The 276,784-nt window shown below is 39.6% G+C and overlaps 1 protein-coding gene across 1 annotated transcript; it reads right to left on the minus strand.

Annotated features, from left to right (window-relative positions):
• Positions 1-1,034: 1,034 nt before the first annotated feature.
• GADL1 (glutamate decarboxylase like 1) lies at positions 1,035-220,806 on the minus strand. The gene is made up of 15 exons (XM_037519952.2): positions 220,760-220,806; positions 138,576-138,748; positions 134,292-134,418; positions 131,915-132,005; positions 128,733-128,839; positions 127,878-127,993; positions 119,933-120,012; positions 119,758-119,812; positions 114,942-115,058; positions 109,022-109,086; positions 108,376-108,457; positions 71,719-71,918; positions 64,219-64,270; positions 54,344-54,433; positions 1,035-1,291 (listed from the first exon to the last, which is right to left on the minus strand). The coding sequence occupies exons 2-15, from the start codon at positions 138,726-138,728 to the stop codon at positions 1,118-1,120; spliced, it is 1,509 nt and encodes a 502-aa protein (XP_037375849.1). The 5' UTR covers positions 138,729-138,748; positions 220,760-220,806; the 3' UTR covers positions 1,035-1,117.
• Between the last annotated feature and the right edge of the window lie 55,978 nt (positions 220,807-276,784).

The raw sequence follows: 276,784 nt of genomic DNA on the forward strand, positions 1-276,784 counted from the left end.
GTTTCTTAGTCAAATGATGTTCTAGGACCAAGATCAGTGATAGAACTGCAATCATCCATTCCCAGGGAAACTGAGAAGGTGTTTGCACTGAAAGACCTGTAGTTCCCAGATTCTTCACCCAATGTAACCACTTAATAATCCATACGATGTTTCAAAGTTTGACAATGGGAATGTTTTATAATCTTGTACTTCATTCTGGTTACTTCCTACAAGAACAAGATATGAAATGGGACTCTCAAACTAAAACACGTAATTACAGACATATTTAATGTCCATGCCCAGCTAATGACACAAGTGTTTTGGGGAAGTGAATCAGGACTGTTGCTAACTAATTAGGACTACAAAGTGTTTCTCTTACCCTCATCTCTAATTTAAGAAATTAGAACATGGTTAATTTTAACTTTTTGGAATAAACATTCAGCCTGCATTAAAGATATGTCTATATAAGGTAAACATCTTATATAGTTGCTCTTTTAAAAAATAGCTTTAACAAATGTCTGATGCCCCTAAACATTTGTGCTACAGATGCCAGAGTATTTTCAAAGACTGGCTCGGGGCTCACTGAAAGAGTAGATATCCCTTTGCTAGCAAACCTCAGAGTGATTACTCAGTCATTACAAGGTTTCACTAAATCTCTTGCTCTTAGATTTCCCCTTGCCTCCTTGGAATCACCTGGAGGGATGATAAAAATACACAATACTGAGCCCCACCCATAGATCTTCTGATTCAGTCTGCCTGGGACAGGACTGTGAATCTGCATTTTTAACAAGCTCCCGGTGATACTGCTACTAATCTAGTGGCCACACTCAGAAAGCCTCTGCTTCAAACTAATAAGTTATATGTTCTTTAAAGATCAATGAAAGCTTAGAACTCAGGCCCCACATGGTAGTCACTATACTGAGACCTTGTCCCAGAGACAACGCAAATTCATTTTCTTCTTCCTGCTTCATAGCGACAGTAGTACCTCGGCAGCTAAAGAATCATTAATGCTATTCATTTAGCATTTTGCTTTTGCTGGGCCTGGAAGGGGCATGTTTCCTATTTCCCACCAGAACTGCAATCTCTATGTGTCCCCAGATGCCCGGGCTGCCGGCCTCTGGGGGACCAAAAGCCATGGCTACATGTCTCTACCCAGTAGGTCTATCTCATCCAGGAGGAAGTCCATGTCCTCCCGGCTCACTTGAGGGCTGATGACCACCTGGCGGAAGAAGTTGACCTTCCCCCGGTGGGGCTGGTAGCCCAGCATCAGGCTGCCTTTCTTCATCATCCTCTCCTTGATGGCTGGAGCCACCTGCATGGGTGAGAGGAGGGGAGGAGGTGAAAGACCCGCACATCTAGGAATTAAACTTGCATTTTAACCAGTCACCTGATGTTGGCATCCACTGCTGTGGATCCCGTTCTCACATACACAACAAAGATGAATAATGATAATCTACTGAGAATTTACAGCATACGAGGACCCACTCAAGTGCTCAAGCTATATCAATTTAATCTTCACAACTCCTTGAGGAAGAAGAAAATTGACATGCATGGAGACTGAATAAATAGCCAGGGGTTTCGTGTTTAGTTAGGAGATCCCTGATTTCAAACCAGGGAGTTTCACTCCAAGCCCACCTTCTGAAACTAAGCTATGTAATCCTAACACCTTTGCAACTGACTGGGTGACCTTAGGCATTGCAGTCTCAAAAGTGTCCAGTGTTACATTTCTAAATTGGTCTAAACTAAATAGTTCCATTCAGGCACGCTGGATAAAGAAAATTGGTCATAGATGGGTAAATAAAACCCAAACAACAGTTTTAAATGGATAGTGTACCAAGGAAAACACAAATACAGATGTTAGGTGCAGTTCCATTGTGAAGACTAACAAGTATGAGTGTATTCATAGGACATATATGAAATATAAAGACTGTCTTTTACTAAGATTTGTAAAGTTAGTCATAAAATCAAGAAGTCCATTGTTTAGGCCAACATAAGAACGAACCCTGACACTCCAAATGCATGTTTCTGAAAGTTTAACATTTGCAGAAACTAGTGCAATTCAAGAACCACATGGCTAAATCAGTCTGTCTTCTAAGCAATGTGGCCACCCAAGAACTAGGTTACAGACTTTTAGCATAGTGCAGTGAATTTTGAAACACTGAATTAAAAAATTAAAAGCACACTTCTATTGGTTGGAAATGCAAGCAGAGACTTTCCATTTTCTATTTTGTTTTAACTCTAAAAATTGCCGAGTCCTATGTGAATACATGGAAAGGGAATGTAATGACCATTTGTCCTCATCTTTTCGGGAAGATGAGACTGTTAATCCAGAAGGGAAGAAGGTGTGCACCAATAAGAGCAGGCAAGATGTGCTTTAAAAGCCTCAGGTGAGGGGGCATCCATCTCAGTTCCCATGAGTCCCTCATGTCCTGACCATCCCATCACTTAAAGTATATCTCTTGTCAGTTACTCCCCTGAAGACAAGCCGAATGACTTCATCTGACACTCGACATTATCTGTTCCAAAGCTTGTGAAAAAATTGGGTGTTTTAAATCTCTGAAGACATGTCTTGGATTTGACCACAGTATCTTCAAGGGATATTCAAGGACAATTTTAACAAAATACCTTTTTCCTCATGTGTTAATTTTAGAACCTAATTCCTTACAGAACATGGTTTCCACTGTGCCTATAGTAGCAGAAAAACACACACCTTTTACCACCATCACACTGTCATCCAAGTAAAGGGCAGGAGTTCTCCAACCAGAGGAGGGCAAAGAAAAGATGATGTAATAAGCTTTAAAGAAAAATAGATGTTAAAAAAAGATGAAGTCAGAGGTCAAGTTAGTGAAAAAATGTGGACCATCAGGTTCTATAAAGTTCTGGAAACATGTCACAGATTTTATTGTGAGCCCTTTAGAGATTAGAAAAACAGGGTTAAACAACCATCACCTCCAGTCTGTTTGCAAAATAGACTGGAAATTAGTAGGGAGCTCTGTATTATGCCTCTGCATGTCTGCTTGAAACACTTGAATTTGAAACCCTTGAATTTGTATGCTCTGAGCATCAGTTGAGTTTTCTCCCCAAAATATTTGTGTAAATACCATTTTGTTATAAGAATTGCAAAATCTGGTGAAACAACAAGCAAATAAAAGGTGAGTTCCAAAAAAGTACCTTCTGAAAAGTCAGGCTTTGGAAAGACAAGATAGAAGGGTCTGCTAAACACTGCTGTCAAGTTAAGCGAGGTAAGAAAACTGGATAAGCTTTAACAAATCTTGAGAGTCCAGCCCAATTCTGCACGCAAATGGCTACCAGGGTGCCCAAGAACTCATTCCACTTAAGAAACCTGTGTGGATGTGCCAGATGATTCCCAAAGAGAACCATTTATGCAAGAGCGCAGGAGTTTCCTCAAATCATCGCACTGCTACTCAAGAAAAGCCCCATTTGCTTTTGGAAAGCATTCAGAAATCCTCACTTGATGGGAAAAGAAATCCTTTTCATCAAAAGATGGCAAAAGAAATGCACATAGATGTGTTTTAGGTGAAAATGCTTAAGTTCTATTATACATCACATTTTTCTCCACGATGATTTGCTTTCCCCGACCCGTCCTCATCACTTCAGGGGCAGGGTTTCTGGTATGCATGTGGATGTGCATGGGGGTTAAGTGCACTGTAAGTAGGCGTGTCTGCGTGTGCATGTAAGTGTGCATGTGCATGCACAAGCACCTGTATTTAAACTTAAAATCCCCCTATTTGGTTACAGGACAAAGTAGAAATATGGTCTGACTTAGGTTCATGACAAAGGCACATTTATTTTTAATTCAAAGAACATGTCACCTCTTGAATGTAAGCTGAAGGAATGAGAAAAAACAGTAGTGTGAGAGCTGATCAGATCTAGAAGATCTGGTTCTCAAGGGACAATGTCTGGCCCGGAGAGTCACAGGCTATCAATTTTACAGCTTACAACTTGTGGTTCTGTAATTTTTTTTTTTTAAATAAAAAGTCCCTTCATATTCATCTCCATCCTCCTCTAGGTACCCAGAGTATAACTGGCTCTGACTTACAGCCAATTTTAAATTTAAGATAGGCATGTTCTTGGCTCAAGCCTAATTTGCATTGTCTATTCCTGTTTACTTTTCAATACTTCTACTCCCCACCCCCATTATATGCTGTGCCTTATATTTGGAGAGTATAAGAATTTTGATTCCAGCTCATAAGGGGTCAGAGGCTCACACAAGACAATTATCAAAGTGAGCATCAGGTTTGCATTCCCTGTAAACAAGCCAGAAGCTTTCTAACTAGAGCAAGAAAGATAAAGTAACAGGGTTCCTTGAATATTTTCATATAAAGATTTTTTATCTTTAACTTCTTTGCTCTGTATAGCCTAGTGTAGGGTAAGGTAAAAAGTATCAGGCTTTTCTGCCCTCCCGCCATTAGGCTAGATGACGGATCTGCGGTCCTGAATGCATGCCTGATGGTGGGCACCTGGAGTAGGGTGTGGACATAGGTAGATGGGATTCACCTGGGCTGAGACTGGGCTTTTAAGGACAGCGTCACGGGGACACCAGTAGAAGCCAAGAACAACCGGAAGCTGAGAGAAGAAGAGAAGTAGAGAGAAGGCCAGAGAGCCCAGATAGAGTGAGGATTTGCTGGGGGCTGGGAGGACTGCCAGCCTCCCAGCTCCCCAGCACCCCTGCCTGCTGTATGCCTGGTGAACCCCAATAAAAGACCTGCAAAAAGCCACCGAGGACTCTGACTCCTCCTTCACCCAGTCTGCTGGATCATAGAAAACCTGCTCAGTGGCCATTCCTGCCGTTACACCTAGAAAAGAGCTTCTATGGGCAAAGCACATGGCACAGGAACTGAACTTCTAGGCCAAATTTTGTCACTGACTTTTTCAAAAATTAAATAAATGACTGTATGTGACTTACATGTAAGTAAGTAGTTGACAGTATGACATGCATTTTACTTATGCATACATGAATATAAGCTTAATTTCTAGAAGTAACTACTCTTAGGCAAGAGGAAGATCTCCTAGCCTATGAATGCTTTTCGGGGTAAGCAAGCCATAAATCAACCAAGCCCCATAGTCATTAAATCTCTATCACTAATTACTCAAGCAGCAAGTAGCAGCTGTAGCTGCCATAGCAGTGTTAGTAGTAGTAGTTAAATATTTTGCCAAAACACTTTAATTTTCAAACTGTTTTCTCCTGCCTGATTCCCTTGGATTCAAATTAAAGCTTATTTGAAAGGAACCCAGGATTTTGCAATTTAGGGACCAGGAATGTTCCCATTACAGTCAGCTTATCACCTTTGCACTTAAAAAAGATCAAGCATTTCCTTTTTATAAAGCTCCAGGCATAATCCAGTGCCGGGTAGCTTGGATATTTTCCCTTGTTGGTCACAGCAGAGAAACAGTCCTAATCCGACAGGATGGAATATTCACAGGGGGAAGAAAATATGCACAAAATAAATGTAAGTATCTGACTCTCACCCTAATGGAGTACGCATGGAGAAAAGCTGTTTGGCAGCAGTGAGATTGCTTTCCAGCTCTCAATTATTTTACTGCTGGTTTTCCTTCAAATTGTAAATCAAATTCTTTTCTTATGCTTCAGTGCACTGGTCCCTGCATCTTAAGTGAAGGAAGATCCTGACATTTCTATTTGGTTGCACAGGACTTAATGGACACGTTCCTGTAGGACTGCTGTTTCTCCCCCTTTAAATTATGTTCCAGCAATGATTATGTCATTTAAACAAATTGTTGTCACTCCCCTACAGCATCAAATGGTATTTGATATTTAAAGTTGTTTAAATCCAAGAAAAAAAATAAAGCAACTCTCATTCTGGCCAAAGAAAGTAATTTGATAGCAAGTAACTGACCAGACACCATGATAGCCTATTACCGTAAAGCTGTAATGTCTATAAACTAACACTTAAAAAAATGTGTTAACATACTTGATGTTAACACTTTTTTTTTTTATATATAAAGTGTTAAGCTATCTGTGAGGAAGTTTATTTTTTTCAGTTCTTTACAGATATAACTGAAATACTATGAAAGTGAACTGTTAATTATTAAGTGAAAATGAATACTAAAATGAAACAATTTAAATCCAGTTTTGTCATGTATTTTAAACTCAAAAGTAGATTGATTCTGTAGAGTTGCTATAAGTTTCTAAACAGTAAATCTTGAATTCAATATTTGCAGTCTGAAAACTTCCAATTCCTCCATCTTCGTGAGACTGGAGACTGCTTTGGGGACTGATGCTGCTTTAACTCCCTAAGCTCCACGGGGGTGTGTATTATTTTAATCATGGATCCTGATGTTATTTTTGCATACTGATTTTTGCTTGTTGGGCATGGTACCCATAAAATTTGTGTAGTCTTTTATATTTCCTCATACCAGTATGTCATAGTTCACCTAAACATTTCCCAGTTGACAAATTTTGCAACTGCTATAGTTAAAATGGTATTTCGGTGAAAGTATAGATCTGACTGATTCCTCTAAGTCAGTTGTTCAAAGTGACGTCCAGAGATTTACAATAGCAAATGTTCAAAATGTCCTATATTTTAGGATCATTATGAGGCAGCACAACACAAAACCATGAGTGGCTAAGAAGACAAAACCAGCAACATGAGAACTGAAGTTTCTACCATGAATCATGAAAGTAATGCCAGTTAGAGTTTCTGTTATAACCAGAGAAATTTTGATAGGTTAAATGCTCCCCCAAACCACAAACAAATTGATGTTCCTCCAACTCTAGATTTTAGAGCTGTCATCCCAATTTCAGTTCAATTAATCTACATTTTATTTTCTCCAAGGTAGCAAAGATTCTTTGGGCTTAATTCATAATTTGCAAATCTTATGGATAGAGTATTGCTGGGCAGATAGACTAACAAACCGAGTAATTAAGTTTAAAATAAGATTATCTTGCCTAACAGAGGGTTATAGCAAATGCAGATGATTGTAATACTTTTTCTCCATACAAAGTCACTCAAGTTTTTAATTTTCCTATATCCACACGAAGCTTCATACATCTTGGGCTCTTCTATAATCCCCAGAACAGACCTACCAGTCATATCATTGCAATGCCTTGTAAAGGAAATAAGCACTGAGAAAGCAATATAGTAGCAGTTAATTTAGCTGCTACACTTGAAATGTTAGTTGTTTTAGATATGGGGGGAAGCAAACTATCAGCTAGTAAATATATTAGTCTCGTAAGTCATACAATCTAGTGCAGACATTCAGTTCTACCACTGTAGCATGAAAGCAGCCCTAGACAATATATAAACAAATAAGCCTGACTGTGCTATAATAAAACTTTAAGGGCAGTGAAATGTAATATCACATGATTTTCAAATGTCAGGAAATCTTATACTGCGTTAGATTATTTCCTAACAACTTAAAAATGTTAAGTCCATTCATCACTCCTAGGCTGTAAATAAATAGGTGATAAGCTGAACTTGGCTTTGAATATCATTCACCAATCCCCTGGTCAAAATGGAAAACTACATTTTCATATGTAAAAAATCTACACTTCAAAGAGAAATGCATAGAAAATTATGTTCATTAGGACTCTTTCAGATCAGGCCAATAAACATCCTGCTCCAGTTTTCTTATCGCAAGTCAGGAGATAAAAATATCACTTCATAAGACTGATAAATATGGAACATGATATTATAGGTGAAGCATGTAGTGCTATGAACATATAGCACATTCACAGTAGGATGGACTTTATGTAGTATGATGGAGATTAATGCTTATTCGAGAAGAGTATAGCACAAACTAGAAAGAAATGAAGCTCTGAATTAGGATATTTCCTTCCACTTCTACCATTAATTGTAAGTCCTTAAGCAAATCACTTAATCTGTAAGTCTAAAAAAAGAGAAGGGCCATTTGACTACTTAGGTGCAAAGAACAAAGACAGTTTAGACACAGCAACTCTTGAAGTCTTTATGTGGAATGTATGGGTTAAGAGAGTCCAGTATGATCAGGCGCTACACAGCACATGAGATCAAACATTTCAACCTATCTACCACAGTAAGTATTGTTATATCAATAGAAGACTTCACAAACCTGAGATTTCAACTGAGTTGTAGTGACTAAATTAAAATACTTTAGTATGTTTGATTTTGTGCAGTTTGTTTTGGAGCAGATTTTAAGCCATCAAATATTTTTGTGTCCCTACTTAATTCCTGTTCTCTCCACACTTACTTTGCCTGGTGGTTAAATAACTTCGCTCTATTCACATGAGAGACCAACTACCCAGTTTTCCTCAGGATAAGCTTAATGATCAAGAGCACCCCCTTTTCACTGATAAGTGACTCAGTTTAGATGCTAGTTACATGATTTAGACTACATGACCAACAGATCACTGTAGACTGGCTTAGGATAGAATTCTTGGAATTCTATGTGACTTGGCAAATAACTCTTATGGAATTCTTTCTAATTAAGAACTTACTGTAATATGGAGTAAATGAAACAATACATATGAATGCAACAAGCATAGAGATATGCATTTGCTAGGCACTCAATATCAACTAGTATTATTAATTTCCTAAATGAGTTTGTTTTTAATCAGTTTACATTCATACCTGGTCTTTTATTACACTATTTCATTATTATCTCTTGAGACATAAGCATTTGAAAGAGCTGTGAAAACATGACTTGTAATTTATTCTTTCTCCCCAAGCATCCAAACTGTATTTAAATAATTTTGATGTTGTGAGTTAGCGTTAGAAATTAAATCTTGCACCACAAATATGCCAGTTCTATATTATTAAAGTTCCAAGTTTCTTTCCCCCAACATTGACAAAGCAAACACTTTCTTTAAAAAGAAAGATTATTATTTTGATAATTTGGTGTGGGGGGGTGCTGGTGAAAAGAGCAGCAGCTTTTCACTGAAATGCATTGTGGGGTGGGACAAGTTTCTATTGTATTCTAGAAGTTTCTATGTGCTGTATTTTTTCAGGATACAGAAATTTCATAAGTCAAGCTTACTTCTTGGGGATGTTAAAAGGTCATACTGAAAAGGCCATTTGTCCTTATATTCATGAGCTTGTGTTGTACCATATCCAAAGTTGTACCATATCCTGGTGATGTTTTGCTTATATTTTTAATCAAAGGAAAGTCAAAGGGAAGTATTAGATACTTCCTAAATGTGCCTATGGATATAAGTCACTGGGATCGAGGCCTACAATCCAAAGAAACAATTTGAATATTGATGGGATTGGCCTGGCGTTGATAGGTTTTTCAAGCTCTTTACCTCAAGGGCTTATCCTGGGATGATGAGAACATGGAGAATGAGAGTCTTTAGCTAGAACATTGGGAGAGGCAACAGTGGGTAACAATGGAGGTGGAAGACAGGTGTTCTGGACAAGGAAAACAATTTTGAAAGGAGGAGACATGAAATTGGAAATTCATAAAATTGACATAGCAATTCAAAACAAAATGAGCCAGTGACCCGCAAGGAAGCTGCTAGCCAACATTTGTTCATCATAAAATCTGATAAGGTATTCAAAATACTTATCCATGGTCCAGGAAACAAAATTTTTCATTTTGATTGCTTGAAGAATCAATTAGCCTCTTTCAATACATTTTTTGCCACTTCTTACCTATCCAGTTCTTCTTAGTCTTTTGCACAAACCTCACTCATTCCCCCTGACAACTCTGTGCAGTTCCCTGAATCCCCAGCCATGTTTTACATGTACACTGCCTGGGTATAAATCCCCCAAGCTTTAATTATGTAAAATTGATGGTCCATTGCCCATGAAATCATATGCATCTAAGAGATCATTTCAGCTTGGCAGAACACGGAGAAATAGACCACATTTTTGACTGGACATGCCTCTTTTCAAACATGGATTTTTATCTTTCTTTTCTTCTAATGTATATCTCAAAATCAGACATACACAAAATAAAAGAGTGCTTCTACTTTAAAAGAACTACCCAGTTTATGCCCTTTCCAATACAGGTAAGCAAAGATATAGAAAAGAATTTAGAATCCTATGAAGACTGAAGGGCACAGCATTACACTTGGTGTTTACGGGGAGAAATGAAGATGACAGCAATTCCAATCACCCTCATGTCAGTCATCCATTCAAGACAGTTGAAATGAACAGTCAGAAAAGTAAACCAAACTGAACCAAAAGCTTCAGTTGAAGAATGGGCCCAATAAACATTTTATATATTCTATTAAAAAAACCAAAACTCTTTATAAGAGTCAGTTGTGTGTCACAGCAGCCAGTTGAGCTAATATTCCTCAGTAGCAGTTGTGGGGCCAAGCCCCCAATTTTAACCCATATTGGGGGAATTTCTATCTTGTTCCTTAAGAGGACAAGTTATTTGGTAATTCTCAGACTGGAGTGGCACCACCTCTTAGGCACCTTTGAAAATGTGGCTCAGCATATTTATAGTTGCATTGACTGCAGGGAGCTACCTGAATTGAACACCTGAAGGTCAAGACTGCCAAACCCTTCACAAACCTTCGCAAAGTGAACCTGCTCCAGGGAGAACTATGGGGCCCAGAATGCCACTGATGCTCCATGGAGCAGAGAAACAACAGCCAGGAGCCTCACCTGCTGCAAGGTCACCTTCCATGCTTGTCTCAATACCCCTGGATCCTTTCCGTTCCCCTCCCATCACTTTGCTTTGGTCAAGAGCAGATAAAATTGATGCATCAGCAAAATAAATAGGATTCTCAGAGGCACGAAGTATTTTGTTGTTTCCCTTAGGTCCTTTTTTAAAAGGTTTAATTATTTTTCCGGCTTTACTGAGGTGTAACTAACAAAAATCGCACACATTGCAGACAATGAGATGTTTTGATATATACATATATATTGTGAAATGATTATTCACAGACTGGTACCATATTCACAGAGCATCATTCCGAGAGGAGATGAACACAGTCTCATGATTCTCTCTCGGTCTTCCGGGCAGTGGTACGATATATCTAAATGCTGAATCTTGCCACTTGAGCCAGAACGCTGTTTGGAGGCCCTCAAACTGGTCCCAGCACTACTGCTCTAAGTGGCTCAGCTTCACTGATTTTTCACTACAGAGATGTAGCCACATCTTGCCCACATTTTCAATGAGTTAAGGAGTGTCTGGAAAGTACTCTGAAGACAATGAAAATACCAGGGAGTTTCTCAGGGTAACTTTCCCTATCCCCCTTTTGACATTTGGCAATGGGCAACAAGCAGCAGAGTCTATTTTCATTTATCCCAGGCCAAGAAACTTCCAACAGCCAATGTGTCTGGAGCACAATGCAGAGCCCTCTAAGCATGCAAGCACTGATGTGGAAGGTGGTCCCAGTGCTGGCAGAGCAATGAGGTCAAAGTGCCAAACCTATGTATCAGGCTTGGGAGGCTTAGCTTCCTGAATGGCAAAATTATTGGTTTTTCTACAAGATTCTGTGGTCTGACAAGGCAAACAGTAAAAGGGATCCCGTGGCAGTACGCTGCTCTCCTGAGAGACCTCTTGTTCTGCACTGGCTCCTGAGCATTCGGATTTGGCCTCCTAGATGCCAACCAGTCTGATTCCACCCTGCTGCAAAATCCTGCCGGCACCTACCTACCTAACACCTCCCACTTGCATCCTTATTTTGTTTATAGTTCTTTTGCACTGATGTTAGCTTCCAGACTAAACTGAAATTCAAATTTCCTCTTTTGACATTTTTGATCTGGTTGAATACAGATCACTGTCCATCCAAGTTAGTTGCACACACAGGGTTAGTTACACCTCTATGGGGCTTTTTTCTGCAGCCCTCTAAGTAGAGTTGCATATCATTTCTTTGCTGTCGTTATTCATTCTAGTGCATCCATCCTAATATGCCTGGTGTTTCAAGCTCAGAGGTGAAACAAACTTAAAAGTACTTTCCTTTTCCCTTTAAAAAAAAAAAACAAAAAAACCCTGAATACCATGATGGTATTTCAAAATTATTGTTCCTGTATTACTCATAAAAATATTGAGAAAATGTTAAGCAGTTTATGCAATTTTCATTGAAATCTATATAAATACTCAAAAGGGTTTTTACAGTTGATGCTGTAAATATTAAGCAATAGCTTTTAACAGTAATTCAGACAATTTATGTAACAATGATTTAGGTTTGCACATTTTGAACAAATTCACAAAAATGAGTTATCCTTTCTTCCTCATGGAATTTCCTCACTCTTCAGCCCAGGGCTTCAAATGATAATTTGCTTTTTCCCTTGAGGCCATCAAGTTGCAATTTTGTGCCAGGGGCTATGAGCTACAGAGAGCTGAGAGGGGTACAGGGGTTGATGGGGGGGGGGGGCAAAGCAGACAGTGCCCTTCTCAGCCTAAACCAAGCCCACTTTACCTGTCTGATATGTCAGAGGGCCATCCAAGTGTGTGCTTGGCTAAAAATCGGTCATTTCAAAAAGACCAAGTTTAATTTAGAGTGGCAACATTCTTATCAAAATCTATCATTTCTGGAATATCTGAATAACCGTGGAGATGCTGGCTAAAGGAATGTTTCCTACGCTCCACGTGGAAGGGAAGATCAGGGTTCTCAGAGTTGATGCTGCTGTCCAAGTCAGCAAAAATGAGAAAAGTCAGAGAAACAGGTTGCTTTGCTAAATTCAAGCTTCTTTTGCTTAAGAGTTAAGGGTGACTCATATTGTCAAGTTATGCTCCTGCAGAGTAGTAAATGATCATTTCATGTAATTGCATCTCAATTATATCCCAAGGACAACTACACAGTGAAGTCTTATCACTGTCCCACCAAATGGTTCTATTCCTGCTGCATTTTGTCTGAATTCCTAACAGAATGCAAGAGCCTAATAAAGTGCTATTTAAAGCTACGACATTTTGGAATAATTTGCAAAACAGAAATAGTGGCTGAAACATGAGTGGGTCTTTTTATGCTATAAATTTTTATAGTTTTCTTCTATAAGAGACCATCTATAAAAGATCCTTTCCTTTATGTTAACTCAATTATTTAATGACTTTTTACTATTGTGATGATGCAATTATTTTGAGTAAAACAATGCCTACTGACAGAAATTAATTTTCTAGCTCCAATATTACTTTTCGTGTAAATAGAAACTCATTCAACTTTGGTGCATCTGCTACAGCATGTATCTAAAAGCTTACTGGATGCCCTTGGGCTTTCGAGATACATAATCACAATGTCAAATAAATGCATTTAGGTCTTTTAAATATTTTAAAGTTCATGCCTTTTGTCATTGCATTGGCTACCACTCCCCAGAACATTAATGCGGTACTGAGTTTGACAGTCAGGCTTTGTGTTTAATATGTTAACCTAAGCCATCCTGTAAACAAGAGACTATTCCCATGAGCTAACCTACAAAACTTGCATTCATTTTGAAGGTCATTCACCATGTGTAGTTTAGCACATTTAAGATTTTTTTTTCTGGCTTGCTTCATTTTTTTAAGTGGGAGGAGTCATTATGGACTACTTTCTTGATTTACTTGTTCAGAGGTAAAAATGATGAAACTGCTTTTTATAATCTGCTTTAGCTTCACTTTTTAAAATAATGGAGTTTTGCTGAATGGGGCACTAAAAATGGTATGGGCAGTGAGACTGTGCGCTCCACCACTGACTAATCCATCTCCTCAGTTTTTTGGAGTCCAAAAATGCTAAATAAATTAAGTTTTTCAACCTGTGTGAGTGGATTATTGTGTGGCTTCCTGAAATAATCCTCTCATCTTTTAACACAGTTCTGACCCAGTTTGGGGAAGTATCTTTTATATCTTGTTCTGCTTCACTGGCCCTCCAGGCAGAAGAGCCAGAAATATCTGCATGTAACAGGCAACTTTCATCTTCAGGCTCACAAAAGGGTCAGCTTGCTTTAAAAAGGAAACGGAAACATATCACAAGGCAGTTTTTTCCAGTGATTTTACTTTCTATTTTATAACCTCAACAAATAGAAGGCAGAGAGGTGAATAACTGATGTTCCTCAGAATAGTGTCTGGCTGCTGATGGAAATAAATCAAAGGCTGTTGACTGGACCTGCTTTTACCTCACTATTGATTCTTGGTCAAGTCACAGGAACACATAAGGAAAACAGAAACGTGTGTGGAAGATGAGGTAAGACAGTTTCTAGAACAAAACAGAATAACTCACCCAGAAGAGTAGGACAATGGGCTGCTTACAGAAAACAAACTCAGATTTCACAACACACTGGTTCCCTAAGAGGATGGTTAGGAGGATGGCTGTTTTCTGGTGGGCAGATGGGGGATTGAGTATCACTGTTCGATTATTCAGATGTCATCCTTGCTGTAAAGTATGCTTCCTTGCCTTTCTGGCATCCTTGGTTTTGTGCCAACAGTCCCTCCCTAGAGCAAGAGAATATACGTCCATTCCATCATTATGGGAGCAATTCTGAAACACTTTAGAGCTGTGTGTCTCTGATAACTTCTTTGTATTGTCTCTTTGCTATGAGACTGGAAGGTCTCAGGTGGCAGGGGGTGGGAACTTCAGCCTGGATGTTGGGATGAAGGTCAAAGAGCAAAGTTGCCAATGACCCTCAATAGACATGAAATGTGATCACACTTGAAACCAGTTAGATGGGGGGGGGGGGAGGTCTCACTTGTTGCCACAGTATAACTAAATGAAACCTAATTAACACAATTCAAACCAAGGTGTATTATGTTAAATCCAGGTGTATCATTTAGAGGCACCTAGGCAACTCCTGTTTGGCTTGAATTGTTTTTCTTTGCATTAGACACTGGAGGTTAAAACCCAAATCCAGAGGATTCCACACATTTAGACTTGCATTGGCAAAAATAAGACAATGACTTGGTGATTCTAAACGTTTACTCAATGGGTATCTGCCCTAAAAAAAAAAAAAAGTAATCAGAGAGATAAGTATCAATCTAGCACATAGGATAGCAAATGTTTTCTGTGAAGGGCTAAAGATTTTAGACTCTGAAGGCCAGAGTTTGAGAGTTTGTTGCCATGACAGGTTATAAGTGAAAACACACAACGATAAGAGAGCCTGGCTGTATTTTAATAAAATTTTATTTACAAAAACATCAATAGGGCCCCCCTGGTGGCGCAGGGGTTAAAGACAGTGCTATCAAGCCATAAGCAGCCACTGCAGCATGAGTTCAATCCCCAGCCAGGGAGCAACCCACTTGGTGCAGCAGACCTCTGTCTCACCCGTTGCTCCCCTCAGTAGTGTATTTCAGTCGAACTGCCTGTTCTGTTCTCCACTCTCTGGTGAATCCTCCCCCCACCACCTCATACCTCTGCCCTGTACCCCAATTCTTGTATGATTAAACCTTAAAAAAAATATCAATACTGGATTTGACCTGCGGGCTGACCCCTGCCATTGCCTAAAAATTATTTACAATTTTTAAAATGAGTCTAATGTCTCACAATCAGGTTTATATTGTTTTGACATTAAAAGTTACCAAGTAGCCACTGAATGACACAAAGTTCCTCAGTTTTTCTAGATGTAAAAGCATTAATAAAAACTAATCCATGGATTTCTTATAGGAATGAACTGAGATGAAATACACAGTACCGGCAGAGTAAGCTCGCAATGAATTTCAGTCCTTTCATCTTTCTTGCCTTGATACACAAGACTCAGTGTGGATTCTCAATGAAGGCCTATTTAATGCATGCCAAATTAATGAATGAGGTCAGACAGTAATGAGGCAGAGCAGAGAATCTTTTAAGTCAACATTTGCTGAGCAATTCGTTTGATAAGACAAACTTATGATAACTATGGATAAATATTAATATATGTCGTGATTTACATGTTCATTAATTAGATTCCTAATTATATTGACCTGATGTGGAAATTTATTTTCAATTCAGGAGTACATTTTGAATGAGAAAATAACTGTTCTGCACCAAAGTCATGAAATTCTCAAAGTTTTTCATTTAAGTTCTATCCTGTATGGACAAAAGGTAGAAAAGGAAAGCTTAACATTCTCTGCTCAAACAGAAGTCAGTTTGTGATTTATTCAAGACTGGTAAGCCAACTTCTTTCAAAAAGCAATGAATCTCAGTATGTTATTTATGACAGAATACAATCAACAAAACACAATAGTGAAATGTGCTCAAAAGCCCTAGTCAATAGCTACCATATTAGGTATATGGGCCATAGTGACAATTGAGAGAATGGAAGAGCCTTTCTCTTCCTGCAAATTTAAATGTGAAATAGATACCCAGAAAATATAGTGAGATAAAATGTTAGAAAGTTCTAAAACACAACCAGAAATCAACTAAGTATCTCATGCAATTTATATCAGCTAGCACTGTAGGACACTTGACAAACCCACAAACTGCTTTTTTGAAAGGGGGTGGCCAGAATTCATGGTGTTGGCAGAACTGGAAGAGGGAGGATGAAGCTGCAGCCACATCCATGGCAGGGTGGATGGCCATGGTAGCATGATTTGCAGATTAAACAGGGGGAGGGCCAGGACTTTGGGACACACAAGTTTTCAGGACCCTAGTGAGTGCCTCCATAGGAGGGAAGAGTCACACTGGTCATTGAGACTGTGCTGGGACCACACACTGAATCTCAGCAATTTTATCAGACACTAGAGTGGCAGAATGACCTTCCCCTCGGTTCTTTTGGAGACTTGTACCTCATAACGAAGTACGAAGCTGTGCTCTTGAAATTTCTATAGTATTGTTAGCCAAAGGCCAATCAACAAAGTTTTATACATTTAAATGCCACTAGACAAAAGTTCATTTATTTTTCTGATACTTTTTGGCCTGATTTAACATTTCAAATTTATCTTCTAGTCCTCCTTTTGGAGCTCATCCTGTGCCAAAATACTAGAATTTTCTCTTCCCTCTTCTTTCCATTTCCTATAGTGCCAAAATAATAATCAATATCATTAACAGCCACAGAATGCCTTTTCTGTACACAAGATGGATAGTCTGACATGTGTCAAGTCTATCACAGTCCCCTCGCAAGATATCAAGATGAATGTGAACACCTTTCCCCCAAACTGGTCTAAAGAATGGGAGAAATATTCTGCAAGGTTTGGTAAATGCTTAAGGAAACTACTGCCTCATGCACGGAGTAGGGGAGACTTTAAAACTAAGTGAAATTGCTCTGAGGTGACTGCAGTTGTGGACTTGAATAAATATGTGAGGAACGAGTAGAGAATAGGAAAATTACTTGATATTTTTCATTCTGATGTTAACAGTTCAGAGTGGTGGGTGGAGGCAGCAGCATGTGCACCAGGCCTTGGATCACTCGGTCTCAAGTTTCTAGAATGTGGACAAAATTTCCTTGGCATTTTGAGATGACTGTTTAAAGTAGATCTTAGGGGCAACTCACTGCACACTTGTAGAACTTCTACTCTAAGAACTTGGGCCCAGAAATAGTTTTATCAGAGTTTCCCTATGATTATGATATGAGTCCCTGTATGAAAACCTTATGAGAGGAAGATGTGAAATATGTGAGATGCAAATATACTAATCAGTATTTTTTCCACAGAGACAAGAAAAGAGTACCAGGGCATACTATCCTTGGGCAATAAGGACACAGGTAGGCTAACTTTTCTCGTAAGAAGCTCCTTCCTCTCTAGTTTCCCCTCACTAAATAATCCTGAGTGGTCAGACTTCTCACACTCAAGAACACCAGCAAATAAGAATTTGGAAGATGAAAGAAAAAATTGTCATTAAAATAATTGCCATTAAGTCATTGGAAAAAAATGAATGGGCTCTATCACATGTAGAAAATCATTTTCTATAAATCCAGAGCTGTGCTTTGGTGTTCCTGCAGGTTAGCATGAAAGGGAGTAAAAATTAAATAGCATGAGTTTGAGCATTAAAGAGCAGAAGAATAATGAAAAATCCCTCAATGAGAGAATATAATTTAGGCCAGAAATTTTCCACTCTTTATCCTCATTCTTTATGTAGAGCAGCTATATAGGGATGTCTCTAAAACTTCCAGGCTCTGGCATTTTTCTTCTTGTCTCTTTGCATATCAGACTAACCAATTAGAAATGGACTCTGCCGCTTCTGTGGATGCTCCAGTGACCACAAGAGGAATCAGGCATTACTCCCTCCCAGGGATTTTTATACCCAACACACTGGGTTATCTAAAAGTTCCCCCCTCTACCATGGAACTTCCTCCAGACCTCAAACAGTCACGGAAAAAAAAATAAAATCAGTCTTCTTGGTACTGACGCTAATGAATCAACCGCATAGAGAGCTGTCAGGATTATGGTGTGTTTAGTTATCTGAATAATTGAGCAGGGAGAAGAGAGTAAGAGAATCCTCGAATTAAGTAGTTCTGGAAAGGATAAATGTGTATATTCACATACTTGGACAGTTTTCACAAAATCCTCAACTGCCACTTCTTAGGAAAGTTTCCAGTATATGTTCTGAACAAAATACATTTTTCAGGATTTTTTCAAAAGCATTCTCATTTCCTTTGAAAGTAAGATTCTGCACATGGTCAAGTCTAAGGTAGCATGGGTCAAAAAATTGATATATGTGGTCACAGGGTTTTATGTCTTCATTGGTTTATCATATTCTATAAATATGGTCTATTATTTCCCATGTGTCCAACTCACTCACCAAACCTGGATTCCAATGCTGGTCAGGACTGTGGCCTGAGGTTTGAATAGATTGTTTTCACCAGGGAGTTAAGATGAAGTTTTCCTGATTCACAAACAGCACCAGCTAGATCACTGGCGCCACTAATGATGGGTCCAGCAAAACTTATCAGTAGCGTGGAAAATAACTCCTGTCAGGACCACCCCACAAATATGTACCTGCATGACTGCAAAACTGTTCACAATATGCAGACCTAATCACTCAGAGGCAAAAGGCCTGGTCACATTTGAAGACAAAAGAAAGGAATTGGGTCAGTCACGGAGGGTCGACTTCGTGTTTTCCCACCTTCCTCCTGGGCAAAGCGATGGTGAGGAGACCATGGATTGATTTGGATCACCATCTAGTGAGGAATGTGAGGAAGTGCACAAAAAACTCCTAGCCAAATTGATTCAATTGAAATGAATGATGGGGTGATTTTTTTTCCAGTGAAGGCAAAAAAAATCAAAACAGAATGACCAGTGTCTACTCCAGCCTAGTTCACACTCAATGAATTGTACCACCTGCCTCTTGGGCTAGAATAGCTAAGTCCCTCCCTTAGCACTTTCCCTTGGATGCAGTAAGAATGATAGAAGTGTCCCATGGAGTCAGCCCCATCCAGTCTGCTTTTGCCAAAGACAGCATCTGGAAAAGGCACCAAAGGGAGTGAGAAGGACCCCACGGCAGCACATTCTCAAACATGCACCTATGGGTCACAGGTACTATCTAACTGGAACACACTATGTCAGAGGCCCTAGTCAAGAAATTTAAGATTTCCTTTTATTGCCAGAAAACCAACACACCTATTTCACAGTGGGCCACACACAAAAGGCCCTTAATATAAAATTGCTCAATAACCAGAGGTGGCAGCAGGAATTTAACTGGGGAAGAAAGTTGAATTCACCATTACATTCAAAAATATTTTTTTTCTTTTATCATTACATTTTGAATTCTTGAGTGCTCAAAAAAATTTTGACCCCCTATTTATGTAACTCAACTCCACATTTCAATGTCACAGTCTTCAGGACACTGATTGATGTGCTCTTGGCATTAAGTGAATGTCCTCTTGGCATTAAGTGAATGTCATCTGATTTTCTCTCAACATTCCACTGGGGGAAAAAAAAGCAGACCCCCCTCTGCCACCAGCTCCACATGATGGTACTTTTACTGGAATTAGCTATCAATTGTCTCTAAAGAATTGCCCTTCATCTTATGTTGACTTTTAGGAATCCACCAATCTTGGTTGGAAGCTTGCCTGGCCCATTTCTGGCGGAGACTCTGAAGTTACATGGTCAGTTTGCCATTTTGGGCATCACATTATTAGTAATGATTTGAGCCAGCCAGAAAGACGGCAAATGCTCATGTTGCTGGGTACTGTGCGACCATCCCAGGCAGGGCAGCTCATTGTCAATTCTCACAAGTGAAAAAAGAATTTTGGAGCCTTCAGTAGATTTTACAGGCCCTTCTGCTGAATCTGGGGACAAGTCTGGAGGTGAGGAAACCAGCTGAGCCCTAGCCTCAGAGAGGCGGAGGAGCCTTTTTATCACTTGCTTCAGGGCACAGGTGCCCTCATTTACATATGCACGTGCTCTCTGGGTCTTACTCATAGGAGTGCCTACCCTGCACCCACACCCCTCCACCTGGGCAACCTCTAGGCAACCTAGAAGTGCAAGACTGCAGGTGGTAGAAGTAGAGACTAGTGGGCAGGAAGGTGGAAAAAAGACTGCTTAACTCCATTTTCCCTATACTGAGTTTTCCTTTTTAAGTGAAAAAAGATTCCATCAGGTCTCAAGACCTCCATTAGAGGCCAGTGGCAAGATAGTGACTTTCCATCACGCTGGTGGTCTCGCTCTGCTCAGAAGAAAGGAAAACTGCCCAGAATGCAAGATGTTCGATTTCTCCTTCCGATTCTCTGAGTATCAGCCAAGGGCTTACTAGCTATTGGCACCTTAATCTGGACACGCACTGATGCGCCTAGGCTTATTTTTAACGACAGGTGTACCTTGGGACATTTCTTCAAGAAGTTAATATTTTAAGCTGATTGGACTTTGAACTTAAAGAATGGAGGCGTTTACAGGTATTTCAACTATGCTTTCTATTTGTTTGTGGTCCCTTAGCTACTAGGGACAGGGCTTTTTAACCTGTCATTAAGTTCTCATATGCTCAGAATTACCTAAAAAGCAAGCACCTGAAGGCAGGCAGAATGAGGAGATGCTTGCACTTAGCTAGTGCCTTAGAAGCCACCATCCTTAGCTTCTTTCTGTAGCCCAGCACCCAGCACGAACACAGCACTGAGGCACCGTACTGAGGAATGACCAGGAAGGACAGTCACCTCTCAGGAAGGGGACCAACATGGCTATCCTACGAAACGGGGGGCTAAGTATGATCAGAGGACACAGTGGTGGAGACTTGAGATGATTGTCTCTAGAGACAATCATCAGGGCTGATGGAAAATGCTTTGGGCAGGAGATTTTTACTTTAGACAAGAGTCAGAAGATACTATTGGTAATCAGTTGTGGTATGTAGGCAAGTTGGCACGAATCTGAATCAGGCTAAAGTACACAAAGCTCTTCCTCCTTTTCTTTCCTTAAAGTTAGAGAACACTTTGAATTATCCCATATAGCATCCCTCCTGCTCCTCATCTGCCATGTTTTTATGAAAGGGAGAGTGTTAGGGGGAAAAGGATGTCCCAAAGCTAATTCCATATAGGCTTTGTGGACTCCATCCCCACCCTAGGTCAAAGTCAAAGACACTGGGAACTCCAAATCCCATCACCACCAAAGGGAAGGTGGCTGGGACCTGAGGGTGGGGTTAAGCAGTCAGGTGGATATAAAAGGCAGACACGTGGGCTTTGGAGGTTCCCCCATTTTTGGCTCTCCGCCAGCTCGCAGCGTCTGGCCAGCTCTGAGAGTGACTTTGGGTTTCCAGGTCGGCGGATCGGGTAGGACGCATTAAAGACTTTATTTCCCTATTTTCTCCCTGAGTTGTACATTTTCCTTATTTCCTTTTCTCTTGTAAATAAACCTTTTATTAACCTTTTGTGTGTGTCTATAGTAGAGTATTCATAAGTCCCTTTAAAGCGCGTGGGTGAGGACCCATAGCCAGGAACCCGTTTAATATCGGGGCTGCTCTATAACAAGAGGAGCTAAAATTACAATCAAAAAAGCATAAAACCGGGGCGGGGCGGGGGGCTGATTTGCTCAGGAGTCCTGATGTGCATACGTTTTTCTGGTGTAATTATTAATAGGATTCATTTCCCTTTCAAAAAATTTCCCAAGTTGGGAAATACATTCTCCCGCCACCAGACACATCAGTCTAATGAACGCTGCATATACGAACAGCACAAGGGATGTGAAGCAGTCTCAGCACCACTGGCCCCATCAGCTTAAGTTTCTACAATGCCAGGTCTACCAAGATACCCAAGCACCATGCCAAAGGTGAAGTTTGCCTGAAAGAATCACAGCGGACATTGAGAATGTACCAGGATATAGTCTCAAGTAAGAACATTACTGGGTGAAATTTCCCACCCCTCCCCTTCCTTTGCCTCCGACACCAATCTTTTGCCACAATTGCTACAATGAATATTAGCAACACACAAAAGAATTATGCCTGAAGTACAATAAATTTTTTTTTTTGCAACGAATCTTGGGTCCTTGTAGAGCCAATCAATAGTTACAGGTTTTACATAATTTGGGAAGATAAAGGATATCATCTGTACCACCAGGTCAACTTTTGCAGCAAATATAAAAGAAGATGTGCTTTGGTAGAGAAATCAAGAGCTCTATTAGGTGAACTAAATACACCAAAGAAAGAGCTCTAGATATTGAATGGAGCTCTCTGAAAATAGACTAACATGAAAATTTAAAGACATGATTTGAGGTCTTATTGACTTCCCTTCCCAATTTTTTTTACTCCAGGTATGTCCCGCAGACATTAACCTACATGCAGTGAAAAACTTTGATTTCTGCTGCACTGGCGCCCCCAAATGGTCTTACCATTCACGGCTCATAGTTTTTAAGAAGCGAGCCCCTTGGAAACCTTCACAAGTTTTTGTCATAGGATAGAGCAGGATTAAGTGGCAAGGCTAAATCCAGCTTCCCCCACCCATCATTTTGCTCCCCTCTTTCCATAGAGTAAGTGGAAAAGGGTAATGAGGCCAACGATGAAAAGAACATCCAAAAAAAAAAAAAATACAAAGAAAAAGCCTTGCTGATGGCTGGCTGATTAAGAGAGAGGCAAGATTCTGAAGCTACACCCAGCAGGCAGAATGCTTCCAAAAGCCACCGGGCCAGTTTGCTGAAACCTGTTTCACCAAAGTGCTTTTGTGGTGGCACACAGTGAGGGACTGACTGAGAACGTCATGGGGAAATCTGAGGGAAAGCTACAGTGTTGGTTCGGTTATCTCAGATAATTTCAGGGTTGTTTACAGTAGCTTTTTCCTCTTCAGGTTAAGGGAGGCTCGAGTCAAAGTGAATGCTAGCCCAGGCCGGCCTGAGACAAAGCTTCACCTCCACGTCAGGCAGTGTTGTGGAACAAGGCAGGTTCATAGCTGATTCCAGCAAAGGGAAAGAAATCTTAGAGCCCTCGCTAAGTCTGACAGGCCTTTAATGCTGAATCAGGGAACCTGGTCCAGGCAGACCCGCAGTCAGAGAGGCTCCGAGCAGGCAGCAATGGAGCCCGGGGCTCCCCACCCTCTTGCTCTGACTTCCTCTAGCTTCTCCCCTTTATCCCACTTTTTGGCCTCTGTGTCCCTATTTATATATATGCAGGCCCCTGGTCGCAGGCTTTTCGCCTGGTGTCCATAATCATAGGCTTGGGTGCCCCAGTTTGCGCCCCCAAGCGCTTTTTGCGTTAACACAATATCATGCACAGGTGATACAAGCAGGGAGCAAAACAAGGCCACAGGTGGCAGCCTGGAGGCAGAAAAAGCCTGAATAACTCCATTTTCCTTACAGGCAGCAAAGGGCCCACCTCTACCTGTCTGACAGTCTCAAAGAGCCCGTTAAGTCACAAAACCATTTAAGTGGTGTGCTTTGTATGGAAATGTGGAAATTTATGGGAAAAGAACATGGGAATAAAGTGGAGTCATTGCCGTAGCTCATCTCAGCTTTCAGCTAATGACCTGCAGCCATAGTTACGATAGTTGCCCTAAATTTACTAGTACCCTGAGAATGACGACATGGCAAACTATTCCCTTCTTTAAAATCACCAAAGCGACTCAGAAAACCAGTTTCAAGGAGTTACAAGTGACTATTTCCATATCCTTTCTCTTAACCTTGCCCTCGCTTAAACAACTGAGAGAAAATGATCCTTGGGGCACACTCCATAGCAGGATGACAATAGAAAAGAGGAGCTGGAATTGTTCTAGAAGCAGCTTCCCCCAACTCTAGTTCACCTATGGATGACAGAGAAACCACCCCAGGCCACCAGGCAGGTTTACTGTTGATTGGGACAGATGGAAGGAGAATTTTGGAGCCCTCCATAGATTTAACAGGCTTTTAATGGTGAAGCCCAGTACACCAGCAGACTAGCGTGCAAGCCAAGGATAAAAGATCAAAAAAAAGGAAAAGTCTTGCTGATGGCTGGCTGATTAAGATAGGTGAGATTCTGAAACTACACCCAGCAGACAACACTTCCAAAAGCCGCCCGGCAGACTGGCCTGGCAGAGGCACCAGCAGCAACCAAGCTCCTAACCCCAGAGATTCCCACCCCACACTCTCCCTCCCTGTGACTTCCCCCCTGCCCCACCCCATCCCTTTTTTTTTTTGATAGAACATTTGTACAGGCAGCTGAGAGGATTCACCAGAGACAGAGTGGAGAGCAGAGCAGAAAGATTTGCAGAAATACACTGCTAAAGAGAGCAGCGGATGAGACAAGAGAGGTCTTCTGAGCCATGTGGGTTAGCTCCCTAGCTGGCTTCAGAACTCAGGCCGCAGTGGTGACAGCGCTGAGAACTAACCCATCCACCAGCAAGGAGGCTTTATGGCTTGCTTTCCCCGCCCAGTTGCCTACGTTTATAAAGGCATGCGCCCTGTGCATGCCGGCTTCTCTGCCCAGGTGTCTGTAATCATAATTGAGGGGCCCTGAGTTCATGCTCCCAAGCGCTTTTTTTTTATTACTTGTAGGCAACTAAACCTGGGAGGAAAGCAGAGCCTCAAGTGGCAGCCCGAGAGGTTCACGGTGGGAGGCGAAAAGGGCTTCAGTCACTCCATTTTCCTTACAATGGATTTCTAGAAAGTGCTGGAATCCCAAGATGTGTTTGTTAACGTTCAGGAGACATGTCAATAACACATGAAAACAACCCAGCTGTTGGGAGATTAGTATTTGTTCTATTTAAGTGACTGGGATTATTATTAAAGTTTCACAAAATAATTGCTAGAAATGGTAGGTGGAAGACACTAGATTGAGTGGATGGTGACAAACCAGTAGGACCCTGATTTTTAGCTGAGAAATGAAGACGTTTCATTCTTGCCAGCTTTTAGAACACTTCATCAGCCGTACATGCTTAAGTATTAAATTTGAAGTCTATTCAGATTCCTGTTGGAGAGTCACAATAGACATCTCCTTAAACCAACTTTCCTTTAGAAACAACTGTCACTACCAATAGACAAATGCAATGTTTTCTCTTATTGGCAAGACAGTGATTTACTGCCTCTGTGATATCAATCTACTAAGTAACCTTGTGAAACATTAGCTGTACTCCAAAGACCTCACCCGTGATTGCAAGCAAACAGAAGGAAACCGCCTTCAGATTGTGAGTGGAGACAGTTCCAATTTACATTACATGCTCAATACACAGGGCATTTGTTTCTCTGACATTTATTCCTTCAACTCAGAAGTCTTTCCTCAAAAGCGGTTTTCCTATTTCCAAAAACGTCTTTAAGAACACCAGTGACAGGTTAGGTTAGCCTACAACAGGGATTTTGATTATTTATCTTGGTTAGTTGAGGGGTTTGCTTATTGTTGACTTTTAAATTTTCTTAATTTTTAGGGAACACAGAATATAATACTCACAGAGGCCTTTTTTCCCTATCTAAAAAGAAATTAAACTACTTCTGTGAAAGTGAGTTTTTGGGTTTTTTTGGCAGGGAATGATTCATGGGAAACCTGTTTTCTCACCTATCAACTTTGAGTTCATCCAACAAATCCACCAAAGACCAACAAACCTTAAAGGGTAACTTGTTAGTCCCTCTCCTGAGCAATGCTTGAATGCAACATTTTAACCCCAAGTTTACTTGTGGAAAGAGGCTTATAGGAGGTCTCAGCTGACATTTGGGTAATAATATGAGGAAACAAATGTGAATCTAGCAGCCCAGTTATAAGCAGCTGTTCATTTGTTTCTTAACTATTAAATCTATAAGGACACATGTCCTTCTATAAGTATTAGCCAATTCATAAGGTGCCCAAAAAAAAAAAAAAAAAAAAAAAAAAAGCTAGTTTCCTTGTACATTTTAATCCACTTAGGAGATTTTCTCACTTAGCACCTTAGATTTAGCGGGCCCTTTGAAAAAGGTAACTAGAAACTTTAGTAATTCTGAGAGAAGGAAATAATTGTTTAAAATGGCATCTCTCTTGTATTAAGAGCACACTAAAAGTCCACACAGCCACCCAAGAATTTTTTCAATGGGACCAGGAAACATTTGCATCATCAATTATTTTACATATACCACCTTCAAGTGATGAGCTCAATTAGGATCCGTTGTCTACACGCATCTGCTTGACAAGGGGCCTCCAGATGAGAAACAGCCCTTTTAACAAAAAGTAAAGAAGGTATATGGGCTGCCTTTCAGGGATGACTCATTCATTTTTTGCTTACTCCTTGGCTTACAAGTTCAGAGTAAACAATAATTTTGTCTAGCTGATAAAATCAAATTTATCAAGTAATATCACCTTACAGATTCCAGGAAAGAAAAATGGAGTATGTAGTGGTTATTTTGAAAATATATTCAGTCAAAATGATATGCGTTATAAAGCCTAAATCCTACAGGGATACAGAGAGGGATAGCTTCATAAAGATGCTGTTGACAAACTTTTGAATCTATAGGAGCCTGGGAGCAACAAGATTATGGGGTCCAGATTCTATAGCTAAGTTGACAGATGATAAAGAGTGCATTACCTTGGTGGCTAAATATTTAAGTTTCATGGAGTGGAAGATATTTGACTGTAAATGAGCCAAGAATGCAAAATTAGAAGGAAAAAAAAAGCTGCCTGTGAAATTATACTGCAGACATAAAATCTCAACTGCCTGAGAGCTTCAGTTTTTTAAAAGCTGTGGTTGACAGAGCAAATTAAGCAGTGAGATGTTTACTATGTTTAACAGAGATTGACTGGCAAATGTAGAAGATGTAATTACCCAGCAGGTTTTTCTAAAAATGAATCTTAACTCTGTGCTACGAGGGGCAACAACTGCAGGATGCTGCTTGATTTTTTTTCCCTCCCCACCCCCCCCTCTTTTTTCATATGCTAGGGGAGAATTATTTTTCCAAGTAACTAATGAGATAGTCAAATATTGAGAAATCTGGAGGTTTTTTACTCGAGAAAACAGGCAAAGGAGAACCCACTTCCACATGATAGCAAGTCTACAAAGGATTTTCAGAATACTGTTTGAGCTAGCAAGATATCTTGATTCTCATTGCTACTGAGACTAGCCTCAACCTTAGTATAAATTATATTTCAACTAGTTCTGGTTTGTTTATAATAGGAGACCATGACGATATATTGACTGAATGCATATAGAGATTACATGAAGGCAGATTTGTTTCCATGATAAAATGCCAGCCTGATTTATTCAATCACCTGACTGCTTTTTCTTGTTATTAGATAGTAATAATAAAAGAGACAAAGTTCAACTAACTCTTGGAAGGAGATCCCATTATAAGTGTTTTAATATTCCTGTCTAGTCAAATTTGTATCAAATCAAAAATTTCTCGAGTCAAACACTGGAATAAATGCATGAATATTCACGCATTAGAAAACATATTAAAGTAAAGAACTGGTGAAGATTCTTTTTCTTCTTAGGGTATTTTTGGGCCTGCCCCAAGTGGTCTATATCCTCTGAAATACTCTTAAGACGGGCAATTGTTTGTGGTGGGGGAAGTCTTGTTAATTACAGAGCACACACACCTGCTGAGTGGTGTTTCTGTTCCATTTATTTATATGTTTCTGTGTTTGTTTATCCCCCATCAGGCTAGATATTCATTAATGACATATTGCCTTCTTAGGACATTGCTGACATATTGGAAAAGCTCAATACATATTTGTTAAATTAATGAAGGAAGGAAATACAGGCTAAATTCCAAACACATATCTTGTGGTAGAAAATGATTAAAATATGTGTCAATGTCCTCTCTCTTTCTACTGAGACAAAGTGAGTGGTCATCATCTGTATACCAAACATGTATAAATTCAGTCCCAAATCAGCCTTCAGGGTTTGACCCCTTAATGTGAGCCACAGCTCCTTCATGTAGACTTTGATAGTCCTCCTCTATGTACATGAAGACCTCAGCTTCTTCCTTTGTTCTAAGTCATCTAGAGTCACCTTGCGTATCCCTGGTGGCAGAGACATAGCACTGTACAAAGGACACTTGCCCCTCCACTCACTGAGCAGGAGGGAGCTTTATAAAATTCCTAGGAGCATGGAACCAGCCGCAGCAGCGGAGATGAAATGACTCACCAGTCTATGGATACCTATGATCTAGCAACATCAGGAAGCATTTCTTTACACTTCATCCTTTGATATAATTATCTTGTCATGAGCCAAGAAAGCAACATAGAGCTTGGGGACAATAAGAACTAAATTTAAATCCTGGCTCCACTATAACTCGGAGCTACTAATTATCTGATCTGAGCCACAGGCTCCTGTACATAAGACGAATGATAATGAGAATGAACATGGCATGATCAGGTTCTTAGACAAGTCAGATAAGATTTTGGATGTGGAAACACTTGTCAAGCCACAAAATAATGTAAGGTTATAAAGGTGTCTTAGTGGTAGAACGATCGCAAATATAGTATGAATTACCCATTGTTCTACCATCTTTTGCAATGTCTTTGAAGTTCCTTCATCAAGAGGTGGAGCCCATTTCTCCACCATACCTCCTCTCCAACCTGGCTGCTTTTTTCAATTTGCTGTACTCTATTAAAAAAAAAAAAAAAAAACAGCAGAAGTGATGGTGTGTTAGTTCTGAGCCATGACTTAAAGAAGTCAGTTCTTTTGCAGCCCTGTGATTGCCAGGAGAATGAGCCCAGAATAGCCTGGTGGCAGATCACATATCACGTGGAGGCGAGCCCAGTTGTCCCTGCGGAGGCCATCCTAGTCCAGCGTACAGCAGCAATTGGCAGCAAAAAGCACAATCGGCAGCACTCCTCACCTGACACACAGCTGAGTGAAGGTGTTAAGAGTGAACCCAGATAAGGTCACCAGGGCCACTAGATGATCTGTAGATTCATCAGGAGTGATAAAAGCTTATTGTTGTTTTTTATTAAAGTAACATTGCATTAAACATTACGTTTCAGGTGTGCATCATTAAAAATCGATCAACATGTGTCTGTTAAGCTATATTAAGTTCACCACTAAAAGTCCATCTATCCATCACCATACAGTTGACCCCTTTTGCCTGAACCCCCTCCCTTTTTCCTTCTGGTATCCACTAATTGACCTTATAGTCTAAAAGTTAATTTTTGTTGTATTTAATTCTTTTTGCTTGGTTTCTCTATAAGCTGCATATGAATGGAATCATAGTGTTTGCTTTATCTTCATCAGATTATTTTACTAAAAGGGTTGTTGTGTTAAACCACTGGGTTTGTGGATGGTTTGTTATGTAGCATTAGCTAACTGATACAGCATTATAGCCACCTACCAGAGTCCTCGGGAACATGCCAGAAAGGAGGGTTAGCGTGGCTAGACAGTGTGTGGGTCTGGTAGTTACATGGCATTGTATATTTCAGGTTTCCCCTTCAGCATCCTGAAGCATTTCCAGGATGGTTTTAGCCACAATTCCTGGCTGGCCTCAGAACCAAAGCTGAGTGTTTCTGATCTCAGCAGGAAGGCTGCCCTTAATTCACAGAGCACCATGTGAACAACTATGCTTCTATTTCCAAGACGCAATCTAAAAAGAAACAAGAAATGTCCCCCTGGATCCCATCAACAACCCTCGTTAAGGATGCTGCTCCAACAAAGAGTCAAATACATAATCCATTTCCTTTTTAAATGTAGCATCTGAAATCAACCTACCCTCTCTGACATTTTAAGAATCAGCTGATACAGGAAAGCAGGAGGGGTTAGTTAGCAAAGTAAAAAAAGGAATAGATCAGAGGCTAGTCATAAGAAGCCTATAAAAAAACATAAATGTCAGGAAAATTGCATGGAAAGTGGAAAGGTAATTAAAAAAGAAGTGAAAGGGTAAGCCATCAAAGTCTTCTTTATGATCAAGTATATCCTTGCTCACAGAGCTCTGGCCATGTACAACCAAGGCTATTGGTATGCCATTAGTGGATATTCTGAGGATAATCACAGACCCATGGATTAATGTCTCCCTATGTTTCTGCCTTGTTGCTTGCATTTTCTTTATTTCCCGAGACTTAACCTGTCCCACAGAGCATTCATAAGTATGCACAAACATCCAAATATTTCTCATGATTATATCTGATTCACAAAATTATAAGTACTTGAATGAATTCAACAATTGGTACAAATATATTCCAATTCTTCCTTAAAGGGTTCTTTTTATGTTATACCTTCTGGGTACCCAATCTTCATTATTTCTACTCTGAACAGAATATACCAGCAGCAAAGCTCAAACTACTAGCAAATCTGCAAAAGCTGAGAAAAAGCATATGAACTCAAAATGGAAAGACCAGGTAGCCATGAACAATAACTGCAGACAATGTTTCTGAGCACTTTGCTATACCCTGAACATCAGGTATTCATTCATCATCTCAAATTTGTTTTCATAATTTCATGAGCTAGGTAGTAACCCATTTTACAGATGCAGCTTTGCAACATGCAATGACTTATCCCCAAAGTATCATTGCTACTTACTGACAGAGCCAAGAACAAAATGAAGTCTGAATGATACCAAAGAATATTTCTTTCCACAACCATTTGAACTCCAAGCTTCAGCGCAACCAACATTTTTTTTTTTTTTTTTTTTTTTGCTTTTAAAAGTGGTGCTTGTACAACATCTAACAATCTGCTAAGTGGTTTTGACTACAAGAACCAACTATTTCATCTTCTGAGTGTGTCCCTTTCCTTGGCAGAGCCTGGACCAGCTCCCTGCTGTAGCCACTCCTAGGGTGATGATTTTTCTCTGAGCCACTCTTTGCTCCAAGTTCTACCTGCCATCAGACCCCAATACCTGCATTTTGTTTTTCATTCTTTTTCCTCCCCTCCTTTCACCAAGAACCATAGTTACTGGGCTTAAGAATTTTAGGGTCAGATTAGCTCTAACTAACATGAAAAGGTAACTTATCTTCTCTGAGGTAATAATAGAGTCTACTTCATAGGAAGTGGTTGAGAGGGCTCAATGAGATTAGGTATAAAAATGTTCTTAATGGAACATAAGATAATATATAGAAAAGTATTATGGAAAAGTAAATGGGGGCCTTTTATAAAGACTACAGATTCGGTAGAAGAAGGAAGTTGAAACTATTCCTAGATTCTCATTTCTGAGAAAAAGATCTCCATGGTGATTCCATTCAAGGAGACTATTATACTTCTATAAAGCAGGTTTTCTTTCTATTTATTTGCTGCTTTATATTTATAAAGTGCTTTCATAAACAGAATCCTATACCATCCTTGCCATAAGGTAGCAATATCTAAGGCCTGATAGAAATGTCACCCATTTTCTTTAGTTGGGGGTGGGGTGGTGATGAAAAGAGGTAGAACCTCACCCATAGCAAAAAAAAAAAAATTTAGTATAAAAAAGGATTTCAGGAATCACTGATGGTTTTGGAAAGGGAGCAAGGACACAGGGAAACTGTAGCCATTCCCACAATGATTATAAAAAGGAACTTCCTGGGGCATTAGGGATTGTTTCCCACTAATCCAAAGACCTTTATAATTGCTGAGACCTTCATATTTCCAAGACTTCCTTTCAACTAAGGCACCTCAAGTGTTCAAGAGTTACCACTCAGGTATACTGATAGAAACCATAATCTCAATATGGAGAAGAGGCATAATGATAGAAATGTATTTTTGCCAGGCAGATCAGGTAAAAATTGCTTCTTGTGCTAGCATCTCTTGTGACAGATTGACAAGTCAACAGGCCACTTCATTCTGGGGCAGGAGCAGCAGCTCTCTGGACAGCCCAACTCTGGGACAGGGCATTGAAATATGTGTCATTGTAGCCCTTCCAAGGATTATATATGTCTTTAATTTTCTATAAGTTCCCTTCTTCCTACATTAGCCAGAAGATATTCTATTCACTGAACTTGATTTCTAAGCAATCACTTAGAACACAGACTCTTTTTTCCCTCCTTTCTGTATCTATAATACTTCATTCCTGCCCATAATTCTTATTATACTTGACTTCTCATTATGGTAATTATTAGACATGTCTGTCTCTTCTTCAGTGATGGAAGACATCAAGCTGTTCTTGCCTTTGATTTTTCCCCATGGTGTTTGGCACAGTACTTGTCACAAAGCATTTGCTAAATCCAACTAAGAGTTTCCTACAGTGACTTTGTGACAAACAAAAGATGTATTTTGAAATATCACTAGGTTTTGTTATGCCATATTTTATCTCTTGTCAAATTACCCCTAAATTACTAGCTTTAAAAGTGATCATCTTTGCTTGTAGTAGATCAGGTTACTCTTCAGAAATATGCATCCCCAACACTTACTTGGATTTAAGTTATTTATTTCCTTGCTCCACTGATACTGATTTTGACCAAATGGTTTGATTTGGCCTCGAACTTGGGTGTGGTATAATCTCCATGATTTTTAAATGTTGGATTCAATTATGTGATTTGTTATGTATTATGGTAGACATGACAGAGACTCTTGAAATGTTCATATGCAATTGGGCTTGCGCTCTTGGGTCTCTGTCATTTGCCATAAAATCTTCTCCCAGAGAATCTACTGGTTCAAGGAAGAGGAATAAGAGACCCATGGGGCAGAGTCAACTCTGGCTGAGTCCAGATGAAAATAGCCACCCAATATCTCTCCATCCCCTGGCTCATCTGCAGATACATGGCAACAAATGCTTACTTCTATATAGCACTAAAGTCTTATGATAGTTGTGCCATATTATTTTGGCAGTAAAACATGTTTCTGAAAAGACAAAAAAGGAAGTTCTCCCTGCAGGGTAAATGAGTTTAAAAGCAGACATTTTTTTAAAAGCAGCATCCTGCTGCTAGCGTGGATGCCCAGCACTGAGAGGCATGGACGCGGGGCTCGTGCACCTTTGGTTATGGACTACAGGGCCCAAGGAGCATGGGTGCATGCATGTGTAGGTGCTCAAACCTGTGCATAGAGGATAGGGCACCAGGATAGTCAGTGGCACCAGCACGGCAGGGAGGATCATTCTGAAGCAAGACCATGAGACAACATAAGACTGAGAACACCAGAGAGGCGAGAGAGAGACAGTGCAGAGATTCATGGGGGCTGGGGGCCTCTGTTGCCTCCCAAACCTCCCAGCCCCCCACCTGGCCTGCCTGGTCGGCTTTCCTGCCTGGTTGGCCTGTGTGCCTAGTTCCCTGAGAAAGCATTAAACGGCCTGTAAAAATCTACTGAAGGCTCCAAAATTCTCTCCGTCTGCAAGAACCAAAGATGAACCTACCCAGCTTGGGATGGTTGCAAAACACTCCCCTTCAAAGATCTGAAGTGTTATGCTTGCTCAAATTCTCTCCCCAATCCCAAGTTTTCCTTAAGTCATAGCCGCTGAGTTTTGACTGACCATGGCTTCTCTCCAGTTGCCTTTTCTTTGTGATATCTCTCAGCCACTACTCCCCAACCACACTCAGCAATGTCTCCAAACTTATTCTGTTGCTTCTTCTTTCTTATATTCATCATTTCCTAGGTCACCCAAAGGCAAAATCTCAAAAGTTAATAGTTATCTTCCTCTCACCAAACCACATTCCAAATTTAATGACTGTAGAGTACCTTGTAGGTGAAACAGGTGTAGCCTTCATAAGCACTTAAAGGCAATTATTATAGTAGAATTTCCAAGTTAAAGGAATACTATTGGGGACAATTTTATAAAGCAAAGGATGATTTTAGTAAGGTGTTCTTTACCTCAGGATTTTTATTATATACTTTCTTCTTGAGTTGGGGGCAGGGTGGTGATGAAAAGAGGTAGAACCTCACTTAGTATTATAAAGGATTTCATGTATTGGAAAGGGGGCAAAGACATAGGGAAATTGCAGCCATTTCCATTTGAACTATCAAAATTAAAGGCCAGTATTCTGTGTTGTGCTATTGAAAAATCAATTAGTAAAAAAAATGCAAGCAATATTAACTCAGACTAGCAAAACAGGGATTAAATTTATCATGCAGAACATAGCCATAAAATGTTTGTGACCAGACTCTTCCCATTCAAAAGGCTATCACACTATAAGTTCTTATACAGGCCCTCTGAAGAGATCCTGGGTATAAATCTTATTTTATAAAATTCCAGCTTTCCTTCAAATGTGACTGAATTTCTATCACATTTTACATTATTGAGAGATGTTCTATCATAGATAGCAAAGAGAATTCTGAGCAAAGCCTCCAGGGAGAAAGCAGCTAGAACCTTCCACAGCCTCTTACCAAGTGGCTGAGTTAAAAATGGACTCAGAGAATATTACTTGAATTGTAGGAATGAATGACGACTACATTTTCTGAGTGTATGTGGTGTTTATTGACAAAACAAGTGGCTAAGTCTTCTTCCAGGCACCTACTGTCAGTAGTACACACACATTTTCACATTCCATTAACTGCAGAACCTGGGGTTTTAGTTGTTTATTTTTACTGCATGGTCTGTTTTAGTTTCTGCACTAGCCAAGACTTTTCTGCAAAAGAAATAGGGTAAGCCTCCTTCTGGACTGTAGCTTTTTCCTACCTCAAAAAAGTCTGAGCTGACACCAAACCTCAACCCTTTGAAAATATCAACACTTAGCAGACTTTAGAGTCATTAAATAAGGGACCAGGAAAAAGACTAATTATAATAAAGTAAAAATCAAAATCAACAAGCAACTATAAGCCAGAGACACACGTTGGGGGGGTAGGGGGAAGAGGGATTAGGGTCAAAATAAGGGGGTTGGGAATTGTACGGGGACTATAACCAAGATGAAAATGCATACATGGTGCAAAAATAAAAAATGCTGTAAAATTTATATAAAATAAAATAAAAATAAATAAATAAAAAGAAATAGCTTGGGGGTATCTTATTAGCACATTTAAAATAAAATCTGTATCCTCAGTTTATACAATAAATCAAGATAAATTTTAGATAACCTAAAAAATGAAGGGAAAGAAAATGATATTTTCAGAGATATTTATGAGGGGGAGTGGGAAATAGAAAGAGGGAATGTGACTTTACTGGAGTAGCGTTAAGGAGAAAAATCATATTGGAATGCTGTTTTGCCACCACTGCAGGCCGGGTAGGTTCAGCACCAGTTGTAACAGTTTACAAGAGCACTTTGGAGCCCGTGGCGTCTTCACAGGTTTTGATAATAAGCAGGAGAAACAGGCGAGCAGGGAGACAGCCACTTGGGCCTCCCTCCCCGAGGCTGACACTGCCTTTTTACCCCTCCCTTCTAGGTGCTGGTGTGCCCACCTGCCCATGCGCACACACCCACGCTCCAGGTGGCCACAACCAGGCACGCGTGCCCACACCCAAGGTTTTTTTTCTGTACTAAAACGATCAAGGCCACAGGTGATAGCCACAGAGGCTAGTGGTGTAAAAAGCCTGATTTAATTACTCTACAAACACTTGTTCTACACTATACCCACATTAGAGCAGCTCCCATACACACTAGTGAGGGGTCAAACATAAGTCAACAAATTTTTAAGTAGTGTTGAAATGGCACAACGTATTAATATGTTGCATTTTGCATTATATAGAATAAGAAATTTATACATTTATGTATACACGCACATATGTATGTTCATGCAATGGGTGTGCACATATAGCATTGTGTTCACATATATATATGTATATACATATAAAATCTTTTAAAAAACTGTTTGTTTGTTTTTTTTTGTGTGTGTGTAGGAACCTCGCCGTCGGCCGGGGAACAAACCAGCACTGCAGAGGCTGCGAGCAGCCTCTCAGCCCAGCGCTCAACCGCTGCACCACCAGGGGAGGCCCTAAAAAAACTCTTTAACAAATTTAATGTAACTATGAAATGTAAAGGTATTAGAAGTGTAAAGGAATTAGAAATGTAAAGGTATTAGAAAACACCTTATTTTGAAGTAATGTAGAAAGTGGGTATCTATATTTGGAAAATATGGATTTATAAATAATATAAAAGAAACTACCTTTCAATTAATTGTAGTATAAAGAACCAAAATTTTCTAGAGCATACTTGTTAAATTACCTTTAAATCCCTGGATGAGGACATCACACAGTAAAGTATTTTATCCAATATTAATTTTATGATAATAGCATAAAAATTGTAATATAACAAGTATTTTACACAGCTACAAATTTATATATGGCATATCAATTTAAATAGCATATTAGATTTAATACATTCATATTTATCTTTAATAAAGTAATTCAGACTATCTTATGTTTAAATTTATATCAAAAAATAAATGAAAAGTAAATTGCTTTAAGGAATTTTCAAAACTTAGCCTTCTAAAATAATAACTGAGGGCATAAAGGGAAAAATTCTCATAACAGAGTTACAATAATAAGATTTAGATCCAAGGCATGTTGTCTGCCCACACTGTAAGAAGATACATGGTAGAAACTAGTTTTCAAGACATGGTCTGATAGATTCTGCTGTTTAGAGTATAACAGAAACCATAACTCAGTTCTGCAGTATTTCTGTTAACCTACACTTAGAATGTATGAATATAAAAATATAAAGCTGCAGGAATACTATATCATATGCTAAAACCATGCTGAACTTTTTTTTTTTAAGATTTATTTTATTTATTTATACATGCACTGGGTACAGTCAGAAGCGCGGGAGGGTGAGAGAATTCACCAGAGCCAGAGCGGGGAGCAGAGCAGGCAGAAGGACCGAAGTACACTGCTGAGGGGAGCAGCGGGCGGCAGGAGAGGTCTGCACACCATGCGGGACCCTCCTCCGGTGGCCGGGGAGCAGCCGGGGATCGAACCAGCTCAGCAGAGGCCACGGGCAGCCTCGCAACCCAGCGCTCAACTGCCGCGCCACCAGGGAGGCCCTCCACGCTGAACTTTCTTTTGCAAAAAACCAAGAGACAATTCAGTTTTAATTCTATTTTCTTTAACTTCTATCTTCCTTGTTATTTTTCATAAGACCCCAGTACCTAATAATTTTTTAAGTTCCTTGAACAACACTTTATCAACAAAATGACTCAACAGAAGGGATGCACCCCAAGCACTTTTTAGAAGAGTTTTGGCAAGTAGTAAATGCCTGATATATAATTTTTTAATGAATGAGCAGATTCAAATGAGAATTCTAACTATACTCAAGCATTCCTGACTCATATGCCAGATATGACTAGGGCTCACTTTACTAGCCACAGTATCTTGGTCCATTTGGACTATCAGGTCCCCCCAGGTTGAAAGATGGTTTCCATTCTGAGTTAGGCAGGTAACCCTAGAATCAACTAAAGCAAGCTCAGCTGCTGGACCTCTAGTATTTGAATGATCCCTATCCTCAAAAACAAGGGTGCCACCATTTGTAGGATATCCTAGGTTGAGTACACTCCTGTAAAAAGAAGAGTATGTTTCAAACATGCTCTGGGTTTAGACTTGGTTTAATGTAATGCAAGAAAGGCTTAGCTATCTGCCTTGAGACCTGCAAATTTTGATTTTCTAATTTTTTTCTTACATTCTGAACTTACGATTTGACCAACAGAACTAGATAACTAGACAGCAGTTTACAGCCTCAGCTTTGCTAGACATATGCAGAAACAGAGGAGATGGCCTCTCCAGGGAATATCAGAACAGTCATGAAAATGTCCATCTCCCCCAAAATGTCTTCCATATCAAGCTGCCTGGGTCCTGAGAAACCCACACAGATCACAAAGTGTAATGCTCTCCGCCCTTCCTGATGTGAGAAGCCAGTTAAAAAGATGACCCCAAGGATTCACAGCGGACTGACTCAATCACATGCTCAGGATGAGCAGGCATGGTTTTTTAAAACTTTTCTAAGTGATTTATGAGCATAAAAGGTAAAGACCACCTTGTCTCAAGGAATCCGTTATAAACATGGAAGTCAGTCACCCCAAGGGTAACATTAGTTCATGCCTTTATTCACTGACTCACTTGTTAGGCAAACATACGTTTACCCTCTACTATATGACAGCAGCAACTTGAGCAAATGCAAAGAAGAAAGAATATGTGCTAATGATCTGCCTGGTATTAAACACTCAGTCTGTGACATGAGTTGATGTGCGACCTGAGCAACAGCATGGGGCCCTGGCCTAGAATGACCCCATATTTGCTTTAATATTCCCCTGTCACCATCTTGAAATTCTTGATAATATTGGAACAAGGGGCTCTGCGTTTTTATTTTGCAGGCTTGAGATATCAAAGCTCAAATATGGCTGACCCCAAGGGGACATAGCACCCCACTTTTTTGTCTCCCTTTTCATCAACAGTATCATTAACAAAAACGATTAAATCTTTGTTGCTAGCAGGAGGATTTCAACATGTCATCCCTGTGCTGTTCACCAACTAGTTCTGTGGGTAACTGCTCACTACCTGCTCCTCTTCTCCCTAGCTTGCCTTCACCATTTCCATCCCCCCAAATAACACCATACTAAGGTAACTACCACGACAGGGTAGTAAAGTCCTAGGAGTATATGGAAAAGGTATACTCAAGTGTCAGGAAATGCTTCCTGGGCAAACAGAGGACTGACTTTCTAATTTTAAAGTGGAACAAGACATGAAGGATTCCTATCTATTAGGCTGAAGGCTATGAGTGATGGAGAAGACTCGATAATAGCCATATTCTTTCAGAAGGGCAAGCCAGTACCTATCTCTGTGGTCTCTAGGGGAAAGATTGCATAGGAGGTGAAATACAAAGAACACAGAGGTGGCGGAACATAGGAGCAAGACACAAGGGACAAAGAGACCCTGACAAAATGCATGGAGGTAAGAACACTAACATTGATCTCCACTATGAAATACTGAGCACCGAGGCTGGCTTCAAGGAGCATAACCTGGAAGGTCATGCACATAGCACCTGCTCTTAGCAGGGCCTCGAGCTTGGTTTAACATCTGCTGTCACTGTCTTGAAATCTTGATGATTTCTGAAAAAGGTACTCCACATTTTTATTTGAACAGTGCTTTGCTGTCATCAGTCCTACTGAGCACTGTGCACAGTTATTTTTGTATACTATCTCATTTCTTCTATGCCAATCCTTAGGATAGCTTAATTTCTGTGATTTTATGGGTGGGAAAATGGAGGCCTGCCTGGTAATGCATTTTGCCAGAAGGCACATCACAAAGAAGTGATGAATCAGCATTTGATTTCCAGTTTCTCTGACTGTCAAACCAGTAACTAAAGATGGGAGCCAGTAACTCCAGTTGGCTTCCTGTCCAGGGGACAGGAAGGCCAACAGCAGGAGACATGGTACCTTGGATCACAACTGCCCCTGAACGGTATGGACTCTTTCCTTTGGGACAAAGGGAACCATAAAGAAGTGATATGATCAGCGCTATATCTGAGCAACTTTACTTTGTATAGTGAATAAGGTAAATTGGAGGGGGACAGATGAAAGTCTCAAAGAAGTCATTTGAGGCTTACTTAGCCCTGGAGATACTTAATAATGAAAGTTAATAAGTTCATGTTTAATGAGCATTTACCCTGCGCCAGATGCTGCATATGGATTGTGCTATTCAATCCCTATCAAAATGCTGTAGATACTTTTTATTATCCCTACGTTATTGATGAAAAAGAGGAGGCAAGGGGAGTGTAAGTAACTTTTCCATGGCCACATAACCAATGAGCACCAGAGGTGCTAACCATTTAACGCCAGAACCAGTGATTTAAACTCCAATAAAACTCTAATAAGATGTCTCTATAATTAAAAAAAAGTTCAGAAACACCTATGAAAAACTTTAAAACACAATATTAAAGAATGCTGATTTAAAAGAGAACCAGAAGGGTAGAGATTTAGCAGATTTGAGAACCCATTATAAAGCAACACCATTTAAAACCTTTTGTTCCTGGCACCAACACAGAACACATATCAATAGAACAGATTGGAAACCTGGAAATAGAATAAAATGCTTTTAAAAATGTAATACATGATAACACCAGCTCCGCACAATGAAAAATAGTAGGAAGAATTACTTAATCAAATTGAAATAACCAGTTAATAACTTGGGGGGACCACAGGGTAGATCCATATTTTCTACTGTATACAAAAATAATCTCCATGTGGATTAAGGAGTTAAAAACAAAAATTGAATGACAAGAGACCAGCAGGAAATGGAATAGAATATTTATCAGATTTGTGAAAGAACAGTAACTTCAGCTTTGAAGCAGTGGAATAAATCATGAAGGGAAAGACTGACAGATTTGAATACATAAAATATTTAAAACTTCTGTACAATAAAAAAACAGCAAGACTAAAATAAAAAGGATGTTATAGTGAGGGCAACATTTGCATTCCATGTGACAAAGAGAGGTATAAATCTCCAACTATATATAACCTCATTTAAATTTATAAGAAAAACATTATGCCTCAAAATATAAATATATAAAAGATGAAAAACAATGCATGCACAGAGAAACACAATCAGTAAAGAAAATTATTCAGCCCACCAACACTTACTAATATACAAGGAGAGCAAACTAAGATAGGATTTTTCACCTCCCTAAATAATGCTGCCCCCTTAATTGGCAACACCCAGTGTTGGCACAGCTAGTTTAAAACCTATATTATATGCCCATTCCTGCCTGGTGCCACTACAGATGGAAACAACCTTCTCCCAAACCACACAATACGCAGGCAGAGTTATGCTCAACGACGTGGATTTTCACAGTCAGCAATTCCATCCTGAGCACTGCATCTTCTGGAAACGAAAGCCAGGTGAGTGGCTGTGACTCTGAAGATGCTCATCCTCATTGTTTACAGCGTCGAGATGCTGAGCACCCAAAATGACAGGCATGGTTTTGTTAACTGTGACATGGACTATTATATAAGTTGAGACATTTTAAGATTTTCTTTTCATCATTTTAGTCCAAAAGGTTGGAGAGAGAGAGAGAGAGACTGGGAAGTAGCTTGAGGAGAAGCAAAGTCAAGAGAAAATCATGAAATCACTTCCTCTAAGGCTATCAGGGCGTGGGCAAATTTATCAATCAAAGGGAATGATACATTATAGAGATAAAAGATTGAAAATGTGAGAAGGAAACAGAGGGGGAAAAAAAGGAGAGACAGGGTGGGGGGAGGTGTGAATGGAAGGAGACGGGAAGGCGCAGCGGGTTGCAGGCAGGATAAAGTCCCGCAGGAGACATCCAGAGCTGAGCAGGGAAGGGATTGCCCAAGGACTGAGAAACACGCCTCTCTGGAGTGAAGACCAAGAAAGAGAAAGAGAAACGTGTCTGAAATGAAGAAAGGACAATTTTGAAAATTTCTCAGGTGAGCCTTTCTTGGTCTGGCAGAATCCTGAAGCTGCTCACCAGCAGCACAGCTGTTCTGGGGCATTATATATCAGCATGATTAAGTGAGCATTCGGCGTGTCACTTCCCAGCGAGAACAGAGAACAGGAAAAATGAGCAAAAGTGCCACCAGGGGGCAGGTTTGGTACTGGCAAAGGGACTTCAAAGCTATCATTAGAAAAGCAAAGCAAAGCAAAGTCCTTTCTGTACAGGGTCTAGTCTTTGTTTTGCAACAAACAAAGTACAATTGCCCTAACGTTTGTGTGGTGGGTAGAAACCACTTGGCTACATCAACCCAGGTGTGCAAGAAAAGTCATGGCACTTTATATTCTTTAAAAAAAGTTAAATGCCACCTCAAGCCACTGCACTTCCAAGTCAGGTTAATAGGCAATTTTGGTCAAAATGAAGCCACCAGAGCCTCAGAGGGTCCTACAGAGGTTCTGGGGGTCGCAGTTACTGGTCCAATGAGTGAAATGCTCATGATCGGAAACAACCTGATGCCTTGATTCGCTATCACGGTGCTGGGTCCTTAACTGTTAGGAATGGGCAGATGCTCCAAGACCTGAAATAAGTATGCCTGTGCGCACACACACAACCCCCTCCATCAGGGACTCAGAGGCAGGAAGATGTGAGTCAGCCCCATCTGGGGAACGCTGGTGTCCAGCAATGCCCCTTCAGCTCCTCTCTCCCCTGTGCTTGCCTCTCTGCCTCCAAACCCCTGCACCTCTGGCCTATACTCCAGTTCTATGCATAAATAAAATAAATCTTTTTTTTTTTTTTTAAGAAAAAGGAATGGACAGATTTAAGTGATCCATTCAGTTCATATGTGGATGTTATAGATGACACCAGTTGTGCTCCCAGCATAGAGCAGAGTGTACCCACACTTCATGCTGAGCAGGAAACCCAACATACAAAATGAGTCTGTGAAATGCAGCTCTTGTTCCACTTTAGCACTTTGGCCTCATTTCACATCACAGCTCTCCAGGCTCCCAGCAGATCAGCCAGGACAAGTGGACAGTGTTACTGGTGTGAGTGAGCTTCCACACACATGGAAATTTCTCCTCAAGAACCTCTCTTGCTCTAACCTTGAGCCCATGAGCTCTGCCTCAGCCTGCAGAGACACTGGTTTCATTTTGCTCACTTTTAATTTCCAACAGATAGGTCAAGCTCAGAACTTCTTGCACAGTAACTTGGGAAAGCCCACCAAAAATGAGAGAGAGGAGACTGTTAAATTCAAGAGACAAAAATAAAGGAAAGCAAAATAATTTTTAAATGAGGGTACCCATACTTGTCTGACTTTCCTGGAGTTCAAGTCACTCTCCATGACAAATCATCTCTGTGGATACGCGAATAACATTTAAAGACCAAAAGCAATATAGGCAAATCAGAAAATAAAGACACCATATATTGAAAGGTGCTATTGAACACCCAGGAAAGTGCACGATGAATATCCCGTTGTACATGCACATCTAAGAATGTCATCAGAACCTTTTGCTGGTTGAACTTTTATAAATCCAAGGAAGATAGTAATTTAGAAAGACTGTGACTAAACAAGAGGGGAAGAGAGAGGAACATAAAAATCTCAACACATTCAGAGGCTCCGTGTCCTTTAATAGAAGGGACATTTCAGCCTCCCCGCTGATTTCTCAAGAGTGTCCTTACAGGGACGTGCCCAAGTGGTTCCTTGACCCTCAATCACAGGACATAAGAACGACACTGATTACAACTAGTAGGATACCTGACAAATTGCAGATGACAACACCTCTCTCTGAGAGAATGCTTAAAAGAACAGCATTTTATTTTAAGAGGTAATAATTTGAGGAACAATGCAGTATCTTTAGGAAATTCAGGAGTTACACATTTTCAGTCTATCCCCCAGCCACTCAGAACAAAGGGGGGCTTTCAAGTCACATTCACAGATACTTTCTTTAAAAGGCATTTGTACATTAGAGTCTCCCTAAATAGAAGTTTTAAAAGAAAGTGCAGCTTTAAAAGGAGTCATAGCCATGAGCAAATGGGATTTTTGAAGATTAAAAATTTTCTATCACAAGGCAATAAAAACCTCATCTTTGAAAACATTTTTAAGAAAAATATTTTTGCACCTTTAAATGAGTGTTTTTAAGTTCACAATCCAAGATTGAGCGATTGGTTATACCAATGTCGCAGAGGTGGTTGAAAGAAAATTAGGATCTAGAAACCGAAAAAACACACAGAAATTCTTGAAATGTGTATGAACTTTTACAAACATGTATGCACACACACACACACACACACACACACACTAAATGACAGTGAAGCCCTGCCTGCAATCCTGAAAATTTGCATTTCTTTGCTTTGGGGTTTCCACTCAAGTACATTTCCCTCCCTGGCTTAAGTAATCTCATTCTCAAGGGCTGTTCATCAGAAACCTGCCAAGGAGAATACTAAATTCTCTCTAAAGCTATCTGGAATATCATATCAAGTCATATCTCCAAATAAGCAATAAAACAATACACCCATCAAGTGGGTACTAAAAGATTTATTCCTAACCGACTGTTGAGGAGAAAGGAGCCGGTTATAAATGACGAACATTAGTCACAAATCTGCCGGTCGGTCAGCAAATAAGACGAGGTGGAAATGCCCACGCCCGAGTACAGAAAGACAACTAGTTAATTACTTTGAGGAATGTAAATTTTGTTGGCGTAATGTAGAATTATTTATGAAATGTCGACGAAGGAGGAAATCACTGGCACCAGAACACTGAGTGATGATGAGGCAAAGCCAACTAATGGAATTTTCAATTACACGCTTGCTGGTTTATCTTTGCAGGCCACCCCCAAGCCCCACTTCCTCGCCCTCTGTGTCTGAGCTCTGGGGTGAGGCTTCTGAACAAACAGGTGCACTCACACTCATTTTAAGCAGTCCCTTTAGAGAGCGAAGTATAACCCCATATGCAGTGCTGGAAGCCTGCAGAAGACCTCACTATGAATTCAGCACCAGCGGCGATGCCTCTGAACTTAAAATCAGTGTAGAGAGGATGGGTAATTTAGTAAGGAGAGAGGAAGAGAGATGGGAAGAGAAGACAAATTATACACTGTCTGGGAACAAGTCATGAGAGAAAAAAAGTTTGCAAACGAATTGATTGAATGTGGTATAATCATAGTCTCCAAGCGAGACAATTCCCTGCAGTAGAAGAAGAAAAGATTAGAACATCTCTTAATAATTAAAAATTTAAAAGTGATCCTTAAAAAATTCACTTTGTGTCATTTTAAATGTACCATACTATAGCTGGAAAGTAGTACATGAAGATAATTTAATAGCAATAAATACATATTGGGGTGAATGCTCAATGATGTTTTTCAATGTTCTTTCTTAACTGTTAGATTGTGGTCAATACCTAGATAGCCTCTGGATAAATACTCAAGGAAAGCTATAGTTTCAGTGGGTCAATGACACTGTACTTTGGCTGATTATTATGATTTGTGTTATTATTTTCACAAAAGCAGTATATATTAATTGTAAAAATTAAGAAATTACAGAGATATACCAAAGAAAGGAAAAATCATCTATAACTCTATCTCTACAATGTTTTGGTGTCCATGGCCTGCTTCTTTTCTCACCATATAGATAATATTTTATATGTATATAAATATCTCTATATAAACATAATTTTTCAAAATCTGTGTCATCCTGTAGTGGCAGTTTTATAGCTCTTTTATTTAATTAATAGTAAAGTACAAATGTTAAGTGTCTACATGCTAGAAATTGCATATAAATTAGGTGCCAAAATTTAACAGGTTCCTTAGTTGAATACCTGCGTTCTTTTACATTTTCTGCTGCTTTAAATAATACTGTGATTTTTCTGAATAGCTTTTCTTCCTCCACAGTTCTATACCTATTTCAAAAGGATACGTTTCTGTAAGTAGAATTCCTGGCAAAAAAAAAAAAAATCTGCCAAATATTTGGCATGTTTTATAAAGCTGCTCTCCAGAAAATTTATACAAACTTATATGCCCATTAGCAGCTTCAGTCCCCTGATATCATCACTGGCAGTAGTCATTAACATTAAAACCAACGTAATTTGCCAATTTAATTACTGAAAAGTATCCGTTACCTAGGTTCTAGCCTGTTTCCTAACTAGAAAGAAAACTGGTGAAACTTCTTTGGCTCAGTAAACTCTGCATAGGTGTCAGTCCTGGAAGCCATAAAAGATTGAGTTAGAAAATACCGGAGAATTCAACCTGAAGGCCTTTGGATAACATCAGTTACTAAATTTTATCCCATGAACCAGTCTTTCTCAAGATGTTGCCACACTCTTAAGAAATATTTTGGAAATTTGGGCAGATGTGTTTGGTTTTCACCAAATCCGGAGGTTGTTACTGGTATTTAGGGGGTGGGAACCAGCTGCCTGAGCAAAGAAGAATTGTCCTGTGTCATGCACAACTTTCCAATACTTTCCTTGAAATGCAGATGACAAACTTGATCACAATTACCCAAGTCTAGAACCTAGCTCTGTTTTATATACACATGCAAAATATTCTATGTCCATTTTAAATAAACACTAAATTTTTCACTACCATGTAAATCAAGGGACAAATGCCCCCTCAATACTTTCCCAAGAGTTGTGCACATTTTTTGAAAATCATTTTATGAATACCACACTGTCCCTGTGGCTTACATCATAATGTCACTCATAAAAGTCTGCATTTGTATGTCATCCACATTCCCTGTGGTTCTAAGACTATGCGTGAGAATCTTACCACTTCCTCATGGCTTCTAATAACAGTCATGCCCAAGCATTCATGTAATGAATGTATCTTTATTACAAACTTATTTCTCCTTCACATTACATGCATGATTTTATATTGCCCTTTACAAAATTAAGTGCAGGTGAGTTATGTTCTTTATTGGTCTCCTTTTAGGAGACTAAGGGGAACTTAATAATATATATTCTAAGCAATGGTCACAGGAACTCTAGGGTTGAAAACTGCTGCTGGAGAGACTATGAAGCCATTCAGAGGCTTCCAGCAGGAGAGTGAAATGATTAAGCAGGGACAGAGGGATGAAGGCACAACATGAAGAAATAAAGAGGAAAAGGAGTTGGTAAGATGGTAGGAGGCGAAGACCCCCCCCCAAAAAAAAGGCAAATACAATCTGGACAGTGAGCTAATGAAGACCTACAGACTTAGGGTCCCATAAGCTTGAAAGTATCAGAGAGAAGAGCATTTTATTGAGGACATCTTAAAAAGAGAAGTTGCTGGGACTAGGTGATTAAATAGTGTCACAGAATAATGGTCATAGTGTCACATATGCACGTGTACACCCAAGCACACATATCCTCACAGGCACATCTGCACACTCTGAAACTCCGGATTCATTACAAAATAATCCCTCCCCCCACGTGCTGCCAAAGGAAGGACTCATCATACCACTGATTCAGAAATCTGACAGCCCAACCTGACACTCCTCTGAATTGAAGGGGCAAAGCCTTATTCAGTATATTTATTTGTTTGTGATTCTCCATCCAAGATAAACCCCCAAATAAATTTCAAGTGTGTGGGAAGTACACTCTAGGTTATAAATCATGTACATGTATTCTCTTACAACAGGAAGCATAAAACCACATAGATCAACAATAGATATATATGCCTCACTTCCTCGACAAATTCATGCACACACACCCACACACAGAGAGAATAAAAGGAAACTGGGAATCTGTCTGCAGCATTTATGTTTACTAATCAGATGCAACCATAACAATTAAAATAGTATCTGAGATGGAGCAAGGAGGAGGAACCAGAAAAATTAAGGGAGAAGCACAGGGTAACAGGATAATGTTGTTAAATACTGGGGTAGACCAGAATATCCTGATCCCATTCAATTTCCAATTAAGATGAAAAGTGAATTCTGCAGTATTTAATTCCTGAGAATAACGTAAACAGTTTTTTCAATAAAGGAAGAGTAAAAAATATCCCTAAATGTAATGGGGCTATTTAGTTATCCCAACCTGTGTCTGTGCAGCAGTCTGAGTCAGTAAAACATAAATATCACATTCTTCGTTGGGTTTCTTAACAATTGAAAAGTGAGGGGGAAAAAAAAGCAAATGTATCTTTCTCAACTCTAAGCAATTACTTTCCACTCCACCAAAAAATGTCAGTTGCATTCCATTAGAATGGAAAATGTCCCCAGAAACCTCACCATTAAATTCTCACATTGTCCAGTGCTTATTTCTTTTTATGGGTTACTTACCATCTGAAATGTATTCTTAAGCACTTTCTTATTTGCATTGTGTGACAAAAATGCAAGACCAATCCCGAGGGCTGTGCTAACTGCCTGAAATGGGTAATGAAAGGCTGGTCTAGCAAAGGCGCAGATACCATCATCCATCTCTCCCTGGCTTTGCTGCCTGATCCCAGATTTGACAAGAGGTAGAATATTTATATAGTGGGTAGCTATTATGCGACCTTGCACAGGCTTAATAAACTATGAATAAATAGAAAATGACCTGAGGCTAAAAGGAGATGCTGCAGGTGATGTTTTGCGGGGCTATGGCTTAAAGACCCTGTCTTTCCTCTTTTCTTAATTAGGTTGTGGCACAATTTCATGGGCGACCCTATAACCTGCCCTGTGCCTGCTGCTCTGTCTCCCCTCCCATCACTGCCCCTTTGTTTCCCTGTGGTCTCCCAATCATTGCCTTCTTTCTTCACCTCTCTGTCATCACGCTGTAATTCTTCCTGGAATCCACTGCTTTATAGTTGTCCCCTGACTGGCATCCACTTATTGTTCAAGGCTCAGAGTAGTGTCACACACACTGGGATAGATTTCCTTTCTTTCTGCTTTCACTGCAAACAGAGTTCATGTCCATCCAAGCACCTCCTAGTTACACTGTGATTATCTCTGTGCTCATTTGTCTCCCTACAAGCGAGCTTCTCAAGGGCAGGGACCAAGTCTTTTTGATGTATCTCCAGTGCACAGCACAGTGAGCACTCAGTAAATGTTGGTTGCTTGCCTGACAGGGGAGTTTGCCTTTTCTTCTACAGGGCAAATAGAAGGGCTATCACCTTGAAAAAGTGTTGAAACTCTCATTGATTTCCCCCTGGAGGGAGGGAGGGAGTGTCAGGTGGAAGCTTTTACTAACCAGGGCCATGGCGGTAACTGTGCTTTGAGGGAGAAGATACCAAGGTGGAGGGTCACCTGGCTTTGATGGCACCGACCCATTGTGAACTCTCAGTCTACATGTCATGGCCACAGAATCCCCAGGGGAGCTTCCACTGGTTCACTTCAATATACTCTTTATGTTCCTTCGGGGGAGGTGGGATCAAAGCATGTTGACTCATGAGACTGATATCTGGGTCCAAGGCAGGACTTTAACTGGCAGGACCATGCTAAGAGAGGTGCAGGTGAGACACAAGCAGTCCCTGCACCCTGAGGCTTCTCACTCTGGATGATTAGCCCTCACCAGATGTGTGCAAAAGACACTTTCAAGAACATTTTGTCCAATGATCAGATGAAACCCACTGCTGACCTCTCTTTTCTTTTTTATCACGTAAGTCCCTTGGGCTTAAGATGCAGGGTCTTTGTTGGTGAGAAAACAGAAAGTCTCCACTCATAAAGGATACCAGATTTAGACTTTAAACATTATATCCAAGTGAGGTGATACAGTCACAGATATGCCCTGGCAGAGTTAAAAGGAGAAGCTATTCATCACACAACTCTAATCTTGAGTCCCATTACCAGGTTATATTTTCTGAAGTGAACTGTGAATGAGAACTTCTAATAAATTCCATAATTATCTCACAATAGCACAATTATTTTAAATTTGTGTGTATCCCAAGAATGTTAATATGTTGACTGCTAGCAATGCTTACAACTCTTTGGCATGTCATTATTTTTTGATATACTAGGATTGACCCCTCTGGATCTTTAAGAGACTCCTGCAAGTACAGACTTATTTATAGTATTGAGAGATAAAGGACAGTGAATCTATTTCATCAAAAGGGTAAATGCAACAGACAGTAGGGAGGAGAAGAACCACACGCAACCTAGCAACTCTCCAGAGAAAAAGCACACCACAAAAAGAAAACCAGCCCCCAGATGGCAACGACAGTAACTTGGAAGAACTTCTGAGCCTTCCAGAAAGAGAATTTAAAATTGCCGTGATTAAAAAACTGACAGAAGTCATAAAGGAAAACAATGATAAGGGAAAAATAATCAACGATCAGAAGAATGAAATTGAGTCCCTAAAGAGGGAAGTAAAAGAAATGCAGGAGATCAAAGAATTAGTGGAAGAACTAAAGAATTCTGGGAAAAGCAATGAAAGCAGAATTGATGAAATGGAAGAACGAATAAGTGCTCTTGAAGACACAGAAATAAAAAGAACCAAAACAGAAAAGGAAAGAGAAGTACGAAGGAAAAAGAATGAAGAAAGACTTCGGGAACTATCTGACTCCATGAGGAAAGGAAATATAAGAGTTATAGGAATACCAGAAGGAGAGGAGAGAGAAGTAGGAACAGAGAAAATATTCAAAGAGATAATTGAAGAGAACTTCCCAAATGTGAAGAAGGAGCTGAAAATTGATATACAAGAAGCAAGAAGAACACCAAACTTCCACGACGAAAGAAAAAATACAGCAAGACACATAATAGTAAAGCTCCCAAGAATCCAGGACAAGGAAAAAATAATGAAGCTGGCAAGAGGGAAGAAACAGATAACATTCAAAGGAAAGCCAATCAGGCTGACATCAGACTTCTCCGAAGAAACACTACGGGCAAGGAGAGAGTGGAGGGACATAGTCAACAGACTCCAAGAAAACAGATGCCAACCAAGAATACTCTATCCCGCAAAGCTCTCCTTCCTCTTTGAAGAAAGAATATGGACCTTCCCAGACAAACAGAAACTCCGGAATTTCATTGCAACTAAACCCCCACTCCAAAAAATACTACAAGGAGTCCTAAATCCAGAACCTCAGAGGGACGAATAACAATGAAAGAAGGCCAAAAAAAAAAAGTTATTAAAAGAATAAATAAATAAAATCAAAGGAAAGACAAACACAATGGCAAATACAGATGTTAACATATCAATATTAACTCTAAATGTAAATGGACTAAACTCTTCAATAAAAAGACACAGAGTTGCAGCCTGGATTAAGAAACAAAACCCAACCTTTTGCTGTCTCCAGGAAACACATTTAGCTACAAAAGATAAAAATAGGCTCAAAGTCAAAGGATGGAAAACAATCCTACAAGCAAATGGGCCAAAAAAGAAAGCAGGAACAGCTATACTTATATCAGATAAAACAGATTTCAAACTCAAAAAGATAAAAAGAGACCCCAATGGTCACTACATTATGATCAAGGGGACAATACTTCAAGAAGAAATAACACTCATTAACATATACTCACCAAACGAAGGAGCACCAAAATATATCAGACAACTGTTGTCTTCTCTGAAAACAGACATCAGAGAAAACACATACGTAGTGGGAGACTTCAACACACCACTATCAACAATGGATAGATCAACAAGACAAAAATAAGTAAAGAAACCAAAGCTCTAAATAAGGACCTAGAGCAATTGGGCTTAACAGACATCTATAGAACACTAAACCCCAAAAAAACGGAGTACACATTTTTCTCAAGCGCACACGGATCATTCTCCAGGATCGATCACATACTGGGGCACAAGACAAACATCAACAGATACACCAAGATTGAAATCATACCAACCATCTTTTCTGACCATGAAGGCATCAAACTAGAACTAAACCATAAAAAGAAGGCAAGGAACTTTCCTACCTCATGGAGATTAAAAACCACACTACTGGAAGACCACTGGACTAATGAGGAGATCAAAGAAGAAATTAAAAAATTTTTGAATTGAACGACAAGGAGGACACCAATATCCTAAATGTATGGGATGCAGCAAAAGCAGTAATAAGAGGAAAATATATAGCAATAGAAGCTCACATCAAGAAACAAGAAAGAACTCAAAGAAACAACCTAATCTCGAAGCTCAAAGATCTAGAAAAAGAACAACAAAAAAACCCCAAAACCAGTAGAAGAAAAGAAATAATAAAACCAAAGCAGAAATAAATGAATTGAAACTAAAAAACAATCCAAAGATCAATGAAACCAAGAGCTGGTTCTTTGAAAAAATCAATAAAATAGACAAACCCCTAGCCAGGCTCACAAAGGAAAAAGGGAGAAAGCACAAATAAACAGGATCATCAATGAAAGAGAGAAATCACAACGGACACAGCAGAAATCAAAAGAATAATCAGTAACTACTATGAACAGTTATATGGAAATAAGTTTAATAATCTAGAGGAGATGGACAAATTCCTACAACTCTACAATCACCCAAAGCTAGATAAAGAAGAAATAGAACACCTAAACAGACCAATTACAATTAGCGAAATTGAAATGGTAATCAAAAACCTCCCCAAAAACAAAAGCCCAGGACCTGATGGATTTACAAATGAATTCTACCAAACATTCAGAGACGAATTAGTGCCTATCCTTCACAAACTCTTCCAAAAAATTGAGAAGGAAGGGACAATACCAAACACATTCTATGAAGCCAACATTACACTAATACCAAAACCGAACAAGGACAACACTAAAAAGGAAAACTACAGGCCAATCTCCCTAATGAACACTGATGCAAAAATCCTCAATAAAATTTTAGCCATCAGAATCCAACAATGTATCCATAAGATAATTCACCACGACCAAGTAGGATTCATTCCAGGGGCACAAGGATGGTTTAACATCCGAAAATCAATCAACGTTATCCAACACATCAACAAAAAGAAATATAAAAACCATATGATAATATCAATAGATGCTGAGAAAGCTTTCGACAAAGTGCAACACCCATTCATGATAAAATCCCTTGAAATTCTTGGGATACAAGGAACATACCTCAACATCATAAAGGCCATCTATGACAAGCCAACAGCCAGCATCATTCTCAATGGTGAAAAGCTGAAAGCAATTCCATTAAGATCTGGAACAAGACAAGGATGTCCACTCTCACCACTGCTTTTCAATATAATACTGGAAGTCCTAGCCAGGGCAATAAGACAAGAGAAAGACATCCAAGGAATCCAAATAGGAAAAGAAGAAGTCAAACTATCACTATTTGCAGACGATATGATATTATACATAGAGAACCCCAAAAACTCCACAGAAAAGCTAATTCAACTCATCAATCAGTTCAGTAAAGTGGCAGGATACAAAATCAACACGCAAAAGTCAGTAGCCTTCCTATACACAAACAATAAATCTGAAGAAGAAGAAATAAAAAAAACATCCCTTTTGTTATTGAAACAAAAAAAATCAAATATTTGGGAATAAATCTAACAAAAGAGATAAAGGACCTATACAAAGAAAACTATAAAACACTGTTAAAAGAAATAGAAGAAGACACAAAGAAATGGAGAGACATCCCCTGCTCGTGGATTGGAAGAATAAACATTATTAAAATGGCCATCCTTCCAAAAGCAATATACAGATTCAATGCTATTCCAATCAAAATTTCAATGTCATTCTTCAAAGAAATAGAACAATTATTGATGAAATTCATATGGAATCACAAAAAACCCCGAATAGCCAAAGCTCTCCTGAAAAAAAAAGAAGGGAATGGAGGCATTACACTCCCAGACTTCAAACTATACTACAAAGCCATAATCATCAAAACTGCATGGTATTGGAACAAGAACAGACATACAGACCAATGGAATCGAATAGAAAATCCAGAAATAAATCCACAGATTTATGGTCAACTAATCTTTGACAAAGGAGCAAAGACTATGCATTGGAGCAAAGAAAGTTTGTTCAATAAATGGTGCTGGGAAAACTGGGTCGCTACATGCAAAAGAATGAAGCTTGACCACTACCTCACACCATACACAAAAATCAACTCAAAATGGATTAAAGAACTAGACATAAGACCTGAAACCATAAAATATATAGAAGGAAATATAGGCGAAACACTACGTGATCTGCACATCAAAGACATCTTTACATACACATCACCCAAAGCAGTGATAGTGAAGGCAAAGATAAACAGCTGGGACTACATCAAATTAAAGAGCTTCTGCACAGCAAAAGAGACAATAACAAAAACAAAGAGAAACCCCACCAACTGGGAGAACATTTTTGCACCCAACACTAATGATAAAGGACTGATCACAAAAATCTGCAAAGAGCTGATGAGACTCAGCAACAACAAAGAAAATAATCCAGTCAAAAAATGGGCAGAAGAGCTAAAAAGAAACTTCTCTGAAGAGGAAATGCAAATGGCCAACAGGCATATGAAAAAATGTTCAACATCACTTGCCATCAGGGAAATGCAAATCAAAACTACCATGAGATACCATCTTACACCAGTGAGAATGGCACATATTAAAAAAACTAGCAACAACAAATGCTGGCGAGGGTGTGGAGAAAAAGGAACTCTTCTGCACTGTTGGTGGGAGTGCAAACTGGTCCAACCACTGTGGAGAGCTGTGTGGAGATTTCTGGACCTACTAAACATAGAGCTTCCATATGATCCAGCAATTCCACTCCTAGGTATTTACCCAAAGGACACAGAAACATCCATTCCAAAGAACACCTGCACCCCTATGTTTATAGCAGCACTGTTTACAATAGCTAAGCTTTGGAAACAACCCAAATGCCCAAAAATAGATGACTGGATCAAGAAGATGTGGTACATATATACCATGGAATATTACTCAGCATTCAAAAAAGATAAACACATGCAATTTGCAGCAACATGGATGGCGCTGGAAGGGATCATGCTCAGCGAAATAAGCCAAAAAGAAAAAGAAAAATACCGGATGGTCTCACTCATAGCAGGAATCTAGAAAACTTAAATAAGGGACCAGGAAAATGAATAACTATAAGAAAGTGAAAATCAAAATCAACAAAAAACTATGAACCAGAGACACTTTTAGGGGGCGGGGGCGGGAGGGGAGGATTGGGGTCAGAATGGGGGGCTGCAATTGTATGGGGAATATAACAATAAAATTATAAAAAAAAAAAAAAAAAAAGGGTAAATGCAATTTCTTTGTTACTTACCAAATTAAGTTTTGCCCAGAACTCAGGTCCTTCTTCCATCTTTCTGAGGCTTGGTGGAATGTACCAAAAGCAAATATTGGCATATTCAGGCTGGGGATTAAGAAAATTTAAAAATTGTTTTATTAACCTGATATTAGAATGCAATTAAACTCTTAGGTATAGTCTTTAAGATCCATCCTATTTGTATTACTTTGATAAGAAATCAGAATCTGACAAAGTAGACATCCATTCAGCTTTATTTTTGGTAAGTCTATTGGGAAATATTGTTCTCAATTGGGTATATCTAGAGGGCACTCTTCCCTCTGGGTAAGGGATGAGTACAAAATCAGGAAAATAATAATAATAATAATAATAATAATAATAATAATAATGATGATGCCTGGGCTGATTCAACTCCGCACCTATCATCATTCAGTGCCTGACACACATATGTCCAGAGATGCCCTACTTCTTCTCTCTTCAACTCTGATCCTTAAGTTATTTCGTATACCACTATATCCTTACAGCTTTCCTTTACTGCTTAGAGGAGCCAAAATTAGCTTCTATTACCTGCGATACTCGACAAATGCAAAATCCCAGATTATCTTTTAACTGATAGCACATGATATTCTTGAGATTTACTAGCCCTGCCATGATCCACACCAATACTTGGGGAAAAAAAAAAAAAAGATCCCCTGGACTCCCAGCTCTCAAATATCAGTAAGACGTGACTCAGCAATAGGACTTGTTCAAAACATAGATTCTCAGTTCCTATTCTTGGAATTCATAGAGTCTGATAAAGTTCATCATAAAAAATGTTAATGAAGTTACATTTTAAGAGGCAGCAGGGGTGATTCTGAAAGGGAAAGTGTGTGGTGCTTGTTTGAGAAACTCTGATCTAACACAGCCATAACTTAGTCATATGTTCTTCCATCAGACATGATTTGATTAATCATGGGATAATATTCTAGAACAGGCTTTAGCCTAGCCATCGCCACACAGACAAGGGGATCTTTTCTACCACACCTTCCATCTTCACTGGACAAAAATGTGCAATGAAGGGAGGGAGTGTGTATGGAGTCCCATGTCAAAGAAAATCACAAGACTTACATTCACTGTCTAGGTGATTTGAAACATTATATTAGGAGTTGACAAATCAGACACAGAATTGTAGGAAAGATTATGGGCCATGCCATTCTACTCAGCACCTCCCTCACCTGACTCTTCACACTGATGTATTTTTTTTAAAGATGTCTTCTTTTTATTTATTTTTTTTAATTTTTGTGTAGAAGAAATGGGGTATGGGCTAGAGGTACAGGGGGTGAGAGGACTCACCAGAGACAGAGTGGGAAGCATATCATGTGGATCTACTGAAATACACTGCTGAGGGGAGTAGCGGGTGAGATAGGAGAGGTCTGCTGTGCCATGTGGGTTAGCTCTTTGGCCAGGGATTAACTCAGGCTGTAGCCGTGATGGCACTAAGACTTAACCCCTAGGCCACCAGGGAGTCCCGCACTGATGGCATTTGAAATGACTTCAATTTTATTACCAAAATCCAGTTTGTTGGTGTTTACCAATGTCATAACAGTTCTGCATAACTGTTCAAGTTATGTTCTAGCATAGGGATAAAGTTTCAAAGTATTTCAGAAGGAAAAAATAGCTAGCTTCTCATGTCTTATAATCAAAACTGGTATGATACGGAGTTCTAACTTTAATGGATTTTAAATCATACAGGAATACCCAGAAACATTCCCAGCTCAACAAGATATGTTTTTGTTCTGCTCATCCTTTCACCCATTAAATTTCTAACATGCTTATTTATAGGTTTGACAAAAAATAAAAAGAGTTACAAATCTTCAAAACTGAGTCATTCAAAATGGTGTTCCATGTCATGCAGCTTTATTCCCACGAACATTAATCATGATACTATAATAGACATTACAAACCTATACAATTTATGCTTGGATTTCCGATTAATAATTGATTTTGTTTCTCTACTATAAAAGGTACTGGCAGGCCTCCCTGGGGGCGCAAGGGGTTAAGCGCCGCACTATGAAGCAATCTGCAGCCTCTGCAGCACGGGTTCGATCCCCAGCCAGCCAGAGGGAAACCCACATGGCACAGCAGACCTCTCCTGTCTCATCCGCTGCTCCCCTCAGCAGTGTATTTCAGTCAATCTGCCTGTTCTGTTCCCTACTGTCTCTGGTGAAACCTCTCACCACCACCCGCACCCCCCACCAGCATCTCTGGCCTATACCCAGCTCTTGTATGCATAAATAAATAAATCTTAAAAAAATAAGAAAATAAAAGGTACTGGCTTTTTCATATTATTTGATTATTTAATGGGAATAAAGCTTCTCAAATAAAAGAACTATGATTAGAACATAGAAGAAAAATAGTTATGATCTGTCACAAGATTCTGGGAATTCATGTCTTTATATCAAAAATTATTTTTCTAGGTATCATTTATGCCACTTGATTTATTGCCTCTCAGCTCCAAATCCACACTTTCTTGGTGTTCTGCAATAATAGAGGTGAACTCTGAATAGTTCTCCTTGGCATCTGGTCCAATCTCAGACTTTGTCAGCAGAGGGCGCTGGAGGGACATTGAGAAGGAAGAGCATCTCTTGGTTCCTGTGTGCTCAACTCCTGGGTCATGAAGTTCATGTGCCTCTTTTCTGGAGCATTAGTGACAGCAGGAAGTGGCCCCCAAAATGCCCCCCAAGAGCACCCCTTTGGGTGACTTCAAAGCTGACTGGGACCAGGTAGGCAGTCATAGTGGCTTTTTCTAGCACTCTTTTCAGGCAGTTTTATGGGGGAGTGTTGCCTCTGGCTTCTCTGGCACCCTTGTGGGTGTTCCAAAGCTTCGTCCTGCCCCCAGCACTCCAGTGGTGGATTTCCAGAGAATTCCTCACACCAGTGAGATTTCTGAGTGCACCTCTCCTACCCAGTAAGTTACATTGTTCCCTCTGCAGCCAAGCCTGGTGCTCAGCCCTGGGAGACATGGACTCTTGCTTTTGTGCTCTGAATTCTAGCTGTGGTGGTTTGTCTCTATAGCTGCTATTCCTCAGTTTTTTCTACAGTTCTCTTTTTCGCCCAGGAGGTAATCCCCATGTCTCCAATGCTCTGCTAATAATTTTTTATACTGTGCGTTTCCACTTTAAATTACTGTGCAGTTTTTATCTACTTATTGGACCCTGACTAAATACACCATTAAGTCAGTTATTCCTTTTCACTTGCATGGCAACATTATAAATCATTTTGCATTAGTTTTTATTTGCTGCCCGATCTCCTCTATATTTTATGAGAGTACTTAGACCTTTAGAGTCACCTTTTAAATTTACTTCCTTTAGTAAATTTCTATCAGAATATTTTAGAAGTAACATATCTGTGATTCCTTTTGTCCAGACTCTTCTAGAATGGGTGGGGTCAGTACCCCTGAAAATTTGGGATATCCACTTGACACTTCATTAGAGGAAATTTTATGCTCCATTTGGGAAAATACTTTTGTTACAGTCATTTCCAAAATTAATATAAATTATTAAAGGATGGGAAAACATCTCTTTGAATATTCACAAAGACTATATTTGAATTTTTCTTCTCTCTTTATCTCTGTAGTTTGTATTTAATATGATGACTTTCTTTAAGAGGTTACAAAGCAGTAATGCATAATTTCAGAGCAGAAACATTCATGTGCCACTCAATTCCCTACTTAAATGAAAGCCCGACCACTTGAAGATCTTAGGAACACATTCAGTGTATGTTCTCTAACATCATAACATAACTGGGAGGCATAAAAAGATTTCCAAGTATCTACAGCAGACAAATAATAGTGAAGAGCATAAAAAAAAAAACATAGCAGTAATGTCATTGTCATAATCCTTAGAAACTCAAGAGAGAAGCACAGAAGCAAAAAAGATGCATGTACACTATCCTGATGTCCAAATATGAAAAAATAGATATATCCCAAGAAAGAAAATTAGTGTTTTGATGTCAATTCCACGAAGGAATACTAAACAAATGGGAAAAAAGATCTCCTGGGAAAAAAGTCAGTTGTTACCAAGATGGAATCATTTTCATTATCTAAAACTGAGTCTTGTCACAAAAAAAAATTCATCTCTTTCACTTACAGTGTCATTAGATCACAATGATAGTAGTAAACAAAGCTAGCACTCTATATTTTAATAAGTATAAATGTAGAATCTAGCACATAGATTGAAACAATCAATCATGCAAATATAAAATGGAGAAAGGGGACAATAGTGGATTTTAATTGACTTTATGCTCATAAGTTTTAAATATCTAATTAAAGTATGGAAAAATCTCGACAGTAGCACTGAGTAGCAAAAACAGCCTGAGTTTGGAGTCACATGAATGTGATTTGAATGCCAACTTCACCAGGTTTTTGCTTGGATAAGTGTCAAATTCTCTAAACTTCAGCTTCCTAATCTATAAAATCAAGATGCTATTGTGTGTCCCACAGGAGTTGATTTGACAAGTGAAGATTATTTTCAATATTTAGGGCCATATCTAGCAGGTACTCCATTAGCATAATGGCTATTATTTGGGGTTATATTGGTAGAAAGAGATGTCCTTTTCAAGTTGATGAATAGCCCCATTAAAATTTGTACTAGGAGAGATACATGACTATGTTAATATTTGCATACACAGTTGAAGGGGGACATTAAAAACTACAGCATGTCTAAAGAATGGCAATCAAAATGATCCATTTAATAGGAAGAATTTTGTATGTTCTAGATATTGAACCAGGCATTAGGATGAGAAAAATGACTCGCACTATCTGCATATCTTCAGTACCTCAGAGACTAGTAATGGAGTTAGGTACAGGCACTTAAGCAGCAATGGAATGAGCATTACAAAAGAAATTTCTCATAATCCGAGAAACATTCCTGGCAAAAAATAGCGCAAATGTAAAATTTAATGTATTGAGGGGCGTGGCAAATACTTGGACTGAATAGAAGACAGGCTGTACTGAAGGGAGGTGAAGCTGGGATTGGAGTTTGGGAGTCATTTCATGACGAGCTTCCTCAGATGTCATGCTTGGGAGTTTGGACTTGATCCCAGAGGCAATGTGGAGTCACTGGAAAGTTCCAATCTAGAGACAGGTTTCATTTTATAAATGTCAGTGTAGCTGTAGTTTGGAGAGTGAGCTGGTAAAGTCCAAGATAAAATAGGGGATGGGTAAGAAGACAGTGCCAACCTCAGGAGTGACAGTAGCCTGAACTAGGAGCAGCTGCGGCAGTGGAACAGAGTAAGTACCCAACACACATTTGAAGGACAGAAAGGGAGATGACTATAAAGACAACATCAAGCCATTTGTTTGGATAGATCCTCGGTCTAAATAGCAAAAAATGAATGTAGAATTTTGATTAGGAAAATGACTACACTTCAGCTTTGGAAATGTTGAATTGGAGGTGCCTTTGGCAGTCTAATTGAAAATTTTAAGATAAAGCTATATACAAAGGACAACTCAGGGATGGAAAAGTATATTGAGAACTATAATGATAACAAAGGTCTAGATAAGGATAAAACATTTTTGGAAGAGTATATGGACACAGTCAAGGGCCAAAGACACTTAAGGGGATATCCAGATGACAAGAACTTCCTATATAGACTGAGAATGACTTGGGAGAGCAAGTCAAACAAACCAAGGCAGGGGAGACCGTCAAGCGGGATAGAGGCGATACAGCCTAAAATGTCGCACACATCCACAGAAATTAAAGAATGTGCATTGGATTCAGTAACTAGAAGGTTGCTGTGATCTAATAAAACTATATAAGAAGATAACTATACATTGCAAGATGCTTGATACTAATAGCAGGCATTATTAGTTTTAGAATAAAAATTATTAGAGTTCCCTGGAAGAAGAAGAAACCGTGACTTCTCCGGCAAAGGATGTGTGCAGGCACATGCAGGCACCGATTCTTTCAAGAGAGGTTTCCAGCACGGAGCAGGAAGCTAACTAGGTGTCCTTGAAGATTCTTTATAACTCAGAAAGTCTATGAATCCTAAATAATTCTTCCTAATGTGGAACTCAGAAGGAGAAAAACAAAAAGTGAATAATTAGGACTCTCCCAAGAGATCAAAATAAAATATGTGAATGATAGTAAAAGAATGAATGCACCTCTAGGAAAGCATCTATTAGATCTTAGATCTAACACCAAAAAATAAAGATATGATTTTCAGGGGCCTATGAATAATGCAGAATTCATTTGAAATGATAACTTTCAATCATCTTCAAGAAGATATACATTATTTTTGTTTTTTCCAGGATAAGATATTCCAGTCCTGGGTACTCCATCTTGTGTTCATTTACTGTTTTTAGGGTTCCACTTAACACTCTCGTTGCTATCTCAAAACAGCGAGAAAAAGTTAAATACATATTATGACTTTGGTTTTTCCTCAACTGAAAAACTTTGTAACCTCCCAGACCTAGACTCCAAGTGAACTTTTCTTGGCGATCCTCTTAAGTATGCATTAGGGTTATATTTAATTAATCCAAAGAAAGTACTTGGTACCAAATTGGCACTTACAATGTAAAATTCAAGGTCTGAATGGACCTTGTTTCTCCAAATGGAATAGGAAAAAAAAGAGGCAAAAGCAGAATACATGTAATACTCCTTGTAAGTAGGAAATCTGGAATAGAATTTAGGAAGAAGCCACTTTCAGGGGCCTCCTTGGTGGTGCAGGCGGTTGAGCTCAGCTCTATGAAGCTGTCTGCAGCCTCTGCAGCATGGGTTCCACCCCGGCTGGCTGGTGAGAATCCCACATGGTGAGCAGACCTCTCCTGCCGTGCCCGCTGCTCCCCTCAGCAGTGTACTTCGTCAGTCTGCCTGTTCTGTTCCCTGCTCTGTCTCTGGTGAATCCTTTCACCCTCCTACACATCTGGCCTGTACCCAAGTTCTTGTATAAATAAAATAAATCTTAAAAAAAAAAAAAGAAGAAGCCTTCACTGATCTTGCACCAGCTGTCTCCTGCAAATGTAATACCCAGGGCAGAAGGCCTAACGATCAAAACCTATCTTAACTTTCATTACGAGTATGTGAGTATTTGCAATTCCCTAAAAATGATGGTAAACCTTTCTCCCTGACTCATTTTTTAAGACTTTAGGAAGAATGCATAAATAATTTTTAATTGGTTCATATTTTTTCTCATCACTTTTCCTCTCAGCTCTATCAGAAGAAAGTACAATTCTGGGGTATATAGCACATCGCTAAACACTATAATTCTCATAATCAGAGAAATGAGGGTGGTAATTCTAATTTAAGAATAAAAAGATGTAACTCATCCTCAATAAAATAAAGATGATGACTCAAACTCAAGTCAATCACATAGCTGTTTTTCCCCCTCTACCTGCTTAAGTATGCATCTCTAAAAAATAGACATTTTTAACATAATCATTATGCCATTAGCATGCCTAACAAAATTATCAATAATTCCCTAGTATCATCCAATTACCAGGTCATATTAGAAATTTCCCAGTTGTTTCAAAATTCACGTTTTACCATTGGTTATTCAAACTAGGATTCCAACAGTTCTATATGTTACATTTGGTTGTGATGCCTCTTAAGTCTCTTGCAACCTAAAACGATTGTTAGCATTTCCTCCTTTATTTTTTCTTCATGCCACCAATTTGTTGGAGAAACCAGGTCAGCTATCCAGTAGAATATTCCACATTCTAAATTTGTCTTCTTGTTTCCCTGTAGTGTTACCAAAAAAGCACTTAAATATGAATTCTTCTGCTACCTTTGCAAGGTCTTAAAATCCTTAGTTTTCAGGAACTTTGGATTCTTAGGCCCTGTAAACCAGATGCCTCTTTTGTGGTGGAGACTGGCCGGGACTGCCTGGAGCGGTCTCCTGATGTCATCTGAGGACCACCAGCATGTCTCACTGGGACCATTGCAGCAGCCTCCCAATTGGCCCCGTTTACTCTTTTCCTTTTTTTTTTAAGATTTATTTATTTATTTATTTATACAAGCACTGGGTACAGTCAGAAGCACGGGAGGGTGAGATAATTTACCAGAGCCTGAGTGGGGAGCAGAACAGGCAGACTGACGAAATACACTGCTGAGGGGAGCAGTGGGCAGCAGGAGAGGTCTGCGCGCCATGTGGGACCCTCACCCAGTGGCCGGGGATCGAACCAGCGCTGCAGAAGCTGCGGGCAGCTTCGCAATCCAGCGCTCAACTGCTGCACCACCGGGGAGGCCCACCATTTACTCTTTTCTTGTCATCCCTTCCATCCTGCCCCCCATTCCTCTGTTCTCCTAGCATCCAAAATGGTATATTAAAATGGAAGTCAGACAAAGGAATAATAAACCCTTAGACATCTGATAGCAAAACTGAAGCAACCTGAAGGGGAGGGTGGAGGTGGGGAGTGGGAAAAGCAGGGGTTCAGTGGAATGTGGTGGAGGATTATTGGGGTGCTGGTGCAGTCATGGTGTGCAAACATATATTTGTAGAGGTTTGAACATTACATCCCCTAAGTGGATGCAATGATGTAAACCAACTTTACCTCAATAGACATAAATAGAAAAAAAGCTTTTGAACAATGGAAGTCAGATTCCTTTGTGCTTAAAACTTTTCCAGTAACCACACTTGGGATAAAAGCCAAAGGTCTTACCATAACCTACCTAACTCCACCTGATCTGTTCTCTGCCACTTCTCTGACCATCGCCTACTACACCCTCCCTTGTTTAATACACCTTAGTACACCTTTTGGCTCCTTAAACACATAGAACTCATTTCCACTTTAAGACTTTGCAGATGTTTATTGCTGCTACTTAGAGTGTCTTCACCTGAGACACCTGCATGGCATGATGTTTACTGTCATTCTGGTCTCAGCTCAGAGATAGCCTCGGCGGGCGTTGCCCTGACCATTCAAACCAAATAAGCCCTCCTCTATCCACACGTCCATTTAAGCATTTCATTCACTTTATTACCATTATAGTTCTTGCCACATCTGCAACTGCAATTGTTTGTCTACTAGATTATCCCTATGGGTTTCATAAGACTTATCACTATCTTATGTTTCCTGTATATTAATTTCCTTGTTTATTATATATCATTTTCCATTTAAATGTAAGCACCAGGAGAGTAGATAATTTCACCATCTTGTATCTCCAGTGCCTAGAACTGTGTCTGGTATATAGCAATTGCTCAGTAAATTTTCTGAATTAAAGCAATGCCACAAATTAGCCAGATTGCTTCTGTACAGTATAGATTACTAGACTGCAATCTCTAAGTCATTTTTACATGATGTTAGAAATTGGTATAAAGTATATACTATAAGATTTAAGAAAACCTCACACTTTATACTTCTTAAAAACCAGAATTATAAAATATTCCTCATATTTTTAGTAATAGATTTTAGGGGGAAAAATTCTATCTTTGCAATTTTATTTCTTATATATGCACATAGTCCAACAACAAAATGACTTATTTTCCCATTGCTCCAAAGCTAATATGCTCTGATTATTTTATAAAAAGAGAAAACTGTATGCATTATTGTTCATTCACTTAATTGATTTTTCACATGCAGGCACCACTATAACACAGTTGAATATTTGCAGTACAATCATCATGCAATTTATATATCAAGATAGAGGTCATAATTTATTCAGTATTATCCTTGGTAATTATTATTGAGCACTTTAATTTTCAATACTTAAAGGCAAGTGTGTTCTCTGTGAACCCAACAAAGGAAAAATACTCACTAATAGAGTAAATTAACATAATGGACTCTATGAATTAAGCTAATGACTTGTTTCTAAGTCTGTAACACAAAAAAACCAATGAAATATAACAGATTAAAAAAAACACCATTTTCATCACTGTTGACTGAAAAAAATCAGTAGCGCAATTTCACAATCACTTACTTCCATCAGCAACTTGAATCCTTCTCTTTTCTTGATTTCTTCTACTAGGTACCTAAAAATGAGAGTCACAATAGTTTTTAAAATCTTCAATCTAAAAAATTCCATAAGCATGACTGATGTATGATAACATTGTTATTTCTGATGCAGAGATAAAGCTAAAGTACAAGGCTTAGAAATAAGTAAGGATACAGGTATGGAATTAAACAGATACTCCTGAACTTACTTGCAATCTTCTGGAATAAACAAAGATACACTGTTCTCATGATATGATGCTTATCTCACATATTAGCATCAGACTTTAACCTAAAGTGAAAAGCCACATAGAGTATTTTGGATATACACTTCTGACCATGTAAGTATTACATTCATATTCTAGATAGGTAGTTAGCACAGATGCTTCCCTTAGCTAGCTGGCTTGGAAGAAAAAAGTTTTCAGTGTATATTCCTACTTTGTAAGTTCATTTAAGATCAACATTTTCCCCAAGGCCTGAACAAAGGGAAAGAAGACTAGGTAGTGGTATTTTGTTAAAAAATAAGTGGATTGCAGCCATTGAAATAATGTCTATGAAGTCATCTCAAATGCCAGGGAAAAGAGAATTAGAACACCATAAGCAAAGGGCACAGATCCCGTGAGATATGGAATATGAATGAAAAAAGACTAAAATGACACTGAGAACATGAAATAAATTAACACTGACACCTCTCCCCTGGGCTTTTTCCCCCGTATATAAAAAAGAAGCCTTTTGAAATGGTTAGCCTTGAAAGCTATGATTTGACTATGAACCTGCAAAGTTCATAATACTTGTGCCTGTATTTCAATTTAGGGGTTAAATGTAAGGAAATGATCAGAGGCACTGACAAAATTGTACCTGTCAGGGTGTTTATTGTGAATTTATATTATAGAAGAAAGAATGAAAGGAAGGAAGGAGAGAGGTCACATCCAACAATGAGGACTGGCTCTGAAATCTATGGTTCAGTTATTATGGTATCACCATATGCAATATGATCACATTACTAAATATATTCCATTAATACTTAAGGACAACAAAAAGCTATTTTTCTTGGGCCTCTATTCCTTTTTACATAAGGCTGCAGTGAAACAACCTGTTTTTCTAATCCTGGAAGGTTGTTACAATAAATTATATAAAATCATAACAAAAATTATAAAATATAGAAACTGTGGTAGTGGCAAGTTATTATTACAACGTTCATTTGCTAAAGGTCATGCTAGAATATAGACCAGTTTATGAGATGCAGTTAAAGGTCATGCTAGAATATAGACCAGTTTATGAGATGCAGTTACTTTTTCCCCAAGTTTATTTCTTTAACTTTTCATTTATGATTAAATATTGGTGTTAGCAAATTATGATTAAATATTGGTGTTAGCAAAGTACTCCCCAAAAGTGGATGGATCAGGAAGATATTTTATATATATATATATATATATATATATATACACATACACATACATATATATACACACACACCCCCAATGGAATAGTACTCAGCTAAAAAAAACGATTCTCTTTTATTTTGTTTATCTTGGAATTAGAAGAGATGAGATTATACTAAACAAAGTAAGTCAGAAGAAGAAAGACAAATGCCAAATGGTGTCAGTTACATGTGGAATATAGAGAAACCAAACAAAGGGTCAAGCAAAGCCAAATCAATAACAAACCCCAGAAATATGATTGCAGAACTGCGGCTACCTGGCCGGCCTTCAGACTTATTCCTCCTACTATTACATACTATTCTGGCAAAAAAGAACCCTTTGGACATACAGCAAGATGGGGAGGGGAGAGGACATGTTAGGAAGGGAGCACAACAGACTATAGTGGAGGACTGTGGATTCTTTGGTGGTGAGTGTGGAGCAATAAAACACCTGAAAGGGGAAATCCTGTATCGCTAACTCATGAACAACATCGTAAGCCGACATCAACTCAATTTAAAAAAAATTGTAAAAAAGAAAGCAAAAGTAACCCCTATTTACATGAATATATGTGCATGGATTAGCACATAGAAGATTAATAAATAGATACTATGTAACAAGGGAGGGAGAATTAGGATGCAGTGGGGGAGGGATTATTAACTCTATATCTCTGCAAAGTTTTATATAGTTCCTTTTGAAAAGGAACTTAATTAAAAAATGTAAACTCCAAACAAAATACATATTATAATCTATACTTATGCAATGAAAACTTTGTGAATGATACTTTTTCTCCCCTTTGCAAGCACAGATATATAGGTAATCCGCTAACTCGAAAGCCTTGCCATGATGCCATCATGAAGAGGCCTATGCTAATCCTGACACCCCAGGCTATGAAACAGCTTCCCATATCCAGGAATCCCAGGAATTACTCTAGAATATTCTCGTTATAAACTAATCAACTTTGTGACTCTAGGCAAAGTCCTTGGCCTCCCCTACCCTGCCTCACACATGTAACGAAGGAGCTGAACTAGAATAGTAAAATCCTTCCCTAACAGGTTATGACTGTACAAAATTAAGATGCACTCTAAATTGTATCAATTTAAAATATCTAATAAACTAGCTAAAGCTGCTCCTGAGAGAAAAACTAAAAGAGAACTGAATCATTTCAGTGAAAACTCTTTTTGCCAACTATGTGGACCTGGGCTTTGCATCAGGATCAATGTCTTTGCTAGAGCTAATTCCAGGGCCCATGAAGTCCAGCTGAGTTGAGGGTAGAGGTGAGTTGAGTGAGGAATTGCTATGACAAAAGTAATAAAAAGTCAACACTAGAGTTCCCAAACTATGCCCTGTGATATACCCGATTGATAGTTGTCCCACGTAAAAGGCTCCACTGTCAAATAAATTTGAGCAATGCTGGGCATATCAAATAGATGGCTTTTGTCTACAATTGGAAGTGTACCTGATTTAATTCATAAGGACATTTATTGACTGGTCGGATGTTTCTAGTGTCACCAAGAACCAGATATTTTCTAGCAGTCTGACAAGCTTTCACAGGTGGCTGCTACAGCTCCATACATCACATCTTTGTACGGCAACAGTGTCCCCAGAAAGAAAAGGGGAACTGTAGCAGAAGTATGTTCTCTTCATTTATATGTATTCAGGTAACTATATATTTTCCCAGATGCCTTCAGGGTATTCTCCCTGTATCTTTATGATTGAAACTGAGGCATATATTTACCTCTAAACGAATTGTTGGCAAAAGAGATTGATTTAGATCAATGTTTCCAGCTGGAATATTGTTACCAAAAGAAAATTAAGGTTCTGTTGGCAAGAAAAAAAGAGCAAAGAATTATTGGGTGAACAGTCTGCACAATGGTAAAGTCACATTAAAATGTTTCTATATTGCAGACTTCCTGATTTTTTAATGTGCTGGTGAACACCGAACTTCCAAGAGAGGAATAATATAGTAGTTAGAATTTCTCAAATGTATTTGACCACATAGACATTTTTTGGAAGAACATCCTATTAAGATCTTCTGGAAGTCTGTTATCCCCCAGAGTGTAGTTTTAGAAACGCTAGTAGAAGTGCCTCTTTTGTAGGGTATCTCATCTTCTTAAATAAATGCTTGAATGGAATGAGTTTGGGACAGATAATTCAAATAAGGTTTGAGTCACTTCTGCCTACATTCATAGGAATGATTTATTCCTCACAACTTTTCTTTAAATATGTGGAAGCAGCCTAAAGATAAAATACATTTAACAAAACTATTCATATCTGATTCAAGTCAGGAAAAAAAAAGATGTACATTGAGTTTTTAAACACCATACAGGAACGACAGGCAACCAAAAGGTAATTGGGTTCAAAAAGCAACACTGACTTCCTAAAACTAATCACCATCCTTTTCCCACTAAGTTTAGCAAAAAGAGAGAAGAGGGAAAAAAAATACGCATTAGCAAGCATTTTGACAAACCCTACTGGGTAAAAAGTACTCATTAAGATTCTTACTTGATTTTGCAACATTCATTGATAATCTTGCTCTAAAACACTTCCCCTTTCTTTGCTTATAAATGTGCATACAACATTAGAGAGCCTCAATTGTTATGTGAATTCACTGAATATTTTTTTGCATTTCACTTATCCTTTTGCAGAACATGCTTTCCTTTCTGGAAGTAGCCTTTCCCTCCCTTTCTCAATTCACCAGCCACTTAAAGTTCCCCTGGAGCAGACCACATATCTCTTCCAGTCTCATCTCCTCATTTGAAATTTCTTCTCATGCACAGAGCCTCCCAGATCACCCGAGACAGATCACCTGAGATTTTTTTTCCATCCGCTTTCTGTATGCTCTGCATATATTAGGACATATTGCATGGCTCGTGTGATTCATCACAGACACCTACATGCTACATTCCACTGCCACTGAAACTTTAAAAAAGATTATTATTATCAGAAGAAATGAAATGTTGGCCCTTCCATAGTATCCTAGAGTGTCTCCCTCTCTTCATCTAGAGACATACACTGGCACAAACGTGCCATTGTGTAACTGCTCACCTTTTCCATATTGATAACAATAAATCCCTCAGTATCCAAGCAAGTCGATGAAATGAATTCCACTGGAGAGATTACAGAGATTGTGTGTCAAGGGAATAAATAAATGATGCACAGGAGACTTAACAAAGTAGCAGAATGGGAGTTCCTGAGCTGTTTGTTGTTGTAGAAAAGACTTATGCACATGAATCTTCTAGACTGGCTTTAAAAATTACCCCTTAGTGAATATCCACTTAAGCTGTCTTAACAAAGTCCTAGAGGGTGCCCTAGGCAGCAGGCAACACTGGGTTTTTGTCAAAAGTTTCCACTTTGCTAGGCAGATCCTGGAGATGCACAATCAGCTTCCTTGTGCTGGAGGTGGTGGTGGCAAATCTCAGCCCTTTGGGTTTCAATTATACTTAATAATCACATGTTGCTTTAGATTCCTGATATCACTCGTTTTCAAACAACTACCGGAGAAAGCCAATTTTTAATCATTAATATTTCTTCAGAGAAATGTTCTCTCATCAATTGGAATGACAAGGGTCAAATGAAAATTAGGAAAAGCCTGAGTGATCTTCTAGGCACTAATTTTTTCTTTCTTGTTGAATTTTTGACAACTCATAAAATAGGAATAATTGTCCTCTTTAAAATGTCTGCACTTGCTTTCCCAGAGGAAGAGGGAGCGAGCTGTCTCCTCAGGAGAACGGCAAATCATTGGTTCTTCAATCTGGACCTTAAGTCTTAAGGTCAATGTACACATTTTAAAACTAAGCTTCATTTGGATTCAGGAACATAGGAATATTGTTTCTAGGCAAATGGCACAAGCCTTACCACAATATGTTAGGGGAAATAAATTGCACAGATTTTCCAGTACTTACCAGACCTGAGCTGACCTAGGGTCTAGGAAAATGGCAATCTCAGCTATATCAGGCTGCTGATAATAGACATACCCCCAAACAGTAACAATTCTCTTGGGCACCTTTACTTTGCTTAAGTTGTTATCTGCAGAAGGGAATACTATATTTCTTGGAAACAAAACAGTGCTACTCTGACTTAGAAATTATGCCAGATTGAGCCTTCTGTCCATGGATGAGAATCATTTTGATTAGGTAAATTCTAAAGCAAGTGGATCAGTAGGCTTGATGGGAAATGGTATTTTAACCCTCACTACTCTGTTTACAACTGATTATGCTAATTCCATAATCAGTGGTGTTCTCCAGCTAGACTCTACTGATTAGTGAGAGCCAATCGTTAAATATTCGGGAATTTTACAAAATGCAAGTCTTGGTAGCTTGCAATTCCCCACAGTGGGAGTATTTGCACCATGGAGATCAGCAGACATTACAACTTGGGGCATTTTTTCCCCTCCTGAGATCCAGTTTACCAGTATGCCACAGCCCATGAACTTGGGTAAATAGAATAGACCTCCAAATTAAGGAAATAATATCTTAAAGAGCAAAACCAGAAAACGATAAGCCAACTGAAAGAAAAAAAAAAATCATGAATAGTAAAACCATTATTTTTCTAACTTAATATAATTCTTAATCCTAGAGAAACTTTCCCCAAATTTATAATTTCACATTCTTCTCAAGTGATATGGCAGAAAGGACTTTGCCCTTCTGTTTGACATTGAGAGTGGGAGAAGAGGGTGACTTTTGCTCACCCCAGGAATACAGAGCTGGATATCAAGAATGTGAAAAGTTAAGGCAAGGAAGCTATTATGAGTAACAGCATGAAAGAGGAAAGATTGTTTTTCAAATATTTAAATATAGGTCACAGACTCTGCAGTGATGCTCACTGAAATGTTAATTCAATTCAATTCAACTTGACAAACATTTACAAACAATAAGTGTTTGTTGAATTGAATTGAAATGTTAACATTTATCCTCCTGTGATATTTCTCTGCAAAAATTAGAAAGTATCCTTAGACTATAAATTAAATTCCATCTTGAGATGAATGTTAACTTTACAATGAACACAATCATCAAATATTTATATCTAGTCTTATTTCTAGACACCTGTCATTGAATTACTTAGCAGCTTAGATAAAATATTGCAGAGGTTCTACTACACTTAAATAGCATGAGAAAATACAAAAAGGGAACTGAGCTTTCTAAACTTAATTTGATGATCACCCATGAATATTTATGGTGTGGACCACTAGGTAGTTATCCCTTTATTTCTTCTGATGGAGGCACTTAAATCCTATTTCCAATGAAGGCATATTCCTTACCTAGTTTCACTATATACACCATAGGATGAATTGTCCATCTTCCCAGTGCCCAAGAGAGGCACGTGACTCAGTATGGCCAATGAGGGTATCACATTTTCTTGGCAACAGTGACTGACCAGAGATGGGCATTTGCCTCACTCAGAAAACCTTCCTTGGAATTGTTGAGTGAGGAGCACACTGTCTTTTTGACCTTGACCTTGAATCTGAGATGATACAGATCTGACACTTTTGGAAGCAACCTTCTTGTATAAGAATAATCCCAACAAGAAGGAGAGCAGACCTGAAAGATGGAGGAACATTAAAGCCTGGTGATGCTGTTGAAGACCCTAGATTAAGTCATTCTAGAAGTCATCACCACACAAGTTTATATGTAACATGGGGCTTTAAATTACCTTTCTTTAATTAAAATAACGAGTTAAGGTTTCTGCTATTTCTGTTTCCACTCAAAGAAGCCTAACAGATAATAGTGTTTGCCTATTGTTCAAACTACTTCTTAAAATATAATAATCACAATTTCTGACTTATAACTGTTCTCTGAAGGTGCCAAAGCCATCTCTTTACATGCCCTTATATTCAAATCCTTTGCCATGTAATTTTTCAGTACTCCCTACAAAAATAGTATTCATTTCCTCGCTCTTGACATTGAGCTCAGCCATGTGATTTGCTTTGACCATTGGAGTGCTAGTAGATAAGAGATAATCAGAACTTTAAAGTGGGTTTGCCATCACAAGAACATGCTCAAGTTAGCCTACAGGTCTAAGGAGTAAACAAGACATGTGGGGAGTAGACATACATGGACACATGCACATACCTAGATAAAGCAAGAGCACGATTAACTCTTTCTTCGAGGCCTAATGTTCCCAGGGCCTTCCAAGTCATCCAGAACTTGAATGCATCTGGTCTTCTACTACATTGAATAGACTTGTCTCCTGTGTCATAGCTGACATCGTAGAATTTATCCTGCTGAAATAGGTAAGAAGCCTTGGCAGAATAGCATTTCTTAAGAAGGTCCTTTGGGGGGAAAAAAAAAAAAGAAAGAAAGAAGGAAGAATGTAAGACTCCATTTTTAGAACATACTTGATTTCAAAATAATATTGATATTGATAAGATATTGATATTCTACTTTTTTTTTTGTCAAAGGCATTTGGTCTCCCTCTTTGACTGCCCTTTGTTGGAAGCAATGGGTATGCATGAACCTTGGGATACCAATGAGCTATTCTCTTCCCTTAAAAAAACAAACAAACAAACAAACAAACAACAACCCACAGAATTGAGAGTGCTAATTCCATCTTCACAACTTCATTGACGAGCATTGAGAAGATTGGGATGGCCATGACATCCTTGTATGACATCCAGGGGGGCCAATTTCTATCCATAACTCTATTACAGCAGAGGGAAGGGGTGCACGAGGGTGGGATGAGGGCAGAAGCCCTAAGAAGTAACATATTCTTAACAAAGAAACATATTTGAAATTTCATGGACCAAAAAAAAAAAAAGGTTTTCAATCCTTTTATATTTCAACTCATTTGTATATTGAAAAGGCCAGGAGTGACAGTAACCCAGGGGTCAGAACTGAGGAATACACGTGAAAGAGTAAAACAGGAACCAACAAGTTTTAACCACACAAAACCTCAGCTACAGTCCCAAAGAGGGTTGTTGGTCTCACATTGGTTTTATTTACAACCAAGGTGACTGGTTACCTCTAAGAAGTGGCTGACAATATATCCCGTTTATTCCCATTCTAGAATCTTTACTTTGCCCTTAAATTATTTGTCATGTCACTGGGAGTGCCATGAACATGCAAAACTACAAAATCCCATCTACCCTAAGCTGTCCTTCATAGCTCCCTCAACTCCCTGAGCATGTTCGTTCCCCGAGAATGCCTCTTAGAGCACTCTGCTCCCCAGCACTCCTGTCCCTTGACAACTAGAATCACGCCCCCTTTGTATTTTTGCTCACATCAAATTGTGTGTCTCTATTTTGACATCATATATGACATCTTCAAAAGGATGAAGGCAGCTTATTTGTAAATTCTGAAGTGCACCTACAGTGACATAGTCTTCCTCTTTACCTACGTCTGTCCTTTCTTTCAGACTCATCTCAAACTTTGCTTCCACTCAGCTTCTTTATCTGCCCATCGCGTTGAACTCACTTCTTTTATATTTTGCTGCATTTGTTGACTTTGCTCCTATGTTACTTCGATCCAGTGAGCAGTCTGCACTTGTTTTGTCTTTGGGTAGCCCAACAGGTTTCTGAGGGCAGGAATCATTTCCAAGCTATGACCATATCCACAAAGCTTCACACCACACAGGGAGGGCACAGAGCACCCTCACTCAGCAATCAGTGATGCCACTCCCCATACTCTATACTTGTCTCATGGTCCCCTGGCACACACCGTGGGCAGAATAAACACATACATTGTTAGGCAGTTAGAGCAGGGTGGAATGCCTGAAACAAAAAATTAATGGCCAACATACCCAGGACTTGCTAGAGCACATAAAGCCTTGGGAGAGCTGAGACATGCCCAGAGGGGTGAAGACAGTCCCCCACCCTACCCTAGAGGCAAGCCAAAAAGCAGAGCGAGAAGTGTCAACATGGGAAAGTAGACACTTTGCCCCCGCAACCTGCTGCCGGGGCTGATAAATATACATCCCATGACACAGTAGAAAGGAAAATGACTTAGAAACTCCTGCCTGGACTGATAAACCAAACCCCCCCAGAAGAACTTGCACAGTAAATCCCAGAAAGGGATGGAGTGAGCTGTCTCCTGTACCCCATTCAAGTCAGGAGCCCCTGCTTTTCCTTGTAGTTGTTCTTCCATAGACGCTGCCTGCCTGGATTTCCTCTTGGGTGTACTTTCATTCTGCCTCTAATAAACTTTGCTTTGCTTTGTCTAAACATGGCTTTAAATTATTTCCTGGCCATAGCCAAGAACCGAGGAACCCCCAAATGCAGAAACAACGTGAACTTCTTGCTTGGCACACCTTCCAAGCCTTAACAATGCAAAACTATCAGTGCTGTGCAGGAAGCTACAGAGAAGTGCCACAGTAGGATCCAGGGAAATTATTCCTTCCAGAGAATGCAGTAAATTTATTCACAACTGATCAACTTGTACTTAAAGGATCAACAGAAAATCTCAGGTGTCACATTCCAAATGAAAGCATGAATTTGCAATCTTAAAAACAATAATGTTTTATGTGGACACTAATCTGGATGCATACTGCTGCCAGAAAGCATGACTTTATACTATGCAGAAAATTATAAGTCACCAATAATCAGGAACTCTAAATTCCTACTTGTCTGTTACTCACATATATTGAGTATAAAATAACAACTAAAAGAATACTATTATGCCTTCAGCCTAGCTCTGATGGATATTATTAGTAAACACAGAGGAAGAGTAGATTGTTCTGCACTGAAACATTAAGGACAAAAATGTCCCTTATACCTTTTAATCTTTATTTTAATTCTATGAGCAATCTCAACTCTGAGCACAGTTGCTACCACTGCAACACCCTACCCTCAAATGTCAGGAATTTAGTTATTGTTTCCATAGCAACCACAGCCAGGACATATATTATAACATTAAAAGGTCACTGCACATATTTTAAGGACAAAGCATGCACACACACACACACATATACACACACACTTGTACTTGTATCATGATTATAAATTTACTTTCATCAACCATGAAAGATTTAAAAAATCCCCAAAGCAGATGAATTTTGGTCATGTCTTGGGCAAGTTTTAGTGCCTTATGCTAGTGATTGAAAGAGAGAAGCAGCTCATCCACCAGAAAACAAATTGCATCATTTTAGGCAAATGGAGAAGAGAGACAAGAAATCATGTAGCAGAATGAGTGATTGTCCTGCAGTCGCGACACTGTTAATTTCATTGCACTGAAAAATCCTCCTGCCTTGGGAAAGTTTCATAAAGAACAACTGGAGGACTGGGATTTGCTTTATCAAAAATAAATGAAAAGTTTCCTCCCTAAGCTCCTGGTTTGCATTTTAGTTGATATCCTTGCATTAAAATGGATGAAGTGTCCTTAGTTTTAAGAGACACATCAACTAAAAGAAAATGTCCAGATTCAGAGAAAACATTTTGGAATTAGTATAGTAAAAGTCACCATTTTTGAAAAAAACCTTAGTCGGTATTGTGCCCTTGAAGAGAACAATTGTGATTATCTTGCTCATCTTCATTCCCTTAATCCTATCAGAACAATAAAAACTAGTTATAAGGTCCAGAGATACGTATGCAATGAGAATACCAGTTGTCTTCTACTATGATTTCACCCTAATCAGGTCTTGGGATTTAGTAAACATTGCATTAGGACCCTCGCCATGGCAAATGAAAGAAATGTAATCAAAGTGGCTCAAGAAAAAAAGACATTTTTATAGGCTCATATACTTAAAAATACAGTCATATAAACTATCTTCAGGCATAGTTGGATCCAGGGGTTAAATTTGGAGTCTTTTTCCTCTCAATCTATTTTCTTCTGTATTGACCTCATTCCCCAAGCAAAATGCTGGGAGGAAGCTGGGCATGGACCTCCTGTGGGACCATGAGCACAGAGGGAGGCTCTGGAGGAAGATGGCGAACCAGGAAGAGACACCCAGATACTAGCCAAGCAGAGAGACTTCTGGCCTCTCATTCTCAATTATTTATCTGAACCTTCTGCTGTTCAAACCTCGCAGGAAGTCAATTGGCAAGGGAGCTAATGTTCACAGGACTGAGGGCCCTCTCAGAGCAAAGCAGAGGGAGGCTGAAGAATGAATTCTACAGTAAAAAGAAGCAGGCGAATGACAAACATACCACACAAGTACAGAAACCACAACTTTGCTGTTCACGACTGTGTCCACAATAACTAATCTAGTACAGAGTATTAATGACCTGAGCCAAAATGTATGGACTTCTTACCATGTTCCAGGCTCTGCATAGTATGAACTTAAAAAAAAAAAAAAAAAAGCAATACGAAGAGGTAAGACTGCAATTTTTGTCGACTCCTCTGCATAGGTGAGGAAACTAACACAGCAAGGTTCAGTTAATTCCCCAAGATCATGTGAGTAATAAGTCATAGGCCTGGGTTTCAAGTCAAGGCTGCTTGGACTCAGGGCCTGAGCTCTTCACCCACTGCACTCTCTGTGCTCTGTCTACACCAAGTGGGTGCTTGCTACATGTGGAAGAGAGTGCACCACAAACACACATTAAGAGTTCTTGGAGAGCGCCACCGAATCCAACAAGCAACTATAAACCAGAGACACACTATGGGGGGGAGGGGAGGAGGGATTAGGATCAAAACATGGGGGGGGGGAATTGTATGGGAACTATAACCAAGAAGAAAATGCATACATTGTGCAAAAATGAAAAATGATGTAAACAATGTATAAAATGAAAAAAAAAAAAAGGGTTCCTGGAGAGGGACTCCCTGGTGGTGCAAGAGGTTAAACATAGCACTGTGAAGCTGTCTGCAGCCTCTGCAGCATGGCCTGCCAGGGACCTGCCCACATGGCATAGCAGACCTCTCCTGTCTCACCCACTGCTCCCCTCAGCAGTGTATTTCAGAGGGTCTGCCTGTTCTGCTCCCCACTCTGTCTCTGGTGAATCCTCTCACCCCTCTGCACCTCTGGCCTGTAGTCGTTCTTGCACACATAAATAAATAATTTTTTTTTTTTAAAAGAAGTTCTTGGACAGGTTGGTGAAAATGGCGGTAGAAGGCACACTGAATTTGTCAAAATCACTAGCACCCTGTCTCAGATGCTTGCTCTGTTCCTGTAAATGTGATTTCTGGTCTTAACAGTAATCATACCTTGTCAGTAAAGCATTTAGAGATTTTTTTTTTTTTAATTCTTGTCACTCTGCTGATTTTTAAGGATATAGCTAAAAACACATTATGAATCAGTAACTAACATATTTTCCTGGTCAAGATTATTTAAGCCAGCTTTGATTTCTACATGGTCCCTCTCCTAGGAGTTAGTAAACATATGGGTCTAATTTAAGTCCTAGCTCATTACAATAATGTTTGTCAGCTTACCAAACCAAGCTACCAAATATTCTTCCCACATGACACTTCCCATATTCTGTCCATATCACCATTATTTACTTGCAAGAAAGTGCTTAAACAAAATAGCTTAGGAAATGGGTATATTACTCATCTGTGTACTGATTAATTCAATGCAAATGTATGTATTGAGGGCATAATGTAAGAAGCACTGTGAGTCTAGGAACCTGGGCATACAAAATCATGGCGGTACTAAGCATCTAGGCTAACATTTGTTGATTGAATATGCAAAATTTTATGTAGATAAATGAATGGATTAGGAAGCTGAAATGCATATATACAATGGAATACTACTCAGCCATAACAAAGATAATCTCTTGCCTTTTGGAATAAGGATGGAACTGGAGGGGATTATGCTACACAAATTAAGTTAGAAAGAGAAAGATAACTTACATGTGGAATATAGAGAAACAAAATAAAGGGTCAGATAAAACCAAACTAACAAACCCTAGAAATCTGACTACGGAATTGAAGCCACCAGAGGGAGAGGAAATGGAGTTTGGTGAAGGTGGGAGTGGAGGTGAGGGGGGAGAGCAAAGTGAGGCATGGATTATGGTGGAGGAATATGGGTGTTTTGATGGTGGGTATAGTGTGGTAACAGGCACCTGAATGGTGAGATCCTACACCTTTAAATCATATATAATGTTGCAAACCAACTTACCTCAATAAAAATAAAATGAAGTTAAAAAAAGGTAAATGTTGACTGGGCATAGTAGAAAAGCTTCTACTATTATAGCTAGAATACAAAAGTGAAATTTTAAGATGATTATACCTTCTTATATTGGCTTTCCTTACTTATTGAATGACCATTTTGAGAAATTTAATATATGCCAACATCTTTTCTAGGGGCTGATGATTTAATGGTAAATAAGAAAGTCATTATATGTTAGAAATTACGATAGAGATAAGGATCAGAAAATCAGGCAATTACTGCACAAAGCCAGAATAGGGGAAAGAGCAAGATGTAAGGGGAGTCATCTTTCACTAACTTAGGAGAGTGAGGCAGGGCCCTTCAGGAGAAGAAATATGTCACCTGAGAGCCAAAAGATCAGGGCTAGCTGGTCGGAGAAGAGAAGATGGAATTAATTCAGTAGAACTAGGGTTAAATAATGAGATAGGGGAGAGCTAGAAGGCTGGAAAGGTAAAAAAGAGTAGCCACATCACCACAAATCTTAAATGCCACAGTAAGAATGACTGGTCATGCAATTTTCACAGGTTCATACCGATATAGCAACTTAAACCTTATTATTGATCTGGCAGAATAAAATGAGAATCAGCAGATATGGATTCTACTTTTGATTTAGTCTCTCTGTGTCAGAGTTCAAAGTAAGTCACTTAACATCTAAAGCTTCATTTTTCTCAAGAACTGATGGAGATGATGATACTTATTCTGCTCACCATACAGGAATACGTGGAACCTAATAAATTAATGTTAATTGGGAAATCCTTCTGTCTTTGCCAAAATCCTACTCACATTCCCTTTCTCCTGCCTATTGCTGTACCTTTGACCTCTCCCAACTATCCGCCCCTATTGTTTCTTTCATTTACTCCTCTCCCCAGGCAAGCTGCAGAATAGGATACCAGTGCTAGACTTTCTCACTGTTTATTAGATGAACATGTTGCACCTCTCACCCGACTTCATTTTTTAATGAGATGTATCTGCCAGTGAGTCTATAGAAGTAAACCACATTGACTGAATATATTAAATCTATGCAAGTGTTAGAACAATAGGAAGAACTCTTCATGGCCTTCATGCTCCATGTGGAGCTAAGCCTGATCTTGCTTCAGCTGTAGTGCTGCATTTGGCCTCCTCAGATGTTGTGAGTCTTCTACAAGAAACCTCAGCATAGTCTGAATGAAAGACACAAAGGCAAAGTATGAAGTGACCGGGGACAAAGGTATGCACCGGGTGAACCCAAGGGTGAGAAGCCATCACACTGCCATGTGTGACTTGCTAGTTGTCCTCATTCACCTTGTGTAGAGGGGAAATGAGGATGCTAAATTACTGTTGAGTTGTTGGGGTGGGGTGGAGGGAAAACAGAAACAGATGAGAATAAAAATCACTATTATTTCCTCCCAAAGGAAGCAAATCAGACTGAACCATGGAAAGGTCAGTGAACCAAAAGCAAACAGGGGTGGGCGGTGGGGGGAGCAGAGAAGAATAAGAAGAAGGAGGGAAAAGAGGAGAAGGGGGTGAAGAAGGGGTGAAGGAAGGGGGAGGCAAGAGAACAGCTGGGGATATCATTTCAAGGTGAGATTCAAGTGCTAACGTACAGCCAGTGGAGGAACTTGTTTCTGTGATGTGCTGGAGGCCTGTGGGAACAGCAGACCCTTGGTTTCTGCTCCAGCACACTGAGGTCTTGTACGAGCGCCCCATTAGGAATTTGCCATTTTTGTCTAAAGACACTTTGATGTAGAAAGCAGGAAAGGGGGGTTACAGCCTTCATCTTGGCTTCTACAAATGCATGTCCACCTGTTGGGGGCAAAGGATGTCCTGAACCAACTCCTCAAACACAGATTTTATGGAACCCCCCCCCAAAGTGGTCCAAGAACTACAAATCCCATAATGTCATTGTCTCCGAAGGGAGCATTGCTGGGAGCTCAGGGTAGAGTTTAGCACACAGGTTTGGTATCTAACCAGACATGTGGGCCCCGGGGGTCTCTTGGCTTTTTGCCGGCTCTTTGCTGGGTTTCAGCTCAGTGGAACAGGTAGGACCCGTTCACCAACTTATCTCCCTCTCTTTCTCCCTGAGTTATTCATTTCTTCACTTCCCCTTCTTTTGCAAATAAACCCTTTATTAACCTTTTTGTGTGTGCCTGCAGTTGAGTCTTATTATAAGTCCCTTTTAAGCGCACAGGTGAGGACCCACAGCCGGGCAACCCATTTCATATCGGGGTTGCCCTGTAACACACCCACGATGGTTTTTTTTTTTTCCTTTTTGTTAGTTATTAGGATCCCTCTGACCCAGCAGTTCAACAATCACTTTCTCAAGTCTGATCTATGAAATATTAGACCATCAATTGCTTTTTTTTTTTTTTAAGTTTCTATAGATTCTGAGGGAGACATAAAAGGGACCTGTAAGGAAAAAAAAAACAGCCTGGAACCTGCCATCATCTTGAGGCAGAACAAGAGAGCCCTCAGAGGAAGGAAGAAGGAGCATGTAGTTGCCTCTGCATGTATTTTTGTCTGTGGGAACCATCTTGAATGAGACCAGCTTTCAACCTGAAGTAACTGCATCACCGAAGTTTTCTGGTTATATCTGAACTGGACTGATTCAGTTCTTCACTGTGCATCAGAAGTAGAGGCTCGCCACAATGGAGACTGGGAGAAAGAAGAGGCCAGGGCAGCTGTCACACAGAAAGAAGGGGCCACTGAAAGCAAAGCCTAAATACTTGTAAACATGGCATAACAACTGAATGCAAATGCCACAAGCAGCTTTAGAACCCAAATAATTTTTTACTGGGAATATAAAACTGATCAACCTCTTTTACGTGAAAGTTATCAGAATATACTCTTGTCATTGACTTAGATCAAGAGACATTAAATAGCTTCTAAAAGCAAGCGCTAATTTAAATAAAAATTAAGAGCTGTTGTATCTTGGGCTTCCCCTGGTGGCACAGCAGTTGAGCACCATGCTTCGAAGCTGCCCTCAGCCTATGCAGTGCCAGTACGATCCCCAGCCACGGGCCAGTGTCCCACATGGTGCGCAGACCTCTCCTGCTGCGCCCGCTGCTCCCCTCAGCAGTATATTTCATCAGTCTGCCTGTCCTGTTCCCCGCTCTGGCTCTGGTGAATCACACCCTCCCACACTTCTGACTCTACCCAGTGCTTGTATAAATAAATAAATAAATCTTTAAAAAAAAAAAAAAGAGCTGTTGTATCTAGTCTTCTGTTTGTCACATCTATTGAGATTTTCCTTTTGTTATTCTAGCAATTTTTTTTTCATAAGACATCCAATGAGTCTTTTTCTCCCCTCTGTTTTTTAATTACTTAGTTTCTGTCAACTTTTATACATGCTTGCCTCTTCTTACCTTCTTTGGGCATGTTAAACCAAATTACTTTCATGTCAGGTTTAAATCATGCTATTGTTCTCATTTCTTTTTCATAATCTTCTTAGGTTTGTTTTGCTTATGGGGAATATTCCTCAGAAAAACTCCTGGGTGGTGTCATCAGACTTGGTGACACAATAATCTCACCCTTTTGTTTTTGCAGGTGGAAAAGAGAGTTTTCTTGGCAAACTATAGTCATGCTGAGAATCTAACACTGTTCATGAAAGAGCAAAGACTTCCCTGAAAGGACAAAGAAATAGAAACAGTGTAGAAGGAAACCAGCCAGACTCCCTGAGAAACAGGTCCAATTAGAGAATTTTGCCCCTCTTATTTTTAAGTACTGACTTTACTGATAGGGATTTGAGTAAATTTTCAACAGGAATAGTGGGCAGGACTTTCAGTCCCATCAATTATTTAATCACCCATGTCTATGAAGCCTCAGTAAAAGCCTAAGAAAAAGGGGCGTTGTGCAGCTTCCAACTTGGTGAACATGTGAAGTCTTGTGGACAATAGTACACCTGGAAATGACAGGGAAGCTTCACATTTTTTCTCTGTACCTCTCCTTATGCGTCTCTTCCATCTAGCAATCAATTCATACACTTTAGTATCTTTTGTAATAAGTTGGTGATCTAGTGGGTAAACAGATTTCCTGAGCTTGGTGAGCTGCTTTAGCACACAGAGTGTGTCTCAGGAACCTCTGATTTATAGCCAGTTGGTCAGAAACACAGGTAATAACCTAGGGCTTGTGACAGGTGCCTGAAGTCAGTGGAGGGGGTCATGGGGACCTCTGATCTGTGGCCAGTTGGTCAAATCATGGGCTTGCCTGGGGCTGGTAGCCGGCATCTGAAGTGAAGAGTGGTCTTGGGGGACTGAGACATTAAACTTTGCAATCTGACACAAATTCCAGGTGGAATATGTCAGAATTGAGTTGAATTTGTGAACACCCAGCAGGAGTCTGAGAATTGTGTTTGGTTTGGAAGATCCTCAACATCACATGACTCCTGTTGGAAATCAGTCTGCAGAGGACTCAGTATCTCCGGTAGATCACCCTCTCCCTATGTCTTCAATGAATCCTCCAATTTTTACTTTACTTTCCCCCTACATCTCTTGTATTTTCTGGAAGATGTTAGGTATAGCAGTTTGATGATATTTATAATGCTTTTTCTTGAATTTCTGAGAAACCAGTGGATAGCGTGCTCTGCTCTCCTCCACCATGTGGTGACATATTTGAGCTTTTTGTTCTGTCATTTCAGCATCTCCTTTTGTAAAGTTCATGTCAGCCTCCATTGTCTCAAAATACTGCTGTGCTGTCATCCCTCTTTACAAACTACTCAGTGGTCAATATGATTCAAGCTGTTTCCAGAAAGTTTCTGGGAGTCTGTGCTTATTTTCCAACAAACAAGTGAAAAATGTGATTTCAGCTCTTGTTTCAGGTCATATACAGCATGCTTTTAATTACACAGTAATCTGTGAAGGTATGTTTCTTAAGAAAACATCATCCTTGATGATATTTTGAAAAGGAAATTTTATGTGATATGCACCTGTGTTTGCCTTCCTCCTTTGAACTTATTTTTTTGAAATTCATAATTACTTTACATAATTGAGGTCAATCTCTCCTTTTAAATGTCTTTGTATATATTCTAAGTTACCAAGCAGATTCTACTGCTCTGTGTCCAGCTCATGGGAGAAGCTGCAGAAAGAAACTGCACACATGGTGTGTATAACAACTCAGCTTCCTTTCTTGCCGATCTGATCCCCTAGTTGAGCAAATTTGAGTTTCCATGAGGCTGTTAGCAACTCTAATCAACTCCTTCTCCATGTATTTCTCTGGCTACCCTTTCTCCCAGTCACTCCACAGCCACATCACAGCCAAATACTGGGAGGAAACAGCAACCCTTCAGAGCATGCTCACCTGTACCCAGAACCAAAATTAAAGCGCACCTCAGAGATACTGCAGGTTCAGTTCCAAAACATTACAATAAAATGAATATCACAATGAAGCGAGGCTAAGAACTTTTTGGTTTCCAGTGCATATAAAGGAATGTTTACACTATACTGTAGTCCATTAAGTGTGAAATAGCAATCTGTCCAAAAATGCAATATATATATATATATATATATATATATATATATATATATATACCTTCACTGAAAAATACTTTATTGCTAAAAAATGCTGATCATCACCTGAGCCTTCAGCGAGTTGTAATTTTATTGCTAGTTCATGGTATCTTGTCTTGATGTTGATGGCTGCTGATTATCAGGGTGATGAAGGTTGAGGTGACTGTGACAATTTCTTAAAATAAGACAAAAGTGAAGTTTACCATGTCGATTGACTCTTCTTTTCATTAAAGATTTCCTTATAGTACACAATGCCTTTTGGTAGTTTTTACTCACAGACTTCTTTCAAAATTGAAGTCAGCTCTCTCAAACCCTGCTGCCACTTTTTATACAAGATTATGTAATATTCTAAATCCTTTGTCATCATTTGAACAATGTTCATAGCACCTCCACCAGAAGTGGACTCCATCTCCTGAAACCACTTTCCTTACTCATTCAGAAGAAGCAACTCCTCATGTATTCAAATGTGATCATGAGATTACAGTGATTCAGTTACATCTTCAGACTCCTTCTAATTCTAGTTCTCTAGCTATTTTCACCATGTTACTTCCTCCACTGGCACCTTAAATCCCTCAAGGTCATCCTTGAGGGTTGGAATCAACTTCTTCCAAACACCTGTTAATATTGATAATTTGACTTCCTCCCAACAATCATGAACATTCTTAATAGCATCTAGAATGGTGACTCTTTCCAGAAGGTTTCAATTTAGTTTGCCTAGATTCTTCAGAGGAATCACAATCTATGGCATCTATAGCGTTAAGAAATGTATTTTTAACCAATATGATTTAATATTTGAAATTACAGGTTGATCCATGGGCTGTGGAATGGGTATGATAGCAGGCATGAAAACAACACGAATCTCCTTGTACATTTCCATCAGATCTCTTTGATGACCAGGTGCATTGTCAATATATTTTCAAAGAAATCTTTTTTTTTTTTTTTTCTGAGCAGTAGGTCTCAACAGTGGGTTTAAGATATTCAGTAAACATGGGCCTCCCTGGTGGTGCAAGGGGTTAAGATGCAACCTATGAAGCAATCCACAGCCACTGCAGCATAAGTTCAATCCCTGGCCAGGGAGCTAACCACATGGCGCAGCAGACCTCTCTTGACTCGCCCTGCTGCTCCCCTCAGCAGTGTATTTCAGTCAGTCTGCCTGTTCTGTTCCCCACTCTGTCTCTGGTGAATTCTCTCACCCTCCACACCTATGGCCTGTACCCTGGTTCATGTATGCATAAATAAATAAACCTTTAAAAAAAGATATTCAGTAAACAATGCTATAAATTGATGTGCTATCACCATAGAACACAGGCAAAGTAGTTTTAGCACTATTCTCCAGGGTCCTTGGATCTTCAGATGGTAAATAAGCATTGGTTTTACATCCAAATTATCAACTACATTATCCCCTAACAAGAGTGAAGTCTGTCCTTTGCTGTTCTGAAAGCTAGGCACTAACTTCTCCTCTTTAGTTATGAAAGTCCAAGATAACATCTTCTTCCAAGAGACAGTTGTTTTGTCTACACCTAAAAATCTGTAGTGCAGTGCAGTCATCCTCAATGATTTATCTTGATCTACTAGATAATTTATTGCCGCTTCTACATCAGCACTTGCTGCTTCATCTTGGACTTTTAATGTTACAGAGATATTCTCTTTCCTTAAATCTCATGAACCGGTCTCAGCAAGCTTAAAATGTTCCTTTGGGAGTTTCCTCACTTCACTCAGTCTTCATAGAATTTAACAGAGTTAGGACCTTGCTCTGTATTAGGCTTTGGCTTTAGGGAATGCTGTGGCTGGTTTGATTTTCTATCTAAGCCACCAAAAATTTTTCCATATCAGCAATAAGGCTGTTCCGTGCTCTTATCATTTGTGTGTTCACTGGAGCAGCACATCTAATTTCCTTTAAGAACGTTTCCTTTGCATTCATAACTTGACTTACTGGTGCAAGAGGCCAAAATTTTTGACTCTCTCAGCTTTTGACATTGTCTCCTCACTAAGCTTAATCATTTCTAGTTTTTGATTTAATGTGAGAGATATGTAACTCTTTCTTTAACCCGAACATTTAGAAACACTTAGAGTTATTAACTAGTCTAATTTCACTATTATGTCCTGAGGGTTTGGGGGACAGGGTATAGAGAGGTGTAGCTCATTGGTGGGGCAGTGAGAACACATAACATTTAATTTGCCATCCAATAGGAGTGCCATTCATGGTGACCTCAAGCAATTATAACAGTGACATTGAAGATCATTGATCACAGATCACCATATCATATATAATAATAAAATATTTAAATATTGCTAGAATTACCAAACTGTGACACAGAGACACAAAGTGAGCACAAGTCATTGGAAAAATGGTGCCAAGAAACATGCTAGATTCAGGGTTGTCACAGACCTTCAATTTGTAGAGGACAGTATCTGCAAAGCCCAATAAAGTCAACCATGATACAAGGGAAAGCACCAGGCTCACCGTGGGGTGGGGCCAATGAGACCAGAAACACACTAGCTTTCTTAAAGGTTTCTGCATTACCATTATATGAAATGCTAAAAGATCATAGGGGTCAAATTTGTTTGACATCATCTGTGGAAACAACTGACTGTCCTGGAATACTTGAGCACGTAATTTTAATACAAAGATCCCATTTTAATTTTTAGAAAGGGTCCTGGAAGATTCCAGAAAATCTTGTTGAATTGTAGACATGCAGACCTAATAGGGATTTTCAGAGAACTGATAGAGTATTTTAGTGCTAGACCTGTTTCTCTCTCCACTTCTATTTTCTTCCAGGGTAAATCTCTAAACACCTTCTAACAAAGGGTTAACATAAGCTGATTTGGAAATGAGGAGACTAAGCTAAAAGACATTTTTTAAGAAATGCAACTTAATTTTAAGCAGTGATGGTGTCTGCAGGAGAGGGGGAAGTTGGGCTCACTGTGTCCTAGAGAATGTGTGTTTCCACAAATAGACAAGAAACAGTTGATAGTGCAGAGACCACTTGGCAATAGCTCTGGTTGCCCTACCAGCATCTAAAAACAGTGCAATTTGGCTTCTTTCTGAGGACAGGTGGAGATTTTCCGATTTTCCCTAGGCAACTGTCAACACACCCTCTGTAAAAGATAATGTAAAATGGTGTTTTTCAAATTTTGACCAGAACGCACAATCAAGAAATGATTTTTAAATAGTAACAGTATCCACCCTAATGTACAGGACTAAAACAAAAGTTTAATGCGATGGGATCCATCATTACTGCATGAAATGCATGCTGATATTTTCTATTGCATTTTATTCTGACTCTTCATTAAACAGGAAAAGAAAAAGCTGACATTACTTACAACTGACTGCCAACTTAAAGCCAGTTAGTACTACAGCTCTCAACTCTTGGTGATATCAGAACTTACCTGAAGCATTCTTGTTTTCTTTCTTTTTTTAAAAAAAATACCATAGCAGGACCCTTACTCCACACCAGCAAGTCAGTCTTTAATGTGGGGTAAGGCTGATGTTATTTTTTTAAGCTTTCCAGGTGATTCTAAAATTCATCCAGCATTGACAGCTCTGATGAGTTGAAAAATACAAATCTAGAAGTTTCAGTTGGCATTATATTCCTATTGAGACTAAATCACTCTAAAGTGATAAATGTTTACAAAAGCATAGAAGCCAGGGTATTATCTGACTTCTTTTTGTGTTATTAGCACCCACTAACAATGATGTATTTGTGTGTGAATAAAATTTGTGCTATTCTATGCACCTAAATAAAAAGAATACAGGTTGGACATGGATGATGCCAGAGTCTTAGTCAAAAGCTCCAAGCTATGAAACATATATCCAAGGATTGTGGCACAGATGTGGAGATGCAAAAATTTAAAAAGAAAAAGAAAATAACTTCCACAACCCTCATTGATTCCTTTTTATGATTTTCTATATTTTTGTGATCTGGAACAAACATTTTGCTTTTGAAAACAATCATATCAATTGTGCAATGAATAAACTTTGCTCATTCAATTCTGATGGGAGGAATTGTGAACTTTGCTTTCCCTGCATTGCTTCCTGCTCTGCGTTTCTGAGTCTATCTGATAAATATTTATTTATACCCTACTTTTTAGCAAAAAGGGATTTAGGGCAGCTTACAAAAAATACAACATGGCAAAAGTAAGAGAGAAAAAGAGAGCAAGAAGGAAAAAGGGAAGGGAATGTAGGTGAGATGAGATGGTGGGAAAGTAGGAGAGGGAAAAAGAAGAAGAGGAGGCGAGGAAGAGATGAGGCCCATGAGAACGCAATGAAGGCTGGAGTAATATGTGCACACAAAAATTATGATGGAAGGTGAATGAAAGGAGAAGGATTCTTTGCCAATTTCTTGGCACACCTGGTAATGTTCATAGAGCAAAGCGTCCAGCAGTCACTTGCTGTTTCTGAGCTCAATTTACTGTGTAAATGTCAACTGCGTCACTGTGCCGCCTCACATCACATTTTCATTCATCTGTAAAATAAGGATAATGCTGCTGCCCTATAGTCCACCACCTGGGGATGAGGATTCACAGCATAATGTTTAAGTGAATGTCTAGAAAAAATGTTTGTTAACACAAGACACAGTTCTTCAGTCTAGATGACGTAGATGCATCTCTCCAAAATCAGTAGACAGATATATATGGAAATAGAGTCTTTCAAACTGGACAAAATGGACACAGCAAATGTTTTGGAATAAGGCTAGAAGAGCAATTCTACACCAGGAGCATGATATTTAACAAAATCAATCTATGTCACCAGCTTATTGTGATGCTTTTAATGAAGGTTTGATTCCTTCTCAAATAAAATTTTACACGGTCAGCAGCAAAGCTACTGGTCTACATTTCTTAGAGTTTGAACATCCTCCAGAGGTTTGACCTCTGAGGTCTGAAATACAGATAGAAGATTGATTTTATATGGGGGGGGGAATGCTATGCAGAGCTGTAATTTCAAAAATTCAGGTTTCCTGTTGTTCTTTGTATAAATTCCATTAAAGAGTTGTTGGAAATTGTTGATAATACCATAACCATCTGCAATCCTACTTAAGATTAGCCTTAAATAGTAGTTTAAAATGAGTCAGGAAAGCACTTGGTAAAACTTTTTTTCTATCCAAGAGGTAGAGGACAATAGCATTTTTTTTAAAGACCCATGACAAAATACAGAAATGTGCTAAAATGACAAAGAACTTTTCCATGATACAAACGGGCATTTGTTCAGACAGAATAATCCATGCATTCACATTCCACTCACTCCTCAATTTGAACATAACAAGGGACAAAGAAATCACATTCACAAGTACCCACCACATGGCTGGCAACACACTGCACACTTTTGAACACTATCTTGTTTAATGTCAGTCATTCTCCAAATTAGGACATGCCTCCACCTTGCAGATAAAATAACTGTGGATCAGAAACATTGAACAACTTGTCAAAATCACGCAGGACAGGCCCAAGCAGAGGCTGAAACTCAACACAAGTCTGCGAGGTGCATAGGTGGGTTTACCCACTGAGAAATCATATTTAATCCCCAAATTTCTAGTTCAAACTGTGGTTCTGGAGTCAGGGGGAAGTCAGAATTCTCTCCTTTAGATGTTCTAAAACAGGAGGGACAATTTCTGTAAAGCACAGATAGTAAATCTTTTTGGCTGTTCCAGCTGTATGATCTCTGTCACAATGACTCAACTCTGCAGTTGTAGCTGGACAGCAGCCATGTAGGATATGTGAATGAATGGGTATGGCTGTGTCTCAATAAAACTTTATTTACCAAAACAGGTGTCAAGCTGGACTTTGCCCAAAGGCCATAATTTGCATATCCCTGTTTGAAGACATACCAGTGAGGACGTGCTGAATAAGACAACTATTTTCAAATTTGTAGAAGTAGGAAAAGTTAAATATTTACATAAAGTCTCCAGCCTACTGTCTTTCAATTTCATTAACACAAGTTTTTATTCCCTTTTATAGAGTAAACATGTTACTTCTAAAATAGAATACTCAGTTTGGAAAATAAAACTGCCATAGTTTATTCCTACTTGTTATTGAGAAATGTTTTATATAATTTCTACAAAGAATAGTGTTTAACAGTCAGACTCACACTGGTCTATCATTGCTAATTTCCTTTGTTTCCTCTACCACCTAAAGAAGAAAAAAAATATTCTGTGAAGAAACTGCTTAAACCTGGGTGAGCTTTCTGTTTTATTTTAAGGTTGTGTTTTGTCACTGGTAATGGGTCTTTGCTGGAACGATGTGGCTGGAGAGCTATGAATCGCAAACCAGAAGCTCATTATAAGCAAGTTGAAGTAACTGCTGGCCAAAGAGAAAAAAAAAAAAAAGCAAGGAAGGAAGAAGGAGGGAAATAAGACACTCTGGTGGGTTAAAAGCAGGCGATGAGATGACTTCAGGAGCATTCTGTGACTCAACTGGTCTCTACGTATGAGAATTATATTTTCTATGCCAAATGTTGTTTGATGACCAATGGGTGTATTTAGAACAACTTTGACAGAAAATCTGGGGGGACAGAAACTCTGAATATGTCCTGGGTTGGAGAAGGAAAGGCTAATGAGAAAAACCTCAAGTCCAGGTGTGGGAAACAAACTTGAGTTAAGAGGAGATTTACAGGTCAGCTTAACCAGCCTGACTGGGCATGTGGAAGAGTTAACAAAATCATTGACAATAGTGTCTCACTTTGTAATAGTTTTAAGGGGATAATACACCTCTGTTTTATCTTTTCAAATCAATTTTATTAAGATTAAGTCTGTTTCTATATATCATTGTGGCTTTGAAATTCTTAGTTTTAGTCAGGAAAGGAGGTGGATCCATTGCCTCTCATCTTGAGTTAGGAACGTAGGAACAGTGTGATTAGAAGCATGGATTGTGGAAAGAGTCCCAGGGTTGTGAATGCCAGCTCACTCCTAACTAGTTTTGTGGCCTTAGTGCATTATTTATACTTTCTGTACTCAGCTTCCTCCTCTGCACAGTGGGCAGAGTCATAGTCCCTATCTCATGGGATTGAGATGAGGAATAAATGACTTACTGTGCTTATCCACTCAGTTATCTGTCCGTCTCACTTGCACAGGCCTGTATTGGGCACGAGAACAGAAAGGAGCCTCTAGTTCATTGTAGGTGACAGGCAAATATTAGATCATAGGCCTTTGCAAAATGCATGGATAAAGAAGAGACGTCTAAAAGCAGCTGGGAAAGCAAGAAGACTACCTGGAAAAGATATGCTTGAGCAGAGTTTTATGAGATAAAAAAGTAGGTTTTGGGTGGGCAAAGAGAGTTCCGATTTTTCACACAAGGAAACAGCTGCCTAGAGGAAAGTGACTGTATTATTAACACAATGCCCAAAGCCCTGCAAGTGCCAATGAAGATTGCTCCCAGCCCCATCTCCCACACATCCCTGCGGGGTCCCAGATACTTGGTACATGCATTGTCTTGACGTTACCTTCCTCCAGCTCCAGCTCCAGATTCTTATTCTGCCTGTTTCTCCCTTGTCATAGACCAGGGAATAACTGCACTGCACAGCCTCGTGAGATGAAGACATCCCTATTCCTGCCCCATAGTCCGTCATGCACACTGTCCTCGAGTTTCACGGTGCTCAGTGCCCCTCTATGCTGACAGGTACAGTGCCCCAGACCTATAGTGACCTAACATGAACATTAGGCATCTTCCTTTTCCTCTGCCCCCCAAATTCACAAAATTGGTTCAATGATGAGAGATAATATGTCTTCCCCTATGAGCTCATCTAGCCTGGTGCTAACAGATGACATTTTTGGTTCTTAGTAATTATGACAAATACATTGAATGTAAGTGATGTCCTCTCTCAAAAATGCCAAAGGCAATGTAGTCGTTGGGGTGAAAAAAGTCTCCATATTAAAAAAGCTTACCTCCAGGGGCTCACAATAACCAATTACTGAACTGTGAAGCCCATACCAGACTTTAAGGCACACAAGAGTCCTGACTGTATGAAATCAACCATACCACCAATCATGGATGAGTCATTTCCCCAATCACAATCTTTTTAAATTAAGGAAATATTTAAAGAACTCTACTCTTCTGGAGATTTTTCTGCTGGATCTCAACTGAACCTTTTAACTGAAGGGGGATCTATAATTTTCATAATTGGGAAATAAAACCTATTAGAGTGACTAATCCTCTAATGCTTACTGTTGCTACCTCACAAGCAGAAAACAATGCTTTCTTTAATACATAAATGCCTCATTCTCACTTGCTCTGAAAAAAGCTATGTATTTCATTACATCTCACTACATCTCTGGCAAGTTGGGTACTGACATGGCACAGAGATTGTGACAGTACTTTGAATGAATACATCGGTATTTCTGTAACTGGATGTCAAGGGTTTAATCTGCACTATGATGCTGTCTAAAACCGTTAATAAAACAGAAGAATAATATGTCAAGATAAGATCCAAAGGACATATAATAGTGATGTGCGCTATTTCATGACCAGGACATAATGAAATGTACTGGGAAGAGAGTAGCCATACAAAAAAAGATACCATGAACTTTCTGACAATTGCTATGGAGCTAGAAATGGGTAAGAGACAATCCATCTTGCTAGTTCCTTTACAGTCTCCAGGCCAGGTTTGAAACTCAGCAATTCATTAGTAAGTTGTCCTAGCCAGCGATGGAGGATGTTTTCAGCAGATGCAATTGAGGTTTTTCACCTAGTTAACCACGACCCTTACTTCCCTTCTCCACGGAGTCGGTGACATTTTACAACTTTATCACCCATCCCCTTGGCCTGACTGGACTAGAGGCAAAGACTAGGAATTTGGAATCAACACTGAAAGATCCTTGGTCAGCTTCTGCTTGTTTCTTGGGCCAAGACGTAAACCTCATACAGTGAAGTGTCATCTTTGGCCTGTCCAATGCACTTAAAAACACAAAATAAAATTATTAGGGATTTCAAAATTGTATCACAGTGGATGTGTAAAAATGACACTATTCTTTAACTGAAAACATTTCCGATTAAGAGTTATATTTACTTCAAATGCAAAATATTTTATCTGGTTATGTCTAGAAAAACTCAAATTGAGAGACTGCTTAGATCATTTGGACATAAACATAGTCCATCAAGACCTTTCCTCTGAGTTTTCTTGCTCTTGTTTTTTATTTAACATCATTGGGACAGTTACAAAAGCCATTGAGGGGGGTTGCCAGATAAAATATAAAACATATTATTGAATTTAATTACATACAAATGAAAAACCAAAAATTTTAGGGTAAGTATATTCCATCCAATATTTGGGATACACTTATACTATAGTATTTCATGCTGCTTATCTGAAATTTAAATTTAACTAAGAATCCTGCACTTTCACTTGCTCAATCTGGCATATTGAAATTGGGAATGATCATCGCTTCTCCAGCATGATCACTGCTGTTCCTGTGCAGCAACATGCTCCATCCTTACTGTATCCCAGGTGGTCTTTCCATCTTTCTGCTTATGTTGGAAGTCCTGCCATGGCCCTGGGTTGACAGATCATATGAGATGTGTCTTTTTGCTCATTTTTCAGTCACTTTTGGCTGCACTCCCTGACTATCACTGTGAAATCTGCAGGAAGACTAGGGAATATCGTAGGTACTCTTCTGCCTAGATATAACCAACTCTCTTTCATTTCTGCTTTACCATGTTGACATGAGAGGTAGGGGTGAGGGTGACATTCCCCACTCTCTGAGTGTCACCTAGAACTTGAGCCCAGAAAGGAAAAAGCTTATATGTCCTACTCTTTCAGGGAAGCTCTAATTGATCATGATCCCCCTGGATTTGCACATTTTTATTTAACACTTGATTCTTCTCACACTTTTTCACCTTGCCAGTGTGGATGAATGTTTACCTACTTTGGAAAGATGGCAGACACAAAAAATGAATTTTCAATGACAAGATAACCTTTCAAAAGTATCTTTACAGTTTAAAGGGAAAAAATTTTGTCACTCTTGATCTCTGGTTTCATTCTGATTATTTTCTGACTACAATTAAATAAACCAGAATTTCATACATATATTAAGCACTTGGAAGGTTAAAATCAATTTTATAAATCACTCTTGGCTTAAACAGTAAATCTACACAGTTATGACAAATTAATTAGAAAATAATTTAAATGAGAACACTCCCAAACAAAACTTAAGAAGCAGAGTCAAAACTGTCCTCAAATGCAAAATAACATTCTTACTGCATAAAAACATAAAGCAGGAGAAATGAATAAAAAATTAAAATACTTAAAAAATAAATATTTTTTTAAAATGTGAATTGAAAAACAAATGCAAGTGGTTCCCAAGAAGATAAGAAAACTAAATCAGAAAAAAATAGAATATGTATGTTAAAACTTAAGACTTCAGGCAAAGATATAAAACAAAAGTGAGATTAAAATGATGAAGGGATAGCATACATTCTGCTAAAGTATTTGAAAATCTCAGTAAGATATAATAATATTTAAGAAAACATGTTCTTGAAATTGAATCAAATAGAGCATAATAGTCTAATAAAAATGGAGAGAATGAATACTCAATGAAATAATTACCTTCATCCAAATTTCCAAGTAAGATTTTTATGATTGATTTTTCTGAACAATTTTAAAGCCTAGTGCTCCCTGTGCTATAATAATTATTCTAAGACAAAGAAACAGTTTAAAACTAGCAGTCAAAATCCATTCAAGGTAACACAGAGTAGATCAATCCTGTATATGGAGGCAAAAACTTAAATAAACAAATCTATCACTATTCTGAAGTAATTTACTGCCAAAAAAAAAAATGAGGTTAACCAGTAATACATATAATCCACTAGGACATATTTAACTTTGTTCAAGAAGTAAAATGATAGAATTATCTTATTAGTTAATAAAAAGAAATACAATAAAATTCAATATTTATTCCCAGATAATTTCTCAAGAGGAATTATAAAATATGTATATCTTAATGCAACTTTAATAAAATCACAAAAAAGACAAAAGTTTAGCCTATTTACTATTATTGCTGATGATATTTTTAGAAATTCTATCAGCACAATACAACAGATGTAAAGCTCAGTTGTTAGGAAGAAAGCTCAATTAGTTACATGTTGATGTGATTATATAGTTAGAAAATGCAAGAAAATAACTTTACATCTTTGAGAACTAATACCAAATCTGGTGCAGACACCAGATTTGGAAATAGTAGTAGCATTTTCTTTAGTTTTCTCTCTTTCCAACAAAGTCACTGGTACCTGGAGCAGTTATTATTTTAAGTTGTCTGCATGGGGTAGGAGGTGGGGAGCATTCTCATATGCAAAGGAAGAAAAGCATCTTAAAAACTTATTCCATGGCTAAAATCAACCCCTTTAATTCTGTGTCAAATTTCAAGTTGTATCTTTGTTTTCTACCAGTTTCAAGTGGGTAAGGCTACTGAGCTATATAGAATGTATTCACCCCAAGTGATACTCTATACCCTATACCCTAGTTCAGGTATATATTATAATAGTAAATCTGATTTGAAAATCAGCCACAGTCAAGTACATATTTTTTCATACACTTATCTTTCTTAATATTAAGCAGTTATCTGCCAAACAAGTTGATAAAACTTGGTAGGATTGTTTTATAGGATTCTATTAGCTGTTATGAGGAAAAGAACTGAGCTGCAAAAGTGATTTAAGTGGTATGTTACTACTTTAGGTTAAGGAGGGTATTGAATTTAGTTAAAAATCAGTCAACTCTTTCAGAATACAATGTAGTTTCAGACCGATAGATGCGAAATGCCAGATGGTAGAGTTGAACAGTCTTTAAAAAGTTCACTTTTTAAAGTTGTTAAAAAGTTAAAAAGTTCACTCTGACTTAGTATTCTTGTCCCATTAGATGTTATTTATTGCTATTTTTCTCCCACTTAACTGAATTTTGTTGTCTTATTAAACAAAATTTCATAATGCATTTTAACCCTAATCTTATTTAAAGGGTTATTTTATATAGATCTATTCTAGATCCTCACCATTTCTACAATAACAAGTGTTTTTAATTGACTATTTTGCATGGCACCACTACTTGTAGGACAGAATGAAGATATACAATAGGCCACTTATTTAAATTAATTCCACTTTTTATGTATATAATGTCTTGTATAAGAACCTGATTATACCATACAAAACTTCCTAGCTTATATCTAAAACAATATAGAAAGAGAACTTCATAAAAGCAGGCTTCTGAATGACTCTCAAGGTGCTAAATTAACTGCTTCCATGAAAATGGCCACAACCATTAAAGAAATGAATATTTCCATGAATAGATAAGCCCAACTATCTCTCTTTCTTAGATTATATGAAGGGGGAGGAGTGAGTAAAGATAGATTCTGTTTATAGCAGTAAAATACACTAATCTATGTTTATCACCATAGATTCAGTAATGTATTAACATGCAACCATCAAGAAAATTTTAAATTATTTCACTTTGCCTGGTGGGCTACAAGTAATTTTATGTTTCTCATTATACTTGATTCTGTGCTATCATAATTACATATTGCTTTAAAAATGGAAAGAAAATACCAATAATATATTTAAAAAATAAACTTACTGCAACTAAGTTTTCTAAACCAGTCTCCTCTGTATGGTGTTCTTTTAACTGACCACTATTCCCCAAACATCTGTTTTTTACTGTATTATATAACTAAAGAGTATTACCTTTCATTTTTTTTTTTTTTGATTAAAATATATTTCCCCCATAGCCTTTGAGTTCATGTAGGGAGGGACCCTGTCTTTCCTACTTAATACATAGAAGGCTAGGGCCACCCCTGGTGGTGCAGGCAGTTGAGTGCCATGCTGTGAAGCTATCCACAGCCTCTGCAGCGCCAGTTCGATCCCGGCCAGCCGGGGAGAGTCCCACATGGTTGCGGCAGACCTCTCCTGCCACGCCCGCTGCTCCCCTCAGCAATGTATTTCATCAGTCTGCCTGTTCTGTTCCCTGTTCTGTCTCTGGTGAATTCTCTCACCCTCCCACACATCTGTCCTGTACCCCAGTTCTTGCATAAATAAATAATTAAATCTTTTAAAAAAATACATAGAAGGCTATATGTATTTGCAGGATGAATGAAAGGATGAATAAATTAGTGAATACACTTATTTTCACTGGCAGGACTGAACAGCAGCTGATTATTAAAATGCCAAAACCTAATATGTATCAATTTTAGAAATATAAGACTAGATAATTGATAATTAGAGATGCTCTACTGACGACAACAGCAAATGCTGGAACCAAACATAAAAACTGCATCTAAAGAAAAGCACAGTAACTACACAAGACAGAAACTACTGAGAGGCATAAGGAGAGGATCAGAGCTCAAGGAAGTAAACCAGAAATGTTTCTACCCCAGGGATGTTCAGACTGAGGGAGGACAGTAAGACAAAGCCAGAGTAGGGAGTGTGGCCAATGCTTGTGCAGACCTCCTCACCAGTGGGCATTTCAAGGACTTCAGGAAATAAAGTTCTAGGTGTTCAGTGTAACCAAGGGTGGAAAGTAATCTTTTCTCTTATTTAGGGCCCCAAAATTTCCACCCAGAAATAGAGGTACAGGTGATACTCTGGAGATCCAGAAAAACTCCAAGCCTTGGTTCTAGACCACAAGAATGACATAAAATCCTCTCTGAAGAAAGATGACTTCACCTCAAGTAATGAATCCTAAAGGTAATTTTTCAAATGAAATATTCAGTAAGCATCAAAGATTATGAGGTTTTTCTCTAGACAGTATGAAAGTCAGGAATCACAGACAAAAATAAACTAGGAATATTACCAGAAGGAATCTAGATATTAGAATTAACAGAGGCAGAATGTAAATACGTGTTAACAATTTTCATGGAGATGAAGGATGATCTTAAAATGCCAACAAGAATCTACAGACATTATATATGTGAAAAAGACTCAATTAAAAATTGTAAAACTGGAAAGACAATATAATAAAGTAAATTCAAAGGATGACATCAACAGCACATTCGACACAGCCCAAGGAAGAATGAGTGAACTTCAAGATAGGTCTTAAAAAGTCAACAATTAAGCACAGAAGGACAAAATTATAATACATACAAAATAGAATAAAAGAAGAAACAGATAATATATAACATACATGTAATTGGCCTGCCAGAAAAGAGAAAGACAAAAGGAGGGAAACTAATTAAATGGATAGTTTTAACAATTATGAAACATAAATCCACAGTTTCAAGAAGCCAAATGAAGCCAAAGCAAGATAAACAATGCAAATCCCATATTTAGAACATCATATATAAACAGCAAAAAATCAAGAAAGCATGAAAATTTTAAAAGAAGCCAAAGAAAAAGTAGTTTTATCAGTAAACTTTCTAATACAACAACAACAGAAGGCAAAAAAATAAAAAAACAAATTCTGAAAGAAAACTTCTGACAGCAAAAAGGAAATAGATATTTTCAAAAAAGCAGTCTAACAGATTATGCTACCTTTTTTGCTTTTCTATGAAAATCCTAAATATGGTCTTTAAGAAAAGTTATACCAGTTGGGATCTTAGGAGTATATCAAACAATGAAGATGTGTGCACAAAAATGTTCATAGCAAATTTTTGTAAAAGCCCAAAATTGGAATAACCCAAATATCCATCAATAGTAAAATGGATAAACAAATTGTGATAAACTCATATGGAACAGTGTAAAACAGTTTAAAAAATATCAGATTGTGCCACAGCATGCTAAGTTTGAGCACTAGAACAAAGCTAGACCAAAGAGGTACTATTGTATAATTATACAATTATACTATTGTATAATTCCAATACAAATTTTAAAAAGACTAAACTACATTTTTTTGAGGATACATAGCTATAGAGAAAAGCAAAGAAGTCAGCAGAAAGGAGCACATACATGATTTCTGGGTCTCTGGTTAAGTTCTTTGTTTTAATCTGTGGAAATTGTCTGATCATTCTTTTTATAGTAATAAACTGGGCACTTTTGTACATTTTATGTATATTTTGTATTTTGAATTTTATAATTAATTTTATGCATACTTTATATTTTATGCCTATGATTTTATGTATATTTATGCATACATTTTATGCATATTTTATATTTTGAATTTTATAATTAATATACTCTTCTGAACTCCCAAATAACCCCTCATAATGAGCTACCAGATGATATACTGAATTTCTTTTGCAATTATTAAATCCCTAAATTATGATTTTTCCATCAGCAACAGAAGAACCTAAAGACATGTATGTTTGCTGTGTGAGGGTACACAAAGACAGATAGATGTATTTGCATGTATGGTGACTATTATAAAGATTTTGCTTTTCCACTCATTCTGCAATTAATTTCTTTATTATATGCTCCTAATAATTTCTGTACAAATTAAGATTTAAGTATAATTACTGAAAGTCAATGTAAAATAATCTCTATGTGATTTGTTTACAAAATTAGAAGACTGCTCTTATTCACGTGGAATTATACTGACACTTTGAATTGTTATCGAAGAAAATTTCAGAAGAAAAAACTGACACCTGAAAGTTTATGGCCTTGAAACAGTAAACTAGAAAGCTGAATTAGGTGTGTCACTCATTTTTTTTTTAATATCTTCCTTAGGAAACAACAAATATGACAACTAAAAATGTATAAGGGAAAACAAACTGAACAATTTATTCTAAGAAGTCAAAAAGAGCTCAAGCATCACACAGGAAGGTATAAATGGAAAAGAAAGTCTTGTCACAGTGAGTTAATTCTAAAATAAAAGGCAAAAAATCAAAATAAAATAAAAGGCAGGGGCCTCCCCTGGTGGTGCAGCAGTTGAACGCTGGATTGCAAAGCTGCCTACAGCCTCTGCAGCGCCGGTTCGATCCCTGGCTGCTCCCCAGTCACCGGAGGAGGGGCCCACATGGAGCGCAGACCTCTCCTGCCGCCCGCTGCTCCCCTCAGCAGTGTACTTCGGTCCTTCTGCCTGCTCTGCTCCCCGCTCTGGCTCTGGTGAATTCTCTCACCCTCCCGCCCTTCTGACTGTACCCAGTGCTTGTAAAAATAAATAAATAATTTTAAAAAAAAAATAAATAAAAACTAAAAGGCAGATGTTTGCAATTCATGATGGGTTCTTTGGATGTAAGCCTGGTGCGATAACCCACAGCTTAAGAGGTATGAACTTATACAACCAAATCATATACAGTATTGTAAACTAGTGTTACCTCAATAAAAAAATAATACATTTAATTTTTTTTTAGTGCTAAAACCAAATTTTACTCTACCACCAAGGCTAGAATAGCATAATTATGGCATGAATTGTTCTATTAGCTTCATTCCAGGTTTCCTTTTATGTCCTTACCCTTACCCTTATGTTTTAACTTCTAGAGCCCTCCTATTTTAGGGTGTCCCAATAAGGCTTGTACCAAGGTAGTGTACAAAAAAAGAAAACAGTCTGTAAATAGACTCTTTTTTTTCTGGGATATTTTCAACTGCTAGTTTTTGTTGAATCAGAGATGACAAAAGGACACAAAAGCAGAATTTGATATTTTTTTCATCTTGGCCATTTTTTAGAAAATCTGAAGTCTTCCAAGATGACTGGCAGAGTATCAAGGGCTGGAGTCCCACCTGAAATGGAATGGCTGCCATAGAGAATGCTTTCACCTGGAAGAATATCAGAATGATTCCCACGATCTCAGGAATCTCCAGAAATAGACTGGCAGGAGATGTTAAATCTATTCATGGGCAACACCCCAACTCATCTAAGTCAAACTGACAAAATAAATGTAGCTTAAGCAGTAGGACCAGGTGGCAGTCACCCAAGAGTTTTGAATGAACTCAAGGATGAAATTGGGAAGCTGTTGGCCAAGATGTTGCCTCCAACATTAAAAACAACCACAACCAGCACACTGGCAGATTGTGAATGTCATCCTGTTCATTAGAAGGGGTCAGGAGAGGACCCAGGGAGCTTTAGAAAAGCAAGTATCTCTTCCACTTGTCCAGTCTCCAATAAAGAACAGCATCATTAGACACTAAAACAAAAATAACTTTGTAGGGGAAAGACAATATGGTTTCTGAAAATGGAAATCATGAGTCATTGATTTATTGTTGCTCTCCGAGGCATGTAGATAAAAGGCCAAATGTTGGCATGGTTTAAGGACTTTTTTTTAAGTACCAACATGAAGTGGGCTAGGAAGACGTAATGGATATATCAAACATTATGGAGAAGACAAACATTTTCTACACCCTGTCAAAAACAAAATTCCTATGTGTGACCAATTGGGGACCCTTTTTAAGACTTGATAAGATCAGGTTGCTATGGTAAAGGACATACCACTTTATATGTTAGGCAAAAAAAAATTAAACAAATTACCATTTGATGATATTGGAGAGAAACACAAATTCAGCTCACTTCAGGAAACACACTTATTGAATATTAATGAGTGCCCCATGCTGTTCTAAATAGCAGGGCTATATATATGGCACCTACTCACCTACTGAATAAGAACTCTTTTGCCCTCCAATAGCTCAGAATCTCCTATACAGAGTCCAGAAGCTGTGGAAAGATCCTAATGGTGACCTGCTCAAGTCCTGCATTGGAACCTGTGCCCATTCATGAGTAGATGGCAACTAATAATTGAAACCAGGCAGTACACTAAGCGTTATGCAATAACACATTTCTGGGAGACACAGTGCACAATAAAATTAGTACGTTATGTGATAGGAAACATGGATCTAAAAAAACGCAAATCCTCTTTCACAAGTCAATGACAATCGTAATACCAACAAATAAATGCTAAAACCCAACTCTACTGGTTTGTTTGATGGAGAAATACAATGTATTTTCATCATATGCAACTCTTAACATTAGTTATTATATCCCTTCACCTCATGGAGAAGGAAAGCAGTCATAACAGGGGGTGTTTGCTATGACTGATGGGTTTTTAAATAAATGTGATGTATATTTATATATATACATGCACCTGCACAAATTTCCAGAAGTCTCATGAAAATAGAATGAACTTTTATTGATTCTAATTTTTTTTAAAAAATGGGAATTTCTTAAAAGGGCTATTTACCAACCATGAATTTGATGAGTTCTGCTAGTTTTATACAATTCTTTTGCTAAAAAGCATAAGAAAAATTTTCCCAGCTCAAGAAAAAGCATCCAAGAGATGGAGAATACATTTGGCAGCATCCAACAGAGATTGATGTCTCTCCTTCAAATTGAATGCTTCTTTTCTACTAAGTTTTCAACAACTACCTTCCCTGTTCTTCTGCTACATTAGCTAGGAGGCTTTTATTCCACAGAAATTTACAATGTAAGTATATAGAGGCAGTGTGAATGTTCGCTGGCATGAGAGAAAGAAAATTTCTTTGATGAACAGATTGTCCAGTATTTTCAAACCACCTAATGGCACATCTATAGGGATCCTATGAAGAAAACAAGAGCTAAAAAGGAAATACTCAGAAAAGCAGACACCTCTTTTTGTTTCACTGGTAAATTTGTTTTCTTGCATGAGTTTTTAAAATGGCATATATTATCAATAGTTGTCATTTGCAAGATCAATTATTACTCAAAATAGAGGCAAAGATGGAATAGAAGCACACCTTCAATAAGCAAGTGTTCATTGAATGAATTTCCTATTCCTCTTCCTGCTACTCCTTTGAAAGAAAAATTAGGACTACATTCTTCTCTTCCTCTACAATCAAGATGAAGGGAAAAGAAGGTCAAGCTTATCTCTAAGACCCCACATTTGAAACCTAGGTATTCCAGAATTCCATGTCAATATCCCTATTCAAATAAGATCCCCAAGAAAAAGGTGTCATATGTCGATAGGTAAGTAAGAATAAAAATGTTTATGGTGTGTTTATAAGTGTGGATGTATAAATATCTTGTCAAGCTAAGTAAAAAATCTATACACTCTGATATGGCAGAAGTTCACACACTCACACAGACACACACTCATACTCTGTTAGTGAGAGAGAAGCAATTTGGGAAGGAAAGAAACCTTTTTTAAAAGCATGATGAAAGATGATCATGTTCTTCTAGGAATTTAATCTAAGGCAGGAATAAAAGATGTATGCAGAGATTTAGCCTCCTAAACAATGAAAGATGTAATAGCCAAGAATTAATAAGATCTAATTGGTCAGTAATAAGGGGATGGTTAAGATAATTATAGTATATCAAAAGGATAGATTACTATGTAGCTATTAAAATGTAGAAAACATTGACATGGAACAACGTTAGCAATTTTGTTAAACAGAAAAGGCATGCTAAAATTGAAATGTTACAATATTTTAGATGAAGTATATGCACATATATACACTTGAATGTATATATGCATAAAGAAAAATATAAAAGGATATCTTCAGATATTTGCATCCCATCTCTCTTTTTCTTCATCTTTCTCCACATGTGAATTTTCCTATTTGTCTATGATGAATATGAATTACTTGTGAAACAAACGTATAGAAGTATACGTGACAAAAATATGCATAATCTTTCTAAATAAAGATATCTGTTAAATTTTCTGTGGCTGCTAGGTTAAACAGCAAGTCCCTGTTATATTAGATAATAAAGGAAGGCAGAAATAGTGAAGAATAATCTATACTGAAAAAGACATCTGATTAGCATATTCATGTTCTCATATATCTGTCAGGCTATTTAAAAGCAAAAATTCCTTCAAATAAACATTAAAAAATCAAAAAGGCAATATTGAAATTTTACTTCATTTATGCAGCTGATCCATAGAATATGTTGCCTTTTATTTTAGATCAAAACATCAAAACTGCCTTTGATCCAAGACAGTCGTGTAGATCCAGCATTTACATCTGAAGTCCACTATCTATAATTTCATGTTTTTAAATTACTGATTTTCTTTTTATCTATATGATGCAAAAAGGTTAGAGACTGTACAACTTGGAAAGCAACAGCTCTGCTTCATTTCTGAAACAATCCTCTTCCCTCATACAGGAAATTAAAAATGCAAACACCACCAGTTAGTCAATCAGGAAAACAGCACTGTGAATGTCAGGGCTTTGAGGGTACAAATTAGGGAATTAGTTTTTCCCTTCACAGAAGTATTTTCACTAAGTAATTTGCTTTCTTTTAACTAGAGTTATCCCTTTACATTAATTGCAGAAGTAAGTCCAAATTAAAATCACTATTCATCAATTACCGCTGGAGGCATGCTCAAGCCTTTTGTTAGGATCTAAGCAATAAGACTCATCAGCTATAATTTTAATCATTGTTATCTCAGAGTTCTCAAAAGTAATAATTTGGGCTGCAGGAGAAACTGGAAACTCCTAGTTAATGCCAACAGGAAGGCAGCTATTTCTGAGGATCTTTAAGTTATTTAATCATTAAATTTTTCAGTGAATTTTTTTTTCCTTTTTCAATAAATTGCCAGGCACTGGGTATACAGTGGTGAATATAAAGACATAGACCTATCTTCATGCAGCTTACATTCTAGTGGAAGGGGAAGGTAATACATGAGAAATTATAATTACAAATCATGATGAGCATTTTAGAGGAAGGAAACTCTTATTTTTAATTTATTTTTTTCTAGTTGTAGCCTGACTTTATTTATTTAAATTTTTAATTTTTTTTTATTTTTTACATCATTGTTCATTTTTAAACAATATTTGCTTCCTCCCACCCCCTCAGGTGTAGTCCCCATAGAGTTTCCTTCACCAATGCACCCGTGCACCATCACCTCAGTCTCCTGAGCTACTCCCTCCCTCCCTCTGATCCCTCTCCTCCCCTCCTCCTGCCTCCATCCTTATAAATCAGGATGTCTCTGATTTATAATTGTCCGCTTTTGCTTTGTTGTGTTTTGTACTGCTACTATTTTTTTACACTGATGTTTTATTGGGTTCTCCTATATTCCTACTATAAGTGAAACCATGCGATATTTTTCTTTTTCCTTCTGGCTTATTTCACTGAGGATAATTTGGAAGGAAACTCTTGATAAGTCTGGGAACTCTTCCTAAAGGAGATGACATTGAAGATCCAATAGAAAGGATTAAAGATGTAATCTTTCTATGACTTTCCTGGCCATTCTGACTCAGTGGGCATACTTCCTCTTTCATACAATCTATAGACTCAAGTTCTTCAGGGATAAGTTCTATATCCTTTTCTTACATCACAGTTCCACCCAAGGCAATGCATTCTACTCCTATGATCTCAAATGTCATCTGTGTAGCAATAATTTCTTAATAAACATTTCCAGCCCAGACCACTTTTCCTAGATTTGGGTCCCTCTGTCAACTCCATACATGACATCTTTGCTTGAATTCCTCATAGGAATCTCAGATTCAATACAGTCAAAGCCAAAATCAAGATATTTCACTCTTAAATCTCTTCCAGCAGTCATCTATTTAAATAAGACCATTCACTCAGTGGCTGTATCAGTGTAAAAGTCAATCATGACATCTGCTTCTTCCTCATATCCCATAGGTAACTGATTATTCAAACCTGGCACTTTGACAGTTAAAATATATCTTGATGTGGTATATACACACAATGGAATACTGCTTTGCTTTGATTTATTTTTTTTGGTATGGTTTTATTTATTTTTATTACCATAAAATATTTATTTATTTATTTTTACATCATTGTTCATTTTTAAACAATATCTGCTTCCCGCCACCCCCTCAGGTGTAGTCCCCATAGTTTCCTTCACCAATGCACCCCTGCACCATCACCTCAGTCCACTGTGCTCCTTCCTTCCTCCCTCCCTCTGACCCCTCTCCCTCCTCCTCCCCTGCAGGATGTCTCTGATTTATAATTGTCCATTTTTGCTTTGTTGTGTTTTGTACTGTTATTATTTTTTTACACTGATGTCTTATTGGGTTCCCCTATAGATGACTGGATCAAGAAGATGTAGCACATATATGCAATAGAATATTATTCAGCAATCAAAAAAGATTAAACTCATGCCATTCACAGCAACATGGATGGAACTAGAAGGAATTATGCTCAGTGAAATAAGCCAGAAGGAAAAAGAAAAATATCAGATGGTTTCACTTACAGCAGAAATATAGGGGAACCCAGTACTTTGCTTTTAAAGAAAGATGAAATCCTGCCATTTGCAACAACAGAGGTAGACAGAGAAAGAGCTACACTTAGTCAAATAAATCAGAAGGAGAAAGGCAAACAAGGCATGATTTCACTATATACCATATAACAAAGCCAAAAAGGGAATAACCTAAATAAAACAAAACCAGACTTTTAGAAAATAAGACCAAATTAATGTTACCAGGATGGAAGGGAAAAAGAAGATGTATAAATTACTTTTAAAGGGGAGACAGCCATATAGTGAAGGATAGAACTGGACTTTCAGAATATCTAGAACATATAGATGTTGATGTATAATGATGCACAAATGAAACTTAGATAATGCAATGCTACCTCAATAAAAATTATAAATATAGTTTAAATTTCATCATATTTTTGTATTCTCCCCCCTCCCCATCAAGTCTTGCTGTGATACTATTAGACATTTTTTATCCTTGTATCCATTCTTGCTACCTCCAATTCAGTGTTTCCATTTAATGTCTCTCTGGGTTACCCCAAGGTTTAAAATTCTTCTATTGTTCTGAACTTCATCAAGCTAAAATCACTAAAATAGGTTCTAAGTCCCTGCATAGTCTAGTCATTATCTAATCTTTAGTTCCATCTCATGCCAGTTTTTAGCATTATTCTGTGTACTTCAACAACAATCAATTTCTTTGTTTCTAAAACAAAAAGGACCTTTCTACTTAAAGACTTTGTGCTTGTTTTTCCTTCCACCTGGAATATCTCAGGCCTTCCTGCTATGCATTCTTAGAGCACCATATTGTTTGTTTTATCAGTTAGGATAGGAGTACTTTTGGCTGCATGTAAAAGATTACCCAATGGAAATAATTTTAGCAATTAAGACTTTTTTAACTTCATAGCACAAGCAAATCACAGGCACTTCCAGGATTAGTGCAATATTTCAAAGTCATTACCCAAGAGAATATGACTTTCTCTTCCCGCTCTGCCATGAACAGTGTTCTAATCCAACTGTTTTCAAGGTAGAAAGGGTGGAAGAATGTTCTCCTCTTGGGTATATCACCTCTGGCAGAATGTCAAACCCTTCTCAAGAGCCCCCATTACCTTCCCTCTCCATCATATTGGCCTTATCTGTGTTATATGGTGATTCTCAGCTACAAGGGAGACTGATTAGATGAGTATAAGGGAGGTATGAAAGACTATAGAATACATGTAGTCAACAGTGTCTAACACTTTCTTCAGAGTATTTATAAAAATAGTAATTAAAGAATTAAATATGTACAATTGATCAATTGTCTTCTCTGAGATTACAAGTACTCTTTGATTATGGAGCATGTGACTACTTTATAAGCACAAGAATCAGCATAGTGTCTGGGCTACATAGGAAATCAGTTAGTGTTGGTTGATTGAGTGAATGAGCGAACAAATGAACATGAAAGAGAACAACAGAGGCAGAAAAATAAGTACAAATGAGACAGAAAACAGCTAGCACAAAATTTCTTCAGCTGATTATCAAATCTCAAATCTCATAGTTGAGTTTTCTATTCTGCTCAATTTGTTTAGTCATTCATCCAAAATAAATAGGCCATTTTTGAAAGTGCTCAATTCTTTTGCACAATGAATGCAATTGTCCTAAACTCCTAATTCTTGCCATGTGAGTAGATATGGGTATTATTATTTTTGTTGAGATCCAGGAGTGGATTCCTTTAAAAATATAAAATTTTAACCCCTGTTATATAGTTAGATGATCCAGAAAATTTTAAATTGCCTCAAGCACATAAATGTAAATCAATTCTTCACTAAAACACTCAAATATCATTCAAAAGAAAATGTATAAAAGCTAGGAAGCTATGTAAAAGTGTAGTCATAAAATTTTCAGTTTAAATTTTCCACTCCTAAAAGCATCACACCAATAGTTGAGATGTCATTCAGACTAGCTGATTAGGGAGAAAGAAAATGTAAAATGCCTGGCTGAAAAAAGATGCCTGGCATATTTTTGTTCTTGTGACTAGAGCACAAGACTTACCCCTCACTGACCCCTAACTCTGCTCATCCTAAATATTTAGCTATGGGCAAGTTGAGTATGGTCTTTGGTTCATAAATGCTATAGTCATCTTAAAATACTTTTCAGTTATAACATGAAGTTGTTCTACAATTTAAAAACAAATAAAAAAAAGTTAAAGGGCATTGAATACAGTCAACTGTACTCAACTGTAGACAACCTAACAACACAGTAAGGAGCAGATTCATATTTCTGAAAGTGTTTGTATCTTCAGACGTAGAACCTGTTGTAGTTTCTGCTGGACATTCTAATTTGGTCACACTGAAACACACAAGGCCCCAATATTTGTGATACAAACATCACAATTTTTTAAAAAGAGAGTTGTAACTCTCTGCACATGCAAGACTAGGTTTCAAGTTTTACATGTGGTTTTCATTTGAGATAAAATTCCATAAAAAGAGAAAATGACTTTTGCATTGGCAGAGGGAGTTCCCTAAGGAAAAAAAAAAATGTAAACAGATGGCTGAGAAAGATCACCCACATGCCACATGCAGATCTTGAGAAGGCATTTCTAAGAATGAAGTGGCACTTCCCAGCCTGGGCCACTTCCCACAAGGATCCTTATTTAACCCACAGAAAACACAGGGTCTCTACCATTAGCCAAGAAGAGTCTCCTAATTCTTTTCCCACTTGCCTCGCAGTAATACAGACTAGTCCCCAACTCTCCCCTGCAAATCAAAGGAAGTTAAGTACCAACCACTTGAGACAGGCAATCCCCTAATAAATCAGTGTTCCATGATCAGCCCACAACTAACATCTTCCCATATAAACGGCCTGTTAAGCTCCAGCTAAGCATGTTAAGCATTCAATTTAATGTATGACACACATCTGTTCCACTTTCTCAGCAAGCACAAGTTTCAAGATAACTTAAATCCCAGACTTAATCAAGGAGAAAAAAAAATCTTGGCAATGTTTAAAACTGAGTTTCAAACTATAATCCAAATGAGAATGAGAGCAACCATTTTCTGTAACTAATGAGATTATATAAAACCTAAATCAAATCCACAAAATTACCTGAGCAGAAACACTGGATCTTTTATCTAGACCAATTTATCTTCCCTTCTGATGATACCAACATTAACCAGAAAGCGTCATCCACATCTGCTCCAAGGTACCAAAAAATAAGCAAAAATGGGTCTTCTGAAAACATGGGAATTTAACCCCCTTGTTGCCCAAAGGCTGCAAGAGGAAAACTCACAGATTTGTCTTTTACAAGGAGAGCACAGCACTGAATTCCAGCCATCAGCATCTTGTGTGGGTTCCAGGCCACAGAGTCAGCTCTGTTTTGTTCAACAAAGAAAGGGCAGGGTGGGGGGGGGGTGCAGTTAGTCTCTACTGGCAGAAAGAATTCTATCACTTGCAGCATCTACATTCAATACACAAGTTAGTGTCCTACAGGATTCCTTGTATGCGTGGTTTGGGGACTTTAAATGTTTTTTTTTTTAAAGATTTATTTTATTTATACAAGAGCCGGGCTACAGGCCAGATGCGTAGGAGGGTGAGAGGATTCACTAGAGACAGAGCAGGGAGCAGAACAGGCAGAAGGACCAAAGTACACAGCTGAGGGGTGCAGCAGGCGAGACAGGAGAGGTCTGCTCGCTACGTGGGTTGCTCTGAGGCTGGCAGGGATCTAACCAGCACTGCAGAGGCTGCGGACAGCTTCACAGCGCTGTGCTCAGCTGCCTGCGCCACCAGGGAGGTCCAAAAGTTTGTTTTTTTGTTTTTTGTTTTTTTTAAAAAAGCAAAACAATTACTTTTATTTTTGCCTACTTTCAAAATATTGATATAGGTGGGCAAGACTCCCTTGCTATGTGCCTGGGAAACTACATTATAGCTACTGTTACCTGTGGATGCCACGTAGAAGCTTCCGGTACTTCCTTGACATCAAAGCTGAGCCACCCCAAGAAGCCTGTTGAGACATATATAGATATAGATATAGATATACACAGACATATACCAAAATAATGTTATTTCAGTGTTATCTGTTCATCAGTCCATTGTCATAGAAAATCCCTCGTGGCAACTGTCTTATTTGACACTTTAAGTTGATGCTAATCAGTTTGGACTCTAGGAGATTTTGCTCAGGGGCTCTACTCAGACCCGCAGAATCTCATCACAACAGATGCACCTCCACTGACCTTTAGGTTTTAAAGCCACACGCCATAAAGAAATCGGTATTTTAACCTTTTGATTTGTGAATAGATGAAAAGAATTCCAATAGACACACTCCATACACTCTCCAGTCTTAGAATCTAAAATAGACAATGTCCTTAAATAGCAAACACAATATACAAATGTCAAAAACGACACATGGGCCAAGAGCTGGCATTCTGCATAAAAAAGGTGGCCAGAAGGGACTACAGGAACTCATAACCAACAAGGATGAGCTAGATGGAAATGGTTCCTATCAATGAAAAAATAGATCTCTTCAGCTAAAGAGTTTTCAGAAATGTTTGCAAATCAAAAATGTGAGCATGGGAGAAGAGATGCTTGGGATTTGGGAAGTCATTCATTGGAAAGGTAAAGATGAATGAAGGAGATGGGAGAGCAGACTAAGGAAGTGAAAGGAAGTCCCATAGTCAATAAGTCTGGAGGAAAGGGAGGAAGGATGTCATATTGGTTCTTAATATTGAGAAGACAACATTTTAACTTACAGGGTAGTGAGGACTGACTGCAATGAGAGAACATGTAGGACTAGCTTGGGCTATGTAGAATGCTCTCCAATGTTATTTTTTACAATTATTTATTTATGCATACAAGAAGGGTACAGGCCAGAGGTGTGGGGAGTGAGAGGATTCACCAGAGACAGAGTGGGGGAGCAGAACAGGCAGATTGAACGAAACACACTGCTAAGGGGAGCAGCGGGCGAGTCAGAGAGGTCTGCTGCGCCATGTGGGTGCTCCCTGGCCAGGGAGCGAACTCATGCTGCAGTGGCTGCAGATAGCTTCATGGGTTGTGTCTTAACCCCTTGTGCCACCAGAGAGGCCCTTCAATGTTATTTAAACCACACATAATTATATTAAGAATGGAATTATCACCTTGATTTTTTATAGAAAAACTGAAGTTCAGAGGTGGTACGTAAATTGTCCATAATCTCACATGTAATAAGCCAGCTCTCAGCCAAAGCCCTTTTTTTTTTTTCAAGATAGTATCACAACTTAGGGAAGGTGAGCATTTATTTGGTCAAATGGTAGTGCACAGAATGCAGAGTTGAGGGTTAGGGGAGTACTCTATGCAGGAAGTGAGTTTAGAAGACATCTAGGATATTGGCATAATTTAATCTATTCTTAGTATAGCCGTTAGAAAGATAAGAAAGACTCATATATAGCAAGAAGTGGCAAGATTGAGCACAGCAGGAATATGGAAGATGGAAGGAAATGAGATTCTCAAACTATCACAAAAGCTGTGCCCATTAATGAGCAATGAGGTCACTTCAAATGTTTCTCTCTCAAAACCGGGACCAGGATGTTGTGAGTGGGTCACAGAGGGGGCGCAATTGCAGAGGTGCTCCCTGTCAGAGCTGGGCACCTCCACCACCCCAGGAGTGAATGACTTCTTCACCTGAGCCCTGGGAATTCACTTGCCTCACCTGAGTTCCAGCCCTGCTTCCACAAACTGGAGTTTCCAATAACCCCATGAGGTTCCACAGGTCTGAGCTACTGGTGGTATGCATGCAAATCCCCCAAATTCAAGATAAGGGACTGGTGACTTGGGGTTGTAAGTCAAGTCCCCTTCTTGCTGTACTTTCCGCCAGAGACATTCCCAATGGAGCAAGTGTGACACGGGCTGACCTACAGAGGGAACTGCCTTCCACAGGTAGGAGACCTTTTCCCACTCAACTAATAGAAGATTTCCAGAGAGGGATATTGAAATATTGAACCTCACGAACATTAAGGTGAGTTATATATAAAAATGTCAAATTATTTTACTTCCATTATACATCCTAAACGCTAACTTGCTTATTTTTCTTTGTCTTATCCATCAACTTCATTAAGAATCTGCAGTGAGGGGCTTCCGTGGTGGTGCAGCAGGTTAAGCTTCAGCACTATGAAGCTATCTGCAGCCACTGCAGCATAATTTCGATCCCCAGCCAGAGAGCTACCCACAGGGTGTAGCAGACCTCTCCTGTCTTGCCCGCTGCTCCCCTCAGCAGTGTATTTCAGTCATCCACCTGTTCTGCTCCCCACTGTGTCTCTGGTGAATCCTCTCAGCCCCTACATCTCTGGCCTGCACCCCAGCTCTTGCATGCATAAATAAATAAATCTTTAAAAAAAAAAAAAAGAATGTACAGTGACAACTAGAGGAATTTGTCAGACTCAGCCATGCTCATTGATTCCTTCAGTCCTTGCCTTACACTCTATGCTTCAGATCTTTACCCCTTCAGGTCTCCTGTGCCACCCTCTTCTTCTTCCTCCCCCTCACCACACCAAAGTAAATAATATCCCCCAATCCTAGTGAGCTGGATTGAAATTTTAAAGTCATATGAACTCTTTCAGGGCATTAGCCCAATGGCTTCCAGAGTAACTCAGCACACAGTTAGGAACAGTTCATTCACAAATAGATTATTCAAAAGAGCTAAAAGGAGAAAAACAGCACCTCTGTTGTGGATATTCCGCTTCTACTAGCTTTGCTCTCAAAATTCTTAACTCCAGAACTTGCAAAAATATCAAAGCAATCATTTAAATGGTGGCAAAGGAGCTGTATTTTCCATCTCAGTAAGAACTATTACTTGCTGGGCTAGTGCTAGAGTTTGGAACCATGGTTACCATCTTAATTACCTTTTCCTCCCCTTTATTTAATTAGTTAATAAATTAACAGTAAGACTGATTCTGTAAGGGAGGTGGAAGCAGGGGTGGAATGCAGATGGGCAGCATCTAAAGTCCATGACTTTCAACACACTGATTACTACCTCTGCTGGGACTCGGAATAAGAGCCAATAAGAGTCTCTAGGCAGCCCTGTGGGTAGCTTAAGGTTTTGCAGCCACAGCCTCTGCCTTAGTGGAGAGCTGGCCCAGCCTCACATCTTAGTCTGAGGCAGAGGCTGGAATAACATTTCCTATAGGAAGAAAAGGCCTGGAGACAAACAAACTTTTAACAAAACTAAAGTTTTTATTATTCAGTTGTTTAAAATGCATGTTATTAACCAAATGTAAGACACTATCACATGTAAAAGCCACTATTTTTGTGTCCCACTAACAAATATCAGAAGTGTTAAAAATGTAAAAAGCTAGGGGCCTCCCCGCTGGCGCAGTGGTTGAGCACTGGGTTGCGAAGCTGCCCTGCGGCCTCTGCAGCACTGGTTCAATCCCCAGCTGCTCCCCGGCCACCAGAGGAGGGTCCCACATGGCGCGCAGACCTCTCCTGCCGCCTGCTGCTCCCCTTGGCAGTGCACTTTGGTCCTTCTGCCTGCTCTGCTCCCCGCTCTGGCTCTGGTGAATTCTCTCACCCTCCAGCGCTTCTGACTGTACCCAGTGCTTGTATAAATAAATAAATAAATCTTTAAAAAAAAAAAGTCCTCAACTCTTTAAAAAAAAATGTAAAAAGCTAAGTGTATCTTAAATTTAATAAATTATGGGATGTGTACAGGACAACTTGGTTGTATTTTTTAAAGCCCAGAACAATCAATCATAATTACATTAAAAAAATAAGCAACAGTTGTAATAGTTTAAAGGATGTTTAACAAGGGGTTAAGCGCAGCACTATGAAGCTATCTGCAGCCTCTGCAGCACAAGTTCAATCCCCAGCCTGCAAGGGAGCAACCCACATGGTGTAGCAGAGCTCTCCTGACTTGCCTGCTGCTCCCCTCAGCAGTGTATTTCAGTCAGTCTGCCTGTTCTGTTCCCCATTCTGTCTCTGGTGAATCCTCTCACTACCCCACCCCGCACCTCTGGTCTGTACCCCAGTTCTTGTATGAATAAATAAATAAATAAATCTTAAAAAAAATAAAATACCCTTTAGGAAATGTCCAACAGGTAAAAGTAATTATTGCAAGTTTGTTAAATTTTATCATTAAAATTAATAAACTACAGAAGGCATATAAAGATTCTTCAAGATAGGCTACATGCTCCTGTATAAAATTTTATTAGCAGATTCAATGCCTGTGACATTAAAGATGAGTGAACACTGAATCAATGTTAGAGTTAATTTCTTTCATAGATCAGAGAAACTGTTGCAATTTGAAGCTAGTAATATTGACACTCACAGATGACTACTATACACAAATAAAATAATTTGTGTGGTTTAAATGCTTCTTTATGAAGTATGTCCTTTGAAAATGCAACCTCTAATTTTTAGGCAAATCTAGAGAGGTTTTCATGCATACTTATAAATCACAATTCTCTCTAAGCCCCATAAATCTCTTAATAACATTCCCAATTTAGAAAATGCTGTAGTTACTCTGTTCTACATAAACTCTATAATCCATATTTGATGCTTCTTTTATGAGAGAAGAATTTTTAAGTATAACTGCTGATGTGTTTGATTTTTCCCCCTATTTTCACAGTCACAAAAAATTACTCACTTTATGTTATCTTTTAGAGTATAATGTATTATTACACTTCTAAGTCTATAAAAATCAAGTTTATAAAAAATATAAGTCTATAAGATAGAAGCTGAAATATGAACAGATAAAGTACTACAATCTCACTTAAAGAAGTTACAAATAATCTACCTGAAGTATTGGCATATTAACTCTAGTGAGCTTTATATTACTGCTACTTTTACCAAATATTAACATATACTTAATGAAAGCCTTGAGCATTAAAAAATTCTCTCCATATCATATTATAGACACTTTACTTTAGAAGCATAAAATCATCCAAACTATAAAATTATATGTAATGTGTCCCCCAAATGCTCAGTTACCTTCTGTTGAGAAAGTAAAAAATTTTGACTTTTTTTTCTTATGAGGAGGTTATGAACAGCTCACTTATCAGAAGAAAGTCCCTAAAGCCTCATCAGCATGTTCAAGACCCTACTGTTGGGTTGAATCAAATCCATTAACTCCTGGTTTCACCAAAAAGAAAAGAAAGAAAACAAAAGAGCATTCATAATGGGTTGAATTCAAATTTTTGACCCTGGAAAAGTAAATTTTAAGAGTTACCTTTCATTAAGGAAAACTGTATTATGAACCACCTCAGGACTTATAAAATTAATTAGAAATAAAAGCCAATTTTTTAATTAGAAAAGTATAAAGAATATCAGTTATCCCAACTCCTCTCAATTATCTGTGATAGATCCAGATCAAACCTGCTTTAATTATAGTAAGTAATTTTGTAACGTGGCATTTTGGATTTTCTAGCTGATTGAAATTACCTAATTTTAGAGTTCAAAGATACTTTACAGACCACATCAGCCACGTCCCTCTTTATAAGTGAAGAAACAAGAGTCCAAAGGGCCCACATCACAATGAAGAAAAGGCAGATCAGAACCCCTAGAGCAAAGTCACTTGACTCTGTAGTTAAAAGTGTGCCCTTACCCCAGCTGCCTCAACAGCAGTACACTCAAGGCACCAAAGACAATGGTTTATGGGAGCAGAGGAAATAAAATGGGATCCGAAAAAACGGAAAAAAAAATTATATCAAGTCTCATAATTTTTATCTTTATATTTTACAGCCAGTGATGTATTTATTTCCCTCAGTTAGAAATGCACACTTACAAAAAGTAGCTGGAGATCTCACAACTAGCTTCTGAGAAGATGAAAAACGTCCCACCCAAGCTGCACACAGACTAGAAAACTAAGATGTATGATCCAGATGAACTTACGTCCACATGAAGCCAGAGACCATGCCTCGCACAGATGTCAGCTATTTCATCCAGGGGATCAAAGGCTCCCAGCACGGTCGTACCAGACGTGGCACAGACAAGAAACGGCGCTGCTCCCTGTGAGAAGGACCCACACACAAGGACTGTCACCGTCGCCACTGAATTTGTTCTGAGCAGGCTGGAAACACAAGGGTTACTCTGCCTGGCACTTATTTGGTTTCTTTAGTGATGATCATTCCTTCAAAATTACTGCCCTATATAACCTCTTGTCATGATAAAAAGGTGACAGGAACCGGAAATGATATAACTATAGTAGTCCTTGGTCCCAACTCAATAAGCATCCTCACTATTTTCACTTGTATTTTCTTTTTTTGTCTTTTTCTGTTCTATCAATTATCCATGTAGAGAGTAAATAACCTTAACCTCAATGGCATTTGGTTGATTCCCAACTCCTTCTTGGGGATATTCATTGGGGTCTCCATAGTGCCAATGCTTTGTCCGTCTATAAAGCAAGAAGGGACATGACTGGAAGACAGAATACGTGGGCCTGTCTGTTTGTCTTCTTGCAACTTCAGCTACAGAACAAAGAATGTACTCAGCACAAAGTGGCATGACAGGTGATAAGGTAACCTCACCGGATGTACTCTCCAAAACAGATGCCACAAAAGAGAAATCATTAGAATGTACTAGATAAGACAGACTGCCTCAGTCTTATCATGCCGTTCAAACATCTGGTGGCTGCATCTTACAGCATAAATAAGTACCAGTGGAAAGAGAGGAGAAAAGGAGCACATGGGAGTGCTCATGCAGGCATGAATGGTGATTCCAGCCAAGCCAGCAGTCACCTTGGCCCATAAGGGACTTTATGGCAACCAAGTGCAGGTAGTCCATCCCAGAAAGTCAGCAGAGATATGTTGCTGGAGGGAAAATATGCAGATAAAGGTGGGGCTTGGGGGAAGCAAAGAGAATCCTGATTCTAGAGCACCTGAGGAATCAAAGGAAGAATGTTACTGCCCATATAAGTCATTTTACCTCCATTTAGGATAAAGTCATCTTTTTCCTCAGTTTTATCTTGAAGTGCAGCTCTTCTTGCATTATTATCATCATGTCATATTTAAGCAAGGGTTTGTGCTGTAGAACCAGAATCATTTCAATTTAGCTAAACTTTGAAAGTCAGAAGCTATTTCTCAGGGAAAGTGGGGCAGAAAGATGGGACACTTGGTCCATCGTAAAGACTGAGATGCACAGGAATGAAAGTGGTGCTATGTGAGGAATCCATCTGCCATTTTGGGAAATGATTGTGCTGATACCCCCAAATGTCTTAGGGCAGAGACATGGGATAGTAGAGCCCTTGGGGACCACAGGTTTTGAGAATCTTCTATGTACACAATTACCAACAGATTATGTCTTCATCATGTAAGTGACCTAAATGAATTGAGACCAAATTCACACCAATCATTAAAACCAATAGAGAAAATAAATTTACTAAAACCATTTAAGATATCTTCAATGGTTTGGGTTTTCCTCATAAACTATATGACAACCTGATACTTGTAAGAAAATATCTATGCAAGTGATTATAGACTATTAATGAGTTTTCTGCATCTTTCAAACAATCTAGTTATAAATATCAGACTCAGAAATTAAACTGTTGTGATCTGGATTTGACCTTTCAGATTTTTTTTCCTTCTTTATATCTCTGGCTATTAATGAGAAAATTCAGTGAAAACAGTTTTGATTGTGTGCTGCTGATGAGCTGTTTTCCCTTAAAAATTCTGTCATTTTGAACACTTATATTAAAAAAACACTTCCAAATATGCAGCGGGTATACTCGTTTTATCTTTTCATAAGCACTGTAGAACCTCTGATGTCTCTGTGGTTTTCACCTTCCTTGTAATGACATCAAGCAAAGGTCATTACTCAACAGATTTTTAATGGATTGTGTTTGGCCAGGGAATTGAATTCCAGCAAAAAGAAAAAAAGAAAAGCTGATGTACTATTCCCTACATCTGTAACAATGTGAGTTAAAAGCTTGAAATAACAACTAGATCTGAAGCTACTGAGAGAAATAAACTAGTCATCAGGCATTATTATCTCAGAACAGATGCAAGGTTTGTCCTTGGTGAATCCTGGCTCAAGTTTTAACTCACTTGAAAGAAGACTGAGAAGACATACCAACTCTAACCCCACTGACCTACTTTTAAATGTGCCTAAAGCAATTTTCACTTTTAAAAAACTTATTTTTTCAAGTTCTCAACTTTTAGGATATGTCGGTTTCTTGTACATTCATTGTCAAAACAAACAAAAAATTGAACAATGACTATAATAAAGGCTATAGTGAATAGAAAACATTGAATATGCTGGAAAACAAATTCTTAATGATACTAAAAAGAGAAGACCTGTTTGGCCTCTTTAAGGGATGCTAGGCAGCTAACTCACTACATGAAAATTGGTAAGTCAGGAGGGGGGTTCCAAACAGATAGCCTGTCTTGCCTATGTCCACTGTTTCCTTGGAAAAACCAAATTGTGATGAGGGAGTATGTTTCCGTGTAGTTTGCTGCCAATAAGTGAAGAAGGAATGAGAGAATGAATTAGAGCATCACCAAATGAAATAATGGATCAAGATAATGATCATCAATGGCAGCAAGATCCATGAAGCGTGGGGCCAAAGCGGAGTCTATAGTAGGTGGGCTGTCAATACCTGAAGCCACCAGTCAATGTCCTCACCAAAGACAACGTGAAGTGTCATCAGTGGCAGAACAAATTGCCCCCTGGCCCCCTTGAAGGCTTCTTTGTAAAAATTGCTATCTGAATCTCACTGAGTCTCAAAATCCAGCCATCAATGTACAGGAACTATAGAGAACAGTCGGGTGGGAGAGGAGAGGGGAGCATTTAGATTCTTGAAATAATCTACCAAATCTGTAATGTGGAAAACTATAGCACAAAGGACTTGGTTTGTTCAACAAATCCATCGCGGGGAGAAAGAAAAGAAGGAGGGGAAACTTATAGATTAAACAAGATTTATGTGATGAATTAATTAAATGGAAAATGTGGACTTTTAGAATCCTTGTTCATACAAGTGAATTATTTTTTAAAAGCAAAAGGAAAAATTTATTATGGACTGAATATTTTATGACATTAAGAAATTACTATTATAAGTATATCATGTTCTTTTCTTTTAAGAAAGGGGAGTCCATAACTTTTACAGACATACTGAAGTATTTATAGATGAATGTTATGGTGTGTGGGATTTGCTTCAAACAAATGGAGTGGTGGGGGAGGGGATAGCTGAAAAAGCAGAACATAAGCTAATGATTGTTGAGGCTGCATGGTGGGTATATGGAGACTCATTAGTTTTGCGTGCATTGGAAATGAAAAGTTTAAAATTCAAGAAGGAAGGAGAAAGGTAGGGAAGGATGGAGAGAGAGAGAGAGAGAGAGAGAGAGAGAGAGAGAGAGAAAAGGAAGGGGGAAGAAGAAAGAATCATATGAAACATATAAAAAACACATCCATTATTCCTTACCAACCAGTGTCAATGACAAAGAACATTCCTTTTGGTAGGAAAGTCTGAAGAAAAAGGTAAAACTGATAAACTACATAAAAAAGATAAAGGCAGAAGTCATTATCTGTGGTTCATGGCAGAACAAATGGGTTGTAATGTAGATTTTACCCCAAAGTCAAAGAATTCTGACCATCTGTACCACCAGACAACTATCAATCCACTTCTCAGTGGAATTTAAAAAAAAAAAAAAATGGAGGACACACACCTGAAGCTAATACATCTGCAACAAAGGAAGAATTTTTAACGTATAAAACGTCAAACCAAATACAGTAATCTAACTGACCCTGGGATAAGGAGATTCTTTCAATGAAAAAATGTAAAGAGAAAATAACAGAAAAGTAAGATTAAAACCTAGAAAATGAAAGAGACTTTCATTTCCATCTTCCTTAGAGTGTACAGTCCCTAGGAGGAGCGATAGCCTTCCATCCCAGCTCAGAGGCTGGGCCTTGCACTTTCCAGCAGCCGTGTAACTTCGCTGCTCTCTATTGGAAAGTTATGGGAGAATGGTCTCACGTTCCTTGAGCAGTGGGGGGCTGTGGAGGGTGGGGAGGGAACAGAGGAGAGGTCCACCTCATCCAGAAGGCTTTTCGTCCAAGAAGCAAGAGACTGACACCAAGATAGCACCATGCTTGAAGAGCAGGAGTCAAGTCAGCCTTGGCTGGAGTACAGCAGATGGCCAGAGCCAGGCCTGGCCTTCCTCAGCAACGGACATGTCAGCTTGAACACATTCTGGCAGCTAAGGAAGAGACGGCATCTTGCCAGACCTTACGTGCTAGACCCAGCCCCAAAATGGGGTGACGGTCATGGACAGGTATTGGGTGGAAGCAACCTGGAAAAATGGGTTGATGAAGAAATCAGGAATCATTCTGAATGCAACCCATAACCGGTTTGGCCTGCAGAATTCTCAGTCAGGAGTTATGTAGGAGAGTGGAAGCTGGGGCCCTGCTGGAGAGGCGGGGTTCATCTTTTAAGGTTAATTCTAGGCAAGACTCCTGAATCTGGTGATGTCAGTGTTTTAATAGGTTCCGGCCACCTGGGAATGAGAATATCCACGAAACTCCACAGAACATGGAGAGCCAAGCACCTGGAAATGGAACATCTGTAAATGAGTTTCTCTATTTTAATTTCACCATGCTCTCTCCTCTCTCCCACACATAGGTCTGGCTGCTGGCATTCCCTCCCTGGCATTCTCCCTCTCCTACCCACACACATGCATATGTGTTTTCTCCCTCTTATTTTTCTCTCCCCTCTTACCTCTTTTCTAGCTTGCGAGACTTGCTTGTCTAGTTCCTCAGGTATCATTTTACCCCTAAGAGACATAGATTGGAGACATTCAGTTATGTTTAGTAGTGAACAGACATTAGTACTGCTTTTTAAAGAGTGAATTTCCCCCTCCACCCACCAGGCTTCCGGATCCTGTCCTCATTACCTTCCATCTGTTTCCACAAAGCAAATATTCTCAGTCCCAATACCAAGAAAGGAGGCTGCCTTCTTCATAGAGTAATGACACTATGTGAACAGGGGCGGGAGAAAAGAGACATGAGTGCAGAGCATGGAAAAAGTTTTGCTTCCTGTGTAAGTCATATGGGCTGAGCTCGATCTTTGGAACACTATTGCAAAAGAAAAAAAAAAAGGAAAAGAAAATAGTAATTCAATTGAGTATCTTAGGATTGTGGTTGAGAGAATTGCCTTTGTAGTCACAGAAACCAGAATTTAATTCCCAGTTCTTCTAGCTACTGCTAGGGGATGTTGAACAAATAATATATGTCCTCCAAGCCTCAATTTGCTAATCTATAAAGTGGGCATGCCAGCATCTACTCCATTTGCTTCTCATAGAATTAAATGTGTTAATATATGTAAAGGGCTGAGCAAGAGCCTGGCATATGGAGCAAACTTGGTCACTGGAGGCTATTTTCCATAACACTGAGAAAAGTTTCTCTTGATGCTACTAAGATGACTCAATATTTATGGAAACAGAATCTAGTCCACTGCTGACTCAAACCCCCCTAAGGACTGAGCAGACTCTCAAAGATTGCAATCACAGACCCCAGAAGAATTTAATGATTTTCAAAAGCAAATAATGGGTCATAAATGTTGATCATACACTTGACTGATCTTGATTAATATTGAATGTATGAGTCAAATTAGACACACAGCAAAGTGACTAAAATGAAAATAATGAAAGCAATAATAATGTATAGACACCACTTTTTGCAGCGCTGGCTAATAAGTAACCCTAGTGTATTTCTTGTTGGTAAACAGTAGTATGTGCCTTAGTTCATTGGGCCTTTTCTCCCACACTCCCTAGAGCCTGTGAGACAATTAGCATTCAAACACCAGAGACAGTGCTCTTTATAGATTCGTGTGGACAGGTGGTCAATTAATTCTTTTTCATGCCAGAAAATGAAGGTGCTAAAGGACATTATTGTACCAAAAAACCTTAGTAATTTAATTTGTAGGTATGAATACATTAAAAGAGTAGTCATGCCTTCACACTTAACTTGATACATTCCCTCAAATGTGGTCATTTTTTTCTTCTTTTGTCACAAGAGTTTTATTGGGAGCTCCTTTTTTAACTAAGAAAAAAATAAATGCAAAAGTAACACCATCAGGAAAAATGAAACTGTACTAAATAATTAATTTGCAAATATCAAATAGGACAAGCCCAAAATGCCTGTAGGAGGCATTCATTTCAGGTTGTTACAAGAGCAGATGCATATTGAAGAGGAATCATGTACAGGAAAATGTAATTAATTCTCTACCAGCTACATCAACCCACCACAGCTAAGGTGACGTAGCTAGGGTGAATTATTTCTCACCAGAGATTTCAGTTCTGGCAACTAAAAGGCTATTGATTTCATAGAAATAAATACTAACCCACCTCTCTGACATCTGCCTCGAAGGGAAATCAGACTGCTGTGCCCTGAGAGAGTAAACAGCCACCAACAAATGGATCGAGTGAATATGAAACTGGTCAGAATAAGAACAGTTTCAGCAGCAGCGCTATCTTGGGTACCTCCGGGCAAAGTCTAGCCCAATGTCAACCTTAAATGGGTAGGGACAGAAAAGAACTCTGCAAAACTGAAGTCTAAACATCTGAAAGCATCAGAGCAAGAAAGGAACCCTGCAAGGGGAAAGAAAGAGGGCAACACTTCAGACATGCCAGGCAGTTTCAAGGAATGGAAAAACCTAGAAGGCTGGAGTTCAGAAGTAATAGCTGCATTTAGAAACAAATGGTGCTGCTCCCATCCCTGGCAAAAGAGAAGTCATTCTAAGATCCAACCTCCCCCCGGGCTTCATCTGCCTACAGAATACGCAAAGATCTCAGTGGGGCCATTTCTGTCAAGATAAAACAGCAGTGTCTACATGAAAGTCTGGCTGTGCTGAAGTTTTCTTTTCTGGCTGTTGCAAGGATTATTTTTTTTCTGTGACCTTGAGTTTCTCAACAAACCCCTGCCCTTCCCTCCACGTGGATGTGGTTCTGGACAACTGGACTCCTAGCGTGGGCTATTTTGATGCTCCAGTTAGCTCCGGCGGTGAGAAGAGCAAGGTTTGTGAATGTTATGCATCAGGACAGAGAGAACTGGAATACAGGTTACCTGCCCAATGTTCACTAAAACAGCATTAGAAGTACCTGCTTGGCAACAACAAAGAAAATAATCCAGTCAAAAAATGGGCAGAAGAGCTAAAAAGAAACTTCTCTGAAGAGGAAATGCAAATGGCCAACAGACATATGAAAAAATGTTCAACATCACTTGTAATCAGGGAAATGCAAATCAAAACTACCATGAGATACCATCTCACACCAGTGAGAATGGCACATATTAAAAAAACTAGCAACAACAAAAAAATGTTGGCGAGGGTGTGGAGAAAAAGGAACTCTTCTGCACTGTTGGTGGGAGTGCAAACTGGTCCAACCACTATGGAGAGCTGTGTGGAGATTTCTGGACCTAATAAACATAGAGCTTCCATATGATCCAGCAATTCCACTCCTAGGTATTTACCCAAAGGAAACAGAAACATCAATTCCAAAGAGCAACTGCACCCCTATGTTTATAGCAGCACTGTTTACAATAGCTAAGCTTTGGAAACAACCCAAATGCCCAAAAATAGATGACTGGATCAAGAAGATGTGGTACATATATACCATGGAATATTACTCAGCATTCAAAAAAGATAAACACATGCAGTTTGCAGCAACATGGGTGGCGCTGGAAGGGATCATGCTCAGCGAAATAAGCCAAAAAGAAAAAGAAAAATACCGGATGGTCTCACTCATAACAGGAATCTAGAAAACTTAAATAAGGGACCAGGAAAATGAATATAAGAAAGTGAAAATCAAAATCAACAAAAAACTATGAACCAGAGACACTTTTTGGGGGGTGGGGGGGGGAGGGGAAGGATTGGGGTCAGAATGGGGCGTTTGTCCCCACCAACTGGGAGAACATTTTTGCACCCAACACTAATGATAAAGGACTGATCACAAAAATCTGCAAAGAGCTGATGAGACTCAGCAACAACAAAGAAAATAATCCAGTCAAAAAATGGGCAGAAGAGCTAAAAAGAAACTTCTCTGAAGAGGAAATGCAAATGGCCAACAGGCATATGAAAAAATGTTCAACATCACTTGCCATCAGGGAAATGCAAATCAAAACTACCATGAGATACCATCTTACACCAGTGAGAATGGCACATATTAAAAAAACTAGCAACAACAAATGCTGGCGAGGGTGTGGAGAAAAAGGAACTCTTCTGCACTGTTGGTGGGAGTGCAAACTGGTCCAACCACTGTGGAGAGCTGTGTGAAGATTTCTGGACCTACTAAACATAGAGCTTCCATATGATCCAGCAATTCCACTCCTAGGTATTTACCCAAAGGACACAGAAACATCAATTCCAAAGAACACCTGCACCCCTATGTGTATAGCAGCACTGTTTACAATAGCTAAGCTTTGGAAACAACCCAAATGCCCAAAAATAGATGACTGGATCAAGAAGATGTGGTACATATATACCATGGAATATTACTCAGCATTCAAAAAAGATAAACACATGCAATTTGCAGCAACATGGATGGCGCTGGAAGGGATCATGCTCAGCGAAATAAGCCAAAAAGAAAAAGAAAAATACCGGATGGTCTCACTCATAGCAGGAATCTAGAAAACTTAAATAAGGGACCAGGAAAATGAATAACTATAAGAAAGTGAAAATCAAAATCAACAAAAAACTATGAACCAGAGACACTTTTAGGCGGGCGGGGGCGGGAGGGGAGGGATTGGGGTCAGAATGGGGGCTGCAATTGTATGGGGAATATAACAATAAAATTTATAAAAAAAAAAAAATAAAAATTCAGAGAATGGGAGAGAGGCTTTTAGGTTAAATAGCAATCTCTGCCATATCATTTGTCAGACCAGATTTTATCACATGGCAATGACAACAGTTCAACGGGTTATTACAATCAACATGCTTCCTATCCCAGGACTTGGGCAACTCCCTGGGATCTTGCTCCGCTTCTATACAGAAAAGACAATGACACTTCATTTTGATTTGAGTAAATAAAGTTTCACAGACTGTGTACTGGTTTTCTAGATCATGACTATTGTCTTGGCTTTGTATCATGGGATGTTCCAACTTCCTAAAAATAAAAGAGCATTGAAAAATGAAAAAAAAAAAAAAAAAAAAAGAATGGGGCGTTTGCAATTGTATGGGGGAATATAAAAATAAAATTTATTATTAAAAAAAAAAAAAGTACCTGCTTGGCCATAATAGCGATAATATTGCCACTAATATCTGAACTCAGGTGAGCTTGCGCAAATGGTAGGGTGATAAGTTGGGTGAGGTCAGTGAGGTACTTCAGGTGCACCATTTAAGGAAGCATGAGCCTGAGACACTTACCCAGCACACCTCACACAGCTCCCCCCACCCCAGCCTCCATCTGCTACTAGAAGCAAGGAGAACATCCCATCCTGGTCTTTGAGGTGTGAGTTTCTTTTCTTCTCTTACTTTACAATGGCAGACAATAATCCCTTGCTTCATATTGATTTCCAGCATGGCTTGGATTATTCAGCACTTTACAAACCAAGGATTTCTATAAACCCAAGGAGTTTATATCTAAGCACTAATCAACCGACAGATGTATTACTCTGATTAATTTTCTCCAAAAGCTCCCTTCTCTTTTGTTCTAACTTAGCACTAGAGAGGCTACCTGGATATGTTGACAGTACAAGGGTCTCTGCTACTAACTGCCAGGTCTCCATTAACATCTGATTTACAATCAAAATCTGTAGAGTGTAGAAACATCTTGGGTGGTAGCTATATTTAGTCTGAATTCAATGCTGCAAGGTAGTGGTGGAGTCAAATCACCCTTGCTTATCTAGGGCAGCATCAAAACAGGAAAAGCAAGATCACATAATCAAATAATGTAGGATAATAATGTAGGAGCCCTTCATGGGCCAAAGAAGGAAAATAAAGGAGATTTGGTAAAAAGTTTAACAGAGAATTGCAGACCATTTAGGAAACAGACTTCTCCAATTCTGTTCTTCTTCAACTAAATGATGGATGGATTCATTGTATTAAGCAGTGAAGGTTGTCACCAAAATATTCAAATAATGCAAATGCTATGGCCTGCCTCTTTGGCAGAGCAGGACAAGAGAAGAAACTACGAAGAGAAGCTGGAAGGGTGGGGTGAAAACATATGTTCAAGGCTGTAGCGGGTCTGAATTTGTGGAATATTTTTGTGGACTCCACATTGTTATGGACTGAAACAATGTTTCCTCAAAATTCATACTTAATCTGTTATTCCTAATGTGCGAGTATGAGAATTAGACCATCAGGGCAGAAAACCCTCATGAAATTAGTGCCTTAGAAGGAGAGAAAGACAGATCTTATTGATTCTACAAGCAACAACAGGGGAAAGGCCACGTGAGCACACAGTGATTTCAAAGTAGACTCTCACCAGACACCACATCTGCCAGCACCTTGATCTTGGACTTCTCAGCCTCCAGAATATGACAAATTCATGTCTATTGTCTAAGCCATCCAGCCTCTGGTGTTTGTTACAGCAGCCTGACCAAACTAAGACATACGCCTCATGCATGGTTTTCTGGCTGCATCTTCTGCTGGTATGTTAGGCAACTCATATATTCTGTCTCCTTTTGCAATATATTTCCATGGAGATAAAAAAAAATAGTTATTTCTGTTTTCACAACCACATGAGGTTTTAATTTCTTTTCACTCTCCATTTGCCAATAACACACCTGTGTTTCTGATATTTCCCAGGCATTACCATTATTCTAGGCTTCCATAGTATTTCTTCTCCCCTTCAGGGCAATTATCCAGAAAAAGATTCTAGCCATTCTAGCCATTTTTAAACCAAATGAAGAACAAAAAAAAAAGACAAAAAGTAAAAGCACTGAACTGATAGCAGGGGCCCTATTTAATCAGCTTCCTCTGCATGGAACTAGCAACTCAAATGTGGAAGGGACTTCACATTTCTGATACACTAGTGCTCCTGAAACAGAAATAACCAGGGTTGGGACCCAGACACTAATTCCTTAATAATCCCAAGCAACAAAATATTTTTCCCAGAAGTCAACATTCCCAAACATTCTTTTCTCACTAAGAAAGAATGACTCACAAAGAAGGGCCGGAGCAGCTGAGTTTAAAATCTCAGATTTGATGATTCCTTCTTCCCCCTCCCATCACTGACACCCACTTTGCATTCAGTGCTGAACACAACAGAACAAAGGTCAGGAGGAAAACATGGGAGTGGCCAGGTTTTCCACCATTGTTGATCTCTTAGTACAATCTGTCCTTTCGCAATAATAAAGTAACTTTTCCTCTTGAAAGAAAATAACAAATACAGAAAAACTCAGCTGGAAATAAGGGGCTCCGGTGGTTGATGGGAGATCAAGGATAATGACAGAAGGTACAGAAGCTAAACTCTTCCTGCCAGGGACCTGGGGAAGAAGCAGGGGTTGACTAGAGAGAGGCACCCGCTGGTATCACACAGAAATTGAAGAGAAGAAACAGAGAATCATGTCCAGACCATACTGCACTTAACTTACACCATCCGTCACCTATCTACATTACTATGGTTTGAACATTCTCCTCTGAACAATAGTATCTGACATTTTTATCTATTATATGCCAGATGCCACTTTACCTGGATTAACTCATCCAATTTTTGCAAACTACAAAGCAGAGTTGGATGGGTGGAATAACCACCAAATGGTAACTAGGCTCATGTGCCTGCTGGATTGCTCTAATGGCCTCAGATTCTTCAACATTGGAGAACTGTTGCTGCTCCTTGAATCCACGTCCTTTGCCAGATGACTTCAAAGAGAGTTACCTTAAGAGGTAGAGGCTATTTTTCCATTTCTTGAATCTGGGTTCTTAAAGCCAACTCTTTGCCAAGGAAATGAGATAGAAATGTCAATGCACTATTCTGTGCCTAGCACTCAAGAGGCCTGATGTGCTTTTTGATCTGTATCATTGTCATGAGAACCACCTGGATTGGCCTCCTGGAGGATGAGAGGTGTGTGGAGCAGAGAGCACTTGCTAGATCAACCACTGCCAGCCAACCCCTAGAGACCTGTGGGAGTCCACAGGTGCAGAATTGCTCTGCTAGCCCAAGACTTGCAAGCAATAGTATGTTTATAGTTCCATGCCACTGGGTTCTGGGATAATATAATGGAGTCAAGAGCTAACTGATAGAATTTTACAAATCATTCTTACAAATTACGAAACTGAGGCAAAGCAAAGTTAATCAACTTACTTGAGGTTGCTCAGATAGTAAGTAGTAGAGACAGGAACTGAATCCAGGCAGCCTAACTCAAAACTGACACACATATCCTCAGTAAGACCTCCCACTTTAGTAGTTAGTAGAGATGGGGATTGTGGCAACAAGCAATTGTGTGAGTGTGTGTGTGTGTGTGTGTGTGTGTGTGTGTGTTCACTATGACTAAACATTGTCCTTTCCTCTTGAAAAGTTGTGTCAACCATTCAAAGCAAACCGTTTCACAAGGAAATGTGGACAGAAGACACAGCCGAGGTCCATCCAAGTTCTAATAACAAGGCACTCAAAGAAGAGATTCACAGAAAGATAGCACTTTAAAATAAAATGTTCTCTTTTCTCAAAGAAAATGTTATAGGTTATACCTTTTAAATAAAAGTGCCCTACAAAATTGGGTGCAGAGGGGTGACAGTATCAAACCTGCCAAAATTTCCTTTGGAATGAAATAAAATGTTATACTTAGTCATATTAGTCCCACACAGATAGGACAGAAGCACATCAGGCGTGCCCAAGCAAACAAGGCTTCTTAAAGAATGCAGTCCCAGAAAATCCATAGCAAATATCAAAAATAATATTTTACCTCTGCAGATGTGAAAAGGATTAATCTTGGCAACCCAGACAGGCCCTTTTCCTTGATATCAGGACAATATTTATATCTAGCTAAATTCATGGCATACATGTTGGATACCGAACCACCTGCAAAAAACAAAATTGACACGGCAGGTTTGTAGCATGAAGTCACAGTTCCCTAAGTGCCACCTGCAGCAGAAAGCGGGCATGGCTGGGCTGCTCTGTCTAACCACAAATCCTGAGAAATTTCCCTGAACACCATGCCTCACCCCTGCCCACCAACACTCTGAATGCTTACTTGTATACTTCCTAATCTCCTTTTCTAGCAATTTCCAGTCTCAGCAAAGAGAGACGTTTTGGTCTATTATCTCATTCCATAGTTTTTCCAAACTCAAAATTTCAATTTATGAGCTCGGGACTAGGGTCAGTACCAAGTCTTCAAAGTTATGAACATTCCTTTTTGTCTGTCATCTGATCAATAAAATGACAATACATGCTCATCCCTGGCTGTAAAAAAGGACTGTAGGATAAACAAAACGTGATTTAGTCTTCTCAAGTAAAATTGATTTAAGAACTTGAAAAATTTAGTGTTGCTTTTCCAGATGCCCAACAGCAGATAAATTCCTTTACATTAGATATAAATCTTAAAGTGTAGCTATCTCATTGGTTGAACATTTACTTCGCATTTATGCAAAACATTATCACTCTGGAGGCAGGCACAAGCTAGATTCTCACCAAGTAGCATTTATAATACCCGACATTTTATAATGCGTAAATCTGCAAAGGGTTCTTCCTCACGTAAGACAAGAATAAATTTTTTGGTGCTTGTAATAAAAGGGGGATGGCAATAACTAATTGTACTTACCTGGGTTAAATATTCCATCCCCTTCTTTCCAGCCAATAAATTCAATCATTTTCTTCAGAACCGCTTCTTCCACTAACAGAAACACTGGGGACACCTCATACGTATAACTAGATAGATATAAAAAACACTTCACTTCTATGACTAGAGTCAACCATCCCTTTGGTGACACAAGAAATGCACACAGAGTTTCACTAAACCAAATGGCTACTGGAGTGTAGCTAGAGTCTTTGGAAATGTGTCCATTGGAAATAGAGAAATAGATATTCAGTGATAGTGCAAGTCATGGCTTAAAAATGTCCATAGGTGGTAGCTGTAAGCACATGCAGGCTACTTCTGCAGCATTATTTTGAGGGCACCTTCAATTCCATTGGGAGCGATAAAGGCAGTATATCTGGATTTTTGTATTAGCCATGAGCTGTGGACATTTTACTCTTTGGATCCTTTGCACACTGCTTTGCATGCAGGTTGAAGAAAAGCCATCATCATGATAACCAGAATTTATTAAGTCACTACTGTGAGTTCCTTAACAGTCAGGTCTTGATAGTCTACATGGAGACTATCCCCCCTGAACTAAGGCTTCCCCACCATAGTCCTGTGTTTATACAATCAGGGAGCCCTCTTGGGATAGCTCTTATGTGAAGATATCACTGCACAGCGCCAACCACATCCCAGATCAGTGAAGGAGATGTTGCCCTAGGCTAGAGCACCATGTTAGAGAGCACTGCAAGTGTGCAGGGACTCACTGAGTTGCAGGGACACACAACAGTACGTACATACCACCCACATCACACCCTTCCCTATGGTGGCTTACTGCTGATGACTGGTATAACTCTCTGGACCCAATTCAGAACTACTCTGCCGGACCACTGTAGTTTCAGAGATCTCCATGGGTCAAGCCTGGGTCTTCATGAGATCAACAATGACCTCATGAAGGCTGCATGGTAGCTTGACTTCTAGCTCTGTCACTTCTATTTCCCTACCCTCCCATCACCCGTGTTGATCCCGAGGATATTCTTTCATAAACATCCTGCTCACTAACTCCATCAAGAGCAGCTTCCTGTGAACCAACCCGTGACAGTTACCAAGCCTTGTTTCGTAAAGTTTGAATCTCTTCTCTCTCCAGGTAACTGGAGAGAGACTAAATATCTATATTCGCCTTCTCTAATAATTAGATAATTACATTAAATTAGGTCTGAATAAATATATTCTCTAAATATAAAGCTAAGCACACAAACTCAGATTAAAGTCACTGAATTTAATATAATTATTTTACCTGCAAGGAAATTCTTTGGGAAGGGGTCAAAAAAAAAACAAAACACCTACTATGTGTCCCTTCCCCATGTGCCAAGCATTCTATAAAAGTGTTGTTTTACAAACAAGATAGGCTCTGTCTTCAGCCGTGTTTTGCAACCAGTTTACCCACACCCAAAGTATGAGAAAATTATATGTGCATATATAAATATAATTGAAAAAAAATCACTTTCTTTTAAAAAATTAACTTTAAATCTGTCTTTGGAAACTAGTTCACTTGTAAATCTGTGAACAGGCCTGGGAGGAGGAGGCAATGTAAAATGTTCTTGTGGCTTGGACACATTTTTAATAATTATTCAGTTTTGCAGGAATTTAATGTGTAAAAACTTTAAAATATTTCAGCTAGAAGAATCCAGATGAAAGGTGAGAAAACCCAAGGAAAATTCAAGGAAAGTCTCATAAAAATTGTATAATTTTGCCATCATCTCTAATTCACCTACCACTTAACTCCTCTACCCATTGCAACCTGGCATCACCTCACACTCATGCACCAAAAATTCTCCTTGAAATCTCCAGTGATTCATGTTGTGATTCCAGAGGACACTTGTTAGTCTTTGTCTAAATTAAACATTCAACAACATGTAACAATGGATGGACTCTACTCATTGCTTCTATGACTTCCCACTTGATCATTTCTTTCTTCTGTTTCTCCATTATAGTCAATCTGCTTCCTCTTAGCCATTAAACATACATGTCTTTAAGGTCCACTCATAAGCTCTAGTCTCGCTTCATTTTATAAGCTATTTCCTGTTTTGTTTTTATTCAAAATTCAGGTTTCCTTCACTATCTAAAAGTAGAACATTTCTATGAAACCTTTTTATAGCTTGCAATGGTGTAAAGTTAAGATGAAATTACCATTCATTTATATGAAAAAAAAATGAGCTTTCTAAGATTCCCCAAATAACCTACCCAATCATAACAAATAGCACATAAAACCTAAAATAACACCAACCTATAGTCCAAGAAGGAATAATCTGAAAAATACACAGCTTGTATAAAGTAATTCCTGGGGAGGGAGCTTGGCAAGCCATTCTCTTGTTTGGTAAGTCATTCTTACCTGGAGAATGGCTGCTGCAAAACAAATGCTTCCCACTATTTTTGGGTTTTGCCTTTTGTCATGAAAGTGAAAATTCCCTTGGATTTTTTTTTTTTTTTTTGGTTAGGAAAACAGATAATGGATGTAGGTCTTTTGTAACAGTGAAGTGGCATAACATACACTTTCAAAAAATGAAGGATCCCTGTATCCTGTTCATTAAAATCACTTGTTAAACTTTGAAAATACATCAGTACCTGGGACACACCCCAGAAATTCAGACTGAACTGTTCTGGAGTGAGACCTAGGTCTTGGTATACTTTTTTCAAGGTTCCGAACTTGATTCTAATAAGCAGTCAAGGTTGAGAATCACTAACTTAAGTCATCTCCTCCATGCCCATTATTTTAATTACCACCAATTCATGAATAACTCCTAAATTTATGCTTTCCATATATATATTGGAATTCCAGACCCACATATGTTTCAACTTAGTTTATATATAGTCGTGGATATCTTGAAGACACTACAAATGCAAATGCTTACGCTTGAAAACTTAGCACTACTTCAATATGACTTTTCATGTAGGAATGAATGAAAAGGTGCTTATTAATTTTCTCATTTGTGAAGTGGCAATAACAATGACCACCCGATTCATCTCACAGTACCACTATCAAATCAAACAGTTATTTGAATACGGCTGTTAAATAAGACTATTTCATTATTTATGATGACAGTGTACAAATGAAATCATTAAAAAAATAGTTAATATAATTACATCAACTTAAAAAACAGTTCTAACCCATGTACAGAGAAAAATTCCAGTAGAATGGTACTTACACACTTGGGTTTAATGCCTCTGTCATAAATCGGGCCACCAAGGAATAATAATCAAGTCCAGCATATAACTGGTTGAAAAATCTTGGGTGATCTGTAAGTTTAAACACAGCATTCATCTACACAGCAATAAGCAAGGGGGAAAACAGATTGATAAAGCAATTATACAAATGAGTCTTTCAGACAACAGAAACAGCCAGCCACAAGAGTATATTTCATGATTCTACTTATATGACATTCAATTATTAGGCAGAGCTGAGGTGTGGAGATAGATGTTAAATTCTGGGTACCTGTATTAGGGAGATATTGATTGGGAAAAAACTTAAAGGAGCTTCTGGAGTACTGGGAATGAGGTAAACCTCCATCTAGGTTATGGTTACTTTCATACAGATATGTACAGATTCATCAAACTTAACACTTAAGAGTTGTCCACTCCACTAAATGTGAATTAACCTCAGCATTTTTTTTAAGCATCAAAATCCAGTCATGTACAGCAGAACAAATATTGAAGGCCCATCTCAGAGCTCTTTCCACGAAACAGTATTTCCAAGCAAAACCTGAGCACTCTTTCAAGAACTCTGATTTACCTGCTCCTTTTTCCTATAACCCAGATCCAATGAGAACCTCTGAGACATGGATGATTTGAACATTGTTTGCCCAAGAATCAACGCCAACTACCATCATCTTCTGAAAATTTCCACAGCAACTTCACCAACTGTAAACACATCTCACTCATCAACAGGGTTCACTTCAGGCCACTGGCATTTTTCAGATTGGACCATTTTCCATAAAATGATTGGCATTATGTAGATGGAGTAAGAGGTGACTCATCATGTCACTTGCATAAACTTTCTGATTCAACTTACTTCAAAGGCAGTTGTCATGAAGACTCAAACAACTTTAGTTCCAACTGTCTATTTTTCGCCCTCTTATGAAAGGTCTTATAAAGGTTCTTGTCTTTATACAGTGAGAATATTCACACCATACACCAGGCTAACTGGCTTGACATTCTCAGTCACAGGAAGCCCAGCATGACAAAGAACAAAGTGGCAGAAGGTCTATTTCTAAATTTGAGTGTTAGGGAACCATTCTAGTCGGTGACCTCTCATTACAACTTACATTTCGTTTTAGTTTTTTTTTATTTTTTTCCTTTTTACACTAGGGTTTGAATTAAAAAAAAAGTCTCAAAAGAAAATGTCTTTTCAAATAATACATGGAAAACTTCCTCTAATCTGGCAAAGGAAATCAGACATTGCTACAAGTCATTTTAATAAGATTTTTTTTTAGTTCCATGCTAATTTATGATTGATTTCCATGGTAACATTATGGAAAATATCCAGTAAACTGAAAAATCTACTGCATTAAATGTCATGTTACACTTCTGACATGCACTATAATAATAAGATATGTATCTCTGCTTTTGATATGCTAACGGGGTTTTTGATACATACCCAGACTTTCCCAAGGGGTTATAAACCAATTATTTTTTACCCAGGATTGTATTATGTTCTTTGCACTAAATTTAGTTCAGTGTCAAAACTCACAAAGCACAATGCCTATATAGTCTTAAGCACCAGATTACCTTTACATCACATTGAGAAATACATTTTGAAAAGTTACTCTCCTGCTTTTGAAAGTTGTTCACTGGTTATGAAGGATATTAATAGTTGGAATAGTACTTCAGTACAAGACTGATGTCATGTTACTGTTTACACTAAAGATCATAGTGGTTAACCATTATTCTGAAATTACCACAGCAAAATCTTACTGTGTACCCCTTTTTCTGCTACTTTCTTAAAGGACCTTAATTTATGATCCTATCAAATTTGATGGAATAATTTGGTAGTTTAACAAATGCCAAAAGTTGATCATTCACCTTCAAATAAATTTATTCCTGTTTGTAGTAAAGGCAGGCTCCTGAGCATGTGTGTGTGTGTGTGTGTGTGTGTGTGTGTGTGTGTGTGTGGTCTGAGCCAACAAGACTTAAAGTTCCTTAATTCTATAATAAAAAAACATTTAATTCTATAAAGATATCAAGATATCTATAATCAAATTCTCTCATCAAAATATCATGTGTTTGGATCTACAAGAAATGATAAATTACAGTTACAATAGATGATCTTGATTAGCAGTGAAGGATGGATTGCCCAGGAGAGGCTAGTATTTACACATGACCACCTACAACTGTCTTTCTACCAACTGATCTTTGGACTTGACAACAAATCTGTCATATGGCCAGATATTGTATTGTCCTGTCTGATATTGTAAACCATCAGAACTGCTACGCTTCCCATACACATTCTCATACTCAGCTTCACCATGAAGTCAATATGTGCTTAAGAAAAAGGAAGGACACGTTAGAGGCACAGATCAAGCTCACTTGTTTTGACGCTGTAGCGTATGACATCCTTGCAGAGCTCCAGCAGTCTGTGGTGTGGTTCTCCAGCATCTCTCATCTCCAGATCAAGCAGCTTCTTCAGTTGTTCAGGAGGTTGCCATTCACAAACCTGAAGATTCACCAACAGCACAATTCATCAAGCATCCTCTCCAACAAGGTATTAAGAGGATGTTAGAAATATGGACCCTGCCCTTTTGAAACTTCTAGATAAGCAGAGAGACAGAGCATTAAACTTATATCCACTGTTCAGAGTGAAAAGAACTATGACAGTAATAAAGATGTTCTTGGCACAAAGGAGGGGTTCCATCTTAGATGTGAGATATTTAAAATGTAGAATCAATAGAACTTGAATTTCCTGCTCCTTTAGGTTGTTCCCTAAATGCACCAGGCATGTTCCCACCTTAGGGCCTTTGCACAGGCCATGCCCTCTGCCTAGGATGCGCTCCCCTAAGTATCTTTATAATGAGCTTTCTCACATCTTTCAAAATTCACTTTCTTAATGACATCCTTTCAGTGACATCAATCTTGACTCCCTTATATAAAATCACAAGCTGCACATCTACCATCTCTATCACTTCCCTCTGGCTTTCTTCACTCTACCTTTTTCTAATAGCACTTATCATTCCCCAACCTACTATGAAATTTATGTATTATGATCTCCATGAAATCTGAGACACCATTCTGTTAGCTGATTGGTCCCAAGTAAGGAACATAGAATCTGCTACTAAGAGATGTTCAATGAAGGTGTAATGAACAAATTAAGAGGCACAGGCTCAGCTCATGATAGGCCTTAAGTGACACATTACAGAGTCTGAACTTGGCTCTAAGAAAGCCATTAAAATGTTTTAGACAAGGAAATGATATGATCATATTTGTATTTGGGACAATAGCTTTTGTTGCTATCTGGAGATTCCCATTGAAATTGGAAATAAGAGATTATTGTAAGTCGGGCAAGAGAAGGTGGTAGTCTGGATGAGGGTAGAAGGTTTGGGAGTAAAATGTATCTGGAGATATTTAAAATATAGGATCAACAGAACTTGGAACTCAACAGCACGTTAAGGGTAAGAGGGAGAGATGAATCCAAGAAAATCCTGACGTTGCACACTTGGGTTCATAGTGATGATAGGGAGGAGAATATGGCTGTAGGCAGGGTGGGGATAGTGAGTTTTGAGGACATTTATTCTGTCACAGTAACACAACAGGGATGACATGGCTCAGAGAGAACCTACAACTAAGAGCAGAGAATGCAGCTTCTTACCTGGGCAACACAAGACTTAAGAAATGGGCGAAGGGAAGGAATTTGTTGTGAGATAGAGGACAAGCACCAGGCAGGGAGAATATGAGAAGAGTTCAGTGCTACTAAAACAAAGAAATCATGTTTTAAAAAGAAGAGAGTGGTCATTGCTATCAAATCCTGCTAAAAAGCCAAATTAGATAGAGACTGGGATTCATCAACAAGGAGGTGTTCTTGGCAAGAGCAACTGAACTTACAGAGGTGGGAGTGGAGGCCAGATTGCCATGAAGTGAGGATGTAGGAGGTGAGGAAATGGAGGGAGGCAGCAAGTGTTGCAATCTTTTAGAAGTTTGGCTGTGGAGGGGAGGAGAGAGACAGGGTAGTCATCAGAAGGGGTGAGGAGATTAGGAGGTGGGGGTTTGGGAGAAGCCAGAGGAAATACCAAGTGGTGCAAGAGGCATGAAATAAACTCTGATGTTAAACCATAATAGGCAGAGGTAAATCAAAAGGAGTTGAGGCAATCAAAAAGAATGGCTACTGATACATGGAACAACATGGATGGATTTCAAATGTGTTTGTTGAGGGAAAATAGCATGACTCAAAAGATTACTTGTGAAATGATTCCATCCATCTGACATCCTGAAAAAGTCAAATCTACCAGGACAGAACAGATCAGAGGCTTCTAGATTCTAGAGGCAAGGAGATAAGTTGACTACAGAGAGGTACAGAGAAATTGGGGGCAGGGGTGATAGACTGTTAAATATCTCTGTCCTATATCTTGGTTACGGTGAGGGCTACATGACTTTTCAAAACTCAAAGAACTGCACACCAAAAGAAGTAAATTTTGCTGAATGTAAAATACAACTGAATTTGTTTAAGCATCTGTATGAAGTTGACCCCCTTGATTCCTCATACCCATTACCACTGCAGTACACTTTAGGATAAAGTAAGGATATTTTTTCAATTCCCAAAGTCTTGGGGAGGGGTTGTTATTTTTGTTGTTGTTAATTTTTTCTCAAAATCTGTTTAGCACTCAGCCACAGAATAAAAGGGGCATTTTTAGTAAGAATTGTCTCATACTGTTTTTCTTCCCTCTATACATCCTTGTCACTGTATATTTAAAATGTATAATAAGCAAATAGTTATTTATTTGATAATTTAAAAAATCAATGACTTATAAAAAAATACAACCCAAAAACTTTTAGTGGCTGAGAGTACCTACCAGAGAGAGTACTAGAAGGAATCATTTTACTATGTGTTATTAGGATGGACACACAGGTCAGCTTTTAATGGTGCCCTATTGGTTCTCTGACAAATCTGTCTAAATTAGTGGCATAGCCAACCCAACATAGATTCAAACTTCATATGCCTGCATGTCTATAAATTGTAAAGAATTTGGGATTCCTTAATTGATAACTTAGGTCTCCAAGCACCCTCCTTGTCATTTTATCGCTCGTTGATTTCCTATATGTGCCCTTCTTTCTAGAAAAAGAAAAAGGCCACCCTACTATGTTAAATACATTGAGTCTTTTTGCAACTCTCTTTCCATTATTTACCTTTCTGATTTCTTCAACATACTGGCCAACTTTTCTCTGCCTAGCAAAATGTTACTTTTTCTTTATAATTTCGTATCAAAACTCAGTGTCCCCTCCTCCACGAAGTCTCTGAATTCTGCCCTGATCACACCACACTTATTTATCACATCCTTACTGGAACCCCTGTTCTCTTTTCCAAAAAGAACTCATTCTTCCAATTAAATTATAAATTCTGTTCTAAGCTGAGTCTTATTTTTCTTTATATACCCCAGTGTCAAATACAATGCCTTCCAGTAGCTAAAACTCCCTTAATATTTAATGATGGAATAAAGGACAATTAAAAAATCTTACCAGAGGATCAGTGTGTTCCAAAGTAAAGCAGGTCCAAAATATTTCTCAAGTACAGATAAGATGAGAATATATGCAATTATTAATATATGATCAGGAAATGTCATCAGTGAATTTGCCTTGAACATAACTATTCCAAGTTCACAGGTCATTTTAATCTATTTTTCTACTAGTTTTCCCAAAGGCATGTGATCAAAAATTCACAATAATACCACTTCACATTAAGAATCATTTTAAGTGACATTTATATCTATCAGGATTGGAATAAAAATATCTACTATGCATTCATTTTTTTGATAAACCTATTCCACTATCAAAGGTGATGAATGTAATAAAGGGTGATTGGTCATTTCAAGAGACATTTGGAAGAGTAGTTAAAAACACAGACTCTGAAGCAAAACTACTCGGATTTTAGTGCAGCTCTGATACTTAATTGCACGGGATCTTGGGCAAAGTATCTGTCCAATTTGTGCTTCATTTTCCCCCTGAACTTTAAAAATGAAGTGCCTGCCTTTAAGGTTTTTGTAAGGATTAGATACACAAACATAAGCAAAGGAGTCCTTAGCCCAGAATGGTAAGTATGCTGAACCGTAAATGATCAGTAGTAGTTGCAATATCAATTTGAATCTGAATTTGAGACCTACGACCAGTAACTGGTACTAGTCAAAGTCATATTTAACAACTCTAAATGTTTTCTCTAAGCTTGAACAAGCTCCCATCCTCAGATCAATTTTAACACTTTTCACAAACTCTTCTACCTTCTGCTTAATTTTTTACTAGCAACGTAATGAATGTATACAAGAAAATAGGGAGCCAAGTGTCTTTTAAAGGCTGTCTCTTCAGATCACCAGGTAATGTATAATCAACATTATTATCTAGGGCAGAACACTTCCTTCATATGTTTCACAGCCTTATCTGTGGATATGTGGGGTCTCAGCCAATCTGCCTACCAGTGATGACTGGCAAAGTAAGGAATCAACTCTTGAAGGAAAACAAATACTGGGCAGGGGTGGGAGGTGGGTGCAGACTTTGGTACTTTGGCCTCAGGTTGAAGTAAAAGTATAGAGGAAAGAAAGCATCGAGCCACCCCAGATTTGGAAAACATCTTTTCTATCCCAGGGATTTCTTACAGGCTTTTTTTTTTTTTACCTTCTCATTAACATCGGTAGCCTTCAAAACCACCTCCTTCATTATTAATCTGCAGGCCTCTTCAACAAATTTTTCTCCTGCTTTTACATCTGTCGTGGGGCCATTCAGCACAATCCCATCCACGAGAACACTGCTCTTCTTAGTTGGAAACATCTCTTCCTGATAGGTATCTCCTGGAAGCATAGAGATTATGTGTGAGAGGTAATCTAAATAGATTGCACACCCCCACACGGTAACGATCATTACCCCAGATTAGATGGCATACTATTTTTTAATACATTTGGGGCATGGAAGATGTCATTCCTGACAAGGACCAATGGCTTTCATTCCTACAGCATCATGATTAGCATCAGGGAGTGTGGAGGAATTCAACCCATTTACTTGCTCTTACCTTCCAAGCACATGTACAAAAAAGATCTTTGTAAACATAAGCCCATATCTGTTTCTTAAACACACACACTGTTGTGTAACTTGTGGAGATTACCATAGTTTCCCTTTTATTACTAAGAAAGAGCAATAGCAATGTGTCACTCGTCTTAATTTTACATTTTAAGCCTATGCTTCAAAGACCTTCTATATTCTAGCTACTGCTTTATCTCTGAGAGACTCTCCTTAACTCTTCTCAGCCATTTCTTATTGATAGGAGAGTGAAAGAAAGTGGGTAGCAAGGTGGCTTGTGAAAAGCCACATTTAATGCCTTTACACATCTCAAATTTGCCATTTAGGCAGAGGCAGAAAGAAGGGACAGGACATTTTCTAGAATGTACAACTGCTGGTCAGTGGCCAGAAGTTAAAAGTCAATATGAAAATCTGTCTCTGGGAACAAAGGTTACTGCCTATCCAAAATAGCCCTCCACAAAAATAATCCTGGCAACTTAATCCAGATATTCAACCAATATCTGCCACAAGGTTTGATTCAACTGTACTCTCATTTTCGAATCAGTATCTTTCTTGTTTTTATATCAAAGATACTCATATAGCAGTGGAAATTTACAGTAAATGAGGCACTGTGCCTCATTTGTAAAATCTGCTTTAAGTAGGTTGATGGTCAAGATGTATTTCAGGGCCTCCCCGGTGGCACAGCGGTTGAGCGCTGGGTTGCAAAGCTGCCCGCAGCCTCTGCAGCACCGGTTCGATCCCTGGCCACTGGGCGAGGGTCCCACATGCAGCACAGACCTCTCCTGCCGCCTGCCGCTCCCCTCAGCAGTATACTTGGTCAGTCTGCCTGCTCCCTGCTCTGGCTCTGGTGAATTCTCTCACCCTCCCATGCTTCTGAATGTACCCAGTGCTTGTATAAATAAATAAATAATCTTTAAAAAAATGTATTTCAAATATTTTTAGACTTACTGAGGGTGTTAACTGTATTAACCTTTATCATGCCCTAGAGTCTGCCTTCTCAAAGTTCAATGTTTTGGTAAAAATATGTGGTTTTAGTTCTCTAACTGGCAAACTCAAATAGCTTCTGTCAAGACAGTTTAAAAAGGGGGGGAGGGCCTCGCCAGTGGCGCAGTGGGTTGAGCGCTGCTCTATGAAGCTGACCGCAGCCTCTGCAGCACAGGTTCGATTCCTGGCCAGGGAGATACTCACGTGGCATGGCAGACCTCTCCTGTCTCGGCCACTGCTCCCCTCAGCAGTATGTTTCAGTCAATCTGCCTGTTCTGTTCCCCACTCTGTCTCTGGTGAATCCTCTCACCCTCTGATGCCTCTTGCCTGTACCCCAGCTCTTGTATAGATAAAATAAATCTAAAAAGGGGAGGGAGACATCCCCTAACTTTGGAAAGGTGGAATCTATAGCAAAGGAGCAATCTTTTTTCCTCATACTGAAAAGTAAACCAACCAGTATTCCAACAATGAATTTTAGTACTATCTTTCACGTTCACTTGGAAGGATGTATTTAATAAGGTTTAGGGACAAATGTTGAAGGCTTGGAATTGAGCTTTTAGATGGAAATGCTCCATACCTAAAGGCACTTTCCTCCCCCCAATTTTTTTGGTCCTAAAAATAAATTGAAAAAGAGGACAATTATTCAGGGAACCCTGGTTATGTCAGTAGGAAGTGCTATTATTAAGCACTCAGAAAAAGTTAAATTTTTTTAAACTCATTAGTAGGATTTTAGGTTTTTATTGCCCAGTGAATACTAATAGCAACTCTGTAGTCCTCTCAGAGTCTCTCTCTCTCTCTCCACACACACACACACACACACACACACACACACACTCACACCCATCACATGCACACTAAAAAATGTCAAACACCCACTTGCACCCAGAATAGCAGTGAAAGTGAATTAGAATCTTTCTCTTTCTTCACAGCAATCAATTAAAGAAATCCCCCACAATTCACACAATTATCTAGGAAGAAGAAATACTATTAAAAACTATAAAGATTTGGGTATAAATTATTACTTTTATTGATAGATGCCTTTCATTTCTATTGCCAGATGTAATAATGTGCTTTTTCCTCCTCTTGTATTTGCCCAGTTGGCAAAAATCCTGGAGACTGTACAGTAGGTCAAGCTGTGATCTTCTAGTCATGACACCTAGGACTTCCCATCTAACTGCTAGAATTTATAGAGGTTAATAATGAAGTCTCAACTGGAAGAATCTTCGTGAAGAATAAATCCAGAATCTAGCTGCTTTTCATCACTTTCCCCTTCAAATACTTGAATTTCTACCATCTACTACTTAGATTACTACAATAATTTCCCTACTAACCCCATCCTCCAACCTTTCCGTGAATGCTTCTATGTTTCTTTGAAAAGATAAATCAAGTGACACCATGACTCCTCTATTCAAACCATTGAGTGAATCCACATCTCATCAATCTAAAAGCCAAGTCCTTATAAAGACTTTTAAGTTTACAAAATAGCTGCTTTCCCCATTACCTCTTGGACCTCTAACCTTATCTCTTGTTATTTCCTCCAAGCTCATCAAGTTGCCTGCACTTTGACCTCTTCACTGTTCTTCAACTCTTTCCTTAATCATCAATTCCTCAGCAATGCCTTCCTTGGCTACCTACTTAAAAATTCAACCACTTCTATCCCCCACTCTCTTTCTCTGTTTTATTTGACTCAAGAGTGGTGATCGCTGAGATACACAATCTATACATATTCATTTATTTGTGTAAATATCTGTCTCTCCAATATCTCTGAGAGCATGAGCTTATGTCTGTTGATTTCACTCAGACTTCTGTCACATGCAGAAAGTACCTGGAAGTTTGTAGGAGTTTCATAAACATTTCCTGACTATTAAAGAAGTCATCCCTGGTTCCTTCCATACTATTCCCCTTCTGAGAAGTCAATGCAGGTTACTGGACCTAATCAAACAGAAGACAACATTGGCTAGGGGTGGAGTAGACACAGAACACAATTCAAGGTCTAAAGAAGAAACAGTGGGAACTGAAAGAAATCTACAGCAGGATCAAGCAGGCAAAGCTGACTTAATAGTCTCTGGATTATTAAAGGATGAGAGGACCCTAAATTCTTCTCTTCTCTATTCTTTTTAATGCTGTCATTCTCTTTCTATGCAATTTCTCTCTCTCTCTCTCTCTCTCTCTCTCTCTCTCTCTCTCTCTCTCTCTCTCTCTCTCTGTCATTTAACGTCAGAAATTCAGTCCATCAAGTCTCATTCCAGGAACCACACTTTCAAATGTGAAAGTCAGTCAATCCCTAAACCATCTGAATTTCTACCAAGTCTTCAATGCCATACCTTTCAGAACTCTACATAAGCTCAACTGTTGTTCAAAGACATACAGAAATCAGTTCTCCCTTTCTTTACAAACAATGAAGGTGAGGACCTGGAGAGCCCAGTTCACCAGTATAAGATAGTCTTGATAAGCAAGACCTGGGAAAAGAGGACATTGTCTACATCCCCTGTGAATTTTACACCTGTTTTAATACATTTCTGGTGTCTTAGAAGCAAAATGCTGATGAGAGGGGAGCTCTAGACAACCTACACAAAATAAGAATATGGGAAATAAACACGTACTAAGAAATAACAAAAATGCAAGGCAGTGACCACGTTCTAGGTAATAGCAGCAAACACAGGGGTTTGGGTTCTGAAGCTAGCTGTGTGATTTGGTGGAATTATAGAGCCTGTTTAGAGACTGAATAATTTTCACAGCAAAGCCCACAAATATGAAGTCAAAAGAGTAAATGGCAAACTAACCTGTAATTTTAATCAGTGAAAGATAGACACCCAAGACAAAGAAAGAACAGGAAAGGGGAAGGGAAGAGAAACAAAAGGAAGGGGGAGAGAGGGAATGGAGACTTATTTAGTCTCACTTGGGGGTTAAACTCTCCTCAGCTGAAATCCACAGTGAGCTGATAAGTTTTTGTTTATGCCATCATGAAATATTATTGAATATTTACTATGTGCAAGACATTGGGGTAGTCACTTTGGGAGACTCGAAGATGAATTAGGCACACAGATGATGTTCTCAAAATCCAATAATGAAAATTAAATATGTTCATGAATATCTGGCATCTCACCCAGACGATGTAAGTTATGATACTTGAGAACCAACACACACTGAAATTCCAGAGAAGGACAGCAGCCTGTGAGAAGCAAAAAAAATTAGCCATTAAGCAAACATTTATTTAATATCTGTCATGCTCAGAACATTGTCTGAGGCATTGGAGGCTGAATAATGAAGAAAAAGGACAAATTTACATTTATTTAGGGTAAATAGGAGATTGTGGTTCATAAAAAAGACAGAAAAATAATGAAAGTAATTGCAGGTTTTAATAAAGGCTCTAAAGGAAATTACCTAAATGACTTGAGAGAAGAAGGACAAATTGCTATTTTAGAGCTGGATCTGGCCAGGGGAGATTATTTCCAAAGAAGAGACATTTGAATTGAGACATGAAATATGAAAAGGAATCACATGCTCAAAGATGTGGAAAGAGAAGAGTCTAGGAAGAAGGAACAGGATAACCTTCTCTTAAAGGAGGAGAAAGAAATCAGTGATCCAATTTTGAGGACAAGAGGGAGCAAAAGATAAAGTGAGTTTTGTAAAAACAAACAGGGGATAAGTCAGGTCAGGTATTTTATTCTGAAAACAGCAGGCAGTCACTTAAGGGTTTTAAACAGAGGAGTCCCATGACCTGGTCTACATTTATAACTCGGGTACCATACAGAGGATGACCTGTCGGGGGGGAGACATGGAAATCAGATTACTTAAGAGGCTACTGTAGAAGTCTGGGCAGTAGATAATTTGATCAAGAAGATAGGAGAGAGACACAATAAAGAGCTGCACTATGGGAGACAATATGATCATAAAGTCAAGAGGACCTGCTGCTGAATTGGAACAAAAGAATCTAGGTTGACTCTTGAGTATGAGATCAGATTCTCTGCAGAAATGATGAAACACTATCATGATATGGAGAACACTGGACAAGGGCTAAAGTTAGGTAAATGTGTGCTGGAGTGGTGTTGGAGAAGCAAGAGTTTTTACTGGTTAATAGGAATTAGTAATGATAGGGTAGAAACAAAGGTCATGTCAAGGACATTCATGTCCAAAAGGCAACATGAACTAAGCAGAAATATATATGTGTGTGTGTGTGTCCAGGAGGTTTCTAGCATGTTCTTTTGTTCAAGGAACAGGATCTATAAAATGGCAGAAGTGATGGTTGAGAAGGTGGCATGGGGACAGATCTCACAGAGACCTGAAGAGAGACTGAGAAATTCAGGTATTACTTGGTAGGCAATACGAAGCCACTGATAACTGCTGAGGGGATAAGAAGAGTATTATAAAAACATGAAGTAGGTTCTGGTATAGACTTCAGATCAGAAATCGAGATTTGAAGATAGGAAGATAGGATAGCAATAATCCAGGTTCGGGAAAGGGAAGACATCAGGGAGCTAATAGATAAGATGGCAGATTTGTACTTATTTTGATCTTTTCTTTACCATGGTGTATCTGCAATCTTGAAGCAAGGAATCCTTTGTTTTTGTAATGAACTCTACAAATGGCTAAGGATAGGATCTTAGGGTTTTGTTTTTTTTTTTTTAACCTCTAATAAGTCTATGCTCTAAAATGATCTTTGGATGAAAGTTGACAGAATAAAATAGGAAAAAAATCATTTTGTATATCCATGTACAAATTCTTCTCTTGCAAAGCAAGAGAGAACCTAAAATACGTCTGGGAATGACATGTTCCTATCACAGGGGTTTATTTTATGAAATTCCATTGTGTTAGCATCTAGGATACCAATCAAATGATTCAGATTCTACTGAAACACAAAGGCACGCCCTTCAGTAAGTGAGACAGATCCATAAACACCATTCAATCTCTGAAGGGAGACTCTGAAACACACACACACACACACACACACACACACGCACACACACACCCCTGACAGGGCCCTGCCAATGGCCAATATATGCATGGTACATCATTAAACTCTACTTATTTAGTTCCCGTTTCAAAATGTTTTGCATTCTTCCATTGGGCACCAGATCAAAGAATTGGGTAACTTTCTGTCACTTTCAAGAGAGTAGTTTTCCAGAGACATCTAATGTTGCTTGAGCAAACATTACTTGATAAACTATATACCTTGCTATTTTGTCTTAGGTTGGCATATTGATAGGCAGTTCTTGAAATTATCACCAGTCATCTTTCTACTTCTAAAAGTTATGAACTTCCCCGATGGATTGAAAGGATTTGATGCAGTCAGACGCCATAAAAAAAAACTGGCTTTGGCATTTTCATAGTAAATTTCAGCCTGGAGCATGAGAACTTGGTTTCGGATAACGCACTTATATTTGGCTCAGCAGGAGCCACTGTACCGAGCGGTGCATTACGCTCCCCACTCACTGCGTCTTCCCTCCCCTTCATTAGCCACTGTCACCTTAGCAGCCACAGCTCCTGCTGGCATTTCCTCCCTTTGCCATCCTGGCTCTTTATTTTCTTAGTCCTCGTCTTGTTTCTTGTTTACAAATATTTGTGAAATACAAGATTTGATTCCTTGCTTTACCATTGACATCTGTTTTTGTTTTTTTTTTATTTCTGAGATTAAGGCTGAATATGTGATTTGTTGGAATCACACCAATGGGAGAATATTCATTTTTAGTTTGATTGCCTGGGGGATTTTTTTCACCCAACCAACATTCCAAATGAAACCATCCTTCCCCCCTAGAACAGTCTTGGCAGATCTGCCAGTTAAGGGCCCCCCACTTTTGTTGATAATTCCAAGTCCTAAGCATTTCAGTTCTCCAGGGTTGTCTTGGTTCCCTTCTTTCCCAAGACCAAATCATTTAGCTCCCCCTCTTATTTTGTGAGTTATCTAACATCTTCCCAGTAATCATCACCCCCTCTGCCCCACTGCCCTTTTAGTGAGCAAGAGTCACTCTGTGTTCTGTGAAACTATAAAACCGTAACTAATACTGTAAATAACTCAGCTTCTGTAGTCATTTCCAGCTAAGAAAAGTTAAAAACAATGAAACACATCTTATTAAGAGATCATCTGGATCCTCAGAGTTTCCCATCTATCTATTATTTTCCCAAATTTGGAGGTCACCCAGTTACCGTCAGAAAATAAATATGGTATTTTTTTCTCTCTTTTTTAAATATTCCACTTAAGTGCAGAGCTGGATGCTACAGTACTGTTTAAGCAAAAAGAATCTAATACAGGGATTCCCTGGTGGCGCAAGGGGTTAAGACGCAACCTATGAAGCTTCCGTAGCCTCTGCAGCATGAGTTCGATCCCCTGGCCGGCCAAGGAACCTCATGGCGCAGCAGACCTCTCCTGACTCGCCCGCTGCTCCCCTCAGCAGTGTATTTCAGTCAATCTGCCTGTTCTGTTCCCCACTCTGTCTCTGGTGAATCCTCTCACCCTCCACCCCCGCACCCCTGGCCTGTACTCCAGCTCTTGTATACATAAATAAATACAGCTTTAAAAAAAAAAGAATCTAATACAATACTGCCAAAAAGATATATAACACAAGCAACAGTGCAAGTCACCTAGATTTTGTCATTTCCAGTAGCTTTTCTAGTAATAGTATTGCATATAGGGCACAAAAATATAATTGCACTTACAAAATAACAAGTTAACATTTATTGGATTTTTACAACAGATAATGTACTGAGCGAGGCATATCATATAAATTACTCCACTGAATCCTCATAATAATCCTATGATGAAGTCTCTTTATTAATTCCATTTTACATATAGGGAAATTGAAGCCAGAGGGAGGAGGAGACTTGTCCAAATCACACAGGTAAGGAGTAGAAGAGGCACAATTCAAAGCCAGACAGCCTGAGTTAAAATATCATGTTGAAAATTACCACATTCTACCTTCCCCCCCAAAAAAGTCAAATAAGATACTGATTCTTGTGTCTCATCAACTACACTAAACTATGTGGGCACATATTTTGTACTCCTAAAGCAATAAGCAATTATCTTGGAAACATGTATAAAATTGCAATGTGCTGCAATTTAATATATAGTTTTAAAACCAATTTGCTCAAGTGTTGACTTCAGGATTGTAAATGGAATACATTTAACCAGCAATTTAAATGAAAATTTAAATAAATGCTATAAATGGGTGCTTCATTTGCATGATCTGTTGATTAACTCTGATCTGAGGCTCATCTGTACCCAGGGTTGAGCCTCCTGGCCTAGGCCTTTGGCAGATCATCTTCCAGGAGAGCAGAGGGCAATTATTCTCAGTTCCTCAGCACCTTGACATACATGCTATGACATTCACATGTGGCAATCCTCACATGCTAAAAATTGACCTTTATCACTTTATTAAAGATGGTTGCAAAGACTATACAATGAAGTTGCTTGGAATGGCAGTAAGACCTCTCCAAGAAATATCTTTAAAATATATGGTCTAAACCACCTCCCTTCTCAGGAGGGAGGACTTTGTGACTTGCGAGGCAAATGCGTTGCTGAGTGTGTTATGCAAGTTTAGAGACAGAGATGAATTGTTTGGTGAAATAGACAAGAGGGTGAGGTTGACACCAGCATTTTCTTCTCATTTTATGCTAAACAGAATCAGCTTCACCTTCAGATAATATCAGAGCAAATATTCTAAAAAATGGTAACCTATCTGGAAGCCAACACGGTCATATAAGCTCTATTACAGATGATAGATTCTGGAAATCTATCAGAAATCGAGATTTGAAGATAGGAAGATAGGAATGCAGGATCTCTGGAGAATGCCCATCCTCACCACAGCCATACAATTTATATTCATCCCCATTTTACAGATAAGGACATTGAGGCTCAGAGAAGTTATGTGACCTTCCCCATAACTACTTAGTTAAAAGGCATCACAGTTCAGAACTATTGCATTCCTGAAGCAATTCATGTAACTCCCATTCTCCACCTATTGGGGGAAAAAAAGAGATGGGAACAGTATGTGCAAGTAAACTGGTTTCTAAAAGAAAAAATATGCTGATAGATAGCAATCACCTATTTCTGCAGTATAAGGACTCCCTTCATAGTGAATCCCAAGGTACTAACAGTTTAAAAATTGCTTTACTATATCTATGGATATTTAACACTCTCATGAACTGGTATGGGGTGATTTGAGCAATCCACAGGATACAGGGGTAGGAAAATAAAAGTTCTGCATTAATGAAATATAGTAATAGTGGACAAAAGGGGGCTCCCTCATGGTGCAAGGGGTTAAGTGTCAGCACTATGAAGCAATCAGCAGCTGCTGCAGCATGAGTTTGATCCCCGGCCAGGAAGGTGACCCACATGGTGCAGCAGACTTCTCCTGTCTCGCCCCTGCTCCACTCAGCAGTGTATTTCAATCTTCCTGTTCTGCTCCCTACTCTGTCTCTGGTGAATCCTCTCAACCCTTGCACCTCTGGCCTACAACCCAGCTCTTGTATGCATAAATAAATCTTAAAAAATAATAATAATGGACAAAAATAGAGTAGCATGGTTCTTGGGGTTTCCATTCACATGCAAATCAAGGGATCTGTTTATTTGCAGCGCACCTGTTCTGCCCACTTTCATGGCAAGCATGACATTCTGAAATAGTAATGTTCATCCCTCAACTAATCACTGATAGAAATTAATGTGTAAGTATTTGTGCCTCTTGTTCTTCATATGGTATAACTGTGAGGTGTGTATTCTTCACTAACATTTTGAGTTACCCAACAAATTTATGCTTTAATTCCCTAGAGTTATACCTTGCTTTATAATTTATTAACTCTCTACCTGGGACAACTTTCTAGAATAATGATAAATGCTGTCATTCTTGACTTAGGATCTGCTTCTGGAAACCCCAAATAAAAACAAATGGCTACAATTTTTTGAACACTTGTGGACCAGACAGACACTGTATAGGCACTCACATTGCATGTCTTTGTACAAATCTTCATAATATCCTATGAAGCAAGTGTCGAGCCCAATTGCACAAATGTGGAAATGAGGATCAGAGAGGTTAATTAACTTTGTGCAGGTCACATAGCTGCTATAGTAAACAATACAGCTGATATTCAAACGATGATTGATTGCAACATCTCTTCTCTTTCCACTAAACCATGCGGCCTCTCTCACTGGGGAGGCTGGACTAACACACAGGAAACAATAAAAGAACAATTAACGGCTAAGCTGACATACTGTATTGAACACTTCTGGGCAAAACTGTCATCACACTTATGTTCCACAATTACTTTCTAAAATGCTCTTTTGTTGCACCATCAACTTGAAAAATAAGGCCCCCAACAAATATCTGGAAATTCAATTTTTCATAGATTTTCTTTCCCCTCTATCACTGCTTCATACAAATTAGGTACTGAAATAAAACTGAGCTGATGGCAAAATAGAATATACCATGACAAAAATGTATATGAAGGAAATACGTTCCTTTGGTGTATTTTCTGCCATAGATAGCATCTGAAAGAACAGATATGTCATAAAATACCAACTAAGTCTCTATTGATTCTATAAGTCGATACAAAGTTTTAGGAGATCAAACGACATAGCATCTAGACTACTGAATTGGGAATAGTCTTATCAGCTAAAAAACTCAAACAAAAGGAAGACTTAGCAATATATTTAATAGGCAAAAATTGGAGTGTGGAAGTTTAAGATTTGTCAATGCTGCAACTAAATCACAAAAAACAGATTTTAATATTTAACCATGGCTTGCTGACATCAAGTAATTTAGATAGCTGTTTTGCAATATTTCCCACTAAAGCTCTTGAATGCTGAAATGCGTAGCACTGCACCAAGAAATCTCAGATGCTGGTGCAAAAACAAATCCAAAGCCTAACTCCAATTTAATCAGTATTTTACAGAGTTGATTTCTTACTTTTAATTATCTTCTCTGTTAATATGCACAGAAAGAATATTCTGGAATTTGGGATCAGGTTTGGGGGTTGCGTTGACTCCGGCCCTGTATAGCTCTGTGACTGCAAGTAGTAATTTACCCTCTCTGGTTAAAAGATGCTCTACAACAGATTTGCCACTGTCTCAATAATTTCATGGCTAACACCCATTTTTCAATTAAATGCTTAGTCATGTAATTAGCATAAATAACATTCCAGCATTTCTAGAAGTGGTCTTCACCAATACTCTGCAGAACTGTAAATTCCTATAATGTTTCAGGACCTTCATGGTGGTGACTCATGAGGAATGATGGAGATGAGCAGGTGGTCTGTAATTCCATGGAACCTACTTCAGCCTGAGCAAAGCTGCTTTCTAAGAAGCTTCTCTATATTATTACATTTCTTTAAACAGTTTATAAGTACGGGGCCTCCCTGGTGGCTCAAGGTGTTGAGCACAGTACTGTGAAGCCATCCACAGTCTCTGCAGCACAAGTTCGATCCCCGGCCGGCCAGGAAGCTGACCCACATGGTGCAGCAGACCTCTCCTGTCTCACCCACTGCTCCCCTCAGAGTGTATTTTGGTGGATCTGCCTTTTCTGCTCCTCACGCTGTCTCTGGTGAATCCTCTCACCCCCCACATCTCTGGCCTGTACCCCAGTTTTTGTTTGCATAAATAAATTAATGTTAAAAAAAATAAAATAAAGTTTATAAGTACAAACGAAAAAGGGAACATTTGATGTGGGGAGCTAGTAACAAGGGTCAACTGGACTGTGGTGGAGGGTTATTAGGACTTTGGTAATGGGTATAGTGTGATATTAAAAACTTGAAAAAGTATGAAGCCATACTCCTGAATCTTATACAGTATTGTAAACCAATGATATCCCTATTTAAAAAAATTAAAATACTTAAAAGATATAACTTTGAAAAGAAAAAAAATCAGAATATGACTGATTGACATTTGATACCCGTTGCTTTTCCCCTTAAACAAATAAAGATTTTACCTACTAAGTCTCAGCCTGGGACACTTCAGCAGACCTGAGACCCAGCTTTGCCCATATGTATTTATCTTTGGCAACTGCACCCCCCAAAGACAGTGCCAATGTCAGATATAGTGGCAGAAACAGTCGATTTTTCTTGTTTCAGGTGATGTGTGGTGCCATTACTTTAATGAAACTCAGGTATGTGGAGAAAATACAGTATCTTTATTTGAAGCTCTAATCTTGTTTATCCCAAGTTCCCAATGCTGCAAAGAGGTGAATATAATTTACTTTATTTAGTCCAACCTGGTTGAAATGTTAGCAGATATAATAAATATGCTAGGTTTTACTGTGTAAAAGGCTTACTTTCTCAGATCTCCATTCCTCCTGCTCCTAATATTTTTCTTAATGGCTCCTAGGTACATGGAGAGAAAAGCAGATGCTACCCAACTTTAGGAGGGAAGGAGAGTGGTTGATCTTGGCACCAGTATAGAGTCTTCCGGTACCTTTGTCTCTGGGCAATTTCTCTTGTCTTGTCAGAAAAGGCAGAGTTGTGGTCTCTTCTCTCTCATCTTAGACAGATACTGGGGGTGCTCCTGGCTGAGAGACCTCATCTTGCCTCTTAGTGATGGTGTAACAGGGTGGTCCCCAGGAAAGGGGGAGGTTCCTTGCCCCACCCAAGGGAGGGTGGAGCTGAGCAGGAAGAGAAGAAGCTGCAGAGGAGACTGAGGAAGGAAGGAAGCAGGATGAAGCCAGAAGGAGATCTGGAGGAGGCGCATGGAGCCTAGAGACATGTGAAGAAACTGTGCTTGTCTTTTGGTCGTGGACTGGGTGACACAGATGTGGGTGAGACCCATGGGGAGGTGACAATGGCAGCTTTTATCTTGATTTTGATTTTGCTCTTTTCCTTCCAGGCTTGTCTGGTTGTTTCTGACCCTTTTCTGTGGGTCCCCACTGGAAGATGCTTTAGACTTGTGGCAGGCTTTGGGGCCTTGCTCTGGGCCAATCCCATTTGGATGGACTTTTAACCACGAGGGGATGGGTAACTTTGGGTGCTTGATTTAGAAAATATATTCTTTGCCTTTTCTGTATTGTTTCCTATTGTATTAAATTTCCTTCCCATTAAAGTCTCATGTGTTTTGTATTGATGCGGCAGATGGCAGAACCCATTTAGAATAGGCAGGTTTGTGGGGTCTGGGCAGCCCCTCTCCCTGCCCTGTAACAATGGGAAAGACACCTCTGGGCTTATGCCACACCCATCAGCAGCTCCCTATTTGAGCAGGTCCATCTTGTAGTTTCTGCTTCATCCCCATCAGAAAGGGATCCTCCCTGCGGGGAACAAGTGTACCTGAACTAGCTACCCCCATCTGAGGTCAAGAGCACAAGAGCATCTTTCTGAATCTTTCTGCATCCTCCAGTCCCTTAAAGAGCCAATCTAGACTCTGCCTTTCTTTCCACCTGTAGTGAGCCAGCACTTTTGCCTTGGCGAGGACACAGGGTGGTTTCCCCTTAGAGAAGTTGGTAAAGATCTCTGTTGTGCCTTCAGTGTTTCCATAAGACCACCAGCAAGCTTCCGTCGCCTCACCAACCACCCCTCAGCATGGATCCCAAGTGATGAAGAACTTCAGGCCCATCTCTCAGCACTTGTCTCTCTTCCTTCAGCCTTTTTCTCCCTCCACGATCACTTTATGCTGTAAGTAGAGATTCTTTTATTGACATTTCCTACATTGAATATTCCCATTTATTTGGCCCTAGCTCCCAGAAATCCATTAGAGGTACACAGAAGAATCTTCTCTTCATATGGACAAAATTCCATGATTTCTAGGCCTTCTGGGTCATATTAAAGGGGAAATAAAAGAATTTAGAAAGACCTATGTCTAGGCAAGAGCCTGGCTTGTAAAACTGTTGACACTCACAGAGGTTAAGTATGTATCCAGAGAGGCGCAGCGCGCGAGCGTCTGTAGGCAGGAGTATTGGTTCTCCTTGCTCTGTGCCACCTGCTGCTCACAGAACCCAGCTATGGTCCCCAAAGGGTCTGCTCACCCCCTGAGCACTGCCTTCTAACACGGGCCCATCTGAACTGGAAGGGATCATGCTAAGTGAAGTGTCCCTGGCAAAGAAAGAGAAACAACTGACAATTTCACTTATTTGTGGAATCTAAAGAAACCAAACAAAGGATCAAAGACCCAACTGTAAGATTGACCACTGAGAGCAGACAATAGATCTGAGGCTTTCAGGAGGGGAGGGGAAGTGGGAGGGAAGAGTAGAAAACAGGGGTGTGGAAAGCACAATGGACTAGTGGGGAGGAATATGGGTGCTTTGGTGGTGGGGAAACGATGGTGACCACACCTGAGAGGAGAAATCCTCTGCTGGGAAAGAAAAAAAGGATGTTTAAAAAAAATTTTTTTTAAGAGGAAGGAAATTTGGACAAGCACTGCAAATTTTTTTTTTATTTAAAAAATATAAGAGCACCTGCACCCCTGTGTTTATAGCAGCACTGTTTACAATAGCTAAGCTTTGGAAACAGCCCAAATGCCCAAAAATAGATGACTGGATCAAGAAGATGTGGTGCATATACACCATGGAATATTACTCAGCATTCAAATAAGATAAACACATGCAATTTGCAGCAACATGGATGGCGCTGGAAGGGATCATGCTCAGCGAAATAAGCCAGAAAGAAAAAGAAAAATACCGGATGGTCTCACTCATAGCAGGAATCTAGAAAATTTAAATAAGGGACCAGGAAAATGAATAACTATAAGAAAGTGAAAATCAAAATCAATAAAAAACTATGAACCAGTGACACTATATGGGGAGTAGGGGGCGGTAAGGGGAGGGATTGGGGTCAAAATAAGGGGGTTGCAATTGTATGGGGAATATAAAAATAAAATTTCTTAAAACAAACAAATAAATAAATAAATAAATGAATGAATGAATAAATAAATAAATAAAAATAAATAAAAAATATAATAGGCCTGGGCCTCCCCTGGTGGCGCAGCGGTTGAGCGCGGGGGCTGCGAAGCTGCCCGCAGCCTCTGCAGTGCCGGTTTGATGCCCGGCCACCGGCGAGGGTCCCACATGGCGCGCAGACCTCTCCTGCTGCGCCCACTGCTCCCCTCAGCAGTGTACTTCGTCAGTCTGCCTGCTCTGCTCCCCGCTCTCGCTCTGGTGAATTCTCTCACCCTCCTGTGCTTCTGACTGTACCCAGTGCTTGTATAAATAAATAAATAAATAAATAAATAAATAAATAAATAAATAAATAAATAAATAATAAAAAAGGACAGAAGAGCTAAAAAGACAAAAGAAAAAAAAAAATAGAATAGGCCCATCTGCTTTAGCCAAAGAGGAATGTAGCAGATAAAGTTACTCCAAAAGAAGGACTGTTAGAGAGTGTGTCCCAGTAGATACTGCTTTTTTTTCCCCTAGAAATCCAAACTGCCTTTTGTTGCTAACACCTAAGTGTTCCTGCTTGAGAGGGAGCACGGATCTGGACCCTGGCTGGCCGCTCCCTCCAGCCCTGTCCATAGGGCACAGCTCTTTCGTGCCATCTTTCCTACCCAAAAGTTAGAGGAAAGAATGTCACTGTCACTTCAGTGAGCTTAGAGCCACATGCCAGCGTCCTCCCCAGGGTTGGTTTTGATTCCTGCAGAGGCCAGCAAAAAGGCTGCTCAGGTCACTCAGGGACAATTCAATATCCTGTCCCAGCAGGGGGCAGCATGGAGCAGGATTAAGCATTCAGTGTGGGTTATGGAAAGAGCACTTGGGGATGGACAGGCACCTCCCCAGAGTTTCAGTGTTCTAAAATCAGGGTGCGGGGGTGAGGGGGAGACACAATAACTGTACCCCTCCCACTGAGTCATTAGTGAGAGTTAGATGAGATACAAGTTCAACATAACAAATAATGTTAAATGTTAGCACTTCTTATGCTAAATGAGGGATCTTCTACTGGGTGATGAGTTTTGCCAGCAGTGGGTTCCATTTAAAGAAGTAAATAAAAGGTTAAAGGGTTTAAAAAAAAAGACAAAGTAAAATAATAATAATAATAATGGACAGAAATTTTGTTCCCAAATGGCATGGTTTCAATTTTATTGACATATACCAGATATATATAGACGTCAGCTTTTGAAAAATTTCTGCCTCCTCCCATTAAGACTTGACATTTTCTTCCATTTGAAAGTATTTCTACAAGAATGAAAGTTTAATAGTATAAAAATAACGGCATTGCAAGCCTAATTGTGTGGAAGGTTTTGTTATTATTATCAAACCATAGGGGAAAATATTACCTGAGTCCACAGAATTATTATTCTTAATGGAATTAAAATTTGAATGTGATGTAATTAACTGCCTAAATCGCTCTTGGATGTCCTATGACAAGATCATAAACTGTATCAAAGCATGAAGAGTAGAATTACAATTCTTTATCTGCAACAGGAGTCCCTATGACATTCCTTCATAATGTATAGGTCTGTAACTGATACTCAACAGGTTCAACACAGGCATATCATTTAACACACTCATCAGATGTCACCTTGCACCATCTTGTCACACAAACTTGGAAATTTCCTAAGTCTGACAGCTATATGTATGTCCTGTACTCTTTCGAGATTTCACAGCAAACATTCAGCATAATTAGTTGTTATTAGACACATTATCACCTTAATACCCGCTCAAGGATAACCAGATAAAAGTATCCTATGCAGCCTCATGCCCTCTGGAATTCACTTAGGGTTAAACTTCACATTTGATATATTCATATCTGGCAGCAACTGAAGTCATCAAAAGCTTCAGACATGCCAGGTTGCAGGGACACATGTTTTATTTAGGAAGAATGGATAATTTTTGAGTTTCTAGTGGGGTTCTAAGGGGTATGCAACTTTAATTAAGGTTAAAAACAAAACAGTGCAGGATGAAGGTAGCCCATGACAATTACCCTGCTCATACTTGCCTCTCATCTAGAAGTCTGCCACATGAGTGGGGTTTTTTTAAATCAACAATAATTAATTGTTGCTTCTCAAATAGCCAAATGTTTTAAATAATGGCCTGTGCTGACCCTAGAAACACACAAGTAATAGTTTTGCAAAAAAACTTCAGCAGTTTAAAGTGCCAATTTTTCATGCCATAGAATGAAAACTATAACTATGCAACTTTTAAAAATAGGTATTTTTAAGAGCATCCAGTGCAAATAAACTGGGAACTCTCCTTGGAACTAGGAGATGTTCTTGCCTAGCCAAAGGCTGTGCAAAATCCCCCACTCTGAAAAGGAGGGACCCACAGGGAGCAAGAGCCAGTGTACCTGCAGCACCTGTGGAGCCCAAATCCCAGGGGAGTTCCAACTTAACGAACCTTCATTAAGCCGGGTTCAGCACAATCCGGAAGGGTTATTGCTACAAAGAGTTATTCCTGGAGGAGCGCTCCTTCTAAAGATCAACAACTAACTAGTTAGTGAAAATGCTTGAATAGCAATAACAAAGATCTTCCAGGGCAGGGGTTCTTAACCAGGAATACAGAGGGGGAGTTAAGCTTGTCTGATGTTGGTGAATTTTGATGGGAAAAGGGCTCAGACTATTTCATTACAAGTTCAAAGCAATGTGACAGTTCCCTCGCAAAAGCTGGGAACCATTATCATACAACAGAACTTGTGGGCACCCGAATCACCAGGTCTGCTGGGGGGAATTTTGCATAATGCCTTCTCCAAAAAGCTGGAGTCGAGGGTCCTCCACTCCCAAGCTCTGCTAGGGCATCACTCGTTCTGTAAGATCAAGGTACCCTCTTTACAGCCTGGTTGTAGAGTGACAAGAAGGTGGGAGGGCGTAGGTGATGTCGTCCTGGCTCAAAAGTAGAAGCAAAATCGTCTTTCATTCAGGGAAGGTCCTTGCACTCTGCCTAAGGATGCCCGTCGCGGCGCGCCCCGATGCACCCAACGATGCATTTTATTTATCAAACCCGCACAAGTGCCAAGGATGTTCCAGGCGCGGTTTGCTAAGCTTTATAAAAGTGAACTTGCTCGATTGTATAAATAAAAAAATAAATAAGTAACTAAAAGGTGCAGGAAAGGACACAGAAATCCATGGAGGTGGGGACTCCTACCCACCCCAGTGGCCTTACGAGGAAAGAACCTTCCCTCTCGCCTCCAAGGCAACCAGCACCATCGGGGAGATTAAGGGCTAAAAAGGCAGGCGCCCGGGGGCGAGTCGTTACCGTCCACCGGACACTCGCGGTCCGGGTCGCTGCTCATCGCTGCTCCCCCACTCCGGGCTGCCCCCCGCGCGGCTCCCGCAGTCCAGGCGGCGTCTGCGGTTACTGAGGCGGCGCGCCCCTGGGGAGCCCGCAGGTGCGCCCGGCAGCCGCTGGGCGCACGGCGCTGCAAGGGAGGGACCAGGGCGCGCGCGCCGGCCGCTCCGCTCACTCTGGCGCCCCGGGCTCCCAGTGCCAAGCTCAGGCAGCCCGCGGAGGCTCTCTATTAATACTTGACTGGCTGCTGGATGCATGCCTCGCACTTGACCCAAGGCCAGGGTTCATTCGCCTTCGTCAAGAAGGGGTGTAGAATTCGCATGGGTAGCCATAGGAAGAGTATATATACCCCGCAACTATCCTAGAGACTGGGCAAGGAGTTGAAGCTTGGCATTTAACCTTTCCAGCGTCCAGCTCTTTGGAGTAGCCACCTGGTAAATTTGATCTGGCAAAGGAGTCCTAAGCTAAACATGATGTCTGCTCCAGGCCACCAGCTCGAGGCAGCTGATGCCGTGAACAGGATCCACTATCCCCTTCATTCAGTACTGCCTTGACATTTAAGAGTTCTACAGAGGTCTCCCCTTTCCAAGCTATTTCAGCTTCTACGATAAAGAGAAGAAAAAAAGCTCCTGCAAAATTTCAAATTTGGAAAGGAAAAAGAAGTAGCAATGAGCAAAGGAGGTGATGAATCAGAAGCCCCAATATTTGCCTGGTCTTTAAACTAACATTTTCTTAAGGCTGTATTTCTCCCAAGCCCATGGAAGTGGAGTTTCAGTCATATTCCTGTTGTAAATTTAAATTTAATCAGCGACTGCTGCTTTTTTGTCATTCCTCCAACAAGCTTTATATTTAAAGTTAAATTCCCTGAGGAGCTTTTAACTTGGGCTGTTGATATGATAGGAGCAATCAGTTAATGCCATTTCAAAGCACATTTATGACAACTACATTACCGAACTGCATTTGTAATCCAGATCTTTCAACAGGCTAAAAAATAAAATCCTGGTTTACTTTTGCAGAGAACCTAGTATCATTTCTTAGCAGGTGAATTATTTCCTCCGGCTAGCATAATTAACTAGTGAAGACACTGTATACCTCTCCCCACAAAAAAAGAATTGACTATTTTTAATATACCTGTGACTAGAGTTATTAAGAATATTAGTGTCAAGGCCCTGCAGATAATTTTTATGAAGTTTCTGAGATTCCCTTCCCTTTTGTGTCCAGTGTCACCAGATAAAGAACTGAGATCCTGTGATGAAAACACAAATAAGAACTTCAGGAGTTAACCTTTGGTGACTCTATTACAAATATTGAATGAAGTATATATACAATTTTTTTAGTATTATAATAAGCAAACCCTCTTGACTCCATCTCTGAACACTGACCTGTGTTAAATGCTGTTGAGACAGGGCAAGCACAATTCCGGTATCACTGTGAAATTACATATCTCTCTGGGTGAGACAAACCAGGGGCAGCGAGGGTCAACGGCGATTGCAAACATGTCAATTTACAGACCCGGGAGTGCTCTGGCTTACTGTCCTCTCCTGCACTAGCTAGGGAATATGTCACTCAAAATTTCTTAGATTACAAACCAGAAACTTCTCTATGGCTTATCTTACTGGCTTATCTTACTGGCTTATCTTCTTACTGGCTTATCTCAACTATCATATTTATTCCTACAGCAAAGGCATTGCATTATATTCTTTCTTACTTTTATTCTTGATATGTATTTTATTATTTTTTTAGAGAACTTGGGAATCAGTGACCCAGGTAGATCTGCTGTGAGAATGGGATTTATCAATTCCTAAATTCATTCAATATTTATTGAGCATCTACTATATTATGTATGCTTCTCACTTCATCTCAACAACAGATTGTTAGGAATGCTCCAAAGATTTGGTTTACACCTGCAAAGAAATAAAAAGGACATGTGCGCCATGCAGTTGGCCATTGGGCCAGTTTATTCAAAGTGGAAAGATATCATTTGCTGGACAAGAAGTGAAAAAGAGGAAAGATGGTCCTGAGCATCTATTTCAGTGAGAAGATCTCCACCAGTCACAACGACCAAGGAGACCCATAAACTATATTAGTCAATTAGCCTATGAGAATTCCAGTGGTATGCTCAACTCAAGCAGCAAGATGTAATGAAGAGGAATTGTCTTTGTGATCAGACAAACACTACAACTAAATGCGCATCCATCTGATACTGGGCCAATCCAACATTGTCCCATGACTGGGCAAATGAACAAGTCATACAACTAACCTCAGACTCCAGATCTGTAAAATGGGCTCAATAATACAAAGCATATAGGGTGTTTACATTATATCTACAGACTGGTGAAAAAGTCTTTTCAGTTACTAGTAGCAGATACCCAAATAAGCAGCGGTTGAAACAAATTAGGGTTCTTTTCCCCTCCCTTAACATAAAGTTTGAAGGTAGATGGTCTACAACAGTTGGTAATTGCAGCTCCATGATTTCATCAGTGACCTACAGAGCCTTCTAATGTCCTGTTTCAGCCTTCTGAGTCAAATATAAGGGAGAGTTTCTATATAATTGAAGTGGGGGGAGAGGCTATAGAGAAGAAGAGAATGCACTGGCCAGTGAATGGGGGGAAAAAAAAAGAAATGTGTATTTCCCACACATGAACTGAATATGAACTTTCTCAATCAAGAAAAAACTGGCAACTATTTAGAAATTTTGAAAACATCATGCAAACCAAAGAAAGTCCCTCTGGACTAGCTAGGATTTTTGCTAGCCTGTTTATATTCTAGAACTCTCTTTTGCAGCAAGCTTAAATGTTTTTAATAAAAAATACAGGGTACCTTGATAAATTAATATGAACCTGGTCTGAGTTGGAGAACAGAGGTCACCCTCTAGGTCACTGCTTTTCCTGAGGCTCCAGGACATCCCCATGCCCCCAGGCTCCACTTCTCATAGTATGTTAACTAAAAGTTGCTCAGAAAAAAACTCAAGTAAGTGAGCTTCATTGGCATTGCACCCTGGAGGCCTGACACCTGGCTTCTCCTTTTCAATTACCCTCCTTTGCATAGAATTGCCAGGAGGAATCTAATTTCACCTCCAATCATTTTTTCCACTACTTTTATTTAGGAAAATAGCCATCCTTTGTGCTGAGTAGTGAGTACCTGAGGAGTTGAAACTGTAGAATCCAACTGGAAGAAAATGTTTGGTTTGCTGTCTATTTATATCTCTTACAATTCTTGTATTTTTTTTTTTTTTGGTGTTTTTTTTTTTTTTTTTTTTTTTGTAATGTCAAGTCTAAAACCATCATATACAGTAAAGGGTATACTATAAATACATCCTCCAAATGGCTTCATGTCTCTGAAAGTTACTTCCTTCATAAACTCACATATCTCTTGCCAAAGTGCTTTCCCTCCAAATAAACACCGGTAGCAATTAAGGGCAGAATGGTGTTTAATTTGGGTGAAAATTTGAGAATTAAGGGTTCTTCAAAATAAACATCTTTTTAAAAAAATCTGAACAATTAGCTGGAAATATTGACCTTTCTCTTCTAATTCCACACTCTCGCAAAGGCCTCAAGAGGCCCCAGTGGGCAGAGCTGGGAACAAAGGACAGCCAACCCTGGGGTTTCATCTTACAAAATAATGATTCTGGAAGTGTGGTCCTGGCACCCACTTGCACCAGAATTACCTGGGATAAGGAGGTGCTTTTCAAAAATGCAGATTTTCAGGCCTCAACTTGGACCAATTCCAGCAGCAGTGGAATCTGGAATTTTAACAAGGTACCCCAGCTGATTCCTGGGAAAACTACAGACTGAGAACTAATATAATAGAAGGTGTGAGATAAAAACAGTAAGTGTTCACATTTTTTTTTGCCTTTCCTGTGTGCCGGGTGCTATTGCAAAGTGCTTCCCATATGCCAACTCATCTACCCATATCCCTTTAAAATCAGTGCTACCATTTCCATTCCCTAGAGAAGGAAGCTGAGGCACAGAGATTTTATACATTTCCCAAGATTGTATACTTGGTTAGTGGCAGAGTTGAAAGTTAGTACTAAAATACAATTACAACAAATTTGTGTATTATTAGAGGCAAGAAATATAAAATTAGTCTGTCAAATTCTGTAAAGTAGTGGTTCTCAACATTGTCTACTTACAATAGCCACTGACCGCATGTGGCTGTTGAGAAGTGTCAAATACATGCTAAATGTCAAAGATGAGTAATGAAAAAAGATCCCATTGATGGGCCTCCCTGGTGGCGCAAGGGATTAAGACGCAACCTGTGAAGCTGTCCGCAGCCTCTGCAGCATGAGTTTGATCCCCGGCCAGCCAGGGAGCTACCCACATGGTACAGCAGACCTTTCCTGTCTTGCCTGCTGCTCCTCTCAGCACTGTATTTCAGTCAGTCTGCCTGTTCTGCTCCCCACTCTGTCTCTGGTGAATCCTCTCACCCCCCCCCACGTCTCTGGCCTGTGCCCCAATTCTTGTATGCATAAATAAATAAATCTTTTTTAAAAAATCCATTGATAATGTTTTCAATATTGACTGCATGTTGACATTACCATCTTTTAAATATGTTCAGTTAAATAAAATATGTCACTAGTGCTTTTGAAGAGTAATAATATAGTAGGATCTTCCTGTGATCTTCTCACCTACCTGCAACCCACGAGCTTTGTTGAATAAAAGAGAAAATTCAGGGTTAGATCTTCTGTGAGGCATATGAAGTGCAGCCAGGCTTTTCTGGAACACACCCCGTGATATGTTCCACGTACAAATGTCTCCTGTAATGTACCCCCTAGAGGAAATGGGATGGCAGGTAGACCAGATGTCAATCTGGTCACCTGTCCTTTGAGATTTCTATACATTTCTGTTGGGAGCCTGTTGCCCTAAAGGGAGCTAGAGTTTTTGGAGAACACCTGTTTACTCTACATATGAAGTTCCAGGACTAATATTAGTATCGGAGTTGCTCTATAACAGTTCTGCAAACAGAAGTTCTTCCCAGAATTGACTCCTGTTCTCTGAGGATGAGCTGGCTTCTGTGCATGTTTCCTACTAACCAGGAAAACTTGTTTTCAGCAGTAACTTAATAATCTGTATAAGCAAAAACACAATTGCATGCTATGTTTCTGTTCCTTTTTTCATCTCTTTAATAAAAGCTTGGGCTGGGAGAGTGAAAGGCAGAGCTGCTCGCGATGGCTCTCCTCAGCCTCCCCACACTGCAAATTCATTTAGACTCCGAGTCTTCTTCGTTAATGGCAGAGAAGTTTATCGACTGTTCATTGGCTGTCCTGTCCGCAGCTCCCAACACATTTCTTCCAATAGTAAATTCCTACTGGGAAGGGCCTCATATATCTCTCCCTAGAGCACTTCTAATTCTCTGTCTTCTCACCTAGCACTCTTGTGCACCTTGTGTTTCAGTTGGGATGACAAGTGGTCAATATCTCCTTTCTCTCGATTTGTTCTCTAGTCTATCATGCAATGTACATAATGTAGCCCAGCTTACTGAACATTCAGGAAAAGGAACAGGTTTCTCTGCTCTGGATATCCTCCAGGCCAGATCCTTATACTCTCGCCTCGACACCTCAAGAGTCTATGAAATATCTTTTCTAAGCTAAGACATTTCATCCAAAAGCACTTCATTACAATTTACAACTAGCTTTATGACCTCTCCGGATCTCACTCAATGTCCTCATCTCTAATGTTTTTTTAAACCCTCTGCAGGCATAGTGAATATTAAGTGAGAGGGTACATATGAGAACAGACAGCAGTAGGCCTTCATTAAGGACTAACTAGCATTTTTCTTAAAGGAAACATTGATGTTTGCTGTTAAAATACCATTGACCTTCAGCCCATGACACTAACAAGGTACAATTTATGGCATATTTTCTTCAGGAAGTTCTGGGGAAAGTGGGTAGTTGCCCAAAGATGCCGCTCTTTACCTGAACACACCCTTTTTTATGATAACAGCCTCCACTAAAGAAACCCATCTCAACCCACCAGAGGTTTTGAGAGGTTTTTAGTGACCATGTGCTCACAAAAATGTTTGTAGTAGGACCTCCCTGGTGGCACAAGGGGTTAAGTCTCAGCACCATCAAGCTATTGGCAGCCACTGCAGCACAAATTTGATCCCCTGCCAAAGAGCTGACCCACATGTCTCAGCAGACCCCTCCCGTCTTGCCCGCTGCTCCCCTCAGCAGTGTATTTCAGTAGATCTGCCCTTTCTGTGCCCCACTCTGTCTTTGTTGAATCCTCTCATCTCCCACTGCATGCCAGACCCCCCTGGTAGCTGTATCTAAAACACATTACTTCTCTGATTTGCTTGCCTCTGGCCAAATGCTGAGTGAAGAGCAAAACTAGTAGCAAGAGATCGCAATGCAGGGGCATGTGTGCTAGACCGAGAGCCGAACACTTCTGCCTAAAGAAGAGTGAATGAGAATCATGGTTTTCTGGTTGTGAATTCCAACTCTCTTTCCTTCTCACATGGCAGTTTCCTCTGTTGTATCTGTTCCAGGTTTTCTTGGCTTCTCAGGCAGTTTAGACAACGGCACTAGAAATGATTAGAATTTCACATGCTTATTGAGATGCTACATGTGGCAGCAGCTGGAGAATGAACGGCTGTGCCGCAGACTGACTGCCCACATGGCCGCAGGCAAGCCACTGTCTTGGCTGTTTCATCCTGTGCAAAGTGAAGATAAACGTGTAGGAAGTCGCAGGGTACTTAAACAGATAAAACCCTTAGGTTAGTGCCTGGCACCTTGTAAGTCCTCAGGAAACAGTCACTATCATTATCACCTGAACTTGCTGGAGAATTATTGAAAACAAAAAACACATTTATCCAGAAGAACAGAGGTCCTCAAACTTATCAGCTAGTGTGGCTGCCAGTCTCCACAGGCCTCTCAATGAACCAGACCTTGTACATACGTCCGAGTGTTGTCTGTCCCGCCATTTAACCTGGGCAGGCAGGTTTCACAATTAATGGCGTCTCAGAATTGAGGAACTACGGCAGTGAGAAAGCCCTGGTGTGGCACCTGCCGTATACTCTCTTTCTCCTTTGCTGCGTGTCACTGAGGATCACTAACAGAATTAACTCATGCCCCTGATGTGAGGATCACATCAGTGGGGTTAATAATTCACTCATTCTCCTTCAGCTGGAGAAGCGGGTGAGGCTCACTGACTCAGCAGCCACATTGTCTACCCAGTGTGTCTTGAGTGCTCACCTCACAGTCTCCACTGCATATAGAACCCAATTTTGTCTTCAGCAGCATGCTGGGTTTCTTGTGCATTTTTCCTGCAGGTCCACTTCCCTCCATCTCCTCTCCACCCTGCTTTCTGCCCCCAGAGGCTGGCCTGTTTGGATTACATCAACAGTTCCCATTGGTCCCTTTTGGTATTCAGCTGTGTTTTACTGGGAGTCCAGCTGGGAATGAAGGGGAGGAGGAGGGTGCAGTTATGGTGTTTATTCTCCAGGCTCCCATCCTGAGGTCAGCTTAAGAAGCTCTGATCCGTGAAAGAATGTCACTGCTTCTCACAGGGTGGTTGACTCAAAGGGGTAGCTTTTGGACTTGTTAAGCAATCCTTCAGCTCTTTATGTTAGCTTAAGCATTGTGACAGTCTGTGTTTTTATGTCATCCCTTGTGGTTCCTCTAAACCCTGGCCACATCATGATAATTAGTCCCTTTGTAAATTGACTTCTTTATCCTCATTTGGATGTGTCATCTGTTTCCTACTGGGGTCTTAACAGACAGAGGTAGCAAATGGAGAATACCTTCATTTCAGGGACAGTAGGCTTCAGTCACAGGGGATGAGTCATAATTGGACCATTCTTTTGATCTCAAACTTCGTTAGTAATAAGTGGTTTAGATCCTGAATTCTAGGGTCTCTAATAAATTTAAGGAGTTGGTTGAAAGATTTCTATTAGTAAACATAAAAACAGGGCTTTGTGATATAAAAAAAATAAGAAGAATTGTTCCAGCTGATTTCCAATTCTTGTAGATACTGGTGTGAGTACTTGATGACTGGAGCTTCAATAACCACTTTGTGACCATGAGGTCACAAAAAACCATTAGCAAGCCAAAGAAAAGAAAGCAAAAGCCTAGCATGTTGCCCAGTGTCCTGGACATATAGACAGACAGACAGAGAGATGATGGGTGGAAGAGGGAGGGAGAAAGGAAGGTAAGTAAGGAGGGAGGAAGGGAAAGAGAGACAGGAGTCAGGGCACAAAGGAAACAGTGATTGATTTTTTAAAAAAATCCCCTACTGTCACCACTTCCTCTTCCATCTCCTGTGCTGTCCATCAGCTCTGACAATGAACAGTATTCTTCCTTGGACACTCTTTTGTTCTTTCAGACCCCATCCTATAAGTTTGAGTCTGTCCACATCCACAGGGATGATCTCATATTTCCTTACAAAACAGATTTCACACACACAAAGTGAGCCTGACATTTTCTTTGGATAAAAAGCAATGCCTCATTTACATCTTTGGTATTCTGAGTTTATTTCAAAATTTAGTTTGTGTCTTAATCGACAGAAAAATCAATTTCTCTCCTGGAAAGAAATTAAATAATTCATGTTTACTCCCATTGGGAGTAAGGACAGTGTCAAACAAAGGGATTTGAGACAAATGACATTCAGAGCTTTCACTGGACTCATTAGATACACCTGCCAAGATTCTCAGAGGAATGACTTTCTTGAGTAGAGTTCCAGCAGAGAGAAGCCATGTGAAACAAATCAGAGAATTCAATGTTATCTAAGAGACTTCTTTATGATGTCCAAGGATCTAGTAGCTTTATTTGTTTTCATGAAGAACTAGGTCATCTAACTTCCTTGAGACACAGGTTAAAAAATTTTGCTGCCTTGATGACAATATCTGATTCGCTCACAATAATATTTTCAATAATATGATTCTACTCTATTTTCAAAATATTACTCATAAATTTTGTTAAAAGTGGTGAGCATATATACGGACAAATGCCTTAATAACTTCACAGCACTGGCACACAGCAGAGTGTATTAAGAATGATAGGTAACTAACATCCAATGAAAATGAATACATTACCAAGTACTGACCATTTCTTAACACTTAGATGTATTAATACATGTAATGCTCAAACAACCCCATAAGGTAGTATTTTTCTTTATCATTTGCTTATGAGGTCACTGAGGCTTGGCAAGGGTAAGAAACTTGTTCAAGGTCACACAGAGAGCTAGAAACAGAGCCAGATTTGCCTGATTCCAGAGCCCACACTCTTAAGCACTTGGACACACTATTTTTCTCTCATTGGCATCAAAATTTCCTTATGACTTTAGATAGTCTATTTTCAAGTGGAGATGTGCCAGATTATCTAGAAAGATGTAATTGCCAGATTTCAGGGTTGGGAATCAAGCCAAAAGAAGATAGTTCAAGACCTTCATGCTTTAGGGACCTGGGGTGGTGGGAGTTCATTTCATAATAAATCTCTTCCTCTATTAAATTATGGGTCATACATGTTTGTGTCAAATTCTTGATGATTCTTGACTTTCAGAATATTAAGTCATAAATATAGCTAATGGTTGGGGGGGGGGTCGTATTTCAAGTCTTCCTTAATTCGCTGTGCTTTCCTAAACTTCATCTGAAAAACACAGAAGTTTTTGTTCCAGAAGTTCTATCCAACAGGAAAAATCTCTGAATATTGGGAAATGATGATGTTACTGCCTTGTGGTTTATAACAGAAAAACTTTGGCAATTCTGGGCAGTTAGATGTACTGAGATTTGTAGACAGAAGCTTTTCAGATTTAGAGAGAAATAGAGACATGTTTCACTTGTCGTTCTGTATGTAATAAACTGTCTCAAATTTTGTGACTTAAATCACAAAGTTGGCCCAAGTTTCTGTGAATTGACAATCTAGGCTGGACATAGCAGAGCAGTTCTTCTGCTTCTGCTGGGCTGGCTTATATACAGTGTTGGCTGGGGCTGACAGGTTTTTGACGGCCTCAGCTTAGATGACTGGAATGATATTGTCTTTCATCCTTCAGCTGGCTAGGTTGGTGGTTGCATAGTCAAAGAAAAGGTAGTTTCCACTGTGCATACACCTTTCAAGTGTTTGCCTAAGTCAGATTGGTTATTTATTGTTCACTGTCCAAAGCAAGTCACAAGTCTCAGCCCATGTGTGGGGAATGACTACTCTGGGGTACAGCTATATGGAGGTTATGAACACATTGCAGGTCAATGCAATCAAAAATCAACCACAAGAAGGGAGATGCTTCCAAGTAGGATGGAGGTAAGCCCAACTGATGCAGAAAGCCACCACGACAGCAGCCATGGGGGCGCACCTGATCAGGTATTACCTGAGCAATGGATGAAGAGATCCTGACCCCATGTAGGTGCCTACCTCCTCACCCTACGATGAGTTCCCCAGCATGAGGAGCTCAAGATGGTGGCCACAATGCAGCAAATGAACAATGTGCGGGTGGTGCTGCAGCAACAAAGTTGTTCTCACTACCTCATCCAGCTGCTTAAGTGCAAACATGATAGCTTCCGCAGATCTGCCTGTTCTGTTCCCCACTCCATCTCTGGTGAATCATCTCACCCTCCCCCCCCCACACCTCTGGCTTGAACCCTGGTTCTTGTATGCATAAATAAATAAATAAATCTTTTTTAAAAAAAAGAAAATTATAGCCTCCAGACCCTCCCTCAAAAAAAAAAATCTACTACAAGGCATAAACCCAAAGACATATTTAAATTTTCAAAGAGATAAAAGATTCTAAAATAAAAAGAAACTTTGATAATATAAAACCCAATCATTTTTAAAAATTATAAAGGATCAAATCATGTAAGAAAACCAATCTTTCCCTACAGAGATCTGATAAGTTCAAATTTTTAAAGACAGGCACAAATTATGAGATATGGTTAACAATGATAAAATAATGAGACACAGCTACAAGAATAGTGTTCAGAAAGTTAAAGAATAAATTGAGATTTGAAAAACGCATCAAGATACGAAATAACATAGGACAGGCTGTTTTGCATTGCTTTGTTATTCTTCACATATATATACATATTCCTTTTTATTTTATTTTATTTTTCTTACCAAATTACTAAAAATGGTTCTACTATATGACCCAGTGATTCCACTCCTAGGAATCTACCCAAAGGACGCAGAAACCTTAATTCACATGTATAGTCTAAGCAAGGAGGGAGAACTGATAATCCAAGTCTCAGTATAACGTTATGTTAATAGATGGTTGTGAAAGGCAAAACCGATCCTTTCCTGATGTTTCTCCATCTTACCCACTAAAAGGAGAGCTCGCCAAGCTGAAAATGTTGAAATAAATTTGGTTAAGAATAACTGAGCCCTGGTTACTAAGGAGTTAAATTGATTCAGTGCTCAGAGAATGAGATAGGGTAGTGATAGCAACTGCAAATGCAATTGCAGAATTTTTATTTACAAATATACATGGGGGAAAATACAAGGACAGGAAGTTTCCAGAAGATCAATGAAGATCATTCATAAATCTGATATTCAAAAGTTTGTGAATATATTTATGGGGGTTGGGGGAGGAGACGTGGTTTCCATTTCAGAAACGTTATGCTATAAAGCTCAATACTAATCCTTCCATGAGTTTGGAGGGATTCTTCCACTCATTGATCCTCATTCATTTATTTTAGTAAACACTTATCTATTGATTGCTCATTTTGTGCTAAGTAGCAGATATGACAATGAATTCCTCTTCAGGGAGATCCCTATTTAGCTGGGAGGCATAACAGTAAACAAGCACCATAACAGATGAATGAAACTTGGCCAGGCGAGAGGAGGTGAGTTGGAAGGTAGAAGAAATAGAACTATACTGTAAACAGAAAAGGCAACATAGAAAGGGTTTGTATTACAGAGAGAAAACTCAGATGTTAAATGTGGCTGGACATTAGGGATGAGTGAGAGAATTAGGAGACAAATCAAGGCATATGTTATTTAAAGGCAGCAGATGTAAAATGAAAAGCAGTATTTACCAACTTCACATTCACCCCAAGGATAGCAGGGATAGATCATATGTTAACTTCTAATATAGACCTATTTCTTATTTTCAATATATCTGTGTGTTCATATCCAAACAGATGATTTAACAATGCCTGAGAAAAGAAAGTAAGATTCTCTGAAACTAATCATGGCATTTCAGATTATTTCAAATTTTTTTTCTGCTAAATTTATAGTTATAGAAATTGGAAACATGGGGCCTCCCTGGTGGCACAGGCGGTTGAGCACCACTCTACGAAACTGTCTGCAGCCTCTACAGCGTATGTTCGATCCCGGCCAGGTGGGGAGAAACCCACATGGCACAACAGACCTCTCCTGTCTCACCTGCTGCTCCCCTCAGCAGTGTACTTCGTCAATCTGCCAGTTCTGTTCCCCACTCTGTCTCTAGTGAATCCTCTCACCCTCTCGCACATCTGGCCTGTACCCTGATTCTTGTATAAATAAATAAATCTTAAAAAAAAGAAAGAAATTGGAAACATGCTTTTGGTAATAAATTCAACAAGTATTCCCATTCTATTCTAGTAGTCAAAATGAAGGATAGGTAATTATATAATTAGGTAGATTCATAGTGATTGGACAATTCTCACTTTATTGAGATCAATTAGCATCAACCTCAGCAAGATCTTAGTAGTATCTATATTTGGTCCTTTTCCTTTCATTGTCTTTTCATTCAATACCTTGGGTGAACATACATGATGACACAATGTTTTGATAAAGTACTACCACATATATTGGAAAACAGAATCTAAGTTCAAATGAACCTTGATGTACATTAAATAAAAAATATGAGATAAAAGTCTTACATTTTAGTTAAAACTTTTGACATGTCAGCCAAATGCAATATAAGGGCCTTGTGTGGATCCTGATCTGAAAAAATTAATTTTGAAAAGAAGTATATAAGACAATTTAAGAAAATTGAAGATGGACTCAGTATTAGCTAATATTAACAAAATATTATTCTGTTTTGGTATGATAATGAATTCATGGTTACTTTTTAAAATACACGAGTAGTTGTAGTTTAAACAAAACATATATAGAAAAAAAATTACCATGTTGAAGTTTAGTGAAGGGTACACAAAAGTTTAGTGATGGGTACATAGATAAGATTATGTCCCTGCTTAGCACTGTTTACAATAGCTAAGCTTTGGAAACAACCCAAATGCCCAAAAGTAGATGACTGGATCAAGAAGATGTGGTACATATATACCATGGAATATTACTCAGCATTCAAAAAAGATAAACACATGCAATTTGCAGCAACATGGATGGCGCTGGAAGGGATCATGCTCAGCAAAATAAGCCAAAAAGAAAAAGAAAAATACCGGATGGTCTCACTCATAGCAGGAATCTAGAAAACTTAAATAAGGGACCAGGAAAATGAATATAAGAAAGTGAAAATCAAAATCAACAAAAAACTATGAACCAGAGACACTTTTTGGGGGGTGGGGGGCGGGAGGGGAAGGATTGGGGTCAGAATGGGGCGTTTGCAATTGTATGGGGGAATATAAAAATAAAATTTAAGATTAAAAAAAAAAAAGATTATGTCCCTGCTTATACTTTAGGCAGGTGGCCTGTTGTCAAGGAGCTTATCCATCTGGAGGCTGATCATTACAAATCTCTTTGATTAAACTTGGTAGATAGATCACAGGTTGTCAAATAAAGTGCTGCTTTCTGCTTAGTCAGCAAGGACACACTGTGTTAGCACTGATCTCTCAGTTGAATAGATTATTCAACTCTCCAAGTTCCGCTACAGTCTTCTATAGCCAACCGTCTGTCTAATCTTCCCAGTGTAAACCAATAGTTCCCAGCCCTATTAGAACTGGATGTGTTTGCATATGTTGAGGAAGGGGTGTGTCAACAGGGATTAGACCAGGGAAAGAGAACAACTCACAAATCTAGAAGTAACTAAGTCAACATCATCTACTGCTCTTCCCTGCAAACTAGTTATCACTTCAGTCTAACCAGGCAGGATACTTCCTTTTATAGCATGGTTTGCTCTCTTATTGAGATAATTGTAAAACAAGCTCCTTCAACTCAGTCCTCTTATGATGTGGGTATTCCCTATAGGAAGTTGCAAGCTCTTCTTAGAAGGGCTTATGCTTAAGGCAGGTGGCCAGTTGTCAAGGAGCTGTCCATTTGGCTGAATGACTCTTCTAGCCCTAATATTTTATGATCTGTGAAGTTAAGTCATTCAAAAGTCTTTAGGTAAAAGATACTACGTGCTCAACACAATGTTATGAAATACTGAGATATCAATTTTCATAAATAGATGATTCTGCTTTATAAAGTCACTTTGTAGCATGTATCCTATAAAATCATTAATCAAAGAAGGACAAGAACAGTAAGTATTAAATGAAGAGGCAGAATTGTGGGGGAGGCAGGTACAAATAATGTACTAGGGTAGAAAAATAAATATGTCAAGGGTAGAGCAACCTGATGGGAGGCTGGTGAATTCTGAAAAGTATGACTGAGAAACAAGCTTAGTAATTAAATCAACACTTAGTCAACCCACTTAATTATTGTGTCATACAGAAGGTTCCTTATACTCAGAATTTAATAAAAAATCAAGTTGCTTATTTTGTAAAGTTCCCTTAAAATCAATAGGTGGGATCAGACAATAAAAATTCATCCAATCCAAGAAGGGGTAAATGGGGATTAAAAAGGTGAATTGACAAAGCCACACAGTTAATTAGAGTCAAGATACAATGAGAACCCTGATCTTTGAACTCTTGATTACTCTCTTTTTTCTCAAGCAGATTAAGACAGACAAAGAGGCAGGAGCAGGCATCTACCTATAGAGCTTCAAAGTTCTAGAAAAAACTTAAGGTTTATCCCTTCGCTACAGAGTTTGGAGTTCCATTTTAATTTACTGTTATATTTAAGTACTTTATGAATACAAAGCAGATGACTAGAATTAGACTCTCTAGCAAGTAAGGATTTGTTCTCAGATTAATTAGCAATTAGAGCCAGTTCCCCATGGAAAAAATAGTGTTGGCAATGAAGGGGTATGGGAAAGATTGCAAGCCATAGGTCTCAAGCCATAGGTCAGGCACATCCTACAATCTATTGTGAGAGCAGTAACTGTCTCAGGCTCAGCTCCAGCTGAGCAAATTAATTTCCTGGAGGAAATCTCTCATGTTCTCTGAGCTAAGAAGTTTGTCCAATCCCAAGTGCCCAAGCTCTTCCTTTTGCATATTTCCTCTGGCTTTTATCTGTGCTTTTCTGCAATTTCTAAGTCTGTAATCACACAAAAAACACAAAACAAGGCAGATCAATGCCATCTCTTGCCAATCACTGTGTCATTGCATTTTTTAGCTTAGATGTGATCATTTGATTAAAAACCCTCACCCTACTAGCCTCTAAGTTCCACACTGGATCAGGAAAGTATTCTAGAAAAAAACATGAAATGCACAGTAGAAATTACGGGAGTTATAAAATATGTGATAGAAGCAAACTCTACTTCATCCACCTCCTCTCCCAAGGATGCCACATATTAATGAATATGGGGTGGGGGGCTTCCTGGTGGCCTAGGGGTTAAGTCTCCTCACTAACCACTACCACCTGAGTTTGATCCCTGGCCAGGGAGCTAATCCACATATGGCTCAGCAGACCTCTCCTGTCTCACACATCGTGCCCCTAAGCAGTTTATTTCAGTAAATCCACCTGTTCTGCTCTCCACTCTGTCTCTGATGAACCTGCTCATCCCTTCCCAACCTCACACCTCTGACCTACACACCAATTCTTCCACACACACACACACATACAAATAAAACATGGGGTGGGGGGTGGCGTGGAGAAAGTCTACTTCAGTGCCCTGACAGAAGGGGGCGCTCTGAAATTGAGAAACCTATTGAGCTATCTAAACCCCTTGTCTGCTACATTTGTTATTGATCATCTGGTTAAATTTAAATCATTTTATTTTTTATTTAAATATTTTATTTTATATAATTCTTACATCTTTTTTCATCTTTGCACAATGTATGCATTTTCATTTTGGTTGTATTCCCCATACAATTGCACCTCCCCCCCGTATTTTGACCCTAATCATTCCTCTCCCCACCACCCCCCGTAGTGTGTCTCTGGTTTATAGTTGCTTGTTGATTTTGATTTTTACTTTGTATTGATTAATCTTTTTCCTGGTCTCTTATTTAAGTTTTCTAAATTCCTGCTATGAGTGAGACCATCCAGTATTTTTCTTTTTCTTTCTGACTTAAATTTAAGTCATTTTAAAAACACAACACAGGCTACATACATATAAATCTATTATGTATGCACACATACTACATATCTCTTATGTAAACACACACATGCATATTTGTAGATATAAGACAAAAACAAAAGTTGTAGTGTGATGGGAGTTACTTTGTAAATGTTCTACCTTTCGATAAAGTTGAAACAGATCAAGTCAAAACGGGAGAAGGGAAAGAGAAAGAGGAATAAGCTTACTGCTTACAACATAGGTAATAGGTGAGATACAAAGATATCACTTAAGGATGACAAGGCAAATACTAGAAGTCCAAGTAAGGAAAGGGAAAACAAGTACATTAAAAAGTATTCGTATATAGGTCAATGCAAGAACAAAAATACAAACCCTTTATAAATACAGAGAGAGATTGTTTAGAGCAAAAACAGTCTACCTAGAGAAAAATCTTTTTGCAAATCTGTATCTCAAAATACTCATAAGGATGAACTTAAACTTTACATCAGTGCAGAGCTTATGGGCAATTATTATACATTACACTTTAATCAATGAACATACCTCCTTAAACATTTCTAAAAAAATTATATGCTAGGGCCTCCCCGGTGGCGGTGGCGCAGTGGTTGAGCGGTGGGTTGCGAAGCTGCCCACAGCCTCTGCAGTGCCGGTTTAGTTCGTTCTCCAGCCACTGGGTGAGGGGCCACATGGCGCGCAGACCTCTCCTGCCACCCACTGCTCCCCTCAGCAGTGTATTTGTCAGTCTGTCTGTTCTGTTCCCTGCTCTGGCTCTGGTGAATTCTCTCACCCTCCCATGCTTCTACTATACCCAGTGCTTGTATAAGTAAATAAATAAATCTTTAAAAAAAATGATATGCTAGTTTTTAAGCAAACCATAATAATTTCTATTAAGTAGAAAAAATATGAACAGCAGTCTCCGAACACATTGCAGCAAAACTAGAAATAATAAATAACAGAACAAGAAAATAAAACAAAGCAGATTCTTCCACTTGAAAATGGAAACTCTATAACAACTTTTGCAACATAATCAAAACTAGCCTTTCTAAATAAAATGACAAGGAAAACACTAGCTGGATAATGCTATGTGACGATGATAATGATAGCAATAATTGCAGCAATCATAATCGTTGGTATTTATTAGGAACTTGAAATTTCGTATGTGAGGCAGAAATTTTTCCCTGTATTTACGTAGCTATATACATACCCATACATAAACATAACTACATATAAATGTACAGGTGTGAACACATATTTGTTGGCTAGGGCGGCCATAACCAAATGCACAGATGAGTGACTTGCACAAAAGGAATTTATTTTCTTGCAGTTCTAGAGACTGGAAGTCCAAGATTAAGGTATAAGCAAGGCTGATTTCTTCTCAGGCCTATCTCTTAGCTTATAATGCCTTGACATGATCTCCCCTCTGTGTATCTATGTCCTAACTTTTCTTATAAGTACACCAGCCATATTGGATTAGGGCCTACCCCTGTTAGCTCATTTAAACTTAATTACCTCTGAATAGGCCCTATCTCCAAATATAGTCACTATATACTATGCTATGCTATATATATATATAAATACACACACACACATATATACAGACACTATGGTATACTGTACATACTATACCATACCATACCATATTATATATCATAGTACATATTCTTAGGTACTAGGCATTAGGGCTTCAATATATGAATTTTTGTGGAGACACAATCCCTTATGGTACACAGGCCCATTACAAATCCTAAGCAACTTTTAGTGTGGTCTTTTCTTTCTTTCTCCTTTTTGTTTCATTCCCTACTACATTTTTCATTGCAAAATCCTCACAGAACTCTCCCCTCCCCCCAAGGTTATCCTACCTGTACAGGTCCATGCTATTTTTCCTCACTCATATCCATTATAAACACACATAAACATGCACATGTGCACATACATGCATTAAGAAGGGCTTTTCAAACTTACAACCATGACACATATTATTCACTCCTTTCTGCATTTTTTCTCCTTCAAGAAAACCTCATGAAAACCTCCATGAAAAGTTCTTAACTCATTCATGCTGAGGCCTTCGTAATATGCCAGGGTTCAGTGTTCTAGTCCACTCATCCATTCTCCTGATACCTTTGTGGGCACTAGAAATAACACCTTGGAAACAACAAGAACACTCAGCCTCCAGCACCTGCACTTTTCTTTCTATAGGGCAGATTCCAGAAGTGGGGTTTCTGATTTGCAGGACTACCATATTTTTAATTTCGATAGAAGCTGCCAGATTGGTTTCCAGCAGGACTGTCACATTCCCCATCCCCTGGAAGGATGACTAGTATCTCCCTTGAAAAAGCTCAAAAAACAGAGCACAGAGGAGGCTGGCCATGTGCTCAAGCTCATCCACAGCAGAGCCCTCTTTCCTGGCTTCAGAGCCTCGTTGGCCACCCAGCTTGTCAGCCTCCCAGACTGAATGGTCCCTCTTCAGCAGCCAGGCGAGGCGTTTTAGGACCAAGAGCTGGTGCCTCCGGGCGCTCCTGTCCATGCCACTGGTTGAGCCCTCACTGTGCCTGCTGGGCCACAGCTGCTGGGTTTGTACTATTTACAGCATATAATACCCCTCTCATAAAAGTATAATGATGTACAATTTGTGAGAATAATGATACTCCAGGAGCAGAAGTGGGCACTAGAGCTTGCTGCCACTAAATTTTATCTGTGAGGTCACCAGAGCTTGGAGTGCAATGAGAAGCCGAGGGCTCGCTGCCCCATTAAACACATTACCCAAGTCAATGCACTGGGGAAGTGCAAGGGGGCAGGGGGCAGGTCCGCGCTCAGCTCTGTTCACATGTCTCTACTCTTTCATTCCTATTTTTTTTTGTAAGAAACTAACAAATGTGGCATTCACTCAGTCCTGCTTACTTAGTAGATCTTCAAGAGCGAGAGAAAACGAAAGCAGCATTAATTTTAAGAATAAACAAGCAGAAGCATCTTTCTGTAGCTGTTGTCAATGGAGTTGATTTTGGGAATCCAATTATGCCCCTGGACATGGACCCTGGAAAAGGTGAGCTATAATAATTCAAACAGCATCGCTGTAACAACATCCTTTCCAAATAAATTTGAGAGAAAACAAACAAGTTTCTGTTTTGACCACAGGGGTAAAAAAATCAGCATGGCACTTGAATCCTTTCACAGCGCCTAGGAAAGAAGTTCTGCCTATTTGTGAGTTCCGCAGGAGAGACAGGAATAATAATATTGCACTTTCTCCTTGGAAAAATACAATAGAGACTGGTCAAGTTGCCACAGGAATGGTCTAAGAGGGGCAGGTCATAAAACGCAACAGGTCTAATTTACACCTGACTATGAATACACCAGCGTGGAGATGGGAGTTTCTGGGTCTCGGTAGCAGTCAGGAAACTTGTAGGAGAAATAAAAAGCAGGAAATATCAGTGACCCAGTTCTGTATGGTGTGTGATTTCTCTAACCTTCAACTTTCTTTTTAACAGTTCTTTAAATAACTGAGCTTTGGGGTGTTTTTTTTTTCCCCTTTAGTAACTGTTAGAATCACTTGGAATGAAGTCTTTAGTTTGCATTTAAAAAGACCCAGGAAGTTGGAATTAGGGGGTGGGGGAAAACAAACCCACCGGATCTATCCTTGTGTTTATACAAGTGGTCTTTTTTGGTTACTTCTCTATTTGCTCCATTTTAAGTGACCATTTGTCTCTTTTTTACATGGCTGATGGCAAATATTTGTGTAACGTGGTGGATTTTTTTCTAACAGCAGTATTTTTACAATTTCCCAGTGGGGGTAGACAAAGTAGGTGTAATTACCCCCAATTTGCAAGTATAAAGGTCAATTAACTCACCTACACAGGGTCACTAAGTCCAGAATAGGTTCAGGAAGGATCCAAGCCTCCAGACACCTGATGTGGGCACACTTTGTGCAAACAGTAATAGAGCATCTAAAAATGTTCTTACCACCTTTGGTATGAAATACCCAAGTGCTAAGATGTCTACAGTCCAATAGTAGCCCTTGTTGAGAAGCATTATGGACACATCAGTGCCAAGATGGGTTGGCAATATCTGCCATGTGTGTTAATATACAGGCTGTGCATTTCCCAACAGGGTAAACCCCAGGATCTTTAGTCTCCGTTTTGACGATCATCTTCACTTGCTGCCAATTCCATCAACCCAGCCTGATGTCAAGTCCTAGATCATATTTGTCAAAATCGCCTTGTTTTCTTGTCTGTCTAAAACCTCCTTTCTTCCATGTTCCTTAGTTTTTGTTTCCTACTTTTGTTCCTTCACTTCAGCAACACCAGTCCTTGACCACTTTCTTACCAGTCTACCTGATCTGTGACCATTAATTCGATTAGTCTTCTAAGATGCTAAATTCTTTCACTCTTTTTGTCTTTTTGTTACAGGGCAAGGAGAGGAGCAGCCCAAACCCCGCAAACCTGCCTGCTCTAAATGGGTTCTGCCATCCACCGCATCAACACAAAACATATGAGAATTTAATGGGAAGGAACTTTAATAAAACTAGGAAACAATACAGGAAAGGCAAAGAGTCTAGTTTCTAAATCAAGCACCCAAAGTTACCCGTCCCCTTGTGGGTAAAAGTCCATCCAAATGGGATTGGCCCAGAACAAGGCCCCAAAGCCTGCCACAAGTCTAAAGCATCTTCCAGTGGCAACCCACAGAAAAGGGTCAGAAACAACCAGACAAGCCTGGAAGGAAAAGAGCAAAATCAACATCAAGATAAAGGCTGCCATTGTCACCTCCCCACGGGTCTCACCCACATCTGTGTCACCCAGTCCACGACCAAAAGACAAGCGCAGTTTCTTCACGTGTCTCTAGGCTCCATGCGCCTCCTCCAGGTCTCCTGGCTCCATCCTGCTTCCTTCCTCAGTCTCTTCTCCTGCTTCTCCTCTTCCTGCTCAGCTCCACCCTCCCTTGGGTGGGGCAGGGAACCTGGAACCTCCCTCTTTCCTGGGGACCACCCTGTTACATTTTTACTAAACTTAGGAAATGTTCTACTGAGAATCAGTCCATATCAGGCCACATTTAGCTTGAGCCCTATTGAAGTAAATGTCTCCACATGTAAATACTAGTGTCACTAAAAACTTTTGAAGTTCAGATACAACTGGGCCATCTATATAGCTCTTCAAACCATTCCCTCCTTATTGCCCAGCACGCCATCACACCGTGCATCATGTGAATGGCAGGAACGGCAGTGCTGTGGGTCAGTATCCCTCCCCGGCCCCCTCAGGCTAATTCAGATCTTCAGAACCAGCCTCAAATTACCCAACAGACACCCAGGTCTCTCCTTCATTAAAAAAGATGACATCAAGGTGCATTAAAAATTTGAGATCACGATGTATGGTCTATCTCATCCCCTCCATCCTCAACCTGAAGAATTGTCTACATCTGTCTCCAACCTTCTGTCCTTCCTTCCCACCTCTAACCATCTATTCAATAGCTGTTTCATTCTCCCATCGAACCTCACCCTGCCATATAAACCATTTGCACCCTTTCCAAAATCTCTAGCCTCTCCTTCTCTATGGTACCCTTCCCCTTAACTCACAAATTTGTTCAAGTTCCTCATGCTCAAAGCCAAAATAGAACACGCCCTGTGCAGCAGATACTGTGAACATGCCACGTAGACCCTTAACTCTTTCCATTTCAGAGCACACCAGCAGACTTCAAACTGCTGAGACCTGTACCTTCCTGTCAGAGGACTTCCTTGGCCACCAGAGATCATTCTCCTTTCATTCAGCAAGTTCCATAGAATTAATGAACTGCCAACCCCCACTTCCGAGCAGCCTCCACCAGTGACAAACAATGATTGGTATATAAATACCCCAGCTCCCTCATCAACTTGGATAAACACTTGTGGAAATGCTCAATGACCACTCACCTCCTAGATACAATACGACAGGCAAATTTTAGTCTCTCTTGCTGACTTTTCTGATTTCTCATTAATGTTTCCACCCTATTTACCACATTTGCATCCCATTCTCTGTCTTGAGTTGAATTTAAAAGTTCTATCAAAACCCTCAACTTCCTGAAGTTGATAGTTTTATGCTAAAGCTGGTAAGGAGGGAAAGGAAAATAAAGAAAAAAATAATGGGTAAGAAGATAATGTCAGACTGCCCAGATACCCTCAAATCCCTCCTTAGCAATTATTGCTTTGTCACACAGGCCCTCCAGCACACTGGGCCACTGATATGTTTTCATCTCCAATAGTTTTGTTACTGAGGACTTCTCTCAACCTGCTGGAACCCAATTTGCCTACATGAACAAAAAGCCAGAAGTGAGAGGACCTGCCTCACCCTCTGGGTGCTGGCATCTAAAATCCCAGTCCCTTGCCTCAGAAAGTGTCAACACCAAGGTATGACTGACTTACAACCCAGAGCTCCCTAGAGGGTTGTTGGAGCTGCTTGGAGTGGCAGAGCTTTGCACCCTGGGCCCTTGAGATGCCAGCAGGATGAACTCCACCCCCGATGTATGGCACCGTCCAAACTGGAAAAGACACCTGAGTGATGCCATGGTCTGAACTCAGCCCTGATGTCCTGGACAAGGAGGCTGTTGGGAAGGGGATGGAGCCTGCTGCCATTTTTGTGATCTTTAAAAAGGAGTGAGGGACATGGGCTCTGTCTCTTTTTCATGGGAGCTACTGTGGAAGGCAGACACCCGGCTAGGGGGTGGGTGGGCATTCATGGCCCTTCCCCACCCACCTCCACAGTGTCAACTTACTCCATTAATTGAAAACTAGACTTTCTCTCTCTCCATGTCCCCTGATGGTTAGAATAGATTGTTATTTTTCATTTTTCTCTTGCTGCACCAAAGGCTATTTTGCTTTCATTTGTGGCAGCCAATAGCTAGACTCAGAACTGGTAAGGATAGTTTTTAGGTCCTCTGCCCAGTAACAGGTTCAGACCAGAGCTACCCTCTACAGAACTTTGTCTGAAATCCCTCTTCTGCTTGGCTTTTCTCCTTTCCTGTCCTGCTCCTCCGCTCCCTACTGGTCTGCACAGAGAGCACATTCTTGCTAAAGCACGTGTCCACACACTCCTGGGGGATCAACAGTAACACAACTGGATAATAAATAATTGTTGGGAAGCAGGAACTGCACAAAATCAAAAAACTCTTTCAAGATGTGTTGTTGGGGACTCCCTGGTGGCTCAAGGGGTTAAGTCTCGGCACTATGAAACTATCTGCAGCCACTGTAGCATGAGTTCAATCCCAGGCCAGGGAGCTGGCCCACATGCAAAGCAGACCTCTCCTGCCTTGCCCGCTGCTCCCCTCAGCAGAGTATTTTGGTCAAATCGCCTATTCTGCTCCCTACTGTCTCTGATGAATTCTCTCACCCCTCACACCTCTGGCCTGTACCCCAGTTCTTGTATGCATAAATAAATAAATCTTTTTTTAAAAAAAGATATGTTGCTGCATTAAGATAGCTTTTGAGGTTTTTATATTACCTTTCTAAAATTAGAATATTGTTTCTGGAAGGCATTATTTTGTTACAGTTCATAAAGCCCAAAAAATCCAATTGCAATAGTTTGCGCAAATGCATAGTTTATCCATAAACCATAGATAAAATCATGTAAATAATTTTAGTACAAAAAATTTGGTCTACACCAGTGTGCTCTTAATTTTATCATTTCACAAGAATTATTCATTAAAGTTATAAAAATGTATAAGTGGTTTCTGAGAAATACCTTTGGAGAGACAGGAAGATATAGACATATTACCTTTATATAAATCCAGCCTTTATAGTCTGCAGAAGAAAAAACAAATGATGCTGAATTCTTCAATATCTCTTCTCCCTCCATGTGACTGTGCCTGCAATCAATATATAGCCTCTGAGGTCCAAAGTCACCCTTTTTGCCTGTTCTAAGATAAGAAGGTGGACATAATGAATAGTTTTTCCTTTGATGATGTTAAGCCTGTAAGTCAAGGTCACTGAAAGAACACTACAGAAGGGGGTTTTCTCTACCTGGTTCTAGTATATCCTTCCTGTCATCCTAGTTATGCTTGGGAAAAATGGATGGCTTTTGGTGGCAGTGTTCCCATAACCAGCTGCTAGAGTCACATGTTCATGCTGGAGTTTAGCAGTACTCCTGTGAGCAACTAATGACTCCCCAGGCACCCAGCTTTTCTGATGGCAGCTTCTCCCTAATGAGTAAACAGCATCCCACCACTAGGTTAAGGAACTTTCTAGAACATTCTAGCAAATCCATCAGGTGTCCCAGCTGACACTTCAGAGTCAATGGCACTACCCCTCCTCACTTTGGAAGGTTGCTGGTTGAAGTTTTCTTAGCCTCCCAGCAGGTGATTCTCTGCCTTCCAGCTTCCGTCTCACCTACTGACTCTGCATACCACAACACAGCAAACTTCTCCTCTACTCAACAGGCTTCAACTACACCTTGCCAACAAAGTCTGAATCTCATCTTTGGAAAGAATACATACCCCAAAGTCTGTTCCTTCCTTGAGCACTCTCCCTCAACCCTACCCTTACCCTAGGGAGGGTACTCAATGTAGATTCCTTTTTTCCTTCCTCTTAATCATTTCCCTTTTACTCCATTCCTTGTTAATGATTTTTTATGTTAGATTTTCCTTATCCTGTCTTCTGATGGGATCCAGAGTAACAGAGTGACTAAGCAATGCAAAATACCTAGGTCTTAAAAATGGAAAGTTTGCTAAACCTTTTTTAATGTAGGTTGTTTTTTAAATATATATATTTTAAATACATATATAAATTTATATATACATTTAAAAAGGCTGTGCCCTTTGAATGTCCTTTTTTAAACTTGTTCTTTTACTCTTTAAATGGTTTTCAATTTGAGGGAAAAAAAAAAAAACACCAGCCCCAAGAGTGGCAGCTTAAATTCTCTATATTAATCATATGGCTCTATGACAACATAGGGTTAATATTAAAAAATCTAGTTGCCACATTTGGAGTATCTACCTAGTACTCAGCACTTTACAAATAAACATCCCATTTATTCTTCAGAGGGGCTCTGCAAGGTCCACATCTTGATTCCTCTTAGAGATCGGATACTGCAGCTCAGAGATGTGAAATATTGTGCCTAGTATCACTTGGGTGATATGTGTTCCAGTTGAGATTTAAACCCACATGTGTGGACCCAAAGCCTCTTTCCTGACTTCCACAGCATTCTCATTGAGTTACAAAATAAAACTTTTCAGCTCTTACGTAATTCTTTCATTTTCCCTAACGTCGGGTGGCTGCCTGATATGTTTCAGGTCGTATATAGCACATGCAAAGAATAGGAGGCAAAAAAAGACCCAGAAAAAAAAAAAAAAAAAAAAAGACCCAGAAGTCCAGTGCTCAAGGAATTTTCATTTTAAATGAACTTTTCTCAACTGCCTGGCCTTGACTGCTCACTGCACATTGACCCTTTTAAAGAGGCTTACATTCCCAACAAGCCAACTTTCCAAAGTTGCCATGCACCACATCCTCCTTGTATGCTTTGCAAAACCCTACGTTTGTTTCACTGGCCTTTCTGGTTTTTGTGCCTCATAAATCAGTCTCAGCCCATTTCCATTTAGGGGACACTTTCCCCTCCAATCTTCAGCTCTTCTGCTTCCCCAATTTAACTTCTAAGACCAATCTTTAGATCCAGGTTCCACGGCCCATTACCACTACACCCCAGTCTGCCTCTGCAGTCAAGCAGGAGACTGTGCTTTCCCTGAGTTGGTAATGTCTGTTTCAGAAGGACTCAGATTTGGGAACAGCTCTGATCTACCTGAAGGCCCAAGCAGGCTGACACCTTCAAAAAGCCAGCTCTTCTGGCCTCCTCCTGTTCCTTCAAACAGGCATGCTGGATGTTGTCTTTTCTGAAAGCCTTTTCCCTTTCTTTGGTCTTTTGTCTCCCTCATAAGACCACCCTTCATGCAAACTAAAGGGTAGGTATATTCTATTCACCTTCCATCTCCAACTTTAGCATTAGCTCTTCTTGACACCCACTGCCTGTTTAAGGTGCAGAAGATGGGCCTTCATGTGCTCCCCTGTAGCAACTTCCCACAGGAATGGGGAGCATCTGGAGTGCAGGGACTGTGTTATATGTATGTCCTTAGGGACCAGCACTGTAGAGCAAGAGAAGTGCTTGCTATATTTTGGGGGAGAGAGAATGAAAGGGAAGAAAGACAACACAAGTCAGGCAAGAAGGAAGGGAGGGAGGAGGAAGAAAGGGGATTTATTTTGACTGTCTCTTGACCGTTTATATAGTTTTATCATCTGACATTTAGGATATCACCAAAAACCCTGTTTTGGGTAGTTCCGGCCAGTGATCTCACTAAAAGACAGCAGTAACAGCATCATGTCGCCACTGCCACAATAGGCATGACATCAAGGAATAGCTAATATTTGTGAACTACCATTATGTGCCAGACACCGTGCTTCTATGCATTGTCTCATTAATTGCCACCAGCACTTAATGGGTAGAATCTATCCCTATTTCCACATAAGGAAACCAAAACTCAGAGATGTGAAGGGACTTGCCATGGTCGCAATGTCAGTAAACATCGGGGCTGAGCTACAAAAATCAGGCCTTTAGATGCTCAAGTCAAACTTGTAAACATACTGTTGTGGTTCTCTAAGGAAGTTTTGTACCTTTTCACCCCCTAGAAGGAACACAGATAGCAGCATAAATCCTAAAAGAGATGCCTATCAACTTTGATCAATAAAAGGTATTGAAAAAAGCCACAAAAACCAAAATGAGTCAACTCATGATGATGACTTTTCCCTATGGAAGGACAATAGAAGTCACCCCCAGGATGAAATCTGCTTGTTGACATGGGCGGCAGTGGAACAAGGAAGGAGGGGGTGAATGGCTTGATGTGTGCAATTTCCCACTAAATTGAAAAAAAAAAATAATAAAGTGGCTGCTGCACTCAAATGGGAGGCATCAAGCAGACTACCACAAAGAAAATATTGCAATAGTGAGGCTGAATCAATTCCCCAACAAACTGGAGAGTTTTGTCTCAGGTCATAATGCATGTCCTCCACGACATAAGCCCCCCAAACACTGAGTGGGGGGAAAACATGACATGGAGGAGTCCCTTTCAGAAGGAAGGCAGCTGAATTTTGAGCAGCAATGAAACAAGCTTCACAAAAGTTGGTTTCAAAATTAAATGGCTTGTATGATGTTCCCTTGGACTCTGGGTGCATCAAAATATAAAATGCTATTTCCCATGCACATCCACAGCCTGTTACTCTGTCACACCGAGCTGCCTAGACAAGCATATTATGTGAGAAGGAAATAACACACAAAGGGAGGTGGGCTCCCTGGGAACTTATCGTATGGGAATCCCTGTGATTTGTTTAATATTATTCAAAGATCAGTGCAAAGAGACGTGTCTTGCATCTTGGCCCTTAGTCTTGTGTGGGATTTCTTGGCGAGGTAAGATTGAGAATTTTCGGCTTTAGTCCTTAACTTCAGAAACCCTCTGCCTTGGTCCTGCACATATTAAATTGCAGAATGGTCCACTTTCAAGGGATTCATTCTCAGAGTGACTGGTTACTTGTTGACTGACAGATCATTTGCTGAGATGAAGGCAGTAGGACCCCAAGAGACGTCCTGATGTCCAGCCCTGGGTCCTCATATAGGACTACACATAAAGCCTTGGAAGGTACACAGAATAGATCTCCACATGACTCTCAGAATTGGCATCTCAGGATGTGTCTTTTTTTTTTTTTTAATGAGGAAATTTTTTTTTTTAAATTTATTTATTTATTTATACAAGCACTGAGTACAGTCAGAAGCACGGGAGGGTGAGAGAATTCACCAGAGCCAGAGCGGGGAGCAGAGCAGGCAGAAGGACTGAAGTACACTGCTGAGGGGAGCAGCGGGTGGCAGGAGAGGTCTGCGCGCCATGCGGGACCCTCCTCCGGTGGCCGGGGAGCAGCCAGGGCTCAAACCGGCGCTGCAGAGGCTATGGGAAGCTTTGCAACCCAGCGCTCAACCACTGAGCCACCTGGGAGGCCTCTCAGGATGTGTCTTGGGCAGATTCTTTGAGCTGAAGTCAATTGAGACCCTGGAGGCTATGGAGAAGCCCTTGCCCTACCTCTTGTGGAAGGCTCACTCTCTTAGTTACCTAAAAGAATGAAGACTGAGGGGAATTATCCAAACTAGGATTATCTGCTCAAATGACCCCTCTACCTGGGGAATTTATCTATATTCACAGAGTAAATATGAGTCACTCCCTCTTCATCTTGTCAAGTCCCCCCTTTTCTCCTTGAAGCCCTGTCCCCTACCCTGTACCTTAGTTCAGGATGTAAGTCCTTTACTCCCAACTGAAAATGGAATCTTCATGATCTATGTAGATTCCCTGTTTGCATCAATTATTAAATTGATCCTTTTCATCTGCCAACCCACCTGATGCTGTTTTGAGGAAGAAATAGAGAAAAAGAGACAGAAGGAAAGAGGGAAGGAGAGATTTCAAGAAGGCAGTGTCTCATCCCACATTATTTTGTAAAAAGTAGATTCCTTGAACTGATGATTGCTATTTCAATAGCAGATAAGTTTCTGAGACATAGTACTGAAATGTGAAAGCTAAATTTAAAAAAAAGTGGAAAGAACACTGAGCAGGCTCTGCCACAGGGAGTTGCTCAAGACGCCTCTTTTTATTACGGCTCCTTGACAGGCCTGTCAGAGAGATCCTGTGGATATAAGACCTCTGGACTCAGCAGAGCATTTGTCAAAGTCTTTCATGATCTTTATAAAGAAGGTAGAAATTGTGGCTTAGACGATAGCCTGGCAAGGTGGATTTATGACTGGTTGAGCATCCATTCCCAAGAAGGATGGGTCAGGAGCCTGTGTCAGGCTGGAGGCGGCCCTTTAGTGGGAGGCTGAAGGACATCTTTTCAACATGGCGGTGTTGTTTTTTCGATGACAGATGAAGATCTACAAGATGTGTTGGTCAACTTGACAGGGGACATAAAGTACAAAAGACGATCTTTGAATACTGTTGATGACAGAATTATTATCTAAAGCTATCTCAACAGACTACAACAAAAGTTAGTGTTAGCAGGCAGAAATTTAATTAATGGTGTTTATGAGCAGTCAACCAGGATAGTCAAGATCAGGAAAAGGCAAAATCATGTGGGAAGCACAAAAGTATGTGTGGGAAAGACTTGCCTGTGGACTAGGTTCATATAAGCGTGCTTGTCAGATACAGATGAGGGGGACCCTTCCCCCTGAATTTTGTCACCATCCTCTTCTTGTTTGAGAAGCACTGACCTAAAGATTTTCTTAGTGTAAATTCTGTACAAGTCAATAATGCAAGTGGCTGCCAAAGCTAATTTGATCTGCTAGCTTGATTTTAGGGTACATTAAAACAATTACTTTTCCAGAAGAGAGGATGAAAACAATAATTGCATCTACCATTCACATTCAATAAGTATTTACTATGGTGAGGCATCAAGTCAGGTATTTTACATACATTATCACATTTAATAGCCACATTATCCTTTCTTTGTAAATGTTAATAACCTCATTTCCTGGATGGGGAAACCGAGGTCCACTTCAGGGACTTGGCTGAGGTAGCACAGCTGGTGAGCTCAGAGCTGGGAGGCAGAGGGACACTCAACTGTGTGGGTGTAGCTTGGGAACACAAATGCTTGCTCTCAAACTGTTTGGGCTGGTCACCAAAATATTCGGTCAGGTTGAGGTCTGGTTACCATGCTTTAGAAGAGCATCAGCAAAAATTTAGCCAGTTATGTTGACCGGGCCAGTGAGAAAACAAGCACATCCAATGAGTCCATCGAAGAGGAAGAGTTCGGTCTGTTGCATAGGTGCTTAGGAAATGTTTGCTGGAAGATTGATGTTAGCTTGAAAAGGGTTTCACCATGTCTGTGGTTTGGGTGCTATATGAGTCTTGACAGAGAATTTTCTGCTCTCTGATAACATCTAATGAACAACAGTTCCTACATGATATAGTTCTTCAGGCTGTAATGAAGTCCATGCAGGGAATCACAGTTCCAGAGACTTATACATCAGCTCACTACACAGTTCTGTGAAAGTTTATTTCATAGTCTAAATCCTTGACTAACGAGCAACCCAGCATCATAGAGCCATAGCAGTCCTTGTAAAGGATTCTCTCTCTCTCTCTCTCTCTCTCTCTCTCTCTCTCTAGGCTTCTGGGAAATTTAGATACCTTTACATAAAGTAACACAAAGACAAAAAAAAAATCAAGGCAGAATTAGTAATGGGGAAATGCAGATATGACTCAACAAAGGAAACTTTACCTTGGGCCACCAAAAGGACAAGGTCCTGACTACTTTGCTGGTAAGACCAATGCATCAAGTGAACAACTGGCCTCATGTGAAAGTGAAAAAATGGGTAGAACAGATGAGACTGTGGTGATTCAAGCAATCTTGTGTTCCACACTTTGGCTAGTAAGCCAGCAGTCCCACATGGTACTCAAGGAAACGTGTCACACTAAATCCTAAGGCCTGGGACATCCACTGTGGCCATTGTGCCAGACCTCTCAGTTACAGGGGACATCAATCTAGGAGCAGATGCATGAATTTCAATCCACATTTAGAAACAGTTCAGTGGGTGGGGAGTATGATTCATGACTTTAGCTTAAAACTTCTCAGGAGCAACACAGCAGCTGCGCTGTGAAATCTGTTACCCATTTCTAATCGATGTACATTTTCCTGGAGAAAGGATGGTGCTGTTACATGGATAGGTGGGGAGAACTCAATAAAGTCCTCAGTTGAAACAATAGACAAAAGGTTCAAAGAAAAGATGTGGATGGAGATCAATTCCCAGCCCCACTTTGAGTTATAGAATTTTATAGTTGGAAGTGGCCTTAGAAATCATCTAAATCAACCTCTCTTTTTTCAGTAGAAGAAAATGGCCTTTACTTTCTAAGAATATTTCTTTAATGTACACGGTCAAAAATAATGGTTAAAAAAAAAAAAGACATGGTAGAATTTTGTTTTCCAAACCATACCATCTGGAATGGCTGCTGTATCACTTTGTCACCCTTACAGCAGGCTCTGGGAGGAAGGAAGAAACTCTGTGGGTCAGATATCCCACAGTCTGTTCCCAGCTCCATATTGACTACTCTGGAAACTTTTCTCAGGTCTTTTCTGCTTTTCTCTTTTTATCTCAGAACCCAGCAGAGTTAGCACTTACTGTCGATACTAAAGAAATATTTGATGAATGAATAAACGCATTTAAGCTCTAAAATTCCATGCCTGTCTGCATAATAATAAGACAAAAAAAGCCTCGTGAATAGGGAAGTTGTTTCATCTATCAAAATATAGATATATTCAAATTCCTGGATTTGTGTTAAGATAAATTCACAGCAATTTTGCTTAAAATACTTTCAAAAGAGCAATTAACTTAAGGGCATTGTGATGCCCCAGAGATATTCATTCATGTCATTCATTTTAGAAAGATGAGCACTTCATTTTTATTCACTGGAGAGTCAAGACCCCTGGGGACAGCTGTAAAAAATGATCTCCCTTCAAGCTTCCCAGATCCTTGCTTCTCAAAGTGGTGCAGTGGACCAGTAAATTAGCACCAGTGTGACCAGGAAGCTTGTTAGAGTTGCACAAAATCAGGCCCAACCCCAGAGTTTGAATTTTCATTTTAACAGGGTCCCAGGTGATGCATGGGCAAGCTCAAGTTCAAGAAATGCTGCCATAGGTTGCTCAGCAGGCTGAGCTCTTTAACAAGAAGCATCCATCCACTTTAAACTCCCAGGTCCCTTTACCTCTATCGAAGAACCTGCCATCTGCATGATGTACTCAAATACCCAATGATAAATAGCCCCACAAAACAAACTTCAAGAACCCTTCAGAATACTTCCTTAATTATCAGGATGACCCATATGAAATTGCTGGTACTCGATGTCTTTGAACTACAAAATGTCCATTCTCCTACATTTCATGTAATATATCTACCATTTAATGAGTTTTTATAGGCAGCAGACTTTGTGTTTAGTACTTTGGCAATGCTTATTCTAATCCACAAAATGCTTTAAGAGGTGGATATGAAGTTCCTTTTGTAGGTGAGGAAGTTAAGGACTAGATGGTTATATCCCCAAGGTTACATAGCCAATAATGAAAAAATTCAGAGCAACACTCATTCCTGTCCCTGAGATCTGGTGTTATTCAAGATGTGAACCTCAGAACACCAGATGAGAAAGTGGTAAAATACGTATTTCTAGATCCCATCGCAGACACATTGAATCTGAATTTCTGATCCTAGAACCTGAGAATCTGTGTTTCAGCAGCCTTCCTGGAAATTTGGGCATGCTTTATTTAGGAACAAATTAAATCCTACTGCTTTCACACATGATGAAAGACCACTGGCATAAAAATCTACCTCACTCTAGGGCGGGTGACCCCTGGCAGTTTGAGCTGAGACATCAATCTTCTCCTGCCCTCAGAAGGAACTTAATACCATCTCTGCTTCGTAAGCCTTCCTGCTCAGAATGTAACTTATACCATCAGTGCTCCTGGTTCTCAGGCCTTCACACTCAGAACTGTAACTACACCTCTGGCTCTCCAACTTGCTGACTGCACATTGTGTACTTGCCAGTCTCCAAAAATCACAAGTCTATTCCTTGTAATAAAGTTATCTTATTTGCTATATCCTGTACACATCTCCCTACACTTGGGTCCAGGGCAGAATTCAGAGTTAGCCTATGGTCAATTTATCCTTTGGTCAATCAATGTACTACCTACCCACCCCCAGAAGGTTTTGATTCAGAACATTTAAGTTGAATACAAGCATTATGTGCCTCAAAGGGGGCAATAGAAAATGCTACTTTTCTCTAAAGCTTTGATTCATTTCCTCTACCACCTCCATATATTCTTGTAAGACTGATATTCCAAGAAACACACTGGGTGAAAGCTGTGCCCAATCCTTCCAGGGTGGTCAGTTTTGATCATAAAGAATGATCAGGCTGAGCTTCTGAAGTGTTTTCTATGGATGGTGCCCAAAGATCTTGTGCACATCTGTGGACTTCACTTTTGTCATCATCAAACAAGATTTTGTCTCTTTGTATAGAATCCACTTTATTTGGGACTAAAGCCACTGTGTGGCTTGAATGATTCCTGCTCTGATGCTTACCAGCTGTGTGACCTCGGGCAACATGCTCACTTCTCTGGGCCTCACTTCCCCATCCGCAAAATGGCAATGACAATAGTTAAGGTGGGAATTAAAGGACTTAATATGCATGGAGTCTTAATAGAGTTATGTTTTATAGGGAAGCAACTAACCATATGTGGCTATTTCCACTAAAATTAATACAAATAAAATTAAACTTCATTTCCGTGGTTGTATTAGCCACATTTCCAGTGTCTGATAGCTGTGTATGATTGGTGGCTACCATATTGAACAATACAGAAGAGACATTTCCATCGCTGCAGAAAGCGGTAGAGTCTGAACACTTAGTAAGTGCTGAATCAGGGTTGACTTTTATTTTCTAAGGCCCAAACAAGTTGAAATGCATAGACCAGCCACTCTCTTACCCTCTCTTCTTTTGATTCACCCCTCTCTCCCTCCTGCCTTCCTTCTCTTTCCTTCCTTTTCTCCTAGCCTCCTTTCTTTCTTCTTTTTCCTTCCCCTCTTCCCCTTCTTTAGGATTCTGTCTTTTTTTCAAATAGAAGAGGTGGAGATTAAGACGAGAGATTTTCCTGGTCTTTTGTCATTTGATATCTGAACCTTTGCTATTTTATTTCCCTTGTAAAATGTCTGCCTCTCCGCGTTTACTATTCCAGAGCCATGGCTACACTTGAGCCTGAGGGCTCATATTTCTCTCCTACCACCCTCTGGAGGGCCCCCAATTTTGTGAGTCAGAGAACTGAGCCTGTCTTTCCACTGACTTCATCCTTTCTCTCTGTCAAAGTAAAAGATTTTGACATAGATAAATGTGCACCCACTAAATTATTTGTAGTAGCAAATGTCACTGTAATGCGATCACCCAAGCACTATTGCCATGGGCTGCTGCCTAGGTCTTAGGGAAACAGGCTAGAGAACTTTCTGTTGACAATACTGTTGTAACAAGATGTGACCACTATTGCTTTCTAAAAGAACCATAATGGATATTGATTCTTAGTTTTGGAGTTTGGCTCATTAAAATACCAAACAGAATTCTATGGGGAATGAGCGATATTGATTGGTTCATTTTGTTTTATGGGTTTGTTTCCTATGTAACATGTAATTGTATTTTATAGTTGCTATAATATGCAAGGATTAAAGACCTAATTTGGCTAAATAAGAATTGGCTTATAAATTATGAAACATTCTCTCCCATCAAACTCCTGGATAATTAAACAAAATTTTAGCAAATGCTATCTTTGTAGATTGTTTTACATTGGGTTGGAAGATGGAACAGTAGGAAAGAAATTTTTTTTCTCCTGTCACATTTTAAGTTTCTTAGCATTTAAGTCACTAGTGATGAGTTTAGCGATTACAGACAAGGCTGTTAAATTTTTGCCGAGGTCTATTAACTTGTCTTTTCTTTTACATTATTTTCTTCTAAAATCTCGAAATGAGTTGCCATCAGTGGTATGGTAGAAAGAGCATAGACTTTTTATTGCACATATGTGACTCATATACTCTTAAAGTATGATGGATTTCCCAATTTTAACAATTCTGTGAGGTATACACTTGCAATATTTCTGAAATATAATACATCTACCTAAAAAATACTCATATCTATAAATTTCATTAACATTTGTTGAAAACCTACTATGTTGTGGCTGTATATACGTATGTATGTATGTATATGTACATACAAGCATAACATTACCATCTTCTTAATACTATGGGTAACACTGAATTAGTTATCATTCTTCTAAATTAAAGATTAGAAATTTGAGGCTCATAAAGATTGAAATAACCTTGTCTGAGACCTAGACATGCATGTGAATCTATTTGACTACAAAATCCTTGATCTTTTGACACCATCAAGTTGTGGGTGATTCTATCCATTTATTTTAAATAGGCACATCAAAGAGGAAATGAAGGATTATTTGTAGATGTGTATGGAACATCTTCAGGAAGGGTAGCTAAAGCTCTTATCTCTTGGAAGTTCAGGGGAGGTGACAGTGGGGTCTTTTTTCTACCAAACTGTGAGAGCCTCCCCTGAGCACTTCCCCCGAATCTATGTTAGTGCTGTTCTTTCTTCTGTCATCTTTCACTCTTCTGGATAATTATGTGCCCTGATGTTTTGAGAAATTCCATCCCAGAAATTAACTTCATCAGTGATACAGAGACATTTCTCTCTCCTGGTGGGAAACTAAATGAGAAAACAACCGATCAATGACAAAAAGAAGCCAAAAATTAACAAAACTTGAAAAGCGATGATTCAAACTGCTGGATGCATTAGATGAATTATGCAGGACACTCCTAATGAGTTGCACTAAGATTTGATTCTTGCCAAGAAAAGTAAGTAGAACATTGGTGATTTATTTACGAGATTGTTTAGATTCACTTGATCAATGGCCGAGACTCCAGAGGTAACGTGACCTCGTCGGAATTGCTCCTCTTTCTGGAGTAAAGTGAAATGAACAAAAGGAGAGCGAGGTAACTAAAGTTCCATCCTGATCACCAAAGAATGCCTCACTCTGATTCTTTTAGAAATCTCTTTGGGTTGGATAAATGGAAGACCACCCTTTACCCAGCCAGTTTCATTTTTAAAAGCATCAAAACAAGGCCTCCAGAGTGGAGATAAGGGCTGCAGCAGACAGCTACAAACAATTACTTCTTAAAAACAAAACTAAAAAATAGACTAATTAATCTACAAAATGCAGGGTGTGCCAAGAGTGCAATAAAAATCCATCCCACTTCACGTCCGCTTGTGTTTCAGGAAACAGAGCACTTGTAAAGTGCTGTAAATTAAATTATACAGCAGAACTATGGTGCCTAATTTTCATATACATGAATATATTTCTCTAAGAGGGACAATTGGTCTAAAACTATTCTTTCATTTTTTTTATTGATGTAACATTGATTTATCACATTATGTAAGTTTCAGGTACACAGTTTCATAAATCAACATCTATAAATATGTATGTGCGTATATGTACTGTGTATATGCATGCACCTCTACATAATGTTCACCCTCAGAAGTCTAGTTTCCATTGCCATCACCTAACTGACCCCTTTTACCATTTTTAATGTAACATTAATTAACATTAAAATTTACCATTTTAATCTAACATTAACATTAAAATTACATTTTAATGTAACATTTTTAATGTAATATCCATTGCATAACCTACATAACCCATGTCACTAGGACTGCATCTTGAAATTCTTATTAGTTGGGCTATGTAGGTGGCTCAGACCAGGGTGGCAGGAACAGATGTTATCAGGTTAGATTCCAGATCTATTTTGGAGGTAGAGACGAAAGGGCTTTTCTCTTTCTCTACAAATTAATGTAGATTATGAGAAAAAGAGAGAAAGAGAAGATGGCTAATGGATTTTTGCCTTTGAGCATGTGAAGAATGGTCATCTCCTAAAATGGGATGAAGAAACCTATGGATACAGCAAATCTGTAGGTAGAGAGAAGCTCAGTTTGTATATCATCATTAGAATGTTTCAAACTCTGCTTTGAAACATTCACTAGCCTTCTAAGTAGAGGAGTAGAGCTGGCAGCTGAATATGTGAAGAAGGAAATAGGAGGAAGACAATGTTTATTGTGGGCCTACTTCATTGCAGGGACTATGTATTCATTACTTCATTCAATTCCACAGAAACTTAGGTGTCAGATATTTTACTTTTGTCTTATATTGGTTGAAAGGTGTTTTGCTTGATGGTACACTATGTTTGTAACACACAAAGGAGGAACATTCTACTCCCACAATACAAACAATTATATAAACTAATATTACCTCAATTTTAAAAAATGAAAATGAATATTGACTATCAAAGAATTTGAATACCTTTCTCAAGGTCATACTGCTGGTTCATTGAAAGGCTGGAATTCAAATCCAGGTTGCTTTTGACAAAATAATGCCCATCCTATTTATTTATTTTGCTAAGCCACACCACCCCCATGTCACACTTTGGAGGCAGGCACTGCAGGGCTGTTGAGGCAGCTTTGCTGTAAGCATTGTGCAAGGCCCCCACTTTCTCTATCTTATTGTTCCACCATACCTTTATTTCCCCACCTGATTAGATTGAAATAGCTGACAGTCATGGCCATGATTCAAACAGCAGGATAGAAGGGAGAAAGATGGGCCTATTTGAAAGTTGCAAATGTCATTTCTATTCCCATTCCATTGGCCAAAATTTAATCATATGGCCACCTCTAGCAGCAAGGCACAAGGAGAAATATCTTTTTGGGGAACAGTAAATGTTAAGTCAAAAAATCAGGACTTCTAATACTTTGAGAGAAAAAGGGAGAATAACAAGCATGATAGAAAGTCATTTTTTGCTCTACCAATGGGGCTAAATGTCTCCTCAATGTCATTAAGTGAATGCTGATGAAGCAAATTCATTTTATATAGATTTGAATTGAAAGTATTATTTAAATCTCAGTTTAGGTGTGAATTTTTTTAAATGCTAATTCCTTTATATAAAATGCAAAGAAACAAGATATTCCAATGGATGGTGTGAAATTAATAGAAAATATATCATGGTCTCTGATCCTGGGTTTCTGGCATAGAGATCCTAAAACCCTTGTAATTGCCTAAGTGATAAGAGCATAAGGAGCATACTTTATTCTAATAGTTGGTCTTTGACCCCAGTTTCTGACTCAGAGCTCCTAAATAAATCCCTTGGAATTTCCTAGGTGATGGGAGAATCTTTTATTCTAATGAAATGACTCTTGATGGACTCCTGGATAGGTTCAGAATAGGGACCACATCATGATTAGAAATTTGGCTCTTTCAGGCACACCCTCACCTTCCAGAATAGGGAAAGGGACTAGACTGAGTTAGTGAGTGATCGTGCCTGTGATGAAGCCTCTGTTCCAAACATATAAGATCTGCAGAGCTTCTGGGCTGGTGGGCACCTCCATATGCTGAGAGGCTAGACTGCTGTGCTGGGGGTCCCTCCAGACCTTGGCTTCTCTTTATATAACTGATCATCTCTATTCTTTATCATATCCTTTATTATATGGTAAACTAGGTAACATGTGTGTTTCCCTGAATTCTATGGTTTGTTCTAGTAGATGTTCAAACCTGAGGGGGGAGTTGTGGGACTCTCCAATTTATTATAAACAGTTGGCCAAAGCAAAGGAGACAGCCCAGGACATGCAAAGGGCAGTCTTGTGGGACTGAGCCCTTTGTCTGGGGGTCTGCACTAATGTCAGAGTGAAAGTAACATCAGAAGTGAATTAAATACCCAGCTGGTGTTGCAGAGAGCCACTGGTTTGTAGAGGAAAGTCCACACACCTGGTGAAGGATGTATTATGAGTGTGGGAGCAGTGTGTGAATAAAGGAAAACCACAGGAGAGCTTCTCTACAGATGGGAACAAAGCGAGTTGTAAACCGTGTCTACACTCTTGTCAGGCAGAGCCACCATCTTAGCTGTAAACCCAGGTTCTTGACATTCTTAGCGAGGTTGAGTATTGAATGACATGAGTTTTGAATTATCAGATGCTTTCAGTAATGCACCTGTCACATAAACTGTGGTCGCCTGATGGTTCTAATTTCCCTTTCCATGATTCAGTATCAAGACAATTCTCTTATAGCAAAGCAACTCTTGTCAAAATAGCTGTTACTTCTCAAATCAACCAGTCAGTTTTAAGAAGATGGGGTCAAGACAAACCAAGATTCTTCCTCTATTTCTCTCTACTTGCATTATTAAATAGAATAACAATGAAAGCAAGGATCAGAAGAATGAAAGGAAAAATCTTTAATGTAAATCTCAAATTTACATTTCCAGCTCAGATTCTGAGCCCAAACTGAATCCCAAATTAATAATTACCTCCACTCTGAAGTCTAACAGGTACTATAATCTCAAAATGTCCAAAACTGAATCCTTAAAATATTTATATTATGACCAGCCTACCCATTTCCATTAACAGTAACTCCCTCCTGATTATTCAATCCTTCCATCGAAAAACAATTTGGGGCTCTTCTCATTTACTCACACCCATATCCATATCCAACCCGTCAGAAAATCTTCTTGGTTCTATCTTTAAAATACATCCATAATCTGATGATTTCTCACCACATCCACCAGGATTATCATGGTGTCAGCTGCCACATTTTTTCTGGGTTCTTCTAATATCTGCCCATTCTATCTATAGCCCTTATATTTTCAACAAAGCAGCTAAGGCGAAGTTTTCAAACCATGGCATGTTCTTCCTTGTTGAAAAGCTTCTAGAGGTTTTCCATCTTTCACAGCAACAACCAGAATCCAAGGCTCATGGAACCTCACCTCCTACCACTCTCTCCATTGTCACTGAGCTGAAGCCTGCCCGTCCTGGAACAGGATGGCTTTTCCACTCAAAGTCCATGTTCAGTTGGCCCCAGCTTTGATAACTTTCTCCAGTTATCCCCTTGGCTTGCTGCCTTGTCTCCTTTAAGTCTTTGTTCAAATCTCCCCTTCTCAATGTGAAGACCTTCCTCCCATATTTAATAAACCAACTTCTCCCCCACCTCAACACTCTAGATTCTCTGAAGTTATTTGAGTGTTCGTCACTTTTACTTATTTGACATGATTATTCTTTCCCCAATTACACTGCCAGCTCCTTGTGGGCAGGGATCCTGTCTGTCTTGTACATCAGGATGCCCATGCCTAGGTAGTGACTGATACACAGTAGGCTCTCAACCATATTTGTTGGCTAAAGATTTTTTTTCAAAGATTTATTTATTTATTTATACAAGTACTGGGTACAGTCAGAAGCACGGGAGGGTGAGAGAATTCACCAGAGCCAGAGCGGGGAGCAGAACAGGCAGACTGGTGAAATACACTGCTGAGGGGAGCAGTGGGCGAGACAGGAGAGGTCTGTGCACCATGTGGCACCCTCACCAGCAGCCAGGGATCAAACTGGTGCTGCAGAGGCTGCGGGCAGCTTCACAGCCCAGCGCTCAACCACTGTGCCACCAGGGGAGGCCCTGTTGGCTAAAGATTTTTAAGTGAAAGTAGCTTATCAAGACAACCAGAAGCATATCACCCAATATGCCCTCTTGGTATCGAAACAACACATAATAGTGTCAAGTATTTCTGCTTAGTCTAAACACTTAACTTGACCTTGTATCTCTAGTTCTAGTCACTTTCCCACCATTGAAGTGCTGAAATAAGACATCCCCTTCAGCCCAAACCTCATCTTTGTGGATTATAGAAGAAAAGGTACATTTTCTTCAATTTTCTTAGATTACTGTAATAAGATACAACCAGTTTAAACGGGGACATTGAATGTGGTGAACTTAGTTTAAAATTGCTGAAATATCCCAAACCAAACCACTGTTTTTTGCTGTAGCTTCTATTTTAGAGTCATAGGAACAGGATTTGTACAAATTACCCAGCTTATCTGGTAATTTAATAAATCAGGGAGACATGATAAAGTAAAATCTGTGATGCCAGCAAACTTGTTGGGGAAGAGAAGTTATTAAATGACTTTATTTTAAAAATTACTTAGCATAATGAAAAACATACAGCAAATGCTCAATTAATGGTAATTATTACTAGCTTGGATTTTATACCTGGATCACTAAGCTAGCCTTTAAATAGGCATCAAAGACTGAGTATCTAGCCTAAGAAAAAAGCCAGATGATGATAATGAGGACATGAAAATCAAATGGATCCAAATGAGCAAAGGCAATCTTTAATGTTCAACTTATGAAATATTTCAAATATAGGGAAGCAGAAGAAGTAATTTCTTTTTTAAATAATAAATTTTATTTTTATATTCCCCCATACAATTGCAAACCCCCCATTCTGACCCCAATCCCTCTCCTCCCAGCTCCCACCACCCAAAAAGTGTCTCTGGTTCATAGTTTTTTGTTGATTTTGATTTTCACTTTCTTATAGTTATTCATTTTCCTGGTCCCTTATTTAAGTTTTCTAGATTCCTGCTATGAGTGAGACCATCCGGTATTTTTCTTTTTCTTTCTGGCTTATTTCACTGAGCATGATCCCTTCCAGCGCCATCCATGTTGCTGCAAATTGCATGTGTTTATCTTTTTTGAGTGCTGAGTAATATTCCATGGTATATATGTACCACATCTTCTTGATCCAGTCATCTATTTTTGGGCATTTGGGCTGTTTCCAAAGCTTAGCTATTATAAATAGTGCTGCTATAAACATAGGGGTGCAGGTGTTCTTTGGAATTGATGTTTCTGTGTCCTTTGGGTAAATACCTAGGAGTGGAATTGCTGGATCATATGGAAGCTCTATGATTAGTAGGTCCAGAAATCTCCACACAGCTCTCCATAGTGGTTGGACCAGTTTGCACTCCCACCAACAGTGTAGAAGAGTTCCTTTTTTCTCCACAACCTCGCCAACATTTGCCATTGCTAGTTTTTTTAATATGTACCATTCTCACTGGTGTAAGATGGTATCTCATGGTAGTTTTGATTTGCATTTCCCTGATGACAAGTGATGTTGAACATTTTTTCATATGTCTGTTGGCCATTTGCATTTCCTCTTCAGAGAAGTTTCTTTTTACCTCTTCTGCCCATTTTTTGACTGGATTATTTTCTTTGTTGTTGCTGAGTCTCATCAGCTCTTTGCAGATTTTTGTGATCAGTCCTTTATCATTAGTGTTGTGTGCAAAAATGTTCTCCCAGTCGGTGGGGTTTCTCTTTGTTTTTGTTATTGTCTCTTTTGCTGTGCAGAAACTCTTTAATTTGATGTAGTCCCAGCTGTTTATCTTTGCCTTCACTATCACTGCTTTGGGTGATGTGTCTGTAAAGATGTCTTTGATATGCAAATCACGTAGTGTTTCGCCTATATTTCCTTCTATGTATTTTATGGTTTCAGGTCTTATGTCTAGTTCTTTAATCCATTTTGAGTTGATTTTTGTGTATGGTGTGAGGTAGTGGTCAAGCTTCATTCTTTTGCATGTAGCGACCCAGTTTTCCCAGCACCATTTATTGAACAAACTTTCTTTGCTCCATTGCATAGTCTTTGCTCCTTTGTCAAAGATTAGTTGACCATAAATCTGTGGGTTTATTTCTGGATTTTCTATTCGATTCCATTGGTCTGTATGTCTGTTCTTGTTCCAATACCATGCAGTTTTGATGATTATGGCTTTGTAGTATAGTTTGAAGTCTGGGAGTGTGATGCCTCCATTTCCTTCTTTTTTTTTCAGTAGAGCTTTGGCTATTTGGGGTTTTTTGTGATTCCATATGAATTTCATCAATAATTGTTCTATTTCTTTGAAGAATGACATTGAAATTTTGATTGGAATAGCACTGAATCAGTATATTGCTTTTGGTAGGATGGCCATTTTAATAATGTTTATTCTTCCAATCCATGAGCAGGGGATCTCTTTCCATTTCTTTGTGTCTTCTTCTATTTCTTTTAACAGTGTTTTATAATTTTCTTTGTATAGGTCCTTTACCTCTTTTGTTAGATTTATTCCCAAATATTTGATTTTTTTTTGTTTCGATAATAAAAGGGATTTTTTTTTTGATTTCTTCTTCTTCAGATTTATTGTTTGTGTATAGGAAGGCTACTGACTTCTGCGTGTTGATTTTGTATCCTGCCACTTTACTGAATTGATTGATGAGTTGAATTAGTTTTTCTGTGGAGTTTTTGGGGTTCTCTATGCATATTATCATATCATCTGCAAATAGTGATAGTTTGACTTTAGAAGAAGTAATTTCTAAGTAAGCTCTGTGGCTCTATAGAAAGGTTTTAATAAATACTTAATGGTTTATCAACAAAGCATTTTATATTAAGAAAAAAAGCAGAAATCCCTTTAATTGTCCTCCTCATTTTCCTTGTCCTTTCTCATTAATTTAGTGTGCAACCTTCTCATGCATGTTTTTATAGTTTTACTGTATGTATGCACACAAACACGCACTTAGTATACAAACACACATTTATAAATAATACTGTGCTGTTTTGTTTTTAGAATTGTATGTTTTTGTAACATGCTCTCAAATGCCAAAAGTAAATATATGTATATATAATATATACTAGAATATATATTATATGTGCTATATATTAATATAAATATATTACTATGTAGTATATATTACTATATAATATATATTACTTTTTTCTCACAAGATTAAGTTTTTACAATATAGGCACCCTTATAGCTTCAGTTCTATATAAAGCAGGGGTCAGCACTTCTGAAAAGGATGACATTATAAAGGACCAAATATTCTAGACTTTACCGACGACATACTCTCTGTCACCACCATTTAACTCTGCTGTTGTAGTATAGAGACTGTCAGAGATAATACATAAATGGACATGACTATGTTCCAATAAAACTTTATTTGCAAAAATAGATGGTGGGCACTGCTATCTTGTATTTCATTGAAGGAATATGCCATAACATTTTTTACCATTTTCATGATAATGGACTTATAGGTTGCTCATCCATTTTTCTATAAATTGGTCAATTGTTTTCAGTGGAGAATTTTACATGTTTCCAGTATCCTAGTGTGAGAAATCCTCTCGAATTGTGTTTTTTAACCTTAATGTATTTTTGACTCACTTTGGGAACTTGTTAAAATGCAGAATCACTTGGGCTTGGGGAAGACCTGATTTTCTGCTGGTCTGACAAGCTCACAGATGTAGATTCTCTGGCCCATGGACCACATTTTGAGAAGAATGACTGGACTATGGAAGTGAAATTGCTCACAATTACGTGATGGCAAATTGTACTTCAAGGTGGCTCACCTTGTTTATACTCCTAGCAACAGCAACTGCCACTTTTTATTTCTATGAGTTCTCCCCAACAGTTCGAATTTTCAGACTTTTTATGTCAGCTATTTGAAGGTTATAAAATCATACCTTTCTTCAGTGTGCTTCTCTCCAATAACTACTGGTTGAGCATCTTTTATTATTTCTTGCGTGTTTTGTTTACTTATCTATTATATAGATCTTGTCCAATTATTTGTGGTTTTTCTTACTGATTTGTATGAATACTTTTCAAATTTACACATTAATCTTCTGCCTGCTATATCCTTTGCAAATATTTTCTCCCAGTGCTTGTTCCTTCTTCACTGTTGCATTTAGTGTACAGAGTATCTTTAATTAGCATATTATAATTGGGCCTCCCTGGCGGCTGTCCAACGCCTCTGTAGCACCAGTTTGATCCCCAGCCACCAGCCAGGGTGCTGCCCATATGGTGCAGCAGACCTCTCCTGTCTCACCCGCTGCTTCTCTCAGCAGTGTATTTCAGTCATCTCCCTGTTCTGCTCCCCATTCTGTCTCTGGTGAATTCTCTCATGCCCCGCACCTCTGGCCTATACCCCAGTTCTTATATACATAAATAAATAAATCTTTAAAAAATATATTATAATTAAGCCACTTTTTTGGTTTGAATTTTAGAAATTTGTTTAAGAATTTCTCCCTAAGCTCCAAACCCATAGAAATATAACCATCTTCTTCTAAACATTTTTTTCTATTTACAATGTTTAATTTAACTCTCATTGACTTTTGTGAGTGATATGAAATATAAGGAACTAACTTTACTTTTTTGTGAAGTGGAAAACCATTTCTACCACCATTTAGTTACCAAATATCTACATATATATTAGTGTATTTTGGAGAGTCTATTCTGATTTTTCGTTCCTCTTCATATCACTATCACACTGTCTTATTTATTATAGTTTTATAAGTCTTGATATCTGATAGGTACTTTGTTCTTCAAAATTGTTTCAGTTATTTTAGATGTTTACTTTGTAAGTTCTTTTATAAACTATAAATAATACAATATGTGCACATAAGTATAGTTACATAAACAGTTACAAATGAATAGACCTGTAAAATAAGTATGCAGGTGAAGAAAAAGAGCTTTCTAATCTCTTACAAGTCTCTATCATGCCTACTTCCTGTCACTAACACCTTTCTCCAAGGGTAACAAACATAACTTTTAATAACATATTAGTTTTGATTTTCTTAGTGCTTTATCTCTCTCTACAAGCGATACTTATGACCCATATCACCTCCATGTATCACAGAACTATTATATTTAATATCAACCATATTAAATTTTTTATGATTAAAAAAATTCTGTTTTAGCAAATCCTGGTTTCCAATTATTGATATTTTCTATCACATGTATCCTTTTTTAGAAAATATTGAATTCATATCTCAGAAATCTTAACCAAATCACAATTGAGTGGTTGAAAGAACTTAAAAAGAGTGGTTAAAAAGAAAACCAGCCATTCGCTTTCAACAAAGTCTTGAAAATTGGCAAGAACTCAGATTGCAAAGGGATACAATTCTCAGGGGTTTCATTTCAGTAACTGTACCTGGTATTAATGATCCGCCAAGGTGTTGTTTAAACATGCACAGTTAATACATTATGCAAACAACACCCTGGCCAACAGCATTCAGAGGGCTTTCACATACACTGCACTTAAGAAACAAAGTCATGGTTAATTCATGGCCAAGGACACAACTAATGTAAGCTGTAAATAAGTCCTGTCCTGAGGGCCAGCACATCAAGAAAGATGTTGCAATACTGGAAGTGCTCAAGGACAGAAGCTAACTCCTCTTAATTTTCTGTTTCTGCAAGCAGGCCAAGACCTAGCACAGTATGGGCCAGCTACTGTTTGTAGAATGAACAAATGAATGAGTTAAAGAATGAATGAATGAATTACAAGACTCCTGAAGAAGATGAATCCTCTATAGGGACCTCTTTCTGCTCTCATTGCTTTTTCATTTCTTCTCGCTGTTTCATTAAGATGATTGAAGATGAGGGTAAGAAAGAATCTCATGAGAAGAACTTTTGAAATAGAAAACTTTTTAAATAGAAACTTTTTAAATAGAAAATGAATTAAAGGCCAGAGATGGAAAATTATCAGACCAAGACTGTACATCTTGGGCCTCCCCATTGGCACAGCGGTTGAGCGCTGGGTTGCAAAGCTACCCATAGCCTCTGCAGCACCGGTTTGATCCCTGGCAACTAGTGAGGGTCCCACATGGCACGCAGACCTCTCCTGCCACCCACTACTCCCCTCAGCAGTGTACTTCGTCAGTCTGCCTGTTCTGCTCTCTGTTCTGGCTCTGGTGAATTCTCTCACCCTCCCACGCTTCTGACTATACCCAGTGCTTGTATAAATAAATAAATAAATCTAAAAAAAAAGCGTAAAGAGTGGGAAAAAAAGATTGTACATCTTCTGGTAAGCTCTTTACAAATAAATAAAATTTATTTTCTCCTATTTGGATATGAGCTTTTCAATAAACCAAGCTCATTATTCTAAAAATGTGAATCAACTACAGAAGATTTCCAAATTTATTCCATCTTTAAAATCAAAACTATGAGCCTTTGCTTTGTAATGCTATATAGCAAATTCCCACAGGTGGAAGAATAAAATTCATGGGTGACACATCCCCAAACAGATCATGGACATTCCTGCTAAGGAGCCCCATGCTTATTTGTGTGGTCCCAACATTCTCCCCAACGTGAACTGATTTTGAGTGAATGTAAAGAGGAAAGACTCTCTCTTCCCTATCCCCAATCCCTCCATTTACTGATAGTTTGTTTTTTTGTTTTTTGGGTTTTTTTGAAATTTCTTTCAACAAAAGGACCACAACTTTTATTCCATAAAAATACCTAAAATGTAAATATCTCTGGAAAAGAAAAAAACAACTGTTGACTCAGATTCACACTAAGGGGTAAATAGCTTATCAAATCTTTTCCAGGGAGTAGGATCTGATAGCTACAGACTCCATGGAGAGGAACAGTCACCAGGGAAATGTAAAACAAATGTTACATTTTTGCTGGAGGCTTCCTTACCTCCATATCTAGCTGAGTCTTTACAACATCACTTCTCAGGGATTGGTTCTAAGGACTACGTCTCCAGTACCAGTCATACTCCTCCACTACCTGGGCCTTACCTCCTCTACTCACCTGTTATTTTTGCTGCCAGGAGTCACCTTGCCACAAATTTATTTTCATTTTCACCTCATCTAACTCAATGCAGGTACTCCCTAAGTAGGTAAGATATAAAAAGAACCGTTGTAGATAACTGTAACCCAGCTGGCTACTAAAGGTTTCAAGTCTGCACTAAAGACTGGTGCTGATGGTCAGTTCCCCTGGAAGTAGCTCTGAGATGGATATCTTCAGGTTTACTGGAGGGTGTTCCCAGAATCAACACCACCTAGGGACTAAGGGGAGCAGGGCTGGGCAAAGAGAGAGATGGAGTTGCAATGCAGTTGCAGCAGAGGTCCTAGCCAGTCCAACTTCAGAGCTGTCCTGAATCTTAATTCAATGGCAGGAGAACTGCCTCATGTATGACCCAGCATTGACCCACCATTGAATGTAGCCTGGAAAGGTAACATGATCTTGGAGAGATCTTGGGTAAGTCCTGAAGAGGCCTCTCAGCTGAGGGCCATTAGCCATCTGCTCTCCCAGAAGTAAATGCTTCCATCCTGGAAGGGGGTGTTACTAGGGTACAATGGCATCCACCACAGTAAGTCACTGCTCCGTGTAAGTACTACATGCTTTGAGCGAAGGCTCAGGGTAAAGAAAAAACATTCATTGTTTTACTAGAAACTTTACTAAGATCTGTTCTTCTTTTTAGAAAACCATGTCATCTGCAGTAACATTACCCATGGTTTTTCAGTTGCTCACTTCAACACAGCTGGATCCATCTGCCTTTGCAACTGTCACCTTGATCATAGCACAGTGCGAACCTCTGCCTGCTTCACTGTGAATGTGGCCAGACCCACATATTTAAATATTTGAGATGCTTATTATAATAAATCACTTTTCTGTAATTTCTCCTTTATATTTCTGTTAAAAATATGTGCATAAGTAATAATATTCATATACATTTCATTTCAGGATTGTAAAGGACATGGTATAAAAATTTGAAACGAAAAAGAAAGAACTAGATCTCAAAAAGTAATTTAGGATGAGAGCCTGCCCTAGAGTAATTCTCAGCTTTGACTGCCTATTAAAAACATCTAGGAAGCTGTAAATCATCTTGATGTCCAGTCCGTACCTCAGACCAATTAAATCAGAACCTCTGGGGGTAAAACGTAGGCATGGTTATTTTGGAAACTACAAGCAATTGCCATGTACAGATAAGACTTAAAAACTCTAGTTGAGTGGGTCTCAAACTTGAGTGTGTAGCACAGTTACATGGAGGGTTCCTCAAACCACAGATTGCTGGGCTTCCCCCCCCCCCAGAGTTCCTGATTCCACAGCATTGGGTTGGGGATGAGAATTTAAATTTTTAATCCAGTTCCTCAGTATCCCTAGCCCAGCAGGCACTAGTTTGTGAACAAGGTTCTGGAAGCTTTGCCTCTCAAATACAGCAACTCCCCTTTCTCCTTGGCCCTCCCCTTCTCCACCCACATCAAACAGGGTAGAAAATTGTTCCCTTTACCAACCTTTGGAAAGACACTTTCCCCTCAATACAACTATTTCAAAATGCTACATTTCCCCAGCCCCTTGAGCAGCAAACAGCCATCACGTAAGTGACCTCAAACTTCTTTTGTGATTTTTTTCATCTCCTTTGTCTTGAATTTCCCTTTGTCATTATAGGCATGATTCTAAATCGTAAGACTAAAACACTTGTCTGAAACAGCAAATGAATTGCTTCTATTGAACACTTCAACCCCAACATTTATGCTGTTGGAAAGCAGATGTGTTCACTTATGGCCTTTCACACTAGCTGTTTTTTACCCTGAGATGAGCCATGTACAGCATTTTATTTTTTTTAAATAATAAATTTTATTTTTATATTCCCCCATACAATTGCAAACCCCCCATTCTGACCCCAATCCCTCCCTTCCCAGCTTCCACCCCCGAAAAAGTGTCTCTGGTTCATAGTTTTTTGTTGATTTTGATTTTCACTTTCTTATAGTTATTCATTTTCCTGGTCCCTTATTTAAGTTTTCTAGATTCCTGCTATGAGTGAGACCATCCGGTATTTTTCTTTTTCTTTCTGGCTTATTTCTCTGAGCATGATCCCTTCCAGCGCCATCCATGTTGCTGCAAATTGCATGTGTTTATCTTTTTTGAATGCTGAGTAATATTCCATGGTATATATGTACCACATCTTCTTGATCCAGTCATCTATTTTTGGGCATTTGGGTTGTTTCCAAAGCTTAGCTATTGTAAACAGTGCTGCCATAAACATAGGGGTGCAGGTGTTCTTTGGAATTGATGTTTCTGTGTCCTTTGGGTAAATACCTAGGAGTGGAATTGCTGGATCATATGGAAGCTCTATGATTAGTAGGTCCAGAAATCTCCACACAGCTCTCCATAGTGGTTGGACCAGTTTGCACTCCCACCAACAGTGTAGAAGAGTTCCTTTTTCTCCACAACCTCGCCAACATTTGCTGTTGCTAGTTTTTTTAATATGTGCCATTCTCACTGGTGTAAGATGGTATCTCATGGTAGTTTTGATTTGCATTTCCCTGATTTCAAGTGATGTTGAACATTTTTTCATATGTCTGTTGGCCATTTGCATTTCCTCTTCAGAGAAGTTTCTTTTTACCTCTTCTGCCCATTTTTTGACTGGATTATTTTCTTTGTTGTTGCTGAGTCTCATCAGCTCTTTGCAGATTTTTGTGATCAGTCCTTTATCATTAGTGTTGTGTGCAAAAATGTTCTCCCAGTCGGTGGGGTTTCTCTTTGTTTTTGTTATTGTCTCTTTTGCTGTGCAGAAACTCTTTAATTTGATGTAGTCCCAGCTGTTTATCTTTGCCTTCACTATCACTGCTTTGGGTGATGTGTCTGTAAAGATGTCTTTGATATGCAAATCACGTAGTGTTTCGCCTATATTTCCTTCTATGTATTTTATGGTTTCAGGTCTTATGTCTAGTTCTTTAATCCATTTTGAGTTGATTTTTGTGTATGGTGTGAGGTAGTGGTCAAGCTTCATTCTTTTGCATGTAGCAACCCAGTTTTCCCAGCACCATTTATTGAACAAACTTTCTTTGCTCCAATGCATAGTCTTTGCTCCTACAGCATTTTAGTTCCAGGTTCTAGAAATGCATTACATTTGTTTTGACTCAAATCAAGCAATGCCAGAAACACATAGTTAGGCGACAGTAATTTGGCTATGGCCCTCTTTCATTTCCCCCTAAAATGAGGGTATTTCACAAGAGGAATTAAAACCCCTGACTCTCTGCAGTCCAGTCAATGGGACATAGGAATTTTCAAATCTAGTATTAACCTCAACTCCAAGCATTAAATCTGGAATGGCAGTTTGAAGATTCAGATAAAAATCAACGTTCCTTTTTAAGAGAGCCTCAAGAAAAGAGAGACCAAAAAAGTTCTCATTTTCTGTAGTAAAAGGAAAATATTCACACAATTTTTCAGTTTGGCCAAGATTAATAACTCATAATGTGAAGATATAGGCTTCTGTTGAAGTGAATATCAAGATTTATTGACCTGCGGAGTAAATATTAACGGAGGTGAAACTGAGGTTAATAACAAACCTCAAGGGATAATACATCTTTATATTTGCTGTAATAAAAAGTCAGCCCATATATTGCTCATACATACATTCAAAAACCTTTTTAACCAAAAAGCTGTGGAAATCTCCTTGCTGTGACAGATTACTTAAATATATGACTAAATTTCCATTTGTATTAATATTCTTTGGGTACCAAGGCAGCCAGAAAAGCAAAACATTTATCAATCCGCTGAGTATCATCTGTAACCAATCAAAAGACAGCCACTTTCTTACATATAAAATCTGACTGGAAGAGAATGATATAAACCAGCATCTCATTCTCTTCAATTTCACTCCTGTTAGCAGTGTATCAATTTGACCCACACTAATATTTGGTCACCTAATAGAGCCATCATGTCCTCATACTCTAAACTACTAACTTCACATAAATCCAAACAAATATGCTCATTGTCGACAACAAATTTCACAAACTAATGTTTTTTAAGGAGCCTTCTCTTAAGTAGGAATTATAAGTTTTACATGAACAAAGGAATAAATTTCTGGGTTATGGTGCCAGGGGGCCAGAGAGAGAATTCTGGTTTTAATTCCTCTTGTGACATTATACAAATCACTCAACTGCTCTGTGCCTCCATGCCACACCTGTAAAATAAAGATAACAATACTCCATAGGATGTTGTAAAGATTAAATTAGTTAGAACATGTGAAGTGTTTTAAAATGTGCCCAGAGCATAGTACAGGGTATATATGTACTTGTTTAAAACAAGTTATAGGAAAAAGGGAACTTTAAGATTTTGCCCAAAAGTTGCAAATCTTTGTGGACATCTGATTCATAGTTTTTCATCCTGCTTGGCCCGAACTGTTTACTCTGTGTTTCTATTACTGTCATTCACTTATATTTAAATTTAGCTGCCAATGTCTGAAATTTTAAATCTTATATAAAATAATCGGTATTTACAGTTTTTCTTTAAAAAACCACATTTGTACTGGACTCGTTTTCAGAGGCCAATAGAAAGGGGCATTAAGGAGCAACTGCCTGCAGAATAAAGGGCAGGGGATTCTACACCTATCACAAAGTATATGTTCTCCATTTGCCACAGTCTCCACCACTCTCTATTACTCTGCATCCTGAGGCCTAATATCTATTGAGATGTATCATTCCATTGACACTCTTGTTTTTCTTCAAAAATGGAAAAACTAAATGAGTTACATGTTTCAAGAAAAATATGAGCCAGTCATACTCTTCTAGAACATTAAGATTTCTGGGCTTAATATGTCAACAAAGTATGTACATAGCAAAAGAATAAAACTTAGTCCACCATTAGGAAAACAATCCATGAGAAGAACCATGTCTCGTATGTGGGAAAAATACTGATGAAATGCTTAATGGTCTATAAAAGAAACTGAAATTCAAACACAGTTGTTTGTGTCTGAAGAAAATAAGAGATGATCCTATGAAATATTAATATATATTTTATTACATGTATGTCACCTATCTTGTCCACATAGTTATTTGTATTCCTGTCTCCTGATGTAAGTCAACTTTGTCATTGTATAAAACGAATGAATTGAAGTCAGAAAAGATAAAGGATTTGACTAAGTATAGCAAGGTATTGGAGGTAGAGATATATTGCAACCTGAGTCTCTGCATGTACTAATCTTACTGAAGTTTGTTAAAATATGAATCAATAATGTTTGGATAGAAAATAAATTATTTTTTCCTAGTAGATTTCCTCATAGCAAGCACAGGCATATGTCACTGCTCTAGGCATCTTAGATTTGAATTCAAAATTAGAGTGATTTGTCTCAAAATTTTTTATTCTAATTTAGTGTAAATTCATTGAAATTTTTTTGCATAGTGAAAGCTGGAAGACAGTGTTCAAGATGTCCTTTTTTTCAATGATCTCCAATTTTTTTCAATGCTCTTCTATTTTAGTAAGCCTATTGGAAATGACCTCTGTATGATCTATCATTATTGCTAATCACAGCAGTCATTATTGACTCCCCTCTTAGTTTTGGTCTTTTGGTTTTCTGATATATGCTACTAAAAAATTCAGGCATTTTTATTGATGTAACACCATTGTTTTAGAATTTAAATAAATCTAAAATTATTTGCATATTGATTGCATACTTAAAAAGTTCTCTGCTGCATTTAAATTTTGTATTGAACAAAGCTTTCTTGTTTAGAGAACATTTTTCTAAAGTTCCAGAATCCTCAAGAAGAGGAAGAAAATGACAATTGATAAAGTAAAGCTTCATTCACAAGAATAATTCTTATCTAGTTCAAAGGATTTCTGAACAAGCGGTATATAAATCTGACAGTTTCAAAATTGAAACAGGTAACTCTGTTTGAAGTATCAGCAGTACAAGATAAAACCAAAGAAGACAGATAAACCTAGAATGCTTTCTTTAAGACAAAAAAATGCTATAACCTAATACCCTTTTTCCCTGTCTTCTTCCTTTCTTTCTCTGATACACACACATCCCATACATATATGAGTTCCTGAAAATTCAAGAAATAATTATAATTATAAAATATATAAATTATAAAAATATAAAATAATAAATTATAAATTATAAAATAATTATAATTATATAATTAAAAACATAATTATAAAACACTTTGAAGATGAAGAGTCTTCTTTCTCATACTCCCAGATGAGACTACATAAGTCATGTCAATAGTTAGAAAAAACTATGTAAAATATGCTCACAACTCCCCAATTGTGGTACTAACACATATTGCCTTATTTTGTCTTATTTTCAGAATTGAGTGTTACATGTTTTTAATAAATAGATTTTTTTTCTTTTTTGTGATTATCATTTTTCTTATGTAATATGCTTTTGAATACTATTTAGTTATTAGAGACTTCTCGGTTTATTATCTGTTTATTTAGCATTTATATTTTCAATACATTTGTAATTTTCTAAACATTTTAAATGTGTTTGTATTTTTTTTGTTAGAATGTATTTCTATTCAATTTCTGGTTTTGAAATTATTTCATAAATTCTGAGCTTGCTTTAAAAAAGGTAGCAATAATGCCAGTATTTTACAAATTATTAAAACTCTCTAATTGTCAATCAGCAACAATCAAAAAACTTTATATACACAAGTTTTTCTTATTTTTAAGAAACGTAATCAAAATGATGTTATCCTTACAAATGGTACCATTGACCACCTATGTGTCATTTAGAATTAAACTCTATTTAAACTATACCTTTAAAATAATTTCTCAAATTTTATATGCATAAGAATCACCTGTGGACCTGGTTGAACTTCAAGTTCTGGTTCAGTAGTCCTGGGTTGGACCCTAGGATTCTGCTGTATTTAACAAATGCCATGTGGTGTTGATGCTACTGGTAAGGACCACACTTTGAGTAGCAAGCTCAGGAGTGGCCACCTCCCATAGTGTGGACTCATTGCAAATGAATGTGAAAGGTCATTACCAGGTAGGGACAGTTTAACCCTTACGATTGTATTGAAAGGATGGGACATGCTGGGAGCAAACAAATAGGAGTGGTGGGGTGAGCTTGGCTTTAAAATTCAGGTGAGGATTGGATTTATATGGAAGAAAGCTGAGAGTTCTAGATTCTTGTGAAGGAGACCCAGAAAACATACAATATTATACCCAATGAATGAAAGCAGAAGAAAATGGCTGAGACTGGTTCAGTGTCTTCCTTCTTTCAATTAATGGCACTGAAAGAAATAGAGGTGGAGCTAGAGCTTTCTTGTTGGGATCTCCTGCATTTCACCCCTCCTGAGAGGCAGGGCATAATGGCGGTCTAGTCGTGACCACTCTCAGGGTCTCAGTTTCTCCATGCTGATGCCAGGCAGGGTGTGCCTGACAGGAGGGATTTAGCTCAGTGATATCTCAATGGCATACTTTTCTGTGGGGTCCATGACCATCTCTGGGTGAGTCCCTGTCCTGGTCATTATGGAAGCCTTCTTCAGGGTTACTTTTCCTGATCCACCCAGAGGCACTCCTGGACCCAGCTAGGGCCCTGCTGCCAGTCCCAGACTGGGCCTCCACTCCCTCCTGCTGCTGCAGTGCTTGTTGTGTGATCCTTTGGGTTAGCTGGGGTCCCAGATACTCTTCTTCCATTATTCTGGTTCCATGAGCCCCCACCCCCACCCTACCCTGTGAGCACCATATCCCCAGCAGGACTGGAGGCCAGGGGTACGTATTATTCCTGACCCTTGCTTCAAGGGCAGCCTGGACTTTGGTAATTTCTCTCCAAATGTTCCCAGGAAGGCTAACCAAGGAAGACAGAGAAAAAACCCTGAATGCTTTCCTTAAGTGAATTTTTAAATATGTTTTCATGTTGATAAAACCCCGTGTATGTCATGGGTAATTTATTTCCTGAGGCTACCTCCCCCTCCCTCCACTCATCTATGTGTTTGCATTTTAGGTTGCGCTCACAGTGGTCACAGTGGTGCCAGGATTAGGATCACAACATAGCCTTTAATTATTGTGGGCTAATGACTGGAGTAGAGATAACTGTATGCAAATGCTAAATAATCCCTTCCAAGCAGGAAGAAGGAGGCAGGGACAATCGTTTTCTCATCTAGTGTTGGAAGGCAAGTATTCTTCAGGAATTTCTGCCTCTGCCTCCTCCACCAGAAATGCGAAGCCTAACCTAGATGATCTGAGACTGGGAGTTTGAGTATCTCATTTTTTAAAGATTTATTTATTTATTCATACAAGCACTGGGTACAGTCAGAAGCGCGGGAGGGTGAGAGAATTCACCAGAGCCAGAGTGGGGAGCAGAACAGGCAGACTGACAAAATACACTGCTGAGGGGAGCAGCGGGCGGCAAGAGAGGTCTTTGTGCCATGTGGGACCCTCACCGGGTGGCCAGGGATTGAACCTGCGCTGCAGAGGCTGCGGGCAGCTTCGCAACCCAGCGCTCAACCACTGCGCCACTGGGGAGGCCCTATAGCAACATTTCTAACTCAAATTTTATATGAAATATTGAGGTGTATCATGTCTTAGTTCACCAGGGATCGTCCCAGCCTACACTGGCAGTACCGGCATATGCATGAAGAGGGTCTCCATTAAGTCTCAAGTGTCCCTGTTTGGATGATAAAGTATATGGCTAACCTTTCTGTCACAGAGAATGGCCAAAGAAGTGTTGAGCAACCAACATTTAGTATCTGTCATACTCCAGCAACCAAAAACATTGAAAATCAATGTAAATCTTAATTTACAGTCTTCCATGAAAACAACAAAGGACTATGTATTTATAACATGAAGCTAAACTTCTTTATGATTTTCCTTCCCATCCCTCATGCTGTCTATAACTTGCACACGCATCACTGATAGCCTAAAGTGTGTCCCTTCTACTAATTTAGTCCAGATAATTCTCTAACTCATTCTGTCAGCCTCCCCTCTCTCCCTCCCAACCCCTTCTGGCCCAGCTTTTACTGTGTCAACCCACTCAGTCTCTCCACTACTTGTTTTACTTCTCTTCTGCCCTCACTTTCCTTTACCTCCAATGATAAAGGCACCATTGCCACTGTTGCTATTGTCAAACACCTTGTAACAGGAGGGTCAGCCTGAAACAGAGACAGAGGGACAGTGCTGGAGTCCTATCCCACCCATGGCATTCCAGAAATGTTGATAACAAATCTTGTTCAAGCCCATTTGAATCATCTTTCTATTAATTATAAGTAAAGACATCCTAACAAAGACCTGGGGTTCTGTACAACTGAGGAAATCTGAGGATAGAATCTTCCATCCTTTGATGATAGTGGAAAAAAGAAGGATTCACAAATTTGTAAGTTACTTATTTTTATTCCCATTGCCTATAACTTAATATGTCCTTCTTTCGTTCTTTTTAAAAACATATAACAGGGAATCAAAATTCAACTTTTTTTTTGACAAAGTGTTATTTTCTAAAATGGATAGACCTTAGTAATTCCATGCTAAACCATAAGAAAATCAAAGCCAGTGACCCATTAAGTCGGTGCTAATAATGGAGAATAGTTGGTCTCCTCCATGGGAATAAACCAAAGTTGTGGTATGATTGATGGGAAGGTGTCACGGTCAAAACATGTTTGACCATGAGCAAGGTCAAAGCAGAGAGAATAGCAGAAGCACTAACACCCTTGTAGACACTGAATTGTAACTGTAACTCATGGAGATACTGAAAACCACCCCTATGATAACGAAAAAATAATGCAGGAAAGGGAACTTAGTGCCAGAAACATGAAGGCTAGGGCCCAAATGGCAAATATACATGACAAACGGGACTTTCCACTGAGGACAATCTTTAAGAAGCTATGAGATACCATCTCACACCAGTGAGAATGGCACATATTAAAAAAACTAGCAACAACAAATGTTGGCGAGGATGTGGAGAAAAAGGAACTCTTGTGCACTGTTGGTGGGAGTGCAAACTGGTCCAACCACTATGGAGAGCTGTGTGGAGATTTCTGGACCTACTAAACATAGGGCTTCCATATGATCCAGCAATTCCACTCCTAGGTATTTACCCAAAGGACACAGAAACATCAATTCCAAAGAGCACCTGCACTCCTATGTTTATAGCAGCACTGTTTACAATAGCTAAGCTTTGGAAACAACCCAAATGCCCAAAAATAGATGACTGGATCAAGAAGATGTGGTACATATATACCATGGAATATTACTCAGCATTCAAAAAAGATAAACACATGCAATTTGCAGCAACATGGATGGCACTGGAAGGGATCATGCTCAGCGAAATAAGCCAAAAAGAAAAAGAAAAATACCGAATGGTCTCACTCATAGCAGGAATCTAGAAAACTTAAATAAGGGACCAGGAAAATGAATATAAGAAAGTGAAAATCAAAATCAACAAAAAACTATGAACCAGAGACACTTTTTGGGGGGTGGGGGGCGGGAGGGGAAGGATTGGGGTCAGAATGGGGCGTTTGCAATTGTATGGGGGAATATAAAAATAAAATTTAATATTTAAAAAAAAAAAAAAAAGCACAAATTTGAAAAAAAAAAAAAAAAAAAAAGAAGCTATGATGGCACAAAGACAGAGTCAACCTTGCAGAAAGCATTAGAAAAAGATTATTTCAAACTTAGAAATACAATCGGCTTGGGAAGGAATAAATCATAGTGAGTTTTTGAAAAGACCATGTCAGTCTATCTTGGGAACTATTCATTTAAATTTTGCCTGCTGTTGTATTTAAAATATTTGATTTTAAAAACAAATGTCATAACGTGTATGTAGATTTTTACATTAAACCTTTGTGTGTGTGTGTGTGTGTGTGTGTGTGTGTAACAAGCAACACTGATGGAAACATCTATCCCAGTATGTCATTTATACATTCCAGTGACTAGCTTAGCTAATAAAGCTGTACACCATAAACCAAGGTCTGACTATTTCCCTGGAGTCCACAACTGGCATGCTGGTCAGGACCTATTCAGTAAATCAAACCCTATTAAAGGAGGCAGTCATTCTAAAAGAAAAAGGAGAAAAGAAGGAAAGAGAAAGGTGAATAAAAGAAAACTATGAAAGTTGGTTGTAGGAAGAGGGGGCTGGAGGAGCGTCAAGAATGAGAAGAAAAAGGGCAATGGAGACAAGAAAAGAAAGCTACCCCCACAGGATGGTGGATTTATTATATTACCTGAGGATGCTGAATGAGATAAATGAAATACACATAACCTGCTTTGAGCTCCCTGCTCAGGTAAACAAGCACCATATAAACGTCCTATTTAATGTGTTTCTCACAGAGCATACAAAAAGGGTACTTAGTCATTTCATAGTTGAATAATGCTGTATTATCAAAACGAAGCTAGATTTAAACTAGTAAATAACTGCATTCACCCAAAGCATGTGTATATATAGCAAAGCTATTTAAACCAAGGGATATAATTTTGAATGGGGTTATTATATTATTTCACATTTGTTATGACTAACAGTGGATGGTGAATGCAGAAAAGACAGTCACTGCTTGGATTCTAGGGCACAGTCCAATGATCCAGAATGAAATATTATTTTTCATTTATTAAACATCAGCAATGTGATTCCACATTGTACAAAGATTTAGATACTATTCATTACTAGCTGTTTTGTCATTTAAATAGGCAGAAGCAACCCTTCCTAGGAGAGAAGGGCAGGAGTCAACCAGCAACAGAAAGGAAGGTATTATTTTCTTCCCATGGTTTTTACATAAAGCTCCCCTTGGTGAATATCTGGTAAGAGGATTTATGAAGTCAGCCTGTCTACAGCCATCCAATCCTCATCTATCAGTATGGATTATGCATCCCAACTAAACTGGAAAAAGAATAAAACTTTGATCCTAATAACTAAAAAGGGCCCTTGATAAGCAATCAACAGAATAATGTCCCAATGATGTGCAAATATCAACTGGAGATTATCAAGATTCCAATTTGATGTCAAGGTGACAGATATAACATTTGTTTCCTGCTTTGCTGCTTCCAGAAGGAAAGCTTCTAATACTGAGACATTCATGGCAAGGTCAGACCCACTTCCATTTGGATAGTGTTTTCATTTAGTGCTATCTCTGTGTGATAGTACCAGTTGGTCTCTGTATAATTTGTCCATCAAAGGAAAGTTGCAATTCCCAATTGGGCAGGTGCAAGATTCTTAAATCAACAAAAGAGTCAAAAGGCCAAGGAAGCAATGGAGATTTGGACTAAGAACTGTAGTTCAATAAATACTGAGGACCTTTGATGTTCTATAGTAGTAAAAGAATCAGATGGGGTGCCCAGAAAAATCTTAGTCTTGAGAGGAGAAAAGCACATCTCCATGTAATAGAGGATAAAAGGTAACTAAAATAAAGTATGCATTTAAAATAAAGTATGCATTTAAGATGTGTCATGTCCTTTTCATTTCAATGAAGGCATTCCTATAATAATATTCAATCCAGACTATGTGGTTGTAATAATGCCTGCATGAGGTACAGATTAATTTCCCCATTATGCAGATGATAAAACTAGATATAGAAGTTGTCACATTATCTATTGCCTCATAAAAAACCATGCCAAACTTGTGACCTAACAAGACAGCAATCCTTTTATGTTTACCACACACATTCCTAAGGGTTGCCTGGGCTCAGCAAGGTGGATTTCATTCAGGTCACTCAGAGAGCTGCAGTAATTAGAGTCATCTAAAGACTGGTTCACCCAAGCATGCGGTGTCTGGGATAGAGGACTCCAACAAATGAGGCCTGAAATAGCTGGGGCCCCGAGGGCATCCCTATCTGCACATGGTCTCTCCAGCATAGAAGCACCATGGTAGCTGGAATGAGAGAACCAGGCAGAAGCTCTTTGGCTTTTAGGACATGGACTTCACAGTCACATACCGCCACTTCTGCCATACCCTAATATAAGTCAGCTAATATTATTAGTCAACCCTAATAGTTGAGGCAGTCACCAAATTCTGCCCTGTGTCACAGGAAAGAGACAGAGACTCAACCTCTTCAGAGAGAAAGAGCAAGTTCCAATATGGAGCCAGAAACTTTGTTATTGCCATTTGTAGCAAATAAAATATGTCTAAAAAATATCATTTAGAGACAGGAGAAACAAATATATTTCTTGCAAAACCAAGACGATTAGCTGAAATTTGTATCTGCCATACCGGTGACCATTTGAGGTTCATTCTCCTTACAAGAGTTGAGAAGTTCAGTGTCTTCATTTTACAGTCAGGGAAACTAAAGCATAAATGAGGTTAATATATTACATAGGCTTTCACAACCAGTCAATTTCATTTGACCGCCTCGCCCTCCTAAATTGAACAACTGACTTTAGAGCAACCCACCATGTTATTGTCCAAACAAGGCAACGTACGAGGTATCTGAATCCTCTCTAATCTCTGGTTGTTGGTCCCTTTCTAATCTTTTCTTCACTATTTTTCTTGTTGACTCACCTTCACATGCTCATTTCCTGAGCAGAGCTGAAGGGGCAAAGACACTTGGAGTCCCTGCCATTACTATGTACCTAGTGGTAGTAGAGGTCAAGGTCAACAAGGGCCACATTGCATCCAGACATGGAATAGGAATAGGAGGAAATAGGAGGAAATTCCACAAGGTTTCCTAATTCTGAAGAGAATAAGGACTTCCTCCAGCAATGGTGTTGAAATCCTGGTGGGGACCCAGCCATCACAACAGACACCAGTCACAAACAACTGCTGCAAAGATACCGTATTTCCCTTGTGTCTATTACTTCTGCCACCCCTGCCCCCACCAAGGCAAGAAGACATTTCCTCCTACTTAAACCCACAACCATAACCCAGGTATTCATAGATTTGGGCTAGAAACTTAAAATAATCCATTCTAGAGGAATGGATTTTTCTAGAGGAAAATAAAATGTGAATTTTTTTCTATTTGTTGGCAGTAAAGAATGTTAAAGTTAATTCTTAAAAACTTTTTGGAAGTCAAATCACTTTCGCTGAAGAAATATGATGAGTCAAAAGAAACTAAATCATGATCAGATGGATTAAATTTTTCTCAAAAAAAAATGACTATTTTTAAGGAAGGGCAAAGTGTTTAGAAGAATGGCTTTTGAGTAGATTTTATATTAACACCCATCACCTTCCTGTACTTGAGGCTTATCCAGCCTGTTGTTATGGAAATAGCTGACTGGATCCAAATGCAACAGTATAATTTCACTGTAAGATTAACCAAGAGAGCAGTAAAACCATAGTTAAAATATTGCACTTTAGTATTCTACTAAGTATAAGAAAGAAAATAATAGACAGGAAAGAATTTACATTGATATTTTAAATTTCTAAAGCTTTGGTTCCAGTGAGGAAATTTCATTTGACCACCTCGGCCTCCTAGATGGGCATTGAATTGAACAACTGATTTTATTTATTTATTTTTTAGATTTATTTATTTATTTAATCATACAAACACTGGGTATAGTCAGAAGCACGGGAGGGTGAGAGAATTCACCAGAGCCAGTGCGGGGAGCAGAGCAGGCAGAAGGACCGAAGTACACTGCTGAGAGGAGCAGCGGGTGGCAGGAGAGGTCTGTGCGCCATGTGGGACCCTCCTCTGGTGGCCGGGGAGCAGCCGGGGATCGAACCTGCGCCGCGGAGGCTGCGGGCAGCTTCGGAACCCAGCGCTCATCCGCTGTGCCACTGGGGAGGCCCAAACAACTGACTTTAGAGCATCCCAGCATGTTAAAATTGGAAAAGGTCTTAAAGAAGATTTTTGTCCATATGCTTCACTTTACAGGTGATCAAGCAGAAGTTCTGAGAGAAGAAATGTGCTCAGTCACATAGTTGGGGTAAGGATTATAACTCGGGACTCCTGATTCCAATGCTAATGCATTGCACACATTACTGTGTATTTAAACCATTTAGAAACATTTCAGCGAAAGCATGGACAACAGAAACCAGAGGCCGAAGGAAGAAGAGATTTTCCAAGACATCTGCCCTTTGCCACTCCAGCATCCATCCCCTCTAGTGATAGTTTGATTTTGTTTGAAGATCTCTGCTTCCCCCAGCTCAGTTCAAGAGTTTACACTACTTGCCTAAGAGGAGCAGCAGCCACCTGGCTAAGCCAGTCATCACAGTGCAACCAGGTCTACTATGATTGGTCATGATGGGCACATTACCAACCAGAACTAGTGGAAAAGAGTTTCTATTTTCTTTTGAATTTTTTATGTTGAAAAATTTTATATTTAGAATTAGCCAGGTGGTCTCAGTTTAAAGGATCCCAATTTTGTTGGCGACATCCAAAGCATCAAAGTGAGGAGTCAGTGGAACATATGCCTTCTTCTCTCCATCGGGTCTGAGCAGGGTATTAACCTTGGCCATGTCAAGGTCACAGAGCCTCTTCACAGCCTGTGTGATCTGGTGCTTGTTGACCTTGACACCGACAATGAAGACAAGTGGGTTATTGGCTTCTCTCTTCTGCGTGGCTGACTCATCCATCAGGGGGAGCTTGATGGCACAGTGGTCAAGTGAGATTCTCTTCTGAGGATATGTGGGTTGGCTTCACAGCCTCAGGGTCTTGAGCCACCAGAAGGTGGGTGATGTGAAGATCTTTCTGTGTGACTGAGGCCACCTATAAGGACTGCTTTCTTGGCCTTCAAAGCTTTGACTTGGGGAAGGGCAGAGGCTTCCTTCTCTACTTTTGGCACCTTTGCCATGAAAAGCTCTCTTTATTTTTAAAGTTGATAGTGTATTTCGTTCTCTTCCTCTTTCAATTTGAAAGGGAGAAAATATGAGGCTTGAGTTCACTGCAGCTATATCTTCATAAAACTTGAATGTTGGGGAGAAAGTCAGCCTCTGCTGTCTATCAGAAGGCAGAGTCAAGAGATGAGAGAAACCACACACAAGAGACACGGTTTGAACACCGAATCCAGTTACATCAGAAACCACCTCCAACCACATACCTTTCAGTTACATGTGTCACTTCAGTCCACTTAATCACTCAAGCAAGTAGTTTATTTGGGTGGTGATCTCAGAAAACACCAGTGGAAGAGTGAACAGAGTCAGGGAAGAAGAAAGACAATAAAGGGTGTGTGATCAAGCAAGTTACCACTGTGGAAAATGACAGCTAATCCGACAGAAACTGTGGTAAAGAGCATGGGGCCCTTCCCTGCCCCCCAACCCCGAGAGTTATCTGAGAATCAGGGGGACTGAAGCATTTATATACTGACCCTCTTAAGTCATTATCTGGGGGATGTGAATGAGTTTCTGGCAGAGCAGTTTCAGGTGAGGGTCCTGGAGTTGGGAGTTGAAGTGTTATGTGCTGGAATGGAAGGGACCAAGGGACACCTATGAGGTCTGATTCCTGCTATGCCACTGGGTGTAATACTCCACTCTCCTTGTCCCGTGGCTGCTAGAAGTCTTTGGGGGATGGCAGAAGCACAGGACAGAAGGAACCTGGATCCTAATATGAATACTTGGAAAGCCATTCACTGTCCAGGAGCTTCTGATTAGACTTTACAATAGCAAGAACCAAATAATTATGGTAAGCCATCAAAATTTTGAGATTGTTTGTTACAGCTCTTAGCCTACCTTGACTGACCCCTGGAGAAAGCAGATGTTTGCCCAGCCAGCGGCGCTCATGCCTTAATTCCTAGATCAGTAGATGATAGATGATGAAACCAGATTACTTCCTTGTTCATGAAAATCAGTGCTAGGCCAGGAGGAATGCACTTGAGGCTCCAGAGTCAGAGAAGGAAACATGATGGGGAGGTGAGTGGCAGCTCAGTCATTCCCTGCCTCCTCACCTGAAAATAAAATCACACATTTACCTTAGCTTTTTTTATCTTGTATAATTTAAATTCTTACTTTTACCTACTCTAAATGAAATGCTCTCAAATTTGTATGCCTGCCAATTTCTTCTTTCATTCAAACAGCTTCTGCTGAGCAAATTATAATACACATGAAATTTCGTTGTTACATTTTCATTGTGAAATTCTCCTTTATTTTTTAAAATCTTGTTTAATTAGGGGACTTTTCCCCCTCAAGTCTATTCATTTTTTACAGTAAGTATGTTCTCTATTTGTTTGTATTGGTTTAGTATTGTGTTGCACAGAATTCTAGACTTACTGCGTCATTTTATTCCCTGTAGATTTCCTTATAAGCAACATATCGATGAATTTTGTTTTCTCCCCATCTATCTCTTTGACTTTATCTCCCTCCCCCAGTCTTAGCTGTCAAATATTTATTTAAATATTTTATCTCTCTAGATGGCTAATCAAATAAATTTAATGTAAACATTTTCAATGTAAACAAAATCTAAATATTTTCTTCCAGGAAATCGCTGGCTATGCAGAGTGGGCATCTATAACATTCTCTTGAAAGAATAAATGAATGTGTTATACAAGCTTTAATGTTCTTTTTGTGTATTGCCAAAGTATTTTCCCATTCTCATTTATAACTGGTAAGATTTTACTTTCTTAAAATCTTTCCATTTTCATCACTTTTTGTATTACTCCACTTCACTGTCCCTTCCTCCACCCCAAGAATAATGACAGTGACAAAACACATCTCAAAAACCATTCCCAGCAGCTGCAATCCTCAGAAACAACTGGCCCTCCCCTACCTCCCACAATCTCCTTCCTCTCCCCAGTGTACCCCTGAAGGAGAGAGACCACCTGCTGATCATCCCCGATAAAAATTACCAAAATTTTATAAAACTTTACAATTCACAACTCAATCTCCCTAAGGTTAAGTTATTTGATTTTCACAGTAATTCAGTGAGGAAGGCAAGACAGGTATCATTAACTCCTGTTTTAGGTGAGAAGACTAAGGCCCTGCGGAGTTCCTTGGCTTGCTCAGGATCCTGCCTAGCAGACCAAGATCAAAGACTGAAGCCATAGTTTTCTTTCCAAGCCCCAAACCCCTAAGCCAAAAAATGTTCAATCTCTCCTCCTTTGACTTCTGACTTGCCAAGCCCATCAGCCCTCCTACCCTCAGCTACCAGCTCTGCCACCTTCTGCTGCCAACAAATGCAGTAGTAACAGCTGACTCCATATTCTAGGCAATGATATTGGCATAGAGACAGGTGACAATGTGTGTGTGGAATGGCCAGTCAGGAGACTAGGGACAGAGGCTGCACAGAGAGTGTCCAGGGCCTTCCACAACTACTTACAACTGCCTGCAGAGTTCAGAGCAAAGCCCAGGGCCCTTAAATACTTTGACATCTGGCACCCTTGGTGTTACTCTACTATTTCTATCAAATTGGGAAAATTGTAACATCTCCCAACCTCCAAAATGGAGAAGAGGTTATTAACTTCTTAGCATAATTTTGAGAATCATCTGATGTGGGTAAATTAGGTGCTTAAGTAGGAACTCAATAGTTATCATCAATATTTATAAATGTATAACTATATGGTTATCACAATAAATATATAATAAAAATAAGACAATTGTGTACAATAAACCAGACAAGGATGGGACAAAGAAACAAAAAAGTGACCGAAGGAAGTTTTGCAAAGTTACCATTTTTGGTGTCACCACACGAGTATCTGTTATTGGTACTGTTTCATCCTGTATAGAATTTTTCATAAATAATGAGACAGGAATGTCACCCAGGAGCACTCTTCATGTATGAGAGGCACTGGATAAAATGTGTGCGTGTGCAACACACTTGTCACTGGCCTTCAGTCTAATTATGGCTGCAGAACTATCTAGGGAAACCTTGGATTTGATCTCTAAGAAGCAGCTCCAGTAAATCCTCAGGTTGGTGCTGGCTCAGCCCCTTGCAGTTTGAGGCTAGAACCTCACTAGTGTGGCTTTCCAGGTTCAAGAGCTGAGTGATCCTGGGGAAAGATAAATCTGGGGTTCCAAAGAAGCAGAGGATCTAGTTCTGCCTGGCTCTGGGAAAGCCTAGATTCTGTTGAAATCTTAACCCTTTAAAGAGTGCTGACAGTTGTCATCTGGCAGCCAAAGTTCTCGAAGCTGGAATATTTCAGCAATAAGAATCAAAATCCTTAGACGGACTATGTGGGAAAAGTAAATTTAGTGTTCACATTGATTTTGCTATACAAACTTGAGAGATCTGACTTTGATAACTAAGAATAAAAGCAAACACTACTGGAAATTAGGGTTCTGCCTCAAGGGTCCCCATTCCAGTTACCCTTGCTGCACAACAAAATTAGAAAATTTGTTACTGTGAAGAACTAAATTATCCTTGCAGAAGTGTTCATTTTCTGAATTAAAATAATAGACATGATTTCTATTTTTAGTAATAAAGGATTCCCTCTAGGATTAGAGGGAATAATGGAAACTCCATGGATTCATTCCATGTATTTTGAGTGCCTTCTCATCCAGATTCTGTGATAATTTTTGAGAACAGGTTAAAAAATAAGATCTAATTCATCCCTTCAACATGCTTTTAGTCTAGTGAGGGAGAAAGACATGTTTTAAAGTATGGCAAACGTTAGATGAAACCATAGCAAATTTTCCAAAGATGTTTGTAACAGCATCTCCCATCATTTCACATGTCCATGGAAGCTTGACACTTTCCCATCAAGAGGTAGAGCCTAGTGCCCCTGCCCTCAAATCTGGGCAGGTTGATGACACTTCTACCTAATAGAATATGCAAAAGTGCCCCTGTATGTTTTCCAAAGCTAAGTTCTAAAAGGCAATGTAACCTCTGCCCTGCCCACTGCAATCCTCAGTGCTGAGGTTTCCAGCTGCTATGTAAGCAGTCCAACACCCCTGCAGACATCATGCTATGGAAGCACAAACTAACCCAAGCAGAGAGACTCACAGAGAGGCTCTCAAAGCATATTAAAAAAGTCAGCTGACAGATACTCCAACACACCCCATTCAAACTGCAGTCACCAGTAAATGTAATTCTGTGAGGACAGTAGGCTAGAGACTCCAGCTGGAAACTTCCTGAATTCCTGACCCACAGAAGTCAAGAGAGGTAACATGGCCACTGCTGCTCCACAGTGGGACATTGCGTGTTGTGCAGCAACAGTTACTGGAATAGGGTCCCTGGGGGCAGAACTCTGTTTTGTTCACCAGTCTTTCCTCTGTGGTGATCACAGTGCCTTGCGCATAGTTAGCATTCCAGAACTATTTTTTGAATTTTATTGAATAGGGGTGAATGTTAGGTACATTGGTAGCATAAATGAAATATCATTAATAACTCTGATGAAATAAAGAACATCTTTCAAAGGAGGTACAAGTCAAGAAAATTTCAATAGTTTTCAATCAAACAAGGAGGAGGAAGGAAATGCCGGGTAGAATGGAGAGCAAAAATGAAGGTGTTACATTACAGAAGAGCTGGGTAGAACCAGGGAAGTGTGGGTAACTTAAATGAGCTAAAATAGGACATGTCATTGTAAATGATGGGGAGTGTGACTGGAGAAGCAGCAGGATCAGAGCAGGAGAGGCCGCATATGCTCAGCAGCCACAGGGAGAGCCCCAGTGTCCTGTGCCATTTCCAAACAAGACTGATTCAAGGCAACCAGGCTTCTACTGTTTCATGGCTGTGGGGGCACAGGGGGCTCTTCTGGTGATGTTTGTTGTTCAGAAGGTGAGACCTCTGAAGTGACTCAGCTCTAGACACATTCTGAAGCCTTCATCTGCTCCCCCTCGAGCTAGGCCCAAAGTATCCTATAGATGGGACACAAATCCCTTCAGCTCTCGAATCTCCAAGTTTCTCTGGGGTTTACAGAAGCTTCCTACCTCTCAGCATTATACAATGGTGAGAGGACTCAGGGATACATCAGTGTCTAAGCTCTTTGTTTTCCCCACAGTTTTCCATGTATTCTCCTAGATAATCCTTACTAAGTCTGGGGAAGAGTGACTTGTATCTCTAGCTTTTTCCTGCAACTGTGTTGTTTGTATAGTTGAGTCTTATGGTTTTGACCTTGAATGTTATGAATTAACTCCTTTGTTATCTGTGCTTTGCAGTGACATCCCTGAAACACTGTCATCATTTAGAACAGGCTATGTAATGCTGTAGTAACAAATACCTCATCCTAGCAAATGTCTACTTCTCTTCCTCTCATGCTACACATCCAACATGGAGGGCACTCTGGTCATCTGGTCACTCCAGACCCCAGGCAGACACAAACTCCATCTCAGCCTGTGTTCTTACAACTAGCCCATCTGGGTGAAGAAAGGGGATGGGACCATACACAAGCTTTAAAGCTTCTGCCCAGAAACAAACAACAAATATCACACCTGGAGCTGACGAGAGAAACCTATTACAGACACTATAAGAAAATGCTGAGGGAAAAGTCTTTTAACTATTCTCTCAGTCTGCTGAGGCTGCCATAACAAAATATCACAGATCAGGAGGCCTAAATAACACAAACTTATTTTCTCACACGCCAAGATCACAGTGCCAGCACATTTGGTCCCTGAGGAAGACAACTCCCAGCTGATAGGGACCCAGCTATGGAGCTGTGCTCAGACCACCTCTTCTGTGTGTGCAGGGTCGGGGAGAGACAGTCTTCTGGCATTTCTTCTTGTAAGGACACTAATCCTACAGGCTTAGAGCCCCATCCTGCTGATGTCATTGAACCTTAATTAGTCCATTACTCCAAATGCAGTTACACTGCAGGTTAAGACTTTGACACAGGAACTTGCATTGGGACACATACATTCAGTCCATGACAGCTATTCCCAGCTACCAGCTTTAGAAGGGTAAATATGAAGCCAATGTTATGCTCTTTTGAAGAAGTGATTCAGTTATAATTGAAAGGGCAATTATAACTGTGTAGTAAATATCTTATCAGTGATGACATTTAAAATAGATTTTTTAATAGAATTCACCACCTAGTAACTTATTTTTTCAAAAAGCTCTCACTTAGCTGATAAATCAGCAAAATCTAAACTATGAGACGACAGCTCTGATTCATCTTTGTCTTCCATATTAATTTGTTTCCTATCCATATAAAGACATAAGGATCACATGTTTTATTACAAGGGTATTTTTCTTTCTGAAATGCAAACCTCTACTTTTGAATAATCATAGCACAGATTATATCATAGGCTGGCATAGAAGATTATGATAGCTTGTAAACTGATAATGGAACTGAAAATGAACTTTCTACATGGTTCTTTATTTTCACTTTTGTATCATTGTTCTTTCTAGTAGTAGTTTTGAGATAGCTGTTACAATTTGTTAGTGCTTTTCTTTTCAGAAGTTTACCAAAAATCTAAGTTAGATAAAAGTACTTCTGGCTATTTCTAAACCCAAATAAACCTAAATGTGATGCAGAGTGTAGTTTGTTCTTCCCACAAAGGCTTATCTGTGTATCCCACTAAGAAAAGAAATGGAGGGTCTCCCCGGGTGGCACAGTGGTTGGGTGCTGGGCTGCGAAGCTGCCCACAGCCTCCGCAGTGCCAGTTCAATCCCTGGCCACTGGTGAGGGTGCCACATGACGCGCAGACCTCTCCTGTCTCGCCCGCTGCTCCCCTCAGCAGTGTACTTCATCAATCTGCCTGTTCTGCTCCCCACTCTGGCTCTGGTGAATTCTCTCACCCTCCCACGCTTCTGACTGTACCCAGTGCATGCATGCATAAATAAATAAATAAATAAATCTTGAAAAAAGAAAAGAAATGGAGAAGTGGGGGTGGCAGACCAGAGGGCAGGGAAGGGGAGGAGGAGGACAGACAGTGGGAGGAGACAGGCCACATCTGTGGCAGTCCGAACTTTGATGCTTTATTTCCTTTGTGGCAAGAGTCTCAATTTGCACCCAGGCCCTGTCACAGCTGGTGTTGAGCAGTGCTCGCTTCGGCAGCACATATACAGCTGGTGTTGAGCAGTAACAGTGTCTACGTGCTTTTGCAAAATAGCAGGTTCTATTCCAGTTGATGACTATTTAAGTGAAATGATTTACATGAAAAATTTCATCTCACCCAAATGGAGTTAAAACAAGTTGGTTCCTGAGGAGCTGGATGAAGAGGGGGAATATGGAGACAGGGGGTTTTCTTCCAGCCTGACTTCATAGGATGCAGGGCAGACCCATGTCTGCAGGAAAGGGTCTGAAGATGTTGAGGGGTTCTGCCTATAACTGGATGTTTAAGTTTAATTCAGAGGAGAAAGAACAACAAAAACAAAGAAAAAAAAAACACGTTAAACCCCTGTCTGAATCTCACACAGTGAAATTTAACCCTTTTATAATAACATTGATATTCTTGACTTTTGTGTAGAAATATTAATAGCTAGTCCTTGTATAATGCTTACATGGTGCTAGGTTCTGCTCCAGATGGCATATATAAAAATTTATGTAATCATCATAAAACCATATGGGGTACATGGTAGGCCTCATAAAGTAGTCCAAATCCTAATTGGTTACGTGACAGAAGGTAACTTGAAGAATTAAGACTGTGAATGAGCTGACCTTAAAATAAGATTATCCCAGATTATCCAGGTGGACCCAGGATATTCACAGATTTCTTAAAAATGGAAAAGGAAGGCAGAGGAATTAGTTAGAGAGTGAAATAACATGAGAAAGACTTGATTCAACCTTCAGGCTTTGAGAATGGAGGAAGAGACTTATGAGCCAGGGAGTAGAGGTAGATGGAAAGATGGAAAAGGCAAGGAAATAGATTGTCCCCCAGAGCCACAAGAAAGGAATTGATGGCTGGAAATACTTTGATGTTAGCTCAAGGAGGTCCTTCCAGACTTGGACCTCCAGAACTAGTAGATCATCAGTCAGTTCCATTTTTCATCACTATGGTTATGGTAATTTGTTACTGTGGCAAGAAGAAACTAACTGAAGGTGGTTACGATGGTTCTCTCCAGTAAACCACTGGCAAAGCTGAGGCAGGGAAATGTTCAGTTGCCTGCCCAAGGTGACACCCAGGCTGACTGCCTCCTTAGCCTGCCTGCTTAATGCTAGCTACCTTTCCAGAGCTTTCTCAATTGGTTTAGAATTGGGTGCAAAGAAGAATGCCATTATTATTATTACCTTTACAGATCTCAACGGGAGTTAGTGGGGAGAGATAGCAGCAAATATTCTGGAAGTATTTACTACGCTAGGCTTTAGTATACATTTTCTCATTTGATACTACAACATCCTACACAGTAGGCATGATTATTCTTCCCATTTAGAAAATGAGGTAGTTGACGTTTGTGGGTTGAAGCAATTGGCTTGATGACACAGGATTATTAAGTGATGATGGTAGAGGATGCCTGCATCTCGCAGGCAAGGATACCTGTACCTATATTGCTCAACACAAAGAATTTACTTTCACAGCCTTCCAAGACACATAGACACATGCGTGCTGCTTTAGCACCCTGAGGACAAAATATGACATGAATATTTGGATGGGGCAGATTTCCATTTTTCTCTGTGGACATTGCCCTGCCCTAAAGCTCACATAATAATGGCAATACCTGTTCCTATGGCCAGGATGCTATGACTATCTGGAAGGCATAGGGCAGCTGCTCTGACCTGGTTTATGATTAGGTACAAATCAGCCCCAGAGGTTTTCAGAAATATCTAGGGCATGGAGCTAAGCCTTTGGGAAAATATATGAGATTTCAAAAAACATGAGAGTGTTTGTACTGTGACTGTCTATATCCACAGCTGTGATTTTTGTAAAAGACAGATCTGCCTTCATCAGTAAGCTGTTGCATGCTACTTACAACCTCAAAATCTCAGCAATACTATAATAAGTACTTGTTTTTCATTCACATGCCTAGAGTTGGGTTGATCGAGGCTGGGCTTGGCCAGAGACCAGAGGTCAGGTCCAAGCCTGCCCCACTTCTCTTTCACTATTCTGGCACCAGCAGGCTACCTAGGATATCCTTTCCATGGTAATAGTAGAAGCGCAACAAGGACATGTGATGCCTCTGCAGGACTAAGTTTGGATCTTGTATATTGCAACTTCTACCTCCTTTGACCATGTCAAGCAAGGTAGTCAAGCCTAATGCCACCGGGACAGAAAGGTGTGTTCTTCCCAAGGAGGGGGCGGGGAGGTACAGAATATTCACTGACAGATAATTGATTTTTTTTTGCCATCATTGCAAATCAAAGTCCTTAAGAAAAAACAGACACCCTTGAAATGAAGTATGCAAACATTCCCTACCTACAAGCTCATAGATTCTTGCTTCTGTTCAAGCCAAATGAGTCATCTGTGTTTTCAAAGAAATGCAATAAGGCATCCCTTCCTCAGCCTTCAACATGTGTGGATGTTTGTAGAGCCTCATGTACATCTGCACCCCAGTGATAAAAATCCCTAAATGGGACCAAAGTTCCCAGCAGACCTGAAGCCCACTCACAGTGATGGAAGCCCCTCAATGGCAACAGTGCCTTTCAAACATGCTTGCTGAGCTCATCCTGCTGCATGTCTTCCAGGGCGCTGGCTGCCACGGGCAGCTTGTTAGAGAGCCCTGCTACATGCAGAAGGACTGGCTCACTGCAAACTCATTATATTGGAAAGAACTCTTGAGGCATGCTCAACTCAAAGGGAAAAAGGGAAATTTATGTGCAATTAGATCCTCTCTCAACCAAAGACACGACAAAACAGCAGCGAAAAGGTGAAGCCCTAAACTGTCGTTTTCATAATAAATTAAGAATGTGCCTTATGTTAACAAAGGTTAACAAATGTTAACAAAGGTAGAGATCATGATTATTCTTTGAGAGAAGGAAAAGAAAACAGATGATAATTTTGCAAAGCATGAATATATTAATTGTCTGGGTTAGAAAACATGTCATCAGAAATAAAATGAAGAATTCTCTAGTTTGTTACATGATATTGAGGGAATCCAGGCTTCACTTTCCTAAATTCCCAGGAAAGTCCTGAAGAAAGGACTGGGGTTCATTAAACAGGTGAGAAACATTCCTCTTGCATTTTAATATTATTCATTTCTTTCTCTTCAAGTACTTTCTTTCACCTTCAAAATTAAAAACAAATAAATAAGAGTACTGTAAAATTTTGCCCTGGGATTTTGTTAGAAGAATGTCTACTTGTCTGTGCTCTATATACCCTGAATTTCTGCTCAGGGGGGTTATAGCTAAAAGATAGAGAGAGAGAACATGTTAAAGAGTAAGGCAAACCCTTGGAGAAGCCATTAACCTCAGTTTCCTGTTCTCTGGAATTGAGATATCCATGCCAGATTCAATTCAAGAGAATATTTTGAATATCAACAGATAATTTTCCAAAAAGATAACATCACATCAAGGAAATTTTAGTCTAAAGCTATCTTGAAATTTTGCTCTCTTTCTTGTGCCTAGTATAAAGGGTGGACCCTGAGTTAAAGAGAGAACATACCTCACCCTTTTCCTCCTCTGTCAACATGATAAATCCTCTGTATTATAATGCATAGTCAATTCCAAATTGCCACTCTCCATATAGCAATTAAATAATGCAATCCACAGTCATAGACAAAGGGGAAGAGTTCTAGGAGTGGGGGTCGGTAGGGAACCCTGTCCTGGCTCTTAAATGTTTCACAGTAGAGATGTCAGACATTACTTATACTCAGCCCAATGGTCAAATCAGCAACATGGCCTGGACTCTTGCAATGGGACATTTCAATGGGAAATATGAAGAAACAGATGGACCTTCGCTTAGTACCAAATTTCTCTGTCACACAGCATTTCAAGAGAACCAAATCAAGTCTCTGATCAGGCCTCTGGGTTAGTTGATCAGAGAGACATTCTAATTCCCTCCCATCTCTCCAGTGTGATCACCATTTTATGAGCTCAACAGTGAGACTGATATTAGAGTACAGGGGAAACTTTTAATTATAAAGAATATACACAAAAAAAAAAGTACAGAGCAATGGGCTGAGATAAAAGTCAGAATCTGGAAATGCATTGCCTTGAAAACCAGTCAATTGGATCCCAAAAAGAAAGGAAATATAGAATAATGTGTAAGTATTTAGAAAAATCTAGAGCACAGCTATGAACTGATGTCTTCCAAGATACATCCAAACTTGAGATGTGTTTTGTTGTAGTTACACAAGGCGCAAAAAAATACTTTAATTGCTTGCCAACATTTTAAATAGGCAACTATATACAAAAATCTAGATTTTCTGTTTCTGTTAGATAATTGGAAGATAGGACAACAGTGAATCAGCAACAGCTTTTCCCCAAAGCCTAGAAACAATCAACTGGGGGTGAGGACCAGCTACTCCCTATAAATATTCTGCCTTCACTGCAAGCTCTCCCAAGCCCTCTCTGCTGGTCCAAGTTCTTCCTAGCTCTGTGGGTAATCACATTGTAAAATATATAAAAGTTGTTTCAAACAAGAATCTCAAGCAGTCATTACCAAACACCATTACAGGCCAGCACAATCCTTTTGGAAAACAAAGTATCAAGGACTATGCACAGGTCCATACTTCTTGATTCTGTAATTTCAACCTTGAAACTCTTTCTTAAAGAAAACATTCCTTAAAATCCTTTGAATAAAAATTCACCATGGCCTATTTATAATGGAAAACAACTAGAAGTAACTAGAAAGCTTATGGTGAAATTTTTACTTAAACTATATTATGAACACCTAGTAGGCTCTAATGCACAAATATAAATATGATCAAGTATCATTTTACTAACCAACAGGCCTGTGCTTTGCAAAAATATTAATTCATACAAATTAGAAGACAACTGAGGAGCCCATTAAGATTAAAGGAGATCGGGCCTCCCCTGGTGGCGCAGGGGTTGAGTGCTGAGCTGCGAAGCTGCCCTCAACCTCTGTAGCGCCAGTTCGATCCCCAGCCACCAGCGAGGGTCCCACATGGCGCGCAGACCTCTGCTGCCACGCCTGCTGCTCCCCTCAGCAGTGTATTTCATCAGTCTGCCTGTTCTGTTCCCTGCTCTGGCTCTGGTGAATCCTCTCACCCTGCTGCGCTTCTGACTGTACCCAGTGCTTGTATAAATAAATAAATCTTTAAAAAAAAAAAAGATTAAAGGAGATCCAAAAGACATGCCTGCCATACTCAATGTGTTATCCTTAATAGAACAGAGTTTGGGGGGGGGGGGGAATTGCTACATAAGACAGAGTTTGAAGCAACTGAACAAGAACTTTTGTTACATAATTCTATTACAGCAACAGTATATATCCTAAATTTGATTCCTGTATTGTGATTATGTAAGAATGACCTTGTTTTGGGGAGATACCTGCTAAATATTTAGGATAAAGAATCAAAGTTTTGCGACTCAATCGCAAATGATTCAGAAAAAATAACAATATTAATAACATAGTACATGTACTAAAGATAGAAATATAATACAAATGTGGCAAAATATTAACAATCTGAGTGAAGGATAAGTGGGTGTTTTATTGTAAATTTTCTCTGGTTTTAAAATTTTCAAATTAGAAGTTTAAAAAAGGTGCTTATCTAGAAATACTCAGAAATAATGGTCAATAAAAAAACCTCAAACTATATAAGCATGTATGCAGTATGATCTTAAGCAGGAAAAATCTCTCTACATAGAAAGCAAGAGTGGAAAAAAAAAAACAAACCAACAAGATTGGAAGGAAACTCCTGAAACTTAACAGCACCTAAATTTGGTACATGGACTAGACTGGGACTGCTTTTATTCTTCCACTTTTTCTATATTCACTTCACATTTTTAATAACCATCTATCACCTTTTTATAATGGGAAAAAATGGTCATTTTTTTTCTCCCCAACTCCCCAACATTGAGCCTGAAGCCAAAATCTGGAGTAGTAACAGAGGAAATGGGTCCAAACTCCCAGCTATTAAGCCTGTGTTTCTGGGGTTGCCAAGTGACCTTTAATAAACACCTGCCTTGAGACAGAAAAAACATAGAATTCCAGGCTATGGACCCAGTGTATAATTTAGCTTTAGTATCACAATGGGGCTGTTAGGTCTACCCCTAGATTTAAGATTTATGATCAAGCAAGGGAATATTTTTGAATTTGGTTGATCCTTCATGGATTTAGGCTTCGGGTTCATATGCTCCCGAGTAGCTAAACTGATCTGGGATCGTAGGCCAGACGCCTGAGGCTTAAGTGTAAATAAACCCATAAGCCTCTTTCAATTCAGGTCAGGTCAGTATCCTCTCAGTTCTCAGGGGGGATATTGGCCCAAAGCAGCCCAGAGACTCTTCCTTACTTCCTTCCAACTTATTCTTCCACCCAAGTTTGCTCTTCTGGCTCTATTCTCTGGTTCCTGTTCTCAAACCCACTCCCTCCTCACAATCTCTCCTAGAGCAGGATGCCTACCTCACTCTGGCTGTCTGAAACAGCACAGCACCCTTCACAGCCTTCTTCCTTCCTGGCTGCCTGCGTGGACTGCATCACTGGGCTCCCTGGCCTCTGGATGGAGCACCCAAGGGACACAAGGGTAAAGGGTCGCTTCACTCAGCTTCAGTTTGAGTCACCTCATAGAGATTTTCCTGATTTCCTAATCTAGATGAATAGCCCTCCCTGTGTTGCTCCAATACATCAACCTATTTTACTTTCTTCAAAGCACTGATCACTATAGAAATTTATCTTGCTCATTTTTATATTTATTGCTATATTATCAGTTTGCCCGTCAGAATGAAAGCCCCAGAAGGGCAGGAGTCTTATCAGTCAAGCCACTGACATTGTCTCAGCCTGGAGCAGAGCTAGGTATGGAGAGGGTCTCAAAGCTTTGATGAGTAAATGAATAACTGAATGTCTAATCACTGTAAACCCAAATTGACAGGGACAAAAAGAGGCTTAAGAGAGGAGATGTCAGATGAAAAATAGGTTTGACAGAGTGTAGTCATTTCCAGTCCTGCTCAGCTTGCAGAACTTGTGCGTTTGGCTTCGGGGTTCAGAGGAGAAAACATTTGACAATAGAAAGGCTTTGTCTTCAAGCAGATTTTGACCAGTATTTGCTCTTTACATAGCTGCTCACTGATCTTTGCTGAGACCAGGGCTGCCTCTTCCTACAGTAGCAATGAGTGCATGGGCATGGGTGCCCGTGGACATGGGCAGAGCTTGGGACATCAGAAGCAGTGCCCAGTCATATCCACACCTGAGAAAATAGTCACTAATGTACCTAATTAACCGGTTTCAGTGGTGCCTCCCAATCGTAAAATTTTTCACTGTCACCAAGTCATATGCAAATTTAACATAAAATCAAAAATAAAAATAAAAAATAAGCATGTATGCTTATTTGTTAAAAATTTAAAAAAAGATGTGGATACATACAGATCTATACAGTTTAAGAGTATAGATCTTGGGCCTCCCCGGTGGCGCAGCGGTTGAGCGCTGGGTTGCGAAGCTGCCCGCGGCCTCTGCGGTGCCGGTTCGATCCCCGGCTGCTCCCCGGCCACCGGAGGAGGGTCCCACATGGCGTGCAGACCTCTCCTGCCGCCCGCTGCTCCCCTCAGCAGTGTGCTTCGGTCCTTCTGCCTGCTCTGCTCCCTGCTCTGGCTCTGGTGAATTCTCTCACCCTCCCGTGCTTCTGACTGTACCCAGTGCATGTATAAACAAAACAAACAAACAAACCAGCAAACAAATAAATAAAGCATGCCTCTATTAAAAAAAATAAATAAAAATAAATAAATAAATAAAAATAAAAAAATAAAAAAAAAAAGAGTATAGATCTTGGTTTGGTTCCATGATGAATAGTTTACATACCATAATGCTTGAATCAAGGGAAAATTTCTGCAGTGGAGGAATGTCAGTACTGGGATCATGGATGGAATAAGAGAGACACTTATAGTCTGGAAGCAGCATGCCTCATAAACCCTTTCAAAAAACACCAGTAAAGGGATGGATGCAAGATAGAGCGGTTCTTAAGACTGTGTTATTACCTATAATAATTTTTTTAAACCATAACCATTGAATGCCACATGCTATGTGACTCAGGCTTCTTGTGACTCAGTTTCTTTGCTTATAAAATGGGACTAGTAATATCACTCAAGGAAAATATTTCTTCCCCAAATTAGAATATGAAAATTCACAGGGGACCATTGTTACCCCTCTAAAAGGGCAAGATTTCCCAGTTTTCCTAATCTAAATAAATAGTCCTATTTCTAGCAAACTAAACCTATCAGACTGAATTACATAGAGAGAAAAAATTTAAAAAGTGGGACATGTCTCTAGGATCTATAAAACAATATGAACGGTCTATATAATGTATCTGGAGTCTCAAAAGGCAAGAAATGAGTGAATGGAGTCAAAGAAATATTTGAAATTATAAAAGCTGAGAATTTCACAAAACTGATGGAAGTCAGCAAACTACATCCAAACGCTCAGAGAACCCTAAGAAGGCAGAGACAAAGGAAACTTCGCCTACGTACTTTATACGCTACTAGAAATTATAATAGAGAAAATCTTGTAAGCAATCAGGAACAAAAGACAAGTGACATAATTTTTTATGAGAAAAAAACAGGCAAATGGGTTGGCAACTTGCAAGTGACAAAAGGTAAAAGAAACAGGTTCATAATAATTTTGTATGCAGTTTGGCTCCCAGACCTTACCTTTAGCCTATAGGCAGTGACACCTGTATTGTGTACTCAAGGTGGCCAAGGGGCCCAGCCAAGTTCTTGCTGTACACATCCCAAGTTCCCCGAGAAGGTCTCCTGGACCCTAGGATCACCCACCCACAGCAGCGCTCAGCTCAGCAGAACTCCCAAGAGGAACAGCTTTCCATCCCAAAGTGTCTCTAAGGTGTGGGGCCTATTACAATCATCCATGGAATTTTAAAAATTATGGTACATCAGACCCTACACTTAGAGATTCTGTCTTAATTGTTCTGGGGGTGGAGCCTGAGCATTTTCTCTTTTAATTCAGCAAGATAATTACAGTGAACAGCCAGGTGGTTTGCAACCATTGTTTAAATAGGATTCTTTATCCTTTTAAGACAGACAGGGTTTCAGAAGCCAACATTATTTCTTACGTTAAGCATTATGTAATGGTCTCCTAATTGTTTTAAAATGTGGTAGCTGGACCCTTCTTTGCAAAGATTGTTATGCAGCTGATTGGCTCTCAAATTTGGATGCACATTGGTATCACCTGCAGAGTTTTAAAATATACTCATGCCTAGATTCCCTGAGGTTCTGATTTGCTTGAATCCAGTGATAGCCTGGGTAGGAGGTTGTTATCTAAAGCACCACTGCTTTTGAGATTTTTAGAAGATCTGTGAGTTCTTAGTAAGAGGTTGTGGAATTCTATTCAACCAGGACTTGTCACAAAGAGCAGACAAGAACAGATGGAATCAGAAGCACTCCGAGGCCTCCGCCCTCCTGATGCTGCCCTCATATTTGCTCACACAACTTTCTTTCCTCCAAAGGGCATCCTCAGGCACCCTCTGGCCCCTGGCATGCCAAGTCCAGCTGGCAGCCTGCTAAAGCCAAGAGCCACTCCTTGCAGACAAGTCACGTGCCTTCCTAGGCTCTTTAAAAGTCCAGGCACAAAATGGAAACCTCATCGCATCAAAGTTGAAGGGGTTGTCAGAAAACAAATGGCTGACGGCTGTCTGGGTGTTTTGGAGGTAGCCGGCACAGGCCCCTGGGGAGTATGGATTCCTGAGAGCTGCCACAGGGCTGTCAGAACTCAGAGCAACTGTCAGGGCGGTAGAAAAAAAAAAAACTGCCACCTGATGGCTAAGCAGCCAGCACCAGAGGGTGCATCTCCAGGCCATTCTTCAGCATTCAGGCGGCCTCCTTTGTTTAAGCAGTGTCATTACCAGGAGAGCACCATTCAGCCACGGGAGGACTGAATTCCATGCACGAGTCAAAAGCCACGTTCCTGGATTCTGTAAACCCTGTTTATCTTCTTTCATATTACTGTTTCCAGAGCTGCTGGTACAGCTACAAATCTCCTCACCTTTGATTTTTCCCGTAGTGCCTTTTTCTCCTCCCTTATAAGGTTCAGAGTTTCTCAAAAATGTTCCCCAAATCATGTTTGTATCTGCTGTGGTATCTGTCAAAATCTAAGCCTGCCAGGCCTACCCGCCACCCTGGACCGTGTGCAAGGAGGGAGCAGTGTCCCGGGACATTGCCAAGGCCAACACCCGCGGCTCGGAGACCTGTCGGGGCGCTGATGCTGCGACCTGGATGGAGCAAGCTCTCTAGAGGGCTTCAGTGCCTCCTCTGGAAAACAGAACTGAAGCATCACCCGCCTTCAGGACTGCTGTGAGGATGAAATGAGCAAACACCGGCAGCCTGCTTCGAGGAGTGCGAGGCACACAGTAGGAAGTCATCATTACCTCTCCATTCAGAGAGAAGATTAATCTCACAAAGCATCAAAGAAGAAAGTAAGACAGAAGGTTTTTTTTTCTTTTTTTTTTTTTAAGCGCTATAACAGACACATGAGCATTAGAGTGCTGCAGAAGATCCTCAGCGCACCAGAGAAACCAGCTCTCCCAGTCGGATTGGGGTGGAGACAGGCTTCATCCTTGACTCGTGGAGAAAAATTCAGTTCGCCCCTCCAGGGATTGAAGTCAGCAGCACTGCTTAGCTGATTTACGAAGATGTTTTTCCTTTGAAAATTAACATTCTTGTGCAATATATAATGTCAGATATACTATAGAACATAATCCCATATATGTGTAAGCATTTCAATTGCATGTGAATGAATTGAATGAAATTGTATACAGGTTCCTTTCCTTTTTAAAAAAGTTAGGTTTACAGAAAAAGTGAGCAGAGAGATAACGCCTCCTCCCCTACAGACAGTTTCCCCACTATTAGCATCTCCACTATTAGCATTAGTGTAGTACATTTGTTAGAATTCATGAACCGATTTTGATATATTATTATTAACTACAGCCCATAGTTTACATTAGGGTTAATGAGCCAATTTCGATACTAATATTGGCCATAGGATTCAATCTTTGTGTTGTCAGTTCCAGGGGTCCTGACAAATAGAAAATGTCCTGTATTCACCATGACAACATCATATAGAATAATTCTGCCCTGCACTTCATTCTTTTCCCTCCCTCAAATCGCTGACAGCCTCTGATCTTTTTAAAAGTCTCTGTAGTTGTCTTTTTCCAGACTATTTTATAGCTGGAATCATGTAATATAACTATTTCATACTGATTTCTTTACTTAGCAATACTTATTTGTTTCTTCATGTCTTTCCATGGCTTAAAAACTCATTTATTTTTAACATTGAATAATATTCCACTATACGCATGTACCAGTTTGCTTATTCATGTACAGAGGGACATTTTAGCTGCTTTCAGTTTTTGGCAATTATTAGTTAAGCTGCTATGAACATTTGTGTGCGGGTTTTTGCATTGATATATTTACCATTCATTGGGTGAATACCAAGGAGTGTGATTGCTGAATTTTAAGATAAAACTGTTTAACATTATGAGAGATTGCCCAACTATCTTCCAAAGATATTAGCACATTCTCACTAGCACCGAATGAGGTTTCTTATTCCTTCACATCCTCACCAGCATTTGGTGCTCAGTGTTGCAAATTTCCTCTGTTCTAAAACATACGTAGTAGCTGCTGTGGGTTGCTTTAATTTGCAATTTCCTAGTGACTTAAGATGTTGAGCATCTTTACACAGGCTTATCTGCCATCTGTAAATCTTTGGTGAGATGTCTGTTCAGACTTTTTTTCTATTTCTTAATTGGCTAGTTTGTTTCTTATTGTTCTAAGGGTCCTTTGGATCTCTTTTATTAGGTATGTATTTGGACACAGTCTTTTATTGGCTATCTATTTTGCACTACTTTCTCCCAGTCTGTAGCCTACCTTTCTGTTCTCTTATTAGTAGTGTCTTTCAGATAGCATATTTTTTTTATTTTAATGGACTCTAACTTATCAATTTTTTCTTTCATGTGTCATGCTTTTGGTGGTGTTACCTAAGAATTCACCACCAAACCCAAGTTTGGTATGATTTGGTGAGATTGCCTCCTATGTTATCTCCTAAAAGTGATATAGTTTTACATTTAGGTTAATAATACACTTTGAGTTCATTTGTGTAAAAGGTATAAGGTCTGCAGTGCCAATATATATTATATTTCCAGGGGTAGATTTCAAAAAAATGAAGTTTCTGGCTTAGGGAGTTATATACCTTAATTTTATTGGTATTGTCAGAATGAATATTCTGAAAATGTGTTGATGCTCCAATTTTGCATCCTAAAACATGAGTGGAAAATTGTATCCATATTCCTACTACAAACTACTGTTATTACTTTTAGTCATTTTCTCAGTCTGATGGATATGAAAGAATATCTGTGACTTCTATTTGAATTTGAGAATATTATTTTATGTTTGTCAGTCACTTGAGTAATATCTTTTCTTAATTACTTACACATATATTTGGGTTTTTATTGGCATTTCTAAATGGTCAATTTGTAAAAACTCTTTGTATGTCATAGATATCACCTTCTGACTACCATCTGCAACACAGTTGTTTTTTATAAATCTATCCTTTTAATTCAATTTTTTTTTGGACCACTGCATTCTTGACTTAGATTTTACCCAAAAGCATCAAACATTGACTAAAATATATACAGAATATTTTAACCAAAAAAATTGGAGCTGAATGACCGGCCAGTCACTCTTAGAAAACTGCATATAAAAGTAAATCACAGAGAAACTAAGCTCATTCTGCCTGGAGAAGAAAATTTGGTGCAGGTAGTTAGCAGGCAGAGGGAAATAAAATGCTATTTTAAAAGTCTAATAACTGTCATGTAAAAGAAGGATCACATTAATTCTAAATGGTCACAAATGATAGAATTACATCAAAGGAGAATTATAAGTAGGCAGAATTGGGCTTTGATACAAGGAAGAAATGTCCTAACAGTCACGGCTGTCACAGAATTAAATGGTTGCTTATGATTTATAACATTCTGTGAGATTTCTGAAGATCGTCAACATAAAGATGGAAAATTTATAAGAGGTGATATCACAGACAAGTTTTTACCATTCAGGAAAACTGAAACAAGCTGAGGTAATTTTACAAAGCGGAGTTTAAAACAGATAATTTGGTGATCACATAACTTTTGGAAGCACTGGAAAAGTTAAAGGTAGAAAGTAAACATTAGCTTTTAGCTTCACCACTACATTCATAATCTCACAAGACAGAGATGCTGCTGTCACCCAGGGGTCAGTGACATGCTGAACCCCATTGCTAACTTTTTAGCTCCTTTGAGCCCCAAATCAGATAAATCTCAGGAAAGCTCAAAAGTCACTGCAAATATAATGCATATATGCAAAACCCACAGAACCATCTGCTGCCACTACTAGAAGGATATGGCTTCCATCTCTGCTCCAACTCTGTAAGTGCCTCTCATTGAAGGATAGAAAAGAAACAAGAGATTCTGGGATCCATAGTCCAGACTTCTAGCCCCAGCACAGAAGAGAAGGACAGGACAGAGAGTAATGTTTGTCAGATAGCATCCAAAGCAAGGTTCAGACATCAGGTTGGGGACAGAGGGAGGGTGATATTTTATACCATATGATCTGATTAAAACTGGTGAAAGAGGGATTTCATAGCACTTTCTACTCCCCTTGCTTCTGACTTATAAAAGACTACTTTTGTAATCACAACCACCACTCCTGAGTCTTCTCCACTCTGGAAAGCAGGAGCAACACTGCCGTTATAAATACAACAGAACCTCACTCTATTGGTCTTATGAGTGCCATGCAAATTGCACTTAAATTGATGCCATTTAGGTGACCAAAGAAGATGACTATCTTTTGATGGCTAAAAAGCACATGTCTTTTATTTAATTCAGCTCAACCTATATCAAGGAGCACCCTGTATGATCATCAAAAGCCCAGGAGGCCCAGCTGACACTGCTCTTGTAAGACAACCAACCACTGCAGTCCTTCTGCCCAGCCACAGAATCAGTGCTGTGGCCTCTAGCTAGAGAGAAAGGATGAACAGTGGCCTTCTTGTTTGGGTTAATTACATCATGACAAGTGAGTGGCTCTCCCACCTCCATCCCATTGATGCTCCAAATTTCAGGACAAATTAACTCCACAAGGTCACATAATGAAGATGAAGGAATAGATTTGAGTGATGAAAGGGAAAACTCACAAGGACAGGATCGGAAATGCAGGAATTCCTCGAAAGGCATGCCAGGGCCATTGAGAAAGCCAAGGAAGGGCACCTGTTACTGTTATAGGACAGGGAGAGGGGCAGCCCAAACCCCGCAAACCTGCCTATTCTAAACGGGTTCTGCCATCCGCCGCATTAACACAAAACATATGAGACTTTAATGGGAAGGATCTTTAATAAAACTAGGAAACAATACAGGTAAGGCAAAGAGTCTAGTTTCTAAATGAAGCACCCAAAGTTACCCGTCCCCTCGTGGGTAAAAGTCCATCCAAATGGGATTGGCCCAGAGCAAGGCCCCAAAGCCTGCCACAAGTCTAAAGCATCTTCCAGTGGGGACCCACAGAAAAGAGTCAGAAACAACCAGACAAGCCCGGAAGGAAAAGAGCAAAATCAACATCAAGATAAAAGCTGCCATGGTCACCTCTCCACGGGTCTCACCCACATCTGTGTCACCCAGTCCACAACCAAAAGACAAGCACAGTTTCTTTCACGTGTCTCTAGGCTCCACGCGCCTCCTCCAGGTCTCCTGGCTCCATCCTGCTTCCTTCCTCAGTCTCTTCTCCTGCTTCTCCTCTTCCTGCTCAGCTCCACCCTCCCTTGGGTGGGGCAGGGAACCTCCCCCTTTCCTGGGGACCACCCTGTTACATTACCTCACCCCAGAGAGATCTGCTATGAGGAGTGTCACAGCCTGACAGCCTCCTCTCGGAGGGCTTCTTGGTCCTTCAGGAAGGCCACACTCTCCTTGAGGTGCCTCCAGCCAATGACTACACACCACCAGGCTCTGGGTCCTGGCTGTGTTTATCTAATGTGGAAGTCCTCTGGGGACAGCAGTCATGTTGGCCTTCCCTACTGGACACACCAAAGTGGATTCAGAGCTGTGCCAGTGTCTAAGGTTCTTCCTTCTATCTTGGGATGGGTGTCAAGATCTCAATGTGGTCTGAAGTCTTCCGCTGCTGATTTCATTCATATATCACAGATATTATGCCCACTAACTTTCTTGCACTTGTAACTGGGGTATATTTTCGAGATGATCTAAATTGATATGGCTGTGACATCTGCTAGACAGGATGTGAGCTTCGATCCAGGGGAAATTGTCCTTCTCACTTTTCAACTCTCCATTTTTACATTGCTAGAGTGCGGGGTGGGGGCACGGTAAAGGATGCTTATTGTCAAGCAGTCCGAGTTTGAGATGCCAGGTGTTTATAGGAGTTGTCTGAGAAAGCAGGCTGCTTTAATTTTGTTGAAAATTTGGCTCTTGAGATGATGGAAAGTTCTGTCCTATAGGAAATTGATCTTAGATTGCAGCCCCTTTCTGTAGGAGAAAGGAAGTCCTGATCCCAGTGTCTGGTTGCCCAGGTAACCCAGGATAACTCTCAGGGTTGTCTGGAGATAGTTCTGCTCATTGTACCATGCACAAATGACATTGCTCATTTTGTTCATACACCACAGTGGTCTTTTAGAACAGGAGTTAATTAGGCAATCCTATATTCTATAGCTCTCAATTCCTAATTTAGAGTAGGGCTATATATGCATTCCCTGCTCTTAAAATCTTTCAATTAAAAAAAAAATAGTCCCAGCTGGAGAGATATATGCTGTCACATGTGCACCATTCTCTGTGCTCCAATTCAGAAAACAAGTTTTGCTTGCAAATCACAGAACTGTTAAGTTTTGCAAGGATTTTATTTTCCTCCATTCTCCTTCCAAATGCCACTTCAACCCCTTCCCACCCCTAACATCATATAACCTTTCTTATTCCCCCCTTCACTCTATTTGCACCTCCTGATGACAGGAAGAAAGAATTAGCAAAATTCCTTGCTTTAAAATGTTGATTTATTCTAAAGAGCAGAGGGACTTTACAAATCCCAAGGTCCTACCTCTTTGCATTAGGTACAAGAGGGTGGAGAAACTGAGACAAAAACAAGTTATACTGTACTAAGTGAAGTTAGCAAGGAAACCCAGGACTTGGATATATAATTTGGGTACCTCTGCCTTCCCCCCAAAGTCTAAGCACACCTCTGCAAACAGGAGACAACAGAAAAGCATATGGGAGCATGTAGAATCATGGAAATCATAGGGATGGAGTCTAAGGTCTTATTTGGCTCATAATATATAGAGGGTGGCCAGAAAAATTACTTGATTCAACAGTTCCTCCTACAGATGAGAAAATGAGGTGTCATAATTTACTTATGCAAAGATGTAGTCTTTCAGAATTAGGACACAAGACTCAACCCATCAAAATCGGTGTTCTTTCCTCAATCTCTTACTATTCTTTGACTATTTAATGTTTTTCTGCTTCTCTTCCTCCAACTGCTTCAGTTTAACTCTCACCAAGGACAAACTAAAACAAAGTGGACCTTATTTCCTCTTATCTCCTCAGCAACATCATATAAATTGTCAATAGCATTATAATCTTCTACCTGTGGGCCTATTCCTTATGTTTTTTACCATCTAACTTGTCCTCTTCTGTCTACCAGCCACACTATAATCCACAGTTATTGCTTTCTCCAGAGAGGGGAAAAGCATGATTTATAAAGTTGACAAGGGATATTGAAATCATCAGTTTCAATAAGCAAGAATTGGTAGCAGCTTACAATTACTTCTCCCATGCACTGAATCAGTCCCTGTGCAGTTATTATGTGTGGCCATTTGCATTATTGGCCCCAATATTTTATCTCCTCTGAACCCATACCCTTTTCCATGTGTGACAGTTCTGTTTTGTCAGTTTAGCTAAACTGGAACTATATTTCCCAAAATGTGCTTCTCTGTATGGTCCCAGATTAAGTCTGCTACAAGAAAAATGTATGTGCATTTTGGAAACTTGAAGACAGTAATGATTTCTTATGTTCTGGAGGTTTGTGAAGGATTTGGCATGGCTACAGCTGCGGGACATCCTCACTGACCTGCTGGTTCCCCTGGTGGGCACGGAGCTCCCATAAGCCCACAGCTTCTCCAGCTCCTGCTGGAAATACTCCCTCACCTTCCGTAGCATATGCGTGTGGGGCCATCCACACCCCAGCAAGGGCACCAGCTTCTCCTGCAAGCCACACGTCTTTGAATCTGAAGACAGTCTGACATGGGGTCCAGTGGTCCTTGCTCTCACATTATGTCAATCTTTCCTTTCCAACTATTGGCCCTGATTCCCTGAGGCCCAACACAGATAGGAAATAACAGCCTTATGTTGACTTCTGTTTTAAAAAAATATTTATTTATTTATGCATACAAGAACTGGGGTGTAGGCCAGAGGTGCAAGGATTCACCAGAGACAGAGTGGGAAACAGAACAGGAGGATCTACTGAAATACACTGCTGAGGGGAGCAGCAGGGGAGACAGGAGAGGTCTGCTGCACCATGTGTGTCAGCTCCCTGGCAGGCCAGGGATCAATCTCTTGCCATGCTGTAGTGGCTGCAGATAGCTTCCTAGGGCTGCAACTTATTCCCTTGCATCACCAAGAGGCCTATGTTGACTTCTTAACCAGCTCCCACCATCAAATTATCCCTATGATATCCCTTATTCTATATCACTCATAGTGGTTCTGCTTCACTAATCAAACTCTAAGTAAGATGCCACTGAATTTGCATAACCCCTACCTCCACTCATAGACTTCTCCACCTCTTAACTGTGTTTGGCCAGTTACTTTGCCTTCTTGTGACACAAGCAGAGACTTGCCCAAGGGGTTTCCCCTCTTGCAGTGCTGCTGTCCCTGTAGGAAGAGCATGCTCTGACTGGCTCCTCGTCCCAGGAGCAAGGTGAGATTCATGTGGAGCGGAGCCACCTACCCACCCTTGTGTTCAGAAACAATGCTCTCCAGACAACTCCAGACCCACAGCACAGAGCAGAACTTTGTCAATCCAAGCTTAGTCTGTATCAACCAAACTGACCCCCAAATGCATAAATAACAGTAAATACTTGCTTTATTAAAATCACTGGGTTTTTAAGGTGCTTTGTTATGCAGCAATAACTAACTGTTATACTATTATAAAACTTTCACTTCAGAAAACGGATTTTATATTTTTCTCATTTTTGCCAGATACACTTTCATGTGTTTTTTTAACTTTAGCAATACTTCATTTGAAAAAAAAATGGCCTTCTTCCATCTCATTTTATAATGTATTTGTAAAGCACGCAAACATTGGAGATGGTTTGGGTTTGAATTGTGTTTCAAATACTAATGTATGAAAATTTATTTTCGCTCTAGAAACCTCAATTTCCTTATCTGCATAATGGGGATGAGATATTTGCTAATTGGTTGTATTAAGGATACAGTGAAGTAAAGTTCTTCACATAGCAACTGCACATAACATATGCTCAATAATCACAACCTATCAGTGTGTGTGTGTGTGTGTGTGTTCCGCCCCCAGGTATTTATGTTCACTTAATATTTTGGTTATCAAAATATTAGGTATTGAATACCCATATAAAAATATTTTAAAGCAAGCACTTATTGTGCTCAGGTAATTCATACATAAACAAGACCCAAACTGTGCCATTAAATATTCCTATCGCCTTTGCTGTATTTCAGATACTCTCCAAATAACTGAATCATTTTTGAAAGGGACTATTTCTATCCAGGGATGGCAACCAAAGCTCCCGTAGCCAACAAGAGACCCATTTTATGATGTTATTGACCATTTCAGGATGTGATCAGAAAGATAAAATGTTCAGTGATTTTGGGGGAGCTATATGTTCTGTTCAGTAAAATCATCACCATCCTTCCTCTCCCCCCCTCCTCTATATTTCATTTAAAGCCTTTCAACAGTTATGTAGAATGATTACATTTTCATCCTCATTTGTGATTTCTATTTTACCCCAAGTATAAATTTTTCTTTTGAACATAGGCTCTAAAACACCATTGAATTTGATTTATTTCCCATAGATTAAAATATTTTTCTGAAAGGAACCTCATTAATCTCATAATTTAAAAAAAAAGATTAACTCTCCCATGCTTCAGTTTATTTTACTGACCTCATTGTAGGCCAATAACACAAAAAGAAAATAGTTATAACATTCTTATTAAATATCAAGCATTCTTTGGAGTATAAGATATAGATACATTCACTTATTATAACAACTACAAGAGCAGGATTTTTATAAATATCCCTTTTAGCGGGGGGGGGGGGGGGGGGGGGCAGGGGATGGGGGAGGGAGAAGGAAGTAGAAACAGAGAGATTAAGTTAACTTCCCAAGGTCACACAGTCAGTCCACAGCACAAACATTATGACTCCAGATTCCAGGTTCTTCACCCCAAACTCTACCATCTATTCCATCTGCTCCATGAAGCACGGAGTCTCCACATATTGAATATATTAATACAAATTCCCCCCAAACTAAACATTCCTAAAGCCATTTCTTTATTCTTCTGAATCTTACAGCCTGGAGTGATGCTCTCTGCCAAATTTAAGTATAATTTCTATTTAATAAATGTTCTCTTTTTATTGACAGGAATTTTATTAATTTGATCATCTCCTGAGCCTGACAGAAATGATTATCACATTCAGGAAATTGGAGAGAAATGGGTTATTACTTTGGAGGCAATACAGCAGGGGAAAAAAGAAAACAAGGAAGACAGAGACATTAGTGCAGAGAGGCAGGAGAGGGAAATGAGGAACTGAAGAGTCTGCTCCAGGCAGATTTCCTGGTTTCAGCTTTCTCTCCCCATGGTCAGACAATTACCAGAAGGATTAGGATGGTTGCTAAGCTGAAAATACGGAGGTCCCACAGGGAACTTCAGATTTTCCCCATGGCAAACCCATAAAGGAGCAATGGTGGGGAGCGGAGAGAGAGGGGGAGCAGGAAGGGGAACCTCTCCACATCGAAGGATAGAGGGGTGCACCGAAGGACAGCGTCCTGAATTTTTTAACTTGAGGCTCCCTTAAACTTCCTCTGCTCTGGTTATTCCAGGGGAGCCACACAGAAAGAGCAAATGAAAAGCATCCTTCAGACAAGCCCAGGAAGGAAGCTCGATGGCAGTTCAAAGGCTCTGAGTCATCATTTTCAGGCCATTGCAGATAGGCGCGTGGCCCTGGAGCAGAGCATTCGTCCTCAATCACTTGGTGAATTTCTGTGAGACTATTTGCTGACACAGCTGTGTCAGCAGGAGAAGACTCTTCCCCTCATTCAGACCACAGGGGTCAGTCTAATTTCTGCCCTGTCATTTGAAACAATTATTAGTTCTGTCCTGGCTTCTGGTGAACTGCTCCTCCCAGGTGCTCGCAATACCTCAATGCTACAAGTAGTTGCAGACATGTGGTTCAGCAGCTCCAACTCTGTATTTAGACATATAATCTTTAATGGCCTGCTCATATTACCTCCCTTACTCCCCATCTAGTACTGGTTGAGCAACCAGAATGTCTTTAAATAAAATAAAATTACATCACCCATTATCCTCGCTGAAAACCCTTTTAAGATACAGGGCAAAATAATTTCCATGGCTTATAGGGGGGACTAAAGAAAAGCCTTTGCCTACTGTTAAAAAAGAGAGGAGGCCAAGAACCTCAGGGGCCTGTTTGTGCTCTTTTCACCTACCTCATTATTATTAGTCTTCCTCTTATTTGCTATTTTCCTGCCACGCCAGCCTCTGTTTCCCCAATGCACCACGCTGCCTCCCAGCCACGGACCTTTGCACAGGCTCTATTGCTAGCTTAGGACTTGTTCCCTGCACAGGTTAATTCTTTTTTATCTTTTTAGCCTCTGAGCTGGTCTCCATTCCCCCTCCAGAGCCAGTCTCCACTTTCCCCTGCCCATTCTCTGTCCAGGCGTCTAATTAAATGGGCTACATTAATGATCCTCTCCCCTAAGGCTTCTGGAAGGATATTGAAAAGAGAGAAGAGAGCCAAGTCAGTGTCTTTATTTTTCTGGACCTTTCTTTGCAAAAGTAAACTCTTGTGAAGGTCAACTCTTTGCAACTCTCAAGGATGCTATAATAGTCAACTATTGCTGGGTAAGAACCAAAAACTCTCAGTGGCACACAACAACAAGCATCCACTTCTGAAGCTGCTTCGGGTATTTGGGGCAGCGTGAGGTGTTGATCTAGGCTCTATACAATACTTGTTGATATCCTGTAGTGAAGGACTTGGTCTCTTGAAAGCATCGGTCAATCCGGTGTGTTCCAGGTTGCACAGACATCACATTACAAACCCTGTAACCACAAACCCCAACATCTGTACCTTGCTTCTTGTGCAACAGGGGACATTCCCACTTAATGACTTCCCCTTTCTAGAGTCATTAAGGCTCTCACCCCTGATCAATCCCTCAGCATCCTGACCGACCCTATGTGGTCCTCGCTGGTGTGACACATCCCTTCCTCTTGGGAACTGTAAGTAATAAACACTTCTTTCAGTGGCACTGACCTCTTCATGCTGTCACTCAGTCACATCTATAAGTTAAATCCCAGGAACAATTTTTAAAAATTGTGCTTTGCTGGGCAGCAGAAGAGTTAGACCAATCGTATATGCTCATCTTTGCATTCTCACTACCTAATAATGTAATCGGTGTGTTATAAAGTATTGCTAAATGTTTCTTGAATGAATGGGAAAAGCAGGTAACCTAGACCCCTACAGAAAACAGGGGCAGTGAGGAATAGAAGAGCTGGTCTAGTCTCAAGAACCACCGTGGAAGGTCACTGATTTCCTCCAAAGGCAGAGGTGACTATGAACTGTCACAATATGAAAGTGATGACTTCTTGCTAAAAGTTAACAGCTGAATGTGCACAGAACAGCCCCTAATACCACAACGGTCTAATGCAGGGAGCAGGGACCAAGGCTTCAAAAGCACCTAGGATGCCTTGGGACAGTCAACAGATTCTCATTAATTGGGAAGTAGAATTTGAATGAAATGAACAGCAGACTTCCTCTGCTTGATCTCTTGGAGTCCTGGAGTTCATCTCTATAAATTGGGAGAGGATTACCTGCCTTGGGTGTTGCTCTGAAAATGAAAAAAGACAATTTATGAATGAGTTTGAAATAATTTTATAGTATGAATATTTTAGTTGATTTGGTAGTGGCCGTAGTATTAACTATTATGTTTATGTTATATGTAGCAGTGTTAGCTGTTATTATTCACAGTTACGACAGAGGACAGATTGAAATAAAAATATCTCATTGTCTACTTGTATGGGGCTCTTTTGATAACACATAAATTGTACATGAAGTAGGAGGAAACAGTGAGATGATCTGAGTGAGCACAAAGTGTGCTCTCTGCTCCTTCCACCTTAGGTGACCTCTAGTGCCACATGGGACCTGGGGAAGAAAGAAAGAACTAAGGAAGAAGAATATATCTGCCATTTCAGTGGCGGGAAAGGCAGTGTGGTATATCAGTTAGAGACGGACTGTGTCTCCTACACCAGTGTTTGTTTGTTTTTTTTTTTTAAGATTAATTTTTATTTACTTATGCATGCAAGAATTGGGGTATAGGCCAGAGGTGCGGGGGGTGAGAGGCTTCACCAGAGACAGAGTGGGGAGCAGAACAGGCAGATCTACTGAAACACACTGCTGAGGGGAGAGTGGGCGAGACAGGTGAGGTCTGCTGCGCCATGTAGTTCAGCTCCCTGGCTGGGGATTGAACTCATGCTGCAATGGTTGGTGGTAGCCTGATAGCGCTGATATGTTAACCTCTGTGCCATCAGGGAAGTTGTCCTACACCAGTTTTGAACAGCACTTTCTAGTTTATGACATAGACATTTTACTTAATCTCTTTGAGCCTCATTTATCCCTAAAACAAAGCTCAGTAATATCCCCCTCATTGACTTGCTATAAGAATTTATTTAGCATTAGAGAAGAACAAAGACCCCGGGAGACGCGCACACAGCCCGGGCTGCCGGTAAGCTTGCGTGGGAAAGAGGCGCGCTTGGCGCGCTTGAAAAGAAAACGCGGACCGGGATCGCAGCTGCCCAGGTCCCCGCGCCTGCGACCTAGGCTTGCGGGGAGACGCGCGGAGGTCCTCACTGAGGTGAAGGTCCCTCCCTGAGTAAGCAGGAACCAGGCGCCCAGGCACAGGAGCGGGGTGCAAAAGGCGCCATTCCCGCGCCACTGAACTGGGCTACAGCCCGCGTCCTGGAACTGAGGGCTTTGAACTGAGACCTGGGGCACGAAATTAGGGGCGTGGGTTCCCCACGACGGTGGGGCACAAGGCAGACACAGCACCCCAAAGCCGTTCCCTACCATCCCCGCTCTGCTCCCTGTCCCACGGGGTGGAAAATCAGCTCCCCAAGGGCTCTAGGAGAGATCTCTGGCGCCACCTAGCGACTTGAAGCCAGCACAGGCTCCTGAAGGAGCTAGTGGCCAGCTGGGGAGTTAGCCCACACCGGGCCCCTTCCGAACAAGTAGTCTGAGCCCACAGGGAGAGCGAGCACCCACAGCCGGGGCAGACCAGGCGCGCAGAAGAGTGTGCCTGAGACTGGACGCGCAGGGAGTGTGTCCCACATCACCATTTTAGAACAGGGACATTTCTTCAGTAAAGACTACCTGCACAAGGCTTCCTCAGGAGCCAGAGGTGAGCAGGGGAAGTTCGCCCACACCAGACCCCCTCTGGCCTGCAGTCCAAGCCCAGAGGGGGAACAGGAACCCACCGCTGGGGCAGACCAGGCGCACAGGGGAGTGTGTCCCCACATCAGCATTTTAGGACAGGGACCTTTCTCCAATAAAGACTGCTTGAAACTAACAGATGACTCCTGGAGGAACCAGAGAGGAGCAGAGAAGCCCACCCAAGATGCCGGCCAGTCCCAACAACACAGTGTCCCAACGCATACGGCAAATTAGAAAACAGACAGTAGGGAGGAGAAGAACCACACGCAACCTAGCAACTCTCCAGAGAAAAAGCACACCACAAAAAGAAAAACAGCCCCCAGATGGCAACGACAGTAACTTGGAAGAACTTCTGAGCCTTCCAGAAAGAGAATTTAAAATTGCCGTGATTAAAAAACTGACAGAAGTCATAAAGGAAAACAATGATAAGGGAAAAATAATCAACGATCAGAAGAATGAAATTGAGTCCCTAAAGAGGGAAGTAAAAGAAATGCAGGAGATCAAAGAATTAGTGGAAGAATTAAAGAATTCTGGGAAAAGCAATGAAAGCAGAATTGATGAAATGGAAGAACGAATAAGTGCTCTTGAAGACACAGAAATAAAAGAACCAAAACAGAAAAGGAAAGAGAAGTACGAAGGAAAAAGAATGAAGAAAGACTTCGGGAACTATCTGACTCCATGAGGAAAGGAAATATAAGAGTTATAGGAATACCACAAGGAGAGGAGAGAGAAGTAGGAACAGAGAAAATATTCAAAGAGATAATTGAAGAGAACTTCCCAAAATTGAAGAAGGAGCTGAAAATTGATATACAAGAAGCAAGAAGAACACCAAACTTCCACAACGAAAGAAAAAATACAGCAAGACACATAATAGTAAAGCGCCCTAGAATCCAGGACAAGGAAAAAATAATGAAGCTGGCAAGAGGGAAGAAACAGATAACATTCAAAGGAAAGCCAATCAGGCTGACATCAGACTTCTCCGAAGAAACACTACGGGCAAGGAGAGAGTGGAGGGACATAGTCAACAGACTCCAAGAAAACAGATGCCAACCAAGAATACTCTATCCCGCAAAGCTCTCCTTCCTCTTTGAAGAAAGAATATGGACCTTCCCAGACAAACAGAAACTCCGGAATTTCATTGCAACTAAACCCCCACTCCAAAAAATACTACAAGGAGTCCTAAAGCCAGAACCTCAGAGGGACGAATAACAATGAAAGAAGGCCAAAAAAAAAAAAAAGTTATTAAAAGAATAAATAAATAAAATCAAAGGAAAGACAAACACAATGGCAAATACAGATGTTAACATATCAATATTAACTCTAAATGTAAATGGACTAAACTCTTCAATAAAAAGACACAGAGTTGCAGCCTGGATTAAGAAACAAAACCCAACCTTTTGCTGTCTCCAGGAAACACATTTAGCTACAAAAGATAAAAATAGGCTCAAAGTTAAAGGATGGAAAACAATCCTACAAGCAAATGGACCAAAAAAGAAAGCAGGAACAGCTATACTTATATCAGATAAAACAGATTTCAAACTCAAAAAGATAAAAAGAGACCCCAATGGTCACTACATTATGATCAAGGGGACAATACTTCAAGAAGAAATAACACTCATTAACATGTACTCACCAAACGAAGGAGCACCAAAATATATCAGACAACTGTTGTCCTCTCTGAAAACAGACATCAGAGAAAACACATACGTAGTGGGAGACTTCAACACACCACTATCAACAATGGATAGATCAACAAGACAAAAAATAAGTAAAGAAACCAAAGCTCTAAATAAGAACCTAGAGCAATTGGGCTTAACAGACATCTATAGAACACTAAACCCCAAAAAAACGGAGTACACATTTTTCTCAAGCGCACACGGATCATTCTCCAGGATCGATCACATACTGGGGCACAAGACAAACATCAACAGATACACCAAGATTGAAATCATATCAACCATCTTTTCTGACCATGAAGGCATCAAACTAGAAATAAACCATAAAAAGAAGGCAAGGAACTTTCCTACCTCATGGAGATTAAAAACCACACTACTGGAAGACCACTGGACTAATGAGGAGATCAAAGAAGAAATTAAAAAATTTTTTGAATTGAACAACAAGGAGGACACCAATATCCTAAATGTATGGGATGCAGCAAAAGCAGTAATAAGAGGAAAATATATAGCAATAGAAGCTCACATCAAGAAACAAGAAAGAACTCAAAGAAACAACCTAATCTCGAAGTTCAAAGATCTAGAAAAAGAACAACAAAAAAACCCCAAAACCAGTAGAAGAAAAGAAATAATAAAAACCAAAGCAGAAATAAATGAAATTGAAACTAAAAAAACAATCCAAAAGATCAATGAAACCAAAAGCTGGTTCTTTGAAAAAATCAATAAAATAGACAAACCCCTAGCCAGGCTCACAAAGGAAAAAAGGGAGAAAGCACAAATAAACAGGATCATCAATGAAAGAGGAGAAATCACAACGGACACAGCAGAAATCAAAAGAATAATCACTAAGTACTATGAACAGTTATATGGAAACAAGTTTAACAATCTAGAGGAGATGGACAAATTCCTACAACTCTACAATCACCCAAAGCTAGATAAAGAAGAAATAGAACACCTAAACAGACCAATTACAATTAGCGAAATTGAAATGGTAATCAAAAACCTCCCCAAAAACAAAAGCCCAGGACCTGATGGATTTACAAATGAATTCTACCAAACATTCAGAGACGAATTAGTGCCTATCCTTCACAAACTCTTCCAAAAAATTGAGAAGGAAGGGACAATACCAAACACGTTCTATGAAGCCAACATTACACTAATACCAAAACCGAACAAGGACAACACAAAAAAGGAAAACTACAGGCCAATCTCCCTAATGAACACTGATGCAAAAATCCTCAATAAAATTTTAGCCATCAGAATCCAACAATGTATCCATAAGATAATTCACCACGACCAAGTAGGATTCATTCCAGGGGCACAAGGGTGGTTTAACATCCGAAAATCAATCAACGTTATCCAACACATCAACAAAAAGAAATATAAAAACCATATGATAATATCAATAGATGCTGAGAAAGCTTTAGACAAAGTGCAACACCCATTCATGATAAAAGCCCTTGAAATTCTTGGGATACAAGGAACATACCTCAACATCATAAAGGCCATCTATGACAAGCCAACAGCCAGTATCATTCTCAATGGTGAAAAGCTGAAAGCAATTCCATTAAGATCTGGAACAAGACAAGGATGTCCACTCTCACCACTGCTTTTCAATATAATACTGGAAGTCCTAGCCAGGGCAATAAGACAAGAGAAAGACATCCAAGGAATCCAAATAGGAAAAGAAGAAGTCAAACTATCACTATTTGCAGACGATATGATATTATACATAGAGAACCCCAAAAACTCCACAGAAAAGCTAATTCAACTCATCAATCAGTTCAGTAAAGTGGCAGGATACAAAATCAACACGCAAAAGTCAGTAGCCTTCCTATACACAAACAATAAATCTGAAGAAGAAGAAATCAAAAAAAACCATCCCTTTTGTTATTGAAACAAAAAAATCAAATATTTGGGAATAAATCTAACAAAAGAGGTAAAGGACCTATACAAAGAAAACTATAAAACACTGTTAAAAGAAATAGAAGAAGACACAAAGAAATGGAGAGACATCCCCTGCTCGTGGATTGGAAGAATAAACATTATTAAAATGGCCATTCCTCCAAAAGCAATATACAGATTCAATGCTATTCCAATCAAAATTTCAATGTCATTCTTCAAAGAAATAGAACAATTATTGATGAAATTCATATGGAATCACCAAAAACCCCGAATAGCCAAAGCTCTCCTGAAAAAAAAGAAGGGAATGGAGGCATCACACTCCCAGACTTCAAACTATACTACAAAGCCATAATCATCAAAACTGCATGGTATTGGAACAAGAACAGACATACAGACCAATGGAATCGAATAGAAAATCCAGAAATAAACCCACAGATTTATGGTCAACTAATCTTTGACAAAGGAGCAAAGACTATGCATTGGAGCAAAGAAAGTTTGTTCAATAAATGGTGCTGGGAAAACTGGGTCGCTACATGCAAAAGAATGAAGCTTGACCACTACCTCACACCATACACAAAAATCAACTCAAAATGGATTAAAGAACTAGACATAAGACCTGAAACCATAAAATATATAGAAGGAAATATAGGCGAAACACTACGTGATTTGCACATCAAAGACATCTTTACAGACACATCACCCAAAGCAGTGATAGTGAAGGCAAAGATAAACAGCTGGGACTACATCAAATTAAAGAGCTTCTGCACAGCAAAAGAGACAATAACAAAAACAAAGAGAAACCCCACCGACTGGGAGAACATTTTTGCACCCAACACTAATGATAAAGGACTGATCACAAAAATCTGCAAAGAGCTGATGAGACTCAACAACAACAAAGAAAATAATCCAGTCAAAAAATGGGCAGAAGAGCTAAAAAGAAACTTCTCTGAAGAGGAAATGCAAATGGCCAACAGGCATATGAAAAAATGTTCAACATCACTTGCCATCAGGGAAATGCAAATCAAAACTACCATGAGATACCATCTTACACCAGTGAGAATGGCACATATTAAAAAAACTAGCAACAACAAATGCTGGCGAGGGTGTGGAGAAAAAGGAACTCTTCTGCACTGTTGGTGGGAGTGCAAACTGGTCCAACCACTGTGGAAAGCTGTGTGGAGATTTCTGGACCTACTAAACATAGAGCTTCCATATGATCCAGCAATTCCACTCCTAGGTATTTACCCAAAGGACACAGAAACATCAATTCCAAAGAACACCTGCACCCCTATGTTTATAGCAGCACTGTTTACAATAGCTAAGCTTTGGAAACAACCCAAATGCCCAAAAATAGATGACTGGATCAAGAAGATGTGGTACATATATACCATGGAATATTACTCAGCATTCAAAAAAGATAAACACATGCAATTTGCAGCAACATGGATGGCGCTGGAAGGGATCATGCTCAGCGAAATAAGCCAAAAAGAAAAAGAAAAATACCGGATGGTCTCACTCATAGCAGGAATCTAGAAAACTTAAATAAGGGACCAGGAAAATGAATAACTATAAGAAAGTGAAATCAAAATCAACAAAAAACTATGAACCAGAGACACTTTTTTGGGGGGCGGGGCGGGAGGGAGGGATTGGGGTCAGAATGGGGGGGCTGCAATTGTATGGGGAATATAACAATAAAATTTAAAAAAAAAAAAATGTTATGTGGATTCAGCCCAGAGGATGACCTCTACATATTATTTTTGTTATCTTAAGAATTCAGTAGCTAATCATTTCATACCAACCATTATCTGTGTTCTAACTATGTAAATATGAATAAAGGTCCCAGACACCAAAAAAAAAAAAAAAAAAAGAATTTATTTAGATACTCTGTAAAGATTAAAGAGAAAACCACAGAACTCTCAACAAGTAATCATGACAGGTGTTTAGATACTTTGCTCAAAAGTTTATTTTCTCCCTCTACTGTCACTGTCATGAGTGCATGTGCACCCGTGAGCATAAACCTGGATAAAACACACACCTTGCTTCTAAAGAGATATTCTTTATTCGCTTTTATTCTAGGAGTCACAGCTCTCCCCCGCCAGTCCCATAAAAAGGCAGAACTCAACCATGTCAACTCATTTCTCTCTCGAGAGAGATGCCACATCATTTCTCACTGCTACCCACCACTGCCCATCTGCTTCAATTATAAATGCTCAGGGACAATCAGCACAAGCCTGTCACACTCTTATCTCCATTTAGAAATAGCATAATAGGAGGAAGGAGCGAGCACACAATTTCCCTTTTGGAACTTTTCAAACTATTCGAAATCGCTCCTTGGGACCATGTGAACCAGAAGAAATTATTAGCACAAAGAGACTTAAAGAACAAATGCAGAGGGAAGATTGTGCAAGGTACATAGCCGCACGGAGATGCTTTCTATGTCTGTAAAGTAACAGAAACGACATATTCAGAAGGGGAACTTAACTTGTACCTAATAAAACAAGATTCTGTTTCGACAGCAGAGTCTCGTGGCCTGTATGTTTAGCATATGTGATAACAAATGTAAATAGCACATAAAAGACAAAAAATGATATTCATAGTATGGTGAATCCCACCATTTTTTTTTTAAATGAATATGTCTGAAACACTAAGCAGAATCTGAGACAAGATCAGACACATGTAGTTTATTTGGAGATGATTCCAGGAAGCATTGGTAGGGGTGTAGGGAAGCAAGAAAGGAAAGAAAACAAAGCTAAAGTGGGGCACATTCATGAGCAGGATACTTCTGTGAACTAATGAGCTCAGTCCTGAGGGTTCCTCTGGGAGACAAGGTATTTCAGAGTCTCTCCCACAAGGGATGAAGCAGTTGAGGGATTTGTCCTTCAACATTAGTCCAAAATTGGCAGTGTCACTCCTAGGGCATGAGGCCTTGGCACTTGTAGCATCCCCCATACAGTTTCCTCACTCCTGATCTTTTTTTTTTAAAGATTTATTTATTTATACATAGAAGAACTGGGGTACAGGCCAGAGGTGTGGGGGGTGAGAGGATTCACCAGAGACAGAGTGGGGAACAGAACAGGCAGACTGACTGAAACACACTGCTGAGGGGAGCAGCGGGCAAGACAGGAGAGGTCTGTCGTGTCATGTGAGTAAATCCCTGGCCGGGGATCAAACTCGTGATGCAGTAGCTATGGATAGCTCACAGGCTGTGTCTTGACCCCTTGTGCCACCAAGGAGGCCCCTCCTCGCTCCTGCTCTTGAGAGACCCCTGAGGTTGGGTCACAGGGAGACACATGTGTTTGTATGCAGGGACTGTGAGTGCACAGATGCCAGTTGCCCCCGATTCAGCCAGAGCTGAGATGAGAACCAGCTAGCTCTTCAGTCTCTCTTATTGTGTGTCTCTTATCATACAAACCTCACAGCAAGCTCAGCGTCCTTGTACGTAAGACAGGCATGTTCCATAAATGCAAAAACACCTACTTTATCTGCTACTCTACTGAACAAACGTGAACTGTCCCAGCTCTAGGCATTTGGTGACACCTTTCATACCCAAACTTTTAAGGAAACCTTGGCAGCTTCCACTTCTGTCAAGCAATTTGTCGAGTGCTGGATCAGAGATGGTAGTGGATGAAAGGAAATGTTTTAAACACATAAAGGAAGTCTGAGACTTTATTTTTGTTACTCTTGGAGCAACAGAAAGAGGGTAATGTTTAAAGAATTTCAGAAATAGTATTGCTAGCTAGATAGTCATTTTACCATTTTACTTTTCATCTTAAAATCATCCTTTCTTTATACGATTGTGGGAATTCCATAAACTAGAGTGAATATATCCAAAGCTAACGTAGTCCTGGCACACTGTGGGAACCCAGTGCATTTCAATTCGTTGGATAACTTGCTTAGAAAATCACCAGTATTTTAGCAGCCTCTTTAATCTAGTTCTATAGCTTTCAAAGTTGGGATTTGATAAACATCGTAGTATGTAATATAACGTTTATATGCCCTGTATTCTAAAACCCAAAGGCAAATTCAGTTTAGATACCTGATCTGCTGCCTCTAAAATGGTCTCTAGGAATCAATCTAGTAACTTCTCATCCCCTGAGAACCACTTCCTACATCTGGGGCTGGGTCCTGTAATACTAGGTTTTCTTAAGTCAGCAGGTGAGAGGAGAGCTTCTTCTTCCCTGCCGTGCCTAGAATATTCTATAGGTACTTGATGCAAAACTCTCTATACAAAGCACATCTACTAAATGGCCTGAACTAGGCTAAGCACAAGTGTGAAACTGTTTGATATTTTTTCCCTAGTCATTCCCTTTGGCCATTCTCTGTTGAATGTCTCTTCCTGTTGTGTATACCTTTAGCAGATTCTACATTTTACAATTGACTGATCATCTTAAAATCCAATCTACCTTAAAACTTCATAGAGTCAATTTAGAAAAAAAGTGGGAGTATACAGAATTGTGAGGGAAGGGCAGCTACAATGAAGCTTCCTTGTTCCCAGTCCCCTGAGCAGGCTCTTTGATTTTCTTGTCTGGCACTGAGAGGAGATGTGCTGGAGCAGGAGCTGGGAAGAGATTAGGACCAGCTGTGGCTAAGGAAAGGCAGGTCATTTCCACTTGACGCTGTCATAACACAGTGCTGACAGTCAAGCCATCTTCTCTTCCCAATCCCAAAAAAGAAGATTTTAGTTGCCTGCAGTGGCAACTTAGCCTAAGTGGCAACTAAGGCTAAGTGGCTAAATTGGTCTCAGACCCTAAAAAACGTACCTAAACTTTTTTTCTGACACTTGTTTTTTTTATAGCTACAGCAAGGTTGGAGGCTTACTGACAACCTTGAGCTGACTGAGTGCCAAGATCAGCTGGAGACTGAGGTCACCCAGGAAGAAAGGGCTACCCAGAGGCGGGGTGCACTAGCAAGGATTCAAAACTCTGGTTGTCTGAAGAAAATCTTCTTCATCCCACATATGAAGTGCGCTGTGCCTCCCATTGCTTGGTAACACTCCGGTGTTACCAAGGAAAACTAAGTCAAGGGAAAACTAAGTCCTTGACTTTATCTGTGCCCTCCACTCAGATTAATCCATATGGACAGCCTGCTACAAATGCCAGTTAAAAACTAGAAACCATGTGATTATTATTTTCCTTTTCGTACCTGTTCAAAGGCCCCAAACACACTGTTAGTACCATCGCCCATGCCAGTAGGCTCTTGCTTTGCTGACGTTCCTTGTGGATAGACAGGGCCGAAAAATAACTCAGCCACTAGCACAGGAGGGTAAACTCATCCCCTGTCACATCAAAAGTCAAGGTGCAGAGCATTCTCTGACTGCCCTCTCTCTTCACCTTGCAATCTCGAATTCTTTGTTCCACCTTCTCAAAAGACACACAGCAGCAAAAGGAGCAAATGTGCACTTGACAGCCATCCAAGTGCACATCCCCCTAATAGAGCACCCTGTGGGTGAGAGACCACACAACAGCACTCCCTCCTGGGCCCGTGACTAACGACTTCAGCAGTTTTCTCTCCCTCTGCCTGCCCCAGCTTCCTGCTTATACAGAATTAATAAGGAAATATGGGTGGAAAGGATGTCTGGGAAAGTGGTCGAGGGCATCAGAACAATTTAGGTTGACATTTTTTAAATTTACTTTTAAAATGTACATATAGAAAAACTCACTTCTGGGGAATACAGTTCTATGAAAATTCACAAGTACCTGTAGTTACACAACCATGGCCACAATCAAGGTACCAAACAGTTTCACCACCTGCACGTATTCTGCACACTTCCTTTCTCTACACACACACTCCCCTCCCTTCAACAGGCCATTTGCTCTCTGATCCTATAGTTTTATAGATTCAAGACTGTCATGTAACTGAACTTGAATATAATCTTTTGTGAGGCTTCTTACACCTATCATAATGCACTTAACATTCAGTCATGTGACTGCATGGATCCATGAAGAGTTTTCTCCCTTCTACTGTTGAGTAGTTCTCCATTGCTGGACTACACCGTAATTTGTTTCTCCACTCGCCAGCTAAAGAACATTTGAGTTGCTTCTAATTTTTGGCAATGACAAATAGGTTGCTTTGGGCTGGCTAGGTTATATGGCATGGATGAGTTTGATTTGACAGGAAACTCAAACTGCTTTCTAAAGTAGTTTGACCTTTTCTCATCCCTGCAATGGAAACAAATTCTAGTGGCTCTGCAACTTTGCCCCTACTTAATGCCCCAATACTGTCAGGCCTTTTAGTTCTTTTTTAATTTTAGAAATTTGGGTAAATGCATAGTAGTATCTCCTTGTGATTTTCATCTTCATTTCTTTAATGACTAGTGGTATTAAAGATCTTTTGTTTCAGGGCCTCCCTAGTGGCACAAGGGGTTAAGACGCAGCACTGTGAAGCTAGTAGCAGCCACTAAACACAAATTCAATCCCCTGCCAGGGAGGTGACCCCCATGGCGCAGTAGAACTCTCCTAACTTGCCTGCTGCTCCCCTCAGCAGTATATTTCAGTCATTCTGCCTGTTCTTTTCCCTACTCACCCCCACACCCCAGCTCTTGTATGCATAAATAAATAAAATTTAAAAAAATCTTTTCATTTCTGCCATGGTCTGACATGGGTCCCTCCAACATTCATATGGTGAAAAACCCTAATCCCAAATGATGTTGGTGTTAGGAGGTGGGGTCTTTGGAAAAAGCTTAGTGGGATTAGAGTTTTTATAAAAAGAAGTTCAGAGAGCTCCTTTGCCTCTTCCTATGGGCACATGGTATCTATCTAAGGACACTGTGCAAAGGTGCAGGCTGTGAACGAGGGAGAGGGCCTTCAGGAGGATGTGATGGTACAGGTGACTGGTCCTGAACTTTCCCAGCCTCCAGGACTGAAAAATAAATTTTTGTTGTTTATAAGCTACCCAGCTTATGGCATTTTTATAGTACAGATCAAATGGACTAAGACAATGTGCTTCTTGGGTGAATATCTGATGACATGACATGCCCATTTAAAAACTAGCTTGATCTTGGTGGGTTTTGAGAGTTGTTTATATAATCTGAATATGAGTCCCATTTTCTTGTGTTTTTATTCTTACCGGTGCTTTTCATAAACCTTTTAATTTTGATGAAGTCCAACATTTTTTGTTTTTGTTTTGTGTTGTGTTTTGATATAAAACCAAAACAGATATAGATATAGATATGGGTTGTGCTTTGGAGGTGTATCAAAAACCTGTAATTTTAACATGAATGATTGTTGAATTTTTCCAAGTGCCTTTAAAATAGTGAATTACATTGATTGATTTTCTTTTTTTTTTTTATAGAGGCATGTTTTATTTATTTATTTATTTATTCATTTGTTTGTTTTGTTTATACATGCACTGGGTACAGTCAGAAGCGCGGGAGGGTGAGAGAATTCACCAGAGCCAGAGCGGGGAGCAGAACAGGCAGAAGGACTGAAGTACACTGCTGAGGGGAGCAGCGGGCAGCAGGAGAGATCTGCGCGCCATGTGGGACCCTCCTCCGGTGGCCGGGGAGCAGCCGGGGATCAAACCGGCGCTGCAGAGGCTGCTGGCAGCTTCGCAACCCAGCGCTCAACCGCTGCGCCACCGGGGAGGCCCACATTGATTGATTTTCAATGCTGAACCAGCCCTGAAATCTTGTAATTGATATACTTGGTAATTACTTAGTATTCTTTTTATATAATGCTGGATTTTGTTTTTGCTAAAAAAATATTTGGGGAAAAGTAAGGATTTAATATAATTGTTTCTTAAATACAATATTATTAGCAATAGCTCCTTTATTTAGAGCAACTATAGGCAAAATTATGTTACTTATTTTTCCCAGTAATAGTCTGCTTTTACTGTGTAAAAAAAAAAAAAAAAAAAAAAAAAGATGCATTGTCTCATACTAATAGGATATAAAGAAATATGTCCCAAACTAGAGCAGGACTGAATTTGTTCAACCCCAATATAGTCAACCCCAACTGGCTTTCAATAGTACCTTAATGAGAGAAAAAAAATTGTCTATTATATTTCCTTAGATGTCTAAGTTTTTGCTGCTTTTCTTTCATCCTTAAAATTACAAGGTGGCCTTTGTATCATTACAGTCTAAAGAACTTCCTTTAACATTTCTATTAGAGCAAAATCTACTAACGATGAACTCCCTTACTTTTTCTTCACTTGAAAATGTCTTTATTTTGTCTCCATTTTTAGAGGACTGTATATTTCACTAGAAATAATATGTGTTTATGAGTTGAAAGTTCTTTTTATCAATCACTTTAAAGATGCTGATCTGTCATTTTCTGCCTTTCATGGTTCCACCATCATTTAGATAGTGTGGGTAGTTCTTTTTTTTCTATTTCAGACTAATCTTGATACTGTAAATTTGTGTCTTCCATCAAATTCAGGAATTTTTCAGACAGGACATTCAAATATTTTTTTCTACATGGTCAATTCTCCTATTTTCCTGCTACTTTGGTAGCAGAAATGGTAGATCATTTGATGTTGCCCCATAGGAACCTGAGCCTCTGTTCATGCTTAAAAACCTTTTATCTCTTTGTTGTCCAAATCTGATCATTTCAGGTGAAATATCTTTAAGTACACTGACTCATTTTCATCTCTACTCTGCTATTGATCTCATCCAGTGAATTTTGTATTTCAAATATGAGATTTTTCATTTCTCAATTTTATATGTGGTTCTTTTTTTAAAGTTTTTTCATTTGTGTTGTGCTCTTTTTTCTTATCATCTATTTCAAGTTTTCATCTTGACCTCACTGAGTATGGTTATAATAAGTGCATTAAAGTATGACTGATAATTCTAACTTCTCAGTAATTTCATATCTGACATCTGATCATCCTCTTTCTTTAAAATTAAGCTAATACAGGGCTTCACTGGTGGCCGAGGGGTTGAGTCTCTGTGCTATCACGCTATGGCCTGAGTTTGATCCCTGGCCAGGAAGGTAACCACATATGGCTCAGCAGACCTCTCCTGTCTCTCCCACTGCTCCCCTTAGCAGTGTATTCCAGTAAATCCGCCTGTGCTGTTCCCCACTCTGTCTCTGGTGAGTCCTTTCACCCCACTCACCTCTGGCCTACACCTAGTTCTTTTACTCAAAATAAATAAATAAATAAATAAATAAAACTACTAAAATAATGGGGGAAAAAATGTGGCCAATCTTCTTGGACATTTTTGGATTGTTTCTGAAATTATGGGCCCTATTAATATCTGCAGGAAATTGAGGTGGGGAAGGGTATATTGCTGTGGTTGTAGCAGATGATCAACTCAGGTTTAGACTGAAAGTTTTCCCTTACCATGTGTGGATGGTGATTTTAATGTCCTTTGAATTTTTAAAGTCTTCAATTTATTGTTTGGGCCTAACTCACTCATGTTTCACTCAAGGATTGATCTGACTCGTCAACAGGGATTTACACTAATGTTTGGGTCTGAAAGCCTTTGCTATAGATCTTGGGATCTGTTGTACCCATGTACTTTTTAAGAATAAAGCTATGATATATGTCAGTTCATATGCAGCATTGGGGCTTTTGCATTCTCCAGTGGTCTCCTGGCAGGAATTCCCTATACTCTTTTTCTAGGGGACCCATTTTTGGGCCTGGGAAACATGTATAATCTGCTTAAAGCCTATAATGTAGAAATAACTACATATCAAAGAGTGAATATTTTTAGTGACTTCCAAGCCAATAATCCCAGTTCTCATCTTCATAACACTGACATCCCGGCAGAGTATAAAAAGAGAAAGAGAGAGAGGATATAAAAATAAATTAAAATTTTAATTTTAGGAAAAAAGGCTGTTTTACCTTGACCAATGCCAGACAATCTGTCTCCTAGACCATAAACACTATATGCAAATTCACTTGTGGCACAGTAATTGCTCCCACCTGCCTGAGTCCCTTAGCAAAATTCTGCTGGAGGTAACTGAGCAAGATTCTAGAAATAACATAAATTATTGGGAAAGTCTGCCCGTGACCAGCTAGACCAGGAGCATAAATATGCTGTGCACAATTTTAAATCTCCTGTGCACTTAATTCTGTAAAACAAATTTAAATTGTAAATAATATGGGCAAAATAAATGCAGCCACTATAAACAAAATGATCAGATTTTTGAAATTTTATAGAAGGAAAATAATTTGTTATTGAATATCACTGCAGTTTTTGTAGAATGTTGTTTTCCCATCACCTAATTCCACATTCCATTGCACTGTGACCTGAGCTAGAACTCTTTAGACAACATTGTGATATGGGATATTACCCATAACATCGATAAGCTTTGGCTCAATGGCAGAAGGTTTGCTAAGAAAGTTAAAAAGCAATGGTCTTTGTAACATTAAGACCAAGAGTATTGAAGGTCAATGGATTTTCTCCAGGGTTTCTAGACACCAGGAAATTTCCTATAAATGAATATTTATATCATTGACCCTGTACACACATCTATTCACTGTTGAAGAAAAGAAGAAAATTCAAGGTCATGATGTAAAGTACTTTTACAAAAAAATCAAAAACTTCAGATAAAAAGACAAAGAAAACAATACACAAAAAATATGTGCCCAACTATGGTCTTTGGAGCATTTTTGTATTAGGGGTAAAAGGTGGGAAATAACCTAAAAGTTTAATTATAGGGAAATAATTAAGTTAATTATGGTTCATCCACTCAAAAATTTAATAGGCAGTCAGTAAAAATAATGCTCATAAGAGATTGTTGGCACGGCAAAGCCTGTATTTTCTAATGTGAGTGAATATACATGTATTTATAAAATACATTTCCTATATGCACATGTTTAATATATGTGTATGCATATGTGCCATGTGTTTGTGTGTGTGTGTGTTTGTCACAAGCTTGCTTTTCAAAACTCTGGGGAATAATTAGCAATTTGGGGATATATTTTAGAGCTTTTATGAATCAGCTACATAGTTGAACTTGTCCATGCTGTAGTGCTATCATAAAACGCAAAAGTTAAGTTTAGGTAGCCAAAGAAAGATTATAAAATGAGTCACTTCAGCTCTTTGTGAATAACTGTGCTTGACTGTAATGGATTAAATAGCAACCTAAAATCAATGAAATCGCCTGGGGTGAGCAATGTCTATGAGTTCACATAAGCAATGACATTGAGAGCGCAGGAGAGCAGATGGCATGGCTGGATGGCTCAATTTTATATCTGGAGGAACAATCTGACCATGTGCCCAATTACCACTAAATATGGTATTTGAACGCAACCCAGGAATTCATACAAAAAATTTGGACTCTGGTGAAATATCACCTTCCCTGTTTGCACAATAAAATGGCTATAAGAGGAAAAAAGAAGAGAATTGCAATTTTTAAAAAGCAATACCAAAATGAGGTTGGTAAATGTCCACCAAGAGGTAAATGGACAAACAAGGTGTAATATATTCATAGAATGGAGTATAACTTAGTAATAAAAATAATTAACTGTTGATGCACTCAACATGGGTAAATCTCAAATACATTACGCTGGGCGAAAGAAGCCAGACACGAAAGAGCCCAATACAGGAAGATTCCAAGATGAATCCATGATCATAGGAAGTAGATCACTGGTTTTGTGGAAAAGTAACTAAACTAGGTGGCAAGGCTAAAAGAAAATAAGAATTATTTTAACAAAGTGTGGTTGTATAAATTCTCTAGGTTTCAACTTCTCACTCTTTTTTTTAAATTTTATTTTTTTTAAAGATTTATTTATTTATGCATACAAGAACTGGGGTACAGGGCAGAGGTGTGGGTCAGTGAGAGGATTCACCAGAGACAGAGTGGGGAACAGAACAGGCAGACTGACTGAAATACACTGCTGAGGGGAACAGCAGGTGAGTCAGGAGAGGTCTGCTGTACCATGTGGGCTGCTCCCTTGCCAGGGATCGAACTCGTGCTGCAGTGGCTGCAGATAGCTTCATAGGTTGTGTCTTAAACCCTTGCACCATCAGAGAGGCCCTCAACTTCTCATTCTTAATAAAAAAAATCTGTCTTTCCGGCACAAAAAGAGTATCTTCCACATGGCAATTTCATCTCCTTTTTTTAAGAAAAGGAAGGCAGGCTTGACTATTCTTTTTCTTTTTTGTATCTGCTGTTTGAAAAATATCTTTAACTAAAAATAATCCTCATGCCAAAGTGGCAAATTTGGGGCTGGCATATTCTACTTCTCTTCAGTGTATATGTATACTTGTCAAAACTCATTCATCTATACACTTTTTAAAAGGTGCATTTTTATTCCATGTAATACCTCAGTAAAATATGTTAGAATTTTAAAAACAGGTTAGTAGCACAAAAATCAAGAACAGTTATCACATGTTGAATAGAATGAAGAAGTTCTCTTAGGAGGCATTTCAATTGCAAGAGTATTTCCCTGCTGTGTGAAGCCTGAGTGGAGTTGCCTAAGGTTTTTATTGATCTTAAGTGCACATCAAAATCACCTAGAAATCTTTTTTAAAATTCTGGCTTTATTGTACTTGGGTGCAGCCTGAGGATGGGGGTTTTCAAAACTTCCAAGGTGATATCAGTGTGTAGCCAGGTGGAAGACCATGCAAGTTATTTCATTCCCTTCACCCACCCAGGGCTTTTCTAGCAGGGAATGTGATGTTGTCCATACTCCAGGCATCTCAAGTACTTCCTTAAGATTGAAACTTGAGGTATCAGATGAGCTATTGGCTTGGACTATTCTATTCTAGGGAAAGGTTCTGAGAGAACAAAACAAATTAGTATCACACCTGCACTTGGGCAAATGATACTCACCAAATTAGCCTCAGTTGGTGCCGGAAAATAAAGATAAGTCATTTCAACTTCATTATCTGAGTGCTATGTTAATCCCTCCATAGGAGAAATAGGTGGGGTTGGGTCCTAGAAGTCAAGTGTTTTATCACCTTAATTGAGGGAAGAAAGTGTAATATAGCAGGACAAGGAAATCCCTGTAAGATGCAAAACTCAGTGTCTTCCATTGGCCCACTACAGATAAGAGACAGAGCTACCGCAGACTACTGGGGTGTGGGAGGGGCCAGATACTGAACACACATGATCTTAGACAGTCCATACTATGCCAAGTCAATCTCCTGTACCAGAGGCTTGATTTTGCCCATCTGGTGATGTGGAAACTGAGGCTCAGAGGGCTCATTAACTTTGCCCAAGATCTTATCACAGTGAGTGGCAGTCAGGTCTTAAGAATTCACTTTCTCTAAAATAAATGTATGCTCTTTCTACTTGATAATACCTCTTCTTACTGTCTTGAAAACTGAAAATAGTAGTAGTAGTAGTGCTACTACTATTTATGGAGTTTCCTATTTGCTAGGAACAGATCTAAGAGTATAACTATATCTTTATATCTGTATCTTTATTTCCATATCTATACCTAGATAAAGATATATGTTCTCCTATGTATTGAAGCCCTATTTACAATAGCCACATTATGGAAACAACATAAGTCCCCAAGCACCGATTAGTGGATCAAGAAAATGAGGTATGGGGCCTCCCTGGTGGCACAAGGGGTTAAGCACAGTGCTGTGAAGCTGTTCTCAGCCTCTGCAGTGCGACTTCAATCCCCAGCCAGCCAGGGAGGTGACCCACATGGTGCAGCAGACCTCTCCTGTCTCGCCCACTGCTCCCCTCAGCAGTGTGATTAGTCAATCCACCTGTTCTGCTCCCCACTCTGTCTCTGGTGAATCCTCTTACCTCCCCACACCTCTGGCCTGTACCCCAGTTCTTGTATGCATAAAAAATAAATTAAAAAAAAACTTAAAAGAAAAAAACAGTAGGATATTTAAAAAAAAAAGATGAGGTATGTATATGCGATGGAATACTACTCAGCTATAAAAAGAGATGAAATCTTGTCATTTGTGACAACATGGATGGAACTAGAGGGAATTATGTTAAGTGAAGTAAGGCAGAAGCAGAAAGACAAATTCTGATTGATTTCACTCATATGTGGAATATGGAGAAATAAAACAAAGGAACAAACAAAACTAAAAACAATCCTTAGAAATAAGACTGCAGAATTGAGCCTACTATAGGGGGAAGGTGAGGATAAGGGCTCCAGGGGCAGGAGGTGGTCTGCTTTGGTGGTGAGCGTGGTGTGGTGTGCTAACATACATCTGAAGAGGAAGGAACCTATTCCCCTAAACCACGTACAGTATCATAAGCCAATGTTATCTCAGAAACAAAATATATCAAAGACCATTTAGATACTCTAAGACATAGATACCATTTATTATCCTCATTAAATAAGATACGAGTAAGGTGTAAAGAGGTTAAACAATTTTCTCCACAGCACAAAACAACAGAAAATAGAAGCTATCTAATGATAATCCTCTCCTAAAAAAAAAAAAAAAAAACCTAACAATTCTGGCCAAGAGAAAAAGATAAGAGAGTTCTGCTAGCCTTGCTTTCAAACTCAATACTCAACAGGACTATGATTTTAAAATGCTGCCTCTTTCCTTCAAACTTCACAAATTTGTAATAGTCCATTTTGACTTCAGTGATAATGGTCTATAGGAAAAGGCTACTCTGATTTGCAAGATCAATGAGAATATTATTACCCATCATTTAGAAGATCATGGACTAGCAAGCTGGAAAAATGCTTTTGACAGCTGCTGCAGCAAGAAAAGCGATGCATGTGTCTGACATGGCGAAAGGGTGCTGGAGAAAGCAGTGCTTGGAGCAAGGATTGTCAGCTGGAATTGACTCTGAAAAAATGGAGTCTGCCTTCTTTATCAGATCCGTTTCCAAGCAGCAATCCACATCAGGGCTTCACATTTCATCGACATATGCAAGTTCTTGCCTCACTAAACCCTGCAGGGCAAATGCAAGCATGGTAATGTGAACCAGTTCCAACACTGCCTCATACATCATCTGCACAACTGTCGGCTGAGTTTTCACCAAGGAACTTTTATTCATAAGAATGCAATCAGAACTGGAAGAGAACCGCGGAATCCATCAAACTGAAAGCATTTCTTCACGTGAATGTATTTATATATACACCCACACATTCATATCAATGTTAAATATAGGCTGCAATGTTCCACTGTGAAAGGAGATGATTAAATGATCACTGGTACAGTTTACCAAACTTTTATTTGTTCTAACAAGCCTTTTGCACCCTCACTTAAAAGTCATCTATGTTCACTAATCATTCACACACTGGCAAATCCACATCCTGACCCATCTCAGTCTGAGGGTGTGGTTTTAAGGGGCTGGACCCAGGCTTAGCTGTGTCTTTGGGACATCTCCCTCAGGGTGCCTCTGCCTGCTGCTGGCCTTCTCACCCAGCAGTGTGGACATGCAAGCGTGGCCAAATCAGACATCCCTCCCAGGAATACCAGCTCAAGGAGCCTCATGGCCATAATACCAGGGGAATTCTATGCTTCTTGGTTATTTCTCTTTTTTAAAGATTTTTTTATGCATAGAAGAAAGGGGAGGCAGGCCAAAGGCATGCTGGGTAAGAGGACTCATCAGAGACAGAGTGAGGAACAGAACAGGCAGATTGCCGAAATACACTACTGAGGGGAGCAGCGGGCGAGACAGGAGAGGTCTGCTGCACCATGTGGGTAGCTCCCTGGCCAGGGATCAAGCTCATGAAGTAGCAGTGAAAGTGCCCAGACTTAACCCTTAGGCCACCAAGGAGGACCTCTATGCTTCTTGGATTCCACTTCTTGATTGAATTTGTTTATTGACCTCTTTTTCTCATCAGAGAATACACATAAAAGAGTCGGTTGCTTTTTCTCTGCTTCTACCCCCACTTTTTCAAATCCATACTCTCTGTCTGTTAACATTATCTTGGGGATATTCCAAACTATTTAGTCAATTTTCATTATTAAAATCGGTCTGGAGCAATTTTCAGTTTTATTCTTGTGTTCACTTCAAAGCTCTCCATTTCCTTCCCGCAATTAGACTTGTAGCTGAAGGCACAGAGCATATTGGGGTTTCGGGGGATGCCTTGCACACGTGGTTCTCTCTCCCTCCTAACCTAGCCTCCACATTTTCTGAGATTTTGGGGTTGAAGAGTAGAAGGAGGATGCAGGAATGGGGAGCAGAATCATCATCCCTTACCTGCCCACAGTCGGTTGTGGCCGCTTTCCTGGCCTTCACTTTCTGGTACTTAAGAGATCAAGACCTGTGTCAAGCCCCCATTGGAGCACAGGAGAAATGCCCCACTGCTCTGGGTTCTTCTCAGGCTGAACTAGTAATCCAAACAGTATCAGACAGGTTAGAAAGGGAACAATCCATTTAACAACCCATGCATGGGGAATGTACATGGCTGCAAATTCGAAAGTAAAATGGGGCTAACCATGGATATGTGTCCTGCATTAGGAACTTGGGCCATCAAAGAGAAGAGACCAAAACTTCACATGACATGGAGGGAATGACTTCATCTTTTACTAGGAGAGTATAAAAGATGGGTTTCTCAGACAGAGAGGACATGTTCAATGATTATACCCCCCAAATACATTCTTCTCGGTCATAAAAGGGGGAGCAGTGATTTCTTCAATTAGGAAAATGACAAAGCACTAAAACATGGACTAGAACCTCTTCACAATCTCTGGGGACTTCACTGCTCTTAACTTATACTACTCATCATTCCTTAAGTATTGGTAACATATTTCCTGAGGCCCACAGTGTTTCAATTAACCTTAGCTCCTCATACCAAGGTAACACATCAGAAGAGGCCTGCTCTGGACAAGCTGAGAAAAGCCTATCTAGTTCTTTTACAGAGACTAATGCCACACTTCCAAGTGCTAATGAGAATAGCAGAGGTTCTTCCCCTATCCCGTGGCTCCCTGAAGTGAGATTCCAGCTCCAGCTCCAGCTCCACCTTACTACAGTGTCGCAGTTCCATGTGGTGCTCCCCGCCATGAGCCTCTGCTGCTAGGGTTTCCTCATCCAGTATTCAGCCCTGCAGGGCGTGCATCAGAGCACCAGATACCTGTGCAGCATCCCTTCAGCCTGTGGGCCGTCCTGGCCAAGCCTAGTGGGGGTGGAATAACCAGTCTCCCTGCCTCCCCTCTTTCTGCTTCCCAGTTCTCTCCCCTCCTCAGTAGGCGCAGAGACCAAACTGCTCAATAGACATCCATGAGAAGGAAAATCTCCTCTTCTTGCAGAGTAGCTACCATCAACATTTATGAGTGTTCTCAAAACCCTGTATTTTCCTGGCTTTATCCCACTTTCTTCCTCTGTGGGAGTGGGAGAGTGAAACCTCTCAGTCCCCACGATGCTCTCTGCAAAAGACTGCTGACAATGACCCTTCTCTACCAATCTCATTATGTAGACAGGAAGGGAAGAGGGGCTGGTTGCGAACAGTTGGAAGCAGAGATGTTTCTGCCACATTTTGGTAAGCCCCAGGTTAGAAGTATTGGGCCTGGGATTGCCCAATAAAATAAAGGGCTCCCAATTAAACTTATATTTCAGATGAATAATGAATTAATTTTAGTATAAGTATGTCCTAAAGGTTGTATGGGCCATACTTATTTAATGAAACATTTTTAAGAATAAGTAGATTCCATGCAATATTCAGAACATACAAATACTAAAAATTATTATTTATCTGAAATTTAAATATAAATGGATGTCCTATATTTTTCTTTGAAGATCCTGGCAAACCCAGTTGAGTCCCGGATGTAATTTCTTTTTAGGACATGGGATATTGTTGTTTTTGTATTTGGTCCATAGACAATATTCTGAGACAATGAAAAAGGCCCCATCAGCAACCTCTTACACAGGGTTCTATTTCCAGTTTTCCCTCTTCATAGTTCTAGGACCACTCTGTCATTTTTTGCCTGTGCTTGTCTGCCTCACGTCCCAGACATAGTCCCTGAGCACCTGTACACTGAGACCTGAGGGAGGCCACAAGTCACAGGCTTCAGGAACTTTCCCCTTGCTCTGTTTGCTTGAGGCTTTCAGACCCTTGAGCACATCCAGGAGATGCTGATTCACTGGTTTTGCTGCTTGAGTTCTATAGAGGAAGATAAACTTTCTTTTACCCTGTTTAAGTTCTGTGACTGGCCTGAGAATTAAAGTGACAGAAGGCAGATTAATAGGAGAAAAGCAGATGAATTGATTTAATATTTGTACATGGACATGGGAGGCTTCAGAAGGAAATGAAGAGCTGATGAAGCCATTAGGCCCAACTACTTGTATACCTTTTACACAAAGAATAATAAATTGAGAGGATGTGACAAGAGAGGCTTGGGCTAGCAGCAGTAAATTGTGGGATGGTGACTAGGAAATATATAGGGGACATTAATCGAAAACAGGAGTTATTTTAGGAGGTTTGTTTGTTCAGGTCCATGTCAGTGTCAACTCCCAATCCCTGGTGATAATTATGCTCGTCTCTTCTCAGTATAGGGCAGGCACCTTCCTCAAGGAAATTTTATGTCCTACCTTTAGGTAGAAAGGGAGAGGTCAGAGGCTCCTTCCTGAATCTGCTATTTCTCAAATGCCTTCAGCTCAAAATAATCAATATGCCCATGTGGCATTTTCAGGAATGATTTGATCTGATCCCCTTCGTTCATAGCTCCAGGAATCTTCAGCAACTCAGACATTCACATCCACAGATATGAATATTCATGATTGTCCAACCCCAGTTTACTAATAGAAACTGGATTAAGCAAGAGCTGTCTGATAATACACCCCAGAGGAGGCCCAAGGCAGGAGACCGCCACCAGCACAATATGGTAGCCAGGGCAGGCGAGGACGTTGGCAGTAGTCAATATGGCGGCTGGTGAGCAACATGGACACATCCTTTGGCTCGAATGCCTGGAAGTCACTTCTGCTTGGGTAAGTGTCCTGCCCTTCTTCACGTTGCCTCCTGCTGACCATGTGGTGGATTCTCAGTGCCCCACCCAGATACCCTAAGGTTTCTATTACTGATTCTGTCACTGCTCTTCTTCTTGCTTCTGTTTGAATTGGGTTTGAACAGGCTAACCCCATGACTAATTTTGGATGTCTTCTCTCAGGCTACTGCAGCTGTTTTACCTGCAGCAGAAATGCCAGTTCCCACATCACCCCTGGCTGTGGAGCCCAGCTTTCTTCCTTCTCAGAGGGATGACAACTCTGAGGTGTCATGTACACCCCACTTCCCTGACCACTGAGATGAAGCTGCCGTGAGATGTTGCCTCTACCTCTTGCCACCTGCCTGGCTCCCCACGCCCACTCCACTTTCCTGCCCTGCTCTGCTTACTGTCTTCCTATTCCTATTCACGGCTTCCTTAATAAGGCTCTTATACTTTAATTCTTCTCTCAGATGTGCCTCAGAAAGGAGAGCAATCCCTTTTGACCAGCAATAGAATAATACAGAAGGAACAAAAAATACTGGGGAAACCATTGCCCCTTGGAGTTCTCACATTTCTACCCCAATTCCCCATTCATATGCTCAACCTCCCTCCCAATGGTGTTAAATTAAGCCACTCAGAATAAAAGCCCTAAAAAAGCTAAAGAAAAAGCTTTCATTTGTGGGAACATTTGTATGGATAGATTTATTTTGGGAAAGGAAAGGGCATTTTAATACACTTACAGAAACTATGATAATTAGCTGTAAGAGGAAACTCAAGAGTTTCAAAGTCATGATTTTGGCAGAAAGAATTGAAATACATAAGCTGAACATCAAAATTGTAATTTTCTAGAGTAGTTAGATAATTGTGTAAGTGGGCTGGGGAGAGGAGAGTCACTAATTAGAATCCTTTGCATTACTAAGCATTTTTATGAGTAAGTCCAACTGAAATCAAGACTATAGGCAGTGAAAAAGGTTTTCAGCTTTAACTTCTTAGTTAAGAGGACCAGACTGCGGCAACTAAGAGTTCAGTATTCTATAAAGAGCCTCAACGCACCCACAGGTAAGTTGGAATCCAGTCAGAGGGCATTGTGGGAGAGAGAAAGCGGGCAGCCCTGGCTTCGTGCTACCTTGACAACAAAGCCAACCAGCTCTCTGTTTGCCTTCTAATTCATCAGGTGTCTTTTGTTGGTTTTTTGCAGAAGCAGAGCCTGAGGCAGGGATTCTCGGGCAAGTGATTTAGTGAGGAGATGCTCTCAGGTAAAACTCATCAGGGGAATGAGGGATGCAGGCTAAGGAAGATGAAAAGTCTAAGCAAAGATGTGATTTAGGTGAAGTGTTAGCCTCAACTGATCCCACAGTGAGCTCTGGAAAGTAAATTGCATCAAAGCTGTCCTGCCTAGTGACAAAAGGCTGGGCTTTCATACTCTGGGTCAACGTCAACCCTAGACCTTGGGCTGCCAGGTGAGGCTGGGATGGGATGGAGGTGTCTCTGGAGAAGGGCAGCTGTGAGATGTTAGCAGCCCACATCCTTAGCGGCTGGGGATGGGCACTCCATCCTGGCCAAGGCTTGAGAGAAGAGGCACCTATTACACCAGAAGGAGCATCTATTATACCAGGTCACCTCAAAACCTTGATGCCCCAGAGGAAATGCCACCGCAAGGTGATGCCCTACATATGTCAGCCTGAAGTGTGCCTTTCCAGGCAATGGATTTCCCAGTGAGTATTTAAAGAAGGAAACCCAATCCTCAAACCATCCCATTCTATAATTAACCAGTACAAGTGCCCAAATGAAACAAAATGATTTCTTTTCTCGCTTGCCATTTCACATTTCAACCTTTATTAAAAGACGTGCACCTCATCCTCTCCAACTCCCCATGCTCCCCTTGGAAACCTCACTCTGGCTGCTGCATTTGCTTTAGGGTTGAACTCTACTGGATAGAATCTTGCTCTGGAAAATCCAAACCAGGTGAATTCATAAAATCAGTTTTTCCCCAGCTCATTTGAATCCCTAAATCCCTGAAAGCTGCGAGGAGCACGTGCATGTGTGTGTGTGTGTGCGTGTGTGTGTGTGCGTGTAGAGTAGAAGGGTGCCATTTTGATGCTGTGATTTAGTTCACACCTTTCTGACATTTTGGTCTAGTGGGTCCCAGGAGGCGAACGTGACAGCTCCAGCACGTGGCCTCTCTGATCACCGGAGAAGACCAGGGACATGACTGTGCACTTGCCCAGGCTCCCTGAAACCTGTAGCATGTGAAAAGTGACTGTGTTGCCCATCCTTATAGGCATGGGCCAAAAGAGACCCTGAACGTCTGGCGTTCTTCATGATCCTTCTCTGTGTTAACAGAAAACCTCAGGAAACCCAGAAAATTTGAGAAAATGGATATCCCAATCAATCCCAAGGACTTTTTGAACTAAATAACCACTCTTTGAAATGCTGCAGTTTTAAATCAGCTTGCCAAAGAATCAGCCCACGTTGAATGAAAGGGGTACGTTTCCTTTGTCATCATTCCCCTACAAGACAATTGTGTGTACTTAGTTCAGATCTTTGTCTAAGAATTCACATTGCCGTCTGCCCCACTGAGCCGCTTTGCTGGGTGGCAACTCTGTGTTTCCAAGACCATTTTCATGGTAAGGAGCGTGAAAGAGAGGCAGCTGGGTGGTGACTTTTGTTTGAAATGAATTGTGTTTGGGAGCCTTTTGAAGAGCAAAAAATAGTCCATTTATTGACCTAAAGCCATGCATGAAATGGGATCTGATCTCTGGTACAAAGAATAGAATAGAAACTCCCTAATACTGTAGCTATCTAGAGATGAGAAAATTGTCTGGAGCTGAGAAGACTTTATTTCTTTATCCACAATTCTGTTGCTGAGCTTCCTGCAGAATACTGAACAGTATTATATTCCTGGGCCTCAAAGGGAGAGAGAAAAAGACATGGGGGTGGGCAGGGAGAGAGAGAATATATGCTCATGAGCCAGGGAGCTAGTTAGAAATAGCTATCTGTCATCCATCAACTCTCTAATAGTCTTACAGTCATTGTGAGGATGAGACAGTTCGCTCTACCTTGATATGAATAATCGACATCATTTTCTGAGCATTGACTTAAATACAATGATGATCCTTTCTGTGTATTATCTCATTAAATCCTTAAAGCACCACCATAACAGGAAAACTCAACTATTGTTCATATTGAAAGGATAATAAAAATAAAGCTTGGGATGTTTACTAAGTTTGCTCAAGGCCACTCACCTGGGAAATAGGAGTAAGGGTCGAACCCTGCTCAGTCTGTCCCCAGCGCCTCAGCAATTCACCACAGTTTCATTTAATTAAAATACACTCTAGATCACAGCCGCCAATAAACAAGTACTCAACACAGCCTTTGAGGGGGAAGTAAAGAGCTAGACATTGAATGCACTTTAACTAAAATTCTAGAGAATTGCTTTCTTTGAGAGGCATCAGCCTGTCATCCCTGCTGTTCACAGCTTGAGACACAGGATGGTTTGTGGGCTGATGAGAGCAGATGCCATTGACTCATCGAGTCCTTCAGCCTTTGTAGCTGGTCAGCCACTCCATACAATGGATTCTTCTTTGAAATGACTCGTAATTCCCCTTCCTCACTTTATTTTTTCCTCCACTCTGAGTTCAGCTTTCATCTCTTCCTGCGTAGATCACATCAACATTTTCCTGCTGGCTGTTCTGACTCAGTGTTCTCCTTCCTCATCCTACCTGCCCACTCACTACCAGACACTGGCTGCCCAAAACAGTGTGGCCAACATCCTCCTGCCCCGCTGACTCCCACTAGCTCTGTTCTC

Source organism: Talpa occidentalis, unplaced genomic scaffold (genome assembly GCF_014898055.3).
Source record: "Talpa occidentalis isolate TD23 unplaced genomic scaffold, MPIMG_talOcc4v2.1 talOcc4.10, whole genome shotgun sequence".
NCBI lineage: Eukaryota > Metazoa > Chordata > Mammalia > Eulipotyphla > Talpidae > Talpa > Talpa occidentalis.

Bases quoted from the DNA above. Each gene is read 5' to 3' on its own strand.
- GADL1 (XM_037519952.2), bottom strand. From the start codon at position 138,728: ATGTTTCCAACTAAGAAGAGCAGTGTTCTCGTGGATGGGATTGTGCTG. The intron at 119,813-119,932 runs GTAATGAGGACA...TATGTCTCTTAG, and splicing joins TTTGTGGAAACAGATGGAAG to GGGTAAAATGATACCTGAGG. The intron at 1,292-54,343 runs GTAAGTAACAAA...TCACCCATGCAG, and splicing joins TCTGGGCAAAACTTAATTTG to GTGGCTCCAGCCATCAAGGA.